Source organism: Aythya marila (genome assembly GCF_965140915.1).
Source record: "Aythya marila genome assembly, chromosome: 3".
NCBI lineage: Eukaryota > Metazoa > Chordata > Aves > Anseriformes > Anatidae > Aythya > Aythya marila.
Window position 1 is genome coordinate 2,944,105 of NC_139044.1, and position 288,358 is coordinate 3,232,462.

The 288,358-nt window shown below is 42.6% G+C and overlaps 3 protein-coding genes across 6 annotated transcripts; 1 reads left to right on the forward strand and 2 right to left on the reverse strand.

Moving 5' to 3' along the window:
- Window positions 1-33,861: 33,861 nt before the first annotated feature.
- On the forward strand, window positions 33,862-113,408 carry BFSP1 (beaded filament structural protein 1). Of its 3 annotated transcripts, XM_082757731.1 has the most exons (11): window positions 33,862-34,055; window positions 61,639-61,807; window positions 65,596-65,674; window positions 95,065-95,521; window positions 100,791-100,851; window positions 103,457-103,552; window positions 104,394-104,486; window positions 105,186-105,293; window positions 107,906-108,126; window positions 110,056-110,141; window positions 112,096-113,408. In XM_082757731.1, the coding sequence occupies exons 4-11, from the start codon at window positions 95,151-95,153 to the stop codon at window positions 113,037-113,039; spliced, it is 1,980 nt and encodes a 659-aa protein (XP_082613857.1). In that variant the 5' UTR covers window positions 33,862-34,055; window positions 61,639-61,807; window positions 65,596-65,674; window positions 95,065-95,150; the 3' UTR covers window positions 113,040-113,408. The 3 variants fall into 3 exon arrangements, with proteins under 3 accessions (XP_082613857.1, XP_082613858.1, XP_082613859.1); XM_082757732.1 differs by lacking the exon at window positions 95,065-95,521; XM_082757733.1 differs by lacking the exons at window positions 61,639-61,807; window positions 95,065-95,521.
- A 2,706-nt stretch (window positions 113,409-116,114) lies between these two features.
- On the reverse strand, window positions 116,115-218,274 carry PCSK2 (proprotein convertase subtilisin/kexin type 2). The gene is made up of 12 exons (XM_082756529.1): window positions 217,954-218,274; window positions 198,441-198,545; window positions 170,169-170,282; window positions 168,356-168,464; window positions 166,039-166,076; window positions 147,727-147,803; window positions 141,590-141,678; window positions 138,800-138,975; window positions 128,169-128,384; window positions 126,761-126,861; window positions 124,028-124,255; window positions 116,115-119,518 (listed from the first exon to the last, which is right to left on the reverse strand). The coding sequence occupies exons 1-12, from the start codon at window positions 218,143-218,145 to the stop codon at window positions 119,032-119,034; spliced, it is 1,932 nt and encodes a 643-aa protein (XP_082612655.1). The 5' UTR covers window positions 218,146-218,274; the 3' UTR covers window positions 116,115-119,031.
- A 28,882-nt stretch (window positions 218,275-247,156) lies between these two features.
- On the reverse strand, window positions 247,157-256,577 carry LOC309876362 (prokineticin receptor 2). 2 transcript variants are annotated; one of them, XM_082756530.1, is made up of 4 exons: window positions 256,411-256,577; window positions 254,215-254,889; window positions 249,571-250,243; window positions 247,157-248,784 (listed from the first exon to the last, which is right to left on the reverse strand). In XM_082756530.1, the coding sequence occupies exons 2-4, from the start codon at window positions 254,709-254,711 to the stop codon at window positions 248,614-248,616; spliced, it is 1,341 nt and encodes a 446-aa protein (XP_082612656.1). In that variant the 5' UTR covers window positions 254,712-254,889; window positions 256,411-256,577; the 3' UTR covers window positions 247,157-248,613. The 2 variants fall into 2 exon arrangements, with proteins under 2 accessions (XP_082612656.1, XP_082612657.1); XM_082756531.1 differs by having other exon boundaries at window positions 248,644-250,243.
- Between the last annotated feature and the right edge of the window lie 31,781 nt (window positions 256,578-288,358).

The window sequence follows — 288,358 nt, forward strand, 5'->3', positions numbered from 1 at the left end:
TTTAAGAGTTTTTTTTGGTGAAATCACTGTTGTCCATTTTCTTGCACAAATGGAAGACAGACATTCCTGTAGGCAAATCTGTTACAACCAAAGAAAATTCTAGTGATTCACTCAACACAGGGACTTGGTGGGGATGGAGTGTTAGTGGGGAGGGGAGGAATGTGGAGCTGGTCTGTCTGGCAATAGCAAATAAAAAGGCAACTTCGAATAGAAGGGCTCTGATGCTTGCTTTGTGGAGTGCTGCCTTCTGCCCTCTTTCCCTTCTCCATTTGAAGAAGGTTTGCTTGCACCTTCTCTCTTCTATCTCCAGTTTCAAGTAAGTGCCAACAGTGAACAGCAGCAAAAGAAAGAAGATAAGGCAGGAGTTTCAGGCTTTAGCACCTGGGAGAGAGAAGAAAGAGGCTGGACTCTCTGTCCATCTTCTGTGCAGAAACATGCACAGAGTTGTGTGGCATGAGGGCTCTTGGGTCTGTGGGTTGGACATGGACTTTGTGGCTGCCTGCTTCTATCTAGGTGACTTTGAGGTTTTGTGCTCTTGAGTTTGACACAGTTAGTTACTGCATTTCTAGGACACTGAACTAATTCTCAGGAAAGAGCTCATTTTGCTCAGTCCAAGTTATCAATTCTCAGTGCACTAGATAGAAGAGTTGTCTTCTAACAAACTCAAGTTAACTTCTATGGTAATTCAGCTGATATAGACTACTGTGTCTAGGGGAAGAACACAGCTTTTGCAGCTGTGGAGTATCTAATATGGTATTGGAAAAGCTTCTTTGTCTTATGTCTGCAGAAATTTTTTTCCTTGTGGCATAGCATGCTGTTGCCCCTCAGTGTTCAAACACCTCAGCCCTGTGCTCAGAAACTTCTGTTGAAAGGGATAGATTGATCTTGGACTCGTATATGGACAATTATATGGGTTTAATTGCAATGTCAATGGCTTTGAATAAAACACTACAGACATTTGAGGGCCAAGACAGTGTTAGACAGACTGGTTTTCTATACATACAATTAAAATGGCCTATATGAGCAAAAACTTGAAATTGAGATTAAGTGAAGCCTGCTGCTGCTTATCCTGAGCTGTTTGGACAGTGAGTAAACTGCATACAAATAGTTCTGTCTAAATACAGTCATCCCTATGTCCATCCTGGTGTGACTCCTGTATGTAGGGAAAAAAAAGGGCTGCTGCCTGCAGGGCTGTCAAGCCTCGTTAGATGAGGTGATGCCAGATACGTCAGCAGCACGGCACCAAGTGGGTGGCTAGCTGCTTTCCATCCTGAGCTGGCGGGCCTTGACAGCTCGTACAGTTGTACGTAAACAAACCTGGCAATTAAAATGCACTTATTGATCTGGGGGAAAGAAATGCCATGTGGTTTTTCTGAAGTGTGGAACAATTGTTTCTTCACATGAATTCTATTCATGGAGATGGATATGCAATATCTCCCTCCTATCCCCCCTGCCCTCTCCCCCTAAAGAAGAGAAGTTTAGGCAGTAATTATAAAGCGGAGAATTAATTTTGGAGGGAAGATTAATGATTCCTTGCTCATGCTTTTACTTAACAGCTGAAAACTGAGAAGACAAAGATATGACAAAATGTACCACAAACCTCTCTAGCTGTTTGGGAGCAGAGCCCAGGCCACCCATTGATGGTGGTGTAAGCAGTTCAATAAAAAACAAAGAGATCAATGTGTCAGGTGTGTGAGTTAGATTATGCAGTTTTGAAAGTGAGGAGACAAGGAAGCCAGTCAAGAGGATTCCAAGACAGGTGTAATTCAAAGTCAGTCATCAAGGGGAAAAAAAAAAAAAAAAAAAAGGAGATTGTTAATGGGAAACTTAGTGGAGAGAAAACTGGTTTTGAATTTTGTGGTGGGGATGTAATGTTGAAATCTAAAGTGAAACGTAAGGGAACAGATGTGTTAACATGTACAGCAAGACATTAGAGTTGGTCATGCTGAGTCAAGGCAGTGAGCCAAAGGGCTGAAAGTAGAGGTAGTCGCATCTGGATGAAAGTGAGGATAACTGTGCTTAGACAGAACTACTTGTTTGCAATTCACCCACTACAGTCTTGGTAGGAGCTAAGTTTAATATATTACCTAGGAGAAACAAATGGTTCTGCGTGGCCTAAATGAGTGGCTTTCTTTTTTTTTATCTCACCATGGAAAGGTGTTGGGGGAGCTCACAGAACCCCTTGATTTTGGAAACATAGATGTCTGGGAGAGCTGCCCTCTACAGTCCGCCTTGCTGTGTCTCAGGCATGGCGTGGAGAAGATGACTGAGGACTGGCACAACATGCCACATGGGGAGGTTGCTGTAGATGTTAGGTATGTCAGGAGGTGATTTCTGTCTCACTTCATTGGGAAGGTGAATGCTAATCGAGGATGACATTAATCTGTTTCTGCACCACAAGGCAGAAGGTGACCAGACCAAGGAATGGGGGTTAGTGCAAAAATGCTGCTGTTAGAGTGAAATTTCTGGTTTTAGTTCAGTGGCCATGAAGACCTTTGTGTGAATAAAACTATTTTCACAGTAAGAGTTGCAAGCCATTGGTATGTTTCATTTGATTAAAGGTTGAACAAATAGTTTGGCTTCGCTACATTCATATCAGGATAGAGCAAGGTCAAGCACTGTCTCAATGGCTGAAGCAATGAAGCTGTATAGTTATTTCATAGCATAAACATTTTTTTTGGGGGGGAGAGGTGAGCAAGGCATTTCTAAATATGATCACTGAACATATTGTCTCTATACATATTCTGTTACATTTTCTTGCTACATCACAGCTATTACTATTACTACTTTCCTGGTAATTAAGATGTATTATAAGATTTTTCGTGAAATTGCACTCCTAAAACAGTGTTTCTGCTGCACGGTGGCAGCTGTACTCCTGCTGGCTTAGTATTTTTTGCTGTTGAAGCCCAGCTTGCTGTATTTAGCACAAGTATCTTCCATCTTCTGAAAGTGGCTAAAATTAAGACGAGAAGAAGCATAGTAAATGGAGGCAAAAGAAATAAAATTCTCTAGCACTTTGTTTGTGGTCAGTATGGCTATTTTCCTGTGTCCATAAAGACAGAAACATCCCTACAATCTTGTATAAAACTGAGCAGTTACCACATACTGGATTTAGTAAGACTCTTTATAAATACCTGTGCACACTAAACTTACCTGCTAAACATGGGTGTATAAATAATGCATATAAAGAGCATAGGGTTAATGGTTGATATGCTTATTGTAGCTACTTGGTGCTGACATAAGTTTCTTCTGTTGGAACTCGCCTTGTTTGCACAGCTAACTGGTAAGTGCTAATTTGTGTATAACCAAAAAGAGTATCTGCTTTGAAAATACAGGCTTTATAGCCACATAAAAAATTATAGAGTACCTGACATGATTTTGTTCTGTGGGCTGGTTTGGAAAACCTAGTCTGCAGTAGGAAAACAGCTGTTAAATATAGTTACACAACTTACTAATATGCAGTGAACCTTCTTTCTAGCTTGGGAGCTCATGCATATGGATTAGATGGTGGCAGATGACTTCGTGTGCTTGCTCTCCTCTGCCTCATTATTTGCAAATTGCAGCAGCCAATGTCACTTGCAGATTCAAGAGTCAAGGTAGCTTTTGCTCAAGGAAACTGCTAGCCCCTTATTTTTTCTCCTCTTTGCCACTCATTAGGCTTTAGATTTTCACCCATTTAGTAATTTCATTTTCAGCACTAGGTATGTATTTTAATCTTCTTGGTAATTTGCAGCATGTTAATTTAGAGTGTAGCTTTTTTTTTGCCCATTTCTTTTTAAAGGACCCTGGAGATGTATTAAACTGTTTGTATCAGTATGAATGCAGCTACTTCATTAGCACTAACTGTTTAGAATACAACGAGGAAGGTCAGGTGTACAAGGCTCTCTTGATAGCATTGCAGGAAGGTTTTATTTGGAGGGGAAGGAGAAAGAGGTGGAACTTGAGAAGTTCTTACATGCCGACTTTAAAACCAAAGCTGTAGAACAGTGCATGTGGAGCAAGAACATGTTGGATAGATAAGCTTCAGTTACAATATCTGTACAGGCAGTTCCTGCAACACATTAAATGTATGGGCCAGCTGATGGTTTTCTGTCAGAAGGTGTCCTGACCAAGCAAGCTTTGCAAATCCAAGTCTTCTGTACAGATGGTCCTAAGAAGTGGTTACTTACAGCAAGCCTTCCACTTGCAAAAGCGTTTCTTTGGCATAGGAGGCATTATCTATTGTGAGCTGAGAGAGGTCAAAGAGTCAAAAAATCAGTTGGGGGAAGTAGGGAAAGGGGGAAGGAATATGATGTATCTATAGAACCTTATTTAAGACAGAATGCAGTATGAAGGCTGTGACAAAGGCACTGGTTGGGAATCTTCTGGTGGAGAAGAGCTATTTTCCTTCAAAGACTTCGTAACTGTCAGAAGTCTGACAATATGCAAGTAAACCTTCTAATGCTTTAAATGTTAAGGGAAAAAGTGCTTAAGACTGTTTTGTAGCTTGGGATTCTTACCACACTGTTTGAAAAACAGTTTAAATCCTTGCTTTGCTTGCTGCAAGATTAAAAACATAGAAGGAAACCATCTTGATCGTTTTGTTGAAGGTTATTCTTACTCATTTTTTTAACAAGAAATCCCATCTTGGGCAAGATAGTTTGGCCTTGGGTAGAAGAACATCAGAATAACTCTGGCCCTCAAAGGTGCTTTTTGTTTCTTTGTTTGTTTTATTTCAAGTGTGCTTACATTCTTGGCTTTGGCTTTCTGCTGTCATCATAGTCCATGGAGTTGACCCTTGTGTAAAACCGTCCTGACTCTCCTTTCTTCCAGGGTAAATAAATGCAAGCACTGCTGGTAGCTTGCTCTGTTGGATATCCAGGTGGGTATGTAGCACAAAATGCTTTCCTGTTTCAGCAGAGGGTCAGAGGGCAACTACTGACTGCTGTTGTGTTTGTAGGGAGGACTTTAGAGAAGAAATTGCATTAGCTGCTTCTATGACTCTTTGACTGGATACCTTTTTCAGAAGGTCACGATTAAGCTGTCTGGGTAATAAGAAATCATAGAATCATCGAATATCCTGAGTTGGAAGGATCATCAAGTCCAACTCCTGCTCTACAAGAATGCTCTTCTGAGTTGAGTGAATGTGTAGAGATTACAGAAGATTGTTTTCACTGTGTGTGTTTATACCTAGTGGGGGAGAATGCTTCATTCCTTCACTTCTCTTTTGAAGCGAAGACATACCTCAGGACTGACTTCAGGCTGTGCCAGTCCCATCACTGCACAGCCACAGCAGTGACTAGGAAGCAGCACACTGCTCAGGGCACAGCATACTTCAAATAGGGAAGTGAAAAGCCTTGCAAAAATTAATTTGCATCACTCCACCTCTAATGAATCCTGGTTGTAAACTGCCATCTTGTTAAATAAACACTTGCTGCTTTTCAGTGTCCCAAAAAGGCATTAACCAAAATTGCAGTTTCTGACAAGCTAATGAGTTTGGTCTCATCAGCCAAGCTGAAAGCAAAGTCTCATAGAGTTCAGTTATGGTGAAATGAAACAACTCCCTCATGCTCACCCTTCCCTCAAAGCTGCAGGGCTGCCAGCTGATCAACTGAGCACTGCTCTCCCTGCTTTTGGAGAGCTGCTCTTCCTGCCATTTCTTCCCACCAAAGGCTTTCTGCTTGCCAAATGTCCTTGCATAGTGCCCTCCAAATGTGGTTTTGGTCTGGATGAAGGAGGAGTAGGGGAAAGAAAAGCTTTTATGCACAAACTTTGAGCAGTAGTTTTTTTTTGGCTTGTTTTGGTGAAGGGGTAGGAAGAAGGGGGAAAGCACTATTCCAAACCCCAAAAGAGGCATCAGGGACACTTTCCAACATGGGCTTTAGCTGGGCAATGAATGCCCAAGCTACAAATCCATGGTAGGATTTTCATCACATCCAAGCATGAAGACTTGATGGCAAGTCCAAGATACAAAAGGTGTGGGGAAGGCTTAGAACAGAAGTGGTCAGCAGACAGGTTTGTCTTATGGGCATAAGAGGCTTCTGCAAAGGTGGTGGTTCAGAAACTTATTTCTGTGGTGACAATTGGCTTTTTGTGACCCAGTGGATGAGAATGTTATCTCTTATGCGAAACTTCAATGGATTTCTGTTAGGAATCATAGTGGGAGCTGAAATTTGTGTGTAGGAGGAGTTGACCAAAATTTGTGTTTGCAATATTGAATCCTCATGGAGTGGCATCTGAATGCTGCAGCTCGGCGTCGTGGCTCATCTGTGTTTGTTAAGGGCTAGAACATTGTTAAAATAAGCAGGCCACAAAACCATCATTACAAAAAAATCATTGAAAAATGGCTGTGCTTTATTCTGGTACGTAGCATATACGAGTTTGGTAGCATATACATACAGCTTATTTTGTGTGTGCAGCACAAAGCTGTGGAAAACTGAGCATCCCGTAACATCTCCGTTTGGCTGCAGCTGGGGAAAGGACTGTAGCAAAGGGCCTGTGCAAAATATTTTTTTCTGAGTTTTGATGGCTGCACAATTTCCTGTTCTGCTGCATGTGAGGCCTTTTCCAAGATACAACAAAAATGTTTACTCTGCAGAGCTAGACTGACTGGGAAAGTCGGCACTGGTAAGCTGCAGGATGGGCAGCAAACCACTGGGTGGCAGCTGAGACTAAACCATGCAACTGCTCAGCAAGCAGCGGTCGTGGGTCTTTCCTCCCAGCAGGTACAGGCAAAGATCAGACAAAATGTACGCAGTCTCCTTGCTAATATCTTCTAGTAAGTTTGCCAGGAATCGGAAAAGCAGAAAGATGATTGCTGTAGACCTAGCTATGCTGTGGCGTATCACGAATTGCTGCACCAGAATTACACAACGTAATTGAATGTGTGGTTGTGGGACAGGTTTTAAATGTTTTATGTATTCAAAAGTAGTATGCACTCTTAACCATCATCCCTTTTCCCCTATCTGATTTTATACAAACTGTAAATTGTCTATTTAAAGGAGGAAAGGGGGGCAAAAATCTCCCATTTATTTTACTACCTCTGCTGTACTGAACATATAAGTAGCTATCTTCAATAAGGTATGAGTATTTTCCCACTGACAGTAGGGTCTGGTATACCTTGAGCTCCGCTGCCTCTCATCTCACTGCGTTGCATTTTGTGACATGGTGATGTTGGCCCTTCAGGATTATTGCTTTTGCTTTTCAAGCTAAGTTTCAAGCTTGCAGTGAGTATTCCTCTATGGAGAAGCTCTGCATTTACCTCAGGCTTACTTTGCCTTATTGCACAGATTCCTAGATGAGTGCATACAGAAGTCAAATACCAGGGAAAACAGGTACAGAGCTAGTCGTTGAGAAAGCAGGGTGTTAGGAAACATTTGTTTGCTTTGTGTTTTGAAAATATTTCCACTGTAAACTGGTTTCTAATGCAAGCAAGTGGGGGACAGCATCAACGAGGCCCTTTTCCTTTGCGGACAGGACCTGGGATGCACGTACACATGTTCTGAAAATGTAATTTATGGCTGAGACTGTTCTGATTCATTAAAGAGCATGGAAACCGTTCACCTATGGCCTGAATGCTCTGCCATGTGATTGCTTCCATGTTTAGAGTAAACCTTATCTGCCATGTGCTAACCCTTCTTCTATCCACACTGCAAATTAAAGTAATTAGCAAACAAAAGCCAGCTCGTAGACTTTCCATTGAAGCTGCTAAAGTACAAACAGACACAGAGGCATCGAGGCACTTTTTCTTTGTTTAAACATTGCAAATGTCATTGATCACTTTACAGAATTAATTGGAGGGAGGTAAAAAAAAAATTAATAGCTGTGTGTGAAAGGGTAGGCAGTGAAAAACGATTAGAGCGAATGTTAATGCGAGTACTCTGGTTGTCACTGGTAGCAATTCAAACAAACAAGACACTTTGCTGTAGCCTGGCTGAAGAATATTTTTTTATAGTACAGAGAAATGAAGTGTATAGCATAGTAAATGTGCTCTGAAGAGCCATTTCCTGGAAGCCATTTTCACTTGTATTGTAGTCCACCCTTAAACGAAGTGTGGATGCCCCTTCTTGTGCTTTTGTGCTGGGATTTTCCATTCTCTGCTGTGAACTACAACAATATATGGCTCCTGCTGAGAAAGGAAACTTTCTGGGATGGTGTAGATGCTAATGCAAGCAGAAGATGGCTTCTTTGTTTGTACCATTTTGCTTGAAGTAGTCCAGAAAATTGATTCCCATTGCTTCTCCGCTGACAATTTAAGTTCAGACTTGACTGGGATAACAGCTCAGTCATTTTTTTTCTATTAGGAACTGAGAAGTTTTGTGGGTGGCTTCTTGCAGTAGACCAAAATCTGACAGGTTGTTGAAAGGTAGTTCTTTTTCATTGATTTGTTTCGCTTTCTTTATTGCATTATGGTCAGCTGTAATATGGTCTTTGATTTTTTTCTGTCATTTCTTACTTTTTCTTATGCCTCTAATTCTTGGTTAGACTTGAAGGGTTTGATGTTGTGCTCTGCTGAACTCCAGCTTCATGTTATGAAGTCTGGATACTGACAAACTTCTGAGTTCTATAACAGAAGCTGCACAGACACTCAAGTGCTTTAAATGTAGTATAGATATTCACTAACTCCGCTAGAACAGACTGTGGGAAATAGCCCAAGTGAGCAGGGTGTGCTGACCTCCTGTGCTGTTACACCTCTGCCTTTCTCTTGTGTTGTATGGTAGAGAGCTGGATCTGCCTCTGAAGGCCCTGTTGTTTGGTTGATGACAGGCTGACCCACAGGCCCTACGAGCTAAGCTAAATGGCAAGATGGATGTACGTGAATCAGCTATCAGTGGGCCTAAAGACTGGAGTTCTCCTGAGATAATGTGTTACCTTTTCCTCCAGTGCAAACAGTGTTGATCAGTCTCTGAAAAACAGAGTATGGGAAGAATAGTGACGGTGCTTTCTCCAGGAATAAAACGTCTTTATATGTGAAAACTGTTTCTCTGCCTCAGCTGGTGTTGAACTTGTTTTTACAGGTCAGACTCTTACAGATGTCACAAACATGGAGATCCATGCACAATTTCTGTGTAACTACGTAAATAACCAAATTACTAGTCCAGATTCCCCACTTTCATTTGGCATTAAAGGCAGCCATGAAATACAACTATTTTTCAGTGAGTAAAAGTTATTATATTTGCTCTTGATGTTAAATGAGTCATGCTGTCAGGCAGTGGATAAGAAAGTTTGAGAGAAGGAGGTAAAACTATTTCTCTATGGTGTCATCCCTACCTTCATTGTATGAGTCATGACCCAGAAAAAAACACCGATGGAACTGACTCCAGCTCTGCAGCGGGGCTGCTTCATCAGACTAAAGACAGAGAAAATAATCCTACCCCACTGAGTTACAATCCAAATATTGTTATGAGTGTAAACATTTTTAAATTGTCCTTTCCTGAGCTGTAGCTCAAATGATGGGTGCTCTAGCAATGCTTCTGCAAATTCGGCTTCACTGATGAAATTTCCAGGATTTTAGATGTACCCATCCTCATGTTCAAGGGTGCACTTGTATTTCTGGCTACATTTTCATGTTGGTTGTTGAGTGTTTTTTTTGGGGGGTGGGGATGGTCTGTTCTCTAGGCAGGATAACCACCAGCTCGCAGCCTTTTGTTGTAGATGCACTTCAACCCTCAGATCATGTTCATGGCCCTCTGGACATGTTCCATGTGTCTTCTTCGGGGCCTGGGAAATGGGGGGCCCTGGAAATGCAGGGTCCAGGAGAGGATCAAAAATGTGGTCCATTAACATTGTTCTCTTCACCAACCTTCTAGGAGGATCTTTACTCTCACTTCTATTTCTACGCTCCACTCCAACACTTCTTATACAGTACAGAAGAAAGACTGACCTTCTTGGTCCTTCTTCTTATTCTAGCATTGACTTGGCCTCTCTGACGTATCTCCTTGGGTCTCTTTGACCACTGAAGATAGGTCAACCCCTTCACTTCGGTACTCAGACCAGCACTCTTTACTAAACTGTTCAAAATACTTTCTAAATGTGTAACATGTCAATTAGGTTCTCATCAGTGATAGACATCCTTTTTTGACCTTCTGATGAGTTTTTCTCTTCTCTTCTTTTCTTTTTTTCTCATATTTTGCTTTTTTTCTGATTTTTTTTTTTTTGATTTTTTTGGTCTTTTTCCCCCATGTCTGTCTTTCTGCTCTTCCTCCTTAGTTGTTTTTTTTTTTTTCTTGTGCCTGACCTCTCCTTTTTTTCAATCTGTACACCCAACCTCCCTTTTCTCTGAATTTTCTGTCTCTTTTCCTTTTCTGAGCTTTTTCTAACTTCCTTTCTCTGATCTTTTTTTGACATTTTTGGCTGACTTTCCCTGATCTTGTTTTTGCCCTTCTGACCTTCTTTTCATTATTTTTTTTTTTGCCATGCCTGACCTTTTCACTGATCTTCTCTTCTGCATTCTCTCTTTTTTTACGTTGTCTGACATTCTCCTATTCATCCCTCTGACTCTTTTTCTCCATGCCTGACTTTTTCTCCAGCTTTCTAACTTCAGTTTTGTGGTCCTTTACTCAATCTCTGACCCTCTTACTCCCTGTGGTTTCAGACATGCATTTCTGTTCTCCTCTGTGACCTTTTTGCCGGTCTCTGCATACCTTATTTTTCCTCAATGATTGACTTTCTTTTCCTCTTTTTTCCTTATGACCTTTTTCACCATATTGTGACCTTCTTGTCTTTTTGTTCTTCTGACTTTCTCTTTGCCTTTCTGACCTTCCTTGTTCTATTTTCTCTCTTCACCAATTCCATCTCCTATCTTCTGTATTTCTAAAACCTGAAATATTCTTGTAGTGGTGTCTTGATTTTTGCTTGACTTTTAATTAAGCATTTGGACTATGTTTTTATTTGAGAAAACATTTTTTTTTTTTTTTTTTTATGGACTATGGGTTATGTCTGGTTGCAGAGAAATAACCCTTCCAGATTATAAGCCTCTAATATGATTTTAACAGAGATCCTGACATACACCCCACAATCATCCTGGTCAGCACATTGAGTTTTATTTTCATATTAGGGCATTTTGCTAAGCATTATTTTACTCTAAGTCATTGGTAATATGGATTTAAGAAAAAATAGCAAGTTCCATCCACCATAGAAGTTCCTCATGTCCTCCCATTAATTTTGTAACTTGTGTTTTAATTGAAAATTGGTGGATTGGCCTGGATCTGCGTTTTCTTATCTTTTCTAGTAAAACATTTGACATGCTGGCAGTACTTGGAACTGGTGTCTTGTGCTGAGCATTGAGTATTTACAAAAGAACTCAACATTGGGGACTTATGGTTTTTCTGGCTTTGTCCCATTTGGCTTGGTTTTGTTTTGGTCTCATTCCATTTTGGAGTCATCTGAAGGTATCCCTCTTTCACCTGGAAAACCCAAAAGTTCATAAGGATTTACAGAAGTATCAGTCTGATTGTTGGAGAGCAAATCAGCCAACTTCTACTGAAATTAAGAGAACTATGCTAGACTATGATGCCAGTCAGTTTTGTGATCAAAAGCACTTCTGTTAAATGAATGGATCTGCTCTTCTTTGCAAGAGAATATCAGAACTGTGGGGTTAGGGGAGACACACGTGTTTTGCCCTGGGAGGAGCATTAAAGTGTACCTTCCCTCTCTCAGGATATAATTGGCTCTTGCTGCAGCTTTGAATAAACCTGGGAAGGGATGGTTCTTCTGACTTCAGAGTAAACTAGGAAGATGCTTTTGTTTGGAAGAAGTGACTGGAGCTGAAGATGCTATTTTGGAGCCAGTCTGAGGTATCACCTGTTCTTTTTCCTTAAGGACTGTTTACTTCATTACATCCCCAGAGCTTTGAAGTTGTGCAAGTTCCGGCCAATTTTCTCCACCTATTTTTAGCTTTGTCAGGACTCTGGGACCCTGTAGCTCTTCAAAAAGCAGCTCACTCCTAAGGCAATTTAAAAGCATCTTTAAAAGTAAAGTTTTAGTCTTGGTACATGTGTGGAAATCATACAATATCAGAAGGTAAATAAGAAATACTTCTGGGCAGATACTTGCAAGCTGCTGAGCTACAGTTTGCTTAGAGGCTTTTCATCAGAGAGCAATAGAGCAGAAATAGAAAATGGGTAAATGTTTGCGGGAAGAAGGTAAACTTGTTTGTGGTGAGTGCTTATCATGAGTTGGGTGATGAGGGCAGCTAGTGTATGTCATCAAAAACATCATTTCTGTTCCCTGCAATTTAAGTACATATCTTAGCTAAGTGCACTAGAGCCTTAATTCAGATAGTTATGCTCTGCCTTGCATTGCTTCATGCTGGAAAAATAAACCTTTTCCAGTGAACTAGAATGAACAGATGCAGCTGCAAACAGCTAGCAGATGTTTGAAGCAAGTGAGCAGGAATCAGCCTGAGGGGCCTGTCCTGGGGGAAGCAGCTCTCCTTGGAGTTGAGAGACAGGGAAGGAGCTGAGGAAGCTTTCCCTGAAGAGCTGACAGACAACACTGGAATGAAGTTTTCAGCTTAGATGAACAAGGTTCAATTAAATTCTGGAACACTCTTCTACTGCCCTTTTTATTTATTTGTCAAGAGTACAAATGACATGTGCTTGTTGTTTGGCAGCCAAGGTGAGATGGCTATCCTGGACATATATATTTACAGCATAAGAATGGCCATTAACTATTCTTTCAGTCTCCATAATCTCTTTGATAACTAAAAAAAAAAAGTAGTGGCTCTTCTGTGGAGAGCAGTGCCTGAATAGTTTTTCAGTCTCTGTGCAAATGTGAATGCCAGGTGAAACGGACCTGTTTCTGCAGCTCCTAGAAAGGTGCACGTTCCCCAGGAAGAGGTACTGTTTGAAAGTATCTGAGTGTCTCATTTCATTTCATCATGTTCTTTTACAGTCTATGCTGACTTCTTCTTGAGCATGCTGGCTTTTGTGAAGCACCTGACCTTCCATGCATGTGGTATACGACGGGAACATGAAAGCTGATATCCATGTGTGTGCACACACCATTCTTTGGGGCCTGGGTATGCCCACACCTCTGATAGAGACAGGGACACATCTTGGTTTTCTGCCTTTGAACAAGTGCAGCAGTTCTTCTGTATCTTGCAAGGGTGTTTTGAAGCTTTGTTAATTAAATGAGCTCAGAGGAGAGAATGATGGCCATCTGTAATTATTTATTAGATAGAATAAGGGTCTAAATAAAGGATATGAAATAAGATCAACCAGACATCCACCACTTTCTTGCTGGGGCTGAGAATCTTCTATTGAGTGTCCTTATAAGTGGTAGCATGGTGTTTGGCTAGAGGTTATTTAGTATAAAAAGAGAGGAGAAAGAGGCTGATGACCAGTATTATGCTTGCCATTAGTTAGCACCAATCAGTAGAAACAGAGGAGGGTACCAGCTAATGGAAGCCTTTACTATATCTTTAAGATAGGAAGCTTTAAGCCTTGAGAGTACTCTGGTGTTACCCTTTTATTAACGAGGAAGTACAGAACACTGTTCTGTGATGGGATCTAATAAGATCTAAGCTTCTGCATTGGTGTTTAATTTATGGCCACCGTGTGTCTTCTGCAGTGTCATTGCAATTACTGAAGTCCTTACTAATGGAAAGAAGGAAAAAACCTCTGTAAATCTCCACGGGGGGAAGCATATCAACGGTTTGGCATTAAATCTATACTGACTCTAGCCTAGCTGCCCTGCTTTAATTTGTACATGTGGCAGATGCTAGCAGGTTTTTACTGTTATTTTCTTGTAGTTACAAGTTCCTGATCCCAATGCAGTTTAACACCATCTGTAACAGTAGCATACTCCTGTATGTTCTGTCAAGTCCAGACAACTTTCATGAGCTTGTCTATACTCTCTTAAAAACAATGAGCATCTTCCAGAGCAAAACTAAAACCAATTTGATCTCTTCTAAGAGTTAGGCCTCTCAGTGTGACCAGTTACTGCACCACTGGAGAAGGCTGCTCAGGGAAATGGTTGGGTCACCATCTCTGGAGGTCTTCAAGAAATGTGTAGATTTCGGATTAGTATCATGATTTAGTGGTGCACTTGTCAGTACTAGGTAAAAGGTTGGACTAGATGATCTTAGAGAGCTTTTCCAGCCTGAATGATCTTTCTTTGGGCGATCACAGCAGTTTTGTGCACTTCTCTGCAATAGCATAGAGAACTTGTGGCCTGTAGGGCATTAGTGGCAAAGCAAACAGTACACAGGAACAGCTAATCATGTCTAGACTATCCTGCACCCTGTTTTCCCAATGGAAGATCATGAAGAATGATTCCTTTTAATAAAGTTCAGTTAAAACTTACTTGTTTTATGGGTGTTGAAAATGTTTTTGTTTGTTTTGTTTTGTTTACAATGGATTAACAGACAGATTTTGTATTCCAAGCAGAAGACTGTAGGCTTGCATATGAATTATTTCGGTATGGACCTGATCTTCGGGTGTATGAGTAGAAATGTGTGACTAAATGCTTTCGGAGTTCCATTGTGTGTTCAGCCAAGACTAGCATCTAGGCTTCATGTTATGTTGTCTGCTAGAAGCTGGGAAAAGACAGAATGATTTGATCACTGATTGCATCTACTAATCATCCAGGCATTGCTAATAGCTGGGATTTGTTTAGTGTAAATCTGCAAATTTTGGCAGCCTCTGTACTTCTGGGCTTTGACCAAACACTTCTAAAGGGTCACAACTGAGTTAAAATCCACAGGAAATTCAGGTTTGATATTTTTGTCTGTGATCTTGACCATGTTATAGCAAGATTCAGTGAATACATATGTATTTCATGTATCTGTGTGTAATTCTTGTCTCCATCTGTTATATTAGCGTGGTGGGAAAACGATATACAAAATACTACTCACCTTTTTTATTTTATGTGATATCTCTTGGTGACCTGTATTAACATGGAAAATGTGTAACAGTGCTGTCATCACAGTGCCTTGAGCAAAGATGAGCTATTACTGCAGCAACAACACATGTGAACGTGTGATAAAATATGCTTATTAAATGAGCAGATTCTAAGAAACCAGGAGAAGACACTTGCTATATGACTGTTCTGCATTTAGCAGATCTGAGTAATGCCACTTGCTCATCCTCTCCTCAAAGGTTTCCATTTCCTTCATTACACTGATTCAGATGTGAGTCCTTCCTGTAACAATTTGAGAAACTGTCAGTATTTTATGATAAATAAACCCAAACAAAGCAAATGTTCTACCCCCAATCCAAAGAAAAGCTAATCAAGGACAGTTTGGATTTTTTTTTTTTACTTTTTATATGCCATATGCCCATTTTTTGTAAAAATCCATGAACAAGAAGACCAAAGGAAATGCAGTTTGTGCTTGTACTAGGCCACTTTCTCTCCCTTGTTTAGTTTTAAATTATGTACTCTAGATAAAATAGATTGTCCCTGTACAGAAAAGAGAGACAAGTTGGAAAATATCTGGTACTAGTATTTAAGCTTCAGCTATTTTCTGTAATAAGATTATTACATGACATTCTGCAACTGGGAAAGGTTCCAAACACAAACAAAATAACTGAATTAAGAGACGTGAAATAAGGTATTGGTGAGGGCTGTGTTTTAGAGATGAATATTGTGAAACAAGCGTTGTTCTGTGATTAAAACACAAGTTGAGGAAAATGGAATGTAAGTCTCTGGTATGAACTTCAAAAGAATTGCCATTTTTACCTTCATAAGTCTAACATTGGTGGCTGGGAAACCATCAAAGAAGCTGATGAAACCTTGGGCTTAGTCACCTCCAGTGGCCTTTGCCACTAGCTTCAGTGGAGCCAAGATCTTAGCCTTGGAAAAGCTCTACAAGAACCACAGTTAAGCCAACATTCATGGGGTGTGGATTATCACTAAAATAACAATGCCAAGTCACTCTGATTTGCCTAGTTATTGATAAGCATTTTCCTCATGCTGGTGACTCTTGTACTGTTGCTTTCTGTGGTCTCAACAAGATTTTATATCGTACAGTGTATTGCTATGAAGTCTAGCAAGGCATTGTAACTTCCCAGATGGTACTGATCTTAGGTGGCAGCTTGGAAGATCTCAGACTAAACAAAGGTATTTAAGCTCTTGAGCATTACAATATAGAGTACGTTTTCGCTGCCTATGGACCAAGTTTAAAATACCCATATGGTGCCTTTTTTAAAAAAAAAAAAAAAAAGTCAAAATCACATTAATGCTTCTAAAATATAGAAGTCCTTACTGGGGAAATGTTTGGGTGTTTCTCTGCTATGGAGAAATAGTGCTTATTATGAGAGTACGAGACCGTTTAGCCTCTAAAGCTATAAACAAGCTGCTTTAATGGGGAGGTTGGGTATATTTTGAAGAACAGATTTCAGCATTCTTAGGATTTGTAAAATTATCAAAAATATCATTTTAAGCTATATCCATTGTACCTTGAAAAAGAACAAAGCATCTACTGTCCTAAAGCTTCCCCCTATGGCTGTTCCAGCATGTTCTGCACACAGGTAGAAAAGCGTAGGGAGAAATCAAGTTTAAGTTTGGAACTCCAAGAGAAACACATCCTCTTATTTCTGCCCAAATGCCACCTGATGCAGTCTGGCCAGACAAAGGATTGGCTAGATGCTCCTGAGTACTTGAAGTGCCAAAGTAAATTGCCAGTGCTTCTCATCAGCAGGAAGGCAAAGTACCATAATTACAGATTTAGTCTTATTTTTGCTTCTGGAAGGTATTACTACTATAGAGCTGTGGCCGAGGGAGAAACAAAATCATAGTTTTGCTGTAGGCTTCCTTTAAAGATCATATTCTCAATTTCAGAAAAGCTGTCTGCTCCTTGATAGTTTTCATCTTGTGCTTTCCTTTTTCCTTGTGGCTTCATTGAGACAAATTGGTGCAAAGCAAAAATACCCTTTAGATGATATCAAATCAGCGTTTGGTGGAGAAGAGTCTAAATCAGTAACACTGCCATTTTGTAGATGTAGCCTTGCTCTCCTGAGCTCCAAGGAGTGCTGAAATTCAGCTTATTAAGGGCACTTTGATCTGGTTGTCTTATTAAATTTGTGGCAATGTGTGAGCCTTTAGAAAGAGCTGAAAGGGCATGTCTTTGCTACTTCAAGAGAGATGTAATCATTAGTCAGAGCGAAGTGTCTGCTTTCGAGGTAAACTTTCAGCATGTGTTCTGTAAAAGAATTCCTCAGATGCAGTCATCTCTCTATCATACAAACAAAACCACTAACCACTAAGGGTGGATTTCATGTTGTCCAGATGCAACAATTTTTTGTGCATGGTAGTAAACTACAGAATAATAAAAAATATTCACCACTATGGGAATCACTTTGAGAAAGCTAGCATAGTGTTCAGTCCTTTGAACTGGAGAGATTTATCTTAAACTTCAGTACCAGCAATTTCTGCCCCTGTGTCACAAGCACCAGATTTTGAGGGTGCAAACTACCTATAAAGAATATATTCTTATTTTATTTTGGGCAGCAAACAGATTTTTTTAAGGCTCCTATGGAGTTTTAAGAGACTTGCTGGATACAGCTTTTAGGTAAAACTGCAAATGAACAGTATTGAATGTCAGATCTTAGCTGAAGGCTACATAACTTACTAAAAAGGCTGGCATGAAGTCTGGTTATGGTCAATAGTTAGGACAGCTGAAAATAAAAACACAAATTAATTTCACGTATGTTTCTACACAGAGCTATCTGTAAAAGGGCCCTGGAATTGAACATGAGGAAGAGATTCAGCAGAAAATGCGGGTCTAAATGCACTAGCTGTCCCTTCTTGGAGGACTATGGAGGCATGTGGATCAATGGAGTGATGAAGTAGCAGCAGGGCACTTCCTGGGAATGGCACTGCCCTCCATTTAGATTTATTTTAGGTAGGTCGAGGTGGTCCTGTCTTTGCAGTGTGCAGTGTGTGCAAACCAATGTTGTATTTACATCTTTTGATACTTTTAAAATCTGTTCTAGTGTGTCTCAGCTTTTCTGTCCTCTCTTTTATCTGGTACATTGGTTCTCATCTGAATCTTACTGGTTTGGTATCTCTGGTTTATCTGGATTTAAGCTGAAGTTCACTTGATACCCCCTGAGTCTGAGCAGTGAGACGCTGTTGCAGGAGATTGCATGTCTCCAAGTGTGAACTTTTGAGTGAGCGAGGTGTTTTTTTCTCTCACCCTGTAAATGCAGAGCATTCATCTGCATTTACTAATTGTGGATTGTAATGTGATTAATAAGATCAAGAAGGAGAAATTGGAAAGGAAAAAAAGCTTAACAGCAACAAAAAGCCCCTAGGGTTCCCTGGCAACAGGGATTCATAGTTTTCTAGCGCGAGATTTTTCTTTGAGAATTTGCCCAAAAAGCAGAATTTAAGCTTTCCTTTCCACTTGGGGGGATAGGAAGTAAAAGTAAATGAGTTCACTGGCTCTAGGCTTCATGTGGGATGGGAGGTCAGAAGAGATGCTACCTAGGGATCATACCTCAGACTTCTGCTTTTGGTTCTTTAAACAACCATATGGGAATGCATTCCCCTTTCAATTACACCTTCTATTGTGTTTTTTATTGCTTATTCTGTCTTTTTCCCCTCTTGCAATTTTGTTCTAAAACCTTACACTGAGGTCAGACTAACCAACCTGTTTACTTGGATCATCCTCTCCTTCCACCTCCTCCCCAGGGATGGGTTCAGATGCCAAGTTCTTTACTCAGCGGTACAACCCTTTGCATCGTGGACAGAATATGAAATCCAGCCCACCATCTGTGGGAATTCAGTTTTCTTTTCACGGTAAAAGTAAGCAGTTTCAATATTTTCTGAATGTTGTTTCTGTGCATTAATTTCCATTTCCAAGCATTTACTAGCCACTAAGTCCATGTTAATGTTTTACTTTTTCTTTTTTTCATGTTTAAGTATTCGCTTTTTTGTGGTTGTCCTTGAGTAACTTTTACTTTCAGTCTTCCTTCAATGGCACCACGAGCCCACTAGGAGCAGAGGTCATTGGAAATGCTCACAATATTGAGCTCAAGCAAATGCCTTGTCAATTCTTAAACCATGCAGTGATTCTGTTCTGGCAGCTGCCAGCACTGAGCGTATATTGTTCTACAGCTCCTATCGCATCATCTTTGAAAACGTACAACTGCTTGTGTCTTCTTCCAGATGTGCCGGGGGGGAGAGATCCCTAATATTTTGCAAGGTTTGGATTTCTAATCCCAGGGCTTGTTTTATACTACTGAGGTGTATTTTAGCCTAGAGATCCAGCTGAACTTGCATCTCAGGCTGTAAAATTTGTCCGCTCCCTGTGAGCAGTAGAATAAGGCAGCTGGGTTTTCAGGAGTGTTGTAAGGCTTTGCTGATGGCCTGCCGTTTAGGTGCCCAGAGAGGAGCTGTGCTCTTCCACCTGTGTGCATGTGTATAGAAGTCCTTGGTACCTCTCTGAGACTCCTCTGCAAATCCTTCCGTAACAAATAGTAACGTGTGTACAAGAGTTAAGAAAATGTAACTGGAAGCTTATGCTCAGAGGTGCAATTACTGTTTTTCCCACCCTGTGGCTCTGCAAAAACACCTCCCTATATAAATCGCCTTGGTACACCCTGTACGTATCTCCTCGTGTTCTGAGGAGTTCTTTGACTGCACTTTGTTAGTTGGCAGCACTGAATACTGACCTAAATTAAAACTTCATATGCACAGAGACAGTGCCACATCCAGCTTTAGTTGATGTGACATGTAGGATAATGGGTTGCCATGGTAAAAATTGCGGTGATGACAGGCCGTGTGACGTCAAGCTAATACAAGATGGGTTTAGCAAAATGAAGAAAATATCTGCCTAATATTTCTCTCAATATATTTTGGATGAATAATGCTCTTTATACTTAATGAAATGAAATACTGTTGTACCTGCATTACTTTTCTTTGGCCAGTGAATCCAAACCAGATGGGGCTCATCTAAACATCTGGCCATTTGTTCTGATCAGTGTGCTTAGGAAAATGGGATCTAATTGACAGAGGAGTGTTGCCATTTCATTCCATGCAGGCAATTTTTACTTTTCTTAAGATTAAGCTGAATCACAGATCTTCCTGTGAGCAGAAGAATAGTATGTTTAGAAGCAAAATAAGTTCTGTCTGTGTCTAGGGAGGTGTGTTCATCTCCATATTTGTTAGGAAGTTGGATAACTTTGCTATTTCTACTCTGAGATCTTAGGTTTTGTAGAAGTTGAATGAAGTTCAGTGGATTCGCCCTAGGCTTTCTTAGGCTTTAAGCTGTGAAGGAGCAGGTGTTTGGGTCTTACACCTGCTTTATCAAGTCCATTAATGAGTCTTATGGTGTGATCTTCTGGTTCTTGATTGTTCACGTAGTAGTAATTTCTTTTAAATATGCTGTGCTATTCTAGGTAAGTACCTTCCCTCGCAGCTCATTTCATCATGCTTACAAACTAAGGATTTGTAAATATTTTTTGGCTAATGTTTCATTCAATACGGTTGTAAGTAAAAGGCAAGAGATGTGTAAATGAAATGATTACTATAAGTTCTGAGGAATGCAATTACTGGAAGTTGTTGTTATCAAATAATCAAGCCACAACATAAAGCTGCGTAGAAATACGCCAAGGATTTAGTACAGCCCTAGTTGAGGGGGCACCATGACTTTTATGTGAGTTCTTTTATATTGGAATTTGGCTTGGTGCCTTTCTTTGCAGATGTTGGGCCATATTATATAAAGAGGATGCTAAAATATTGTTCATACCTTGGCAATGGTCTATTTATAAAGTTATAAACTAACAGGCAGAAAATGTGTACATGGGCTGGAAGGCTATAAATCTACTAGGTGAGGTTTTAGTATTTCAGTATTAAATATAGCACATGAAGTACTGCAATCAAGGCAGTTGTTGCATTTCTCATACCTTAAACTTGTAGGGGTTTGAAGGCTTTTTTCTTGCCATGAATTTTGAAGCAAGGAGAACTCATGGACTCAATTCTTAGGACATTTTGTGCTGAACTCTCACAGAGTTCTAGAGCTAAATATTAGGAAATGTTGTATGCTCACCATTTGAAATTAGGTGCAGGTAAGATTTCAGGTTAAACAATTGAAGTTGCCAGTCAGTTGAAATGGCTGAAGTTCTGTTATTGGAAAGAAAAAGATTTAGAAAGGGTTATTGGGAAATCTCCATCCTCCTTGAATCAGCATCGGTGAAAAGTTAAAGACTATGATTGTACTGCTGTGGAGGCTATTTCCAGTTATAGCCTTTTGGCATAAATCTTAGCTCTTTCCAAAGTGAAACTTCCCAAAGTGGCTTCTTCAAAGCCCTGGGAGCTGGTGCTTGGAGTGCCCGTCAGGGTCTAGTCTGAAATCAGTGGCAAGAGCTGGCATCGCTTCCCAGTTCTGCCGTGCTGATGTGCTCTTCGTGTTCACAACAGGTTGTTCTCAATCGTGAAAATAAGCTGGGTAACGTGTGACACAGCCTTCCTACTGGACCTGTCCTGGGAAACTGGACAGTAGTGGATCTGTTGTGCTGTGGCTGCATACCTTGTTTTGTGCTGGTGACAGATGCCCAGTCTTAAATCAGAAATAGTTGTGTGGCACAGCTGAATGCAGGATTTGAGGTCAGATAGCCTTTTGTGGGTTTTATCTTGGGTCTCTTGATCTCTTCCTGATCCTTTCGTCTTGCAAAAGGGATTAAAAACATCCGTTGTTTTCACTTTTTTAGCAAGGCCATTTCTGTCAAAATAGTAAATCTCTTTCTACTGTGGCAGTTAGGGATTGGGAGAAGGCACAGATACAGTGTTTCTCAGGAGAAACTACCCATTTATGGCACCTTAGGTCTCCAGCAAACCCTTCAAATATCACACAAGGTACTGATGTTAGTGGCCTCCATGTAGACCATCCACAAAAAGCAAACAACCCCCAAAACATTCTGTTTTCAAAAATACTGTAGCTAGGGAAGTAGTACCGTGAACCCTTTCCAGCCTGGCTTGCACAAATGTCATCTTCTGCCATTTGGGATCTTTTTGTAGTCAATGAATATGCTAACTTTGCCTTTCTTCTAGTAGCTCAACAACACTTACATCACCACTGAATACAGATTTCATTGATGTTTATTTGTGGATTTATGATCCCTTCTCATGCTGGTTTTATGCCTCCCTATGCCCTACTGATAACAAACAATTTTGAGCCTGAACTGGGAAATAAAACTAGATGAGATTGCTGATTTGGCTATCATGCTGTCACTTGGCAGAAATTGGTGATGAAATTGCTCGAGTCTGTAAGAATAAGAAAACATTATTGGTATGAACAAAATGGAGAAAGGGCAGTACAGCTTTTACAAGACTTACTATAATTGTCATTCACTAGTTAATCCTTTTTCTGAAGATAGCTACCCATAAGTTCCAAGTATGATGTCCTTTTCCTGATTTTGTTTTCAAAGGGAAGAAAAAAGCCTTGCACTTGACTGTTTACTGTTTTAGCTGGTTTTCTGTCTCGTGGACTCAGCCTGCTGGGCTGAGAGCAATGGCCGTAGGTTTCCTTTAATGCTTGATGTTACATCCTTCCGTTCCTCACATCTCAGTGCTGATGTCATTTTTATCTGGAAGAAATGATTTTTCAAACCTTCTTTTCAGCTTTTCCTCTGGTCTGTGAAGCTTTTCCCAAACAGATTCTTCTCAGCTCTGCTTGCTGGTTGAGGAATGAATCTTTTACATCCGCACTATATAGACAGCTGCTGTGTTGCCTCTCCTCAAAACAATTTTGCAGCACAAGAACACCGGTGGTGCTGTGCTTTAACAACTGCTAGGAGAAAATAACTGAAGCTTCCTCATGTCCACCCCATTTCTGTGTTGTACTTTTTCTTCCAAGGTATCTGTGGGTTTTAAGGTTGGCTTGGGATAGGGTGAAGGGTTTACAGTGAGTTATGATCCTCTCAAATCCATCCCTAGGAGGAACATGGCATGCTTTGGCATGTTTTCTAACAGCCTTTTGTGCCTTGCTTTTTGCTGATTGTTTTGCATCTCCACATTACATTCCAATTTACTGTATATGTGGAGTGTATTTCACTTGTTGGAAAACTGTTCTGTTTCGTTACCTCTAAAACCAGTTTTGGCCATCTCCCCACTTTGCATTTTTTTTTTTATCTGCCCATGGGCAAGTTGTTTATAGTCTTGGGGCTTTGAATGTCAGGCCGATTGCCCCGTGGCTGTATCCCTTAGACACTAAGATTTACTTTTAAGAATCCAAGGCAGTCTTTTTTGAGAAATCTAAGATGTCTTCAGCTAGACGGTGATGTGTGATCTTTGCAGGGTGGCTGCTGGGATGAGTCACTAAATCTTTTAGTTCTTGGCCATCCCAAACTCGCCCCCAGACAGTTCTAATGTCTAATGGTTGAGCAGCTTATGAAGAAAACTCTAGAATAATACAGGCAAGACACAGAATCTACTTCCTTACTCGTGTCATTATGGTGGCAACTTTAAAATAAAAATAGCCGTGCATATATTCTCTCCATGTCAAAACAAAACTGTCCTCTCTCCTTCCAACCGCAACACCAAGAATGCCTTCAGCAGAATTTTAGCACTGAATTTAACAAGATTGAATTAGGAAAGAATTAGGCTGTCAAGAAAACTGACAGATGATATTACTTCTACAAAAAAAAAAAAAAAAAGTACAGAATATGGCGCCAACCTTTAGCTATTGAAATATTGATTGGGTTTTCCTCCCTTTCTTTCTCTACCTCTTGTCCTCTCACCCAGGTTCCCAGGTTAACTTCCCTTAGTACACATTCTGGACTGCTGCCTTCCAAGTCTGAAAAGCTGGTTGGTGCCAGCTGGAGTTCAGCACCCAGGTGCATAGGGACAAGTATGGCTTTTTGATCCGTGACCTGGGGGAGATGACCTGCTCCAGTGCCCTGGTCTGTGGGAGACATCTTTCTGCCAATGCGGCCCTAACACAGCAGCAGTGGCAGCTGCAGTTGCCACAGAAAGCGCTGGAAACCAGTCTAACCTTCAGTATACCTCACCCCGTTCTTGTTTGATGGTTTACTACTGTCACAGCGTCTTCCTTCCAATCTTTTGTTTTTTCTAACATCACTTTCTCTTTTTCTACTTCTACATAACCAGCATTCATGTTCTCAGCCTGCTCTGCTCAAGTGACTTTATAATCCTGAGAAGAGTAAGAACAAGTTAAGAGATGACTAAGAATGAGAATGAAGACTCAACAGGATTTTCTTGATCAGCGTTTAGATGCATCACTGGAAGAAATGCAAGTGAGACCATTGGTTGACCTCTGTAGTCTTTTTATACAACCTTGTCTCCATTGTGCTGGGAAAAGTCAGTAGAAAAACTGCAGGTTCTTTCTGCCTTTGAAAAACATTCAATGAAGTTCCTTGAAGGAGCTTGGAAATACAGGTGCTTTTTTTTTTTTTTTTTTTTTTTTTTTTTTTTTACCTGTTTACTTCACACAAGCTTACAGAAGGTGTGGAGCAGAGGTGCAGACTTCTGCAGTGGTGAATGCTCAAAAACCAATATTACAATCCAGCCTGATTTTGATTGGTAAAACGTGTTTTTCTATTTAGCGAGCATTATGCAGCACATTTTCAGAACTTGGTAAACAGCATTGTTTGCCAAGTATCACATCTTAAAATTGTTGGAAACTAGAATATTGCTCTTAAAAGTCAGGGTGAAATACGTGTTTAGATTCATGCGTCATCCAAGTGTTGCAGGGACAGCAGAATTCCTTCTTGTTTGTAGACTACAATGTTTCAAATTTGTTTTCAGAATTTTATTTCAAAGCCATTTGAAGTCAAGGACAAAAGTCTTTCTGATCACTAGGGCTTCAGGTAAGCTTCCAAGAGAATAACTCTTTTAGGTCTTCTGGTCAGAAGTTCGACCTGCTGTTCACATTTTCTGAGTTGTTAAACCCTAGTTTCTAAATACTTTTCCTAGGAATCTATTTGAATGATCTCCCTTAGCAGTGCTTTGAGGGAATGGACAATTCCAGGAAAGTGTGTCTCATGGCAAAGGTTACCTTACATCTTTTTCTATTAAAAGAAAAAGAGAAAATGAGGGCTGCTAAGTCTTGACCATTTGGCAAATCACGGTGTATTTAAAAAGTATTTACAGACTGAATGTCACAGCCAAACCATTCCTCAAATCATTCCTATTGCTTCAGAGGAAAAGGCATGAGGGAGCTTCCTCACAACAAAGGCAGTCCTATTTGCAGGGCTGGGGGAAGGGGTAAATGGCCCAGTGAACTTGTGAGAGCCAGTCATATAGGTGCTGTTATGAAAGCTGAAAATAAAGACAGCTTCTGAAGAGTCAGTGCTTGCTACTAAGTCAATGAGAAAGTCCAGGTACATGCAGAGAAACAAACATTTTTGAGTGGAGGTCAAAACATGAACTTGCCTGTTGGTTTAGTTGATTTTCCTTTTTCTGCTTGCTTCAGCAGCACGTGTAGCTACCATTTCCCAAGTGGAAGATGCAATTAAAGCTTGTAAGCAAATAATGCATAACAATGACTTGTGGCAGTTACTGTACTACTGCAGTTATCATGATTGTAGGTCCAGCCTAGCACCCAATGAAATCAGTGGGCTCCCATGGACGCCAGCGAGCTGTGTCTCCAAGCAGAAGAGAATATACATTCCCATCTCTGATCGGAATCAGGAAGTCTTACAACTTAAATCGCTCTAGCTATACTTCTATGCACAGGCTTGTATTTGTAAATACCCTTTGTAATAATAGCTTATAGTTCTATATCCTTCTGTGCAAGAATAGAAATGCAATAAAAGGAATGTCTGGGTTGAAAGTGCTGCAGATATACACAGTATTGCACATTAGATTAATTCAGACTGCTGGACCTTCCTGGATTTCTCCCCCAACACAACATTTATCTTCTGGATGTTTTTCCCTCACTGTTTATACTGCTCAGTTGTTTTCCTCCGTATGTTTTTAATTACTTTTTTTTAAGCATACATTAAATACTCTTTTTTTCCTTGCTTAGATCTGAAAGACACTACCATAATCAGAAGTTGTGCTGGGAATAGGTGCAGAGAACAGTTGTTTTAAGTAGATATTTTTGTTTTCCATACCAAAGTCTCTTTTCTCACATCAGGTCATATGGAAAGATTGAATGCTAGCAAACAAAATTATATGAACCAATGCGTCTCCAATCTGAAATACAGAAATCTCATACTGTCTCTTCTGTCTAGGGCCAATAATCTAGTTCCAGATTGCATTTATTTAATAAGATTTTTTTCCTTTCATATTTTCCTTCTCTAATATTAAAAATAAAATACTTTCAGTAAAGCAAACAGACTAGGCAAAGCTTGTATGATTTGGTAATTTATCAAGTGTGGCTGCCAGGGGATGGGACCCAAGGCTTTCGTCATCTGCTTTGAAAAATGTATGTTTGCTTTCATAATGGAGTTGGAGTGTAGGTGAATGCATGAGGTAGGGAGATAGCTTATCTCTTTACATAGAAAACGTTCTTAAGAAAACATGCTGATATGTGCACAATCATAATTAGTAATTATGGCAATTCCTGAAAGAGGGGGAGAAGTCAAATGTAACTGAAAGGACTGCATGTTTTTCTCCATCCTGTAGAAAGCCTACCTTAGACTGAAGGTAGTAAGGGAGAACAGATTAGCAGAAACAAGAATACAAAGTGACTTGAGGAAACAGCTTTTGTTTAGCACCCAAAGTTGTTTTCAGTTCAAGAATGAAAAATACTAGCCCTTGGTGCATTGCTAATAATAATAATAAAATTAGCTCCAGTTCTGCTTTTTCTCTGTGGAATAAATCAATTTTGTCCCCTAGGAAAATCTGACTGCATATAAACAGTTTGTGTGACATCAAGAGCTCTTGCAACAGTTGTCAAGCCCAGTGTAACTCAGCTTAGCAAAATGCAACTCTAATTTGCAGTGTGGGATGGGTGCAGGACACAGCAAACTTGTCAATCTAAATTTCAAAATTTCAAGCCCAAGTTACTTTCTGGAAGTTCTCATAATTAGGTGTTGTAGCAGGCCGTGTACTGCTTTGGGCCTGCCTGTGCTGGACACTGGTAGAACAGCTCTTAAACGTCAGGTTAACAGTATAACACAATCTATGCCTGTGTAATAACAGTATGTTAACACTCTTCTTATTGCAATTTCTTCCTTGTAATTCATTTCCCGTCATACATGGGGCTCTTTTGCATGTAGCTTTTTTGTGGGTGGAACTGAATGCAAGTGTTTTTACACTGCACTGCAGAATCGAGAGCAACATCGAGATTTTTCTGAACTTGTCACTTAAAGACACTGCTCTGCTCTCTGTATGCCTTTTTTTTTTTTAGTGGTGCATCCTGAAGGTTTTTATGACAGGACATACCACTGCCTGTTCCTGTCCAATTCAGTTGATATTCTGTAGTGAAGAAGTGCTTTATGATGCAAAGTTGCAAGTTCTTGCAAACTGCTTGAAACTTGCCTGTGCATGACAGTTTATGACGCTGAAACAGGAGTTTTGGTGGGAATTCTGTGTGAGAGAGGGGTGGGGAGGATGTAGGTTTTATTGTGGCAGATGAGTTGTCAAACCCTTTTCCTGTTGAGTGTAAGCACGTAATTTCTCCATGGGTTAAGTCTCTTTAGAGGAATTGTAAATTACGACTGTTTTCATGAAATGTAGTACATTTGTTTTATTTTTGTCTATTTTTCCTTGAGATTGTGCTGTAAAACTTCTGAAAAGCATAAGGTGGAGTTGAGGTGTCAATTACAAAAAGGTAAACATTGTCTTCAATAAAAGCCTTCATCTGTTCCATCTCACTCTTCTTTCATTGTAAGTATAGGTTGGGTGTTTTGTCCCTCCAGCCCTTAACTGAGATTGCTGAAAGTTATTCAAGCAACAAATTCTTCTTGCTTGAAATCAAATTGCAAACAAAGTTTCTTTAGAGTGTTAAAATTTCCATTTATGGTTTTTCTCTTGCAAGATTGAAGCTACAGGTCATCATGACACAGCATACAAATACTGTATTATTCTTACTGAAGTTAAGGAGGCAGAGAATTTTTGACATTTTCCAGAATAGCTGCGGCTGTGCTGTCTGGAAGATCAAATCTGGACGGGAGCTGCAGTGCCATAAGATGAGTAGGAAGAAATACAGTCACTGATCTTGTTTTGTATGGTTTTAATAATTTACAGAAAGTCTTTGACGTCTCATCTGCTGGTTTGGGAGCAGATGCATATTTTTCCAGTCCCAAACAACACCTTTATTCTTAATTATTCAGCATTATTACCACTGTAGCTTATAAAGCTAGAGTACCCATTTTTTCTGTGTGGTGTCACCTAAGGCACATCTCGCATTTGTAGGATGTGTTGCTTTTATTTTGGAAGGCAAGTTCTTGAGAAAAAAATCTTCTCGGTGATCTTTGACTGTACTGATTAATACCACCTCTGTAATCTCTTATACTGCAGAAAGTTGGGGTGAGATTTCTTTACTGCTAATCATTTGTAAATTCAACATACAAAAGAAAAACAAAACAAAACAAAAAACAGCCAACTGATATGTTATAGAAATAACTAGTATGTTAGCATTTGCTTTCAGCTCTGATTTGCTGTTGGCCATTTTGTTAGACAATGGTTTGTGTGACTTAAACACATAATGAATATTTTATGTGACTAGGAAGAAGGAGGAGAGGTGATTGTCCCATACTACAGCATTGGTATTTAGAGCTCAATGCTGCGAGATTGGAAATTCAGAGTTTAAAATGAATTCCCTGTAAAGATGGCTGCATGCCTTACTGGAGCTGTTTCCATATGACGTGAGCTTTACTGTTCTGCTGTGAGCGCTGGTGTCCCCCAGAAGTGAGACAAAGGGTGGCAGCAGCAGCTGCCTCTATGGTGCTGCTGATCATGCAGGTAGCAGGATCCTGCCTGATGTTGCCTCGTGTTCTGTATCCCAAGTCACTGCAACAGACTGGGAGAGGGTCTTGCTCTATCTACAGCCTGCAACCTGCACCCCCAGGCTCTTTGCTTCATTTAAAAATACAGCTGCTTGCAAAAACAAACAAACCAAACCTCTTCTTTATTCCTCGTGTAACTTGAAATAAAGGCCAGAGTCACTGGGAGTGGAGGAGGGAGCGGAGCAGACCCTGTTTTGCTCTCAAGTGTTAGAAGGTGATCAGTGCTTGTGAACAGCTGTCTGATGGGTTCAGGCTTGTGAATGCACCTGAAAATTCTCTGAATCCTCCTGCGGTTCATTCTGCCTACCTGCACGGTGCTATATACTGCCTGTGTGTTATGCCTTTCTGAATTTGTTCAGACTCTTTTAAATGACTGGTCACTTTTCCTTGTTGGAGTTTGAGTCTTACTCTCTTTCTTCCATCAAAGACAATTTTGGCAAAGTCACCCATGTTTCTTTCTGCAAAACTCAATAACGCTTGCATTTTTCTAATGTTGTAAGGCATGCTTCCTTCATGTTAACTTGATTTTCTTCTTTGTTACCAACATCATGTAGAACATGACAAATCAGGCTGAAAGCGTGATTTATTTTTCAAGTGCTGTGATTATCCTTTGCTGCCACTTCGCTGCATCTTGAGAGTTCCCCCTTGTATATCCACTCAGCTGGGAGTCTGAGAGAAGTGTTCCGGCAGAACACCTGGTTCTTGCATGCAGATCTTGTTCGTGTGCTGGACTGACAGACCTGCCCAACTTTTGCACAGAATCGCTCATTTTGAAATCTATTTGTTGGTGTCAGTTCCCTGTTTATGAAATGGAGATCTCGTGCCTTTCCTCACGCTAGGGACAGGCAGCCTCTTGGAGGGATAAGGGAAGGGTGTTTCTAATTACTGCCTGCTTCATGCTAATGCTGCTCTCACCTGTAGATAATGATACAGCAATAGCTTTCAACCCTCCTTCTGTCGACTGTGACCTTGTGAGTCTCCTTGTTGCATTGTGCAGTTGGTTTATTGCTTTTAAAGGTACAAGGGGAAAACGGGGCCAGAACTCGCTGTTTTTTCAAGTCTCAGATTGCTCTGGGAGGAGAGCAAAGCACTTTGGTGACTGACATTTACAGTAAGCCCCAATGCACACGTCTTAACATTCTCCCAGCTCTGAGTAGGTGTAAATGAGGGAGGCATGACAAATGTGAGTTAATTTTGTCTGTTGGCACCCTTCTACGATCTACATGAAAACTGTTATGAAATCTGGTTGAATTTATATTAAAAAGTGGGGCTGTGGATGTAAATTTAGAGAGTCTGTGTGGAAATTCAGGACCTGTGCATTCCTTTTATAGGCATCACAGTATTTATGGGTTGTCCTTGGGAAGACTCTGAAAGTGAGTAATAATTGCTCACTGTTTCTGTACAATGGTAGAATGTTTCATCTCCTTTATACATTGCCTGTTACGTCATCATAGGAAATCTTTCAGAAAGCTAGCATTTTAGATAAATTCATGCTAAGGAGGGGACAAAACTGTAATTAGCTCGCGTTGACTTAATTGTTCTGGAGTGTGATAGGGGTTCAGGTGGGAACTTCAGTCACTGCTGCTTGAAATGAAGTTAGGCAATTCTTCTGGAGAAGAATAAAGCTTGCAAGATTGGATATTTAGCATCAAGACTTTCATTGTCTGGGAAGAGACAAGGATGTTATGTAAAAGTGAATCTGCGGAGGAGAATAAGCCGGCTAGTCTGCTTCCATTGTGAAATGCAGAGATGTTTTTAAATGGAGGAAACAGAAAATGAGTTTTTATCAGGGTGGAGGTTGCTGAGAATTGTGGAGGATGGCAGAGGCGATTTTATTGTGTTCCAGCTTAATGATGCAGTGCAGGAAAGGCAGTGCTGAATCAGAGCTCCGCCGTAATCATTCATCAGGGTCAGGAGGAGGGTATTCTTTGCAGTGGGAACACGCTGTGCCCAAGCTCCAGGGGAGATGTTACGGGCCGACATGTGAGTGTTTCTCCAGGACAATGCTGCATAAGAAGTGGCAAGGAGGGATAAACAATTTGCTGCCCTTGGTTCTTGGGTTCCTGCTGAAAGGGATTTGAAAGAGACAATTTCACTGCACAAAGGTCTGTCGTCCTGCTGCAATGTGTTTACATCAGCACACTGACAAAAGCATGTCAACAAAGATGCCGAAGCAATGTGTAGGCTATTCCCAGTTTCCAGAAATCCCAGACGGTGTGTAGTTCAGAGCAAGCACTGGAGTTCTTGGTACATTTCATGAACTGGAAATCTAGACTGTGAGCATGTGAGCTGTGGCATCACACCTGGCTGGCTGCAGGACCTCGATGGCATTTGTCACCCTTAATGGGGGGGGGAGAAGGGACACAAACAAGGTAAGTTCAAGCGTAGTAGCAATAGCTAGGAAAACTACACTGCTGAATCTTACATTGAGTGAGAAAGAGCTGAAAAATCCTGTATACACTGAATTTAGGGGTCTAGAAAAAGGAGACCAAGCTGGCTCTGACAACAAATGCTCTGTGACCTCATGTGAGGCTCAGTGTACACAAGAAATTGAAAATCTCTGAACAGTGATCCAAACATTTTTGTAAAGAGATTTCTTTGGGTGGTTGTGCTTGGCCTTAGTGATTCCTGTGGAGCTCTCAGCAAAGGAAACATGGAGGATTTAGCAGTACTCTATTTTGAGGAAACCTAACTCCAGCAAAATAACAGAACTTTGCTCTCTAAAGCATCACCCATGGAGAGCGACCAGATCAACCAAGGAAATAATGTGAGAAATCAAGAGGCTTGCTGCCATTTGCAGGAGAAAGCATTCAGCAACTCTTTTCTTTGGTAAAATTTCTTCCAAGTTTAAAGTTCAGAAAGATAAAGGACTTGCTCCTATTACTTGAATTCCAGGCTGTGATCTGAAAGCCTGTGCTAGCCCAGAACAGTGTTTGCCAGCTGATTTTGTGGCATTACCTTCCTCACTTTGTGATATGATTTTTTTCACAGCAGTAATGGAACACCTGAGGAGGGTGAGCTGAGTGCAGCAAAGGGCCGTGGCATCTTGCATAGCGTCCCTTGCCTGTTGTACAGAGAGGGAGATCTGGGGAAGGGTCTGCTGCCAGCTCTCTGCTCCTGCAAATTAACCTGGGTGCAGTGATTTGGGCACAGCTGTACTGATTCCATATTGTTTTTTTCCACAACCTACCCAAGCACCACGGCCCCCTGTCCCAAGTCGTATAGCCCCCGTCTCCACCCGTAAAGCCCTGTGGAGCAGTATGTGTGCTCCAAGCTGGGAGACATGGGGTGAAAGCTCCTCTGGAACAGCAGGAATTTGAACCTGGACCTCCCATTGCTCTGAAGAATGGGAGCAGAGATCGCGAGGAGAAGTGGTCCTGGGCACTATGTGCCTCCTCACCGACTAATGCTTCCCTGTCATGGCAGTGTGCAGCAGCACCACAGCAGCGCGTTATGGGCAAAAGGCATTATTTACCCCGTTTTTACTGCCTGCCAGCACCATATTATCCTGTGGTGTTAACAACAGAAACACACAACAGAATTGACTTCAGCACCACCTGGCAGCTAGGTTCTTGACCGCAAGACAGATAATGCCAAAGTTGAAGCTCCCATGGCCACAAGGAATACTTAACAGAAGCGTACTGAATAGCTTGCTTAAATCTTTACAGCATCCTAACTACGCATGAGGAGAGAAGGCTGATAAAGTACAATAGGTCATGGCTAAAAAGCAGCTTTCTCTGCACCATGTAAAACTCTTAAAATCAATTAAAAAGCCTTTTATAAGAATTCTTCCCATGTCAGCAATGAAAGGCTATGCTGAAGCCTGTCAGGAAGCAAGCTGCAGGGCTCTGAATCAGATGCATCCAAGGAATAATAATAGCATGTAGGAACTCTGGGGAAATAAAGAAGTATGGTAATTCAGCCCTTGGAGGAATAAGAAAGGAGGGAGGGTGTGTGTGTGGAAAGCTAGAAAAAGGAGACGTTTACCAGTAGTTCTACATCCTTGGCATTGAGGGACTTTTTTTTTTCCAGACAATGTCACACAGATGATAAATTTATGCTTTGCAAATTGCTCTAGAGACCATTGTCCCTTTAAACAGAAATCCCATTCCAGGCATTTGCTTCCACATAAGTACAGCTTGTGCAAATGAGGAAATCTTTGCTTTTATTAGTGAAAGCTGGGAGTCTGTTTTGTAATCAGAACAAACACAGGAGGGAATCCTTAATGCTCACTACACTGGTTATTCCATACGCTTTCTCTGTTACCAAAATATCCACATGTGACCTTTTTCTGAGTCTTGGGAGGGGGCTGAGCTATCTGCTCAGTGGTGCTGGGAAAAGATATCCCAGAGGGAAGGTCACATGTGGTCACATCGGAGTGTGGGACACAGTTCTGCTTCTGTGGTAGGTTCCTAATAGGACTTTGGGCAGGTTAATTGGTACTCTGATTGACTTACCCCAATGGCAGCCAGCAGTGATAAAGCCACTTTTCTCACAAGGGTACTGTAATAGCTAATGCTTTCTGAAGTGTTTAGATATGATAAAGGTAAGGAGTAGCAAAGAAAATAGATGCTTGCTGGTTTGAAATGTGTAGTGTGCAGTCTGTGCTTATTTATCTGTGGTAAATGAGCTGCAGCATATAATAGAGAAGACTGGAGACTAGATCTCTTTCATTATTAAAGTTATGTGTTTCTGGCTTTTTCCCCCATCTTTCTAATATGCTGTTGTTATGGCAACAGTGTTTCTATCAAGAGATTCATATGAACTACTAAACCCTTCTTGCACTTTTACCTGTTTTGGCAATCTCAAGGTACTTAAATGCGTATGTTCCTGAGTTTGTTTTTTCAAACCAGAGGGAATTTCGTCATAGATTTTGAGCAGAACTTTGCCTACTCAGAGAGGGCTTTGACAAAATCATTATTTTTACTGTTAAGTACTGTTTTTTTGGCATAACTTATAACAAAATGGAATTTCATCTTTCTTCTTTTATATCCTAGGGTCGGACAAAGACGTTTCCACAGCAGCCTCCTTGCAACTTTTGATTGCCATTGATAAGTGGAACTGGTATTGAGTTCACGTGTAACTTACTGCCAAGGGCTGTATTTCCATTTCCTTCTGCACACTGAATTTGTGCTCCTGCATTCCTCTAACAAGAGCCTCTGAAGGGAGGAGATGCTTTGCTTCATGTCACAGGACGTGCAGCCACACACACAGGTATTAGTGCTAACTGTTTGCCCCCCATAATAAACAACAACAACCCAGTGGCGCTCTGGCAGGGTCATGAAATGCCCGTGAGGAGCCCTGAAACAATGGGTGGCAGTAAAGCACTATTGGGTCTCTAACCAGAAGGAATGAGAGTGGGTGATGTTAGAAGATTCCAGATAGGAGGACACAGAAAAGACAGCTTCCTGATATGCTCTTGTGAATCCTAACCACGGTGTTTCACTGATGAATGAAAGGTATAATTATTTAGAGGGGGAGGGTGTTTGCTGTTTTATTCAGAGTGATATTTCTGTAGTTGGATGCGTTAGCTCATGTTGCTTTAAGAGACGCTTTCAGAGCAGGTACAGTAGAAGCTTATGCACAGTTCTGTTTTTGAACTGATCACAGTGTTCATTTTTTTTTTTTCTTGGTTGTGCCTTGAATCTTGGCTTTTATTGCCATGAACACACCAGTGACTCTATTTCCTTCCTGTAAAAATAGCAAGAAAACACCCCATGAAGAAACATGGAATATAAGCCAACCAAAACTTGACTTATCTTGGTAATGCTTTATACTAAACTGTGCCTTTGTAACTTGCTTCTTGTATTTGTGGAACATTTCTCAGGGTGGATTTCCTTGAAACAAAGATGTAACAACCTCAGAGGGCTGGATTATTAAATCCTAAACTTTCTACTAATAAATTGTTTGCTACAACAATTAATCTTGGGGCAATCTTATGTCTTGGGCCATATCTGCTTCTACAGTATGGAAAATATAAAGTATGTCCTGATGTTTGATAATATGTTTATTTTTATGATATTTGCCTTAGTGTAAATCTTAATGAAAGGATAATCTTGGGCTGCCTTCATTGCACATCACTTGAAACACTTTGAAAACATAGTTCTGGGCATGCTAAAAGATTCAGGAATCTGTTGGATTTTGGAGAAGATATGGGGACATGCTGATATTTAATTGCATGGAAAAAAATAGCTATTACTTGAAGCAAAGGCATCTGAAGATCTTTACCTACACTTGGTTTCATGAACTGTGTAATTTTTAGTCTTTACATTGGCTGTTGCAGACAGCAAGCTGTTCTAGCACTGATCTCTCAATAAACAGCTACCGTGTGACTTCTTTCCCTCATTTCAACCTGTAGGAAAACCTCTATAAAGAGACTTGTTGTTTGTCTGTTGCTCTTAGACTTTATATGCTAGAAGTCTGGTGAGCTAGCAGTGAAAAGGATTAGGTGGAAACAACAATGTTCAATGCAAAATTTGGTGTAAATGTTCCAAATATGTAATATTTATCAAGCATCTGCTGGACCACTCTGAGGAAGGGTGATCAGGATGGAAGGATGATTGCTGTGGGAGAAGATGAGCTGATTCATCTGGATGGTGTTTCTATTTCTTAGTGTGCTCTCTTTCTGAGGTAGTTGCACTCAGGTGCTTGCATGGTAGGCTGTTTACCTGATGGGTTACTTCCATTTTTTTTAGCTTCTTTGTCTCCCACCTCTCTGTCTCCACTGAGATGTCACGCTTTCTTCTGCAACTTCAAACTCTGTGCTTTGTGCTCAACCACATACCAGTGAAAACCTTTCATCACAGTGCCCTCAAATACATTAAGCGTGCAAATGGGAAAAGGCAGGAGACATGAGAGTCTGTTCTTCTCTCCTTCCCATTCAATCAATATTGGTCCCTCTGCTAGCTGTGTAGAAAAGCCACCAGGCAAATTCCATCTCCACATAATGATGCCCTCTTTGAGCAGACACGAACAAGTTTTGTTAAGCTTTTACATCTTTTTAACTAGTTCTTCTAAATTTTTTGGTTGGTCAAGCTAAACCTCATTTATATAAAAGTGAACATAAAAATCATAACCTGCTGTGTTTTTTCTTAATGGTCTCCTTACCAATTGCACAGCGACATTAGAAAATCTTTATGCTAGGTAATAAGCAGTTGCCAAAAACGAACTACGGCTTTTTTAAACCAATTAAATATAGTTCTGTCATTAGTGGTGTTCATCATTCATAGGCATTCAATAGCTGATCCAGTTGGTTTGCATTGCAAATTAATTTAATTTTCCATTGATGGGCTCTAAATGTATAACAAGCTATATTATTCATATGTAAATATTCTTTTGATTAAATCCATCTTCATTTGCTAATGCCCTAAAATGCTTTGATGTTTATTCTTCTGAAAGCTTATAGACTAGAATTTCAGTCATGCTCCATTTTTTCAGTGGTTTGTCTGCCTTACAGAATCCATTATTTTTCGCTCATTAAAAATGACTATTGCAACACTTCCTGCGACTAACTAGGAGAAGTATTTCCCTGTGCATCAGAGTTCATCATCTATTTGAACAAAAATACTGTTTTGGTGGATTTTTGAATTAATTGGAACACTTTTTCAAAAATATTTTTTTCTAGGTTAAAGCTGAGATGAAGATAAGAGCTACTGTATTCTGGCAAGAGAGCTTTTTCACGTTCTTAGACACTGTTCCCAAGCCTCTCATTAGTGTGCTGTCAGTTTTATAGCCAGGAGGTAGCCTCCTCCCAAAAGAAAACTGGGAATTCTGGCTGGAACTATAGTGCTAGTTTTATGTCTACAGCTAGTGATTATAAAGACAAACTTTCACATTAAGCAGTGCAGGTGACTTAGGGGCTAATTGTCATCAGTTCTTAAAAAGTCTTTTAATTTTCTGTTACCTTCAGGACCTAACCTTTAAAAAATATGCCTGAAGAATGTGAATGCTCATAAATAGGTTTCCTGATACAGAAATGTTCCTGTAGGCCATGTCACCTACAACCAAGCTGCAGCATAGGTACCTGTCATATGACTAATGATACGAGGACTGAGCAAATCCATTTTTACCTTCAGCAGCTACTGCCATCTGACCCTCTGTCTCAATCAAAATGACTGGTTCACCTGGGATCTAGTGGTAACATGCTGTAAACAGACATGTATCTCAGCTATCCGTGGCTAAAAGGCACGCATGCTTTTGTGTAATAGACCACCAGAAGGCATAAAGGCTAAGAATATAACTCTTCTGATCTTAGGAGAAACTCATCCTGATTTACATCCATGTAATGGAGAACAAAATCAGATTCCGAATGTCTTAGGAGACATTATCCAATTAGAGAAAAGGTCAGGTTTGCACATTTACTGTCTATAACAGTATATCTCTTCCTCAGTTACTGTTGGTCAGACCTGTGTGTAAAATGCAAATGAGTGTGTGGGGGAGTGAGAGAGAGTGTCATCTCTTGGAGCAAATTTCAGCAAGAATAGCAAGTTTCCTCAGAATATATTCAGAACAATATTGTCCGTTAGTCACTTACACCTATTGCTTTTCCATCTGCCTTTCTTTTCTTACTTGCATCTCCTAAACTTAGTTTTTCCTTGTGCTTAATTGTTGAAAGGATGACATTAGGCTATCAGCAATGCCTTGCTGAATAGACATCTAATCAGAATTAACCCACAATTTCAGAAGAGGAAGCAATGAATGTAGCATCTTCTGTCTGAGATGGGCATACCTACGCAGTAATGGATGCAGAGCTGTTAAGAGACGATTGTGAAAGCACAAGGAACACACTTTAGAAGTTATTAACTCTCCAAGTCCTCTCTTGAAGAGAAGCAGGTAGAACAATTTTTAATCTTCCTGAAGATCTTTCCAGCTCAAGCTCTTCACAGGGAAGAATTGGATGTAGAGCTGTAGTTGCAAGAAAAAAAAAAAAAAAAAGTTTTTTTTTTTTTAAGTCCTGTACCATGAACTATATTAGTACAACTCAGACTTGTTTAAAAACAAACAGACAAACAAACAAAACCAGAAACACTTATATTTCTAACTTAAAAGACTGGGGAGAGTAATGGCAAATGAAACTAGCTCTTCCACAGCAGTGTAATTTTGGAGCTGTGACTAGGACTCCTGAGAGAAAAAGCACAAAGCTAGCGGAGTGTCCCCTCTGCTGCTAGCGCTACCCAGCAGCTACATCTGGGTACATCTACAAAACAACTTTAGATAGAGCAAGCCTGGGAAATCTCAGTCCCGGGGCCCTGCAAACTTTGTACAAAGCTTCCAGCCTGTTACTAGCAATGGCAAAACAATACCCCAGGACTAATTGGTTGCATACTACATTGTGAATATCCCCTGCACAAATCAAACAGGCAAGCAGTGAATGTCATGCTGCTGTAAAGTTTTCTTGCTCTGAAATCTTTTTAGATGTAGTAAGACCAGATTTTTTAAATTCTGTTCTTGTTTGTGATGACTGGCTCTGCTGAACTGGACAATTGTTCAGAAATGGATTTTTAATAACATTTGCTCGTAAACACCTATGGGAGGGTAATTTTTATTATTTCCACAGTCATTCTATAACCTACTAGTTTAAATCTGTAAAACATTAATTTTCACTGTGGTGTCATTGTTGATGATTACTCATCTGATCAGCAGGGGCTCCTGAAACAAGCATGTTCTGAAGAAAAATCATTGATCAGAGAAATGAAAGCAGTTTATGTAACACACTCGGCAAGCGTTTACCCAGTATATGTGGTCTGAGGAGCCGCAGGCAGCTGACAATAAAAGGTGATGTGCGTAGGTGTGGCAGCGTGCCACTGGGCTGGTGGCCTGGGAATTGCGTGCATTCATACCAGCTTTCTGCATTTGCTGCTGGGTCTCTTCTGAAAAGGCATCTGCACTTAAAAGTGTGAGAAGTATTTTAGTTATTCTGACAATTTCATGTCTGTCACGCTTTTTTCTATTACTGATTGCACACACAAAATTGTGTTGAATTTCTTGTGCCTCTAAGCCTGCAGTGTGTTGATATGATCAGGAAAACCTACTGATATCTGCAACATCAGTAGTTAGTAAGATTTCTTTTTGTCTTACAACAGAGTTTCAGAAGACTATTTTTACTATCCCCCCACTTATATACACACACTTTAATAAAAAATATCTCAGTAGTAATTCCTGTTAGGAAAAGTGAGCAAGTGAGTATCGTAGGCTAGAAAGACCACTTTTATATAATTTTCTTTTGGCTAACTCTGTAACCTCAGTGATGGATGATTTTGCTTAGATGAAGAAGTGACTAGGACCGTAATGTTTCTACGTCTTTCACAGCACTTTCAAAATATTGGGAATGGGGAATGTCAGAAGCTGACATTTTATTTCTGGGAAATACTCTGTTAAACTTCTAAGTTATGTGTTTTTAAGGAACGTTATTCTTAACAAATGCCCTTAAGAGGGCGCTTGTTCACCACCACATTTGTTTTAAGCATCTTCTGTTATAATATTGAATTTAAAAACAATGTTCTGCTGCACCAGTTTAATGTTTGACTGAAGCGTTTTTGAGCCAGTTATGATTACTGACACCAGCAGATATTAGGTATACAACATTACTGCGTTAAGTGGGCTTAATTCAGGTAAACATTTAGTCAATTGACAGGAGTGTAATTTACACCTGAAACAGCAGGTTCAAAGTAGTTCCCCATCTCATAGAAGAAATAGTTTTGCCCTAGCTGGATTCTGGTTTGGTTTGGATTTTTCTTTGGCTCTGCTTTTGCTTTTCTGTCACAGTCACTAGCAGCAGTAAACTTCCATACTTCATGCTCTGGCTTCATCCTCTGCAGCCATCTTACTATGAGTGAAGTATCACATAGCTGTAGGATACGGAACAATGCTGGTAACAAAATCAGGCTATCAAATGCTTATATTTTTAAGCCAACTGAAGAGGCATTATGTTCTATTTTCTTAAAATCCTTCTGATTAAAAAGTCATTTCATAAAGTGCTTGTTTGTAATGGTCATTGCAGCTTGATGGGTATGCCAGTGGCATCATTCTGTCATGTTTCCAGCATCTTCATTTTCAGTTTTTCTAAATTAGCTAAGGAATGTTTTTATTCATCTTGATGCTCTTCATGTGAAGGACAGCTGCTGGCATATGGTAAGGGAATCTCACTCAGCAGAGAGCAACCTGCTGCCTATGAACAGCGCTGGCCAGTTCAATACTAGCTCTTACCCCTTTAACAGCATAAAGCAGTACTGCATAGATGGGATGTGACAAATCTCCCTACACTGGATTACTATATATGAATCTAACTCCAGCTTCATAATCCCTCTCATCTTTGTACTTTCTGTAGCTGTCTGTTGGGAGTGTGAAACCCGAATGCCTGAAAGAAAGTGAGCTTCAGAATACGAATGTCCTGCATTTAAAAATACAGGGTTGGCTGTGTGTATTAATGCAAAGCTGTAGGGAATTGATTTCTACTTTATCTGTATCACTTTTAAATTTATGCTTGTTTACAAATGAAATAGTATTTGCCACTAGATCTGTTAGTCTAGATCTCTGTAGTGGCTCAGTGATTAAAGCCACGCTGAGCACTGGAAAATGAAAGTGGTTGGGGAAAACTTGGCATCAGAGTAACTGGATTATGGCATATAACACTAGCTGTGATTTCAAAATAAGTCCATACGTAATAATCCTACCACATCAGTGAACACAAAGTTCACACATAGCATTGTCTGCCTGTCTGGAGGGCTGTTCTCCCCCTGCATCACCTTCAGATTTGACATTTTTGGTGAACTTGAAATGGTTACAGAGCACTTCCTCATATTGTTTAACTGGAGACAGCTAAACTGTATCAACAGAGCTGAGCTTTTCCCTGCCAGTTTAAGATCTGACCCTCTGCTTCAATTTTAAAGCTCTCATTTTCCATCGATAATTAATTCTTTTCATATGAACCTGAAGGAGTCAGAACAGTGGCTTGTGGATAAACATGAAGGTTATGTATAGGCCACAGAGCGAATAACCAGATAATCACCTTGCAGATTTAGTTTGCAGCAATACAAACTCTTCTAGTGATAGATATCCAAACTTTATGAATTTATAAAGGCATTGCTGGCTATTGTTTGAAATGTGCTGAATGTGTGGGCTCCTGTAAAGCCTTATGGTCATGCAGTTGTACAAGCAAAGGTAGAGCTCTGTTACTTCTAGGCTGCAATGGAAGTGGATTGCTAATACTTCTCCAGAAGAGAAATTCAGGCAGTACATTTGTTTCTTCATCACAGACGTCTGTGTGGTATTCTTCAGCTGAAACCAGCTAATTTATTCCAGTGCTGTATAGCAGGGATCTGTCTCCAAGGCTTTGTAATTTCTTTCCATTTCTTGTTAGCCTTTGTTTAATATTCATCTAGACAGAGACTGCAGATACTGAGAAGCACATATCTCTAGCATAACATTTAATTTTCTTATCGCTAGACAGGGTATAGATTCTGATACTGGAATAAGTTGATCTTTTAGGAGCTTAAGAAATATTACTTTGCCCCTATATCACCAGGTAAAGCTGATTCTCATGAAATAAGCACTACCTCTCATGTCTGAGGTTAATTGAGGAAGACATTTAATTACTTTTCCATAAACCTGCAGGACTTCTGTGCCTTTGTAAAGCCCTTGATCAGTTTATTGCTACCAAATAATTCAAAGCTGATGAGAGCAGTTGTTATTAAAATGAAAGTATCTTTTTTTTATTTTATTTTTTATTTATAAAACAAACTTTATTGCATCTATTCCAATTTGGTAAAGAGGGCCTCTTAGGGGCTTACAAGCATATGGAAATGTTTTGATGGCTTTGTCTTTTAGAAGAGTTGATTCTGGAGTTTCAGCACTAAGCAACTTTTCCTGTCATTTGTATTTTGTTCGTAGTGCTGGGGAGACCTTGTGTCTTCTGGGTGACCTACAGGTGGCAGTGGGTGAAATGATAATGTAGTAGGGACTTGGTAAATGATTGTGACAGAGCTGCTCCCTTCCTGCTACAGGGAATATCATTAATTTGTGAAACTACGAGATTCCAGGGTTAGGAAATCAGCTTAGGAAGCCATGGGTTTACTTGGTGCACTGACAGCACCTGTTTACAGCAGAGAAATTCCTTTGCTGGCTAAGCGATTGTCATGGGGAGTGTTTAAAGCCACTGCCCGTGTGCCACAGCAGGAAAGCACAAATTAAAGCCTGTTTCCAAGGGTAGCAGTGGGGACCCTTCCCCTGGGGGGCTCAGAGCCGCTGTCCTGAGACCTTCTCCTCAACTGTTCAGTGCATTTTGCTGTTCTCACTGCTGACATTGGAATTTCCTGTGTTGCTCTCAGGGCAAGTTTATGGGGACTGTTTCATCAAAAGGACTCTTCAGTTCACAAGTGCAATCCCTTCTAGAAGGAGAATAGGCTGGCTGTATTGTAGGGTCTCACAGTCAGTACAAAACAGTCCAGGCAGTGATTCTCCTGAAAAAAACCTGACATAATTACAATTAGCAAGCAAGAACTCCCATCACAACTCTAACTGCTGTTAGACTATTTTCTATTTTAGCTGCTTATGTTGTTAAAATGGCACAACTGACACCTTCTTAGGCAGGCTGACTGAAACCAACATCTGAGCCTGATCTTCCGGATCCCATGTTGTGTGTCTTGTGTGAGAGCTACGTACAAGAGGTTGTCTGCAAAACTCTGGAGTAATACACGTTTCAGCTTATGCAGATTTGCCTTTTGAAGATTGTTTATGGTGAAGAGTTTAGCAATACAGAGCGTAAGTAAATAACGTAATGATACTAATAATGGAGTTGCTCAGACATTGATTACAGCTTCATTAAGCAAGATTACTCACTGTGATCTCTGCACTACAAATTAGGTTTTGATAATTTGACCTATTCTCTATTTTAATTTAGTGAATTAGAAAAATAAATTGCCAGAGCAGAACACTTCTGAAAGAAAAATATTTTTCTAACACTTCGTAAAATATTTATTTAAAATGATAAAAATTACCCCTGCATCTCTTGTTTATTCATCACAGACAAGCTCATGTAAATTATTTTTAAAGGGGACTATTTTTATATTAAAAGCCCCAGGAGTATTGCTTATTTCTTTTTTTTTTTTTTTTTTTTTCCACTTTTAATTCCCAAGTGATAAGAGATCTTTCCAAATAACAGTTCTTTTTTAATGAAGTACTTAACAAGTAATGCTTTAATGCAATATTTTTGTTGCTAATTTTTATTCTATGAATGTCAGATTTTTGCAGCACAGTCTAGTAGTCAGCTCTGTGGTTTTTAGAGATCTATTTGCACACAGAATCAGAGATGCCACATCTTCTGTAACAGCAAATGCAGTTTCAAAGTGGAATTTGCCAGCATGAGATGCATTAACCTCAGAATGAACGAAGGGCTTTTGCTTTATACATAGACCAAAATGTGAACATGTATTCCTAGTTTCTAAACCTTTGTGGCATGCAACATAATCCAGAACAGTGACCCAAAAGTTGGCATCAGCTAAACAGTGCAGGATCACAGCACTAACTGCTGTGCTTCTGCTAAAACAGATGGAATGAAGGTTGTGTCCATCCTCTGTGAGATTCTGTGCGTAGGTGGTGTGAAGGAATGAGGCATAAGCATCAGGCTTTGTTGCGGTAACTGGACAAGCACTCTCCAGGGCTCACTTTACAAAATATGCTTTTTGTTTGTTTTTGCAAACACTGGAGCTGATTTTTGAAGTGCCTCTGAGAAAACTCCATTAGAGTTGGTAAACTCTATTTTTGGTGTGATCCAAGCGTCAGCTTCTCTAGTGTAGTTCAGCTTCTGAAGGACTTCATCTGAATAAGGTAATTTGACATCAGTCTGAAAGGTTTACTGGAATCGTCTTTACGATAAATTAAAACATGTTGGTTGATAGCTACCATTAACTCTGAAGAGGATTGCTTAAAATGGATCTTGATTCATGGGAGACTATTGTACCATTTAGAACTTCTGTAAGTCTCTCAGGTTGCAGTCTTAATTTTAGGCTTCTTTAGTGCTCATGCTAGATAGTATCCATTGCCTGTCCTCCTTTCTCATAATAAAGAAAATCTTTGGGATTGTGACAACAAAAATTTATATAGGATTCTTTTCCGTCCAAATGGGACGGAAATTTCTTAATATTAAACTATGAATCAAGTTCGTGTTTAATTATTGTGTAGACAAAACTATCGATCTTTAATTATATAATTGACTATATTAATATGAAATTTTAGAGCTATACAGAGAAAATGTGGCACAAGGTAGGAATTCAATCCTGAATCTCAGTTGTTGTGTTGTTTTTTTTTTTTTGTTTTTTTTTTTTTTTTTTTTTTAATTTTTACCATTCCTCCCAACCCTGCTTATTAAACACATGGCCTTCAATAACTTGTAGAAAATTTAACTTCTTTTGGTTATGCTTAGTTAGACTTGTTTTAACATAGCTCTCTGCTGCTAATTGTCTTTCCAGAAAGCAGCCAAAAAAGCCATATTGTCTCAGTGAGAGTATATTTGTAGTGTCAGTCAAATGCCCCCACTCTGAGCTGGTCTTTATTTATAGTCTTTATCTGCTTTTCCATTGTATCAGCCCTCAGTATGTCAGCTGAGTATCAAATTGCTGAATTAATAGAAAAACTGTAGTAAAAAATACTAGCACAAAGGTGATAAACACCTCCACACAAATTACCCTCAGCACTAATTACTTAGGCTTTGTGAGAAACAGCACACTGAAATGTTCCTGAAATAATCGTACTCTGCCTTCAGCTTTTTAAAAATAGCCCCCCAAACATGCATAAACATCAGATGCTGTGAAACAGACCTCCCCTGCTAAATGTTTGTATTCTAATTAACAGATTTGCACAGTTAAGTCACTTGAATGCCTGTTGGTATTATGTGTATTGTTTATAAATGCCTGTTGTCAGATGTATTGATAAACCTTTTTCTCAGATTATCAGCACTTCTTTTTTTTCATCTGCTATGACAGAAGTGGAAGTTTGCATTATTATTACTGTTAGACTTGTTACAACAGACTGAGCTGCGAGTTTCCAGGGCAAATACATCACTGAACGATGACTGGCGGTGTGCCTGCTCTATAGACACCAGAATGGGGAATCCTTCAGCAGGTTCACTGATCTTTTTCACAGCTGCAATCCTCTGAACATAGAGCAGAGCGATGGTCTTTATCGTTCCTCTTCCCTCTTGCAGAAGAAGCACATTTCACAAGAACTGAGCGACTTGGCATGCCCGAAGCATATGGATGGGGTCCATGCATGGTGGCTAAAGGATGAATGAAAGATGCTTGAGTCACCCTTCCTTGGGCTTGGCATGGGCAACCAGGCAAAGCTGGCTTCCTGAGTTACACCAGCAATGGTGACTTTTCTTTTAGAGAATGTCTGAGCCAGAGGCATGGTAGCAAGAGCAATGGAGTCAGCAGCATCTCAGCACTGGTGGGTTTTCACCATGGTTATGTTTACAGTGCCTTTTATCTGCCCTGCGTGTTATGGGAGGTTCCTTTTGTTTAGGCCCACAGGCTACAGTTGGAGTTTGCCCAAGTTTTGAGCTTTTCCTTGTAAGAAACAAGTTGAAATTCTTACATTGTCATCTCTAAGAACTTGACCTTGAAATCAACCACAAAGTATTGCAAGATACAAAGTGAAAAACCTAGTCTGCACTGACAAGTAGTTTATATGACCTTTCATATTTAGAACAGATTTATGTTAACTGTGACCATCTCTGTCTCCCAGAATCCCTAATTTACATAAAAACTTCTTCTTTCTTCCCTTTTAAGCCAAGTTCATACTTAAGACCATTTTTTCTAAGCTTTTCAACCTTATGCTGCATGCAGTCGTGTGGTAAGATGTCTATTCGCACATTTCAGTGTGTAGTAGGATTCTTCGGCTTAACCTCTGTACTGTGACAAATCTGGCCCTTGTGCTGTGTCTCCTTAATGTCTCTGAGTTCAAACCTGATCAGCTAATGGGTGGTTTGATGCATGCAGTGGTGCAGAAGATTTCAGTTATTGAAGTTAAGCCAAACTAGCACAGAAAGCATTATTAACAACTTCTGAGTCCTTCACATCAGTCTGTAAAAGGCTGCCTGAAGTCACCTTGTTCTCCCAGAAAACGTGAGCCACGACCTGTTCCTTTCTCTTATTCTCCAGCAGTAGAATGGGCTGAAGGTTGCAAACCTAGTGCCGGTGTGCTGTTCTCAGAACTGTACTGCAGGAGCCCTGGATGTGAGGTGCCCAAAACTCCTGGAACATGCTCATCACTCATTCCTTTGCTGTCAGGAGGCGGCTGTCAGTCTCTTTTGCCATGCTGACATCCACCTCCTGGGAGCCACTGTCACACTGCTCAACCTCCTCCCCTCATGCCTTGTCACTGAACAGCCATCCTGGTAAAGGCTTTCAATCACTGTCAGTCAGGCTTGGATTCAGAGGTGAAAGCCTCTGCTCTCTCCATTTATTTATATAACAGCAGCAGCAGAGATGGAATAATGACCTGCTCTTCCATTTGCCTTTCTCTCAGCTTCTTGCAGCTCGGCAGCTGTTGATGGGACATGGACTGCCTGTCCTCATCACAGCTCCTCCCTGGGGCAGGGCCTCAGGGGCTGCTCCTCTTGTGCTGCTGCTACAGCCAGCCACAACATCAGTGAGTCCCTGACATGCCCAGCAAGTGATGTCTTCCCCCATTCAAAGCTGATGTAAGGAGCTGTCAAGAAGAAGCCACTCTGCAGCATTCTGTTACTCAAGTCCGCATTTTATCAGTCTGGCAAAACTACAGGACTCAGTCTGAAAGGCACCGAGTGGTGTCTGTTTACCTGTTTGCCTCTGTGCGGACACACAGATGCCCATTTACCAATGAAACGAGACATCCCTTGTAACAACTCAACTGGACAAAAGTAGCATTGTTCTCCTCTGTCACCTGAAAATCCGTACTGGGAGAATAAGCTACTATAAACAGCTACACAGAACAATAAATAATAAACTATTGTTCTGTGTAGCTGCCAGAACCAGAGACCAGACACCGAGTATGTATTTCTTTATTTGAGCTGTAGGCTAATGTCTACCAAAAGATATACTTTATTTTTAGGTAATGTAATGGATAGCATGAACTCTCTCACATTGTTCTTTTTAACTTGCATTATTTAGAAGTGCTGAATTAGTAGGAATATTCCTACAACACCATTTATTTTTGTTAAGTTTTTAAGTTGATGTATTACTGTCAGTAAAATGTATATATATATATATATACATATATATATTTTAACTTGCTTTCTAGAAGTGGCTACACCAGCCCACCAACATTTTAAAAAGTCAGCTTGTATTTGACTGTCACACAACAGGACCTACCTCTAAGAACTGCAATGATGCTAATGCTTTGCTTACGAGCTAATCAGAACTGCAGCAGACAATGTTTAAAAATGTCATTTATTATGACGTTTTGCTAAACAGCAGATGTGTTTTTGCTCAAGCATGTAAATGTCAAGGAGCAGAACACCTAGCAACGAGTTTGCAAGATATTTTCAGCATGCGGAGAAAGTTCATGGAGCCAGTTGGCAGACACACATTCCTCAGTGCTCAATAACCATCCCAGCTCTAGCCCCAGGTAGCTAGGCTGTCTTCCCTACCTTTTGTTTAATTAGCAGTCCACCTAGGAAATATTACTGCAGCATGATTGAAGAGGTATGCTTCTATCAGGTGTTTTCTAGCTAGTCCAGGTCTCTGAAACCACTGTACAGACCTTCTATGGAGGGAGGGTGGTGGGTTAACAACCTATCAATATTAAATCCTCATATCATAAGACGAATGAAGGTTTGATGGCGGTCTGGTCCATTCTTTTCTCCACATGCAGGATCCGTGTCCATCATGACAAAAATTTCTTTCCATTGTTCCACACACATACAAAACATTATAAAATACAACAAAATTTTCCTGCAATAGAGATCCTGTGTTTCCTCTGAACAATCAGTCAGAAGAATTGCTGCCTTTTTTGATAGGGAGACTTTTGCTTCTTTTCTTAACCAGCCTGAATTTTCCTTTGTGTAGATTTAAGCCTGAACGTTTTGTCCTATATTCACTGTGGGCATGGAGAGCACAGAAGACTGCAAGAACTGCTGCTGTGGTCCAGAGCAAAGGTTTGTTTAACACAGCAGTCTGACTCCAACAGCAGTCACAGCAAGATGCCTGAGAAGGAGTAAGAAAAGGGCAAGCATACATGATACTGTCATCATACAAAAGCATGGCCAGATCCATTTTGGCTCACAGGATTTTCCAAGACAGTGGTGGTTTCTTTATTTAGTAAATTGCAGTGGACTGTTCTTCCAAGTTCTCAGTTTGATTCTTTCTCTTATTGTGACTGATTTCTGGATATTTGAATGCTTTTACATCCCACATCCTTCTTCAGATGCCTCTTGTGCAGACTCAACATAATTTATTCTTCTCTAATAGGTCATATCTTCTAGACTTCTTATCATTTTCTAATAGACCCATGCTTTTTTTTAATGACACTGGCCATATTACAGCAGCCCAGCCTTCATCCATGCTGAATATATACCTTCTTTATGTTCCACTTGCTTCTTGCTGCTCTCATTATTAACATGCTGTGTTTTCTGGGAAGCATGGTCTGTTATGGAAAGCCTAATTGGAATTTTTGGCTGTGATCTAAACAGAATATGTGATTTGCTTTTGAAGAAGCTTCCGTTCTAATTAAACTAAATGGACACAAACGCATTCACTCCTCAGATGACTAGGTTTGAAATCTGTAACCATGGAGAATATTTATACATCTCCCTCTGTATCTGAGACCCATTCTCACAGAGGTTATTGTTAGCAAGCCTGATAAAGCTGGCACTAGCCTTAACTTATGCTTTAAGTGATCTTTCCTTTTGGACTAGGCAGAAAGTTGGCAGCCTGCCCCTGCAAGTTTGAAATTGATACCGTTCCTTCCTTTGTTTCAAAATAATAATAATAATAATAATAATAATAATAATAATAATAATAAACTTGTTCTTTCCAACCCTGCTGTAAAGTAAGTGGAGTGTACTCCACAAGTGGCGTGTCCAGCACAGAAGTATCACTGTATGAGTACATTGCAATGCACTTAGTGCATAAAACAGTAAGAAGGAGGCAATCTATGACAATCCATCTCCCCTTCACTTTTTTAAAATTCATTTCTTTGTGTTGGACCTCATGGCTGCAGCTCCCTCCCGAGGGGAGCGGAGGGGCAGGCGCTGAGCTCTGCTCTGGGGACTGTGACAGGACCCGAGGGAATGGCATGGAGCTGGGACAGGGAGGGTCAGGCTGGGGGTTAGGGAAAGGTTCTGCACCCAGAGGTGGTTGGGGACTGGGACAGGCTCCCCAGGGCACTGGTCACAGCACTGAGCCTGACAGAGTTCAAGAGCATTTGGACAATGCTCTCAGACATAAAGTCTGATTTTGGGGTGGTCCTGTGTGGAGCCAGGAGTTGGGCTCGATGATTCTTGTGGGTCCCTTCCAACTCAGGATACTCTAGGATTCTAGGTACACTTGAATTATCTGAGGGCTAAAGTTGCAAATCATACTTGCTCGTGGACAGTAGCCAAGAACAGATTTCAAGGGGAAATTCAAATGACTGCAGCACAATTTGAAGAAATGTCTAGCTGATCCCAAAGAAGCACAAATATGCTTTGGACTTCTTCCCCTTTCACCGAGGGTACTCTGCAGGAGTAGCAACACAAAAGTTGGTGGCTGTCAGTGGTGCAGTGAGGGGAAGGACGCAGTGACATAGACCATGCACAAGAGAAAATGGGCTCAGGCCTGAACGTCGTGGAGTGCTCTGTCTTTGTCCTTGAGAGTATGTGAGATGCGAATGAGTCAGTAGGATTACTCTGATCTCTGAATGTTTTTCAGGACTGGGACAGAGTGTTCAGCATCTCAAAGGGCAGGGACATCGCTGAATATCTGTGTGACAGAGAAAGCTTGGCCTCTGAGAGGAATGCAGTGATGTGAAAGCAGGAGGATCCAGGTGTCCTTGTTCCAAGTGGATGCATAATTTAGCCATTTGTTGTCTGCTGCTTTTTCAACAGCTGGCTAGTTTAACGTGATATTTTTGTTTAGAGCTGTGTACAAATTGTCCAGTCACGTGTATCTGAGAGGAACTTTTTAAAGAAAGATTGCATCTATGGAAGAAAAACCACACTGCTTCCTTTTCAGCTCCCTTCATACTCTGCCCAAATGAAATCAGCTGTCAGAAAGCTCTGACTTGGTACCAGTTCAAAAAGGTCCCATTCAATAAACATCAGCATTGTTCTGAATGCTGACAAAATCTTGCTTGCTCCTCAGCAAGCTGCAGCATTTTCCTTCCCTGTTGCAAATCATTTGGTAGAAAGGAAGGTGACAAATTTGACAGTTTTGTGGGTCCTGGTCCTCAGTAAGTATTCTATCCTGTCTCGTACAGCCATACCAGCAGCTGAGAGTCTGTCCCAGACATTAAAAACTCTATATCACTGCTCCTTTCAATCCAAATCTTATTAGCTTTCATTTGCAGAGAGGTTGCCCTGACATGGCAAAGATCATGAGCTGTATTTTTCAGATGCTGTTACTGCATAGCAGCTGAGTTGGCCAATGTATCTTTAATTTCCTTTTGGCATCCAGCCTGAGGGAACATGCAATGAGCAATTTCCTCAAACATATCAGTAGGAAATTCATCTTGTCCTGAGCCTGCTACGTGATCTAAACAGAGGACAGTATGATTCTCAGCTTTGATACTCTGAAACAGAAATGGGAATATAAAATCAGCCTCAGTGCTTGGATGGCTGTCCTTCCCCAGGGGGCATCTCAAGTGATACCACTGATTCCTTATCCTGACGTTTTCTTAGAATTTCCTTATAATGTAGCTATCAGTGGGTTGTTTACAAAGTACCGTATAGTCTGCTAAAATTGTGCAAATATTTTATTTCATGTTAAGGACAAAGAGTTTAGAAAACAAAGCAAAACCATGGAGGATGGTATTATATTTTGAGGTCTTTAGAGTCAGCTCCTCCATTATTAATTGATATTCTTAGTTTCTAGTCTTGATCTTTATAAAGTCACATCTATTTTTTCTCAACATTTACTTTGACTGCCGCTAATTTATTTATTTATTTTTAATCTGACTCTTCTTACCTTTATCTCTCTCTGTTTCCCCACTTCCAAACTGTTCAAAGATCAGGTAGTTCAAAATCATCCCTCACTCTCAATTCTTCCCGCTGTTCTTTTTTCGAGTGATGGAGAGCTGCATACATGTTAATTGGAAAGCTGCATACACAATAATTGATGCTTTGGATAGGATTCTAAGATTTCTCAAGTTAAGATTGTTGTACAACCTCCCATTGCAGCTGTGTCATGTTTCGTAGTTCCAACAGCATTTTTGGCCAATACTTCTCACTGCTGTGCAGCCATTCTCTGAGCTCAAATATAGGGCTTTCTTTACTCTAAGAGGCTTGCAGTAACTCTAGCACAGCTCAGTTGCTGTTCTCACCTCCTTCATCCATTTCTTTCCATTCAGGTTGGATTTTTGAGGCTGAGACTTGCTGTCCAGGTGAATCCTCAAACCATATCTGTGAGGGACAGGAACATGAGTTGTTACGAAAAAAATAAAAATAATTTAAAATCACTTTGGTGGTTTCATCTATCTCTGTTTTAATGATAAATAAGTGCTCAATATGGCAGTCTCAATCCACCACTGAATTAAAATTGTGTTTTCCTTGAGTAATTTTATAAGGGCTTGTAAAATGAAGCATCATCAAGCAGCGTATAAACGTGTGCTTAGAGCAACTGTAAATGTCTTGTCTTAATTTTTTGACAATGTGTTTCTTTTGACCCAGAATTCAAGGTGGAGCAGGGAACTAACTTTTGTTCTCTTTCTTCCATCATAATAGAGACTAAGGTTTTGACTTTTTGATTTACCATTTTCCTCTTTACCTACCATCAGGCCAGTTTTATCTGAGTAGGTTGGCAGTCCTTTCCTTGTTGTGTATGTGTGATTTTGGAAATTTTAGGAGTTGCTATTTTAGGAGTTGTTAATGCTTTTGTTTCTTCCAAAGAGGGCATGAACTCAGTGAGAGAAAACAGGGCTTCTCTCTTCAACTAGGATATGGTGGCTACTGGTGATAAATGGCAGACAGGGTGAAAATAAACACCAAAAATCATACCCCTCTTTTGGGATTAGAGCTATTTCAGTAGCTGAGGCACCTCTTCAGGACAAGGAAGACCTACCTCCCTGCAGGACCCTAATCACAAGCCATGAGGGAACAGGAAGCAATAGGGAGTTTTTTTGTTTGTTTGTTTGTTTGTTTGTTTGTTTTTTCACTACTGACTTTGTTTCCTTTAATTTAAGTGACTGTTTTAAATATGCTGTATGTGAAGCACTCCATGCTTCCATGGTACAAACTCTGAGAAGTGGAGTGTTTGCATTTGGTTTTGCTCTTGCAACATAGTCAGTTATGAACAGACATCAAAATTCACCTGATAACCAAGCAGTCTATCACATTGCACAGATAATAAGTTTTTATTATCATTTTAAACACATCTACTTCTGTTCTACAGAACTTTCTTGCCAATGATAGCAGAGAGTTCTTTTTTGTTTGTTTGTTTGTTTCTCTACTAATAGCATTCTAGATGAATGCATGCTTTATCTCTTGTTTTTGCAGAATTTCTCAGGTGTGACATGGAACAGAACTAAAAGTACCTGAAAGATGTAAGCGGCGCAAAAACCACTCACATGGAAGTAGGAAGCAGATGAATCTTGGAAAGTTTTCAGTTCTTTTTCCAATAGACCAAATTTGGGGTGTTTAGTTCAGTCTTTCAGCACTTGGTATTTGCATATTTGCTTGAGCTTACCAGTTGTTTTTGAATGCATTCACATTGTACTGTGATACAAGGATGCTGTTTAAAGAACGTTTTGTATAATGGCCCTGGCAAATGACAGGATTCCATTTAAGTCCATGATCATAATTAAGTCAATGACTAATGATTAAAATTTGTCACAAAACAAACTCTAAGCTCCAGGCAATAATTACTCATTGTTTTGAATATGCTCCCAAACTTTAAATTCCTAGCCCTTGGTGCTGGAGCATCGTGTTGATTGAAGATCAAAACCACCTAACACGAGCTCACTGCAGGAAAGCTATCACCCTGGTTCAAATATCTGTGGGGCAGGGTCAGCTGGGCTTTGTTTGTATCGTGATGAGAGAGATTGAAATGTTGAGAGAGATTAGGAGGAATGACGGAAATTGTTGCCTCTTCCAACACATTATTGAGCCAAAGCCTGCTCTAGCTGAGATTTGGTACTCTTCACTTCCCAAATGTATGCAAAGCAATTATTTGTAGCACTTGGAATAATTTGTATCCATTCACTGCCTCATCTAAGCTGCGGGCACTTCAAAACAAACAAACAAAAAACCTACCCACCTTGTTGTCTCCTCTTAAAAATTCCTGCAGATTTGAAAAGTCCTGCTAATTTGAAAGAAGGTGTTACTGGTTTATTTGAAGCGTTAATGTGTGTCAGACAAGAAGCAGAAGGCTGGAAATGCTGTGTGAAGTAGAACAGCTTTCTGTTTGTGAGGGAAGAGGAGGGTGGCTGCCAGACTAGACAGCAATTGGGCAGTATAACCCATTGTGACTTTGTATAAAAATAAAGAGATGAAAATAAAAATAAAGAGATGAAAAGGGGGTGTCAAGAGGCAGGAGACCTTTTCTCCATTAACACTAGTGACAGGACCCGTGGGAACGGGGTTAAGCTGAGGCAGGGGAAATTTAGGCTTGACATCAGGAGGGGTTTCTTCACAGAGAGGGTGGTTGCACACTGGAACAGGCTCCCCAGGGAAGTGGTCACTGCACCGAGCCTGTCTGAATTTAAGAAGAGATTGGACTGTGAACTTAGGCACATGGTCTGAACTTTTGGGTAGACCTGTGCGGTGTCAAGAGTTGGACTTGATGATCCTTAAGGGTCCCTTCCAACTCAGGATATTCTATGATTCTATGAAATGATTAGTGATACTGAAATGGGCAGCAGAACCATCTTTGTGAGCTAGAATAAAGCGTGTTCAAAGCAAAGGTCACTTCAGGCACTAACTGAACATCCCAGCAGACAAGGCCACTGGATCAGTGCTTGCTAAGTCTTGGGTACCTGCCCACTTCTTAGCTGAGTAAAGTTTTCTTAACAGAGATGGGCATAGCAGTGGGATGAATCTAGACCTTAGATGCAATTAAATGATTTTCCAGCAGGTACAAGAGAAAATAAGCCTGTCATTTGGAGTAAATCTTCCTAAAGAGAAGCGGCAAAGGAAATACCAGAGATTTAGATATGGAGGACCCATCCTCTGTGAAGCTACAGCTGCAGTTACCATCAGAGAGGAGAAACACTGGGACAGGTAATATGTTGTGTTTGGGGAAGGTAAAACTAATGAAAACTTCTTGCTATCAAACAACAATGTCAGTTCTAGGTGTCATTGCTCAGTGACACTTGGAAGTGCGCTACACCTCTTAGACAAACCGGGAATACCTTGCCTGGTCTTCAGCAACCAAAGTGCTGCTGCTTTTGTTGGACAGAGAAGTCCAAAGTCCACGGAAGTCAGTGGGTCCCAAATAGCTGACACTTGGTCTGTAGATATTCAAACCATTTTTTAAGACTAATGGCCTACAAGCATGAAGCATCAGAATTTGATCAAAACCAGTACATCTTCTGTCCTGCTTTTTTCCTTTCTCCCCTCCACTTTAGGAGGTCATAAATAGCCGATAGATAGTTAACATTTTGCAGCTGAGGCATGGTAAGTAGATCTGTTCGCTCAGTAGAGCGCACAAGAAAGAAATCTCTTACTATCATAAAGGACAGACGCACGTTTTTCAAGGCCTTAACTTATTCGTCTTCTCTGTGCAGGTCTGGGAATAAACACTGCTGTTAGCTAACAAAAACAGCTAAACCAGTACAGAAAACAAATATATATTAGACCTCACCAAATATGACATCTTTCTATCTCTCCGTATCTTAATCTCTGCTACTGAGCCATTGTTCAGTGCTAATCTTGCAAGCAGAATATGTCTTCAAGCAGCCACGTCTAATGGAGCCTACTGAATGCCCCAAGACCTGTGCTTTCACCCTAGCATAGTAGTGATGAAATAAATAGAAATGCCTCTGAATCCTCCCATGATAAAACCTCCATTGTCCCGGAAGAATGCTGCTTGATGTGGAGAGGGAAAATAAGCTTCAGCTGAGTTCTTAAAATGAGAAGAAAAAAAAAAAAGTTTGATTTAACATGTCCGGTTAAATCTCTTTAACTCCACAGTTTTTGTCTGAAACTTTTCCTCCTGCATCGTTTTGCCGAGCTCCAGGGAAATTTCATGTCGGCTTTCAATTTCTCTAGCAGCCTTCTGTATAGCACAGGGATTTCACTGAGGAGACAGCTCTGCCCTGGGCTGTGCTCGTTGCAAGGATGGCATCGGTGACAGCATCTCGGTCACCAGCTGTCTCAGGCCACTGTGCTTTTATGTTCTGGCCCAAGCTCATGACTCTACCTACCTCTCGGTGTCTATGCGTGACTGCAGTGTCCCAGAGCAAGTGGGTGTATGCACCAAAAGGTGGAGTGATAAGGTAATTATAATTCATAGTTGTCATGTAGCGTTTATCCCGGCATTATAAAGCAATTTACAAAGGAGTGCAAGTTTTATTAAACCTGTTTTGCAAACAAAAGAAATTGAAAAGGCACCCAGTCCTATCAACTGCAGCCAGGAAGCCAGTGCCAAGCTCTGGGCTTGGAAAAAAAAAAAATAATAATAATTAAAAAGCTTTGCAAAGATCTAACATCAGCAATGGACCAGATAAAGGGCGCCAGGAGAGCCAGAATGTCAGGGAGAAGTCCTGAGGGAAAGTTTGGCAGAGGAGTAAGCGGGGTGGTATGACTGGAAGGAAGGTAGAGGAGATGCCATGGGAAGAAGAGGCAGGTCCTGTATATACTGAAAAATATGAATGTCAGTGATGGAGTCTGTGCCTTTAACCTCTTAGATGATTACTGTTGCAGCAAGGAAAGAAGCGACATCTGCTTTCTCTGTTTCAGAAACAGGCATGTCCCGACCCACCAGCTGAGAGAAACCAGAAGAAAAATAAAGCAAGAGGGAGGCCTTGCTGCCTCAGGCGCCCCAAATACAGTCGCAGTATTGATGCTAAGGGAGCCTCGGCAGAGCAAGCATCGGTCTCTTTGTTTCCAGGAAAGCCAAAGTGAGCTGTGCTCTGTGGTTCGTGGTGGGGTAGTGCGGTCCTGCTGGAGCTCGCAGGCCTACCCTCACCTCCCCAGAGCCAGCCTGGGACGCGAAGCCTGCCATGGGAGGTGAGACGGTGGGGGCATTCCCTCACAGCACAAACAATTTTGGTCCAAGGCAGTAAAAAAAGGATGGAGAGGGTAGAGGAGAAGCGAGGGTTTGCACACAGCAGTGTCTCTCACAAAGTGTTAGAGAGGGTCGGTGTGTGTGACGGTAGCAGTTGTTTTAAGCTAAACAACAAAGAATTTCTTTTCTTTTAATCACAAATCCAAGCATATGAATGTTTACAGTGTATACTAATGATGCCTGTCACTTTGCACAAGCCATGTGCTTTATGCTGTGATAAGACTTGTGCTGTCTTGGTTTGGACTGTTTAATGCAATATAATGCAATATAAAGAAAGGTTTGGGTTTTGCATTAGTTTTACCCAAGAATTTTCTGAGCAGAACTGACAAAATGCACTAAGCTTAAACATTCATACTGTAAATGTTCCATGTAAAACATGTAGAGAGTGCTTTTCAGGAGGCTGCATGGGTGATCAGCTCTTTTCTAATAAAAACAGTCCGTGAGCCGAAGTCATCAATCCAGAGAAAGCTGAAATCTGAGAGTGATGATGCTAACGGGTCATATCCACAAAATGCATGCCTTAATGTGCTTCCATCTATCATCTGCATGATGAAAAGGTTGTAAATAAAGCAGTGCCCCTCCACCATCTCTGTCAGCATGGGCTAGCTTAATTCACCACTGCCTGCTCCATCTGCTCAGGAATGCAGCGATGCTCGCTAGGGGGAGCATGTGATATTTGTTATAAGCCTTGCCTGGTGTGACTTCCATTCACCTCTTTTCCCTGCAAGTTTTTCCCCTCCCTACTAGCATACAATTTGCTTAACAGTGCTGGTTCTTTTCATACCACTGTAATTTCGCTTCATAAATTTTATAGTTCTCCAGTGCCTTCACGAAAAAAGCCATTTGGCTTTTTAGCAAGGCCTCGTGTTGTCGTCTGGCGATTTTAGTCTTGTTGACTGGGTTGTGTTTGGCAGGCTTCCTGCCAACAAGAGCTTGGGCTCTGTGGTGTCGTTCTCCTCCTCCCTGGAGAACAGGCAGGGGATGCTCTCCATACACTCTTCTGAATATCTACCGTATTCATTCAGTTTGCAATAATTCCAGCTAATATTTGCCTTGTATGTTCTTAGTTGTATTACTGCTTTTTATGTTGTTTGCTTTCTCTGTTCTTGGTATTTGCCCATGCAGCTTTCTTTTCTGGTAAAGTTTTTCACAGCCTGTGCTTTCTCTCCTGTTCCCCTATGGCTGTTTCTTATTTGCTTGTTTGCTGAATCAGAACAAGCCTGCCCAACTGTACAAGAGAAGGAGGTCTGTGCTAAATGCACAGCTGCAGAAGAAACAGGCCATTCTTCTGTTACTGTACTTTTCCTAGCAAAAAGCTTTGGAGGGAAAAAAAAAAAAAAAAAAAAAAAAAAAAGGAAAACCACTTATTTATTTTGACCAGCTACAGCCTGGTTGGTGTGCACTGCTGGGGTACCTGTTCCTGCAGTTTCCAAGAGCAAAGACCCCAATCAAGCTCTTTTTCAATTCCATGGATCAGACTCTGAGATGATGTCAATAGAGACAGCATCTCTCTCTCTCCCTGACTTACGGATCTGGATTCAGGTCTTTTTGTCAACGTTTTGCATTGAAGCAGTATTATAAAATACAATACACCCACTGTCTCTCATGTTGGACAGTGGATTTGTACCCAGCCTAACTCAAAGGCAATTTGCTTGAGTTTTTCCTTCTTTGTGACTTGATAATGTTTTCAGAAATGCAGCACAAGAAATGCAACACACAAGGAAAGACTGTTCCAACAACTGTAGTTCCTTAGTTGCCATTAAGATAGCTGGCAAAGGCAAATCTGGAAGGACTGCTCAGACACGTAGCTGCAATGGGAGGTAAATGGAAAGAAGCCCACTCTTTTCCTGGTGAAAGTTTTGGGTTTGCTTCTGTAGTGCAAACCTTTCAGCAGCTCTGCATCACATATGAATTTGATACAGATATTTTTTTTTTTGTTACATGCATACATTTTTTGTTACCTGCCTTCATGTTTAATTTTACTTTTCATTAGATCAGGAAAGGCTGCTAGGAAGGATGAGGTAACTTACATGACCATGATCTTCTTTTTGTCACCACACAAAATGACACTTTGTGTCATCACCACTGCAAAATGTCTAGATACTTGCAGTGCAGAAATCAGAAAAGTTAGCACAATTTTATTGAATTGCAGATCACCTCCTCTGCTCAAACTTTGGAAAGTGGGCAAACAAAACAAACTATTTTAGAGTTTTTAGTCCTTCTGTGTTAGAAGCATTGTGTTTGCTTTTCTGGATCAGTCCAAAAGTTCATCTAGTCTTGTAAATAGTCTCAACCGGTAGCTACACTGGGAAAAACTTCGTAAAGGACTATATAAAACAGGATGTGCCTAAAATATCTTTCTGTACATATTTCTTTCTATCCTTTGGCAATGTGCTGAGTACTGTTTTCCAGACTGGGAGACTGGCTGGGCCATCCTCATTAATATTCACCAATGATGAATGAGTCTAATTTCTTCAACCTATTTATAATTTGGCTTCTGCAAAGTTCTGTTGTGGAGAGCTCTGGAATTAAACTGCATATTGCACAGGGGAGAAAAAGATCGTGTTTGTTCATCAGCCTGCAAGTGATTTTGAGTCCAAGCACCAGAAATGTGAGCCTTTCAAGACCTATTTCACTCTCTGGCTGAATCTGTCACTTTCCTGCTGTTAAAGTTTCTCTGAAGATTATAAAGGGCTCTGAATGGTCGTCTGTCAGTAGTGCCAGAAAGTGGTGAAATCTAAACCTAGGGCCTGTATCCGTGCTTCAAATATTGCATTTGTTTGGTGAAACTTAGCTTTGTCATTGCAAATATGCCTGAGAGTGAAAAGGAGAATAGTCTGTTACGGTGGCAGAGGGAGTCTCAGCTCTGCCACAGAGCTCTCGAGGGAAATCTTTGGAAGGCTGGTTGTGTATCTGAGAATACCTGGTGAAAAGCAATTAAAGATTTCTAATGAGACACATCATCCTTTATGCAAGCAGCACTCTTTAATTTAGCATTATCTTTTCCTCTGCTGGTTTTGCTTTCCTCCCTCAGAAATATCTGCTTTGTGTGGTTTTGTTTGTGTTTTTGTTGTTGTGTTTGTTGTTGTTGTGTTTTGTTTGTTTGTTGGCTTTAAGAAAAGAAACAAACAAAAAAGCCTCCTTCAGGTGCTGTCTGGTAGACAGTGCAGATTCTGTCTGTTTACCTCTAGGGAACGATGGCTGCTGGTGAAAAAACAAGAGCACGTCTCAGGAAAAAATTGCATGCAGTGGGCCAGTGATATATTCTTTGTACACGGCCATTTGATTACAGTCGCTTCTGTAATAGAGTGTAATAAGACAGAGAACCCAATTAACAGTCCACCAGGAGCGGTGCTGATGGTCTTTGTGCACTGCTGAGGTGAACTAACGTCAGGATTTAGTTGGGCTGGAGGCTACTGACTGCATTTACTGAATATTTGGCTTGGTAGTGAAAGATGCTGGCTTTATTCCTTTAAGGGGAGGAAGCAACGTGAAAACAAAAAGAAAGCACGACTGAAGGTTGCTAGCAGCAGCAGAGGATGGCTAGGCTCTGCTCAATTTAATTTGGCTTGACAATTTACTTTATAACTACAGATCTTTTTCCCTAACCCCCAATGACTCTCAAAGACGATTATAGGAATAGATCAAATATGCTACTAATTAAAAAAAAAAAAAAAATCACTGTAACTTGGGATGGCTCAGTTCTGCTGTTTCTAGATGCCCTTAAAGTCAGAAACCTTGATGCAGTTAGTCTGCAGAGATGCGAATATTTCCAATGTTTGAAAGGTGTCAAGAAGAATATAGATAAATAATCAAGAATGCATTTGCTAAACAAGAATCGAAGCAGAGCATCCTCTTCTTAAAATGCCTTGTTTTGTTTCAAGAGAGGTGGGCAGGTCTCCATGTGGCTGAAGCACTACCCAGCAAGGAGAAGAGCTTGTGTCCGGGAGCAATCGTGTTGGGGACTATTTGGAAAGCCCTGCAACTCCGTGTTAAGAAGTAGGACAGAGTTTTGCTCCTGGAAAAGATTCAGCTGCAAGGTGTGCAATGTTTGAGCTGTCACTGCCGTTACGTAGCGGAGATATGCTCCTTCATGTTTGCCATAACTAAGGGCTATAACAACAGTCGGTCCAAGGACTCAGGCTGGCTTTGGTAGCATCTCTTTCCCTCTTCCAGCTCAGGATCCTGAGACTGCCAGGTGTGCTGCCCCTTTCTGAATGTAAGGCATGTGCTGTTTTTTCTGGATTTGCTGATCCCCAACTCTGCAGGAGTAACTACCCCACGGGTCTCAGTGCCACCCCCATCCACTGTTGGGGCTCTCTGTAGCACTTAATCTCCTGCTAGCACTGCTGAGATGGGCTCCTTCTAGTTAGCTTGGGCACAAAACTGCCAATTTCATCGTCTTGAGCAGGACTTCAGAGTTCATCGGGAAGGCACACCTATGGCTGAGGTGGCATTTCCCAAACCACCTCCTGGAGGTGCACAGATCCCTACACCCTTTGTTGGCTGTAGAGATTCGCACGCTCACAAAGAAAGAAGCCAAAAATGTTTTATTTAGCTGTACACAGACAATGGCTGGTAGAGAAGAAGAATAATTGCCACATTTCACCTTGGGAATGCAGGCAAGTCTGATGCTCTCACCCACGCAGAACTGCACAGAAGCCCCACTGTAGAATCAGGAATGAAACCTTGAATAAAGCAGAAATGTATCCTTCCCCTGCGACACCAGGCTTCTTGATTTTGTAGTGGATGTGCCATTGTGTTCTCAGATAAAGCCAGAGCCTTCTCTGACAAAGACAAACCCAGCCTTTTCTTAGAAATGCAGGTAGGTTCATGCAGTTCTAAGTTCAAAATGTAAATATTAAAATGTCAAAATAAGGCTGCTTCTGCAATTTTGGCAGTTTGACTAAGTTGTAAGCAACAGAAAACAACATCTTACAATGGGAAACATTGGTGGATTCTAGTTGCAGTAATTACCAGCTGGAAATGTATGTGGTCCCTCCCTTGCAAGAATAACAATGGGATTAAACAACTAATTTACAATAGTCTCTTTTTATGGTAAAAGAAAATCCTTCTGGCTTCATGAATTATATTTGGCCCATGGAGTTCACGCAAGGACTAAACCACCAGGAATGAAGATCTCATCTCTTTCTCATTTTTATGACTTCTGTTACCTGCAGCAATGTTTGATATAACTGCTTTCCAACCCTCACCAGAGAGACTCTTTCTCTTTGCCATGCCCTGGAGTTTTCAGCATTGCTCAACTGGAGCTTTATTTAGATAGGACTCTTTTTTCTTTTTTCTTTTTTTTTGGCAGTCAGTTTTCCCTTGTTAAATCCTGAGCGCTCTGGCACTCAGTCATTTCAGAGTAATTTATTCATGTTTACCTTGGTTTTCCTCCACAGAAAATTAAAAGATGCTCTCACTAACATGGCCATTACTCTCTGGAATTGCGTCCAGTAAGCCTCTGCTCCCACAGGACCTCCCGTACAGCCACACCGGAGAGGAAGCTGCTTCCTGAAGCTGTATTGTTCTCCTGCAAAGTCGTTCTGTTCCTATTCTGTGCTTCTGCAGGTAGGGCTCTCACCTGGGCTGCAGAAATGTTGCTTGTGTCATCTGTTTTGCTCAGTATCTTTGAAGGCACAGTGTTTTGCAGAGATTTCTCATCCTGTCTAGCAGCTGCTGCTAGTTTCACACAAAGGAGTTCATCTCATCTCAGACTGTCACATTCATCTGGTTGGGATGTTACAGGACTTCAGTAGAGCTTAGACCCATGGTGGATCTGGCCCTTTGTACCTGAGCTCCAAAGAGCGAGCTGCAGGTGCCCTTCCTGCAGGGGTTTCTGCAGCTTCGCAAGTTTCCTCCGAAGCCTGTAACTTCGTGCAGATATCCAAAGGGGTTGCCTTGGAAACGAACCCTCCGAGCCTTCATTTATTTTCAGGGGAGCAGAAGGTCGAATGCCCAGTCAGCAGAGCTGTGTCTCGGGTACTAACGGGGAGGGGAGCCAGTAAGGCCAGAGGTACTTTTGTTTTTAAATGTCAAGAAAATGGAAAAGCATGTGAGAAGAAAATGATAAATTTCTGTGTTGAAGATAATGGCTGAAGCAAGTGCTTTGCTTTCATGAGGGAACAGAAGTCAGCTTGCCAGGAAGGTATGATGTCTGTACCTGCTTAATCATGCTTTTATCACAGGTGACAGTATTATCAGCATGACTATAGTGCCAAGCCCTTTTGTCCCTGACAGTAAATGCAAGAGAGACATCCTCAGCCCCGTGCAGCTCTGGAGAATTAAATTAAGACCAAGGATCAATCACAAAAATTGGACCAGACCTTTGGCTTCTCTAAACACTGCTGCTCCACAAAATGTGCTAAATCTACCCCACAGTTCGGCATGGAAAGATGAAAACCCATCTCCATGAATTGTTTTCCCGCCTTTTAGTGATTTATTTTGTGTATCTGACAGCAAGTGAGATTTAAAAACTCTTCTACAGTAAAACACAGCTGTTTAGAAGCTGAGCATACTGTTACTGCTCAGAGCAATACAGAGACCATGTCAAGGAGAGCAGCCCTGACGGCTGACTGACGTGTGGGTGGTCAGCTCTGCGCTGATGCTGTGATGAAGTGGGCACATCGTCCTTGTTACAGCTTGGACTCCTGCTTCTAAATGCATCTGTATGGAGAGAAGCAGCGATCAGATGTGGCGGTGGCAAGCACAAGTGGACACGGCGATTGTGTGAGGTTGGTCCATAGGGGTTGAGAGCACTCAGCCACACAGCAGCAGTATGCTGAGCAGTGAAAAGCTACACTCTCTGCCATCCTTTTTTAGGTGTTTTGCTGAAGTTCTGCTCTAGTCTGTACTGTTCTTTGGAGGAAAATTAGTGAGGAGTGATTGGGAGGTCATTACTGAGCTGCAGTATATGAACTAGAAAATGTTACAGGAGAATAGTTGTGAGAAGAGTGCTCTGAATGTCCCGTCTGGAGCTGCTGACCACCTGCCTGACCAGCTGCACTGGCTGAACTAGAGCACGGGTATAATACTTCAGTTGCTGTTCTCCACCAGCCAGATAGCTGATGAGTACCTCCTTGCCTGGATTGGAGAAACTGGGAGAAATAGGAAGAAAGAAAAGGACAGACTGACTTGGAAGCATCTGTGCATCATCATACACGACTTATATATGGCCACCAACTTGATATCAACAGCTCTCAGCCGTTCAGCTCTAGTTCCCTGTTCTGCTAAACACACAAAAGCGAGTGTGGCTACCAGGTACCCTGCTGCTGTTCATCTGACACCATTTCTGACACAGCATCATTTCCTTCCCCATAAATTTCTGACTCTGTATGCATTGCCAAGTGTTAAAAGGTTTTGAAGGAAGCGAGCAAATTGGAACCACCTTATGAGAGGCAAGTTCAGTTGTGGCCAAGATTCTGTGTTTAACAAAATCCTCAACAAACAGGATGTTGTTCACCACTTACCGGCTCTGTCACATTTTGGGGTTGTGAAGTTTGTTGTATCTGGGCTGAGCATTTGTATTCAGAAATGTTTTGCTATGAAGCTGACATTTGTTGAGGTCGTGTTATCCCTGAGGGCGAAAGGGTGAGACAAGATATGGTTTTGATGAGACAACCAACAGGCAGAGAATATCTGTCAGAGCTAACTCTTCTACAGGTGACTGCATGTTCATTCTCCTGACAGTGAGGCTTAACTTGGCTGTGACATTTAAAATAGAGAACCAGAAAATTCTGAGATGGAATGGCAGCCATAGCCACTTTAGATACAGTACAAAGTGGATTGAAAGAAGTCAATATGTTATATAAAAATAACTTTAAAAAAAAAAAAAAGGGTCAAGCATGCTGCTCACTCAAAGCCCTGATTTACTGCTCTACCAGCAAGACAATCCCATTGGTCAGGGGGTACATATTTTGCTCTACAGCCATTGTGTGATCACCATCAAGAGCCTTGCATACAAAAACCTTCCTGGCTTGAACTACATGTGGCTTTGGGGAATTTGCTCCATTTGAATAGACATGGGACTTGCGGTAGCAGTATGAAAACTGGCATCCCAGGTCCCGGAGTCTCTGCCACAAAAAGGAACCTCAGAATAGCAGCTTGCTAGGCTCACTTAACTGGGAAATGAAAACCTGTTTGTGCAGAGCAGTGTTTCAGATCTCCAAGGTTTGCAAAACCACCGCACAGCCTCATAATCGGGTTAAGGTTAAGTGGGAGACATGTAAGAAACATCTTCCTGGAGGTGATAATTATTTATAATCCCTTAGGACTGTTTTGACAACAGCAGCTATTAGGCAGCTATTGTACAGATCAAGGGTCACTCTGTGCCACTTCGACACCTTGAACTACAGTCAGTGCTGCTGCATTTGGGGCATGAGAGGTTTCTGCAAGGCCAGCTTGATGCCTTATTATTTCTTGAAGGTTCTGCTTTGGAGGTTTTGAATAAATGTACTGAACCCTGATTACCATTTTCTTTCATTTGTAAAAACAAGGAATGTGAGAGTACAAACAGCCTGCCTGGTACGCACAAAGCAGTCTCAGCAATATTTTAATTCATAGTCACAAGGCTGTCCCCCCACAATTTTTAATGAGACAAGCTTATATAGCACAAAATTATACTTGGAAAGCATTTAATTCAGCTTGATTGGAGTATCATGAAGATCTTAAGCTTATATATGTAGACAGAGCTAGAAGCAAGAATTATCCAGTAGCATTATCTTTTAATGGCTGTTTCTATTTTTGTCCTGAATTCATTTGCTTAGAATAATAGCTAAAATCTTGTGCAGTATATGGAGAAAGAATTACTGATGGTTCAGTTAGCAGACAAAGGGATAAATAGGTTTAATTTCATGGAAGCTTTGTTAGATGAATTTTGTTTAATGCCAAATCAACATTTTGTTTGTTTTTAGCTAGAAATAATTAAGCGGGATTTATGGCTAACAAGTTACCAACTGGCTAAAATGAACCATTGGCAGAATACGTGAATTCACAATAAACAAAGAACCAAGGTCACTGTTAAGTCCCCTGATTATCTTGAGATATCTTGAGATAATCAGTTGTTCATCTTCTGAGGTATTCTTTTGCTTTTCAGAGCTTAAAATTTTTAGAGGGGGCAGAAAATTAGGCTGAATATTCATGGCAGTAAGGGCAAGGAACTGAAACCTCTTTTTCTACAGGGTGCCTTAAAAAAAGTGTTTTTGTGTTGCTTATGAAATATGTATACACTTGGGAACATTGCATCTTTATTGGGTTTAATGGGTTTTAGTATATTTACAGTTGTCTGTTTTCTTTTCTTTCCTTTATTTTATTTTTATTTTATTTTTTTATTTTTATTTTTATTTTTTTTTTCTCTGCAGATAGTCTACATCTGATGTATGAAGTTTGGGAAGACTTTTAAAAGACTTTGGGCTAAATACCAGATCTGGAAACTATGAGGTAAGATCAGTCTTCTAGTGCTTATGGGTGTATTTACATTATCTCATAAAAATAGGTGCTGATTTCAGGTGCTGTCTGTATGTGCAGCTATAATAAGATTTCAGTTTGGATTTTCATTGGTCAGTTATATTATTTGGTGTTCAAGATGAGCTCCAAAGATTAATTTCTCTCCATCTCCCGCATCTCACACTGAGATCCATTTTTTTATTGTTTTTTTCCAGCTCAGTCTTCAGGTTATTTGATAATGCAGCTGCTGGTATTCGCTCCATGAAACCAATTGTCTTATGAGTTAAGTGCCATGAGGCCCTGTGCTGGCTGTTTTTATAATGACAGTTTTCCTGGGAAAATAGCAGCACACTTAGACTCAGATTCATAAATGCATGCAATTCAGAGCTTTATACTACACAGTTATTTGCAAAGAGAACAAAACAAAACAAAACCAGCCCAGGCAAAGCTCTCCACAAGCAGTAGGTAGAGCTCATTCATGTAATGATATCACTTTGAAATGGATGCTACTGAAAAATGAATGGTGTGTAAGTAGCTGCCATTTCCAAATGTCACAGAATTCTTTGCCCTTAGAGGGGGAGTGCAATGCCTAGATCAGGTTAGCTTTACATTTAATATGGCTTGCTCTCCAGGCTTAGAGTTGAGAGAGAGGGAATGGATATTGATTCTGTAAGTCGCTTTTTCTATTGATCTTGCAAAATTGTTAGTGATTTGGGTAAATTGGGTAAATTGTTTTGTATACACTTGGAAAAGTTTCAGCTTGCATCGTTTAGTAGGTCCTATTTTTCTTAATAGATTAATGAATAGCTGCTGACCAAATTGCAATAGTGTGGGCATCATTGAATTTCATCTAAAATGTATTGGCTTACCTTTCTGTGTCATGTCAAGAAATGAGCCGGACTTAAATGAGGAGTTAGTTACACTTTGTGGAAAGATGTAGAAGGAGAGAGATCAAAAAGTCAATATGGCATGCCAAACGTGGGGAGGGGGGTTGACATGGAGGGGACTGAGAATAAAAAGGTGGGATCAAAGGAGGAGATGGAAATCAAATCAACCCTCTAAATTACCCTTCTCAGGTAATCTTTACATAGGTCCCCAAGTCAATTGAAAATTAATTCCTTCCCCTATTAAAACATGAAATCTAAGTCCCTTTATCATGTTGAACACTAAAACTATTTTATAAATCAGCCAGATCTGGGCAGAGTTGATTCTTCTCACCATTTTCTGCAATGCATCACCAAAACGTGTCCTATGGTTTTTCAGCCTAAAAAGCGCAGTTGTTTTGATGGTGAGTGTAACATGGATATGCTCCACAAATAGCATATTAAATAAAGATGTGCCATTTTCTCCCCACACTAGCATTCTCCACCAATAAGAAGTATCAGTGCTTTATATTTTTACATGGATATAAAGACACAGTACATATAGATACATCTATATAGAAGCAACTTTCCTGGCTTCTACATAAGAGTGTACAGATGTAAATTTTTAGAGTCCCCTTCCTTAATGATTTACCCCATTCCAAGAGGTTTCCTAAGGATATTAAAGGCAAATGGAGCAAAGTGTTCATCTTAGGCTATCAGTACCAGGAATCAATGTTACATGATGTATGGTCTTGCACAGTGTACTGCCTCCTGGATAAAGGTTTTTATTAAGTAAAGGGCTTTTCTGAGCTCTGTTTCTCCTTGGGGAACTTTAGGAAAGAGGATTTAGAAACAGGTTTATAAATCTGTTTTGTGCTCACCCGAGGGACAGCAGATTGCTACCTTGGCTGCACTGGGCTTGTCTCAACAGACAGCACGAGGAGCTAGTTGTCAGTTCCTCTTCATTCCTTCACCTTGTTGAGTCATTTCTGCCTGTATTGAAGAAGAAATGAAAAATCCTAGTTGGTAGTTGGTATTAAAATCCAAGTTGTTCTTGCCTTTTTGGGGAAAGAGCTTTTGCTTAGAGATATATTCAGCACTTCTACAGAAATTTCTCATAGTATTGCTTGAAGAGACCCCTTTTGTTTGGAATAGACCAAATTTGTTGCTTGGATTGAAGAGGAACAGAATATTTCATCTACATTGAATGTGCTTTAGTGGGTTATTTTAGAGGTGAGTGAGTCTTCTGCTTTAAATAAAAGAGTCCAAACGTAGGTTGGACTTTGACCCCTTCCTGCCCCTGTTTCACCTCAGTCAGGTCTGCTTTGGCCAACAGAGCATGTGGAAAGGCTGTTATCCTGCAACATGGTGGGAATGACATCTCTGACCCAACATGTGAAGTGACCTCCCAGGTCAGTGTCATTTGCATAACATAATGCTTATTTATGGCACGCTGCACTTCGTAGTCTTGCTCAGGATCAGAGTGCCAATTTGTAAATATGCAAAGCTTCTCAATCTAAATCAGTAGGGCAGACAAAGTGATAAGAAAGGAAACAGAGAGGGGAAATGTCTTTTTCTGTGCATGGACAGGGACAGGAGTAAAATCCTATTGTCCTGAATGCCAGCTCCATGTTCTTCCTCAAGACCGCTCTCCTGGAATCAGCTCCCTTGAGATATCCCAGACATCATACATTTCAGGGCTTGACCATCTTTCTTCCCATTTCCTCTCTCCTTTCTTGGGCTGGCCAAGGCACATAGACTATAGATTAATTACTTCACCTTCTACAGTGGGAAACTGTGCAAGATTCCCAAGTGCTAACAGTTTCTGCAGCTCCCTAGGTATTGTTCCTGCCCAACATCAATGTCACTGACCCTGGGGCTTTTCTTTAATTCTCTTTAATTATATGGAGCAGTGTGGGACAGCATTCAGCTTTTTGTTTCCTTTTAATTTTGCTAGCCTGAACTGTAATTCAAACAGCATAACAAATGTGTATTTCATTGATGGCTTCTCTGGTCTGGGGACTCATTGACTGAAAGCTGCCATGCATGCAAACAGGAAAGCAAGTGTGTTTTCATCAAATGGCAGATTGCTTGCAGAATTTATGTTGGAGGCAGGTAATCGAAAGGTAAACACTGAAGAGCAGTCATCCCACTGCTGGGAAGAATGTATAGGGAAGCTCAGGTAGTCTCAACCTAAACTAAGAATGTTTCAGACTAGACTGGAAAAATACAGTTGAATGCAGCATGAAGCATGTAGAAATGGTACTGGTCAGCACATTCCCCAGGGCAGAACAAATTCTTTGGTCTTCCAATTTTGTGAGGGTCTTTTCTTTTGGAGGGCTTTCTGGCCACCTGTAACCAAAACTCAACACAACCCCCATTAGTCTCTGTACAGTAATGGTAGGGCTAACTCTAAATCAATGCTGCTCTCAGAGAACTAAGAACAGGTGCCAGGCAGCTGCTGTGTCAGTGCAATATGCAAAAGCAAGGACAATTTCTGACATACTGCAAATCACTAAGTTTGGTGCTTCAAAAACTGTTGCCTTCAGTCTCCTTGTACTGTCTGACAAGAAGAGCAGCAAATCAGGAGTGCAAGCACGTTCACCTTCTCCACCATTACTGGTTGATGAATAAGGTGTCAGGTGAGGTTGTTTACTTGGAGAGCAAAATGAAAGAGAGCAACCCTAGAAGAGGAGACAGTGCTTCAGGAGGAAGACAGATGCTGAAGGAGCACAAAGCTGCAGTTAATTCGTTGTAAAATATTATTTGTGCTAGATGTCTGTGATAGACAGATTTAGATTTACGTCACAGTATATACAAACATACCAGTTACTGGTAATTGGATAAGCACACACACAAAAAAAAAAAAATCAATGAACAATTGTTTTCTTGTTTATATTGATCTTCTCTCCATCACAATGCCGGGTGTATTTCTACCACAAGCAAACTTTCTGTAGCTGTTATTTCCTTGGACTGAGGCACAGTGAATCCCATAAACTATTCTGGCAGTAGGAGGAGATCAAGATTAAATATGCTTTAGGGAAAGGCTTGTTTATGCAGGAATTTTCTTCTTCCAAAGCTGGATTGAAACTTCTTTTGTTAGAATTAGAGCTGACCTATCTCATCAAGCAGGGAATGAAACCTTGTGCTCTCTGTAGAATAAACCTACAGTGGGTTGTGTGGTGTGGATGATTTCCCATATTATACTATTCTTAAAGTCCACTCCAGTAAATTCAGTGGGGTCTAACTAAAAGTACAGCCCTATTAAAATAAACTTTTTTTTTTTTTCCTTTCCAGAAGCATTTTTTTACCTTGGACAAAACAATAATCTTCATTTTCTAGTTTGATTATGTTATGTTTTATTTAATGTTAAAACGTTTTTTTTGGGTTCTCCCTAAGCTGGTTGTATATCCCTGCTTTAACAATAGATGTTTGTACAAAACCTAAAATCATTTTCTGACTGGTTGGTTGGATCACTGGAATTATTTTAGACTTGTTATATACACAGAAGAGTATGTCTCACATTTACTGCATGCTGCTTTTAAGGCATGAGCAGTGAGCATATCTGAAAGCATGTACTATTGCCAGGATAATTTCAGAGAGCTGTGACTGCCAGTTGGAAGTTGCTGAGCTGATCACCTGGAGCATTAATGTATTGCCATCCCTTAGCCCAGCCTTGGCACTAAACCAGAATGGTATTACTATCTCGTAAGATAAATCTCTGATAGCAAAACATTTTGAATACAGATTGAGTAGCAGAGAAATGAGAAACATGGGCTGGTGGGACCCTCAGCCATCATAAATTGGCCCCATTGGGCCATAGAGGTGTCCTGCATTTTGACAGCATTCCTCTGAGAGCTTCCTTCAAATAGGTGTAGATGAGGAGAGCAGTTTTCTCAAAATGTAGGCTGCAGAGAAAAAAAAATGTAGGGAGGTCTCCCTACTAATTATCAGGAAAGAGCCCTTGTAAGTGAGGCTGGCTGCTGCTGCTGCTCGCAGGTGTGAAGCTGCAGGTTGGGGCGGCAGGTAGCTGTGGCTGCAGCCCCCTCCTCCAGCTGCCAGCCAGGCATCCCAGTGCAGCTCTGGGTCTCTGACCCTGCCCTCCTTTTCTCTTGCTCCTCAATTCCTGTGACAGAAGAAGCCTTAGACATTTTTAGCTGGTGATGAGAAGAGATCTTGAAGCAGAGCTGGCTGCTGACATAAGCACAGGTGCAGCTTTGGAGGCCTGTTAATACACTCTACAGAGATGCGACAGCAGTTGAGACAGTGTGTCTGTAACACCCTGGTGATCACCAAGCAGCATGGACAGCTCTCTTGCTTTTCCAGCTTCATGGTTTTCTTTTTACAGCAGATACACTTCTGGTCATCTTTGAATCAGTAACACAAACTCAAGAGGCAGTACAAATGATAGAGAGATGCTTCAATGCATTAAAAAGCAATTGTAAAATGTTGATCTGTTGTAGACACAGTAGAGAAGATGTCCAATTTTTCTTTACTGTTCCAGAGATTACTTGCACCTCATAGGGACCAGCATTGTGCTTTACTTAAATTCATCCAGGCAGAGAATGAAAAAAAAGGTGCGTGGCACTTGTTGCCTGAACTTAACCCTAACAGAAACAGCTCTGTCTTAGCAGGGTAGCATAGCCAATAAAGGGCCATGCAGACCTAAATCCTATCAAGAAAGATATAATTCTTGCAAATATGAATCCATTTCACACAGAGGCAGGAACCTCTGGTGGTTTTTAACTTTTAGAATAAAATAATTTGAATTCCTGAGTGCGGGCTGAATGGGAAAGCAATTTTCAAGCAGACTTCAGTGGTGAAAGAGGCACTCATTTTACTGCTTTTAATTTAGAGGTTTGGGCACTGTAAGAAAAACAGAAAATATTTTCTCCCTGCAATTTTTGTCCATCGTAATTGAAATACACCTGGCTGTAGCATTTGTTTCCATAACTGCCAAAGAGGCAAGACTGGAGTTTTCAGAATGGTTTAGAGGAAAAAGGCTTGTTGGAAGTCACTTGGGATTGCACCGAGAGCAAGGTAGGTGCCCAGCTCTTACAGGGAATCAAAAGAACTGAGGCGTTTAGCTCTGTTCATGCCAAAGAAATTCTTAATGATATATTCAACCTTGAAGTCTCATTCACGCAGAGCTGGGTGGGTTTTTTCTTTATGCAGAGTGTTTTTAAACTTACTTCTGCAAATGGAAGACTGCTGGGTTGAGAGAGGGGAAGCATACATATATTACTTGAGCCTGCCTCCAGTAAGCAACTCAGGTGATTAAAAGTTAGCCCATCAGCCTTCTGATTTGCTCAGGTGCCCTGAGGAGGGCACAGGGAGTTTGGTGTTTCAGAAGGAGCTTGAATTCTAATGCAAACCATATAATAAGATTTAAAAAGAGGTGTCATGAGCTGTGAATCTGTTGCAGATTAAAAATAAAAGATAAAGCTCTCTAATGGCACCCTTTTCTGGTCGCTATTTTTATTCTGTCCTGCTGAATGCCCATTCCTGCTGCCTCACTTAGTTGTGTGCATTTTGCTTTTCCTGACAAACCTGCAGATTTAGGGTGAAAACAGTTTGCAGCTGATTAAGGACGGTGTGCCTGGCAATTTCTTGCTACTCTCTCTTATTGTGCCCTTCGTAAAAATGACAGGCATGGTATAAATCCTAGTTTAAATCAATACCTGCAAGTGCTAATCTCTGAAGAGGAAAATGTCAAATACCTCCTGCTGTGTGCAAGGACTCAAGTTTTATGGCATCAGGTATTAAAGGCTACCTAAATTGTTCACCTTTTTCCCCTTGCCCAATGCTTTGTGCTTTCTTTTCTGCCATTCATTATATTGTTAACCATTCTCATAAACAGTGCCTTATTAGTAGGGTTAACAACCTGGGTCAGCCTTCTTATTTATCCCTCAGACCTCTTCAGAGAAATGTTTCTGAAAGCGCTCGGCGTTAGTTGCTCATTTAAGTATAACATAGCACTTCGGGTGGATCTTGGAGCCAAAATCGTTGGTAAATTTAGTCGTTATTTCAGAACCCTAAATCTTGAACGCTGCTGGTCAGCATCCTACTCGTCACCCATGGATGCTTTTGTTGCTGATTAACATTAGGGTGCATAGTGATTTTATAAGCCTGCTCTGCACTCAAAAGTGTCAGAGGAGAAAAGCAAGTAAGTAAATGATAAGATTGAAAGATCACTTGGCAGTGGGAACACAGTGTGATTCGAGGTAAAAATGATTTACCTGCCCACTTTGCATCTGCTCCATCTCTGCAGATGTATGTGCGCTGTTTTTCAAATTGAGATGATTGGACAGACCACGTTAGCTCATAAAATTATTTCAGAAAGTGGATAGGCAATTTCTGCCTTCACTGACATCCTTGATCGGCTTGAAAGATAAACTGCTCATGTATTTGGGACTGCATTTGGGACCCTGATTCTAGGAAGTACTTGAAATCATAGCTTTTTGGGGGGTGAGGGGGTATTAACAAGCCGAGAAGGGCTGAAACACTCTATGTTACTATTTTTATGGCTCTTAGCTATTTATTTATTTATTTATTTATCTCATGTGCATGCCTGAATTTTACTTCTCATTGCATTAGTTCTGTTGCTAAAATATTACACCAATTTAGAAAAATCTTTAGTTTCAACTCATTGCAGCCCTAGATAAAAAATGTCATTGATGCTGTATCAGCCCAAGGGAGAGCCAAGGAACACTGGGCCACTAATGCCTTCAGATATGTCTAAGTGCTCTGTGTTTTTTTTTTTAAGCTCAGACAGCTGCTTCTGGCACACACAAGCTCTTCAAGTACAAGCAGCAGAGAGCATGTCGGGCAGAAGTCAGAGCTGGGAGATTCCTGTCATCTTGAGAAACACATTAACAAAGTATTAGCAGATCAGAGTCCGCAGCCACGCTGGATGAACGGCTTCCTAGGAACAGACCTCTGAGTTTTGGTTGTGTCCCCTCAGCCATGGAACAGCACGAGAGAGGGCTGTCTGCCAGAAGAGGGGCACAGTGTTTCCAGATGGTTGCTCACAGCTACCCCAGTAAGGACTGGGTCTGTAGCAATGACTTAGGGGATTTGTTGTGAGACAGGGAGGGTTTCTACTAGAGGAGAAACTCTGTTCTGTTTCCCAACAGAAGCTGCTTTCAGCTGCTATCTTTGAGGAAGTGCCCTTGGATTGTGCATGCTAACACTAATTTCCTACTGTAAAAGTCCTGTCACAGAAAGAATATATCTAACAACCATCATTTTTTTCACAGCTCTGCAACTGGGAGGACTGCTACTTTTCTGTCATTTCACACAAAAAAAGAAGCTGTAGTTCCTGTTTTATGGCAACTTTTGGAAGCCAGGAGCAAATAGGTGTTGGAGAATAATATGGGCTTACGAGAAGTAAATTTGCACCCTTTTGCCCAAGACAGCAAGTGCCAAATTCTGTTCATATAAACAGCCCTGCTGGGGAACACCAGGTCTGTGTGAAAGCATATCATGGGTCACAGGCTGTTTTATAGACATTTGCTACCAGATGAAAACAGTGCAGAAGTGCAATCCATTCTGCCTCTACTGCAGCTGTGAAATTCCTGCTGACCTCAGCAGGTTACAGTTACGTTTAGGGTTGTTTGGAAAGAGTGAAGACGCAGAGTACGGCTGCATGTGGGGTTGCATAAAGGCTCCCCAGAGGAGTTCAGGTGTACCCAAAGGTTTCTGTTGGGGGCACTTTTTGATGGGAGAAAGGGGCTCCGTACAGGTTTTCTAGGGTCCCACCTGGGGTTCTGATTCAAAGATCAAAGCCGAAATTTCCTTAAGTGGTATATTCTTTATTGCAGCGCTGGATGCACAGGGGATCTCTCCACCAATTGTGCATGTTCGAAGTAACAAACTATCTCATATTTATACAGCAAAACAATGAATATTCTATTAATGTCTATACATATTCATTACCTAACCCTGCCTACTCTTGCTTCGTATGCTAATTAGCTTATCAGTCCTTGTGCTTGTGCAAAGCCTTCCAAGAATTGTTGGCCGGGGTCTTTGGGATGTGGGCAGTGGTCTTTGGGAGGAAGACTGTAGGTCTTCCTCGTGACGCCCTTTTCACCTTTTGCTTAAAAAAATGCCAGGTTGGATGAATCAGTTGTTTTCCAAGCTGCAGAAATGCCGAGTTGGCTCAAACCTAACTGAGGGTTGGCAGATAACGGGATGTTTCAGTTAACAAGACATAACAGAAGGTTGACTCAAGTTATCTCAAGTCTCAGCCTGATTGATGGTCGACAGAGAACGGGATGTTTCAATTAACAAGATGCTTCAACATAACAGAAGATCGACAGATAACAAGATGTCATCTATTTCGTTCTCATTGATTTTTAACCACAAAATTTATTCTATCCTAAAGTGAGTTTATACAATATCAGTTCGGCTCAGTGTTCCGGTTACGTTTAGAGTTGTTCAGAAAGAGCAAAGACAGAGTCCAGTTGCATGTGGGTTTGTGTAAAGGCTCCCCTGGGGAGTTGAGCGGTACCCAAATGCTTTCGTTGGGAGCACTCTTTGATGGGAGAGAGTGCTGTGCCATGTGGCTGTCATCATTTAAGAAGACTGCTTCAAAAGGCTTCAGCTGCTTTTCTTCATGTCTTGTCCTGTTCCTCACAAGAAGCTTTCAGCTGTGATACTCTGGCTCCTGTAGTGGAGAGAGCTGGATAAACCATGAGGTTGGCAGGCTAAAGCATGAACGTCCAGGGAATGTACTGATAAAAACACAGCACCATTCGTTCTTTGACAGATGCTTTTTGAGAAAGTCTGGTTTCAAAGGTAACAGCAACTCTTTAGCAGAAAAGAACAAGGAACCAGTAGCTGATTTGACAGTTTGGAGGCATTTGTTGGTGTTTATGTTTCAGACAGAAAACTCAAATACAGTGAACTTATTAACAGAAACCAATAAAAGGGAAAGTAGAGGCTGGTAACTCAATACAGAATATTTTTCCTACAGTTTTACCAGTTAGATCTGTGTTGTTAAAGTTGCTGAATATTTCTTGTTAGAATTCTCTAATTGGACATGCTTATAAGCCAAATTTCAAGTATTTGGGGTGAAACTTGCAGTTGTTTTGTTTTGTTTTGTTTTGTTTTGTTTTGTTTTGAGATATCTAAGTTGAAAGCTCATGGTGTCCTTGAACACGTCAAAAAAATGTTGATGGCAAAAGTTATGACTGAGAAGGTATCAGTCCAGCTTAGCTTTTCCTCTGTGTATAGAATTAAAGCTATAATGAATTGTAATGCAATTATGAGAGCTATGGCTCCTGGATACCTGGATGTGACACTGTTAATCAAGCTGGAGGTGTGAGCTGTGAGCCAGGGCAATTTATTACACAAGGCAGAGATGGAATTAGCTATTCTTCTGGTGTTTCTGGTGGTTATATCTCCTCTAGTGAACGATGAGGAATGGAATTGTTAATATAAAGTCACAGATTTTTGAAACAGAAGTCATGGATTTTCTTGCACCTCAGTGGAAAGTTGTGAAACTGCAGATTTATTTCTAAATTCTTACTGATATTTAATATTCCCTAATATCTTGTCACTGTTCTCCCAATAATTTGGACAGTGAAGTAAATGTGTTGCTTGCAGTTGTGTCCAAGGCTTGTATTAAGATAATGGAGGCAGTTACGTATTTCAGCATAATGCAGAATTATCAGTGTTTCAGATCTTAAAACTGGAATTCAGTTAAAAATTCTGTTCTTCTAGCCCAGGCACTGCAGGATCTCATTGGTTTTGTGGAGAGATGACTAAAGGTAGGGAAAGCAATTATGAAATAATTATGAAATAATAATTATGAAATACATAAAATTCCAAGTGAACTGGATCTCAGTTCCTTGGGCTTCTTAATGAACCACAGTCTTAATGAATAGTGTTAATAGATCTTGCACATGAAAGAAGCAAATTTTTAACTTTATCTCGTCTCAGACTCGTATTGAACGTAAATGCTTTTATTTGTTAGCTACATATGCAATGAACGGCACCTTTTGTTCTGCTGGTGATTTTCTTTTACGCTGTAGTACCAAAACTACTGCATGTCCATCTCCCTCCCCTCTCTCCCCTCCCCCCACCAAAAAAAAAAAAAAAAAAAAAAAAAGGTGAGAAAAAGGTGAGTAAAGGAACTACAACAACAATTTTTTTTTCACTGAAAATGATCTCAAGCAGAAATCTTAATAGTTACGCATCAGTGTTTTCACATGTATTGCACAATGTAGCATAGTATCTCAGACAACCCTGAACTTGGAGCTGCCCCTGTTGCTTGGCACCAGTTTGTTGCTCTCAAATCCTCATGGTCCCTCCAGCATCCTTCACAGCTGTAGTAAATTCTTACGTTGAAATAAACCATCACAGAACACCCAGGGTGTTGTTCAGATGGAGACCAGTGCAGTGGAGCATTAGCAAAAGTATGGCATTGTAAAGTCAAACATGAAAGGCTAGGTAATGTCAACCTCAATCTGAAATGGGTGGGAATGGAGGATAAGAAATGTAATGAAACTTGATTAGAAGGAAAGACAAAGTAACAAATATAACCTCAGAGTTTAAAGTTTTGGTAAAGTTATAAATAGGTAAAAGCGAGGTCCATTTGTATGAACTATCGGACACCTTTGATAGGAAGTATTTGTACCTGAGCTACTTATAACTGAATTTCAGTGAATTATTTTATGCGGTAGTTCATGAAATATTCACATTGACTGACACAGGAGCTTGTTCTGATGTATTGGTTAATGGCTGAAAGACTCAGCGAAGGATGGCAAATGTCAGATCTGAGCCGAGCTAAAACATCTCTAGAGAGGTGCTGTGGAAAAGGGTAATATCTCTTGTTCTTTTTAACACCTTTCCTAGCAAACGAGATGAGAAAAAGTGGGGTGAAACTGCCTGGAGATCTTCAGTGCACCTAGTGCTACAAATGGAAAAGCTCATCCTAAAGGAGGGAAGGAGTGGCAGAAGATAGATCAGCTTCACACACCCTGTGGAGGAGGTGGGCGGGAAGAAAGGAAAGGAGTAAGACCTGGGAAGTTGCAGAAAACAGTAGGTGCAGATTTACAGATCTTATTGGGCAGAAGGGAGTGGGAGATGCTGACAGGGGAGAGGGAGATGCTGAGAAGCAAATCTGATTCTCTTTCGTAAACATAAAACCCATGTAAATTAAATAAAAATGTCTTGCAGCAGACAAAAATAAGTGGGAGGGAACAGAGGACTGTTTCAATGGTGGCTTCCTGCATGGATCACAAATTGTCCCAATTCCCTCTATGTGCAGCAGTCTCCCTGCAAACAACACAACAATTTCTGACTATTTAATTACCAGGGAAATACTGACAGGCTGGAGGGTATTCTGGGAAGAGGAATAATTACTTTTGAGAGGGCTTCAACTGATTGAAGTTGAAGGCCTGGACGAGAAGGGAGGGAGACAGATGCCAAATCCCAGATCAGCCACCAGATCTGGCTCTGTTCTGGATAGGAACATTCTCCTTAAATACAGTCAGTATTTTCTTCACTGCATGATCGTGTCAAATTACTCACAGCTTTTCAGTATCTTCCTACTTGCTTTTCTGTCATCACTGCGTCTGTTTGAAAGTGTCTTGAAGATGAAGTTATTTCCTGAAGGATTTCTTGTATGTTTTTCCCCCAGCAGTTCATCATTCTTATCTGCAGGTTTTATTGTCAGGAGGCAGCTTTTTTTTTATTGTTGATTTGTTTTGGTTTTCATTTTTTTCTGCAGGTTTTATTAACTAGCTCCTGCCAAGTTGTGACATTTTACTTTTCTAGAAGCTTGTCTTTGTTTCTCCTCTTATTATCATCCAGTTACTTGTGTGTTTTTTGTTGTTGTTGTTGTTGCTTGTTTTGTTTTGTTTTGTTTTGTTTTGTTTTCCCACTGAATTTATTTCTGAATTCCTCTCAGTCTCCACTTGACCGAAAGGATGCAATAGCACTTACTACTCCATTTTAAGTCCCCTCTTCTTTATTGAATGAAAGAAGAATATTCTAATCTCTCTCTCTCCACTGTTAGGTAATAAAGGAAGCAAAGCCCAGACATGAGTTTGTTTGAAATATGTCTTCTTATAATGACACGTCCATCCAGATGCAGTTCATCAAAATGGAGACATCCATCACATGAGATGCATGTCAAGTCAGGCAATAAGCTTCTTGCATTTCAAGTGAATGTGTGAATTTCCCACCCGTGTTATGGGGTTACTGCATATTTTTCCTAGAGAGGACACAGATCACATTATTCGTCTTCTCTACAGACATCCATTTCATATGTGCAAATTGTTATTGGTTGCCCCTTACTGCTCTGAGCATCCAACACTCATGTATCATGTCCCAGTCTGATGCTTATCTCAGTCACAAATGGGAGGATACTGCTGGCTCCCATTGAACTTATCAGCCCTGTTATTACTATCAATCTTTTTCTGCAAAACTGTCAGCTACCTAATTGATCCTCATCTCACGTTTGGGTAGATGATTATTACAAAGTAAATCTAGGATCTCTGTTTGTCTTTCTTTTTACACTCTTTTTTTTTTTCTGTCCATCCCTGCAACTTTGTTCTGAATTTTGTCCTTAATAGGCCTAGAAAAATATGTTCAGATTTACATTCCAAATGAGAACTTTGAGGAGATTCACCACCACAGGAAAATCCAGTAGTCATTGTTAAGGGGAAATAGAAGGCTAAAAAAAAAGGAGCTAAGAAACACACAGAAAAACCTAATTAACCAGGGAGCGTGCTTGAAGAAGTGACATTTGTAACTAGTTATTTAAATAAAAGTAAAAAACAAGAAGCAGAATGTACTGCTAATAACAAAATTTATCATTCTAGGGGATGAAAAAAAAACAACCATTCTTCTGTCATTTGCATTTTAGATACCTGTCTGAAGTTAAGGAAACGGAAATAAATGACCAGTTGATAAAGGAATGTGTACTTGGAACAAATCAAGTTATGTGTGAAAAGAATGGGGAGGAATGATGTTTCTGAGAAACCTATGTGTACTGGCTTTGTTAACAAAGTTTGGAGTCATGGTAACACCTTTGTGCTTCATGAGAGTGATTGTGGTGGCTTTTCTAATTACAACGTGTTCAACCATTTCAGCAAGCAGACATTGGAGTAGAAATGCAACTCTGATGTGTGTTGATTAAAAGCAGTGGAAATCTGAATTATGCTATTGTAAAAGGGGCAACATTTGGACGTTGTAGCAAAGAATTTGCTTCTAAAAGAAAAGAATATATAGGCAAAAATACTGTTGTTTTTTTTTTACAACAAAAATAAATGTAGATGACATAAGTTATCATGTCTATTGGACCACTGCTATTGGTGCAATTTCACTGCACAAAGTTAGTATGTCATAGAATATTTCTATCTATTTATCTATATTCTTCAAAATCCACGGTCCAATCAATGTCCTTTTTCTTTAACTTGAAAAAGGATGGGGAAAAAATTTTGACTTCTGAGATCATCATGCAAGGTCCCCACTGACAGCTGCAGGAGAAAAGGAAAAATTAAATGAAGTGTTTACTGGCTTGCAATTCCTAATTTTTGGTACCAAAGGCTATTGTTGACAGTCTTATTTGTTTTCAGAAAGTTTAAATTGTTGTGATTTGGGGTTTGTTTGTTCTCAGAAAGGAATCATTGTATTAGTATAATAATTGGTAGGAGAGCTGCCTGAGGCTGCCCTCATGGTATGCCCTCAAAGGCAAGCTCCGGATCTATTCTCTGTAGCACCTTTTGTTTTTCTATCCTTTCCTGATTTGTGAGGGTGTGAGCAGCCTTGGAAAACACAATTCCAGGAAAAAAATCAAATAACAAAAGCTCACTTTCATTCTACCTGAGGCAGCAAAGCACCAAAAGGTTACTACCTAGAAAATAGTGATATCAATAGGGAGATGTTTGTGATACCAAACAGACTCTGCCAAAAAGGGAAGACTTAAATGCAAGTATAGTTTTATTTTAACAGAAAGCCACAAGAAACATTTTCTCGAAGGGAGGAAAAAAAAAAAAAAAAAAAAAAAAGCTCAAGTAACTTGTGCCTAAATCCTTGAGGGGAACTCAACGGCAGCCAAAAAGCTGATCAAAGGTGAACAAAATCCAATACCTGCCGGGGCTATTTACCAACTAGGGCCAGGCAGGTTTGTGTGCTTATTGTCCTGGAGTTGATGAGGACTAAAAAGCAGAAGTCATCTGGGATTCATCTTCAGCATTGCAAATCCCTCCACGTATTGAAGAGCTGCTTTTTCTCCTTGCCACTGAGACACTTCTCTCCCTTTTGTAAGGTATGTGGAAAGATGCGAGCACACCTGCTAGCTGATGGTGGTCCTTGTAAGATCAAAGGGAATAATAAGAAACAGGCGAACTGATAAACAAATGCAGGATAGACTAGTGATAAAAGGCACAGTAACTAAGAGTAAAGCTGTTTAGTCAGAGTCGGTGGGCACTAAAACTACAGGCGTAGCCTCAAAGGAGTTTGACCTAGACTTTGTAACTGATAAGAAGAGAAAAGCATGATGAATGCCTGGTTATGAGATCATCAAAGGGCAGCTGTGGAAGTATGCTTTTTTTTTTATTATTTAAAATAATCTTTGTGACCCAGAGATATTTAAATCTGAATATGTTACTGTGAACAATGCTAGCCAGAAAAGGGTGTTTGTGATCAAAGATGCCTTGTAGATGGTTGCACCATCAGTAACACTGTGTGTTTGCAGGAATTACTGTGTATTTGCATGCAGAGTGACTTTGGCTTGATTTGATTGAGCCCTGCTTCAGGAGCAGCTAATAAATCAAGAGAAAGGAAAATACAATCTGCTGGTGTGGGCATGCTGCTCATTTCAAGTGCATCAGGCTCTGGTCAAAGTGGAGGGGGAACAGAAAAAGAATGCAATTACGTGAATGCTGTTCTGTGCTCACTGGACAGGGCACAGTGGAGGTAATAGTGAAATTCAGCAATTGTTACAAGGGATTGAATGCAGAACAATCCTGCTTTTCACAAGGGCAGGGGATGGCCTGAGGAACAGGTCACTCCCAAATGGCAGTAGGATGTAACTGCACCCGATTCACCTCTTCCTGCCTTACACAGCCCTCCAACACTGTGTCACCGTGATTTGGACACCAACATGTGCAAAACAGTTTGGTCTCATGCTGTAAAGCATGACTGACAGTGGCTTTCAGTACAACCCTCTATTTTGGATACTTGGAGGAGGAAAATCAAAAAACTACATCTCGTGGCACTCACAGGCCTTTTTGCTGCAGGCTGAACCAAAAGGGCAACAGCTCTTCCACAAAGCATAGGAGAACATCTGCAAAATAGGAAAGATTCCACATATTGATGTATAAATACCATTTTACATGCAGAAGAATAATAGAAGTACTATTTTATATGAGTAGAATGTTTCCCTTTATCTTTACAGAAACCACCAGATGAAGCTTGGCACTCTTTGGTTTTACCTCGTTCTCTGGTAGAGAGCAGGAAACCTCGCTCCTGTTAAAAGCAGAGGTAGACTTTGCACACACAGGCTTTCCTTTTCCCAAATTGCAGTCTTAAGAACTGCTGTGCTGGAATCAATTCTGGTGTCAATAGGGCTACTCTATGCTGGCACTGCTTTCACTTTAGCCTTAGGTAATTCTAACAGAAGACAAGCCTACAGCTCCAAAAGTGCCCGGTGGGGTGTATTTACCCACAATTTAAACAGAAAACAGGAAGGGCAGGCTGCAGTTTTTCCTGCTGAAGAGCTGAACAGAGCAGGGTCAGGCTGGCAGCTGGTGCCCACGCTGCAGTGACCCAAAACATTGAGCAGGAACCGAGCAGGAACACAGCTTTGTGTAATGTTCACGCAGATGACTTCTTCCAGGAACTGGGGCTACCAGCAGCTACACTGTTATTGCTAAACACAGTCCCTGTTTTGTTCCTTTATTTTATTCCTTCCATGATAATATATTATTGCATTCTGCCAAACCCAGGAGAGCAAACTGGGACAGTGCATATGAAATCTCTGTGTATATTCAGGCCCATTTTTGCCATCCTGGAGCTAGGCACATTTACATTATATGACATTACCTTGGGGCTAGCTGGACACAAATTGACAGTTAAGCATAGCTGTGGGCAACTGCCTTTTGGTGCACAATTGCAGTAAATAATTTAGACTAATTTCTTTTGCTATTCTGTTATGTCAGGTTTTTAACATTTGTAAGCCGTTTAAAATGAAAAGACATACTGGGGAGTTTGTTATAAACATGCCTCAAGATGCCGTTTAGAATAATTGTGATGCTCCAGCCCTGTGCAAACCTTTCACAGTGAGGAGATAAATACACTTTATTGAAACAGGAAGCATCCACAGCGAAGGCCAACATTTATGTGACTGCAGGAAACAGCATTAAAATCACTTCTTTCAAAATTCAATGCCTTTGGTGAATACACAGCCTCCACTCCAATAAAATTTTGCCTGAAGCACTGGATACTGAACTCCAACCATTCAAGGAAAAAAAAAAAAGTCCAATCTATCAATTATATATGAAAATTGGAGTTCACTACTTAGTGACTCAGTGGTTCAATAACATTTCTGTAGGAGAATGCTTGGTCCCTGCTTGAAGATCTGGAAGCGACTGGGAAATAAGTGCTCTCTGAGTTCATGGGACATGCTTCTTTTTATCAACAAACTTACTATACTGGAAAACAACGTGTGTCCATCCTGAAGGGTGTAGCTGGCTATGGTGTTTGGGGGAACCTGGCTTTCTTATGGGTTTTGATTCTGGCGTTCCCCCTTCACCCCTTCATAGCACTCAGAAATCCAAAAGCCACTCTCAGAACTGCAAGACATTTACGTGAGAAACATTGTGGAAGAACACTTCGGCTACTAATCTTTAATTGTTGTTGGAATTTCATCTAGATAAAAGCCAAGGAAAAAATTGTATTCCAGTTTTGTTTTTGCAAAACCTTTTAATGGCGCCAGGACCATTGGAGATGGATCACAGACGATGTCACTGCTACTCCCACTAATATCTATTCTGCAATTTATATTCGTCTTGTGGAAAATTGATCTGAAGTCTTGGTGCTTTCCTAGTTTCCAGACAGAATGAAAAAACAAACAAACAAACAAACAAACAAAAAAAAAAACAAAAAACAAAACAAAAAAAAAAAACTTTGCAATGATAGAAAGAATAGAGTGGAGCAGTTCATATATGGAGTGGAGCAGTTCAGTTCAGACCAATCCCAGTTAGTTTGGGAAATTTCAACGAAACTGTTTAATGAATTACACGGGACGTTGTAAGAGGAGGAGTGTGCAGCAGTGCCTGATTCCTAATTCATGAATTTACAGTAAAAAAAATAAAAAAGCTAATAAATGGTGTTCTCTCCAAAGATTGTAGCCATACTTCTATATAAATTATTTTATGGCAAGAATTCATTTTTTACATAAAATGGCTTGTACCTGCAAAACCAGTAGTAACATTGAGAGTGAAAAGGAACAGAATTCAGCAAGTGGGGTTATGGGTTGTGGGTTGGGGGATTGTGGGAATTTACAGCACTGCTGTGGGGGTGACAGTATCAAGGTTGATCAAGCAAATGCAGCAAAATTACATATGGAAGGCTGTGAATAAAAGCAGCAAGTCCAGCACTGAGCTAGAAAGAGATTGAGTTTCTGAAAGCAAACTGTAGGTTCAAAACAAATTGCGCCATCCTACAGCAAAGAGCGCATGGGTGAGGTGGAGGGAACATGCTAAAAATACGTGATGCGAAAAGGATAAAGTGGTACAGACACCTCAGGACAACTGGGAACATGTAATTTGGGAGCAGTCCGTTCAGATGCGCAGCAGGAGCTGGAGGACGAGGGAAAGGCAGATAACAAGTGACATGAAGCACTCCCCTCCCGCTCCCAAGGACAGCGGGTATGACAGTGACAGCCAGGACCTGGAATCAGCAGGAGGAGTAGTACTGGTGTCTGCAAACCCCAGCCCTGGAGTCTGCAAACCCCAGCCCAGCCAGATCCTTCCCCAGGTAGCCATGGCTGAGGTCTACAACAGGAGGAGACCTGAGAGCTCCCCAAACAGCAGGGGGAATTTGTGGCGCCATCAAGAAAATGGAATTTAATCCAGAAATACACAATGCTTGGAGTCCTGTCTCTCAGCTGACATTGGGGACCTCTCTGTCCCTAACACAGCTCTTTTAAACTGCACAGAAGGTTGCACAGTAACAACCGTGTCCTGTATTTGTATTAGGGGATTGCAAAATAACAGCGTTTGTAGGATCTGGCAGTGAACCCCGAGTAATTCTGTGTGGCCGTGGTAGAGAATTTGTCTCAAGTGATTAGGAAATGTTTCTCTGAATGCTGATACAATGAATTTGGAGTAAATTATAACCAGTTCCCTTTTGTCAGGTGCTGGACTCTGATCGATTCCAGCACAGATCAGGGCGCAGTTCTTTCATGCAGGCTGTTCATAGCACAGGCTTTGCTCCATGAGAAACACATCGTCAGCATGGAAGGCCATTGACTAATGCTGCAGTGAAGGCCAAGTGACATTTTTCATGCTTTGGAAGGTGAAGGCTGTGGCGTTAGGAGCATTATTTCATGTGACGGCGCCTCCAAGTTCAGCACGTCTGCTGGGGTGAGCATTGGTAATGGCCAGGGCGGGCAGGGCAGTGAGGCTTCTCTGAAACAGGACCTCCCCTGGCCAGACACCTCAGCATTGCTCCCCTGCTCCCCCAGGATGCTCTGTGTCATGTGTTCAATTCAACCTGCAGGATCATGACATTTTGGCCCTTTTTTCCCCACCACCCCCAGAGGACCGAAGATCACGGCCTAGCTCTAGCTCAGAACCAGCGCTTGTGCCTCTTGCATTAAATCAAGAGGCAACTGGTCCCTCAGCAGCTGCAGAACGCTTTAAATTGACCCAAGGATTTATTTGCATAATGATTTGGTGTCCCCCCCCCCCCCCCCCCCACACCTTTCTGGACGACCCCAAAAAGGAAAGAAAACTGCGGTGTTTTACACTGCTGAGAAGATTTTTCCTGATACTGACTGAGTTCATTTTGGAAGCGTGATCCAGCTGAGAGCTGCCTCAGATTACTGCTGCTGGTGCTTAGATGTAATTGAGACTGGAGGCCCATGGACAGCCAAAAGAACCTGCAAGGAAGTCTTCGATATCTCAGGCATGTGCATGGGCACAGGACAACCTCGATGAAAAGCAACACAACACTTAAAAGGCTAATTAGGACTGTGACCCTGGAAAGGCATTGCCAGTACTGTTCATTTAGGCTGAAGCTAGAGACAGACGAAGGTATGCACTTCACATTGTAAGTGCTACTTCGGGGTTTTCCAACAAGTGCTTTGTTTGCAAAGTACAGCGGTTTTAAAGTGTGTTTTAGAGAGGTGGTGATGTGCTTAAAGCAGATGGATCATAACAGGCTGTACTGAGACAAAGGAAAAATAAAATCAAGAGTGCCCATTTATTTGTGAGGTGAGCAGGCAGCAATCACCAAGCAAGAAGAAGCTGGCCATGCTGGCTCTTTCCCCTCCTGTCTCATAACATCTACACACTGCAGAAGCACGTGCAGTACTACATTGCCGAAGTGCCCCCCTTATGGCCTTGCAGAAGAGCAGTGCTGGTGTTACAGACCAGTACAGAGCAGCTGAGGGTGAGAGGTTTAGAGGTGAAATCCCATATTCAGGTCTACTTCTGCTGTTGCCTTCTTTGTGAGGAGCTGTGAACCCATAGGGTGGCCTTTTCCTTTTAATCCTCTACTTGTGTGCTTGGGGGTTCCTTAAAAGCTATGTGATGCAGCTGCAAAAAAAAAGACCTTATGACCTGTTGGGATGGAGGAGCATCCGGAGAGCCTAGGAAACACCTGTTGTCCCCAGGTGCTCTCTTCAATTACCCAGAGACCAGTCAGCAAGGATCGTCATTGTACCCCAGCAGAAACTAGACAGAAACATGCTGGGAATAAACAGGACCCTCATATTTTTACTGAGGTACTTGTGAACGCCAGTGGTTAATGCTACATCCATGGCCAACTTCTCCCCGATGCAGGAAATCAAAGAAGGGATGAACAGGAGACTTTGTAAATGGCTTTATCACATGGAAAACCTTGGATTTATGGTGATAGCTGATGTGTGTTTTTTTTTTTTTTTTCCCAATATGCATCAACCTGATTAATTTCATCCTATATTTATACCTGCGTGTCCTCTAATCTGTCGTATGCCATAGCAACAATAACAAGCTGATTGCTGTACCATTTCCATCAATACCAGTGGCACAGAACAGATGTATTGTTGCTTCAACAATAGCAGAGGCTTCATTTCGGAAAAATATCACTTGGGCCTTTTACTCCAGTCACAGACATTATCTTTTGTTTTCTGAACTTGTGGTGAAGGAGAACTAACAAAGTGTTTTATAACATTTTCTGTTTAATGGAATTTGTGGTAGGCAGGATTGAAAGGCAATGCAAGCAGAAAGGGAAATAATTTTGTTTTCAGCTTTCATTTGTTCAAAATTCCGTAATTTGTCCTTCTGCATCTATTACAATGCTCTAACGTTTCTTCTTTCATTTTCAGTGAAAAGAGATCAGGGAAATAGCAGAAGAAAACATTACCCATGTGCCTGGTGTTTTGCTGTTTTAAGTGGTGTTTTTTTTTTTTTTGTTTGTTTGTTTGTTTTTTTTTAAAAAAAAAACTTTCTTTAGTTTGATCCATTTTGCTGCAGTCAGTGGGCTCTCAGTCTCCTGTCCCCAAGACACAAACCTCTGCTTTCCTTACTTTTCCCTCTCCAGGTTTCAGTTTGTTGCTGGACTACCTTTGACAGCTGTGTGAGGCTGAGTGGTTGTATGGACAGACAGTGCAGGTTTTAAAAATTGCTTTTTGAATTAGAAGCTGTCTGGTTTGCTCTTGTGATGATGCACAGAAGGCATGATCCTGTAGAAATCAGCCCTGCATGGTACCTTTCATTACATATTTGCTGCCAGAGAGAATTTGAGTATCTTAGCTCATTTTGTTCACTTTCAGAAACTTAAGGCAGGATTTTAGCAGTCCTTTGCTGCATATTCAAAGGGAGAAAAAGAAAAATCAATGACGTTTTTAGAATTCAGTTTTCTCTGTGCTGAGAGTGTGTAATGCATCATTTCGGGTCTGTGTATTCAGCTCCACACCAGACCTTGCTGAGAAGAAGCATCTGCCAGTAACGCAGCAAGGCAAGCAAACACCTCCCTGAACAGAAACCATTAGGAAAAAATCCCCTTTTACCAGGGTTCAGAGCATGGTTTCCCAGGCAGGAAAAATGAGGAATGGCTGCTGTGGCCAGTGGCAGGGAGGAGATGCTGTGCATACCCTGGGGAGGGAAGGGAGCAGTACCTGGCCTCCCTCCCACCATTTTTTTTTTGGCCCATTGGGGTAGGAGGGCCTTGTTGGTTCCGAATGTCAACATGTCCCGGAGGGCAGGTGATTTTGGTAGCTGTAAGGGTCAGAGACAGCTTTTCAGATTTGCCTGTGCTGAAATGCATGCGGCTTGTGGTCCCGCTCCTCTTCCTCAGTGAAGGTGGCTGAAGGCCCCCACTTGTCTGAATACAGGGCTCACGCTGAGCTACCCCAGGGCAGGGGCAGGGAAGGGACAGGAGCAGGGATTCAAGCTGTCCTTTGCTTCTCTTCCCAGCCTGCTGGAGGCTCCCAGCCCCCTTTGGCAACCCAGTCTTGCCATCACCATCACTTCTGAGACAAAACGAGCTCGATGTCTTCATCACCATTAGTGATGTCTTCATTGCTCCACACACACTGCATTGCCCTGGCTGCACAGCTGTCTCATATCAGCCCACAGCCAAGGTTTCTCCTTCTGACCCCTTTCCAGGCTCTTCTCATCTCCCCTCCCCAGTTCTGCTCCTTCATCCATTCCCCAGCTATCTCCTCTGGCTCCCGCCCTCATCGTTCTGGTACTGAAATTCAGATTTATCCCCTCAGGTGGAGACAAGATTCAATGCAACTGCCTTTTCTCATTCATTCTTCCTTCACAGGAAATCAAACAAATGCCCTATCAGAAAACTCAGCCTTCTATTTTTATTTATTTTTTTTTTTTTTCTGGGTGGAAGGGAGACCACGTTATTTGTCAAGCACACCATTTGTCAAGCACACCTTATCTCCCTTGGATCGTACATTCTTTGGGACAAAACAGTCATTGTGAAGTATAGTATTAGCCCCATCAACATTATCTATTGATTATTTTTACCCCCAAAAAAGGAAATGTGGGGAATGTTAAGTTTGCATGGAAGATTATGGGTTGAAATGCTAAGTTTCTGGGAGCCATTCTGAAACATAAGAGATGTTCAAATGAGTTATTTTTAGTTTTGAAGTACCAAGAAAATCGTCAGAGTTTTTACTTAACGTTTTCTGGATCAAAATCCTAGCAAACAAATGCCATTTCTACAATGACAAAATAGGTATTTTTGATTTTCATCATTTTTTCTCCAAAAAATATGTTCTTCCAAATCAGCAGTATTATAAATAACAAGGCACAGGGAGAGGGCACATAGTATGGCCTAATGAGGGAAGCTGAATGCCAGGAGGAACATTATGTACAATTAGGTCTTTTTTTTTTTTTTTTTTTTTTCTCTTTATTTTGCCTTCTTCAGTTCCACTTTTTCTTAAGAGTCTGAGGTCTAAACAGCTGTCATCTTCCAGAGGCCTCATTGCTTTATGATATATTGTCCTTTGCTGTTTTGTACATTATTCAGAAAAGGAAACAAACAAAAACATGTGGGTAGATTCAAAATAAATGGTAAAATGACACAAAACCCCTGAGAATTTACCCCATTTTCATCTTTGATCCTTTATTTGACTGAAAGGACATCTTTCAGAGTGGTATTTTTCTCTGGTTGGTAGCCAAAATGATGGAAAAAAAAATATATCTAGCTTTACTTGGTCGAGCTTGTCTGTCTGACACTGGAGTTGGGAAACTTCTGCTAATACAGACTTGCCAGAAAAAAAGTAGGCCAAAAATTTACAGCTGGTTTTAATTTTGTTCATGATCGCCATAGAAAATTATCGGCGTTGTTTTCTTTGATCAGATTCCTTGTATGTCCAGCTGATGTCCAGCTCTCTGAAGGCGACAGAGAGACACCAGGTGTGTGCAGCACATCTCGTGCTGACCTGACCTCGCAGTGGGAGCTCAGCAAAGAAACTCAGCAAACTTGTCCCAGGGCAGCTGCTAACTCCAGGGTGTTTTCCTGAGCTCGTTTCAGGCAATGCATGTCCTCAGGAATGCAGCAGGTACATGGCGTTACAGCACCACATGCACCACCATCAGGGGACTGATCCCAGCCCCACTGATGTGTGGTCTCCTTGAGCAGCAGCTTGTTGCAGCATGTCTGCTATTGCAATAAGGACAATTCCCAGTTTGTTTCAGAGCAAATTCTCTGCAGGAATCACTGGTGTTACTGAAGTCAGGAACTGGCACATGTGATACTGACTCCAGCCTGCAGCCTGCTCCTGCTGTAGGACTACAGCCCTCTGGTAGTTGCTAATCGCATATTTGGTGGAGGGCTGCTTAACAGAGTAGCTGAAACAGCTCTGAGCCCTGCCTGACCTTTAAGGTGCTGCCTGCAGGGATATGAATATTCCTGCTCTCCAAGTTCATACATGAAACATGGCACTTTTTTTTTTTTCTTTTTTTTTTCTTTTTTTTTTTTCTTTTTTTTTCTGAATTCTCTTGGAAACAGATGCTGTTCCGCCTGATTTGCAATTCATGTTGGTTCGACAAATGTCCTGGTTTTGAGAGCAGTAATATTTAATGTTAGTTGATACACCAGGGTAGGCTGGGTGCCCTTTGCTTAACTCGACTAGGGAAAAAAAATCAAAAGGACAGGGTGCAACTCAGCATCCAGATGTGTTGCACCACACTGGAAATCGCCAACCAGAGAACAATTTCTAAAACAAATAGACTGCATATAAGGGTGCTTAAGGAATGAAAGGGTATAGCTGTCATATATGATAGGGAGAGACCTCAGAAATAATTGCCAGGGCACTGAGGCACTAAGAGGCCAGTAAGGAGCCCCCTTGTAATGTCCTGAAGATCAGTAAACTCTCAACCTTCCTAAGATCAGATGAACAAAATGTCCCTCGATCCCGAGTGGTTTCCTTAGCCTGGTCTTTGAAGCACTCCAGTGACTAAGATTTTGCAGGCTTTTATTCCGATACTTCATTATTCATCCTGTTAGACCACTTTCCTCACAACTCATTCATGTCTTACATTACACCATTTAAACCCATTATTTCTTGTCCTATTCACTGTGGACGTGGAAAAGAAGAGAAACCTGCTTTTCCATTGTAATGGACTCTTTCATATTTGAAGATATGTCCCTTTGAGTCTTCTTTAAAGCTGATCAGCCCAGATTCATTTCATCTTCCTCATTGGTCATGTTCACAAAGATGTGCTTTGAGCACCTTCACTGCAGCTCTTTTCAGCCATGCGACGTGACGCACTCAGACATGGCCTTTGGAGCATCAGTGCTCAAAATTAAGAATAACCTCAGTTGCTGTCTAATGAGACCTTGCTGTGCAATGCTCCTGATGCATTTTGTTAGCAGACCCTTCTGTGAAGTTTCATTTTGGACTACAGGAATAGGGAGCTTGGGGCTATCAGTGTCAGCTTCTGCATAAAGCAAAAGACAGCAAGAGAGAAGTGAGTGCCTCAGCTGGGCTGTACTGGTAGAGCCTCACTGGTCTGTGACCGGTTCATAACAGCCGAATAGGCAGACCAACAAGCTGTCATACTATTACTGAGAAAATAGTATGCTGGAAGGATTAATTTGAAATCCCTGAGCTGTCTGTGTGGCTGTCTGTGGGGATCTGTTTTGATTCTTAGCCTTGACCCACTGATGTTAAAAGGGTTTCCCCCATAAGGAAAGGAAGCTGGAAGTTCCCCAGGTAAGCCACAGGCAGCACAAACTGAGCTGACAGACCACAGATAGGGCTGGACCTGTTCTTAGCAGGAAGATAGGATTCAGATTGTTTGGTTCCTTCCTTCCTTCCTTCCTTCCTTCCTTCCTTCCTTCCTTCCTTCCTTCCTTCCTTCCTTCCTTCCTTCCTTCCTTCCTTCCTTCCTTCCTTCCTTCCTTCCTTCCTTCCTTCCTTCCTTCCTTCCTTCCTTCCTTCCTTCCTTCCTTCCTTCCTTCCTTCCTTCCTTCCTTCCTTCCTTCCTTTCTTTCTTTTAAATTGTTTAGATTTAGTATGAGAAACTTGTGGTGGCTTGGCTGAGCAGTAAGGCATACAAGCAGGTTTATGGCACTGGCAAAATCTATTGTGCAAAGGGATACAGCCGAGTTAGAGTGTGAGGGAGTTTATGGCAATACAAGCAATTAAAGAGGAAACAAATGATCCACTGTACCAGGGGTTCATTGAGCTGTGCAGCAGCAGGTAAACACTTGTTCTGGGGTGATGATGTACTACACAGCGTGTTTAAGGAGCCAGCCTTCAGATTGTGTCCTCACAAGAATAAGACGTGTATTCTGGAGACAAAGAAGGAAAGATACAATTTGTTTCTTGCTGTTCTTTCTTATTTGTATTACAGGCATCAGGTAAAAAAGGTTACATATTTTATATAGAAGTTATTTTTTATATGCACTCACTGATAAAAATCTAAAAAGCTTCCAGGCAGCAATTTATCAGAGGTTTCATTAATGTGTGTATAGCTAATCTTTCATTCTTTGAGCCATCGCTTAAGTGGAAAACAGCGTGCAGGATCCCTGTGTAAAAAATTAACCTTGGTGGTCCATTAGATAAGTCAAATAATTCAGCACATAACAGGAGGAGATTGATATTTCTGCATCGTTTCTGACATCCTGTGCTTGAAAGGAAAGAAAATAACAATTGCAGTGTAAGACAAACTGTTTTATTATTATTATTATTATTATTATTATTATTATTATTATTATTATTATTATTATTATTATTATTATTATTTCAGGTAGTGTCACACTGGTTTGCTGCATTTGAGTGATCAGAAGCTTTCCAGAGGCCAGTGTGTCTCCTGAAGTTGCCTAGCTAAAAGTCTGAGCATCTGTCACAAAGAGTCAAGACCACAGAGCCTGAGTCAATTAAACTTGCTGTGGCCACAGTAAAGGTACATCTACAGCAAGCCAGCAATGGCAGCAGCCCAAGGTGAGACCTTACTGTGTCAGGCATCCCACCTTAGAGATATACGTGCTGCAACAGATCTTGACATTTTCGTGTTTATTACCTAAGGAGTTAAGGTGCACGGTCAGCATGGAGTCAGCGTTGCCTCCAGCCTCAGAGGGAAGATTCGGATAGTACTCCCATAGGTTATTGCTGTTCTGAAAGGATATTGAAAGCTCAAAAAACTCTTCCAGTTAAAACACACTGCCCGTAGTCCAGCAGCATGGGCTTTCTGATCCCTTCTGGAAGACTAACTTTGTAAAAAGGGCAGCAGCTGCTACACTGTTCAGCTGGACCTGCTTGTCCAGCCAAAGAGCTGCAAATACTGACCTTTGTGCTGCATGGAAGGCTTCGCTTTCCATGCTGTATAAAATCCCTAATGTTTCTAAAAAAAAATCCCCCCACTTTGATATTTCTGTAGTTGAGAGGCTGTGTGTGGATATGAACAATACATTTGCAAAGCCTAATTTGATTTTCTGAAAGATCCCTAGGTCTTTCCTCCTTGCACTTCCAAATAACCTGAAGCAAAAAACTTAACCAAAAGGGACTTTTGGTTCCCTTACATGCAGATCTGGTAACACAGAAGCCAAATTTTGGAATCACCTGAGTGTTATAAGTTGCCCCCTTAATTAATTTTCAGAGAGCATTGCATTAATAATAGAAAGGAATTTATTGAGTAAGCAACAGCAAGCAAAACAGCGCTGGGCGGCCGGGGAGTCTCGGCTCCGCCAACGGTGCACACCTCACCCCCGCCAGGGTCCCTTTTTATATCTTGGTAATTCTGGGATTACACAGCACATCCTGGTATGTTCTGCAACTGCACGCACTGTTGCTAGGGGGTCGTCTCTGTCCCTCTGGTGGTCGTGAAGATGAAGGCCGTAGTCTTCCTCAGCGTTGTGGTTCAACTTCTGTTTTTATTTGGTCATGTTGGCCCAGCATGAGACAGGAATGCAGGATGTTGATACACTAGTTTAGCAACTTATCAGGAGATGGTTACATGAGCTTTGCAGCAGTGTCTTTGAACAAAAGAGGCAACTGAGATGCAGAAGGAGAGAAGGGGAGGGGGTTCTCTTTTTTGTTACAGTAAGCAAAGGAATTTTCATAGTGTCTAGCCAAGTATTATACAGCTCCTTACTTCAGCAGGGAGCTTTCGCAACTCCCGCTCCTCAAACGGAACTCCTTGTTTTTATAATGCAAAAGACAATGAACAAACATTTATTGTGTATTACACTGAGCACCCAGCTTCTCTCCTCACCTCTGCACTTGCTGCCGGTGAGGCCACCCACCTTCCATCAAGGTTCCAAGACATACAATCTAAATACTCATCTTAGATGTGTCCATTAAAGATTAAAGAGCAATGTTTACAGAATTTTTATTTTAATGTAATATATTATTTTAATATAATATATTATTGTAATATAATATATTATTCTAATGAATTACTAACAGAGATCTCAGTGCTGGACTGTCTTGCTGCTGGGCTTTTTGGCTGTGTGTATAGGTGTTTTTCTGGAGGAACAGGCCCAAGAAACAGTATTTTGAAAGGGGAAAAACTGAAAAAAATGCTTGAGGGAATACATCCATCACTTTCAGAGAAACTAAAGCCTCTCAGACAGCATGTGAGATTCAGCTACAGTGGGGGTGAAGGGATGGAACGAGGCAAGGGTGGTGGCTCCCCATGAGGTAACTTGGTGTCCACCAAGTCACAAGAGGTCATGACATTTACCTGTTCCCGAAGAAATCTAAATCCCAGCAGGGCTCTTTTAGCATGGGACTCTCAGTACCTCTGTGCACCTCCTGCTTTGATGCCTCTAATGCCTCACAGAAGTAACATGCAGGAAAGGCTGACATGAAGAGCTATGAGGTGAGAACCAAGGGCCAAATCCTGTGCTTGGAGCAGGAGTCGTACTATCATGTCATCCTAACCAACTGCAAAACTGTCAGACAACAAAAATCAGGCAGTGCCATCCAGTCACACCAAAATCCTGGCTCAGCAGAAGGCCTCTCTGCACGGCCTGGGGGCAACAGCAAGGACAAAGCTCTCCCCTGTAACACGGCCAAGACAGGCTTTGAGCTCAGCCTCTGAAAGTGCAGAGCGCTCGTTTTGTTGTTCGTAGATAATCCCCCAAGCAAAAGCTGGATATTGCTCTCTTTTATTCTGGCTCTGCAGTTGCAGTGCTCGAAAAGAAAGCCCCTCGCCCCCCACCTGCTGCTCCTCTGAACTGCTGACGCCCAGACAGGCAGCCCCAAGGCGGGGCCACTGGCATTTATTTAGCTCACTGCTGCAGACCATGCCCTTAGTGCCACAAACCGCCCTGGAGACAAGTCCTAATCGTCTGGGGGGGTGATTATGGTCAATTCTTCCTCCCCAGGCCCCCAGACATAAATCGGATCCAAACTGGAGAGGCAGGAAGGCACGCAAGAGGGGACGCCGGCACCGCGCAGCCCCCCTGAAGCCATGTACAGGAGCAGCTTCCTCCGCGAGGTCCGCAAGGAGAAGTACGAGCGCTCGGACGCCTACGATGAGCTGCGGGGCTCCCCCGAATTTGACAGCTTGGCCCAGGCCCAAGGTTTGGAGAACCTGCAGGAGCTCAACGAGCGCTTCGCCAGCTACATCAACCGGGCCCGCGTGCTGGAGCAGCGCAACGCCATCCTGCGCAAGCAGCTGGACACCTTCCAGCGCGTGGACGAGCTGGTGGGCTTGGACGAGGCCTTTGCCGGGCAGAACGAGTTCAACCGCCAGCGAATGCGGGAGCTGGCATCTGACCGAGCCAAGCTGGAGCGGGAGGAGAAGGATGCCCAGCGCATGCTCGACGAGTACTGCAACAAGTAAGGCTTGAGAAGGGAGGAAAAGAGGCAGTGTTGTTTCTGTACTTACATCCTGAGGACAGGTTTGGTCACTAGCTGCTTCTCTTGCATGGGTGATGTCTCGCTGCGTGTTTCAGGCTTGTGGCCAGGGACAGTGTGTAGGACTTGGGGAGCTCCAGCTCTGCATTTCATGGCCTTTCCAATCGGCTTTCCCTGTCTGTGGCAGCAGGTCTTCCCGTGGTGCAGTTTGGATGCGGGTGCTTGGAGGGCTGTGCTCCAAGCTGCAAAGAGGGAATAGCCCAATTTAAAAAGTAACATGGCTCAAAGTGAGCCTTGTGTCTGAGCAGCACAGAGTTAGGGGACCCCAGACATCTGAAGTAATGCAGGACATCTCCAAGAAACTTAATTACAGGTACCATAAGTCACCTGGGCCAGTCTGTGCTAGCCACTACAGATGTGGATGAAAAGAAAGTATTTTTTTCCTGGTATGTGAAAGGGACTTGCCTAATTGCCCTCCTCTTTTTCCTTGCATCCCAATAGTTCTGTCTTGTATTACTTAAGCAATACCTGTAAGAACAGTTTTTTCCTAACCATCTCTCTTTAACGTCATAGGCACAATAAATCAAAGGGTAGGAACATTGAGGGGCTGAGGCATCCAGGTGCCTCCAGACACATGTGGTCCCTTCTCTCCAGCAAAAGTCAGTTTTGGCTATGTTGCTTAATTAACTATACAACAAGACTTGGTGAGTGCTGCTGATATAAGGACTGCTCACAGGAGAGAAGGGAAAAATTAGCAGCAGTGTAGAGACTGAAGTGGAAATTTTCATCTTCCCCACCAAAGAGTGAGGGGTGAACTCTATATAACACGCTCTAGTTTAGAAACCCTTCTCACTGACACTGTTGGGAAGGAGAAAAAATAAACGTTTTCAAGAAACACAGCCGTGGTAGAAGTACTGCTGCTCCCAGGCAGTGTTCACTGCGCTCACCAGAAACAGTTTTAATAAGGGAGAGGGTGAATCAGCGGGAGCAGCACCACATTGCTGCTGCAGATATACATACATGAGTCAGTGGAGATCTCATCCCTTGTCTCCATGAGACTTTTTGTCAGGCCTTGGCCAAATCACATCAATTTTCAGTCTGATCCTCTACGGATTTCATCTGGACTGGTAAGTGTCAGACAGTTTGTACTTCCCTTTTGTTTTTGCAACCATTTTGCACAATTGGAATGAGCCAGAAAGCAGATGTGAGACAACTGATGTGGTGACCATCTGTGTCCTGAGCCATGGTTTGGTGATACATTGCTCTCAGGAGCTGTACAGTCCTGACACACCCTCACCTGCCCTCTGAAGCTCTGCCTGCTGCCCAGCACACACCTCCTGCTCCGCTGTGCTGCTAGAGCTATTCATGGAGCACCTGAGAAGTTCATCAGGAAAATGAGCCAGATAAAAAAAATATTAAATATTATCTGCAGCCCAGCTCAGTGACCTGCCACACAAACAGCATGTGGGAGCTGGGAGCTACAGCAAAGAGAGAGAAATGCCAAATTCCCATCTCTGCTTGTTGTCTGAAAGCACAGGACAGCCCCTGCAGGGGTGCTGAGACTTTATGCTGGAAGTGGTCAGGAGTTCACGACTCAGTGTTAGAGGCTAACAAGCACCTGATGAGGCAGTTTTGTATTTCAGTAATCGTGAGCAGGCAATTGAGCTATGAGCCAGTGCTATAATTTACCTGTCTGCTGTGATACTTGTTCATTTGTTCTCATTACACAGTGTCGGTGAGATTTTGACTAAACTCAGTGCTGGCTGCATGGTAGTTAAAATATATACGCAAACTGTGTAGAAAATACCTTTTGATGGATCCCTGTGTCCACCTGGGCAGTCTGCTCAAAGCCATCCTGATGGCTATGCTTTCAGCTACTGAAACTCACAAATAGGCTCTCTAAACAGTATATGGGAGCAATAATTGTGATGTTGGGGTCTTGACATGCTCCTGAAGCCAGAATTATTCCCATGCTGCAGACCTCTCCCACCCCGCTGCATGTTCAGTGGCAGCACGGTGCTCTCGCTGCACTTGCAGCTTAGGGAATTCTTGATTCATTTGGGGACATAAAGCACCTACTTCAGCATGTTGGGATTAATGAAATCTCTTAGAGTGCCACGTTGTGTACCAGTTATTGAAAAATGTCTGGGCTTTTCACTAACATAAAGAATTTTACTCTTGCAGCCCATTCATTTACTCACATTCACAGTTCGGGAAGTAGTTTTATAGCTATAACCACACCTTTTAAAGCTACATTTAAACACAGTAGGCGCTGGGACCACTGTGTCTGTGAAATTAAATGTGCATGAACCAGTGGAAAGTAGATCTTCTGTTTAAATTTATTTTTAAGTCTTCTGTAGCCACATTCATAGCTTTTCACATTAACATGAATAATTCAGACTGTGCCAGTGGATAATTCTTTCTCTTGAATTTGCAAAAAAGCGTTGCTAAGAATTGTTTGGATGCAGCTCATGAAAGGGCTAATTATGCTAATTTTATTGAGCATCATTATTACAGCAGCATTACATCTGTCTGTGGGAAAGGACTGTATTTCTCTCTCCATGAGATCCAGAAGGATACTGAAACCCGGGTTTTAGCACCCCTGACTGAACAGGATTAATTAACTTCAGGAATTAAAAGTCCTGCTAATCGATCATTTCATTTAGAATGCATTCAGTGCTAATATTGCGGGTTTTGCCTGTAATACAATTCCCTGGAAGTCGCTAGGCACAGAAATTGGTGCTTGGCTCTCCCATCGGTGCGGCGCAGTGATGCTCAGACAAGATGACACCCTCTGGGGCTGCACTGGAGACCCAACACCGATGAGAGGTAACAAAACGTGATAGCTGGGATGAGCAGAGATGTGGGGACTCGGCAAAGCCATCTCCAAGCCCTGTCAGCAGGGGTTCTCTGCACTGCCACCACTTCTCTGGTGGTACAGAGAGTTTTATCTGCTGCAGCTGCAGGTGAGGAGGTCCTGCCTCCCTCCATCCACTCCTCAGAGTGCTGAAATCTTGCACCATGGCTGTGAGCCACTTGACAGCAGCTTCTTGCTAATGCAGGTAGCAATGTATTCACAAATCGGCAGAGCAGAGCCTGCACAGGGCTCATCCTAGCTTGCAAGGTTTGCTAAAATGCAAACATTATTAGCCTGTCTGTCATCCTTGTAGGACCAGCATTTGCAGTTTGTGCTCTCTTTGGCCCCCTAATTTCTACTGTTTCTGTTAAGAAAAGTCTAGTGAAGTGCCTCAGAAACTTGTCAGTAGAAAACTTTGCAGTAGAAAAGTTTTGTCTTGGCTTGTGGCAAGCCAAGAAGATTCTTCCTGTATTGCTGGAAGAGTTCAGCAGAGTTCAGCAGAGAGGCAGCATTTGTTCCCTCTTCATGTTGAAGGCACAGGCTTGACACCAAATTGAGTATCCGGCCACTGAAGCTCACTAAGTGGGTGGGTGTCTTGTGAATGTTTTCTCTTTGAAGGGATGCCGGCCCTTGCACTGCAACAGGGACAAGGTCTAAATAAAAAGGGCCTTGCCCTGCCCCATCTTCCAGGAGCAGACACAGCCTGTTTGTCAGCTGAAGCTGGGAGAAGTTATTTACAGCATTGCTGGAGCTGTGCTTCCCAGGTGAAGAACCAAGCCTGGCATCAGGCTCCCCTCCTGCATGCCCAGTGGTCTCACAAGGCCAGCACCTGTAACCGTACAAGGGTTCGAGGGGCTTAGCAAATGTCTGTAAATCTGTAAATGCCCCAGCAGAGAGCTGTTAACCTCAGGAAGGTGAGGTAATGGGAACCGTCATGGCTCTGTTCTGCTCTGTTTGAACCTGGCAGCTCCATCCACTCCATTTCTTTTCCCCGATGCAAAAAACAATGAATAATGCTTTTTCTTAACACAGTCCAAGAAGGTTTATTGCATCCCTAAATCTACCTGACTGAGTGAGAAAGATTTTTTTTTTCTTTTCAAAAAAGCAAACGAACCTCATGGCTCTGAAGGACCAGGAAAGGCTGGCCAGCAACCATCTAAGAAACATATGACCTCTTTTAAACACTACTCGAACGTGGAAATCAGGTTTGAAGCAGCACAGTGCTGCAGTTTGTTAGCCACTGCACCTACATACATTTCAGCATCACAGGGGCATGCACATTTCACCATAAGGGCTCGGAAGCATTTCTAAGAGGCCCTTAGCCCTTTTGCGTTGAGCTTATGGCGTGCGTTGAAAATCACTTAGAAGCAGTCCCTGTTCCAAGAGAAATCACACATTGCTAACTGTATGTGCAGCTGAAGGCTGCCAGGTGGACTGATGGCTGGGTGGCAGAGCAGGTATTTGGGTTGTTTGAGAATGAAGGAAAACAGAGCTGAGTATTCTGGTCATTGGAAGAAGTTTTGAGTGAGGACCCAGCAATCAGCCAGATTGGAGCAGGCCTGAAAGGCATCAGGACTCAGACCCTGGCACTATTGTGTTTTTTTCTTTATTACTAGGAGTGTAAACCCAGCATTACAGTGTAGTGATACATTTAATTTTCACAAGCTGCCACAACGTGCTTTATTCTTTCCCAGTTGCCAGAAATTGTCTAAGTTAATGAAGTTTTCCTTGTTGAGTACACACAATTTATAAGGTAGAAGATTGGTTGGAGGTGAGATACTTAATAAACAACAGACACAAAGGCAGTCTTGCTTTTGAAGCTGAATGTTCTTATCAGTATCCTTGGAAGTGGAGCTTGAGTTAATACAATTCAGCAAAAAAGATGTTGTTTTAGTTTAGTTAGAAAACAGCACTTGGCAGAGGAGGCACGGAAATTTGTAGGAATGACGATGAAATGAAACCTCATGGGATTTATTTGCTTCTTTGCTGTTCACAATAAGAATTGAAAACAGTCCAGTGACCTGCCCAGGTAATATCATTCAAAAGAAGGAGAAGTTGGGAATCCAGAGCACCAAGTCGAACCCTTTCCTTTGCTCTGCCGAGTTCTTCCATCGTGTTCCTGGTCAGATCCCATGAGTGAGCCCTTCCTGTTGGCTTTCCGAGTCATGCTGAAATAGCATTGGCTGTTCATTCTTCAGAACATAAAAAGAAAGGAGATTGAAGAAAAAAGGAAAAAAAAAAAGTAATAGTAATGCATAAATAAATCTTCTGGCCCCATTCAAGGTTCATATTTTGTTTTAATGTTAAGCATATATTGTACAGGACAGTGCAAATAAAAATGCAGTTTGCAGAAGGATGTGCCACTGAACTTCATCTCGCTTGTTCTGTTTGCAGGTACAGAAATGAACGTGAATATCAGCAGAAGCTAAAAGAAACCCTTGAACGCCTCAATAAGGTAAACCTGGAAAAATGGAAAAGAAAAGGTCTTCATCTTTTTTTTTATTTTTATTTTTTTCTTCTGTGGTTTCATTTACTACAGCAAGCTGTTTTGAAGTCCCTGTGACCTTCTTCTTTTGAAGAATTGCCTTAGTTCTGCAAAATCATTTGGGAATATGCCTCAGTTTTTAGACCATTCTGAAATTTTCTCTCTGTCTCGTAAACCTTCCCCCTATTTTTTGACTGCTTAGGCACCACTGAAATTTTTGCTGGTGTCTGACTGCTGTTTTAAGCCTTCGGGGACCTTTAGTTTAATCCAGCCAGGTCACTAACTGGACTCCATTCTTTCTTATGGTCTGTTGCCCTATTGAATCCTAAAGAGTAGGAGCTGATTTCCCTAAATAAACAGTATTTTAGCTGTAATTACACCCATGGGGGTTGTTAGATTTTAGTTCGAGGTTTGCGTAAGGCTAATTCTGCTGAAGATGAGAGTTTTAGTTGAGAGGGTTGCTACTGGGATCAGTACAGCAGTGCAGCAGTCTTCTTACATCAGCAAAGACACGTTTTGTTAAGGTGTTGTAAAAAAAGGGCCGACTTCAAGCAAATTGCAGGTGCAGATGTTAAACTTGTTTCCTTTCCAGGCATTCCTCTGGGCTTCTTTAAGTATTGCCTTACTTACCAGTGGCTTTCAAACCTGTGGCAAGCCTTCATGACAAGCAGCATCACAGGAAGAACCGCCTCTGCTGGAACCCTTTCAGTTTCCTTCCAGTTTGTGTCTGTGGTTCTCTGTGGAAGAGAATTGGGAGCGAAGGTGGAAGAAAGACCATTGCAGAGATAGTATGTAGCATCCAAACTGCCTCCCAGGGAAAGCCAAAACAGCTCTCCGAATTTGTTTAAAGCAAATGGAGAAGAGATATTGTGTTAAAACTTGGAATGGAGGAACAATTGCGATGAAAGGGTCCTTTATTTCCTTCCCCTGTTTTGCTGGCTTTTGGCCTCTTTCTCCTGAGTAAGCTGATGTGGAGCTTTCTGTTCTGCTGATACACTGTGCTGTTGTGTTGTAAAGCATCACCAGTGAGACCAGCCTATCTGAAAGCAAGGGAAACGAAAAACAAAAGCATTTTCCCCTTTGAAGGAACATTGGAAAGCCGAATGCTGCTTTTGCTTATTACATGCAGAAATATTTGCTTACCCAGGGACCTGGGGGCTTTTTTTGGCTCTCCACAAGCCTCCTGACATCCCCATTGTTGTACTGATCTTCTTCTCAATAGGACAGCAGAGGAGTGCAGAAAAGCAGCGTGCGTTCGTGATGACTGGCTCCAAATGTGCCGGTCTGGATTAGCTGCTGTCCTACAAAGCAGGGAGATGGCTCTAGAGCAGAGCGGGTACATGGGTGGCCTCCGAGCGCGTCAGCAAGCCTGGCTGGGAGGCTCGGCAGCATAATGAAACAGCTAACATCCACACATTTTTGGAACAGAGCATGCTGTGCATGTAAAAAAGAAAAATCCCCTTCTACCAGTCACATGCTGCGCCCATGGATTTTTGTGCTTTATTTTCAATGCATGATCCACTCGCTGAGGCATAATTGCAGCTGGTAATGACACGTACATAATTTTAGAGGGACTCATTTAAATCCTTTTTTTTTTAAATGTATTGCTCTTAAAATGCAAAATCTGGGGTGACACTCACTGAATTCTCCCTAAAATGTTCCTTTCTTAAAAAAAAAGGGGGCTGGGGTGGGACCACCAACCCTCCTATTCTGGTACGATGTCTTAGAGCTCAGTAAAGGCTTTCCAGCTATAAAGCACCATAAATCCACCACTTTTCAGTTGGACAAACTACACAGTCATTTCCAGTTAGGTCTTCTGTGAAGTACAGTGAAGTTTTCTGAGAAATAACAATTGTAGCAACTTCCAAGCTACTGTGAGCAATGCAGATGGTGAAATTCAGATTTCTTGTTCTGTTCTAGTCTATAGCACCGAGGTCAAGTTTGAGTCTTTTTTTTTTTATGTATATATATAATTACACGTATATATATGCATATAAATATAATAGAAGCTTCTGCAGCAAACTTTTTCGGGTCTTGCTCATCTGTCATGTTTATTTCCAGAAATGGGTCCAAACCATTTGTGATTTGTAAGAACACACCAAAAGGAGAAGTGAAAATAGTTCGGACCAGTCTGTTTATTTCCTAACAGATTTTTTTCTGGGAATAGTAAAAAGGTATCAAGATACTTTAGGTCTTATCATAAACACCGGAGAAATCAATGCCTTACTGTGCTGATGCCATCCATTTAAAACTCATGCCCCATTGCAAGATTTAGCATCAAACATCGGTGTTTCCTAGTGTCTATTGCTTGGCTCCCAGCATTCAGAAAGCATATGATAAACATGTTTTAACACTGCCAGTGCTAAACTGCATTGTACACTATATTTGTGCAGAAAAGCAGGGTGTGCAATGGGAGAACGTGGTGTATAAGGTGTCTACTTGATGGTTTCATAGCCCTTCTGCTGTCCCAGTAGGCTTCCCATCCCTGCTCAGGTTGCTGCCCTCATGGGACGATTCCCGCTGTGGGTTTGTGGCACTGCAGCCGTGGGTACTGAGATGTGTCTCTGCCTTGCAGGAAGCGGACGAAGCGCTGCTGTGCAACCTGGAGCTGCAGATCGAGTCCCAGTTCCTGCAGGATGACATCAATGCCACGAAGGACAGATACAAGAAGGTAACCAGCTGGGTTTGCCATCTCCTTCAGGTCTTTCTTCTGGAGACACGTGTGAGGCTTTGCCCTTCTCTGCGGTCTGTTCCAGTGGCCAATTAAAGCACATCCAGTTTGTGTTTTAGTGCATAAATGCAGCACTTTGTATATTCAGTGATCACAACACACTGCAGTGTGGGATGGATCCCAAGGGCTGGATGGCTGCAGGCATCCAAATTGACTCACTCAGGGTCCAACATTGACAGCCGTAGCAATGTTTGGCATTTGTTGACCAGTTATCATGATTTTAACACAGCAGGCCAGTCAAGCTGTCTCACAGTTCATGCTAAGAAGCTCTTGCTCTCATAAGAGAGGGTTTCCTGATCTTCTGGCTCAGCATTCCAGTTAATCTGTGGCCATTAGCCTGTGGCCAGATAATTAAATTGCAGCCAGCTTTAATACGTGCAGCTCCCTTCTCCTTCTTGGGAGAGCTGCAGGGCTTTGTACCAGGCCAGGGTCCCATCTTTGCCACTTTTAAAAGAAGAGGCTCACTTTTTTGGACCACGTGCAAAGGTATCTTTTGGTCCTTATTTTGCAAGAGAAATTACATAGTCTTTAAGTAAGGCTGTGAAGTGTATTGTCACTTAGACAAATGCCTGTAATGTATCCCAAATGTGGTGAAACTCATAGCACCTGCAGTTGAAATCAGGACTAAAACCTCATGGAAAAAAATACGTCTTAACATAACCTGAACTTCTCTGGGTTGAAAGAACTAAATATCTAGGAACAGGCCCCAGAAGTGTAAAACATTGCGGGAAGCACCTTGCTATGACAATTGCTGATGAAAATGTTTTTTACTTCACCCCAGAACCTTATGGAAATCCAGACCTACGTCAATATTTTACAGCAGATCATCCAGACAACCCCTCGCGTGTCCCCCATAACCACTGGCATATCTGAGGTAAGCATTGCTGTCAGTAAATGCATACTGCACAGTCGGTACTAAGTAAAAAAGAATCCATGTTTATTCTTAAAGCCTGACTGATCCTCTAACTACTTAGCTGAAAACTGCAACAACTGTGATTAACTACTGGATTCTGAATAGGAGAGAAAACCTAACTCTAGCTTTGGAAAACTGAAGTGGGCAGGAGAAGGGGCACTGTGTTGGTTGGGTGCATGCCAGCATGGGTATTAGTCCCAGAAATGGCTGGGGCACAGGTGGTCAAGTAGCTGTGCTCCCATCTGAGGAGGAGCTGGCAGGACGTATGAGTATTTTCAGACAGTAAATCTTGTCTGGAAGGATCAAGATGTGGTAAAAATTTGTAAATAAAATAAATTGCTATGGACAGGATGGAAATTTGGTGATTCCCACCAATGTGAGTGTCTATGCTCACATTTATTAGCTGGAAGAAGATGTGAACAGCTACATCCATAGGGTCTAATTTCAACATAAGCTGTACTTTTACAGCACTGCCATATGATGTCTTTTATTCATAAAGTCATGCCACAAGGCTTTTCTCGAGGTTCACTGTTGAGCTTTCTATGTGTCTTTTGCCATTTTCTGATTGCCTTTATGGATTGTTTTCAGTAGCAATTTCTTTTGACTGTTTTTAATAGTGTGAAACTTACGTTCCTGTACACATTGTTTTCTTCCAACCAGGAAAAACTGGTAGCAGAGAGGAGGATCCCTGTTCTGCAGAGCCAGCTGGAGGAATACAAGAGCATCCTCTGCCAGCTACAGGCACAAAAATACAAGCTGCAGACAGAGGTACTGCCATAGCTAGCCATAAACACAACCACAGTTCTTGTAAACTCTGCTGTTTCCATGGCCTCATGGTAAATCTGAGTGGCCTTTAACTGGGTTTTGGGAGCACAGAGGAGTTGGAGACCTGGAGGTGTGCTTTCCTTTTGGTTTCCATCTTTTCCTGCAGATCTTTCATTCTTGTCCACTTGGCGGCCCAAATTATTGGGTTTTGATGGCCAGGCAGGGCTGTGCAGTGGGTGTCCTGGCCATGATGAAGCCATCTCAACTTTAGTGGAGCAGCTGGTGGGAGAAAGTTTCCACATCACAGATAAACTTCTGTGGGATCGAGTCAGCAGGAGGCTGTGGATAGAAAAGTGATGCAAGGATGGTCTCACTGTCTTACTGAGGTCAGGCTGGAAGCTGACCCCATGAAAAATGATGGGGGATCTTCGGGGCTCTGCCCAGTGCTTCCCATCAGTGCCATATTGGATGCTGAGCTTGCTGTGAGAACAGCTGGATAGACTTGGTAATCAAAACTGAATGTCCTTTGACACAGGTGTCCAGCTGTGTTTGGCACCATGCATTCATCCCAGTCACTGACGAGCACTAAATAGCACCTGTCCTGTGTTTAGAAGCTACCAACAGCAAGAACAGCTGCTTTCTGCCAGTTCCTGATTTGCAGAAAACGGCTGCCCATTTCTTATTGCTTACTCATTTTCCTCATTGCTCCTGCCCATCTCCCTGACAAGCCTGCAGTAAATCAGCCTTCCTCCTCCAGCCAGTGAGCAGTGCCAAGATGCAGGAGGCGAGGACGAAGGAGGCAAGAGATGGGGTAGCAGCTGAAGGCTGCGCTGAAACCAGCCTCATAGAACTGCAAATGTCAGATCTACCTCAACGCAGCTGAATGTTTTCTTAGCAGATAGGGTGAGAGAATGACCACCTTATACCCTCCAAGTGCAGCTTCTTTTGTGCCTCAGGCTGTCAGTCCTCTGTATGTGTGGGAAGGGCCGATACAATAATAAAATACCTTGTGGTGGGATTTTGGACTCTTCTAGATGGCTGTAGCAGCAGCTCCAACTTTTAGGGCATAACTTTTCTCACTAGAGTACATGGGGACGGTGATACCCCCAGGTCTTTTCCTCAGTCTCTTACTTGTGTCTGATGCTTTGTTGGAAAGGACAAATGTGCTCCAGCGAGGGCAGGAATCAATATAGTGACAAGTGAGATCACAAATCAATATAGAGACAGGAGGAGAAAATCACCCTTCTGCTGGCAAATGAAGAGATGTGCTCTTTGGGGAATTAATCGTGCTGCTTTCAAAATGAAATCTTCGTGTCCCATTTAGAGATAATTTATTAATTGATTCCTTCTCACACTTGGAGATTAAAAGAGTGAAATAAATGATTGGAAGGCAATGACATGGTTGCTTGTGACAGCAAAGGCTCACTCTGATGACTGAGTTGTCTCTGAGGGCCTTTGCTCTCATGTTTCTGAATATGACAACCACGTGGCACCCAGGTTATTTATTCCACCTTGTGATCACTGAACGCAGAAGGGGTTCACCTGTTGGTGCACTCTGACACCACAGCATAAACAAATTAATGCCAAGGGACTTACCTCCTAAATTCAGGCTCTTAAAAGGTTTTTGAAACTCTTGCCTGTAACATAGATGGATCAATCAATTATTAAAGAATCCATTAGCCAGTTATTGTCCCATTAGCTTTTTGAGAAGGCATCTCTTTAAAAAGTGTTTGAAAAAGGAAAAAGAAAATCCTAAGTGATAAAGAAACTATGATAAATAGCCAAAAATCAGCAAATTAAAGCAAGAGCAGAATTACACAGTCAAATACCCCACTTGTAAATCCTGTCCCTTGCTTCTGCAAGGAACTCACGCCACCTGCTGGTTAATGTGCACTCCAATGACTGCTACTTAGGCCTTACTGCACAAAGTCTCAAAGTCTTTTTTTTTTTTTTTGTTTTTTTTCTTTCCTACAGTCAAAAAGCCCAGGAATAAATGAAAAAGGGTAGTGTTCTTTCTTTCTTTCTTTCTTTCTTTCTTTCTTTCTTTCTTTCTTTCTTTCTTCCTTCCTTCCTTCCTTCCTTCCTTCCTTCCTTCCTTCCTTCCTTCCTTCCTTCCTTCCTTCCTTTCTTTCTTTCTAGTAATGATCCTTCCTTATCCTCCAGTGCTTGGTCTGTGGACCACAGCTAAGGAAGAACAGGTTTTGCCTGCACACATTTTCCCAGCTGTTAAGCTCTTTCTGCCTACCAGAGATGAGAGATGGCTCCTTTTTCTCTTAAGACTCTGCCCACTCTTCACAGGCTGCCCACAGTGAGCTGCAGCTCATGCAGTAAGATGTCAGCCAGCCCCATGTGCACGAGGAAGGAGACATGACACAGCTCTTTCCCTGCTTCAGACTGTGTAGTGGGAGACCAGGGATAGACGAGGGGATGGAGATGTATTGGATTTGAATAACTAAACAAACACGGTGAAACTGTAAGTCAGCAGTGCAGCATCATACAGCTTAATAAAGCTGTTTATTAACAGTTAATACCTGTTAGACAAAATGCCTGTTAGGTGGGGATGCCAAATAATTTAGAGCTGATTCTTTTACTCTCTCACTAACTTTGTCTACCAGACAACCATGCTGGAGCAAACAATTAGAAACACCCAGCAGAGTTACGACGACGAAATTCAGCTTTACAATGAGCAGATCGAAAACCTCAGGAAGGGGATAGAAGAAGCTGAGAGGACCTTGGAGAAGTACACGACCGACTGCCGCCAGCTGGTGATCTACCAGCAGTCCCTGGAGAACGAGCTGGAACGCTACAAACGCATCATCGAGAATGAGGACAGCCGGTAAGGCTGGGTTTGTATGCTTCCAAAGGGCCTGCTGATCTCTTCCATCTCATTTGAAAAAATGTCTGTTCAAGGGCAAATGTCCTGTAAAGCAAAGCACTCCTCACAGCAAAGCCACTCTTCAGGCAAGGGAGGAAAAGGGTAAAGAAAAGTGCAGGTTGTGCTTAAATCAACAGAGGAGCACTGGCTCCCTAGATGTTGCCCATCAGCCTCACAAGAGGCAAGGAGCTGGGCTTTCACAGCAGCAGCTGGTGCCACTTAAACAGGCTGCTGCTGCAGGGCCAGACCCCTGGGTGCCCAAACCACTGCCCTGGGTCATCCAGAAGATGCAGCGAAGGACACTAACTCATAGCTAATTCAGCGTTTCACACATGGGCAACAGATTTTTAATCCAACTTCCAGCATTTCATTTTGGACAGTGTTTTGATCAGGAGTATCCCATTAGGGTAATTCTCAGCACTGAAAGTCAAGATTTGGCTCTTTCTCTTGGCTGCAAGAGGAGCTGCAGCGCTAAGCTAGACACAGCTCTGGGTCTAAGTGTCTGCACGGTGTGTATGTCCTCCCTCCAGGCAAAAATCTTCTCTCAAGTGTTGGCAGAGCAGACTTGCACAGGCCACAGATATGGTAACTGGTTTGTGTGTAAGCCAGCCTCTCATTTAAAATTTTAACCCTTAATACTACCAACTGCTCAAATATTTTCCAAGAAAGACTGCTCAGTTTTCTCTTGCCCTTCTGAAGTCAGGCGTATGCAGGTGATTCCACCAAATCTCACATTTTACTGGCCAGCATTTGCAAGGTGATGGTGTCAATTGGAGAATGCATCCTGTGACGCTTCCAAAGAGGCTCTGTTGTTCAGGAAGGATTTGTCAGGAAAATCACATCCGTTTCAGATACTCAAAGAGAAAAATCCCCACTGCACAGGTACCTCTGAAAAGCTTGGCCATAGGAGAATCTACATTTTACCACTGGAGCCATTTTTTCCCTTTGAAATGAAGTTACTGTCATGCTTTAGAAGTTAAATAACAGATATGAACGTATGTTGGAAGCTACACGGTAGGGCAAAAGATGGTGTATTTCTCTGAGAGACTCAGCCAGCTCCAGGGTAAAAGGCAGACAGAGCCACCTCACTACAGAGTTCACTGAAGTGACTGATGGAAAGAGCTGCAGGTGCAGCTTTGCATCCCTTTCATAGCCCTGGACTGGAGGCTATTGCAAAAGCGTGTATGAGTTGAAGCAAATCTTATAGGCCAAGACTTTTTCCATACACTGACAGGCTCAAAACACTCAGGGTCTGACTCATCTGGTGCCTTCTGATTCCTCTGTCGAGGAGGAGCTCAGCATGAGACTAGCTTTTTATCTGTATCTTGAATCTTTATTTTTTCATGACTTAGAGACTTATTAAGTCTTTTTTTTCCCCCCGCAACAAAGGGAGACACTCTTAAAAGTCATAAAAGGGGAAACGAGCTGGTGCCTGTTGACGTATGCTGCCAGCTTTCTCCCTCACATTGCAATGTACGGCCGCTTCCTTGGGGGCACACCCCTTGGTCCCTGTTCTTGCTGAGGCACAAGTGGGAGGCAGAGACACAGCTCCTGCTGACGTACAGGTCTTGGCAGGCCTGGACTGACTGCTTGCCATCCAAAATCTCCCCATCCTTTCTGAGTGCTGTGGTATAAAGTACAAACGTGTCGCTGTGGGTTTTTATTACCAGTGCACTGCTCCCGACTCCTGCTGGTGGAAGCCAGCCTGACGCCTGTGAAGGTGCTGTGGCTGTATTGATTGTCCCAATGAACAGGCTCCCATTGCTCTCTTTAACTCCTCATCACAGAGAAATGCATTTCTTTAACCTCCGTGTTTCATTTTGCACGATTTCACTTGCTCCTGATGGAAATGAGGGGAGAGGTCTGACTGATGCGCATCTTCTCTGGCAGGTTAAACTCTGCTATAGCAGGAACGCCAGTCACACTCTTCACGCAGATCTATAGACCTGTCCAGCCTCAAGCTTCGAGGGGAAGAGGTAAACCTGTGCCACGTCTTCCTGTGTCTGTCAAGAGCAGCATCACTGTAATTTAAGCTGTTTTTCCATTTGTCTTCCATATGAACACCAGCTGCAACAGCCTGACTCAAGGCTTGTTCAGTAAATGCAGCGGTTTCAGCTTAGCTCAGCTGCCTTTGGGACACGCTGTCAAAGGCCAAAGCCACAAGCAAACTTTTTTTTTTTTTTTTTTTTTTTTTTTTCTTATTTTTGCAGTTTTCTACTTACGCCAATCAATAGAGCAAAGTCAAAGGCACCTGAAACTGTGCAAGGAGCTGGGGTGTATTTTGCTGGCTTGCTGCAAGTTGTCCCACACTTAGATCATGTGCAGGCAGCATCAGGACAGGGTTAGTGCGGCAGGCCGGCAGAGGATATTGCTTTCATCCTGTTTATGTGCCATGGCCTGGTCTCCTCGGGACGGAGAGCTTCCTCTGTGCTGTAGGATTGCCTGTTAGAATCAGGATGTTTGTTCCATTTCCCAGTGACGTGGGAATGGCCAGGACTAAACAGGGGACAGCTTAACAAAAAGGGAATTTGTTCATAGAGCGGGGAGTTTGTAGTTAGTTACAGCACACACCATCACTCACTGTAGCTGAAATCCAAGGTCGCTGGGTTTTTACTGGCAACAAACCACTCCTGAGATTGAAGATACACTGTCTTTTGTTGAATAAGGGCTGTTTTTTTTTGGAGTGCAGGTGTAATTTGTCTAGCTGTCCTGTGAAATGTAGCAGTTTTAAACGGAGTGGGCCCGTAAGGTATGAGGCCAAATCCTCAGCAGCTGTATATAACTGCTGTCCTGCCGAGGGGTGTTTTATACCCGCTGAGGATTCGGCCCATCTCAAACTATACCTCTGTATGTTGCCTGCAAGGCTCACAGGGCACTTTATGTGCCTGTAGCTGTGACACTGGCCAAGCACAGCTGCTTTGGGAAGGCATCTTAATGTCAGTTGGTCCTCGTGTTCCTGTAATTCCCAGTACTGATCCCTCTGCCTTCTCTGCTCGAGCTACTCATGCCATGGAAGTCAGTAGCCTCCTTGTGCTCCTGCTGCTCCTGAGCTGCGACAGGGCCCACAGTTAGCAGCTGAGCATCAGCAGTCAGAGAGGCAGCAGTGTAGCTCTGCTGGCTGGGTGGCTCCCAGCTCCGCACCCACTGCTGCGTGCTGCTCCCTCCTGATCTGCCTCCCTGCCTCTGCCCCCACCCCAAAATGGCAGGGGAGGCCTGGCTGGCTCTGAGCCCCACCGGGACCCAAAACCGAGGCGTCCCCCTGCTGTCCTGTTGGAGGCCCTGCAGGGGACACCCTCAGAACCTGTCTTTGGGAACACGGGAGCAGCTGCTGCTGGCGCTCGCCTTTCCCTTTAGGCCTGGACCGCTCACCCAGCCACTCAGCACACAGTGGGAAGGTTTTAAATAAGATTTTGGGGTTTCCCCTACACTCCCCCAAACCCCTCGCAGCTTGTGGAGCTGTACAAGGCCAGGCAGCCTTTTCCCACTGACTCCCACTGCTGGACTGGGGCTCTGACTTTGGGCACGTGGCTTCAGTCTCTGGGAGATGAGGTTTGCTGTCCAGCTCAGGGAGCTGCCACAATGCCTGGGAGGATGGTGCTGAGCCCAGCTGCAGCAGCAGGCTCTAAACTCTGCTGCTGAATACAAATACAGGCCTGGTGACAGGGAAATGTGCTGTGCCGCTGCCTTTCGTGCTGCAAAGTCGCCGTGTCCTCGTGCTGTGTATGGAAGGGGCTGTCTCAGATGCCAAATCGCTGTTTGGCCAAAGGGGGGGTCAGGAAAAGAAACATCTGTCCGATGTGCCAGGGGAAGCTGTGCTCACATTTTGCTGCGTTCAGTCTCCACCTACAGCAGTGAGGGTGAGGGATGGCTTTAGCGTTTGCAGTAGCTGTGTCCAGCACTGTTTGTTTGCTTTGTTTTCATCTCCCCTAGATATCACCGAGGCTGTGCAGGAGATTGCCAGTGTAAAGCCCAGACAAAAAGCGCTGACAAAGAAAATTTTCAGGAAAAAGGAGATCATGTCTAAAGACATAACCGACGGGCTCTCACCTGAAAAAACGTATGAAAGAACTCTGGAAGTTTTTGACCTTGACCAAGATCAGATAGAGTTCAGGCATGAAGGCTCGGTCACATGTGAACCTGGGCAGGAAGGATTAAAACTTGTTGAAAAAGAAATAGTCCCAGAGGATGTACCCGACGGAGCCCAGATAAGTAAAGCCTTTGATAAATTGTGTAACATTGTGAGGGAGAAAATAAGAGTTTACAAGCGACCAGAAGCTAAAACCGATTCCCATCCTAAAGGACGTTACGTGCTGGTAACTGGGGAGGGAGGCTATGAAGAACCTTGCTTCTTGTCCTCCTCCATCCCGGCTGGGGGAGGGATCACGGTTTCCACCAGCAATGGGAAGGTGACAATCAGTGGTGATGTGGAGCCCATACCAGAGCTGCCCGAGCCCACTGAGCCATCAGAAAAGAGGGATGTCTGTGAAAGGAGGGAAGAGTTTGAACCCCAAGATAAACTGAAAGAAGAAGAGAAAGAAGACATGTTTGAATGGGACAAAAGAAGAGGAAAAATTGAGCAAGTCACAAAGTATCCAGACATCTCTGAGCCTGAAACAACTCCTTCCCCAGGTCCCATAAGCCCAACAGAGCCAGGAGTCCTTCAAGAGACAGAGTATGACCGCGAAGATAAGCAGGACCTTCTCTTCAGGGAAGCAGGCTTGCCTGGCTCAATGAGCTATGAGAAGGTGGAGGTGGTGGAGTCCATCGAGAAGTTTTCCGATGACAGAATTCAGACGTATGAAGAGACAGCAATGATCGTGGAGACGATGATAGAGAAGACAAGCAAGAAGAAACCGGGTGACAAAGGCTCCTAAGTGACACTCATCCTCAGTAGTCAACTTGTCTGGCGTAGTTCTTAAATAATGTATTCTTTTTTCCTGACCAAATGATACAGTAGTGAGAGTTTTGCTGTTTGGTATGGACTAGATTGAGACTTTGATGGCAATCCTGTCTGATGTAGGCTCACCTTTGGTGTAACAACTGTGCGAACGCTCCAGGACGAGGAGCAGTAGGCACATTCTATGCGACTTATTTTCATGATTAGGACAAGTTGAAATTAATTACCATTATTGAGTTGCCTGGCTTTCCAAAGTATCCAGGGCAGGTTGCCAGTGCATATTCCCCTACTGCTTCTCTAGCTGCCATACGATTCCTCCTCTCTCAGACAGCTGCAAATGTTAACTTGTGACATCTGGTTCCTTTAATAAAAGCTTTGCCTTCTACAGAAATACCCACTGCAGGTGTGTGTTGCCTTTACCATTGCACGCTAGGCTCTGCTATTAAAAGTTACCTGACTGGGTATGCAGGAGTCCTTCCAAAGGAGGAGCTGAAAACCTGACTTTTGTAACCTATTCCACACCTCTCTCATTTACAGTCTTTAACTAGAGGTGAGCTTGGCAGAATGCTCTTTTTGGGTATGAAGAAAAACTCTCCGTGTTTGACATAAGCTCTACTGCACATCTTCTCAGAATAAAATTTGAAGTTCCACCAAAGTAAAGCAAGGAAAACCCTTATAAAATACACTAAAAGCATAATTTTTCTTTCACCAGCACAATTAAGGTATTTAAGATTGGCAAGCAGCTTTTAAGCAGACTGCAGACAATTTAAAAGACTGCATTTTGGTATTTTCTCGTTAGGCATTTCCTTGGACTGTAGCATTTTGCAGTTTAACTCTGCTATGTGAGTCTGTTGCATCCTAGTCACCTGCAGCACCACAGGGAACAATGAGTGGTGCCTTCCCATGTCGCCATTCCTGGAGAAGCACAAAGCAGTACTTCTGTAACATCCTCCAGAGATCCTTGACTCAGGAAGAGAAAAAGAAGTCCCTGCAGATGTGCTCATGTAGAGCATGATTTAAAGCTCTGCTGCAGTAAATCATTTAGGCCTCAGCTTGACTTTAGGCTTAACAAAACCAACAAACCATTAAAGTGAAGTACCCATTGAAATGCTTTACTGGGTTGGCTCTGCACTTTTCCTTTTCCCATCCCAGCAGAGTTTTTAAAGTTTTATTTTCGAGCCCACTGCATTGTTAGGGCTTTCCTTTCTATCTCATTATGCCCGTCAGCTGGGGAGGAAAGAGCTGGCTAGCCTGAGCTCGTGACTTCTTGACTGTCTTCTCACAGCCAGTGAGACTTTTCTTCAATATTGTTATTTTCTCCTTAGTAACTTCCAGTGCAGGTTTAGTATCGCATCTGTTGAGGCTGTTCTGTCTGGTGAAATGGCACCTTATTCTTGAAACCAGGGACAGGTGATCCCACACAGTCACTTTTTTTTAAGTCAGGATTATTTTTGGATGCTGTTTTATTGAAAAGCTGTGGGAATAGATGCCAGACATTTCTTGCTACAGGTTTTGGTGATCTTGAGTTTCTTAGCACTGTAAATAACTGCATAGAAGGGATTTATCAAAGCATGCACAGGCTGCACTCTGGTGAGCTGGGAGCAGCTGCTCAGCGTTACCCCTGCTGGAAGCAGGTTGTGACTACTGCAAGTACAAAGAAGTCTGCAGCAACAGGAAGCCTGGTTAATAATTCCGTAACAAAACAGGATGCAAACAGATTCGTGCGGCATGTAGCCAGAACTGGGTAATCACCAACCATCTTAATCTCACTGCAGTACGGAGAACTTAATGCTCAGAATATAAAAAATCCTTTAGTCGATGGAAAGGAAGCAATATTTCAGGAGAGCCTGAGTTAGGTACCACAGGTGTGACTATCCCCTGCCACTTCCAGCTGTTCCGTGCTGGCACACAGAGGTTTTTCTGATGCTCATAAGCCCTGGTCAGTGGCTGCTCAGTGTAAAGGGGCTCCCATGGCGCAGGAGCTGGGCAGCACGTGGTGGTCCTGCACCAGCAACAACGCGGAGCTGCAGGACTCAAACCGAGCTGGTGCTGAGTGCACCGCTGACAGCAGCCTCAGGGGAAATCAAGGACCATGAAGCTCTACGGCCTAAATGCTGATCAGATCGCTGGCCTGCCACATGCACGCACAGCAGTGGCCCAGTAGGGCAGCAGGTGATGGGCAGATCCTCATTGTGAAATACAGATGACAAGGATATAGAAAAGCACTAGTACACATTGTTGGCAGTGACAGTGCTGGCAGGGCTGTTAAATCTCCTGATAGGTGGATTAACCGCTGCTTTAAATGCAGATTCTCAAATACTAAAATGCTGAAGTGTAATGATGAAATACTTCTGAGCATCTGTTCAGTAAAGCCTGGGCTGAGGCACTGGTTAACACAGCCACGTTCCTGCCTCAGTGATAAGAGCTAGAAAAGGAGCCTCCCGGCCATCTTTTACTACTGCAGAAATAGTAAGAAATTATATTTCAAAAGCACACACACCCTGTACTATGGGATTATGTGTGTTTAAAAAGTATCCAAAAGTGTGTGTGGGAAGTAGGGAGGTAGAGGGAAACCAGTTTTTTTGTGTGTCTCAAAGTGCTCCAAACAGCAGAGAAAAGCACTGCTGTGGCAGATCCTGTTGTTTCCTCAGGGCCTGAACTGCCATTGCTTATGAAACACGGTTCAAAAGATGTCACTGTCTGTCCTGAGCATCCATCCCCTTCCCCAGTGAGAGCAGCAATCCGGCAGCCGCACAGCCTCACACACTTGCAGAGCTTTCCCTGGAGCCTGGCCGAACCATGTAAGTAATGCCCAAGGCTCCTCCTAGCCTGCACCCATAATCTCCTGCATCCTACCACGTCACAGAGCTAACGTAAAGCCTGTTACCATTCACGTACTGCTATCAGCTGGTTCGTAGGATCGTGTTTGTTTTCTTAGTCTCCAACATAGGACACAAATTTCCTTACCAGTATGAAAAGTATAAAAAGCAGAGGGCTAGGAAGGCATCCCGCCTATATCAGCTTACCTCCCATGTACCTATGGGTAAGCAATGATGATAGGGCCTGCCAGTTTACAACAGCTCTTTATTTTACTCAGATTATAAAACATCATCACAGGGTGTTAGTTAAACAATATTCACCTGTTTCAAACCATGAGCTTCATTTTCCCCTTTATTATAAATACTAACAAATTAACTTTATTTTCCATCAGCAATATCATAAAAACTTTGTCTAACTGGACATATTTTTTCAGCAATCCCCTGATGCAAAAATTCTGAAGAATTTGAAGTAGATCTCTATATTGTATATACACTTAACTTTATATATACTTATATCAAAACTCACCATTTCTGTTTATCGTTGTTGTGATCTTTCGCTTAATCTAATAAGTCAACATTATGAAAATATGAACAACCATCTAGTTATTTTGTTGCTATATAAGATATTTAATGATGAAACAGCCTTGCAAAATCACATGAATGCAATGGAAAGGAATGTACACATTCATTTAAGATTTCCACATGGACATTTCTGATTCCAAAACTTTTTCCACATTTTAGAAGTCCTTCAGTAGCTTCCAGTTCTCTCTGTTTCTTTGAACACATACACAAAAAGTAAGTGTGTGTATGTGTTATACATTACATACCATATGTAATTCTGTAGATATTTGTAAGCAAATATATGTAACATACTGTGAATATACATATTGTATGTAATATGGGGAGAGAGAGAGAGATACCACTGGGGTGTTCTATGCATTTAGACATACGGGAGTATGCATAAATAAATATATATGGTAAATTCTTCCCTCTGATCTGTACATGGTGCTCTTTCTGAGAATTCTGTGCCTTCCCTGAAAACCTGTTGAAGTCAGCGCAGTCCCTTTGGTTCCAAACAGCCACCAACGAACCTGTCCCCTCATTTAACTTCACAGAGTTTAGGGTTATGCCTCATGAGCTCCAGTTCATGTTTTGAAGTAGGCCTGTCTTGTCTTTTGGGTAATTTCTAAATCATCACGTTGAACATAGTTGGCACTATAATGTGTTTGAACAAATAACTAAGAGCATTTTTAAAATAAAATCACGCAGTGCCTGATTCATCTCCTGCTGAAATACCATTTATCCAAATGTGACTTCGTTGTCTTAACGGACTGCTGCATGTAACAAAGAACCTGTGAAAGGTGTGAGGCTGCTTGTCTTGGGTTTACAATGTAATTCACATAGACTTCAAGTAGGTTGAGCTGTTTATTTGCATTTGGATTTGTGAAGGAAAGAACAGGCCTTGTGAAAGGATAAAAGATGGATATTCACTTGAAATAACAGAATAAATTATACATTCTTCAATGAAATGTATGCACCATATAACCTTTGGGTTGCATTTTTGATTTGTTAGATAAATATTTACTTACTGAATACGTTTCTACCACAATGCACCTGATTACCCAGGAAAACTCTTATTAAAACACTTTAGATGAATACTCTGTATATTAAAAATACATAATAAAACTCTGAAACCAGTCACTGCTAAAAAGTAGATCTTGGATCCTCAAACATCTTAAGCACCTGCTTAAAATTAGTATTTGTGTAGGTTCACGGATTTTACTGTGAGTGCCTAAGCATTTGCAAAATCAAGACCCTTTATTATTCAAACGTTCAAATTGGGATCTCACACCTGAGAACATGTAGTGGTTGTTAGCATGAGGAATCCCCCTTGAGGGAATGTTATGTCTTGTGGCAATAGCCAGAGCAGACTCCATGGGCAGGAGAGACTGAATTTACTCACATATGAGAAGTGAAGATGGGACTGACTCTTTAAATGCCAAAGAGCAATGATTACTGACAAATCTTCCCAAACACACTACATTTTATTTCCCAAGAAGGCCAACTTTGCATTACATGTAAATAATGTAGGCATATTTTTCTCCTTAAATATATTTGTATAACACAAAAATAACTTTTTTCTTTCTTTTTTTTTTTCTTTTTAATGAAATCTGAATAAAAAATTGCTCTGGGACTGAAGCTGCATACTTTAAATTTTCCCACAGCAATTTACTGACAGCCAGGTTTGCAAACCCCAGAAAACAGGGGTCTGTGCTTTCCCTATGTGCTTATGCTGCTGTAAGATGGTATATTGATTTAAACTGCCAACATTAAAAACAAAAGCCAAAAGTAAACTAAACAAAAAAGAAACAAAAAAAGCTCTTGAAATTTGTGCTTCTAGAATGCCCTGACCCTGTTTGCAATGCACTTCTTGTCACCTGGCTTTAGCATCACCTGGCCTTCCTTATTGCATGCTCATTGAACCATTCTGCAGCTGAAGTGCTAGTGTGTATGTTGTGTAAGTGTATATACTGAAGAATGCTCTGAGAAGAATTAGTTTCTGCAAATTGGATGGGTAATTTTTCTTCATCTGTGGATTATTTCTTTTTAATGGGTCTAGTGCTACTTTGGTTGAACCCAGGGGGAAAGTCCCACTGAAGTCCATGATGCAAAAGGAGCTGTTAGACATTCAAAGACCTCTCCAGCCAACCAAACTCTTTGTGATTCTCCCTCTCACAATATTTTTTTAAATGCACCCGTTATCACCAACTGCCAATGTTAAAATTCACTCTTTCTTTTTTTTTTTTTTTTTAATACAAACAACATGTATCACAAAAATATGAAGGGAAAAGCCATAAACGTGTTTGCAGGTATTACCTATTTGTATGACACAGAAGAAAAATCATTTACAGTCACAAACTGTACATAGTATTTGGTGGGGGACAATATATTCGTGGTTTAGAGTAAAAAAATGATTGCTTCAGTGGTAATTAAAATAATTATTGACAAGATATAAGACTTTAAAATCAAGAAAGTGTGATAATTTGGCTACAGAGACGATCATTGTAATATGTCTAACACAGAGGTTTGGATAGTAGAAAGGTGAATAGAGGGATCTGGGAAAGGAAAGACACCATCATGCAGAACAGACTAGTTCTTGCTCAGTATACTCTTCAGGCTTCTCTCCACTGCTTCGTCTAATTCTTCTTCCAGCTCTTCCTTCTTGGACATGGCCAGTTTGGACTGATAATCTTTTACTATTTGGTCTATATAGGGTGCGCTCTGGGTCCCATGCAGCATCAGTGTCCACTCCTTCAGCACGCCCCGCTGTGGCACACCGCCGACAAACCCAATCTCTAGGACCCAGGTGCCTCGGGGGTCTTCTCCCCAAGTGTGTGTGGTCATGAAAGGCCATTTGTCAAAACCCACCTTGGAGTCGTCATCCCTGGGACGCCGGCTCAGTAGAATGGATTTTGTTCCCATCGGCGAGGTCATGTTGATGTTGAGGTCTCCTCGCCTAGTTGAATTCACAGTTACAACTGCTTGGACGTGTTCAAGGTAACGGACAAAATTTTCCTTCCCCTCACAAGCATCAGTTGTAAGTGTGAGGAGCAGCTTGCCACTTGGTGGTATCTTTCTGCAGGTCAAAAGATAATGAAGCAAATGAAAAGGATATATGCAGCATGACGTGACTTATTCTAAAACCACTGTTCTGGTGCCTCACAGAAAAACCTGTACTAGCTTCCTTATTAATACATGGAAAGGTAAGGAAATAATAGCTGCAAACTTAGCCAGAAAGAAAATACTCTCATTTTAGAAAATGGTATTAAAACTGTAATTTGGAAATACATTATGAAATGTACACCTACACAGTGAGAGAAGGAATACAATTAAGAAGCATATGCTGCTATTTGAGAAATGCTAACATATATTTAATAGCTGCCTCTACCGATCACTGCTATATTGGGTAATTGCACAATTACGTCTATGGCCGATTAACGAGCCGCGGGTGGTTGTGTCAGTCACCTTAAAGGACGGCAGCAAATGACTCTGGAGTCTCAAGAGCCAGCTGCACGGATTTTCAGTGCAGTCATATTCAAGTCTGGATCCTTTCTCTGATTTGGAAACTGACTCTAAGGTTGGATCCTACTTCCAGCTCATTTGGAGAATATTTTTTTCCACGAAGATTGCTGTCCTTAAACTGCTCCCATACAGGAACACACAGGAGAAAAGGTCGCGCTTGTTTCCTGAGCTCCCGGAGTGCTAAACCTTCAGTCACAAATCTCCTGGTTGTAATAAGTCAGTCCTGAGGAAGGGGAACTCAGTGAAGTACCATTGTCCATGTGAGGGTGGACAGAAGAATTGTACCAAGAAGCATACCAGATCCCCAGATGGCACATAGGCTCAGTCCTGCAACGTTTATTGTGCAAGGACTCTGTCACCCAGCAGAAGGCAGACCCCTGACGTCAACACACCGAGCTCCTTTGCTGGCGAGCTGCAGGCACGGAGGATACACGGCCTGGCAGCTCCCTTGCAAGAGCATCAGGCTGCCTCCTGCCCGCTCTGGGGAATCGCAGCTGGGAATGAATGAACGGTCTCAGCAGCAGCTGTCAGCATGGTTAGTGCCATACTTGAAAGGACCAGCATTACCCCGGCTGGTGCTCAGGGCTCCCCACGTGCTGGGCAGGCAGCAGCATCGCCCCAGCACGCCTCCAGCGCTGCCAGAAGAGGCGAGAGCGTGCTGGGGGAGAGCACATTTCTCCGATGCCTTCCCAGCTCTTGCAGCTGAGATCTGGGCAGCCCTGCTCAGGGCCCCGCGCAGCCCTGAGGATGCTGGTGCCTGGCCCACGTACTTCAATTACTCCAGTGACATTTTACTACCGCTCCCGGTGCTCACGGCGTCTCTGTGCAAAACCTAGGTTTTGCAGTAAAATGAGGAAGAGTGTCCCTTTTTAAAAGGGTGTCCCCTTTTAAGGTACACCGGCCTGACTGTGTTAATGGAACGCCTTCTTTTCACAAGAAATTTGAGTATAAATCAAACCTTTCCCTTTGCTACTGAAATAGCGAAGTCTTAAGAGAGCAGTGAGTGTTTCATTCAAGCCTCATTTCCAGGAATTCTGTTCTTCCTGAGGCGAGCTCCGGGTATTGCTCAGTGCATTGGTAATTAGCTCAGGCCTGTCTCAGCTTTGCTTTCATAGGATATAGGCTTCTTGGGAATACTTGCAGCATAAAAAGACATTCACACCCAGATCCTCAAGGCATGTAAACACTTATCTTACACTGAAAAGAAACAAAAGGTGTTGTTCTGAATTTAAGGATGCCCTGTTGCAGAAGCTGGTTTAACGTAAATATTGTATAGCTAAAGTATTTGAACACATCAGTACAATACCCTCAAGATACATTTTGTGTCCTGCAGCACAAGAATATTGCACTACATGCCAGCCAGAGGTGAAGGATGTAATCTCACAGTTGCCATATGCTTGAAATTTCTCTGCATGGGAAGCAGCATCCTCAAAACAATCTGAGTTGGCATCGTCTCACAGCTATCTCACACAAGGGACAGCGCGTTGTTAAACAATGCTTCATTCTGAGAATTGTGATAAGTGCTTTGTATCTCCTGCAGTGAATGAAAGAGGACCCCACAGCACGAGTCTTTTCTATCTATCAACAACAAAATATCAAACAAATAGGAGAACGTGCAGTGTTACCACTCCATCTGCTTTGCAGACAGCCCGACAGCTTCTCTCCATCTTTATGAGGGCTGCAGTGCAAAGTTAGCTCACTGAAACACGTGAGAAAAGGCTTGCTCCTTTTGCCCCTTTCCTATTAACTAGAATACAGTGCTCTCTGCTTCACTGGAATAATTACTCTAGGCCAGGTGAATTTCCCAAAAGAAACTAAAAGAACAAGGGGCTGGGGGAGCCAGCCACAAAAGGAGCAGAAGATGGGTTTTCCACCCTTGGGTACCGCTGCCCAGTTGTGCCGTGTGTGTTTGCCTTCACATGGAGCATAGGACCCAGCTTCAGAGATGAGCAGGGGGAGCTAACTGCCTGCCAGAAGCTCGCTCCTGTGCCTCTGTTCCACAGCTAATGAGCTATCACTGATTTAATCATCTTTGTATTTCCCTGGGCCAGCTACAATCATAAGGTTTGTCCTTTTTTTTTTTTTGCTTTTTGCCGACCTAACAAAAATCCCTTCTCAGGGAAAGTTCCCGTTGCTAACAAGTGATTCTGCAGGCAGCAGAGACATACTGCACTTTCAGTACTGATTCCCCCAGCACTCTGCATGTTCCAGGCTGTAGGTAATTTCCTGCCCTGCTTCTGCCAATCAACAGTGCTGCTGTGGCACACACCTCTCTACCACTATTCACCTACCCAAGTATATAGGGAAAATATCCATTTATATATACAAATATATTTAGCTATATAAATACATACAGAATGCATATAGTAAATGTTGCTGCCGCAAGACCAAACTGAAAAAATAAATCAATTGTTTATGGCAAAAATGGAGTTTTTATTTCCAGAAAATCTCTGGAGATACTAAAACTTCAACAGTTTTATTTACAGTGCAGTTCAAAAGATGTAAATTTGCAAATCATGTTCATTATCTGCTGTCATTTGCTTGGGCGGACATAAATACTATAGCAGCACCATTAATGTATAGATGTATCACATATAGGGGCTCACCCATACTGAGTGCACACTTAAGCCTTTACTGCAGTATCATTAGGAGGTTTCAGCAGGGACTGACTTGGTTGGAACAACTTCGCTGCTGTTGTACGCTTTTAAAATCTCATCCTTACCTATGTCTGTGCTCTTCTAGGCACTGCTCTCAAAAGACACCAATACAAGCCAGCGTACTGCTCAACTCGAGTTTTTGGGGCAGCCACAGCTCTAGGGGAGCCTTACCGCAGCGCCAGGTATCTGGGACAGAGGAAATGCTCTGCCATCACCCAGGGAAAGCAGCTCTTCGGAACATGCCACGACCTTTTCTATCCAGTACTCCAATCTGTTCCCAGCAAGCCTCAACCACACTGCCTAATGCATGCAGTCAAACCTTCATAATGAAATTCTCCCTCTAGCGTGATCTCCATTTCTAAAAATGGGGCCACACTGAGATAAATGAAATGCCTTGTCTTCGCAAACACCATCAGTCGGCACTTAAATTAGGAATAAACTAGAGAGAGCTCAAATTCAGCCTCAGTACCCTCTCATTTGTCTCCTACCTGTAAGCACATGTAGGCCATGTCAATTAAAACTCAGATTTCACCTGGAGAACCTTGGATCCTGCAAATACAAACCCATCTGGGGGTTGGGAGTGAACTTAGTCTTTTCCTGGCTGAGCTATCTACTAGGGCAGCATTTAGATTTGATTTCTTCTTCCAATAGAATAATGATGCTTTCAAAAATGGCACTGAAACGTCAAATTTCAAATGTTAAAGACATAAATTGGCCATTATTAGGTTAGTATTTCAAACAATTAAATTGAACTATAGCTGTTGTAGTTAATTAGTATTAATTCATTCACTTGTTGACTCATTCACTTTAGCACACAAAGGTAATCAGAAAATAATTTGACTACCTAGCCTGCATTAATGATTTGAAGAACATAAACCAAACACAGTTAAATGAGGTAATATTGAAACTGAATCACTGCTACCTGTGGATGACTGTTTCAGTCTTCTGGAGATAAAACTGTCTACTGGAATTGGTCACAAGGAGATATGACCTGGCTGACGGATATTTCATGTGGCAGCAGTTTATGTAATTTACGGTGCCAGCTTCTCGGGTTTTCCCTCATGCACAGGCTGTTTATTGACACAAACTGTGGCACAAACACACCTGTAAGTACTTAGGAGAAATGGATGCTGATATTAGCACTACTGGCACTCGCAGTGACGCTACAGATCAGCTGTCCTATGCGCCCAGTTTTCCTCCAGCAAGCCAGGAATTGAAAGATCATGTCATTCATTTTATCAGCTTACTGAAATATCTACAATGCTACTTATAATGTTAAGTTTTCTTAGAATAAAGTATTCATTATGTTTCTCTGATTATCTTGTTCTTTGTCAAGATATTTGCCTGCCTGCAGTCTCTCCGGTGCTGGCAAGAGGTGAACCACAAACACTAGACTATGCACTTACTCAGGCTCCTGTATTGACCCCCCAACACAGTGGAATCGCTCGGGAACGGTCTTCCAGTCTTTTGCCATCTTAACCATCGCTCCTGCATCTAGGACACCGTAGCCAAACAAGTGGTTGAATTCCAGCCCAACGCCATTTCTGCGCCACTGATGAACTTCATCGTGAAGCTGGTTCCTTTTGGAGGTGAGGACTGTCAGATGCTGCATGTCTCTCCATGTCAGATCCAAGCTGTGGAAGAGTAGCATGTCAACAGTACAGTACCCACAGATATTAAAGAAACGCAGTGTGTTGGAGTAGGCCCTTTGGTAAAAATTGCTTCTGTGAGTCACACATAAATTGTTTCTACATACATATCAATAACAAGCTTCTGATGATTTCAGTGGGAAGAAGAATAGGTTTTAATTGTGTAGCACTTCCCCAAAATTACAAAGTCATTTCTGACAGCAACTGCTTTCAACTACACGTTAAATATCTATCGTGCAATTTTTAAGCTAATAAAATGGGAGGGATATTATAGGAGACAATGAAAATAATACAAAAAGAAAAGGATGATGACACAGTTTAGTCTAACCTTCCTCTTAGATCTTGCCCTCTTTTCCTTGCCTGCTCCTCCTGCTTTCCCCATGGACCTTCCAAGGGTCACCCAGAGAAGCTCTGATCAGATAAAGATGGCGAGCTATAACAACAAAGTCTTGCTAATTTCAGCAGACTGTGAATATGGGTTATGCGCTGTGGGGGGCTGTGGGTTTGCACCGTGAGGTATGATGGAGGTTTGTCACCGGTGATATACTAGCACGGATGGAGGCAGTTAACGTTTGTCTAGATTCCATGATCATCCTTCATCATCAGCTCTTGTCTTCCTAGATTTGCAGTGATTATGATGACAGGAAGGGCACTTGCAAGTTTTTTTCTGGAAGCTTTAGCACTGACATTGTAATTCTACATAACTAAAGCTATTCCAGTTGTTTTATGATGAACTCTTTCAACATTACAATGTGTCTGATTCAAACCATCAGCCCCAAAGGATCAGTTTTTCAGCTTTCTGTGCACCAAGTAATAAGCATGTGCGCATGCTGAACATACACCAGAATAGCCAATTCCTTCAATTTCTTTGAGGTGACACAAGGTAGCTGAAAACCAGAGATCACTTGCATCATTCTTAGTGAAACCCTTTAAGAGTTGCCCTGTGTCTTAAAACTGTACTTTCCATTTCACAGATGAGCTAGTTTTTAGAGACAGTCAGATATATATGAGCTGGGAAACATTGCAGGCAAGAGGGAAATAGTTAGCCACCCCTGCCAAGGGCACTGCAACTCATCTAGGGAAATCCTGCACAGCACAGCAGAGGAGCAATAGAGTCAGGCTGGAAGGAGAGAGGAGACACTGACAGTTCTTTGTCTTTTTCTTTTCTGTCTTCTCAGCAAAGGCTAGAGAACCAATTTCAGACTAAAAGTTAGACTAATTTTTAGTCGTGATTTCTGCTTGTTTGGCAAGATTTATTAAGGTCTTCATGGACAGCCCAAAAGAAGAGGAGTGATAGTTAGCACTGAGATAACAGGGTAGTAGTCCAGGTTAAACATGCAGTGGTCGGAAAATTCATTAAGTCTTCATATTTTTATGACCATGTTAATTTATTACCCTGTGGCTGTCCCACTAAACAGATTTGATAGTAGAAGGATTGATCATCCAAAGTTGAACACCTGGCATGTTTGTTTGATGTGCATAAAACCTGAAAAATGAGACTTGGTCCAAGTCACGTTCTGAGCACAATTGCTCTGCTAACGGTATAAACCTTGTCTCCTCTGCTAAATCTTCATTCTTCTACATACAGCTGAAGAAACCTATGTACACAGTGTTCAGTTTGTGCCAAGATTACAGCAACTGAAGCTGTATAGCTGAGCAAATGTTGTCTCACTTCATAAAACAGCTTAACACAAAGTAAAAAGCTGGTGTAGGTTATTTTAAGAAAACCTTTTCCTCATCATTAAAAAAGATGATGAACAAGAGGTCTCCAATGTCGTGAATAGCATGGAGAAGGTAAACGGACAATGGACATTTATTCTCTCACATAACGCAGCAATTATGTAGCACAAAAGCAAATTGCCAGCGATGGGGTGAGAATCAACAAAGGAAGCATTCCTCACTGCTGCCAAAAAATATTATTACTGTGGAATTGATTGCCACTGGATGATACAGGTGCCAAATACACAGACAATATGAAAAAGAATTGGACAAATTCAAGAAGGATAAATCTGCTCGCGGCTGTTAAAACGGGATAGGCTGACTGCTCCCTTTCCAAACAACTGATTGCCAAAACTGCTTGGTGAAAGATCACTCTTAATCCCCGTTTGGTATTGTCGCCCCTAAGCACGAGGAACACAATGAACTCCCACAGATACGTTCATACATTTTTGTAAGCTGGGCATTCCCCACTGGGCATGTGGAGAAACAACACAACCCGTCCCTCAGACAGGGAGAAGACAAACCCCTGGAAGCTGTGGATGTAGAGGATGGGCAGAGGGAAGTCAGCCAGCACATAGACGCCTGGTGTAAGGCTCTGGCAGGGCTGTAGCTCCATCTGTAAGTTACCAGCCGTGTTTCTGCTGTTTCAGGCAGCTTGTCAGCTGCTTGTTCTACCGGCTGTGCCACAGCCAGCTTACACGATGAACAACGTTAAACAAACCCTGGGCCCCCTCCTCTCTAGAGCTCACAAGGAATTTCTTAACAGCATACTTAGCCTCCAGGGCCAAGGCGAACACTCCGGCTGCTTCAGGGGCAGCTGCAGACGTTCCTGAGTGACGCAGGGTGCAGTTGCCATACAAGTCTGTGGTAGCCTGCAATGATATTAGACTTAAGTAATGAAACCAGCTAGGCCATTGTCCTTGCAGCTACAGACCCAGAAAAACATAGAAAGTGGAGTTTGTGTCCTTGTCCTTCAGATGAATTGTGTATTTGTTCCCAGGATCTGTTTTCTTCTTTAGACTTGTGTATAAATTTGAAAACACGGTGAGAGACAGTTACAGAAGGTGGGAATGCAAGAATAAATTACGATGTAGGAAAACAATGTTCATTGTCGCTTAGGACTCATAAACTTCTATGCATATCATTTAATTCCTATAAACATGGTTTAACCAAAGCCCTTACATTTCCCCGTGGTTATCATGCAAGTTGGAAACTAGAATTGTTAACAGCACTGAGATGGCTAACATTAGTGCAAGTCCAAAGCCAGCACCAGTAACAGGTCGCTACCTTCTATGCAGATTAGTCACTACGAGAGACCTGAGGGAAACCTTACAAGTGAATTTTCTGGTGATTAAATTAAAAAGGTGCCACAGATCGTTCCAGCTGACACCAGCACAGTGCTGATACCACGACAGAAACCAGTATTTTTTCTTCTGCTGCTGCACATGGGCCTTTAGGATGCTGCAATGGACAAAGTCTCGGGGGTTTGAGACAGGCCACGCAAAATGTATAGCTGCCTTTGGCAAGGGCTGACCTTGAGTTACCACCCTTCCATTTGTCACTCTGAATTGGACTATGTCCTTGCTAGTGTGGAGGTGCTGAAGAGCAGTGATCAGTCCAGTGGAAGAGAATCTCAGTTACACTCAAACACTGCCTGTTTTCCAGTAGTAACTACAGCCCCTAAAAGGACTTGAGCATGATTCTCCACGCTGCTCTCCCTGTGAGAGTGTACCTCTGAGGGTAATCTGAACCTCCACGTTTCCTCTGTAGGTGACTGAGTGTCTGTCTGCTCTGTGCAGCTTCCAGTGCAGCAGAAGTCTGGTTCGTGACTGCTCTGCCAGCACAATTAAGGATGATTTCAGATGTCAATGCTTTTCATTTAGATTTTTACAGAGACCTTTTATCACACTGTCTTCTGGAAAGAGGGCAATTGAACTTTTAAATCAGGTTTCTGATAAAGCACCAACAATATGAAGCTCTAAGATACGGAAGATCATTGCTGTCCTCAATGTTAATCCCACATCTCCTCAGCTGACAGTCCTGGCACGATCACGTACTGCAGATGAGAAAATATCCATCTCAACAAAGGACCATCTGCTGCTCCACAGCAGACAGGGTTGTAATGGGTCGTGGGAGTGCAAAAAGACAGCAGCGACAGGACAATAATATCTGGACTCACCACACCAGCCTCCGGATTTCTCTTCCTCCCATTACTAAAGGTGGAGGCTAGGGTTGAAGAGCAGCTTTCATCATACAGAGCTGTCCGTCCATCATTTATAGCGGAATTGATGGAGATTGTCCACATGCTTGATGCATAACCATCACAGTTACAGTCATCGTAGCTGCCCCCATCTCCAGAAGCCCAGACATAGATGCTTCCTTTCCCACCCCGGCCCTGTGAAAAGGGAAAATTGACACTTTTAGGTTAAATTGCAAATAGGAAACAGCACCCACTTTGAACAGCACATTTAATTGTGAAGCTAGGCATCTCTAAAGGAGAAAACTGGTCCAAATAAAATATACATCAAGCTTAAGCTGAAATAAAATGGACTTCTACAGGTTATTAAATCTAGTTAACTGGCAGCCACAGCCAACTGTGCAACTTCATGCACACAGAGCGTTTCCATTTATCTCCTGTTTTTCTTGATGCCCTGAAGGCTTCTGTGCCAAATGCTAAGACATTTTATGGATTCATTAGCACTTATGTCAAGGCCTAAGTGCTATGAGGAAGGTGTTCTTTTAAAAGGGATATAGGTCATCTCAGGCACTAGGTTTGTAAAATCCAATTAGGCTTGGGCAATGGCTAAAAAACCCTGCAAAACTGGCACCTTTTCCTCTCAATAGATTTCTCTCCATAGGTATCATTGACTCAGAGCTGTTTTTCTGGCAAACCAGCTTCTACCACTGAGTAGAAAATAAAGTTATGAGATCGTATGAATCATCTAGAGAAAGACAGCCTACTGAAACCACTGCAAAGTCCAGGGATGGATGGGAGAGAACAAAGTTGAAGGGCAGCTATAAAATCTCTGTTGGTTAAAGGAAAGGCATTTGTGTCCTCTTCCTTACCTTCAGATAAAGAAGAAGTGGGAAGGGATCAACCAAGCTCCTTCTCATCCCATACTAAGAGAGAGGTAGAGGCTGCCTGGAAGAGTGCAGGACCTGAGAAGCCCAATACTTGGGAAAAGATCAGTGCCACTGAAAGCAAGGCTCGGGGCCCCCACCAATTCCAGCACGGCCACAGTTTTTCTCCCTGTGTTTTGACTAATGTAATCCAATGTTTACTTCCAACAGCATCACAAGGGTGCAAGGCCTCAATTTAACACTCTGTTTACACGTTGGGCAGAAAATGAGAAAAAATATCTTCTGGCCTCTTCGTTGTCCAGCAAGAGATGGAAATTAAGGAATACACAAACATAGCAACTTGCGAGGGTATTTTAATAGGGAACCTTTTCTGCAAGGAATTTAAATCAAATCTGAGCTCCCAGCAGTAGCCTCTATTTTTCATCATACCCCACTGAACAGAGCAACCTCATTATTTCAAGCATGTTAGTGAATTGCATTATAACCCATTGAATTGCACAGCAGGTTTGCTGCCACTGGGGTACATAACATCTCAGGACAGAGATTTTCATAATAAAGATGATAACTATGAAAAAGCCTTCTGAAATCAGCCTGAGAACTCCCACAAAGATCTGAGATCAATCATTTGTGTTCTAAGGCAAGAGGACACTGTTGCAAAAATACATAAAAACAAAGCAATTCCAGCAAATTATAAAAAAAAAAAAAAGCAAAACAAACAAACAAAACAGCCTGCATAAGGAAAACAGTTATGCCTTTTTCCCCCTTTTTATATATCCCATCTCACACTCTGACTGCTGTTATCTTACAGGGCCCAAATGTGGTCTCTGGACTTGCTTCCCAGGCTACATCACAAGCTTGCCGTCACAGCCCCCATCACAGCACCTTGCCACCATCTGTGTCTTTTGGACAGCCTCAGGGGCAGCTGGAGCACATTTCCGTCTGTCCCCAAAAGGCAGGCTGCTGCCCAGCACAGAAAGCAGGTGGCTGCAAGTGCCAGGAACAGGACGTTTGGCATGTTGTGGACCCGTTCTTTAACAACTCTTTCTTTCCAGGGAAGAAGGGAGATGAAACATGCCACTTTCATGCCATAAATTCACAGAAATAGTTTGGTGCCTGGCAGTTAGCCTCTGCCACATTCAGCATAGGAAAGCAGACTTGGCCCTGCCTGGCATATTGTCCCATGCTGCCAAAAGTGCCAAAGCATTACCCCCCATGGCTGGGGTTGATGGAAGAAAACAGGCAAAACAGATGTTGGAGGGGTCAGGTGGAATCCAGAGAGAAACGGAAATTTAGGCTTGAGTGGGGGGCAGGTTTTATGCATGCAATTAGTGTCATGGGAGAACGGTCTTGGGATATCATTCTAGAGCCGTCACATCCATGAGCATGGCTTAGTGTTTTTTGTTGTTGTTGTTGTTGTTGTTTGTTTTGGGTTTTGTTTGTTGTTGTTGTTGTTGTTTTTTTTTTAAAAAAAAGTAATTTACCTCTTAATATTCTAATTTCAATTTCATTTCCCTCTTAGCCAGGAAGGACTGGAAAGAGAAGCAATCAAATGCTACTGGACTAAGCCGATGGCAGCCCATGTGCAATATATATTTGCAATAATGCTTAGGACTTGTTTGCTTACATTTCCCACTGCCAGACCCGCAGGAGTTGGATAGCTTGCACAGGCAAACTGTTTGTTGCCTGTCCTTAAGCATTGTTCCAAGTACAGAGCAGAAATACACGGTTTCAGGGCAAGTGAATTATCAATTCTCTGGATGGTATTTGTCTAAACCAGAAAAATCTCGGTGGGGTCAATTATGTGTCACGTTTAAAGCCAGCTGAAAGCTCCTATTTGTATCTCAACCTTAAATGAACCTCAAAAGTGTCAGTGGTGTCACTCAACTTCAGCTGCTGTACATTTAGACCAAAAATGACTGGAGAAGGTGCCAGTGATGTATGGTAGAAACACCAGAGGGAGTCTGCAGGAACATTTAGGAAGAAGAGGGGAGGCTGCAAGATAAGATACATTTTAAAGAGAATCGTTCCTCCAGAATCCTGTTAAAACCTGCTCATTTCCCCCCAAATCAATGCAGAGCAGGCAGTCACACTTCTGAGCCATCTGAAGCTGTAATCACGCTCAGAGCTGAAAATGGATCTCAGTGCATTGAGGAGCAGCCCAAAAGAGGCCCACACCTCAACTTGCACTAAGCCAGAACTAAATCCTGGGCAAGGCTAAACGTTTGGAAAGTTGCAGACAGTACTGAGAAGCACTCTCTGCAGAAACAGCAGGCTTTCTATTTCCAGCGCTCTTCGTGGGATACGGTGCTACTGACAAAAAATATCCCTGTGAAACTTTATTGCCCATTTTCTCATCTTTTGAAGAGCATAATCCCAGTAAAACATCTTTACTTGATTATCTTGCAAAAGTGAGCTGGCAGGGGACTGCAGGCTAATTCATTTTAACTTGAGGTACATCTTGGACTCTTTTTTCCCTTGTTATTGTGTTCATTTGTCATGCTTGCTGGGCAAGTGCCTAAACCAGTGTTTCTCAAAGTTTTCATTCCTGGATCACACTTTCCAGATAAATACTGGTGGTATTTGACAAATAGATCTCCTCCAGCTTCCCTGACCTCTCCTGTCAAGGCTACAAGTGCTCATGTGAGTAACAACTGGGCCTCTAACAGGGCACAGACTCTGCCTTGGCTCCTCTCATTCGCTTCATCCAGAGCCTGGCCTCTGGGGTTGCTGAAACTGGATGGAAGGAACATTGTGGTCTTTCTGGCATGTTTCTGATGCAGACCCTTCTCTTTAGCCTGATCATCAGTCACGGATTGGGATCAGCACTAAGTTTCCAAGCAGGATGAGCATGAAAACACGGCACAGAGGCCTGCCACGCATCACGGAGTGCCGTGCAGACAGAACTGCAGCAGGGCCATCCTGCGTGAACTGGCTGCTGCTGCTGGTGGCCCTTGGCTGGTCTGCCTCACCCCCGGGTGTTCGGTGAGGAGGGAGGACAGGCTGTTCTGGCAGCTTTTTCCTCCCCTTCTCCCTCCTCGTGGCCACACACTCGGCTGTTACGCAGAGGACGGCTGCTTGGAGCTGTGTTTCAGTCAGGCTTCCTCGTGCTTTCATCTCATATTTTGTTGACTTCAGTAGCTGGCTGACTGGTTTCTCCTAGCAGACTTCTAAAACTAATTGGGTCAAGTAATAATCACCCAAGTACAAAAGACTGTTGCGTATCAGATTGTCAAAGAACTGGGCCCTGTAATTGCCAAACCCTAACAAAATGCTTTATGTAATTTACTCCAGTCTTTATTAGGTCACAGAAGAGTACTAAACTCCCATCCACCAACCCCCAATTAATTGTGCAAATGTTAATACTTCCTTTGGCTAAAAATAATGCTTGAGCAATTTTCTCTGCCTAAATTACTGTTGAGACTGGATAGACTTCTGTTATCCAAGAGAAACGAATGGAAAAATACAGTTTTGGTGAAGAGAGACAGCAGGGAAATGGGGAGGGAACTTGAAAAATGTTGAGAAAACTTTTAATAAAAAATAAAATAAATCAGCCTGCTCGAACATTTCTTCTTTCTCTTTAAAATTTGCTCTCTGACTTAAATTTGATCAGTTTCAGTAAAGCAAGCAAGAACTTGATGACCTGTGAAAATAAGCAAAATACTTCGAGCGAAATGCTCTGGCTTGGCCTAAACTAGACATGCCTTTTTGTTGGATCCTGGGCTGTGTACCACAAGTGATAATGCATAGCTCTAGTCCAGCAGTTCTGCAGGCATAATTCTGGTGCTGCTAACATAGGTAAAAACCAATCCCATCCTCTCTTCAGTAGTTCTGAGCTAGACTTTCAGTAGGAAAAAGATTTTAAACATACAATTTACTTTCCACCAGCAGCAGTGCTGGTCTCTCTGTGCAGACTTCCCAGTGTTTGTGATGTTTCCTGGCCTCACCGTTTCACCTGTGGTTCTTGCAGTGCTGTGCATAGGTTCCCAGCCTTGCTGAAAGGCAAAGGCACATGGCTGCTGAGCTGTGGCACACAGATTAGGCAGAAAACATTCCTGGGGGCAGTGAGACAGCAAAATCTACATTTTGAGGCTAAATTAGCATCTTGTTTCCTTAGAAAAACATTAATTTACATGTCAATAACGACTATTCACATTTGGAACTTAGAAACAGTCCATGTAGGCCCACGCTACTGCAACACAGCAGCTTTCTGCTCTTGACATGAAAGTCATTGAGTCTTTGTGAAGGGCAATATTTAACCCTGTTGTAGGAACACATGAAGCACAAATGATACAAGAGCCAAGGTCCTCAGGTGACCAAGGCATCCCTGAAGCAGACAGTATCACAACAGAAATCAGTGGCACTTGGGATTTGCTCCTGTCCTGTCCCCAGAGAGGCATGGCTGTTCCCCGACCCATGGCAGGAAAGCAGATGGCCACAGACAGAACTCCAAACCCGGACCATGTACACATTGAGAGGTGGTGTATCCTACCATGAGGTCAGAAAAGCTGGTCAGGCTGTTCTATCAGAGCCTGAAAAACCCTCCCACCTGATAAATGGGGCAGCTTCAGAATACCAAACAGATATGATATACTCATGTGGGGCTATAATGTGGTTAGATTCCCAGACACAATAGCAATATGATAGTAAAGGGCTCCCAATGTATAAAGAAGCTTGTAAGGCTTCCTTAGAAATGGAGTAATCAGAGGCTGTCGTATCATAAACTAATTCCCCTATCCTCGCTTGGCTGCCAATAAAATAAAGTTAGAGGCATCTAACTGTATATACTTCGATAGCATGCTATCCTCAACGTATTTCAAACACAAACGCAATGTGCGTGGCCTTGACTGGAGGCAAGTGAGAAATATTTCATTTTTAAAGCTGTCCTTTCTTCCTTCATTGGTGAGCCCAATTACAGAGCCATGATGAGACTATAAATTCTTAATATTGTTCCCTTGGCAATTTATACTCGTGCAGCATTTTCTTAGGTAGAACCATATTATGGAAGCAATAACACTTTCACCAGCACATGCACAAATGGATCATGGCTTATGTATTCTGGTTGAGCTGGCAAAGTCTCAAGAAATTAATTCCGTCCATGAGCAATTCCTTGCAACCTACTAATATAAAAGCCTACATCATAAAAATGCAATAGATAGAGACCAGCTTAGCTTGATAACTTCCTTTTACTGCTTTAAATTTCTATTGCTGAAGCTGGAAATACTGAACTCATAAAGGAGCAAGAAAGAAATGTTTTCTGGGTATTGCATTAAAGACGGGATGTACCCATAAAGCATGGGTGGAATTAGTTCTTGAGCTAGTTACCTCTTCCTGAGCTTACAGTATTAGATGTCTGCTGATATAATTCTGGATATAAGGCACCAGAGAACAGAAGTCCATAATTAAGAGAATTAAGAGAGTTGTGCAACCACTGAGATGCCATTTACTGTCTCTCTTTGCTCCCCTTACCCCAAGTTGTCTGGTCCCCAGGACAAGGAAGCACAGGTCAGACACGGGCTATGTAAATCACACAGCATTGCTCCAGCCAGCCCTATTTATAAAAGGCTACTACAGACTCACTCCCCCTTCTCTGAAATGGAAGTACCTCTCACTCAGATGATATAGCTAGCTTGTATTTGGCACTGCTGTATTTGGGCTGCTTAGTCCTGGGTCCACCACCATGGTTTCTTGCTCTGCTCTGAATTTCAGTTTGTATTTCTGCACCTGCAGTAACACCCCTCCATAGCTCATAGAGGAAATACACATGCAAACATGCAACACATTAGGGGCGATGCAACTGAGTGTATAAGCAGCCTGGTCTCGGTGCAGGGGAGAGCCATCTCAGGACAGCCCAGAACGTTAGGCTGGAGACTTCCTGGGGCTGTAAGGAAACATACACCTTTTGTCTAGACGCCGTAACTTGCTGCTGTCCACAGATGGCGTCTAGAAGCCAGATAATAAAATCCCATGACATAAATCCATTGTAGCTCCTGGCAAGTGTGTCTAGAGAAAGAGCAAGTGGCAGCAGCATTTGTCCCTAAGCCCACTGCAGGCCACCCCCATCTGACTCGGGCACAGACTAGCGCAGTCTCCTGTCACAGCCAGAGCCAACATCAGATATCTCACAGCCCAGGGATGTTTGTGTGTCTGAAACTATTCCAACCTCTACCCTCAAGTGAGCTCATTTATCTTTGCAATTCAACTACCACTGTTCGGTGACCTGGTCATGCTTTATGGGCTACTGACCCTGAACAAAAGTTACGAGATAACACAGTGAAGAGCAGATTGCATGAAAAATGCTTGGGATTACAGCTAAATAACATAAAGCAGTTTGAGTTCCCTTCCCAACACTTGCTGATTGTGTGTATTACACCAACACCAAGTTCTCACATGTGCCATCCCATTGTGTTCAGCCTTAGAAGTGCAATTAGTAAAGAGAGCCCATAAAGGAATTGCCAATGTGATGGACAGATTCTCCAGTCCTTAATTATACTATTTACTGTTGCCTTTATTTATGCTATTTATCTCATGAGTGAAGATAACACTAAAGTGATGGTATGATTAAGATAGAAGGTAAGAATTATTTTAACAAATGCCAGGAATCGGAAATGGAAGAGAAGATTTATCAGCCTTAGCCCATCTGGTTATGAATGCATCCCTTCAAGCCATATAAACAGACATAAACAAACACGCAAATGAGAAGTCTCTGAGTTTCTGCAGTTATCATCATGTTAAAATTACCAGGTGGGTGTTTACCCCAGGCCTTCCCACAGCTCAGGAAGGATGCCAAAAGGACAAGACAGTGGAATGGAGTTTGGGGAAGGATGAAACCCTTTCAAGTCTCTCCTTGAGCCAAGTTCCCAAGCATGGTGGCAACAAGGCAAATGTTACCACTGTTCATCAGCTTGGTTAACTACATATTCCCCATAAGAACATCATATCACTCCCAATTACTTTTTAGTTTATTGCCATAGAGGCAAGGATATTAATCTTGCTCTGTGCAAGAGATCTTACGTTTCCTTTCAGGACATTTGAAAGTATGGCTTTTAGTTTAACAACACATTTTTATTCTCAGCATGTTGCTTCTTCCCTGCCAATATTTCAGCTTCATCACTAATTCATGAACCATCACTCTGGTGAGAATCAGCCCTAGACTAAGAAAAAGCATTCCTACATTTATTTGTCTCTGTTTGTAAAATATACTACTTTTCTTTTTAACAAGTGTTGTGCTTTTTTTTTTTTTTTTTAAATTCTGAAAAATGATCATAAATTAGATTTACATTTTTATGGCCAACAGAGAATTTGGTGCATAGAGTGCAGATGTAAGCTAGATAGAATGGCAATACATCAAAAGCTTGTCAGTCTTCCTTTACATGCAAGGAAGACTGTAGTGGGATTTTCAAAGCACCGTGGAGAGTACCCAGCATCCACTGAAACCCTGCAATATCATAGGAAACCTGGCTCTCCATGAAAAGAAAAAAGAAACTAGAACAAATTACACACCAAAACTCTTCTATCACATGAAACGTAATGCACATAACAAGGGTAGATAAAGCTATGAGCACAATGTGAAGGGATTTATTTGTGGGGGGAGCTGTCTTTTTGCGTGTATGTATTGCCAAGAGATAGCTGCGATACCATCACTGTAAAATTAAGTGTAATCGTTCCTCAACAACAATTTATTTCTTAGCTAGAATGCAATATTATCCCTTCTGTTCTCCAATTCTGCAATGGCTGTTTGACAGAACTTTTTCCTAATGCAGGCTCATCTGTTCATTTTATGCTTTCTGGTATGATATGAGAGCAATCCTTCCCAGAGGGCAGCTCACCATCACCATTCTGCCTTCTTAGCAAGCATTAACCCTAAGTTACCCCAGGGTCCTTCTGGCCCTAACATTATAAATTATTTCTTAAAGAGAATTGCAAACACATTCAGGGGGAGGGCATTAAAAAAGTTATATGCCCAACACCCCCAGGTATGGGACCATGACTAGAGAATAAAACAGCAGAGTAAAATCCCTTCTCTCATGCTGAACATTACAGAGGTGTAATACCAGTGTAACTCCACAAACAAGAGAACAGGATGACACAACAGCAAATTAACTGAAAACTCTTTTAAATATCAAGAAACTGAAAAAAAGAACAAACAAAAAAAACTCTAAAAATTAAAACCTGCTTCTCTTGAGAGGATAAAATCTCTTGTTTTTGACTAGTTTGCATTACCCTGCCTGCGTTATTCATGCCTTTTCTGTTACTTTTAGACTAGTTCTGCATGGAGCAGAATAACAAAAAAACAGGATGGGAATTTTTCTGTAGCCAGATTCTCTGCTCCAACCAACACTGGTGGAAGGATGATCAAGTATCCACCAACTGCAAGACACAGAAGTGTTGCTAAACATAAAACAACCATGCCACACATCAATGAAAGATTCTCCTTATGACAGGAGTATGTAAGGGGATCAAGGAAATCTTTATGGAAACTCTAGACAGATGGAAGAAAGACATGAGAAGAAAGCCAGATTGTGTAAGTTGACTTCATGGGGACTTTGAGCTGGTCAGAGGTTTGTAAAGTTTATACTACAAAACTGAGAAGACTCAGGAGAAATTCGTGACAGGTCTTCCTGAGTTATTGGAATATGTTGCCAAATTTGTAGGCAAGAGCATGAAGATGAACATGAAGATGCCCATAATTCATGTTATAGGCAAAACATTACAGTCTCTGAGTATCTGAGAATGCTCACCACCTACCAAAGCAATAGATTTAATTATCATGTCACCAAACATGGTACACTGAATGTGTTGTTCACAGGGAGGTGGTGAGGAAGAGTGGGTGAAACTGGCACAGGCAAGAGGAAAAAATAATTTGGATGGAAAATGAGTAATTGCAGAGCTCCCACACAAAACCACCCCAGATGTTCTGGGGAATTTCAAATCTTTTCATTATGGAAACCCAACTATAATCCACAAAGAGAGGAGGCTCCTTCCCTACAACAGGAGTAACTGTGGTTGTCACAACTGCATGACACCAAAGAGAGACAAGAGACATGCAAGGTTTGCTTTTTTGGACTGATTTGTTTCCTTTTTAACTTATGGCATGCATTTTACCTGACCTTCTAATATAATATAGATTTAACAGATTCCGAGATGCCATTGAGTGTCTTTGACAAAGAGTAGAGACTGTCCCTGGAAGGAGCTGAAAGGATGGGAATAAAACAAGGAGGTTCCTGGTACTGCAGAATAATATTACTCCACAGACCGGGTGGTGCAATCACAGCTGTAATAATGATCACATGAGTGATCTGTGTCCGAAATGACAATTAAACTGGTAGCACACCAAAACAGGCAACGTGACATCAGTAGTACAGCTGACATCTTTCAAAGCAGGGACTATTTACAGGCCTCTGGAGCCAGGATGTGATCAGGCTCTTCCATTTTGAATGCAATAGCATGTGAAAAGCATATGGAAGCTGACTGGAGAAAAACACAGTTGCATGCAGGAGAGCACAGTACCCTGAGACTGTGCAGTAAAAAAATTGCCACAATAGTGCAGGGAGAATGACAACGGACCTTAGAATACACTGAAATCTGGGATAGTTTACACAACTGCATTGTGCTCTGTAACAGCTATTGGAGGATCAGGTATGCCCTCCATGAAACCAGGTGACTGGTTTCAGTGCAAGTGTGTACATACCTCTCTGCCCCGACACCTCCGTTAGTTAATAGGAGCGTTACCTTGTTCACACCATCTGCCATCGCTTGCAGTGTTAGCTCTCTAGGTCCATCCACGGTCTTTCCATTATCAGTTGGTCCCCAGCTGGCACTGTATATATCTATGACTTGGGGCATATGACTGATAGAGGAAGCCTCAATAATGTCTGTCATAAATGGCTGGTCGAGCATTCGAATACCTGCGGATTTAATCAGCATAAGCATGAATTATGCATTGCCCAGGGCAAGATGAAAGCTCAGCACCTGGATAAGTCCCCCACTTACAGGTATTTTCATGCATTCAGCAATTCTGCACTTGTCATTCACTTTTCACCAGGGTGTGTTTACCCAGCAGGATGCTAGCACTTAAACATCCAGCCGCAGCAATGCAGCATGGTTCAGAAAGAGAAAACTCCTTACTGCTGATTACAGAGTATCTTTCACCTACTATTTGAAAACATTTGTGTTCAGCAAACTCACTTTTAATATTATTTAAATATTATAAAATGCTATTTAAATCATAGTTTGTAACAACTAAGGATAAGGATTACCACCACCACTCAACGTCCTGCAATTTATACTCAGTGATGTGTTGACACTTCGTTTGTTTTTCAAGTCATTTTTCTGTTTATTTTGGTTCTTCTCCAGAATTTAATCAGGAAGAGAAAAGACAGTAGACAATGATTTCCTGGAAAACTATTGATGTCTCAACATGCAGACACAATAGTAAAGCATGGCCAATATTTGTAGGGAAAATAAATAAATAAATAAAACCTGCTTCCTATAACCTATGTCACAGTAGAAATTGAGTTAGAGTTTAAGTGATATGATCCAAGGACATGTCAACTTCATAAGACATTGGAGAGCTGGCTGTAAGCAAGACAGAGTGTATGACAAAACCAGCAGTGCAAGGCCCTGCATCCATCATACCCCTCACAGGCCAGCTGCACTGCCAGCCAACCTCTTGGCCTTTGGATGAGACACGAGTAACCAGAGACACTTTCCAAAGAGATGTGACAGAAATCAATGCCACAGAGCCCAACAGTGTGCACGGCAGTGGGGAGCCCTGTGTACAAGCCAGTGCTTTCACTGTGTTCCATACAAAATCCGCGTGGCAAATATGAGGCTGGGAAGAGTGGTGTTTGCCAAACAGGCATGGTATAAACTTCAAATGGAAAATTGACCAAAGCTGGATAATTCCTGATCTTCTAATTCAAGCTAGAAATTATTAAGTGAACCTCAATGGCTGAGAAATCCCCTGACATGCTTGTAAAATGGAGGTCTGCACTGGAACCACAGAATTAATGATTGATCCTGGGAAGACCGAGGACAACAGGGGGAGCCAAGCAATCTGGCTTGACTTCAGGGAAGAAAGAAAAATAAAAAATAGATATGAGAATGAAAACACACATTTCCCCAGATCACTGCTTACCAACTTTCCAATTCCACCTGCAAACGTGACCCCGAATCATGTCACCTGCAGCCTGCCAGCTCTAATTAACTTCTGATTTTCCACTGACCACAGGGTGGTGCTGTAGGTGCACACCGCCCTTATGCAGGAAAGGCTAGTTCCCCCAAATCAGTGGGGATTCTGCTACGAAGGAGGCAAATCTGGAAGACTATTTGTAGGCTACTGGCCATGAGAAAAAGCCTTCACCTCTCGATTTTTAAACAACCAGCTTGAAGCTGTACATTTTACTATTAATACAGATGTGAACCTGCCAAAATCCCATGCCTCAAATCACATTTCCTCTAAAACCAGTTATTGCCAGAATGTAAACTTTAACATGTCCCATCTGTGAAGGAGACACTGCCTCTGCTGAAGGAGAGGGACAAGCACTAGACCTGCCTGTTTGGTTACTAACTCTTATGGGATGTTTCTTGGATAACAGCTTAGCAAACGCTGCTTGGGGTCCTTCTAACGTGGAAGTTTGGCTTTGGGTCATGCAGTGACAGGTAAAACGTGGCCTTCCTCAGACTCTTCTATCATGGCAGTGAACTGGGGACTGGCCCAGCAGAGCAGAGCTGCCCTTGCACACCCACTGCGAACCTTCCCCAGGAAGCAATGGGTGCATCCACACTGGAGTTTAGTGTGGATTAGGGAATGAAATTGAATTCATAAGCATCTCTCTACTTGCTGTGCCCTTGTTAACATCATGGAACAACCTTTCAGTGGGAAAAACAGATTTCTTTAGGATGAAACTAAACTGGCACATGCTGTCCAAGCATGCTCAACTCACTCCAACCACTGTGCTCAGTCTGTCAGCGCAGACAAAAGCTATTTGAAGTAAAAATACCCAACACATCTCAGGTGTGAATGCTGGGTGCTAAGCACCACCAAGTCCACTCTGTGCCTTTACTCCTACCACTCTGCCTTGTTATGAGAGAGGAAAGCAATGACTGCAGAGATTCCCAGCACTGCAGGGCCTGTGCTGTGAAAGCCTGAGGAACAGAAACAGCGTGGGATTTGCCTTTTCAAGTACAATTTCCAAGTACAGCAGAAATTTGTATTTTACCTCCTGAAAAATGAGATTTGTCACAAATGATTCTGCAACTGTGCAGGGAAGGAGCATTGCAAGCAGGGAATAACATAAGGAGAAGATGAGCTGTTCCTCTGCAATGTCTTTGAAGAAGCAACATAAGGCCCTCAGCTGAGAAGACAAAGCCATGGAGAAATTCCTCTCTCCAGCTTCTGTAAAAAGTAATAAACACATGGTCCAGTGCCAGCCTGCAGTCCTGTCCTGGGCAATGCTACCTGTCCCTGCAGGAGCAGTTTTGCCTGAGGAGCATTTACACCTTGGATTGCAACTGTACCTGCCACCTTGGAGTTGTACGCAACTCCCACACCGCAGATGTTGTTGTTGGCAGCAGCAGACACCTCTCCCGCACATCTTGTCCCGTGGCTGCAGAGGAGAAAACATAGACACCATGTGAGCCCAGCTAATTCGGTGGTCAACTGCATGTGCTGAATGAAGATGCATCACCCTGGTCCTGGTTTTGCCTCATTGTAGGCAGATCCCAGAGCTTCAGAGGAAAACCCTTCCATGGCAAACTGCCGAGCGCTGTACTAGGATCCTTGGATGAGCTCATTCCTTCCTGAAGCACAAATAATCAATTTCCCCTCTGCAGTACGGATGATGCTCGCTCGGAGGTTAACATGCATACTTATGCTTCATTTAGTCCTGAAGTTATTCAGCCCTTTTCTTTTTAACTCTGGGTGTCAAATTCTGTCTTGTTACCAACTATTAGGCAGCAGAAACAGCCCCTTGAAAGAACAGTGCAGAAATAAGATCAATATTAAGTCCTGTATTTTCGTGACTAGGCAGCATGACACACACTATTTTGAGCCCCAAAGAACTAGGTACAATTGCCTTTTTGCTCTTCAAACATGTATCAGGAGTAAATCCTTGCCCACAACAAAATGCTATGCAAAGAGGTGGTGCAAGATCAAGCTGGAGCAGCAGAAAAGAGCCGCAGGGGTCACTGCATTCCTCGGCACCAGCACTGTGGCCTGGCTGGCCAGGCCCAAGGGCACCTGTACCCTCCTCTTCCAGCCCCTAATTCCCAGGAGAGCCAAAGGCAGAAAAGGGGCTGCAGCTGTCAACTCGCAGACCTCCTGCTTTCAGCTCAAATGGGAAATGTCTCTGACACCGAGGTCCAGGTTCAGGCTGACACGTGGCGTTTCGAGAACACTTGGTGTCTCTGAAGTGCTTTACAGCTCTTAACAGCTGGTTAAGAAGCTGCTGGTGGCTTTGAGGCAGGCTTGCAGGAAGGCACATTGCATTTTTCTTTCTCCTAATTCATCACAAAAATTAAACAACACAGAAGTTAAATAAAGGCAACATAATATAGTTTTAAAAAACAGCGCAGCAGCAGAGCAACTAGCAAAATCTATGCTGATGACAGTTTTTTTAAGATGTTCCATCAATATGAATCCTTCCTAGCACTCACATCCATCCCCTCTGTGCATTACAGCTGGCACTGCTCCTACAGCATGCTAAGGATTCATGCAATTAGCTGTGCTGTGTTGTAAAGGCTATACAGAATCCCAGACGAACCATCACTGGAGGCAGCAGGATTGTTTTCTTTTAATCAGCTTTTTTCTCCCTCTCTCCCTTTAAGCACCTCTGGCAGAGGTGAGTGTAAAATTAATAAAGGGGTGAGAAGCGTCACATCCTTTTCACTGCTGCACTTGGAAGAGCGTGTTTTTCAAGGTAGCTCCAAGAAAAAAAAAAAAGGCTGGTCTCAAATGGACACAGTGTTGTGATCACGATCTCACGCAAGTTCCTTTTACAAAGGGGGGAGAGAGGTGAGTGATACAGACTTCTTATTCAGCTGCTGGAGAAATTTCTTTCAACATTCAAGCAGGTTTTCCCTCATGCCCTTGTTCAAGGAACTGTGAAAAAAAATATACGGTTGCTAGGCATTCGTTATCTAGTCACCTGTGGGCTAGCTCGAAGCCACAAAGCAGAGTAAATGGCTTTGTTAAAAAATTGGCTTAACTGAGGCTGGGGCACAAAAAAAAATAATAATAAAAAAAATTAAATAAAAATGGTGATGCTGTCAGGTGAAGTCTGTATCACAGAAGGAAAAACCGTATTAGGACTGCCAGAAGGTCCTCTTCCCTACTTCTGCTCTCCAGCGGTCCGCATGATGGAGCCTGTGAGCAGACCTGTTCCAGCAGCTCAGGGTTTAGACACCATGCTGCTGGCTGGAGGGAAAAAAAATCACATGCGAGTTACTGCAAATGCATTTAGTTGAATTATTAATGGAAAATAACAGACTTTTCAAATCTAGCCCTTTCTGCTGTTCATGTATCATTGATAAACCCATTGTGGTTTCTGTGAAGTGACCTGTGTCATGGGCCCAACTCACAGCTTCTCTCTCCAATGGTCACCTCATCACCAAATTTCAATCTTTAAAACCTGGTGATAAAAATAATTAAGTCGCCCGATATTGTGGCCTCTGAGCCTTTGAGTGTTTGCACATGGGGAAGCACAGCAGGAAGGGGGGCACTGCTTTGGGAACATGCCACTCCACCTGTATCCAAACACGCAAAGAAACAGAAGTAGTGCTGCGGCTCTCCATTACTCGTGTGGTAACGCTGCAGGTAGAAAGAGCTGTTATATCCCTTTATATGAATTCTCAATTATTGCGTGGTTTCCAGTGTATCGATTGAAAAACAGAGGAGGAGGGGAGCAGGTGTTTTTATACTTTTAATGAGCGCTGTCTGGAAGCCAAGGGGAGACTCAGTGGGATTTTGTTTGAATCCATAATAGATAAAGGCCTTCTTTTTTCTTTAACATCTGAAGAAAACAGATTTCCAAGATAGAAAATAATTTTATGCCCAGCAAACTCTGATCTGGGTGAGAGAATATATTGAATACAGAGGCTACAGGAGTGAAAATAATTATTTGTTATTTATGTCCCAGCAGAAATTCCTAATCTCAGAGCTTTGAGATGGGGAGCCCCGTGCAGGCTCGCAATGAGGAGTCAGAGGGCCATACAGCAAGGCTGAGCTATCCCTGATGTGCACAGGTACCTCTGCACAGCACAACGTGGTCCCTGCCGAGCTCCTGAATGTTATGCAGGAGGTGGTGGTAGAAGCACAGCTGCTTCCCAAAGTGGGCACCAGAAAACCACTCTGAGTGCTGGGGGGCTGCCTCTGCTTTTGGGAACTGGGCTTGGTTCAGGTTCCTTCACTGCCCTCACTGCTTCTTGGGCTCCAACACGGCCCTGCCTTGTGTTGCACCCAGCATTTCCCATCCCAAAATGTCATTCTCTTTGTGGGCTTGGTCCCCAAGCTGTGCTCTGAACACAGTCAAGCAGAAAGTCTGGGGAGCATGGGAATAAATACCCTTGCTGCCCAGCCATCTGCGCACCTCTGCTGGGAACAGCAGCCAAACTGCCTGCCTGCAGCTCCCTGCCTGAAGCACCAAATTGTCCCCTTCCAAAACCCACCCTGCTTGATTTCACAGGCCAGTGGCTCCTAGATATAGAGGCCAGAGTGCTTCCAGCAGCCTTAAAAAGCACCAACTGGAAACGGAATCTGTACTTAGGAGCAGAGCAGCTGTGATTAATGAAATACTCGATGCAAAAACCTCTCCCTTTTTTCTTAAAGTCTAATGATACTTGGCACATGCAGCTGGCAGCTTACAAAAGCCCCTTGGTTCATCTTTTTTAAAAACAGTCTTCTGCTTCTTGTTCCACAAATCACTTGAATTGCTTACACAGAAACATGTTCTTTATGGAAAAAGGAATACCACGCTATCCTATTTTGAGTGTGATCCTCCTGCATGCATAAAATTCAATGGGAGATATGTAACTTACTGCAAACTGAGCAAAATGGAGCCTTTATTGGCTTCTTTGAATGGCAGTCCTGTATAACTACTGTATATCCAGATGCACCTGTGCAGTTACACATATGACACAGTCAGACCATCACAGGCAGATGGTTGTAACCTCCCAGTAATAACAATTCAGGAGTCACAAGTCATGACAATAGCTTATAGATGGGCACATCAGTTTAACTGACAATACAGCATAGGAATCTGCGGAGAAAAACAGCCACAACTACTCCTGAACAACTGGACACAGTGTGTTGGTTCTTGTCTTAGTCTGGGCAAAAGGTGACATCTCACTTCTTGAAGACTTCCTGAATTGTGCAGGCAAGGAATGGACTTGATATTGAAATAGTTTCAGCTCCCTGTCTGCTCAAGAAAAGAAACAGAAAGAGATATTGCAGTTCTGAAAACCTGCATCACGCTGTTCTCAATAATTATAGATTGAGTCACAGGCAACTGTGCTGCTTACTCTTGGTTCTTCACTCGAGTGCCTGAGGTTAGGCAGAGGAATCTGGGGTGAGAGATCATAAGCCTTGTCGTTTCCAGGATACTCCAGGCCTGTTTAAGAGACTTTAGGAGGTAACTCTGTCTGCAGTGCCACCTTGCCGAACATGTGAGGACCGCAAACTGCGCCCTGCTATAAAATATTTGATTGCAGCACAACTGGTGTTAATGGTGCTTGGCAGAACACACTTAGTTTTATGAAGTTCCACACTGAAAATGACACAATCTACCATTACCCACTAAAGCTAAATTTAATTTTCCTCTGTACTGCTCCAGAGCTAAGTGATATCTTTCTCCTACAAAGATCCTTTGCATAAATAAAGCAAGAAAGCTAGCAGACCTTCACAAATTAGAGCCCTAGTCTTTCTCTGGCTTTCCATTCACTAATTGGATTCATGCTAGTTTAAAATTGTCAGATGTCCTTTCCTAAAATGAAGGAGAAATATCACTGGCATCTTGCTTTTGCTGAAAAATGGCAGGACTATAAACGAGGACATCACAGCTCCTAAATCTGTTTGATCCATTCCAGGAAGCCTGTGTCTGAGGTGGAAGCACAGCTGCTCCACATCTTTGTTGTGAGACCCTGACTGACGTAAAATTGATTTCTTTAGAAACAGAAACAAACAACAACAAAACAATCTACATCCAAAACTCAAGAGGCCATTCATGCAGCCACACTAAGTTAGAGATGAAAACAAGTTCAAATAGCTCCAATGTATTTCTACAAACACTATGAGCCCTGAAAATCTTAAAATACTCCAGCTTCTCAGAGCTGCTGCTATATAAATGCTGAAGGCATCAATTATACTCAAATCTAGACAACATTTGGAAATTTCCTTGAAAATAGCCAGAAACAAGTTTTGCAAATTGAAGCCAGAACCTGTCCGACACCCTGGTGAGTATCCTGAAGAGCCAGAGATGCTGGAAGATGAGATCGCCAGGTACTAAACGCACCTTATAGGTGCGCCTTGGACTCTGCACCCTTGACTATGTTAACATCTTGCTAGGAGCAGTTTGCCTGGCAGAAAGGGCATTGTATGGTATGGATACAGAAGCCAGGGATTTTATTTTATTTTATTTTATTTTATTTTATTTTATTTTATTTTATTTTATTTTATTTTATTTTATTTTATTTTAAGAACTGTCAACATGTTTCTATTCTATTTTAATCAAAAATGTGTTTGGGGAAACCAAACAGTTATGTTTCCTAAAATCTGGAGCCTTTTCTTTTGGGCCATTCGCATTTATACCATACCTTTAAGGACCAGACAATCACGGGTTAGAAAGTGGTTAGGTTCAGAACATACTGATGGAAAAGTGGGACTTGGATAATCACGCTGTGATAGGGAGAAACACCACAACAAACACAGTTGCACTGTTGATTCCAGGCTTAAAACCCAACAGAACAGGTTCCCAGTCAGTGGTGCATGGACTTTAATTCCTCCAGCCATCTGAAATATCTCAGAATCAAACTCTGAAATGCTATCCGCATACACTGTCCTTAAATCATGGTGAAAGGATAGATGATTCAGAACTTCTGTAAAATGTAATTTTTTTTTTCCAAGCTGGTTATTTTACACCATGCTGCTCTTCAGCACTCTTAGTTTACAATCAAGTGAAAAAGCTGCTCCGTCCCCCAGAGTCTTTTCCTGTCTGACTCCAGCTGCACAAAATTCCTCCTTGCAGCTTATTATCTTTAAAATTAAATAGTGGTCATACTATATCAGGTGCAATAGATGGGAAACCCATCAAGACTGCATTAAACTTACAGAGCTGGGTTATCATAAAGTCATAGACTAGCTGGCAGAAAACTGTATGTGTCTGTCACCCGTACAGACAATGTAAATATATACTCTTCTGAAGCATCAGCTTCATCTAAAAACACAATAAACCATTTATAAACTGCTTATGAACCACTGTTCAGCATTATCTAAAAAATGAAGTTAGAAGTAGCCTCTCATTTTTAAGCTGTAATGAGATTGAAGCTTCTGTTTTGGCAACCACAGAATTTAGAAGAAAACAGACATTCCACAAATATCAGCAAATACTTATCATTTCCTCTGCCAACTGCAGTGAATGGCAGGTCAATTGGAAGCCATTTACCTGTTAAACCAGTCATCTGTGTAGCGGGGGTAAGGGTAGGGATCATTACTGCTGAAGTCGTAGCTGGCTTGGGCATTCTGCAAAACACAAAGACATTCAGTGAGTTAGCAGAAAAGCAGATGTGCAGGGCAAAGTGGGACAGGTTGTAGAGGCTGGGAGTCATCAGTAATCTTTGTCATCTTCATTCTCTGAGATGCATTTTGGATGCTGGTCCCTGTAGTGCTGCACATTTCTCATACCAGAATGCCTGGGGAAAGATGCTCTTTGGGGTGCAAAACCTCCATTAGTATTGCCCTACCAGGGTGGCTTAGTGTGATGTGCTGTGAGTGCTCAGGCTACTTCTGACACACTGCAGGCCACAGCTCTTCTGGTCTGCTCCCTTAGCACTGGGGATCCTAAATAGCTATTTTCCAAAGACAGATTCCAAACTGAAAACCTCACACCATAAGTAGTGATGTCCAACTGACAGTAATACCTTAGTCAATATATCCACAGAAAACTTTGTTAGGTGGTTTGTATTTTATTTTTCCTCCCCTTGAACAGAAAATGTCATCCTTTCTCTGATCCCATACAAGATTCAGCAAGAGCCCTGCATAGTTACATCTCAGCACCAGCTCAAACACGGGACACAATTTCCAAAAGTACTTTATCTACCGGGATCTTAAGTACAGCTTCAGGTTAATTTGACTACCTCACCAATATCTACATCCATATTTAAGTGTTGGGTTACTCAGTGTGGCAGGAAAAACATTAAATCCTATTTTTCAAATGGCAGTGGAAATTACCAGACACTTGGGATCTTCCTTCCTATAATTATCTTTTAAAAATTAATTTGCATTACTAAGACAAACAGTTTTGTACAATCATTTCAATGTCTCAATTTCTCAGAATTCAAGCATGAAAACTATATTCATGGTCAGCACATACATCTGAGAATCCCATTTATGTATTTTCTTGATCCTTCAGTTGCTTGAATAGCTTCACAAATGCGGCTTGCAGGCCCTTCTGAAAGTGCCATCCCATGCCTCTCCTTTCCATATAATCTAAACCATTCATGATTTTGCCCCATCAGCAGCATAAAGGACACTCAGCAACTTTTTGATGCTATATTTGAGAACCAAGTGGAAAGTTTCAGAAAGTCAAGTGCCATCTTCTTTCTTCTCTCTCAATGAAAACACATAAATAAAGGGTGACTGGAAATTAAGCTTTTAAAAATATTTAGAAGCTTCCTCTCAAGTGTGTGATCACACAGTTTATATTTTAATAAACACCATAGTCAAGGAACAGAATTATGTTAATTCTTAATTAATGTGTACGTACATTCTTTGTAAGATTTGGCTGAGCATGCTATTGAAGATAATTTGAGACTCGTGTATGAATAGCTTTGTTCCCAAAAACATTCCCCTTCAGCAAATTATCAGTTTCAGGGGTACAGGAATAGGCAGTCCGTTGGTAGCACCAAAGTCTTGGGATTTTAGATTCAATAAACCCAGCTCCCAAAAACTCTTCTGCCAGAACAAAACAGAGACAACGCTGTCCTTGTTCCTTGGAGGGTATAACTAAGTATCCAGTCACTGCACAATGTTTTTTTGGGTCATTTTTTTTTGCAGATTTTTTGGGGTCATTTTTTTGCAGAATGTCAATCACGCGGTTTGATGCTGTTCTCCTGCTCAGATATAGCTGAATCCCCTTGTGAGTATCTTTACTGATCTCTCAGTATCTCTAAACTAGGGCCCTGATTTTCAGCCTGTAGCTGAAATTATTAGAAGGCATCTTAAGGCACAGATTCTTAGTGGTTTTGAGTCTCTGTGCTCAGGTGTATGTTTAATTTACCTCTTTTAATTAGCTCAATTCCTTATACTGCAATTGAAAGGCATGGATTTGTATGAGTGAAGAGTAAACAGAATATGACTTTTCAGCCAGGGAAAGGGGAATTTGACAGAGATCTATAAATCATGGATAGCACAGAGAAGGTGGACAGGGAGTTATTGAGTACTCCTCATAATGTGAGAACTAGCGGGAATCCACAGAAATTACCAGAGGGAAGATTTAGAAGCAGCAGAAAACAGCAAGAAGTACTTTTCCACAGAACATGTAATGAGTTACAAAATTCATTGGCCCCCAGCAACACAGAGGTCAAAACCCTGGGGAAAAAAGAAGAAAAAAAAAAAAGAAGAAAAAAAAAATAAAGAGAAAAAAATAAAGAGCTTAAGACAAATTAATGGAAGATAAATCTGGAAAGGGTATTATCTGCTGTGCTTTTTCCATTTCCAACAGTCCCCAAAACAACAGATGCTGGAAGCCAGGAGGCCACAACCTGGAATGACACAGCCTCTGATCTGGTGACCGAGCTGCTCCCCCAGCAGCCCCTCTTGGCTGTTGTTGGTCCTTGGCTAAATGGCTCTGGGCCTCTCGCATTGCCCCTGTACGTGCCATGTCCTGTTGTACAGCAGTGCTGTGCTCTCCGGTGTCACAGAAACTAAGGTACTGCAGCTGGTGCTAACCGTGAGCATGAAGGGAATGTCACCAGCAGCAGCTCACCTGGCTGGAAGCAGTCTAAAGCTTTTAGGGGTCACTGTGGCAACCAGAACCAAGTCACTTCACCTTTCTGTTCCTTTTTCCCGGCTTTCAAAGCACTCCCAGGTACTTGTGTTAAGTGTAACCTGTATTCCTGTAACTACAGCTCATAATAAAACACGGTGCTGGGGGCACAGCTTACACTGGGGTGCAGTAAATATTGCTATAGTGACAGACAGCAGAGAAAGGCATCTGACCTTGTGCTAAAGAACAGTGCTTGCTAATCAGATGCTGCAGCCCAAGACAGGCAGAAGCAAGGTAAGAAGTAATAGATAACTTGGGCTGACTACTTCCCCTTTGTGTAGTTGCAAAAGGCTGTTTCTGCCATAGTGGGAATTTCAGGAGTAACACCAGCTCTTTTGTGGGGTATGACAAGTCACACAGGAGACAGGGGATGTGCCGCAAGTGGTGGCCTGTGTGACAATGGCCTTGTGGCACAAACGTCCCCTGCCAAAGCAACAGAAGGGGTTTGCAATCTGCAGTGTCCAGGGGAGCTGTGACAAGGATTTGTGCAAGGACCAAGGTTTCATCCAACACCTGGCAGTAAAAAGAAATGAACATCAGTAAAAGGAAATGAGCTTGTCAATGGAAGATCCTGTCCTGTTTTTTATTAACAAGCGCAGTATCTACTCCTAGCAGGACAGGCTGGAAAAATACCTCCAATGGTAAAGTCAAAACAGAAACAATTACTCTTTCGGGGTAATTTAATTAGAAGATAAAACCTACTCTGTCACAGAGTCTAGTCTAGGGTTGGCAACTTTTGGAGAGAAATGAATTTCAATCACAAATTAAATAAACTTTTTATATTACTGCCTTGGACTAGACATGTCCTGGAAACTGTGCAGACTGCAGATAACTGAGCTTAGTTCCAGGGATTTGAGATCTTTTTCGCATGGGTATGATATAACTGGATACTAAATGTAATTCCATCAGTATATTGCCAGCTCCTTATTCTGTTTTCACTCTAGAAGTATTGTATGGACGAGAAATTAAACTCAGTTGTGGGATATTTTCCCTCCCTCATCTGGAAGGAATGTGGTCCTACTCACACAGGCCCTAAGTTCAAAGAAGGGCTGGTGAGGCTGATTTTTCAGGAATACATCAGACACAAAAGCACCCTGTGGAAGCTATCAACCACTCCTGACTCTGGAATTCCCCTGTGCAGAGAATTATGGACTCAAAATCCCTTCTAACTGTGCAGATATATCACTTGTGTCCAGAGTAGTGAGAGGCAAATGGATTCCATGTGTGATTCAGTAGCCTGGAGCTCTGCTCTACGTCCCATGTAGCCACCTGTCAGACTCTGAAAAGGTTGCTTTTGGCAGGCTAAAAACAAACTTGTGCAACACAAATCCTGCAGTTCTTATTCACTTGATTTTAGATCACTGCACTCAGAGGAAAAAATATCCAGTGTAGAAGGAACCATCCACAAAGTGCAAAATTAAGAAGAATCCTTGCAAAGAAAACAACTGCTGACTGCAAGATTTACCTTCATTAGGGTCTTTGAGAAAAGGCAGCAAGTTTCAGCTTCATGAACAAATATTCCGCCCACACTATGAAAGTAGTAGAACTGGTAATGAAACAGCAGTGACAAGTACAAATGGACTGTTTCAAGTTCCTAATTTAAAAGATCAAACCCCTAAGTATCTAAGCGAGAACCCAATTTGTTGCTTTTTTTCCTTCTTCCTCCCCCATCCTCCAGTACAACACTGGATCGAAAAAGGAACTGCCTCAGTCACAGCCAAAGTGTTTCATCTTGTGTTTTGGGAAGTGAATATTAAAATCTGTCATCTGCCATTCTCTTCCAAAGGCTGGAATTCCCAGCAGGCAGCTAGGGCCAGTTCATTGCCAAATCAGAGATGAGGTAGCAACCAAAACCAGTGCAAATGAGGATCTGCAGCAGCACAGTGAAATTAAAACATTTTGCCTTTCAACTCAAGTGATTCAGTTTTATAGTTTTAATGCCAAACCAGCATGACAGCAGGTGTTTCTCTTAGGCTTGAAGTATCTAGTATTTAGTTATCAATATCGATGGCAGTTACTCAGTTGTTTTTTTCTACCATCAATGGAGACAATCAGCTCCAGGGAACAAGTCCATGCTGTCAGTCTTTGGCACGGAAAATAGACTTGGGCATAACGTTAGAATGTGATCAGTCCTATCCCTTGTGTTCAGTCAAAACCAGTTACTTGCTGCGAAGAGAAACTGATGTTTATCTGTCACCAAAATTATATATAAACAATGACTATTATATAATAGAAATGGCTGTTTTGCCAAAGAGAGGTATTATCTTCTGTTTTAAGGCGTATCTCTTCTTTTGCTTTCTAGCTTTCTGCATCTCTATCCCCAATAAGATGCTAACAAATAAAGAACTGGATCAGATAATGAGATTCTTTCAACTGATTACTAAGTAATGCTTCATGTACCATGATACAAATAGATTACTTTTGCCTATGTATAAAATTCTGCTTTCCTTTTAAATAAGCTTTGACTGGCATTTCCAAAGAATTGCCTTTTATTTTTTAACATATATGCAGTACAATCTTATTTGTAAAACATTCATTCTCTAAAATATGACAATAACTGTAAATCAATTGTCCCATGTGTTGCTCAGATCTGTAATAAAATTATATATCTTGAATAATGCAGGAAGCTCATAAATTTTTATATGGCTTTATGAGCCTCTAAAGAGTAATTCACGTAGAATTCCCTTTTTCGCCTTATTCAAGAAATTTGCCTATGGTCACATGAAAGTATGTGAGAGAAACAATTAAAGACAAACGTTCCACTGGTCACAATCTGATTCTATTTATGGCGTTAAAGCACAGGTGAATTTAGCCCAGAGACTGGATCTTTTTGAATGAGAAAAACATTTTTAACGCAGGTGGCATCTGGTCTAACCATTTTCAAGCAACTGCAATTCCTTGGAGATTTAAAGCAGAAAGATACCTTTTGCTCGTTTGAGCTCTTTACTGATGCGAAGAGCGAGCAAACCCCTGGGCTCAGATTACAACATATAACATCTTTGAGAAACTGTACTAAAATAACACTGAACGTCATGTGGTGGAAAAATGAAATTCAGTTTTGTAGACACAAGCCTGAGAAAATGTAATATGCTCACCATGAGGCAAAAGAGGAGGCGATGTGACATTTTGCCTAGGAGGGGTGCTAGAAGGCTTAAAGGTCATTAATGAGAAAGAGTCATGATTGCCAAGTCAGTAGTCATACAGTAAGCATCCCCTCTCTGCCAAGGGAAGCCTGCTGTTCTAGCTCCTGGTTGGTTTTGTTTGTTTGTTTTGCTTGTTTGAAGCAGGAAATAAAAGAAAATCCACAGCTTCCTCAACAGCTCTGCTTCTCCATGAACCAATTTATGTGTCCCATATTACCATCCAGCAAATCCACAGCTGCATTCAAGACCTTGTCAACGCTGACAATACATCCACAAAGTAATAGGTTGTGTTCAAAAATATTAACAATAAAGAGAGAATTCACTGCCTGCGAATGCTGCCAGCCCCTCTCCAGAAGCATAAGCCTTTTACCCAGTTCTTACAGGCACATCTTAGGAGGAGGAATATTCAGCCATACCTTGAATAATGAATAAGACAGTGACACGCTTTCCTGCCATCCTCCTTTTCAAAACAGTCACAGAATAATAAATCAGGGTATCATTTGAAACAGACAGAGCAGAGAAGTATGCTGGGTCCTGAATACTATCCAAGATGCCCATGAACTGTCCTTGCATTCCAGTTTCAGGTATTCATTAGAGGCTCTGCTTGTCCACAAAACGAGCAAGAACATAGCACACCGCAGTGGTGATCTCACAACACAAAGCAAACCTGCTGCAGCCAAGTGGACTGCACCATCCCAAAATACATAATTTAAAATAAAAAGGCATGAAAGATTCCTGGAGCAGAGTTCTTGGACGCCCTTCATTTTATGCGCAGCTAACATCATTCTGTTGTTCCTCATTACTTTGTCTTACACATCTAGACAAGTGTGGCTTTCCCCATAATATTTGCTGCATAATGATGGTGTCTTAAAATGGAGCATTTTTGGAGGAAGCTCTGATTTTGGTGAAATGATGAATGACCCAATTTGTCTTCTCAAGTCATTAGTCTTGCCCATCAGCAGCCTGTTAGCTGCTAAAGAAACCACTTTCTAGCCTCCTGGACCTATTAGGGAGCTGAGAAAGCTTTCTTTAAGTGGACATTTTTGTAGTTACCACTGAAAAAAAAATTCCTACCTCAATTTCCTTAACACTTAAAAATTTGAGATTAAGTCAAAAACTAAACTGGGGAAATTACAGCCAAAGGAGAATAAACTGACTATAAACAAAACGTGACTGCTGCAGGACAAAAAATAAATAAATCACAGAAACTCAGAGAAAAAATAGGTTGGGCAGTTGTGCCTTTTTTTTTTTTTTTTAAGAGTGGAGATTTTTTTTCCTAGCAAAATTTCATAAATGTATCTGGCTTAAAGAAATACTCTTCCTTTTTCTCTCTCCTGCATCTTCCCATGGCATAGTAAATAGCATAAGAAATTGAGACAGCCATAAGTCTTTATTAAAAAGCAAGCAACCAAATGAAGTTGTGCTTATAATAAAGAGGCTACTTCACAATTTACCTCTTGGCATTCTTAGCTCGCTCCATGATTTTCAGGATGGTGTGGAAAAAAATGTAGTGGAAGCTCACTACGAGTTGTTAATTACTTACAGTCCGGGCTCTGAAGGCAAAAGCAAGTTTATGTACCAAAAAAAATGCAACATATTTCTGCTCAGCCAAATTCCTTGATTTTCAGAAGGGATGCATAAAAATCTCTGATATGCAGGGAACATACTGAATATTCACACAGAGACACATTGCAGAATACAATTAATAAAATAAATTAAGACTATTAACTACAGATAATGATCTTCAGGGCAAGTGGCAAATTTAAAGGTTTAATTTTTCAGCTTATGAAATGAACTCCTTGGTTTCTTTAATTGGGGGTAGGATGTGTGTCAATAAAAAACAGGGCATCTGAATAGCTAGATACCTAAAAGCCTTTGGGTTATTTTATCATGTTAACAAATACAAAAAGCAAAATGAATTTTACTGAAAAATACTCTGAATGCACACTCCATCTGGCTTTAGTGTTCTATCTTATTAAAAACCTGGTCCACACTCTCTTTCCAACACACAGATTTTTCCCCCTTCAGACTACTCTTGTTATGTATTAGTGTGACCTACTGAAGTTGAGAGACTAATAGAGGTATAAAGCTAGCAGCAGAAAAATGAGGTTCAGGTCCATTACTCTTAGTTATAATCCTGTAAGAAATAGCTGACAAGTTTGTTGGTACATCAAATACGTGTTGGGTGCTGAGCTGTAGTAAGGTTGTGTTTGCAGAGCTGTGATAGCAGCCAGCACTTACAGCCTCTTTGAGGGATGAACTCGAAGAGAAGGGAAGCTAAATTCTCTTGCTCCTATCAATGGGCTTGATCCAAAGCCTTCCAAAATCTGCCACAGGCTTATCCACCAAATACCATAGGCAGGATTTGGATCACACCCTACATAAAGGCCACTTTCTGAAGCACCACGTAGTGGATATAGTACAGTTTTTTTCCACTGGTGGAAGAAAACCTACAGATCAGAGTTTGCAGTACTCAGGACTAACTCAAACACAGGTCTTTAGCATGACATAAATAGGGTGAAGTGCTTGTCCTGGGAGAGCAAATGCTTCCCTGCTGCTGCACATGCCTAGCAGGCACTGACACCCACATCACCGTCCACACAGAGGCATCACAGAGTCGGTAAAAGCCGATCAATTATCAGCAACGCTTCCAGCAAAGTACAGAAAGACTGGACATATGGTTATAATGGCACTCATAAAACAAAAGTGGCAGGCTCTTGCGGCTGATCACTTTAACCAGTTACACCAATCATGCCGTTACTAAACAGGCAACTCTGGAGAAGATGGAAATCAATGTGGCTTCAATGGTTTGGGGAGCTGGCTACAACAGACAGACCTAGTTGGTGGTGGTTGTGGAGAGGGAGCGAAGGGAAGGACTGGGAAACTACTCCGGTTATAACAAAAAAACTAGAAGTAAGCACAGACAAGACACACAAGTGTCTGTTTTTTGTTTGTTTGTTTGTTTTCTTGTTCTAAAAGGTTTTTCAGCTGACAGAAGAACCAACTCTTAACAAGGACTCACGCAGTGTTTCACCTTAATTGCATGGATATGGAGGATGACAAATGGACACAAGAAAGGCATTGTAGGTGAATCAAAAGGAGGTAAAAAGTTTGGAGAAGAGACTTAGAAAATGTAATGCAAGCCATTATCTCCATGTCTTTCATCACAGAAAGCAAACAGGTTGACTTACATGCCTTAGAGTTAAACAGTCTGGAGGATCTACTCTTTTTTATTCCAGTTGCATGCTAACCTCATTAGTGTAGATTAAGAGCATCCCAAGGGAGTATTCATGTGACTAATATCCGGCAAGACATGCTGGGTTCTCAGGGATTTTAATGGACTAATTTATATGCTTTTCCATTAATTAAAAATCATTTGCATTGTTTATTCTGTGTGAAAGTCAGTGAAACCAATGGACAGCTAAATCCAAAATTTCAGGGAGAGAAGGTGGGCTCTTCAGGACAGGCATTCTCATGTAACTCTACACATACTATATATACTGTGCAGCCATTTATGCTTTTAAGTACTACATGATTATTCCAGATTGTTCCCTTAAAGATTATTATGCTTGATTACAGCTAATGTTTCCACAGTAATTTATTGGATACATAAATTTAAAAAGTGTCCTAGACATCATTAGCTGTCTGAATGGAAGATTCACAATTACATCAGTCAGACATGCTATCACTGTTGACTAATTTTGCAACTGAGTTAAGTGCCACACTGAATTAAAGTGATTTAGTTTCTTACAATAAGCATTCTAAAACACATGTGCTGGCATTGGAATTACAAAGTCCTTAAACAGAGCAGTCTTTTGTGCTCTCCTTTGTACATACTCAAAGAGACATTTCCAAATGTACATTTCCAAAGATCCTCAAACTCTATAAAAGCTTAAGAGCAAGTGTGACTGAGCTATGCACTAGCATATCCATTTAACTCCCACCAAACAAGCAAGACAACATAGGAAGTAGCAGAAGTTTAATCAAATAGAAGCTCTTGTCCTGTATTAAAAGATGTTAACCCGGGCTGTCATGTTTCTACAGCTTTGGTATCCTTATTTGCTCAGTTGAAGCTAGGAGGCCTATGTCTCTTGCTGTGATCATTAAAACAGCAACGCACAGCAGAACAAATATTGCAAACCTGTTGTTTATGCAATCTGCCAAATTTCTGACTGCTCTAGACTTAATGAAAAAACTACCAGTGACTTCAATGAGGCCAATGTATTGTCAGACATTGTGCGCTGCTATTCTGTTCCCCTGTAAGAGATGTTCATTATGTTTATTGCTTCTGTTGGGAATGCAACAGAAAGGAAGAAAATTATATTTAAATTAAAGCAATCTGAAGTAGGGCAGGTATTTAAAAATATCTTAACCACCTACATAGCTTACGAGAAGATATACTCAGAAGTAAAACATTAATATAGAGAACATAAGGGCATACACAAAAATCAAACAATGCAAAGCAAACAGCTGTGTCAGGATGAAGTATCGGGACATACAAAATTGAACTAATTTCAGATGAACCAAAATAACTTGCAGGCACAGCAAAGGAGAGGTATTTTGTTGCTGCTGTTTTAATTCAGCATGTTTCAGAAGCCAAATGTTTAAAGTGAGGTTGAACTTAACCAAAAAAAAAATTACTGTTATTTTCCCACAGACACTTCTAGTTTATAAAACACTCATCTCTGCTAGCAAAAAAATACTGTTCTAATTGACAATTTCTGGCCAGTTCCAAAAGCAAATTGGTCTGCAGAAAGGGATGTAATATGAAACCAAAACAGAACTATGCCAGGTCCCTCCATGGCTAACAGTGAGGACTGACATCTTTCCTCTACTTTTCTTGTCCAAATAAAAGAAGAAAATAATTCCAGAAAAAAAAAAAAAAAAAAAAGCACAGGAGGGAGGCACAAGCCAATTTCAAAACCACCTGCCAGAACTGATGAAGGAACGTCCTTATCAGTTCTCTTCCACCCCCGTGCATTTCTCATTTCAACAGTCTTAGTTTACTTTCCCTGGATGATGCCTTAAGTGAAAATTAATACCACTGCTTAATGATTAAAGTGATTAGCCACCTTGCACTTTCTCAGTGTGTAGCTGATTAATTAAGTACATTGACTATAGAAAAAAATAAATGCAGTGGACAATGTGTGGTCTTTAGCTTGCAAAGTGAGTATCTTTGGCACCGTGTCACATCGCCTGTACACCAGGCATGCATTTAATTTGACAAATATCCCTTTCAGGTGGCTATAATACAGCAGAAAGCTGGACACTTTTTGCAGCATTCATTGCCTTGAAAATAATCTCAGGCAAATGCAACTACAATGCATTAGTATCTTTCCTACTGTAAGGGCATCGTACCTTGAGGAGATTTTACAGCCAGTTCAGAGCAGCGGCCTGGAGAGGCCCATGTCAGTGGAGCAAGGCCAACTCCAGTGGTATAGCAGGTGCTAAGCAGTGAATCCCAGAACTTTCCAAGTATTTGGGGTCCAAATCTCCTATACTGGGCTTTAGCAAAGTCATAAGGCCATTAGCGTAAAATCTTTTGGATTGAGAAATCCTGTTTTCAGCTACAAGCATGGCTCTGTGCACAACACAAGTTGACTACTGCTAGAGCAGTTGTGCTTCCTTCACAAGTTGCAGCCTCCTCTGCAGCAAAAGCCTCTGTCTATGTCCTCTGGCCACATGAAATGGTCTAGAGGAGAAAGAGTCTTTAAATTCTTTTGACTCTTCCATCTTTTTAATTGAGTTGAAAGCTAGAAGGCTTTGATAACATCTGTGATTACAAAACATTTTTCTCTCTCGTGAAGTAAGAACACACCGGTGTCTCCTCTACATAGCAGTGTCTCCCTCCTCTTCTCACTGACCGTGTTAAGTGGCTATCAGATGGAGAAGAGGAACTGTACAGTCATCTTACTTAGCCTGCAGCACACGAGCTCCACTGTCACACGCACCTGCAAAACCAGCTACTGTTGGGAGCAGGGGAGGAGGAAAGGACTGTTTGAGGGACCTCATTATGTTTTCCAAGATGTGAAACATTCTCTGTATGTGGTAACCCAGGCCAGCCTTCCAAGTACATAGAGAACCTCATTTGCCTGGCTGATCTCATCAGAGGAGGCATCCTCTCTTTTTCAGCCTTCCATATGTTCAGAGAAAAAAAAAAACAGATTGCACGGAACAGAGAGATGAGCCCAGACACTGATCCTGCACAGAATAACAGAAAAAATTGCCAAGTCTGACACAAAGAACTTCATTCTCTTCCCAGTAACTTCTAATTTATGCCAGTGAGACATCATTGTCTTGCGTTTCTTTAATGATCATCTTCCAAACACTAAAGCCAGCCGCCTAGCCACTAGAAGCCATGCGAGAAACACAGACAGAAGGCCACCAGTTTTTGTTGCTGAGGCATCAGTCAGCCTGGCATTTCAACACCTGACCCATCCTTCCAGCCTGGCAAGAGAGAGGTTCCATTTTCTCTGCCTAACAATTTCTTGAAATTTCTGCCACAATCGACTTCAACAGCACCCATCAGGCTGTGCTCGCTGCATTTTCAAAGCATTAGTAGAAGGATGTGATATGAATTTATTCCAGATTTTGGTGGCTACTTTTTAATTGCTACACTAGTGTTTATTTTAGAAAACCTATTAGCAAAAAACCCAATCCCAAAGCAACATAAGAAAAAAAAATAAAGAAACCAAACCATCTAAAATCCAATTAGTGATGCACTGAACCATCTGAAACAGCTTGTTCTTTATTTTTTGATACTGTAAATGTTATTTCGACATTGCAATTAAAAATAGGTACCAGCAATAATGGCCAGCATGCAGAATTTGCCCATAAAATACCTTCGATGTATTAGCAGTAAAGCTTTATTGGCATTAAGTGCATAGCGTATGTGCTCAATAACCCTTTGAAATGTACTAGGAAATGGCAGTGAAACTGTCTCAGGCTCTTTTGAAGATCTTGCTGTAGGAATCAGATCTCATAACGCTGACTGAAATCACTCACTGATGCCAGGCAGGGAGTAACGGGACTCTGCTATGGTTTGGCTTTAAGTTCCCTGGGGATCCCCTGGGCTGACAATAACAACAGTGTGGAGCCTGGGAGCTTTTCAAGGTCTTCAGAGGGTTTCCAACAAATTTCTGTCTTAGAAGGGCAATGTTTTTCTTGCCATAGGTGAACTCTATTTGACTTGGGCATTACATCAGCTGGGATTTCAGTGGGGCAGATCATCAGGGTCAGAGGAGCATGGGTCAATAGCTGTCAACAGAGCTTTGTCAGCTTACAAAAACCCACAATTAGGCCCAGGGATTTTAGTGGAGATGCTGACGACTTACCCTGGCAAATCACTGAGATCAGGCTCACAGCCTCCAGAACAATTTGTGTGCCCTTTTGGTAGCATGCAGGGAGGGCTAAGGCACACACAGAGATTCATGTTAATGAGGGAAACACAGACTTTCTAAAAGAATGAAGATCCTCTATGCTACTGCTATGCTTCACTGCACATATTGCAGTGTATACTTTACTGCCTGTACTATTTCTTTCTTCTTTTGTGGTTGTAAAAATTATTCAATGATGCTTCTGTTCCTCTAGCAAACAATGGAAATTGCAGGTCATAACAGAAGTAGAACATTTCCCTGCTTCACTGCTTCTATGATAAGATAATTATCCCAAAAATATGCTTCTGTGTGTCTCCCAGCAGGGCAGGAGGAGCTGTTATCATATTACCTGGTGACAAGTAACCAAAAGTTGCGAGGGAGACTGTTTTGTCTTTGGAGCTGTAATCAAGTGGAGAGAGAAGACAGGTAAGTCCACCAGGTCTTCCCATTTCAATACAAAATGTGTTAGATGACAGAAAACATCATTTAACCCCAGGGTAACTCCAGAAAGTCTTCTCTCATTCCTTGCACGAGGCCTGTTTTGCTCAGGAAATCCCTTCCTGTGTGCAGATTGAGTGACAGCTGGTAAGGACCTTGGTAGATGGAACATAAGGTGTGCCAGAAAGACACATGTTAAAAAGAAAAGACAGAAAGTTATGGGAGGGACAGCAATGAAAACATTGCTGGGATGACTGCACGTTTTTACACATTTTACAACTCTATAATTCCACGGATTTCATTTTTTTTTTCTTATCTGAATATCCTATATTACTACATACCACTATCACTAAGAACTACTACATGATTCACATTTTACAAGTAGCAATACTTTCTTTTTACAAAAAGTTTTCTATTCACATAGTCACCTCCACTTTCCCACAGCAAATGTTTGCTATGTTCTCTCCCTCCCCTGTTTTTTTTTTTTTTTTTTTTTTTTTTTTTAACCAAGCTTTTAGCTTCAGGCAGAGTTCAGACACTGAAACCACCAATTTTTTAACTCCTGGCTTGAGTGTCTTGGTGGGATTCTGATTTTCTTCACTGCTGCTAATCAGGGATGCATCCACGTGCCTGAGATGATCAGCTCCCTGCTGCTCCAAGTGGGATAATGCAGCTACACTGACCTTCACCAGCAGACACGGGGCCAAGTATAAGAGTTCCAGAATACAAACTGATGTGAGGGAGAGATCAGCTTATATTTATGTTCGTGGCAAAAATCGCCATTTGCTCCCTTAGGTTTTGCTTTAAAACAATGTACTTAAGCTTGTCATCTACACCCCAGCAACTGCTGTTCTCCTCTTTTATTAGAGGCATCCAATATGCAGCCCTTGTTACTTCACTTTTCTTTCTCACTCAGATGCTGTATCTTAGAGAAGCCAGTCCTGAAAATTGCTGGCTTCATATGCACAGTCTGAGTTGAAAGAAAAGCATGGAGTACATTAGGCTTCAGCTTTTTAATTATCAGTTCATAATGAAGGGTTCTCTTTGTGGGAAAAAATAATTTCCTGAAGGCTGAACCTCTGCAGGGTTTCCAAGGCTTGGAAGAAAATATCGATCCTTTGACAATGAGTCTCTCTGCATTCACAGTGCAGAACGGAAAATTCCAGCTTTGCAATAACCCCCTAATTCCCAAACAGCAAGTAGCTGTGCTGCAGCATGCTGGAGGGGTGCTGGGAGGGCAGTCCATCCAGACCATGAACAGGCATGCTCCTTTTTAAGTATATAGAATTAAAGAATAATTTAGGTTGGGAAAGACCTCTAACTTCATCTAGTCCAGCCTTTAACCTAGCACTGCCAAGTCCACCATTAAACCACATCACTAAGCTCTACATCTACATCTACGTTTTTTTAAGACCTCCAGGGATGGTGACTAAACCACTTCCCTGGACAGGTTCCAATACTTCCCAACCCTTTCAGTGAAGAAAGTTTTCATAATATCCAACCTAAACTTCCCCTGGTACAAATCAAGGCCATTGCCCCTCGTCTTATCACCTGGTGCACAGAGGAGACAGATCCCTACCTTGCTATAGCCTCTTTTAAGGTAACTGTAGATTGTGATAAGGTCTCTTCTGAGCCTTCTTTTCTCCAGGCTAAACAACCCCAGTTCCCTCAGCCAATCCTCATCAGACTTGTTCTCTAGAAGCTTCACCAGCTTCATTGCCCTTCTTTGGGGCACCTGGATGTCCTGTCATATTTCGTAAATGTTTAAGAAAAAATACAAAATGATTTTTGTCTTTAGAAAGCACTTTCTCTTCCCTGACCCCATTGTGTCTAAGTGCTAACCTCCCATTAAACAGTTCAAGCAGAAAACCAGCAAGTCAAAAACATAAAAGCCAAATTAAACCGAGTAACCAAAGCCAAGTGTCTATATTTGAAAAATGCTAACGTGCTGAAAATACCACATTTGAGAGACTTTCTAATTGTTCCCAATATTCCATGAAGATGAACAGATATTGCCACGGCATGTAGGCATGTACACACCAGAGACACATTAGCTGTAGGCTTTTAATTTCCTAAAAATAAACAGTGCAACTTAAAAGAAAGCTGCCCCAAAGTGCAAATGCCAGCAAATGCCAAACTTGTGGTACGGGAACCATGCGAGGGTGACTGCAATTGTTATGCTGAAGAGAGTTAACAACTCATTCCTAAGAGACCAACTTCATTGCATTTCTTGATCTCAGCTGATCTTTCCTTCAGCTGAATTTAAGTACTTGTCTTTAGTTCATGCCCAAATTACCGCCTACTGGGAAAAAAGGCCCCTGTGGCCTCTGAGACTCAGTAGATGCTATCAGAGCAGGCTCTCTTAGGACTCAGAGGCCTGCATAGCCCTTCAGGGAGAGAAGGAGAGGCAAAGCATGGATGAACCAAGCCCTGCAACCACTGTGCTATGCTTCGGTGAGGGAGGAGAAGGCAGATTTTTGCAGCAGGAGCAGGAACAGCCTTGCCCACCTCTCAGACACAGCCACGGCAGCTGGCTCTGTGTGCGGAGGTGCCAGCAGCTTTACTGATTACCAGGTTTACCTTTTTACTGTTTGCCTTGCCCATAATGTACTAAGTTATTAGTACATTTCCTTGTCATGTCCTCTGGTATATTCAGCTCATATTTCTGTATTTCTGCATTAAAAACATTTGACTTATATCTCCTTTAAGACTGTGATCTTTCAGATGGGGTTTCTGCTGCTCCTCAAAGGATTATTTGCCTCACCAACCACTTGTTCCTCAGTCTTTTCTACCCTGTGTCTGGCTATTGATCTGCCCTGCCCAAACCAGGTCCAGCCATGCAATTTGCATTGGCCTTCTTTTATCCCCCAACAGCCTCATCATTGCTCCACTATGGGATCACCCTTTGCTGGGTCAAAGCCACTCCCCCACAGACTTTTTCAGATTCTCATCTCATCTCAAGACCATTCTCTGCACGGGTCTTTCACCTTTATCATCACAGATTTGTTTTCCCTAATCCCAGCCAGCTTTTTTTCTCTGATTTTCAACCCAATAGTTCTTAGTCTGTGTACAGCTCCACTGCTTTCTGACTTCTAGCATCATGTCTGTGCATTGCCATTACATTCTCTATGTTATTTTCATTAATTTCTAAAATATTCAGCATTGCCACTCTAAGCCAAATACATTTCTGCTAAGCCTGACAAGTATTTATCTGTCAAACAGAAAAATATTCTTAGAAATAAAAGAGAAAAACACCATAATACTAAGAAATCTATTTGTACTTTCTGGGCATGATCCTAGGTTCACTGCTAACAACAAAAATGTTCCCATTTGACATTAGATCAGATACGATAATGCAGCTTTAGCTTGTTTATTTGAAACATGTTTTTTAGGAACAGAATATTCTCTCATGCTTTGTTCATGCCTGCTGCTGTAAAAGCAAGTGAGTGAGTAAAAAGCACACCCTGGCCCTAGATCATAAGCTAAAAACACACATGCAGAGAACAATTCCTGCAAAGACAAAGGCTATTTTTTTAATAACTTCTTTATTAGTATCAATTTATGGAAGCATTCTACTGAGTTATTTCTCTTGGGTGAGGATTTTGCAGTTAGGGCACAGGTTTTAATTGCCTGCTATCAAGTTAGTAAGCCAGTTCATACAGAGTGCACTTCACCTCTGCAGTAAAGCTTTTCCTCAAATTTCTTGTCCGAAGTCAACACCTCCTGTATCTGTATAACCTCCACCAAAGGTGCTTTGATGTTTACTACATGAGTTTTCAGTCTGTGTAGATTTTATTATTTTCCAAATTGCAACAACTAATACATAAAAGAATTGTCTTAGTTTTTCTCATTTTGAGCCGTTCTTCCTGGATGGCTCATGTTTTTATCAAAATTTCCATTTATTTATTTATTTTTAATTTAATTGCAATTAAAAACCAAACCATGCTGTTCAGCTGAGGAAGCCTTGGTTTCTAGTGAGAAAGCCACTGACTGCAGGAAAATAGCAAGACCTAAAGCAGAAACACTGCAAGCCTCTGGGCAAAGAGCCACAGCTTCTTGACCATCACTGCCAGAGAACTGCCTGAAATAACAAGGGCAGCCTACAGTCTGAGGTTGCTGGGAGCCCTTGTAGACACCTGGAGACAGGAGCTAGTGTCAGTGAGGGATTGGGGAGAGCCAGGACGAATTAAGAAAGATAAAAAGCCTCAAGTCTGAAGGTAAGCCTGAGGTAGGTTCGAGCAACAATCAATGGACAAAGTATGTGCTGATAATACACGATCTGTCCTGCGTGTGCTTTGGAGCACTGGACCAAATCACCTGTTATAAAGAAATTAAGCTGTTCCTGGAGGTTTCAAAAGCTAATAAATACTAGAGCCATGGTGAACAATAGCAGCCTTGCCACAGCACACAGCTCTGTGGCCCTCCAAGTGACAGGTGCATTCTGCATCTTAACAGCAGGATTTAGAGCCAATTCCCAGGTTACTCATTTCTGCCCTAAATCCAATACTGCAAACTGCGGCTTATTTAATGTGAGGCAGCACTGTCATTCCTGCACAAAAAACCTTGTCACCTTTTCATTCCTTGCAAAGGCAGTCCCATTTTTATTCTGCTTATTTCGACATGGAATGTATCATCTATAAGATCAGTAGTTCAGATGTATTGTTATTTTACTCATTGTTTAAAATTTTGTAGCAAAGAGGGATCATAACAATAAGAAAATCCACATTTTACAGAAAAGGTCAGCATGTACTTACATAATTAGAGGCAAGATCAGGATGCAGATAATCAATTCCTGCAATAAAATAATGACAGATCACAAACCAAAGGTTAACAGTTTCAAAAAATATTTTCTAATGATCACATAACAAAACAAGAGTCCTTTGTAACCACAGGAAAACAATCAAGGCAAATAACGCAATTGACTGAAGTGCGATTCCAATTTTTATATGTTGACTTAAAAATTGCAACATCATTTCTGATGCAGTCCCAGCTAGGAGTTTTAAATCATTTATGTCAAAATCCAGGTGCCAGTTGAGAAGAGGTGCTCAGTGACAAAATTTATTGGCCTGTTTTGTAAACTAGATCATATTTGTTTAGTAAGACTAGTTTAAATAACAATTTATCTTTATACAAAGTGCTGTTGGCGTCAAAGCATACCAAAACTATGAACGTCAGCAAGCACTGGATCAGTACGGAATATAAAAAAGGAGTAATTTAAACACTGAAAATGATAAACTAAGTAGACAGAAAATTACCTAAACTAGACCTGGGGAGATCACTCAGGCAAACACGTTTGACTATGTGAATGATAGGAAACATGTTGGATTAGACTGTTTTAGCAAATATCTGTTGCAGTCTGAGGTGTTGGCCTCATGAGGTGCAATATCATGATGCTTAAAAATTTAGATTGTGAGCATTCATATAAATGGTTTAAAAAAGCTGACACAAACCAGAAATTCAAAACAAGTCAAATATTCACTAAGCGCTCATGGACTTAACTGATTTGGATCTAGCACTACAAGCACTGAAAAACTCTTTCAGAAGAACTCTCAGGTCCCCTGGATCTCTAAGCAAATCAGAAAAGAAAACAAAAATACCATATCCAAAGCTATCAAGAACACGTACACAAATAGAAACCCTGATATTTTACACAGCATGAATTGAAACAGTGGCTCTGCACTTTGGTGGTATGCTAAAGCCTGTAACAGGGCAGTGGTGTGGAATATGCTCGTGCTACTGCATTAAATCTTTCCAAAGATGGCAAATATACATATCCCCGTAGATGGAATAATAGAAGCAGCAGATCTACACTCAGATGGGATAAACTGACTTATTACATGTCCAGTTAAAATGTACAAAGAAAAGGCTGCTAATCTCATGTTACGTTTTGAACATTACTCTGTCCTGTTTTTCCAACCAACACATTATTACGTGGTCAATTTTATCTGCAAAGGGAATGGCATGTTACTGCGATTGTTCTGATGAAAATATTACCTCCCATTACATAGGGTCCTTAGCATTAGATTTGCAAGAAGGGACCCTTGCACCCGTGGAGGGCCTTCCTGATCCAAATGGGAGATGGGGATGGGCAACAGAAGTCTCAATGAAGAATCATTTTATTGAGGTGCTCCCTTCCATATTTAGTGGAAGAGAATACAAGCCAAAATAGTCAAAATACTCCCTTCTCTAAAAGCTATATCTGATGGGCTAACACCTCTCAATAGCTTTATTTGACATGAATCTTAGTTTGTTGTGATCCCCATTGTAGTCATGCCTTGCCATTCTGAAAGCAAAGTCCTGCCTCTGTGGGGTCAGTAAAAATGTGATTTCTCATTACATCAATATACATATGTGTGAATCTACTTTCATACTTCCACAAAAGCCCTGTCTTAGAAGTGAGCAGATGAGCAACAGAAATGAATGAGGACAGAACTCAGCTGACCCTAGCAAACACCGGTGGATCCAGCCTTTTTATTTATTTTTAATATTATTCAGTCACCATAAAAACAAAACTTTCAAAATTTAGCCCAAAGAAAAGTGATGAAAGACTACACAGAATTCCTGTACTTCAGCAAGGAATCCATGAGTAAAACAGCTGTGACTTCAACTGTATCTTTTATCTTAATCTTCCCTGAACTTAGCCTCAAATTAGTAATGTATTTAATATGCAGGTCTTTATTGACATTCAGCATGAAAGTGCTTAATTATTTCAGCTGTCAAGTATGACTTTGAGAATAATGTAACCCAGAAAATGTTGTCTTAAGTACATTTTGCAAGGCAATTAAGTCCTCCAGTCAGTGCCTACAGAAGTCAAGGGGAGTCTTTCCTTTGGCTTAATGGTTGTTATAGTGTGCCCTGGAAGACCTCTATTTGATAACAGCAAGCTACTTTTAGTGCTTTGGATATCCATGCCTCTGTATCCCTATTGAAGGCTTTGTAACATATTTTCCCTGAAGGTTGGAAGTCTCAGCACTATAAGCAATCCATTATAACTTTTTAATCTTTTTTTGACTTTGATTGCATGGGAAAAGCCACTTTAAAATATTAAATTAGCATGCAGTCTTCACTTACCATCATCCATAATTCCTATGGTAACTCCTTTCCCCGTGTATCCCAGCTCCCATGCTTCAGCTACATTAAGGTCAAGTCCAGGAGTCCCATCTGCTTGACCAGTGTTAATCTAATATATCAGTGAAAAAGAAGAATATCTTTTTTTACTTGATAGACATGCTACCACAGCCATTGATTTTTTCATTATACCTTTGCATGTTTCTTTGATATGGAAAATATGTCCAATTTGCTTTGGGGTGCACAACTCTATGTAATCCTATCTACTGCAATAATGCAGGGATTAAAAAAAGAAAGAAAAAAAAAAGGTGGTGATAGTAAATTCACTTCTTTGGGGCATATAAGATTTGGTTAAACCCTGAATCTTTTCAACCCAAAGAAGGATTTTTCTATTCAAGCATGTCAGGGCAGCGGGTCAAGCGAGCAAAAGTTACTCTAGTAGTTTTACAGAGGAATTTTTTATGAGCAGGTAATGCTTTTTTTTTTTTTTTTTTTTTTTTTCTTGAAAGCAGGGAGCTACTGGAAGTCACTAAACCACTGGGTTTAGTGCCAGAAATGACTTCTTTGATAAACTAATTAGGCCTGCTTTGAGCAGGAAGGTTCAGCAGATGAACTTCAAGGGTCCTGTTCAATATTGTACGTGGATGTGATTGTACATGGGGTTAGGGCAATCCCCTCTGTCTTCAGGCACTAGTCATGTTTACCAGTCTCATTCACAGATTTCTCAAGTTCCATGGTAAACATAATACAGATGCTGCTCTTCCAAATGTAAAACTTCAACTTTGTGTCAGACAAATTGTATCAAAGTGCATTTTAGTGCTCTTTATAACCTAAAAACTACATGTACAGCTTGATAAAAGTATGGTTATTTTTATCACTGCAGCATTTTTATTGACTGAAGTACCACAAATAAGTGAATTAATTCACACTTTAGTTTATTATTCTATTAAGGATGAAGTCCCATCCATGCTACCATGTCTTCATTCATCTGGCAACTCTCATCTTAGAAAAAATTAACAGACATCTTTGATGGATTCATAAAACATTGGATATGCATTAAGAGGAAAGAGAACAAACACTTTTCATAATCAAAAAGAGCCATCTTAAGTGAACATGATGATATTACATTTACAAAGTATTTTACTGTAAATAGGTTGCAATGTTAAAACAGCAAAGTTGCTTTATCACATTTTTAAGAGAAAAATATCTTTCTTAGGTACTTTTATGTAATAAAATATTTTTTATTTTAAGACTAAAAACTTCTCCCTGTAAAATGGGACACATTAAAAATGCAACAATTTAGTAAAACATTAATTTGTTTTGACATTGGCCTCAAGCCCGAATTCATCAATTTTCAGCTGCTCTGCTTTTGACAGAAGAAAGTCAATCAAACAGTATTCAAATTTCTACAAGAAAATTAAAACCTCAACTTCTCCTAGTTACTACACTAGAACTTTTTGTTATAATTCTGTAACAATGCTTTACCTGGCAACAGCTCAAAGACATGATTCATATGCAGTTTTAGGGGTCACATCAGCACACCAGGAATGCCCACAGGACACCAATACAGTTCTCCTTCTAGAAAGATCCTTCTAAGGATCTTTCTGTTGACTGAAATGAAATTAGCTCTTGAAGTTTGCTGGGTCTTCCCAGCATAAAAGAGGTACAGTTAAATACCATAGGCCAGTGTCTTGGATCCATGCCCAAGTTCTTGTGAGAGAACTGGAAAGAACGCTTGCAAGACATTGCAATGGCATGGAAAAACTTGAACGCCAGTTATTTAGTTACGATTTCTGTGATTTTCTTTCAAACTTACCAGATACCATTGCTTTGTAAATAAAGGATCATTCATGTTGATGTCAATGTCATTGATATCTCTATATCCTCTCTTCCTTCTGCTGAAGCCTTCCTGTTGCACAGCTTTCTTTACCTGGAAGGGTTAATTTTTACATCGTTAGCTCAATGTTCTTAACTACAAAGATTTTTTTAGCATTGTTTTCAGGAAAGAGAAGGCTTATGAAATCACATTATTTGTGTGTGTGTTATTCATTCAAACCCATGGCTGATTTCAGCTGAAATTTGCAAAGAGGCAGAGAGCTCAAGGGCTAATAAAATTCTTGGGAAGAAGATGGCTAGGTAGAAGAGAGACACCCAGAAGTGTCCTACCTGGAGGAAAACTAAAGATTGATCACATTTTAGATACCCAAGAATCTGCAAAAGAAATAGTCCCTATTCAGACATCATTGGTGTCATGGAACTTCTTGCCATGCTTTGAACCATCAGTATCAAAACCACTGCCATTATTAGATGACAAAATTATTTAACTAATGGAATATTTAACTTGGAACACGACTGTTCCAAGCTGCAGGCAACTGATAAAATGAGGATGCATGTCTGGGCCATGATGTCTTTTACTTTTTCAGATTTTAATCCATGTATTTTCAGAGTATGCCTTTTTTAGAGTATACCTCTGTTGCCTTTCCTGCAAGAGATTTGCTGGGAGAAAAGTACCTGGGGCTGTGTGTTCCCATTGTACTTCTGAGGTTCTCAAAAACACATCTTACTGATCCATTCACTTTCAGGGGTTATCTTTGCAATAAATAAGTGATAAATAAATACATTGGCAAGAAAACTAAATGAGAAAATGCCGCTAAGTGGACCAGACCAGCGAAAGTATAAGACATGAGAATACTGGTTATGAAACAGAAGCAGCCACAGTTTTTTAGAGATCCTAGTTTTTATGAACTGCAAAGTCATGTGTAAACATAACTAAGCACTATAGAAAACAAGAAAACTTAGACACACAAATACCTTTGGAGGCAGAAACTACAAATGTCAGACCATAATCATCTTGTTTGTACCCACATAAAAGGACTCTCCAAAAGGACACCACTAATTGGTTGTAATTGTTCCAATATGTGTTAACACACCTTGCAGACATGCTTTCAAGTCTGGCATACTCTGCTTGGCCTAACACCTAGAACCAAGACAACATGATAGTCCCAGGATCTCATTAAAAAACCATCATCAACATCAAAAAAAAAATCCATCCCTCTTGATCAAACAGAAAAGCTGAAAATCATTAATTGGGAACACCTTGAGAAGCAGGAAGAAGGCAGCAAACTAACATTTCCTTAGGCATTTAATTAAAAAAAAAAAAAAAAAAAAAAAAAGAAGAAGAAGAAAGAAAAAAAGCAACAACAACAACAAAACACAGTTATTAAAGAAATCTCCTAATTTTTGAGCCATTTCTACATGTGTGGCTTTGGCATTTCTGATTAAGAAGATGTATACAGGAGTTACCCTGCTGTGTCACAGTAACTCATGTAGTGTCAAAATCAGCAGAGGAGAAATTCATCCAAAGGCTAAATCAGCCATTATATCACCTGATTCACTCTTGGAGGTGTCCTTCTGTCTCCGTTAATTAAAGCGGGAGCCTCAAAAGACAGCACTCAGTGAGGTGCCTAAGGCTGAGATGAAACTGGGATCTAACTGATTGGAGCTAAAAGCTGTTTTCCTCCCAGCTACATTGCTTCATTATAACCCTGAAAGCCTAATACCAATGCATAGGGAGCAGGCTGAGGCACCGTGTACCTGACCCACTCTGACAGAGGCTACTGGAAATCACTGATCTGCCCTAAAAGGCTGTATCAATGTTTCTAAAAATCTACTTGTGTGAATTCCAACTCCTTAGCTAAAGGTACAAAATGATAAAATACTAAATTGGTAGCTTTCATTTCTATGTGTTTCCGTTACTTGTTCACATTCATTAAAAGCAGAGAAGACTGAAAAGAAAAACTAAAACAAAATAAGCTGAAAAGAGGACAGTGATTAAGCAGGAACCACATGAGGTGTACTTAGTGGTGCCAGGTATCTGTATAAAGAAAGGTATAAACACACTGTTTGATACCTCTAAGATAAGGCTCAGTGATGCCATGGAGACAACAGAGCAATCACCTGTCATTATGCCTTCCTCCGTTACCACCCCTGCCTCTGTGCTTGCAATTGCAAACCCCGAGCTGTCACCACATCAAATAATTACGAACAGAAGCCAACCCTCACTTAGAGGGATGCCAGAGAAAAAGATTTCATGCGTTTGTGCTCCCACGCAAACTTGCTGGCTCTGCAGGACCTGCTGCATTAAGGCACTGAATTAGGATGTAGCACAAAAGGAATTCTTCTAATTAAAAAGCAAGGCTTTGGAGCCATGGCTTTTCTTTAAGACAAGCTGGAGGAAGTGGGGAGCAATTTGCAGAAACAGCACAGGCTGGTTTCAGTCTTCAGGATCATCTCATTTGTCAGATTTGTTACATCTTCACAATAAAATATAATTTGTTTCTTGTATTATATTAAATTACATTATAATTCCCTGAGACGAGGAAATATATATGAAATATACACATGTTCTCTGAACTAAAACCCCTCTACAGGCTGTTTTCTGAATGTCTCACATGGAGCTAAGGTGTACAGGATATTACCATCTAAAGAGTAACAGTCTCAGAAAGCCCGAGGCCTCTTACACTACAGAAAGGTTTTTCCACCTAAGTTTAGTAATGGTGGTAACTCACACAATTGCATCCAGGAAAGATCAGGCTTTCCTGTCACGAAATGGGTTGAAAGCTTTGGGTAAAGCCCTGGTACCTTCCCACTCTCCAGAGCTACAGACTGCCTCATCAGTCGCCTTGTGTAAGGATCTTACCCTGCATGAGAAGCAAGAACTTGCCTGATGAAAATGTGATCCCAAGATCTGGTAACATCCATACATTCCAGAAAAAATCCCCAATCAAGCAAATTTATCCTGGCAAGGGATGACGCAATTCCAATGATTTCAGTGGAGAACCTCCCATTTAGCAGATAGCTGATTTGAGTGAATCCTTGTCCTCTTGCCAACAGGGTATCTCGATTAGAAAAACAGCGTTTTTCCGCTTCTGAAAACTTGTGCTTTCATCCCTAGTCTAGAGAGACTAGGTCTAGAGAGGGACCACATCTGATTTTGCTTCTCTCTTAAAGGTTTCTTCCTAAAGAAGAGCAGTCCTTCCTGTGTTATCAGTAACATAAATTCATTAAATATCATGATGCAGGTCATATGTTCTAACAATACATAAAAGAGAGAGCTTAGGATCACATCTTTGCATGTGGAATGGTGGAAAACCACTGAAGAACATTCTGATAACAGCCATAATCCTGTGTACTTCTGCCATGATCAGACCTGGAATCCAGCCCTCAGTCGGATCCACAGTGCACCCCCGTGTCAGCTTTCAAATACTTATTTCTCTAACTGAAACAGGAAAATCAGTGTTTGTAAGATGGACTTTTGATAATAGCATCTCTAAAGGATTTGAGCCTGTGAAACATGATGCTTATTAGAAATTAGCGAAGGAACAAGATTTCCTTACAAAACTAGCCTGTTTTTTACTGTCTCAGATTTAGGCTTATTTGTCAGCAATAGCAGCTTGTGTTTATTTCATTCCTAATTAATTTATTCATTCTTCATTATGATACAAGCTTAAGCAGTGAGCAAAATCTGAGCATATATTTTATTAGCACGTGACTAAATCATGCAAAAGTTACTAGATGTGTCATTATCAGAATGAAGGCCATGGATCAAAGAAGGTAGTCCATGGGTGATAAGACACTTACAAGGAAAAAAAGGTTCAAGTATCGATTTTTAATATACTTGTACTTATGCATGGTGCATAAAGTCACTTGGATGATAATAAACCAGCAGGATACTGATGCAGAACAAATTAACAAAATAATCAATTGACTGCGATACTGCACCGGGAGGGCCAGAAACCACAGCACTCTAACTGTGCTCCATGCTCCTGTGAATGCCAAGACAATCAGCTCCTCATTTTGAAGGAACAGGGTTAATTGTATTGGTGAGCTCCTGCAGTTAAATGACTCTGTTATACTGAGTATAAATGACAAATTTACTAAATTATACCAGTGGATATTAAAAAAAAAAAGTGGAACAGTGCACTCAGCCCCCAACCTCAAGAATCAAGAACTTTGGAACAGGAGAATTCTGGGCAAATTCCAGAGGAAAAAGGGAGTCCCAGTGATGACATGCAGTACGCATGGCTTGCATGGCTGTTTTAAAAAAACATAGCAGTGAGATGATCAAGGATGACCAAAGGGTATGGTGGATCTTTTTTCTTTAAAGGCTCAGGGTCAACACAGGTGTGCTCCTGAAGATGAAGGATGAAGTCGAAAACCAACTGCCTGTATTTTTAAAGAAGTTAGGTTTAGGCCCTATCAATTGTGCAGAGGAGCAATCTTCCATGAATGAAGGTGGCTCAGAACAGCTTGTCCAGACACCTGAAGGCATCATCCAACAAACCTCCGCCAGCTAGTGGAAAGCTGTCCTGACTGTTGCTACCAAAGAAACATGGTGACAACAGAAGATGAAGGCAGAAAAATTCAAGTGAGCCTGAGTGATCGGCACACCTAGCTGTCTTTAAAAAGGAATGAGAATGGGATATCAAGCACCTACAGCAGCTTGTCAGGGTCTTAGCCACAAATGACATCCCCTCTCTCTGATTTCAAACCCCTTACAGAGTTAATGTGTGCTTAATTTTCACCTCTGATTTCTAAGTAAACACAGACGAAAATATTTAATTTTACTGTCCATTCCATCTGTGTAAAATAAGAGAGAGATGTCTGTTAGAGAAATATTGATCCCATTCAGAGAATACATGCTCATCACCTGTACTGTCCAACAGATGCTTGCTGGTTGGGAGCTCTGAAGACGTCAGAGAGTACCCATCTCATATGCTTCCATGTTTTTCCTAAAGCCCCAAAGCAATGAAGATTTGTGAGACTGACCACTACAAAATAAAAAGAATAATGCTGACCACCAGGGAAAATGCTGACCACTAGGGGAAAAAAAATGTACAGACCTACTTGAACTGCACCTATAGTCAGATAAACCGAACAAAAACGAATGACTTTTAAATGCCAGTGTGGGTGTCCCTGGGAATGGATGTGGCCAAGTATCACTCCCAGATTATGGTTCATTACCCATTCTCAGTCAGCCAGACTTTCAAGGACTTGGCTCCCTGACAAATAGAGACAAATCTCGAAAGCAGAGCGCCTGTTGCCTACTCTTACCAAATACGTTTCAGTTTTAGACCTCATGGTTGATTCTCCAATGAGCAATGGGAAGCTGAGCTCTCTGCCATACAGTCACGGGAGCTGTTTGTGGCTGAAGACACCCAGGGGAGGGTCCAGGGTGTGATACCAGGGCATCCAGGCAGAGCCAGGATCTCAGCAGCTCTCGGTTTAGGAAACCGAGACTTGTTCTTCAAGGTACACGTTGTCTCCGGTAACAAAAATGCCAGCAAATTATTAAGAGAAAAGTGCACAGCACCAATAGTAAAAGATTCCAGCTGCCATTTGCAGATTGATATGTATTCTTGTGCATGGCTTCCTATTCAAAAAATCTGTCAAATGCTAAAAATAGATATTTGAAAATAAATCTTCAGAAATCTTTCCCCACCTGCTGCATCCTCACAGAGAGCAAAGTGTTCTCTAGCCTTCTAAAGATCTGCCTCCTGCTCATGAAAAACAAAACCAAAACAAAACAATATATTTTTTTCTCCCAGTAATACCAAAAGGGACTGGTTTTCAGGTGTAGCTAGCTAATGTAGCCATTAACCAATAATGTGGGGTGGTAAGGCTGTGAGACTTCATCTGGCCATGGTGCTGCAGAAAATTGATGCCTTTTGCCTTGCCATTGTTGGATTCATTCTCTTGATTTTAAACCTTCAGAGCCTGTTTCGAGGCATGGAAGGAATAAGCAAAGATGTCAGGGAGCTTAAGAGTGTCACTAATCACCCAGTATTTACTAATTAAATGAAAACCTCTCCTCTCAAGCAAGCTAATAATTTTCAAAGATTCTCACGAGTCTCTCATAGCAATGAGTACATAGCAATGGGTCCCTGTCGGTAACCGGAGGTGTCTCTGGTGCATAAAAGGGTCTCCAAGTGCCTTCTCTACCTACACTCATAAGTCCCTGGGGAGTTTTGTGTATATGGATCCTTTCCCCTGGCTATCCTGCCCCTCCTTGGTAGGTGCAATCAGAACAGCTACACCAAAGATGCAGCAGCTGTTGAAGTACAAGGCCTTTGAAACAAAATATTTATCAACACAACCATACCTGTGATTTCTAAACAAAATAAACAGGAGTAAAATTGGTTTTGATATCCAAGATTTCATGAAAGTTAATAATGCATTTCTTTTCATTAAATTACTGTATTTTTTTGTTTTATACATTTAAAAATGGGTATTTTCATAATGACTAGCATAGACAGCATGAGAATTGCTTTGATTTCTAGAATAAATCATGTTTACTATAAAATGTGTCAATCTTTCATTGTTCTTAGCCATTCTTCTTCCACCTTGCTGCTCATTTTTTATTTTGTTACTAGCTAAAACTGTGTCATCACATACCAAGAACCTGCTGCTTTTTTGGTTTATTAATCTTAGATGTTCTGCAACAGTCCAAGAGTTTTCCACTTTCTCTAACCAGCCCCATTTGACTGCTCAAATGCTTCTGAGTTTATGTAGACCATCAGCAGATACCAAAACTTCTGGACACTGAGGTTGTCTCCAGTCATCACTCTTGGGATGTCTTCTAAGTTTTTCCTGGCTCCAGCTTGTGCTTATTGAACTTTCTTCTCCACTCTGGACACGTCACTGCAAAAACGTCATGCTCCCAGTAGCACAGAACAAGGGTTAAACACCACCCCTGTTAGACTCTCCAGAGAATGACCCTTTCTCACTGCCTCACACAGCAAAATGTGGCATAGCTGGGGCTGATCACTAACTTCTCTGCAAATATTGCTGAAAACTATAACAACAGAGGAACAGCCATTCAGGAAACTACCACAGAAGTTCAGCATCAATCAGACAACACTAAGACATTCAAGTAAACAGCCTCAACTCAAGGGGTCCACTCAGGCAATTAACCTTTCTTGATGGAAACACAATTTGAAGAACTCACGTATCAACCAAGTTCATATTAAAATAAAAAAATAAATTCATAAATTCCAGAATCAACTTGCTTCTGCCTTTCTTTGTGACCTTTCATTTTCCTGATGTTAGCTCAGTGCCTGGTAAATAAGGAGCTTTCAAAAATAAAAGAAGGGAAAAAGAAATCAATATTTTTGTCCATTTAGCAGGCCTCTCACAGTTCAGTGACATTCAGGAAGCAGTGAGTAAAGAGACAAGGGATCAATGTGTAAGAGGAGGCTGAAGATCATATTCAACCTGCTCAGCTAAGCAATCAATAGTGCTCCTCCAGCTTCTACTTTGAAATGCAAGTGAATTGTTTAGACTGCAATGTAAAATGAATGCTGAGTATAGATGGTCTGCAAAGGAAAATGCCAATTTGGTAAAACTGAAATTTTCATAGGGTCATGCCCTCTTTGACAAAAGTTTTTTTATTTGTTTGTTTTGTTTTGTTCTTTTTTTTTTTTTTTTTCCTTCTTGTTCTCAAAATAGAATTTATTGAGGGGAAAGAGTGAAACAGAGAAAAATCCCTGGCTACCTCGATATCCAGTGCAAAGCCTCAAGAGCAAGCAAACTCTGATTCACATGGCTGCTGTCTCTTCAATTTGGCATGAGGGTCATATCAGGAATGGTACTATCACAAGTGCTGGCTATTCTAGGAACACTGTTCTTACTTCCATTTTTTTCAGTGCTTCAAAAAGCCAAAATGAGGGCAGGAGCATATCTGAAATCTTAAGGTGTTTCTAAAGGAATAAAAAACTGTTTGTTATCCTACCTGGAGAAGCTGACATTACACTGTATGGTATACAATGACAGAAGAGTCAGAATAATTTCTATTTCAAGCAATGTCTCTTTGCAAGACAGCTACCTCCGTTATAAAACCAAAGATCGTCGTGAGAATGAAATTCCCCAGAGATGGGATGCAACTGCTTGCATCAGTCTCAGCAGTGGGTCACACTGTAAACCACAGGGACATTTTATCAGCAGCATGCGGGCAACTTTGCTGGCTCAGCAGTTACAGCAGGCTACGCAAATCAATCAGAACAACCACATCTCTGTGCAGGTGGAAACAACAACATGCCTGCTGACAGAAAAAAAAAAGGGGGGGCCCCATGCATGTAGGGCACTCTATTTACTGCACACCATCCCTTCTTAGCTGCAAAATCAGTTGCTGCAAATAAAAGCTCTCCCTTCTCTTGCATCCCTTAGCCAGTTACTGCAAATAAACGTTTTTTAAAACATCATGCTTGAAAACACCCACCGTGTTCTTTCTCCTCAACAGTAAAAATCTTTTCATGGAGTTATTTTCTTTTATAACTAAGGCCACCATCAGTCTTTCAGCTGATACAGCAGCCTCAAAGTAGGTCTAAGTTATATTTGCACTCTCTCTACGGTATAAAAAGGTTTTAGTTTAAAAGGCCCAGTTCATCTTCAAGATTGCAGATCATTTGGCATTGAGAATGGCTTTTGGATATATTTATGTAGTACAAAGAAGAGTGATGCTCACATGATGCTGAATCTTCTAATTTAATAATTCCCTCTTTGTCGTCATTTATAACTTCGTGCTGTTTTTTAAAATCCTGGGCACTTCTCCAGCAAAGGACTTTCTTCCTGCTCCACAGCAGCACACTGGTCCTACAAGGAGAGAGGTACTACGCAGCCTACCTTTATATCACCTCCATTTACAGATGCTGTTAGTGTGGTTGCTGCTCCCACACAAGCAATGAATATGCTATCCGATACATCCCAAGGGAACTGGAGTGCTCATAGGCTAAAGATGCTCCTAATTCTGTTGATTTTAAGATAATTTATTTCACAAAACAAGTCTCCAGTTAAGTGGGGATTGCAGGAAAATACCACTTGGAGAAAATCTGTTCAGTTTAGTCTGTATGGGAAGACTCAACAGGTAAAAGTATTCTCTTCATTCAAGTGTATCCTTGACCCACCCTGAGGCAGAAGAGACTTCTTGCAGATGTGTATTTGTGGTAATGCCCAAACTAATTTCCAGTCTTAAAGCATCATCTGTTGCAGCTTTACCTCTAATGTCATGCATTTTCTTTCTAAAGATGCCAATTTGCTTTACAGATGCGAAGTTTAAGTGTGCTCCATATGGACAGCCTGAAAGAGCCTTGCAATATGCCTGTGTAGGTACACATCGCTCCTTAGGGAAACCAAGTCAGCAGGGAATGTGACCTTAAAACAAGTCTACAGCATGTACTGGAAACAGCCCCCATTATCTCCAACCCAATACCTAGATTTGCACTTAATAGCTAGCTTCTGACCTGTGTCATAACTCAACTTTTCCACTTCATTCTCCACAGCCTCCTTCCCACTCAAATTTCATCTAACAGCTCATCACTCGCCTTGAAACATCTGCTTGGAAAAACACAATACACGTTTCTGTCACAGAATTACTGGCATGGATTATCCCCTTCCCACGTCAGCAGTAAATATGCCACATTGTCACACTTGTTGAAGAATTACATGTTGCCCTGTCCTTCATGTGAGGATCTATTTTGCTTTTGGTATAGCTGTCCCCCAGGCTCAATGTCAGTATTCAGTGGTGGTTACAGTACTGGGAACTGTTTGGGGTTCCTCTCTCATCCTTCTGGCCCTTCCAAGCAAACGAGTCCTGCTGGATCCAGTGGCAATGAAAAGTCATCATACGAAAGCATTGCCAGAATCTCAGGTAAAGAACAGCTTCCCGGAATAAAAACTGTGTCATGGCATTGGCAGGTAGGGAAGGCAAGCTTATGTCAGTGCCATTGTCCTACATACACTTGTGAACCAAGCTCCAATCAACTTGACTGAAATTCATTTCAGAAAGGTCGAATTAAAAGTTGGTTAAAACTAGCTGTGGCTCCTCAAAACCTGGATTCATGAGGTGAGCATGAAGAAAAGTTGGCTCCATCCTACAGAACACAGGTGTTCCCAATCCTGAGTTCAGAAAGGGCACAAATGCCTTTTGATTTCATTTTCCTGGCTGCAATCCACAGAGTGCCCTGCAGAATACAATCCCACGCTTTTATACCCTTCTCTGCGTTGTCACTGTTGAAAACAATTCTCCTTTCCCCATCCCTTTCTGTTCTGTGAGCAAATGTTGCACTTTGAATCTGGGGAGAATACCACTCTAAGAGGCATCTGGTTTAGCATCAGCAGAAGGCAGCAGCTCTGTGTAGGCAGAGGAGGCTATCACAAATGGCCATGCTATTTCAGCAGCTCCTGCAGCCTCTGCTCTCAGGTCCCCACTGCACCATACCAGCAGGATGCTGGTACTGCTCCCTTCCCAGTGCTGTCAGCTCCTCCCCAGCCAGGTGGTGCTGACAGCTGCAGAAGGCCCACTTAGCTTTAATAAAAAGTAAGCCTAATTTTACAAAGCTGCCTGCCTGCCTGGAGTGATACAGCGACAACTGTCAAAAAGTCAAAGCTTATTCTAATATTTCAAACCTGTAATACTTAAACTTCAAGGTTCACACGAGCGCTAGCGATATATTAGTGAGCCTTTCTTGTCCATTTGTTACGCCTTCCGAGCTGCCTTGCTACCTCAACGGAGATGAAATACGCCATCACACAACACCAACCTTCCTGAAGTGCTGCCTGGTGGGAATTAGACTGGCTGCACAATGTCTTCTCTCAGGAAATTTCATAACTAGAAACCAGAGACAAAACAGAAGCCAATCTCATGACAGAGGGAAGCCACAATTACGCGGCTGCTCACATGCATGTATCTGCTCTTGCACCCAGCAGCAGCGTGGTTTTGTGTAGCACAGCTACCTCTTTATCCTATTACCATAAATACACCGGGCAGACAAGACAAGGGAGCTTGCTCCCATGAATGCCTTTCCCAACCCACTAGGAAGTAACTGGAATTTGTATCGATTGGGCTGTATGCTGTAAAGCTTGCAATTGCACTTTTTCAGCTCCTAGATTCAGAGGCTTATGGATTCCCATCACAAAGCACGCTAATAAAATCAGCAGAGGTTTATGTACTGCTGCTGCACAGCATCGGGTTAGCAGCGTATTGCTGCCAGTGAAAGGCCATCTGCCACAAAGGATGCACCAAAACAGAAGGGCTTCCACAGACCAATTTCTGTATCAAGAGGAAAGGCAGGAAAAGCTGGGAAATAAGGGACTGGTTTGCAAAAAAAAAAAAAAAAAAAAAAAAATGGTTTGCAAAAGGAGAAGAAACAGTCCATGTCCTATGCATCTAGCTTTTACCCCAAACAGTTTTTAATTTGATACTTTCAAAGGAGTAACCCTGATGGTTGTCATGACACCCTGCATGTCAGAATCCTTCCGTGTAACCTTCAGATGCCTTCCTTCCATTTCCACCAGGGAACTCGCAGAGAGCACAGCTGCAGAGCTGTCCGGTGCCTGGCACCACGGAGCAGGACCAAGGCAGGCAGCTCGCCAGACCGAGGGCTTCTCCCACCTCGTCCCAGGACCTGGTTGCCACAGATCCTCCTTCAGTTGCCACAGAGACAGGGCAGGGGAAGTGTAGGCTGCATATTCACATTGTGTTATCTCAGCAAGCCCTTAGCAGAGAGGCTTTTTACATAACTGCCTGTCCCCTGGCTGCTGGTCAGGCTGCTTTCTAAAGCACATCTGCCCAATTAAAAATATTTTCAAAAATCTTAGAAACAAAGGAGTTCTGCCTAGATTGCACCGTCTGCCTGGTTCCGATTTGTCACAGATCCCTCCATTCAGCCATCACCTACAGCACAGAAAAGTAGCCCCAGAAGAGCACAAAACTCATTATTCATTGGAGTTGCATGTGCACGGCCGTGGATTTTGGTGCCAGAACCTTCCCCTGTCCCCACTGGTTCATAGCACAGGCTGGTTTAAATGAAGTGCTAAAATCATCATCCTGCTACAAATTCTTTGAACTGCTGCTGCTTTTTTTTTTGGCCAGGAATGAGGGAGTATCTTTACAGTGAGGTTATTAGCATAAAATAATTAGACTTTGGAGTATATTTTCCTCCCAGAGCATGTACATAATTCGCATCAATATTTATAGGAACCTCTATCCACACTCATTGACAGGAGGCTGTACCTCAAGGGAGTGAGAGAGTCTAAACCTTAAATATGCTTTTGCTTATCACTGAAGATTTCCATACGCTCCTGTAAACTGCTATCCTCATTATCTACTACTTACTCTTCCTAGTTTATTTCCGTTGAGACAAATTTTTAGCAAATCACAGAAGAAAATCATTTGCTCGGGCCTCACACAGCAGGCAATCAAAAAATGATGCATGCAAATTCTACGGAAATTGCTCTTTGTGTCCAAACTTTGAGACCCAGTTCCCATTATGGTTTCCATGGAATAAATGGAAAAGCTTCCTTGATGAAATTACATTCCTTTGGTAGGAAAAGTGATGACTCTCTGGTTAATGCTAACAGTGCCTGCTGCATGCCTGTTTATGGGCTCTTGCTAGTTCCAAGCAGCCAGCATTAATCTCGGCTATGGCGAGCACTGAAGAAGTGGCTTGAGACTATCAGTGCTTCACAGAGTAATAGAAGGGAGATTTGGGGAAATAAACTCCTACAGCAGAAGGACCGTCTTTAGGATGGTTTAAACAGATACCTAGAGGGGCTGTTAAATTTCAGGTGTCTTGGATGGTCACAGTCTAAAGTCTGAAACACCCAGTGCTGAACGACACAATCACAGACTTAGCAAGCTGTAGATGACACAGTGACATCAAAGAGAATGTCTCTTCTTCTGGGACCTGTCCTTTAGGAGAGAGGTGCTGAATGACCATAACAAAAGGGAAACGATGAACAGTGAAGTGCTGCCAAAGACACAGCAGGATTACGTAAAGAATGGAACTGCCAAAATCTTGGCTCAAAATGTCATTTTATGAGTCTGCAGGGAACAACAGCAGTTTGCAAAACAGGGAACAATGAAAAAATAGAAAACAAGGTCCCTGAAAAGGGCTGAAAATTACAACCACTTCCATTTCATCAAGGGTCAGCCCAACTGAAGTTACTCCCTCATTTCACCTCACCCCATACCACCCCAGACTGAAATGCAGCTTAGATCAGAGAAATGCCCTAGCTCAGAAGCAATCACTTTCTTTGCATGGTATTTTTTAAAATGCAGTCAGACTCCTTTCCCAACAACAGCTATTTGTCTGAGAATAAAAGCGGCAATGGTCAGAGGAACAAATAGTGAGGACAGAGGAGGCAGGAATATCTAAACTCAGAAACACCGCTGAGAAAAACATCAGGTGAAACCACCATGGTGGAACAACAGCGCACGTTTATTAGCTTCTTGGCTGAGATTCAATCCTCCAGAAGTGCAAAGACCCAGGTTCCAACTCTTCTTGCCCAACAGTAAATACAGACTCACTCCATTTATTTCAGTGAAATTACTTCAGATTTTCACTGCTGCAAATTGAAGCAATGTCTGTATCTTGTGTTTAACGCCATCCCTGCGAGGAGAAAAACTGTTAAAAGCCTCCCTCCAGTTGAACTCAAGCTCAGTCATGCTGGGCTGAACTCACAAGGACAAGATATTATTCTTCGCTTCAAGGGCTGATGTCTGTTCCTGAAGAAGTAACCAAATCAGAACACAACCCACCGGTGAGGAAAAGATGCTGAAATACTGAGGGGGAAAGAGGGAGCAGGGGTGCTGAGAGAAGCAGCACACAGAGCCCTGATAGTCAGTGTGTATTTGCAGATTGGTCCTCCTCAACAAGTCCTTCCCGGGGCTTGTGAGGGCTCACCACAAGTGGCTGTCCCCAGTTCCACAGAAATGCTGTGAAAATCACAGTGCGATCCCCACTTGAACCATGTGTTGTTGCTTCATGTGTTTCTTCTCCCTCCCATTTAAGCCAGGTACCTTCTTCCTCCACACTTGCCTATAGGTACTGAAAACTCTCCATGGGGAGTTTCTCTTCTCTGTATCACAACTCACCACGAAGGCAACTTTTAGACAGGCAGAGAGCACGAGCCCCTCATACCCTACACAAGCATGCAATGGAGGTCATGATTTGATCAGGGGTAAAGGAAGCAGATGGTTATTTTGTTTGTTTTTCCCTAACATCTGTTATGTAAACAGAGTCCTGGAAAACTATTGTCTTGTCCAGTAAAATAAGTATCTGAGGTTCTTATGGAAAGTATGCCTGAAAAGAAAAAAACGCCCTTGGCACAACTGAGATAAGATGTCTGCTATTTGTCCCCCTCTTAAGTCTCTTCTCAGTTTAACTCAGAACTTGATTAAAAAAATAAATAAATAAATAAACACAAATAAACAAACAACAGCAAAAAAAAAAAAAAACAAAAAACAAAACTGAAGGAAATCATTTTTCATGTCTCATCCAAATCACTACTCAGAGTAGGTAAACGGCCACTATTTTAATCAGAGAAAACACAGTAAAGGAGGTTTCGAATTACCTCCTAAAGGAGATGAAAACTATTTTTCATTTCATTGCACATCTACATCTGACGGTAATGTGCCGAGTGGAGACAGAACCTCAGCTTGGAGGCAGTGCTAAAAAGATGCCTTGTCCTGGTGTTACACTGCTGCTGCTGGCAGCTGGGGCAGGAGAAGGGAAGGAGCTAAATGCCAGCTTCCTACTTGCAGAGCCCCAAGAGAGCTCCAAATTCCACGAGCAAACACTCTAATAAAACCTATGCAACACCTACACAGCCCTAGTGCTGAGAAGTCACTGATACATCTCTCTGACAAACAACCCTTTACCCTGCTGATCAACATATTTTTGGGGAGCCTGAAGCAGCACAAAGACACCCAGCTCCCTGGCTTTCTGCTTCCACTGGAGAATGCAAGGGGTCGAGGGCTAGATTTTCCCTTCTGGAAAATGCTGCAGCTATATATGTTATATGGATACACTGCAGTGTGTTCAGCCAAATAACTTGAGCTTCGATTATGTAAAAAAGGAGTTACTTATTGAGCAGCAAAGAATGAAAATGTTATTTAGGTTACGGTCTCTTGAGCACAAAGACCTCTTACTCAAATCCCTACTAGGCTGGAGGTGAACATGCTTTCTCCATCTGCTGCTGCTACCCAGGATGGAGAGGGGCAGTCCTGAGAAAAGCTGGAACGAGCCCTGGGGAAGCAGGGACAGGAGCGGAGGCAGGACCACTAGTGCTGCATCATACCCAGGGACAAATGCCTCCATGCAACTCTGTTATTATTTTACGCTTAGATAGCCTCTAGCACAGTAATTTCCCTTGAGCCTCTAGATCGTGCATGTGGAAACGCTAAATGACAACAGTAATTACAGTTTAAGGTTACTGTCCTTTGTCTAAGTCTTTCGGGCTTCAGAGGATCTGCACTAATCTCTTGTTTTTTATTTTTTCCCTGCTGTTCTCATCTCAGTTTTCTTATTGCCCAGGTGCTGTAAAGACCACTGAACACCACAAATGGCTATAATCCAACCTCTTTTTTTTTTTCTTTTTCCTTCCTTTGGAACAGCAGACTGCATCTGGAATCTACTTGTGCTTCTGCTCTGCTTTGCTATATGCTGTTTTAGAAACTTTAAAATGCTCTCTGTTTATTGGCAGCATTTGTAAAAAGGACATAATCCATGTTTGAAGAATGTTTTGAATCCTGTAGTTAATGATTAGTTCATTACATTCTGTAAAATACCACAAATTATTTCAGATGGACAGGCTGATCATTTCAGTGGGAGATCTGCAAGTACAAAATCACCAAGCCAGCCCTCTTCCCAGTCATCTATTTTGCAGGCAGATGTAAAGTATTTGGAAAGATTTATTGGAAAGATTTATTTGACTTTCTGGTTTAGACTGAATTATTCATTGTTTCAAGTCAGGCAGGTAGTTCACCTTGCACACAGTTCTTAAGAACAGTGCTAATAAGAAAAACGCAATAGGTAGATTTTCCTGACAAACAACGTTCTCAGGTAGACAGCTGTCTATACTGAAACACATCCTTTCTCTGTGCAAAAACATTCAATGTTCCACAGCGAACGGCACAACACAAGTAGACTTCACTGTGACTCATGCCCCTAAAAGCAATGTTCACACCTTCTAATCCCAATCTGAAATTTGCATTTCTTTCATATGCTCAGATTTTTTTTTCCAAGCATGCAAAAGTTGAAACATTTCATAATTAAATTCCAAATTGCTTCAAAACCTGCATATACCACCACTGCAATTAAACAAAACCTAATTTTATTTTTATTTTTGCTATGGCAAGTTGCTGCAGAAGTTTCTCCCTTCGACGGCAAATAATTCCCTGTTTCTGGGAGCAGAAGATGGCTGCAGTTCTGGACAATAATCAGGTGCTTATTTCAGAGGCTGTCCCGGACTACCTACTTGTCCTTGCATGAAATGCAGTTTTCACATCATTATGGAAAATGGAGTCAGACCTAGGGATATCTGGAAATAGGATTTTCATTTTGAAGGGAATACTGAAACTGAAGAAAATAATAAAAAGTTCCAACTGGAAATGTTGAAACAAACTTTTAACTAAATGAAATAACTTGGTGCAATGAAGTGTTTTTGACTGATTCATTATTTTGACTATGAACATTTGGACTATGTTCCTGTTGCTTTACTGTTGCACAATCAGAAATAAAGCAATTGAAATTTTCAACTTTTCAACTTTTTTCAACTTTTTTTTTTTTTCTCCTGTACAAAAATAATAGTAATTTTGATTTGATTACCCTATGGAAATTTTTTCTTAAGATTTTCTTGTAACATGCCTTGCACAACTGGGAAAAAGATCCCTGAGAATGAATCTTTTATATGAATATTGTTAGGTCAAGAAACAAGGGGAAAAATATTTAACATGCAGGTCTCCCTTCTTCTTTTCAGAAAATAAGTAGTCCAGACAGAAATCCTCTTCCTATAGCAATCAAGGGAATTATTCCAGGAAGAGCTCATGTTCCAAAAGAAATAAAATGGATTCCAATGAACATTTTCCCATGGTAGCACCACAGTTCATAAAAGAGAATAAAGAAAGCACTGTTCAATTACAGTAGTGTCTCCTGGACTTAGAAAATCACATTTTTTGTCCAAACCCTCAGAGATTGCTTGTTGCCCCCCAGCATCAGACCCATGCAATGTGAGAGGCAGGCTATTACAAGAAAACTTCAGCCTGTTGTGAGTTGGAGAAAAGAGCAATAATAATGGTACTTAAAGGGTTTATAAAAGGTACCTCATGTTTGCGAGACACTCTGCAGACACTGCCTAGCATGCAGCTACACCAAGCAGAAGGGCTGGGATAGCAGCTACCAGCCGGAGCCAAGAGCTCCTTGGTTCACCAGGCAGCGAATGCCTCCAGGCACCATGACGCTGACTTTGGCCGAACCACGTGTAGGACAAAAGCAATCCAGCGATCCAGCAGCTCTGCAGGGGAAAGCTGGCTGAGCGCCAGGGAAATCAGTGGAGTAGCACAGAAGATAGGCTCAGGACTGAGTTTATCATATCTGCTAGATGACAAAGCCAAGTTAGATAGGAGCAAATGTAATCAATCACTCAGCCTTCAAGACAAAACACAGGGCATCTTCTCACCACTGAGGCTTGTTTTATTTTTCTGCTTTTCGATGAGGATGCAACCATAGCACTTGGACTTCCTCCAAAGAAAAGAAAGAGGAAAGAGTGTGTGGAGGTGGCGAGGAAGAAGAGAACCAGCTATTAATGTTCAGCATAGCACTGCAGTGTTACATAAGATGGAGCCAAGCAGTAATCAGCTTAGCGTAAGACCAGTAGCATAGAAGAAACAATTAGATCTGGCAATCCTGGTTCTTCTGTGAAGACTTCAAGTTTGCAAAGCTCACAGACCCACGACTGTGTATTCCTATGTATGAAAGAATAATGTTTGCAATCAATGAAGGTAAAAGGAGTGGAGACAGACTATTTACATTTATGAAATATTAACTCTGTATGCATAGTAAGAGTGTATTTCTTCTCAGCAGTAGCCCTGTATCAATACAGAACATAAAGCAGTATCTTTACTTAAATGAGGCCATCCAGATGCCATTTCATGTAAGCAGACAAAGTTGTAATATTGACCAGAGCCCATTTATGACAGTGTGGAGCTGATATTATAGACCTAAGGAGGAAAAATAAATAAATCACGTGGTGATGTTATGGTATTTATTAGTCTTTCCACAATGTTTTATTCTACCCAGTCCTGTCCTACTCCTCAGCATGGAAGTTTACAAGGCCAAGAAGCATTATGCAACTTCATCAACCCATGACATACATATTAGCATTTTAATTACTGTTGGCTATTCTCAGACATTCAAGGCATCCATTTTACTGAGAAGCCATGTTCCAATGCAGCTTCAAATAATTACTGCAGAAAACTATTCAGAAACAATTTAAATTGAAACCTTTAATTCATTTCCAGTCTATCTCCAAATACTGCAATCAACTTTCTCTGACCTTTTTAAACTCTTTTTTGTATTCATGGAATGCATCATGCATACAAGCAATGCTTTCACAGATATATTTGTAAATCCTTGGTGGCTTCTGGGCTGTTGAGTTTGTGGCAAAAAAAAAAAAAAAAAAAAAATCTTATATGTGGGATGCAGCACACATGCTTTGTAGAACTGGAAACATAGAATGCTTGTAGCAACAGTGTTTGGAACAGATTGCAAAAAACCAATAGGCTGAAATGCCATTCACAAAGGAAACACTCATTAAATTTTAAACAACAGTAAAAAGCATGTGAAATGGCATGAGCGGATGCACTACATAAGACATTTATTATGCGATACATTAACTTATACCATTATATCAATTCCTTTAGCTCAAATCTCTTAGTAGAGAGGGCTTCTTATTTTGTTTTTAAACATCACAGATATCCCAGAAACTACACCAATGCAAAAAATGTTCAAGTCTTCTTATGTTGCTTTTGATTTAACTGTTCATCCTTGGCAATAAGTACAAGGCAGTGCAGTGAATGTCATCAAATGAATGGTTTTGTACATCTCATGTACACATAAAAAGTCTATTTTAACAGCTGATTTACTGACATCAAGAAAGAATAAACTGTTAGAAATTAATTTTCTTCCATTCTTAATCTGCTGTGGCAAAGTCTAAAATACATGGGCATCATATGCTATCAATAGCACAACATTTTGACTAATTCTAGATTATTCCCAATGTATATGTCAACTCATTTATTTCCAGTCTTTTAAAAGGATTTAACTCTCAGTTTTCCAGTATCCCAAATTTTGTGTTTGGATTAGGGATTTTCCAGAAGAAAACAGACTATGAAATGCCTTGTATTGTTCCTGGGGAAGTTCTTGTATGCAATTAACTTGTTTACAACAAGAAAGTACAGCTGAACAGTACACAGGTGCTCTAAACTTAAAGCAAAGTTAACCCTGAAGACAGGCTCTTGCATGGCAGTCTGGGTTGTATCACAGCTCAAGCACCAGTGAATGGGAAGGGAGAGCATGCATTGCACCCTACCTTTTCTGCCATCACCAAGCACAAGAGCTCTCAGGCTGCAGCTGAACCCCTCCAAGGCAATGCCTGCTGTCCTGAACTGAGCCTTGCCAAGAGCAAGGAGAGGCATCAGCGTCAGCGCGTGGGGCCAGTGCACTCCGGCACAACTGCAGCCTGGAGAAGGCCGAGCAGCAGCTGCCTGCATCTCACCAGCACAAGCGTCGTATACTCTCACCACTGCTTGCATTATAACATTAAACAGACCCCGTCAAAGAGTGAAAGCTGCAAGCTGCACAGGCAAATAACAAAGGCAATGCCCACACTAATGCTCAGACTGTTCTCGAGACAGGAAACCAGGAGACAGAAAAAGCGGAGGGAGACTGGAGCACGAGGGTGCTGTCAAGAGAACAAAGATCAGCAATGCAACTAATGCCAACTCAGCAATTTGCAGGCAGCAGAGCAGAGGCTGAAGGTGGTCAGCTGTCTCAACAGATTTCTGTAAAATTACTGAACTTCCCACATGGCTACAAATATTTCTGAGGGATAGAACTCATTTTATCACCTTACTCCATGTTATCCTGAGCATCACTTTCAGCATTATGAAAATGATACAACATGGGACTAGAAGCAATGCCAAGAGATCATCCAAACCCTCTCAGGCCCGGGGCAGAACCAGCCCAAGCCTGTTCCGATGGCTGTCGGACCTTCACTTCAAAGCCCTGGCCACGTGGACTCCACGGCCCCCCATGCACCAGGACTGCACCATGGCAGTACTTTTATTTTTGGAAAATTCCACGGGAGTCTGCAAAGCATCGTCTTCACTTACCAGTCTATTATCTTGCCGTACTTTTTTTTTTCCCTTCCTAATAGCAATAGTTTTAGCTTACCCTGCAATTTTAGTTATACAGTATTTCCATAAAAACCACATGCATGTTTGAGCTCAGTGTCATTTTGATAGTCTGTTATTTTATTATGTGGAGCTAATGGTCCTTTTTCATACAATATAGCTATACAAGATTTCCAACTTTCTTTAATGCTGATGTTGCTGGATTGATTTTTGCTGTTCTCCCCCCCCCCATCCCCATAACTGCCTTTCTAGTTGCAAAGTAATAGGGCAATTCAGCTTAGCTTTTACATAGGGCTGGATATAACTGCACTCACTCCACTAGCAAATTGTTTGAAATACTCTATTTTCTATACTCAGCAGTGTTGTGACGGTTTACATTAGAACTGCATTGCACATCATGGAAACAATATATAGCTTCTATATACAAGCCAGCAATATTGCACTTAACATCAGAAATTCAAACTTGGAAACTGGAAATTTTTCACCATATGCTCAACAGATTTCCTCGGAGGTGAAGGGGACTCCTGCATCAACCTAAGTGACAGCTTAAGTGTCTGAGTGACTCTAGGCCTCAGTACTTTTATAAGTTTCTTTTTACTCTTATTACAGAAACTGGCTCTTATGAGCCATCTCCTGATATCTCAATCAAAGAGCAGCTATGTGCCTTAAAGCTGGAGCCACTGTCGATCATCTCTGCCAAGCAGCTGCACAGGGCTTTCTGTGGGCTGTTCATTTTCATCCAGCTCTTTTTGGGCATGTACAGAGTTTATAAGAGGCTGGGGAGAGCTAGAAATAGGACCACCTCAGGTTCAGTTTTCAAAAAACAATCATAGAGAATTTAGCAATCACTACTTGTAGTGATAAGAGTCACGCACTGACAACAGTCATGAATCAAATTTACTACTTCACTGAATTTTCACTTTTCTTGGAATGACAAAGATCATACGACATGCAGATTTCCTACCCTTACTTAGCTTTGTCCTACTGGCTGTGATTGACCACTATCTGCAATTTTTCTAAATAGCATAAAAGCAAAATGTTTCATGTAAGTGGTAAATTCTCTCAGTAACAAGACATACACCAGACCACTCACCAGATTATCTAATATATATGGATGACTAGAGTTCGTTCAATAATTTTTTCCCTCCTCTTACAATGCTTGTCATCTAGCTTCATTATGAATTAGAAGTACAAAATCTTAGAAAAGGACCCCGACCTGTATGGGAAAGCAACACAAATACAGTTCAAGATCCTGTCAAACTGAGAAAGTTATTTCTAAAAGAATCAGGCCTCCCACTGAACTGGAACAGACTCGCAGAAGCCCTTCCTCACATGCACTGGATAAAGTGCAAGACAACTTACTACAGGAAGAGATAAAACGGTGATCCATTCATTGAAGACGCTATCTGTTTTCTGCCCAGCATGCTTTGTGTTGGCAAAGATGTCTTCAGCTCTTGTTTGGTGATCAAGCTGGCAATGCAGTTTTAATGAATAGTGTGTAGTTTGGAGGGTGGCTGGTTTTGTTTCAGCATTGGAAAGAAGATATTTCCTCTAATGAGTTTTCCTTGGTCGTTCAATATTTATTACAGGTGCTTAAACAGAGCTTTTATTACTTAATGTTCCATTTCCTTCCAAAGGATAACACCAATGCTTGTGTAATACTGCCCAACAGTCTCATAAAATTTACAGCAGTTCCAAACTTTTCTTAGGCGTGATCCTACCAGCATGTCAGCCTAGTCAGACCATGTATTAGGGCAAAACTCCAAAGAGCCTTCTCTGGGAAGTCTGTCACCTCTATCATCTGCAGCACAAATTTACATAAAAGAGCTAAAAATGTGAACAGTTTTTTATCCTGCTATTCTCTCCTGTCTCTCTACCCTCACGCACACATCCACACCTCCCTGTGTGGCAGAGAACTGGCTGGGGGACCTGATGCTTTCCCTCCAGATTTGAGATGTGTCAGTAAGTCTTGGGCATTATGCTCACAATGCTGTTCCACACAGATACTGAAAGCTTTCCACAGATCTGGGGTCACTGCTGTGGTGAACTGCTTGGAAATTAACCCCTCTGCCTGCAAAAGGAGTCATTAGCAGTGCACAGGTCAAGTGCTGCCCCTTTCCTATGGGATGGATATGGGTACTGCTGCCCCTTTGCTTTTGGGAGGGAGCTAGCTCTCTTCTCAGAGATAGGAAGCATCTCAGGATACCTTCCAAGCCTTGTTCAGGAGCTTATCAGAGAAGGAAAATACTGGTCATTGGCCAAGAAGTTGGGAAGGCAAGAAGGGGGACATGAAACAGAACTGAAGAAGCCAAATTCTGCCATTTTAATAAAAATAATTTAAATGTTATTGCTATGTTTCAGGGACAGAATTGCCAGTCATTGGTACCGGAAGGATGAAGAAACAGGTTACACCTCCGTCAGCAGTTACAGAGATCTGACCAAATCCGCAAGGAAAGCTGCAGGGCAATGGCTCCTGTCACTTGCAGCCCCAGGTCACTTTGCTCTGTCCTCACTGGAGAACTGAGGAAAACTGGCTTCTGATCTCATCAGGAGCATCTTGACATCTGCAGAAGGCAGGATCTGCGCTGGCATCAAGTGGAATGGGATAAAAGGCTCCCTCTTTAGGCGGCGTCAAGCCTCCCACTACTGCTGCCAGAAAAGCTACTGAAAGTTGGCTTATGCTGCAGTGCCGTTGCTGAGGGCGGCTGCCTGCAAAGCAGCGGTGGCTCTAACCAAGCTGCCAGCTCTCCTTCCCCCTGTTGGAGGTGACTGCAGATGAAACACGCAGGCTCTGGCAGCACGGGGCACTTCTGCCTTCGTGCAGCAGGCAAGTGGTGGGGCAGCAAGGGAGCTGGGGGGCACGTGTCCCAGCACAACAAAAAAAAACAGCCAAAGAGGAGAGAGGAAGATAAAAGACTACTGAGAGAGCCGACAAAGACTAATGAGGCTGGTGAAGGCAAAGCCCAGGGCAACACCATCAGTGCACCTGAGGCAATGGCCCAACCAAAAGCCAGTCACATTATGGGGGCAGAGCAGGGAGCTAAGGTGAGGAAGGATATGGAAGGTTGTGAGGTATTTAATTAAAAGCTTGGATCTTCTGCATTTATAACTCCCTTTGCTTCCCTTGTCTCATGATAGCAGCAGTTTGGGAGGACTGGCAACCCCGGGCATCCAGAAGAAGCTGCACACCTGTACAGGCACGTGCATCAGCTGAGCCTCCCAGCCTAACCCCTTTCGGAAAACACAACAATTGCCATTCCCTGGGATGTTTATTTCCAGAGAAGTCATCAGCTAAGTGCCAAACTCACTCACTCTCAGTGGAAGATTTTCATTGCACCTTCCCCCTCTCCACACATATATATTTATTCCCCTAGCACCAACACAGATGCACTTGCATATAGATATCAGTAATGGGACTCAGCTCTGCTCTGTATATTAAAGCTGCTTTCTTGAGTGGGATTAATCTTGGCAGCTGTCTGACAGGAGAGACTGTGTGGGAGGAGAATGGTTTTATCTAAAACTTGAAAGAAAGCAAAAATAATCTTTGAGAGAACAAACGGTGTTTCAACTCTTGGTCCTTCAGTGGAAGACTATTTACTAACAGAAGATACACAACAACAGCAAAAATACAAAAGTATGGCTCTAAAAGGTAACATAAGGACTGTGTATTTTTTTCTTTCCTTTTATTTATGTGGCCACTTTTCAAAACATGTATTAATAATATAGTTTAGTCTTCCTATAGAGACACAGAATCTGAAGCAGTTTTGAAAATGCAATGAAGGAAATCCCATGGCTTCCTTTCAGCTATGGTGGAGCAATCCCACCCTGCCTCTGCTGTACCTTCAAAGATGGGAAACCTGTCGAATATGACAGTATGAAATATCTCCACATTTCTGATTTATTTCTCCAGAGCAATCACATAGCTGAAAGGTCTCAGTGCTCCACGTAATTATAAAAAAAGTTTGCTCTTACAGAAGCTGTATTTCCCCTCACTCCCATGGAAGTTTCATGTGGAAAACGTCACCTCACTACTGCTGTGCCCTTGCTCAGGAGGCAGCGTGCTTTCACATCAGCGTGGCTGCTCTGTTTTCAGTCCCTCAGTCTACCCCTTGGGCCCAAAGTCCTCCTCAGCTCAGGAGCCAACTCCGTGCCCAATCGCTCAATCCTTTCTTCTGACTCTGGGCTCTTGTTCCAGCCTGTCCCACTTATCCTCTCCTCACCTTCCTGCTGATGTCTGGCAGGATAATGCTCCATCCTACTCTGGCTCATCACTGGCTTTATGTCACTCCTGAACATGTCCCTTGCTGTCACCCTGTTATTTCCTCCTCCCACAGACCAGAGCAAGGACTGCCTCCTTGCTTGCAGCTCCAGGGCAAAGAACAGCAGCTACTGAAGTGAAGGGTCCCAAAGCAAACCAAGCCTGATGGCTGACCTTTTGGTCTGAGAAATTTCAATTGAAACAATTAACAGATAAAGGCAGATGAAAATGCAGTTTCTCATGGGGAGTGCTGAGTATCTTTCTGCAACGTCTTATTGAAAGTTCCAGCTTTCACATGTAAAGATGTTCAAGAGAATCTTTTTCTTTCCCCAAACCTATTCAGCCCCAAAGATATGTAAGGAAAAATAAGAAAATAAAAGTGCACCTGCAAAATATGGAAATTTGCAACTGATGCAGAAGAGTTGTTTCTGAACAAACCTCTGCTGGCAGGTTCTCTGTACATCACAGAATGCAATTTCAGTAACAGAACAGCCTCCCTTTGAGATGGTTCAATGCTCTTTGGCATTTGCCATCTTGTGAAGGAGGGTCTCTGCAAGGACTCTGCTGGCAGCAAAAGCCACAGAGCTTCATGCACCTGCACCTCTACCTCAAACAGCTCAATAGCACAACGCAAATGATACTTTTATGCATACCCTCACCTGCTGCCAGCACTGCTTCAGGCTTCAGCAACACTAATGTATTAAATAATGTCAAATTAATCATATTTGAGGCTGTTCCTCAGGATGAATATTCAGTTCTTACTGGATCTCTAGGAAGGCATCTTAATAATGCTACGCTCCTGCTCTCTTGAGAGCAATGACTTATCACGCAACCACTCCACGTTTCGCAGATCTCCAAATTATTTTGGTAAAAGCATGCTGCAAATGTTATGCAAAAAAAAAAAAAAAAAAAGCTTTTTTTGAAGCTTTTCAAAAGACATACAGAGCACGAAAATGATGCGGTAACCTGTTTGCATAGAGCTCTGCCATCTATCTCCCCAGACTCTTGGAAAACTGACATGGTCCCTCAAGGGACTTACTTGATTAAAGAACATTAATTAATTGAGCGAACATCTGTGCTGTTTTTCAACTAATAATTAAGATTAGCTAGGAATTGTAATCCCTGTAAAAGTGAAAAGTATACAGAGTAACCGTAGCCCTCTTTCTCACAGAATTTGGGTAGGGATAAGCAACTGCAGCATGTGCATAGCAGTTCCTGAGAGGTTTGTAAGGCTCTGTGGTGCAAGCAGGCAGTTTGTTTCCTCACTAGCCCACAAACAGGAACATTTTATTTTTGGCTTCATGTGTTAACATATTAACCATGACAGTGCTGACATCTGTTGCTAAGTAAAATTGAGTATAAATGGTGTAGAAAGCTGCCATTAAACTCAGAAATTATTTTTGGAGTTTGAAATTAAGTACTGTCAACACAACTGATGTTTTCACTTATACACAAAAATGACAGGAATTTTAATGATTTCTCCAAATTCCACATACAAAAGTAAGAAGGAAAATAAAAGTAAGTTTTTAAATTGCTCTCAAACTGTATTACAAAAAGTGACCAACCTGTTAGATATCGTAAGAGCCCAAAGACAATTTAAGTGCACAGAGTATGTAGCAGGGCTAGATGAGAAAGCATCATGTCACTTGTGGAAAGGAAATGTTGTTTCCAGCCCACTCAGTGCTTCCATCTCTCACTGCAACACCCAGGAGCACCCTTTTCCTCACACAGGAGATAGTCCTAGTTAGCCACAGGGCTTTATTACTGAAGCCAAGGAGAGCCAAGGCATTGGTATGCAACACCAAAAAGAAGCAGAGATTAACAGCAAAAATGAGATTTCATTGCACATGACAGAAACCAATTCAGTGCCTAGAGACCACAAATATCAGATGATTGCAAAAGACAACACTTCTGAAAGAGAAGATAGATTCATTTAAGCTGTTCTTAATAGCTTTTTGCTACTACAGGCATAGGTCTAAAGGTAGTCAATGGAATTACCAGTCTGGAATTAGGATGGGACTGCTCAGCCATCTAATACTGAGGCTGCAGTGAGAATTGGTGGGTTCATACAACTAGCATAGAAATTTTGTTAATTTTTCAGAAATTTACAGAAATACTGGTTTCTGGTATGGACACACTCTGGACAATGACTGTACTCAGCCAGTAGCCTGCAATGCCCTCCCTCAGCTGTATGCTTTTTCTGACACGGCTTTTAACGAGATTGAGTGGCACAGGGTAGCAAAAGACCTGTCTCACAGTACATTTGCATTGAATTTACTAATTGTAGGTGGTTTCTGAAAGGTTTACTTTCTGATCCCTGCTTGGTAAGCAAAATGAAGGGAGCCTGAGAATTTCTGTTCTAGGCAGGCTGAACTCTTCCTCATAGCCCTCCGACTCCAACTGCTACCTGCTTTAGAAAAGGGGGCGAGGAAGAAATACCTTACTGCACTTAAAGACCAGCAGCAGCCCCAAGGAAGCTGCCAGCACTCAGCTCTCAGCACCTCAGGATTAAGGGATGGGGACAAGCAGCACTGGAAGCTCTGTGGTTCACTCGCACAGCTCCCAGCCACAGGAGCAACTGGCCACATGCATCCTCACTGGACCTGGGCCCAGAACCACTTGAAATTTCTGCACAAGTAGGAAAATTAAGTTGGGAATTCAACAAAACTTGCTTCCTGTGGTGTCACAACAATTACAATCCTATTTAACTTATTTTTTTCATCTTTTCTTCCTACTCATTTTTTTTTTTCATTTTCACATGTTCCAATAACATATAATGTCTGGCAATAAAATTCTGTCTGGATAAAATTATTCCCTCTCTCTTTTTGTTGCTCACAATGCCGAGAGTTTAAAGCCTACTGAAGGATTAAAAAAATAATCTATTTGCTGTCATGATATCAAGCTTATCTACTTTATTTGGGCAGTAAATACACTTTTTGTGCTACCTGGCCCCACTCCAGCCCAGTACTATTTTGGTCTAATAACTCTGATGAAAATAAAATAGAATTTGCTACTGCCAACCCTGGCTTGAGGGGTTTATGCTTCTGCAAATGGAACATACAACTTGCAGAATGAGAGCAGGAACCTCTAAAGAAATGCTTAAGTTTGACAGCGTAGAACCTTAGAGCATCCAGGGTGTGCATTTCCCTAAGAAAAAATCCCTGCATGACCAGAGGAAATGTCACAGTTCACACCATAAAGTATTCTAGGCTGGAGAGCCCATGGACCAGCAGGATACAGGGGGCAACTGTAAAGGGGACATACCCTGGACAGCCCCTTTCCAAAGTGCAGGTGCAGAGTGCGTTGAGATGCTCTGGAGGCTATGGCATCACTTAATCTTATTGGAGAAGGGATACGTCTCTGATAATGTGGAGTAGTTGTAGTGTTACAATCAGACAATAGCTGAGCATGTTTGGAGGCATGTGCATATGGCAGTCACCAAGCTTAAATAAAGCATGCAAAAAAGCACGTAGGCATAACAACAGATTTGATTGTCATCTTGAGCTCAAAAAATAGGCTGTGTCACATAGGGGGAAAAAAAAAAGTGAAAATAATGGTGAAATAATGAAAAAAACACTTACCCTGGAGTCCTTTTCCAGGTGAAGCTTGTGTTGAAGACTGCGTCTTCTCCTGGCCTTGGCAATGCCATTGTGATAAAAGAAGTAACCAGTATCTAGAAAAGGGAGCTGAGGAAAAGAGAGAAAAAACATCATGAGGTTATTGGCTCCTAACAAGGATGACACGGAACATTTTTACCTGTGAAGTGACTCGGGAGTCTGCAAAACAAGACCAGTGAAGTTACACCAAAGGGCCCAAGGCACTCTTGAGGATGTCACTTCCAAGTTACTTTTGAAACAGGTGCCCATCAGCAGTAAGGGTCTTTGCTACAGGTTGAGGATGTGTAACTTTACTTGCATACGCTTGGTACTACTTTCACCTGAGGTTTAAGGGCAGCAGTGCCAGTATTTCTGAAGGGCTTCCCAAATCACATCAGGACAATTTCCTACTTCCTGAGAAAGCCAGAGTAAAAGAACAAAATGAACTTCAAATTATTTGAAACTATCACAAACCATCCTTCAGCAATAAGGCGTTACACGAGCGCTTTCCTCAGCCATTATAATGCCCTGACCTGATGCCATAAGCAGTAAGGCAGAAAGCAGAGTGATTTCCTCTCTCTGGTATTTGGAATTTCTTCTGGACAATTGTAGTGGGTTTACGTGGCAAGGTTCTGGTAGCAGGGAGCCATAGGGGTGGTTTCTGTGAGAAAGATCTAGAAGCTGCCCCATGTTTGGGAAGGGCCCCATTGTTTTCCAGATCCGAGCCAATAAGCGATGTTGTTTTGCGCCTCTGTGAGAGCATATTTAAGACAGGGAAAAAACGCTGCGCCACAGCAGCCGGGAGAGTCAAGGGAGTGGGAGAACAGCCTTGCACCAAGGTCAGTGTAGAAGGAGGGGGAGAGGTGCTCCAGGCGCCGGAGCAGAAGTCCCCTGCGGCCTGTGGTGAGGACCATGGTGAAGCAGGATGTCCCCCTGCAGCCCATGGAGTACCACGGTGGAGCAGGGTTCCACGCTGCAGCCCGTGGAGGAGACCACGGTGGAGCAGGTGGCCCTGCACCGACGGAGGCTGCCGCCTGTGGAAGACCCCTGCCGGAGCAGATTCCGGGCCGGACCTGTAGCCCGTGGAGAGGAGCCCACGCAGGAGCAGGTGATCCGGCAGGAGCTGCTGCCCGTAGGGGAGCCAGGTTGGAGCAGTTTTCTCCTGAGGGATGGACCCCGTGGTACGGACCCATATCTGGAGCAGTTCTGGAAGAGCTGCTGCCTGTGGGAAGCCCACGCCGGATCAGTTCATCAAGGACTGCATCCCGTGGGTGGGACCCCACAGCACAGGGGACAAGAGTGACCGAGAAGGAGCGGCAGAGAAGAAGTGCTGTAGACTGACCATAACCCCCATTCCCTGTTCCCCTGCGCCGCTCGGGGGGAGGAGGTGGAAAAGGGGTGGATGGGGGGGAAGGTGCTTTTGGTTTTTTTTTTTCCTTTGTTTTCTCACTTCTCTCGCTTGTTAGTTGTAGGCAATAAATCTTACTATCTCCTTATGCCGAGTCTGTTTTGCCCGTTACAATAATTATTGCGTGATTTTCTCGTCCTTATCTCAATCCTTGAGCCCTTTTCACATATTTTCTCCCCATTCCTCTTTGAGGAGGGGGAGTGAGAGAGCGGCTGTGGTGGAGCTCGGCTGCCCACTCGAGCGGAACCACGACAACAATTTAAAAATGGAATACAGAAAGAACACCAAGAAAACAGACAGACACCCGCACAGTGTCAGAGTGGGAGCAGTCTTTCATAGCTTTAAGGGACAAACTTTATATTTAAGACATTTAGACAACAACCAAACACCTCCTGAGGGCTTTCCAGCCCACCTAAGGCAGGTGCCAGGGAAGGACGATACTGTTCCTTTATTAAAAGCACCTCTCTCTGCACGATTGGCAGAGAGCAACCAGAAGGCTAGCAGACACTTCACTTTGAGAAAGCGAACAGACATTTCCTTAAGAGAGTACCATACCACTTCCAGAAGTCAATTAGAAAGCCCCATTTGCATCTCAAGTTCTACAGTTTTTCCTCATTCCAATTTAACAGGGACAATCTGGCTGAATGTTTAGATCTAAGCAAGTAACTGCACATTCTTAAGCTAAGCTTCTACTTGTAGAAGTTGGAAAAAAAAAAAAAAAAAAAAAAAAGGAAAGGGCTCTTGTTGTGAAGTTACATGTTAATGCTGTGAACATTTCAACTTCAAACATTAGATTACCCTGCATGTAAAGTAATTACTTAGAAGACATATTCCAGAACCACCGTGACAGCCCTGTCCATCTCTCTTTTATTGTCTATACTTCATAAAGTAAACCTCTTAGCAGGAGCTCAAATTTCTTTACTGAAAAGGTGAGGCTGAAGTCTAGACAGAATATTCATTGTGAAAACCTGGGGTAAATAAGGGCAGCGGGACCTTGCTGTCATAAAATAAATTCTATTCCTCTATACACGTATATACAGTTCACAGATATAATTTTCCTGCCATGAAATTATCTCCTGTTTCATTACATTTATCTGTATGGCTGCTGCAGTTCTGCAAATATATTTTGGCATTTATGTGGAGTGGCGTGGGAATGAAAGTTTCACAGCGAATTCTGAAAGTTTTACATTTGGGCACATTCCAAAAACGACTGCGGTTTTCTTTCTTCTGCAAAGCCTTCTTTTTAGGTTATTTCAAACACTCAATATCAATGAAATCAAAGCATTTCATTTTTACTTTTAAAATTAAATTTTAAATTCAAATTTTAGAATTAAATATTAATACAAAGTAACTTTAAAAAAAATCAAAGCATTCTGTTCTGATAAAAAGTCCTGCTTTTATGCATATAGAAGGTCAAAAATATTTCATCAAAATCATTGTGGTCCCTTGGAACTGATTTGCAGGGGTGTCTGGAGAGCTTTTCTGGGCAAATAACCAGAATATTTTGTATCACCTCCATACACATGTGAAAAACAACACAGCTGAGTCAGAAGGAGAAAAGAGACCACAAAAAGCTCACATAAGTGGCCACAGAAGTCTCCAACACCTCCCACCTACCCACACCAATTAAGGCTCAAAGTCTATCTGGTTTTATCTCTTTTTAAAAACAAAACAAAGCAAAACAGGTTTGTGTTCTATGTTTAAAAAGCCTAAACCTGGTGTCTTCACCAAACAGACAACAGGGTATTTCCATAATACAGAGTTTGTCAATAGGTGTGACTTTCCAGAAAATGGCTCTTCCCCTGTGTAGGGTACATTACACCTCAAAAATAAGCAGGAAAAATCTTAGTAGTCAGACCAGTGAAGGCTTGAAATACATCTAGCTGTGCTAACCATTACTGTGCAGCAGAAGCTACGGTCCAATTTCCCCTCTAATTCTCTCAGTGCAATCAGGCTGCTTTCCCTCTTTGTATCTCAGTATCAACCACTCAAATCAATGCCAGTCAAATATCAATCTTCTGTTCTTCCTTTAAGGAAAACTCTGAGCACTGCTGAAGATGTCTGGAAATATATAACATGTACTTGCTGTCCATTTTCAATGTAGGGCTAGTTTCTAGGAGCAATTAGAATGAAGAAATCTATTTTATAGTGAACTTTTAAAATCAATGTGTTCAATTCTGGCCATATGTGAAAGCAACTACAGTTTGTATCACAGTGGAAGAGACCAGATTAATGGATAAAATTGTGGATAAGCTCGACTCACTTATTTCAGACTCTTCCACTTTTCTCACAAATGTCCCAGTAACCTTTAGGAAACTTAGACGTTTTATGATTTGCAGTTTTCACTCTCCCTCAATGGAGTTAAGGGAAGGTAGACTGGAAGGGAGCTAAGTGAGGCAATACCTGACACAGAACATGATCAAACACCACAAATGGTGAATACTTAATAGCAGAAACCAAGAGATGGGCAGGAAGAAACTAATCTCTTCAGTAAATGCTTAAAATTAATGAATTTGCTTGCAGGAGAAGTCAGATGCCAGCAAAGTGCCTAAGATGTCGCCTACTCTGATGAGGATTTTGCAGTGAAACCTATGAATAGCACAAGCAGCCACAGAAGTGCTCCACTTTTGATGAGCTCCTGTTACTGGCCCCGTAACTTCTCCGCAGCAGCCAAATGCCAGGACACAGGGACCTCACAGCGGGGTTCATGATCCTGCTATTAGCTTCTCTGGGAGGTCAGCACTCATTAGGAGCTCTGCAGAGCAAAATGGATGCTGAATGCAATGAGGTGAAATGAAAACAGAAGGGCTCACATGCGTTAGAAGCTCCAAAGATTCACCAGCAGCAGCAGATACTCTGTAATATGCTCCTTGTAAAGCTGGGACTGTATTAGAGTAAAATCCCCTTTCAGCAGCAGGCTGTGCACGTAACATGGAAGAGTAACGCACTCAGCCTTGTGGCTCAGGCTTTCTGTAAGACAGGAACAAAGCTTCCTGCCCTCACAGGAAAATTAGCAATTATGTAAGATAAATAATTACTGGAAAGCACTTGAAAATTAAAGTAAGGAGGATTATTAAGAGTTAGGAGAGGGTCTACAATTGCCTTGATGTATAAATATGGCCCAATACAAAGAAGGACTCCGAGAATCTCAGGAATTATGGGCACTTCGTTACTTGCCATAATTTGTATAAAATTACAGTTGAAAAAAACAGAAGCAAAAACAATCACAAATTCAACACAGAAAGGGGAGCAATACATCATACATCAGCCCATTTCCTCCTTTTCTTTAGCTTTGAAACCACCTTGATGAAGTACTACTTAAAGTAAAGATGAAATCCCGCTTAACCTCCTTCCTGAGAAGGATGAGGACCAGAAAATTACTTTTAAAATTTCAATGCTCAACTAAATGGAAGAAAGAAAATAACTCTTTAAACGGGAGAGTCTTATCTGGAAAAAAAAATGGCTAGGATGTACCATTAGGTACAGAAGGAATCAGGGAATGCTTCATGTCGTGCACTGTTTCAGTGTACCTGTGGCTCTGAGGCATCTCTGCTTTTATCAGATGACTGCTGCGACAGAGCTGTCCAGGTGCAATTATTATTGAAATAAAAAGAAGATAAAGTCATGGTTTAAAGGCAGTCTGCTGCTGAGCCCCTGGCTATTCATCTGCTCCAAGAAGGAAAAAGCAGGCACAGGGCAGCCTCTTCCCCATGGGGGCCTGATCCAGGACAGGGCAGCACCCAGCTGTGGCAGGGCAGATGGCTCCCATCCTGCTCTGTCTGCTTGACCGAGAAGGTCCAACTGTATTTCCAGGCTTCCCTTGCACAATACACAGTGGCACTAGGCTTAATTTTGTCTGTCTGAAAGCAAAGGACATCAAGATCAGCTGCACAGCAATGCCAAGGTTCACAGAAAAGGAACTACAGAAAGCCTGACCTCAGACCGTCCCTTGCTCTAAACTGGTAGCACCTAGGCCACCTTGGGCACAGCTAACCCTGATAACAACTGCAAAAGCATCAGTGTAATCTGGCCAGGGCATGTCTGTAGCAAATGTGTACTGAAGCACCAATAAATGCTAAAACTAGAAGCTTAAAAATACTGACCAGAGCCGCCAGCAGGATCAGTGTTTTACCTGGCACTCAGTGAGAGGTCCAGAATTCACAGCCTGTCAGTACTGTTAAGAGGTGACAGATACAACAACACAAGCCTAAAGAGGAACCTTGGCTCCCAGGCTTATCTTTCACACCAAGTTTTACTGCCTCACTTTAGGGCTCTATTTTGCAAGTCTCACAAGCAAATTATGGCACACACAGGAAGCTCAGAGCAGATCAGACAGCCCCAGCCTATTTTAAGGGGACTGGTCTCTGCCCAGACTTCACAGGCAGCCTGTCCTGCTGCATCATGTAAGAGCATCCTTCCAGTACTCCGTGAGCTTCTTGTCTCGCTTCCAGTGGTTTCTCCTTGATACCACATCATCCTAAAGCAGCTTACCTGAACCTACTACTAAGGTTCCTCGCCCAAGTTACCAGTGGAGCCAACAGTCCATAACAACTTATTCTGAACAAAATATTTAAAAAATGCAACGTCTAATAACAGTTACCCCTGGGTCACTGTTCTTAATCATCACTGAATTCAGAGTAACAGGAGTAAGATTCACAAGAAGTCCTTATCCAGGCAGGCTTTCAGAGACCTTCCTTGGGGCTCCTTGCCTGCACCAATACGGGGCCAGGCATGTGGGGACCCCAACCAATACTGGTGCTGAAGAAACCCATTGTCTGCTCAAAGGAGAGAAAATAAATAAATAAAAGATAATAATAAAAAAAAAAAAAACTATCCACTCTCAATTTAAATAATAATTTTTTAAAAAGTACACTAACACAAAGCATCTCTCCTCCACAGAGCACAGCTCCTGACTTTAAAAGGGGCCATAAACCCACACAGGTGAGCTCTTTCATCCCATTACTGCTCAGTAATTACACCAACGGAAAATGCAGCCTAAACCTGGCACAAGTAAATGTGTTGGGAGCCTTTGCGGGCCCCACAGGCCCCACTCCTTCAGCTGCCATCAGAGTTGAAGTGCAACAAAGTGCCTCACAGCAGAAATTAGAAACCTTTTAGAAACCTTTTCATCCCAGCCTCACCAAATGCACTGAGGATGCTTATAAATATTCAATATGAATTTTTCAACTCTCTTTCTCTCATTTTCCCTCACCCCAATTAGCATTAGAAATCGTTTTACTTTTAAATACACAGATGGGAGCCCAATCTGAAGTCAAAGGCACTCACTCACTATAGCGACAAGGAGCATGTAAGAGCAGAGCCAGCTAGAAACGCAGGCAGCCCGAGGCATGGAAATAGCACAGAACAAAGCCCAAACGAGAAAGGATTAATTCAGATGTTGGTGGAGGAGAAGTGCGGCACAGCACAGAGGACTGAAGCTGTGCCAGAGCTTGCTCAACATGAAATCCAGTCTGCTGTGTCCCCAAGGCCCCAGGCAAGGATTTCACACTTTCTCATTAGTTTGTTATAATTACTTAGGAGCCTCAGCCGAAGGAGCTCAGGTGGAGCTAAGGATCCACATGTGTTCTGAGCTGCCCAGGAGGCTGGAGCAACCAAGCCAGGCCCAAATGCTGTGACTCAGTCTGCCTGGCCCACTTCACATTGCACCTGCTTCTCCATCCAAGTAATAATGAAGCCTAATCGTGCTTATCTTGGCAAATCGGGCACGTGAAGGTGTTATCCATGGCTTCAACGCTGCCAAAACGTAAACCTCCTATTAAAACATCCCTCATGCAGAGGATGATCTCTGTGAAATCAGGTGATTAACAGAGTTCAACATTTCTCCTACAGAGTGATTCAGAAATACCTGGCTTAGTTACTTAGAGATGTTCTCGGCTCTGTTTCACGTGCATCCGACCGCCTCTCAGGGGAAGCAGCTACTGGCAGCAATAAGACAGGATTGTGACTACTTGGTTGGAGAACATTGATCTGTTCTTCCTTTGTCCTGAAGTCAATAGAAATATTGTAATACACATGGTAACAAGGACATGTTATTGTTTTTTAGGATATTGGTTATCCTGTGAGAACATGACAACATTGCTTAAAAGTTATATTTAGTCTTTTTCAAGCCAGCAATCATGGTTTCCAATGTTCTCTGAAGTGTTTCCTCTAGAAACATGATAAAGTCAGGTGTGTGGTATCCAAAGGCTGCAGAATATATTCCTTTGGATTTTTTTTTTTTGGAAGTCCTTTTTCTAGTTCTTTTGCACACAGCAACCACGAGGTTAAATAGTCCTCCCGATAGCTGGACATGAGTAAATGCAGATAAATAAGCAGAAGAAATTGAACCAGTTTGGGGCTGGAATTATGCTTACATGTCCAGGATGTCCATGGGGAATTCGTCTGAGCTCCCCAGACAATTCACAGCAAAAAAAAAAAAAAAAAAGAGACTTCTTTGAGAGCGTGATTCATCTGACCTATTTCAGGTGGCCACATTAACTGAGCAGAGCTGTGCCCCAGGAGCTTCTCTCTTGCTCCAGAGACCATAAGAGAAACACAGCTACGTGCATTCAGGTAGGTCGCTTCTGATGTTCACAGTCTAGCTCTCATTTTCGCATTAGTTTTGTTTTCACACTAACTCAAATAGTGCTTGCAAGTGCTTGCAAGAAACTGCCCCATTGGTTTGGCTTCAACTTTGTGATACTTGGAATTTGATTTGCCATTGAATGACTCATTGAGGTTTAATGTTTTACTGTATTTATGTTGCTGTTAACTTTGTCACTGAAGAGCTTCATCCCACAAGCATCCAAAAGTCATCAGCAACAAGGTTGGGGATTTGCTGTTAGTTTTATCAGCGAATTGGACAAGCCATTTCAGGCTTTTAGAAGAGTCATTCTAGCTTATGTGAATGGATCTGTGCATTTTAGAGTTTTATCCATTACTCCCCAGTAACCATAAAACACATTATTGATTCTACCACGTGCATTGCTGAATCCAGCCTGAGCAGGGTACTCTTCAGGTTTAGAGAAGGATGTTCTTGCTTACACAATAACATTGCACTGTCTGGATTGATCCAGATCATCATTACTTGGAGCTGCCGATTGTTACTGTTGGGTGGAAAGGCTTAAATGAAGGCCTAGCAATCATTATGCCCTCATATGTCTTGTGAAAAGAGGAGCACCTCAGGCAAGTCCAGGCACTATGTTTTATGACCACAGGCCAACAAAATTTTTATTGTTCACACTTTTCTCCTATTTGGAGCAATGGGGTAGTGCCTCTGGATATCCTAGCATTCTTTCAAGGCTCTTCTGTGTTTTCAAAGCACCGACCAAGACGGTAGTGTTTTGTGAAAGCTTTCACACCCCAAATATCCTTCACACCAAGATCATTCTATCCGCAAGCTTTTAATTTGCTTCTTCCTTTTACAATGTTGCTTCTGATGGTGGCAATCTGCTGCAAGACAGAGCCAGTGCTAAGACACCCAGGACATGAGTTTTCAGCTCCTTGCAGCTCAGCCCTGGCCAGTCTTCTGAGAATCTGTGCCTCTGAGATGCTGGGCAACCCATTTCTACTATTTTTAGTAGAATTTCAGGCAATTACAGCTGTAATTGTCTTGTTTCAGTTGCATGTAAAATGGTATGGTCTAATAAGTACTTGTTTACTTATCTTATTTATTGATGGGATTCATTTCATTAATGTTTGCACAGCACTACTGAAACTATAAAACACCAAGTGCCATTGTCCACTTATACTAATGGGCATGTCTAAACGTATGTATCGGGTACCTCTTTGGCAACAGGTACTTAGTTAATATTTTAATATCTTTAAATAATACATGATGGAAATCTCTTCTTCATATCAGCACAACTGCCTTAGGGAAAAGTCACGTTATAATAAATAACTTGACTTAGTTACAGTCTGCAAATTTAAGTTACCGTGGTTTCTTTCTAACAAAGCTGGTCCAATACTGCTGACAGCAATTAGCACTACTAGCAAAGGTTGTTTTGCCTCCTTCCTGATCTACAATGTAGCTCTGTCCTTTTAAGCACATAGCCAAAAAGACTGACTACTCTTATCACACTGGGACCTGGTGCAAGATCAGCTCTAAGATCACTGACATAAAACCATGCAATAGAAGTTTGTTATTTCTGAAACACAGCACTAAGATAGAGCGTGCCCCTGCTGAAAATTACTGATACTTTTACATCTCAGAGATAGAGAAGGGACAAGACATGGCTACTCACAGACACCCTGAATTTCAGCAAAGCACTTCAGCATCATTTTTTGATCTATGTCCATGCAGCAAAGAGTGTAGGATAAATGTGTGCAAGTGCTCAGCTAATGTAACACCTAAAAGCAAAGTCATGAACTCAAACTCTAATGAAGTAGTCCTACAAAAGCTGCTCAGGCCAAAATTAGTTGGTTACTGACAAGAACAACTCAAGAAAGCACAGAAAAGGTGAATTGCACTAATGCAAAGATGCTAGTCCTTCCCAACACTTAAGGAAGATTTGTAGCTCTTTCTATACAAGCCCTTTATTCTTTTCTTTTTTCTCCGTGTCTGTTTAATGCTAGGCTGCCAAACAGTAGCCAATTGATAGAAAGTGCTTCGCAGGGAGGTTTCTGTTGTTAGACCACACTGAAGACGCCTCCCAGTTCCCAGAGAAACAATCAATTCCTGGAGAAAAATATATGCTTTATGGGAGAGAAGCTGATAGACAACAATCAGAAATAAAACTGTCACATTAAAGTACAGGAGGGCATGCTGGTTTTTGTTGTTGTTTTTAAAAAAGACATTAAGGTAATAGGCTTGAAAAGAGCAGTTCAAGGAAGCTTTAAGAAAAACATTTTCAATGGTGCCAAGGAAAACAGGAATCTGAGGGCACTGCTGTTTTCCTTGTTTTTGTAGTTCTTGACTACATTAGTGGAAAGTCACGGTAATTAATCCCTGCTGGTTGAAGACTCCATTAGACATGAGTTGTACCGTTCCTCACACCACTGTGAGCTGGAGACAGCTCACCTCAGCTCCAGCACACCACAGCACGGTCATCACTTCGCAACTTGCTGCTCTCAGCAGGTTCAAGAGCTCTGCATTAGATGGTGCATAAAGGAAGAACCAAACCTGCCCTGAAGTTAGTGGTACCGATGAGAAAAGAAGGAAAAGAGCACCACCACCTCTTCCCCTTCCTCCCAGGACCTACCTCCCTGACCTTTCAGGCAGCTGTGCAATGAGCTTCGTTATTGCCAATTGACAAATGACAAAAGTTTATTGCTGGCAGAAATTGTGGTCAATCCAGCATGTGCTGATATGTTATCATTCTTTATTACATCAGCCAGGCAAGGCAAATATAGGTTTTTAATTAATTACTTAGCATGTTTCAGCATTTAGAGTCTGGAATATCGGCTTCTCTACTGAGGTACGATATTTTTAATGTGAATAAAATATGCTCAATGTTCAGTTCAAAGGGAAGAAAGGGGATTTTTACAGAAGGAAATTGAGTGACTTAATCCCATCAGAAGGAAGAGAGAAAAACATCCATATCTGTTCTGTCTGGACTTTATTCTGAACTGTATTTAAGTTGTATGAGAAATGGAATGGTTTTAGTGTGAAGATCAAACATCAGATGATGTCCAGACCCCCAACCATCATTCCACTGATGTTAACAAGTGATTTTTTCAAACCTGCAAACACGTTCAGGTTCCTATTTGTCATACTTCACCCAAATTGTGACGATTGTGTTACGACTGGCTCAGAGCAACTTGCAAATCGCCAGATTTCCTCGACACACATTTCTAAAATTAATTGACACAGGGAAGCACAAGGTCCCTGTGGGGACTGGTTAAGGTTACAGTGAATTCACCACGTCTTGGCTGTAGCTAAAAGCCTCAAGCAGAAACTTCTGCTGCACTTGGCATTGCGCAGTAAGTGACAAAGGCAGCAATCAGCTGTACAGCTGATTTCAGACACACCAGTTAATTTCACCCGTGTTTCATACAACATGGACAGGCAGAAAGAAGGGTCCTCTGCCATCAGGACAGGGGAGCCTATATCCCCCCTCCTTTTTTATTTTACTACCCATCTAAAATATTCACCTGTTTAGCCCCAGTTTGATACCAAATATGCTTCTAATAGAGTGCAAGTTTCTCTACTTAATAATAAGTAAATATATAGTTGTTGGGCTTTAGTTTTCACAACGTGGTTGTATGCTCTAGGAGAAAGCAGGTCTGGCACGTTACCCTTTTACTCATCAGGTAAGCAAATAACCCAGTTCAGTCAGGAGTATCAGGAACGCGCTTTTGCTGACTGGTTTGATGCAAACACTGAGGTCACTCTTTCCATTTGCTTTCTGTGGACAAAGTAGTTAAGAACATAACATTTACACAGAAGTGTTGTTTGAGAAGGTAGATAATACATGACAAAGAACGTTACATCCCAGTTCGTTTCATGAGTGAGCAAACTAGGACCACCACCACCTAGTTTAGTTTATTATCCCTGTGTGCAGATGGTCCCTTTTCAGGTACGTGCTCACAGGACTTGCCAAACACAGCCAGAGCTCAGTCAAGTTTGCCTTTTGAGCAACTCAATGTCCTAGGTGGATTTCATGCTGCCTGATAAACTGCCTGAGGTGGCCATACTGAATTTCGCACAGTAACAAATTCAGCTCTCCCTGGGACAGCTCACTGCATCCCAAAGCACAGCCCAGGAGCTCTGAGCTGACATAAAAGCTCCATTTCAGTGGTGGAGGGTTAGCTTTCCCAATGAACTTACACGAGTTAAACACAGAGCTCTCATCAATTCACAGCAAGAGCAACAAGACAGCAGACGACTTCGGGTTGCTTGGAGAAATCCCCTCCTGACAAATAGCCGAGCAGTTCGGCTTCCTCCCACCAGAGGCCAGTGATAGATGGAAGCACCGCGCTGCTCACGGCAATATTTATAGCCACTGCATAGCCAGCGTCCTGTAGAGACCTGACCCATTTAATTATTTGAAAAAGTTGAAATGAAAAGAAAGATGAACAGTGCTTTCTGATGACTAGGACAGCACCGCATGACCAAGGTAGACTTCAGGTCCACACACCACAGCAGGGTCAGTCACTGCAGCTCGCATGGAAACTAGACACCCGTCCTACAGGCTGACCTGCACAAGAGGGTTTCCTAGGTATAATATTTTAATAAGAACTGATTGAATTTATCACTAATTTTTATCGGTTTGGCTTGATTTCCAGCTCACAGAATTTTCCATGAACACGCTCACATCTCTGGGCTCACTAAATGAAACTATCTACCAAATAAATTCTCCGTGCATTTCTGCAACTTCTTGTGAAGTGCTTCATGACAAGCATTTGGAACTTGAGTTGCACAGATTAATTTTAATTGGAATCATTCTAAAGATGGATGAGGGCACAGGTCACTTGCAATAACATCGGGAATCCCACAGTTCACCTCAGTGCTTTCTGCAAGAACCCAGCCTAGCAGCACAGTCAGCCTCTAGGACCATTTACCTGATGATAAAGAGATGCCAGGGATGCTTCAGGTACTCAGATGGAAGCACTTTGAGCTGGGAGAGGATTGACGATGTATTTATTTTGGTCTAGGGATTTGATCTGGATTTGAACGCCCAAGCTAGAAACATAATGCTCTACCTCATGCAGAGTAACCTAAACCATCTGGTTCTGGCTGTCACACAGCAATAAGATCTGTCCGTCTGGCCTGATCCCAAAAACCAACCCTCTGAGACAGCTTACTATTGCAAAAGCAGTTATCCTTTTGTTGAGCAGCCCTGAAGCCTCAGGGCTGGGGACAAATTTGTCTTTGGTGCAGGCAATAGGAACTGATATCCATATCACCTCTTAGAAATGGCCACCAGACTGCTCTCAACACCTGGAGACCCTGCCCAGAGGAATGCCAGCATCAAGCAGAGTCCTAGGCAGACCCACAGCATAAGAGGTCCTAAAGTTAAACGTGTGCAGGCAGCCAATATACCTATGTGATGGAGCAACCAGAGACAGCCTGGGAGTCATCTGCTAATGAGCTACCTGGGCAGAACTAGGAGATGCTAGGCTGACAGCAGGGTGGTGTAGTCACAGGCAGTGACACCATACTAATACTCATTGTTTATCTGTCGGTAACATGAAAATCCCACTCAACTATATATTCCACAGCACGGGTCAGAAATAGCTAAGTGGCAGACCCGAAGCAAAGGAAACAAAAACAAGAGATCCATTTCCCATATGCTAAATCTGTCTCTCCTGGTGCAAAACCTGAACCTACTCGTGTGGCACAAACCTCCTCATGCCATCATGGAGGAGAGAAATAACAGGGAGCTGACATCGTTGCAAGTGACACTTTAAAGGGATTTCCCAAAACTAGGAAAAGGAGCTTCACCACTGTGAGGAGAAGCACTGGAGGGCAACAGCCTGTTTCCTGCCATGAAATTGCAAGAAAGAACTCCTTATGGCTGCTCTGCTGGTTGCTCCTCCTCATCACAGGTACTCCCCAGAGAAGGAACTGTAGGAAACGAGCTGGAGGGTTTCTGGGCATTCAACCTGAATGTACTGGCTCTGGTCTGGTGCGCAGGCAGCTCCAGCAGGAGCCTGCTCTCCCTTCCATGAGGCACGAGGCACCACCAGCACCCAAGCTTTAAGCTCTGATGCTCCTCAGCAGCATAAGGCCCTCACACCCTGAGTTGCATGTCATGGCCAAAAGCTGCCCTGGTACCTCCACAGCGCACCACAAGCAGCTTTCATTGGGCAATGCTCGGGCTAGGCCACAGGCTGGCACGCACCACGCTGCTCTGCTGTTGGGATCACAACATTTGGAAACGCGGCTCACTTCTTCATATGTTTTCTCTTTCTATTTTTCTCCTTGACACTGGCAAAACTAAATGTAATTTAAATGAAAACAAATAACCACACATCCCCAGTTGGGCTGCAGCACAAAGAAAACAAGCGAAAAAAGAATTACTAGCAGCACATTTCCTGGGTCTCTACCACATGTGCAATCTTGCCAATGAGTTCAGGCAATATGGAATAAATAAAATTATAAATGCAGGCAGCTTTATAAACAGCTGCAATTTTGTATCTTTGTGTTTACCGAGCTGTAGCTCAGTTTTACAAAACAAACTTATCTGTAAAGGTAAGGTTTAACGTGCGTGTTTTGCCAAGGAACAGAATTGTTCTGCGTATTCAAAACAGTAATAGAGCAATTACAGCAGGGACCAGTAGCAGGAGAGTCTGACCTTCTTGTTTTACAGTCGGAATAAATGCTATGAGAAGCTGACAAGGTAATTATTTTAAACCTCATACAGAAGGCTCAGCACCAACAAGGAATTGGTTTGGGTCCTGCTAGAGGAGGAGCTCGACAGGTACTGGCTTGGGGATGTACTTGAGTGTGGGTTTTACATTCTTCGTGTTGAGAGCTTACAGCTTCCGCATGCATAAGCGAGTACATTTAAGTAATGTGGGATTTTTTTTATTTAGCCAGCCGAAGTCCTTGCTCCTGGGGCTGTTTCTGCATCCAAGGCAGAATGCAAAATAACAGAAAAAAAAAAAAAAAAAAAAAAAACATGAATTTGAGGGGAATACATTATTTCCACATTTGAAGCAATCTCTCTACTGTCACAACATAACTCTGACTTAACTCCACAAGCACTGCTCTCAGGTGTAACAGCCAGGGCCCGCTGACACACTGTCTGCAGTCCACATGTGAAGAACCCACAAGGATCCTCCAAACCCAGCTGCTCTCTCTGCAGTTCCTCAGCTCCTGCCTGCCAGGGTTTTTCTGGAAAAGGGAGAATCCATCATCCCCCAGCAGCGTGCCTTACCACAGCAGGATCAAACTTTTCCTAGTAGTTAATTGCTTCTTCCTCTTAATTTGAACACATCAGCTCAGAGACTCTCTTGGAAACTGGAGCATTCTCTTTATGGTGAGGAGACCTATTGGAATCTCAGCAGCACACTGTTAGCATTTGCATAAATTTACTTTTTCTTATCTTAGTTACATAAAATTGCAACACTCCTAGGAAAATAAAGCTTTTGGTTTCCTTACAAAATTTACATTGTACCTTCCATTTCTTAAAAGGTTTTTCTGTTGCTATAATGAAGAATCCCTTTGTGTGAACAAACATCTTTTCCTCTAGGTCAGCAGAAGATACAAAGCTAATTCATTATTAAACACATGTTAGCGCATGGAAACGCTGCAGTCTGAGGCTTGACCTCAAGTCCTCAGGCTCCAGAGGGCCCATGTGGGAGGCTGGGCTCTCATCCTCTTTGGATGGGATGCCCTGCTGCTGCAGTGTCTGTTTCCACATTAGATGCAGAAGACAGAGGCTACCAAAGCAAGAAATTTGGCTCATGTTAGGTCTTGCTTTCAGTAAATCTGTGTTTATGCAATGTAAAACCACCCAAGCTCATGGTCTTTCATCCAGAAATTCATGGCCAGCTCCAGAAAGCTTGGTCCTTAACCAGCAGCCTCCTAAGAAAAAATGGCTAGCAGAAAAGTCACGGTGGCAAGAGTTACCTGGTTTTTGCAATATTTAGAGGGAGAGGTGAGCAGGTGATAAATATATCAAGGGATAAAAAAAAATAGACAAAATTTAGGGCACATAGGATTCCTTATGTTTTGAAATCCAAGTTTGGTCTTCATTGTAAAATCTGAGGCCACTGAACACCAGCCTTTTAAAATCCTTCACCTCAGTGCTACCAGAAGGGGAACATTTAGCTACATTGGCAATTGTATCGGCCTCAGTGTTGCTGCTGAAAGGGAAAGTGATGTCTAAACTCTGATCACAGTTATGAGACCTTTCCAAACGCTTCATCCAACTCCCCTTGGTAGAAATGAATTTAGAATGGCAAGGCAAGATCAAAAAGGGCCTTTTTTTTCAGCCTGCATTAAGAAATGTCTTCTGGTGGCAACTGTGCCAGAAGGAAAATAGAAAGAAAAAAAAAAAAAAAAAGGTGTTCCTTTCCTATTTCTCACTATTTAAGATGATGTAGCTAGGAGGCTGCCTCCTGACTGCTTGAATATGGTAAGACTAACCATGTTAAAGAACATGCATTATCACTGTATTTGTTTCACAAGGAATAGAGAGAATTAACATTGGCGTGTACAAATTGATTAAAAAACTGCAAACGTTAAAAAAAATCAAATAGCACATTTAGAGTTATAGAAGCCTCTACTGGGGATTAATTCAAGGAAGGTTAAAGAAAAATTGGCCAGTGTTTTTGAGACTGTGTCTCATGGTAGGGTTGTAGGTCTAAATGCAGACACCTGTTTACGTGAGCACTGAGCCCCTTTTAATCAGTTCAACAGGTGCTGAATTTAAAGCCCACATTTCAGCCCACCTGAAATCTTATGGTGGTTTTAGAACAACAGTAGGAAACTCGGCCAAGGAATCAATTAGAGAGCGCATTGCGCAGTTCATAACATTAATCTTCAAGGCAACGTTTCCCCTCGCATTTCTGCAGAAATCATGTTATTAAGTAGCTGCAATATGTACTTGTGCTGCTTGTTTGTTATCAGGCAAAGCCATGTGCACTAAAAACGTGTAATTCAACAATCAGCTCCCATGAGGTCATGTTAAAACACACCTATGATACATCACAAGTACAAAAGCAGTCCCTCTCATCCACATCTTAAATCCACCCAGACAAGAGCTCAGACTGCCCTGCTGGGAAAGTACCCGCGCCGAAACAACAGCGATAGTTACAGCTCTTCTCCACCATGGGCACGGGGAACTGGATTGGCTTTAGGTAACTAATTCAGTGTATCACCCAAACTACATGTGTGGTTGAAGCATGCAAAGCATCACTTCTCCTTGCAGTGTAATTTGGTTCCTGATATTTTCAGAAAACACGGGCAGTGTATCTGTCTACACATGGTCCTTCCCCAGAGGGTGCCACTAACAGCTCTGCCTCCATCTGCGTGTGTGCCCACGGTCAACTTCTCGCGCTGTCGGTACCCCATGAAAGCTGAGTCTGCAGACTGTAAGCTGAGAGGCCAGACAAGCCTGATGACAGCGAAACAGATCAGGAGGCTCTTCAGTACCAAAGAAACACTGGAGTAGATGGCACAAGCTTTTATTGACGCCCGACTATTGCCTCCCAACCCCTGTTACCCACTTCCCTTGCAGATTGCTATCAGGCTGTAATGGATTATGCTCTGACACAGCCAGCTGAGTGCCAAACCCCACGAACTCTTCCCGTTCCCTAAAATTGCTGCCTTGCAGATAGTAGGGTGCTATTTTCTCTCACACTTGCGGGGGCGGGGTGGGAGGCTTTCGAGCTTTTCAGGGACTGGGATGATGTAAGCTGGAAACCTCTTGGGACAGCATGTGCATGGTACGGGAGCCACAACCTCCCCTGCCCCCCTGCACCTCACGCAGATCATGCCACAGCTCTGCCTGGCTTCGCTCCTACAGACACCCAGGGCAGGAACAGTCCCCGAGGCACACACTGGGCAGCAGGTACTCTCCTCCCGCACACCCAAGGGACTTCCCTCCAGCTCTCGCTGGGACGAGCTCCAAGATTGATTTCCGTGAGGAATCTGTATGCCGCCTAACGTGCTCAAGGAGCCCTGGGGAGGGCACGGCGGAGGGGAGAGGACTGTCACAGCCCGGAAGCAGCACTTCTTCATCCTACAAAACCCCAGTCTCCTCCCCGCATGGGTCATGGGATCATTTCTAAGCATCTAGAAAAAGTAAGAAGAAATTCAGCTCTGCAGCAAGGTACTCTCCTCTCCTCCCGAGGCCCTATCAGACTGATATCCCCAGGGTAGCAGGGAGTGCTGACAGAGGGTAATAAGAAGGGAAAAGCATCGACCAAAGAGCCATGTCTAAGAAGTTTCATGTAACAAGACCTAATCCCCGCTACAGACCCTTTCCCAAGGGCAGCAGCAGCAGCACAGCTCCAGCACTACTGGGACAAGGCTGTCAGCCCAAAACAAAGGCATCTTATCAGCAGCAGGAACTGGCTGCGGTCAAAGCAGCGCTGATCTTGTCCTCATTTCTCTAATGAGCCCCCAGCGGAGTTGAGACAAGGCAGCCTGAAGGAGCGAGTCTCACTTCACATGCCTTTGAGGTAGAGATATAGGCATCTCCTTAAATCAAGGGCTTAAATCTCTCACTCAAGTTCAGCATGCAATTCCCATTCACTTCCTTGGAAGTCAGAGCAGTCTCTCATTGCATAACTACCAAGGAGAAAAAAAAAAAAAAAAAAAAAAAAAAAAAAAAAAAAAACACAACAACACACACACCACAAAGCACCAAACAAGCAGCAGCAGCAATGCTCACACAGCCTGCTCTCCCTCCACGCTCCTCCCAGCCGAGTGCTGTTGGGCATTAAGGCTTCCAGGAATTGTCCGGAGCAGGGCACTCCACCAACCTCTCTCCCTGTACCCCCCAGGTCTGGCTGCACCCTGAAGTATTTAGGGCTCTGCTCGTTACCTACACGGAGAGGTCTGCAGGGCTCCTCAGGAGCCGGGCAGAGCCTTCCTGTCACCGCAGCTACTTGGGGCTTCCTCGGGAGCCCAAACAGCCTCCACCAGCACTCGAAGTTTCCCAACTTGCATTAATTAGTGGCAGACACCGAGCGCTTACCAGGCTCGACACCCAGCGGCTTCCTTGGCTTGGGGACGCCCTATTTCTCCGTGAGAACAGCAGGGATAACAAGGAAGCCGCCCGCCTCACAAACTTCAGTGCCGACCCCCAAAAAAATCTTCCATTTACACGGCACGCGAGCTCTCCATAGAGATGCAGCTCCAATTCTCGGCGGTGCTCGGGGCGGCTACGGCTCCAGCCGGGCTCAGGAGATGCCGGGGGTGAAGGGGGGGGAGAGCCCGGCCCCGCAGGCTGGGAGCTCGGCGGGGCTGCTCCCGCAGCGAGCCCCAGGGCAGCGAACTAACGGGGGGCACGGGGGGGGGAGACCCCAGCTTCCCAGCCCGAGGAGCGGTCGCAGCGGCTCCGTCCCCGCTGCCCCTGACCCCGGGAGCGGCCGGGCTCCGTCCCCTCCCTGTCCCCGGGCAGGTCCAGGAGCGGTCCCCAGCTGCTCCGCACCCTCGCCGAGTCCCCCCTACCCCCCCACCCCGTCTTTTACCTTGCGCACCCCGCCGAAGCCGTGCTCCGCAGCCAGCCGCTCGGCCTCCGCCTGGCCCCCGGCGTGCAGCTCCACCAAGAAATGGTTGGTGTAGACAGCAGCCCGGGTCGGGGAGCCGAGGAAGAGCAGGAGGAGGAAGAGGAAGAGGAGGAAGGCGCCTCGCAGCAGCAGCGGCGGCGGCCCCGCCGGCATGGCCCCGCAGCTAACCCGCAGCCCGCCGCGCCGCGGGGAGGGCGCCGGCAGGGCGAGGCGGGGAAAGCGGCCGAAAGCCGGGGGGGTGGGGGAAAAGCGGGGAGAAAAAGGTGGGGGGGGGAGGGAGGGGGAACGGGGAAAGATAAAAAAAAAAAAAAAAAAAAGAAAAGAAAACACACACACACCAAAACCACCCCACCGGGAGGGAACGGGGCGAAGCCGAGCGGGAGGCGGGGAGCGGCCGGGCTGCGGGGGCTGCTCCGGGGGGCGGGAGCGCGCTGCCGGCTCCGCGGCGGCTGGAGGGGGGGCACCCGCCGGGAGGGGACATCGCCGCGCTGCCAATCGGGGCCGAGCCGGCCCCCCCGGTCCCCCGAAACCCCCCCGGTCCCCTACAGCCCCCCCTCCGTTCCCCCCCCCTATTCAGGGGTGCGCCCCGAAGGGAGCCGGGGCTCAGGGAGGTGCCCGGGGGAAGCCCCCGGGGGCGCGGACATGGGGTGGGCACGCAGGGGAGTGCCCCGCGGTGGGGCTTGGGGGGCACAGGTAGGCAGGGACCGGCCCGGGGGGCTTTGGTGGGACAGCCGGGGACGGGGGGGTGGCAGGGGAGGGGAAGGCTGTGAAAATAACCCGCTGCTTTCACAGCTCCGAGGGAGGGGACGGAGTGGGGATGCTCACGGCAAGGTGTGTGCCAGGCTGGTTCTGCAGCTGGCGGCGGGGATTTGGCTGCATTAAGTGAATCCTTTGCTCGGTGTCCCCTGGGGAGGGCTCGGGACACAGCCAGCAGGGGAAGGCAGGGCCACCTTGCGACCACACGGCCGCGGGGTTGCTAGAAGCCAGCCGCAAAGGACCCGGCCGAGCACCCAACTTAAAACAGTCCGGGGAACAAAGGCAAACAAAAATCACGGGCAGGAGTCTGCTCCCGTTAGCCTCAACTGCTTGAGAAAATGACAGAAAAGCCGACCGCGTGATTGTGAATCCAAATGAGCATAGGTTTGCCATGACAAATTATTGATTTCCTTCTTCTGGATTAAAGAAAATCCCTATTCAAACAGAAGGGAAATGGTAACTGGGAGCCTGATCCAAAGCCCGTTTAAATCAACAGCAGTGCTGTAAATGAATGACTGATGTTGGGGGGAAAAATCAAACACCAGGGAAAGGTAAAACATTGGAAATGGCACGGCAGAGAAGGAAAACATCTTTGCAGCCTCATTAAGAACCTATGTCAATAGAATTCTGCTTTTAAATACCTATTCTCAGCACATGCAGTTATTAAAAACAACTTTATATGTTATTTCTTGAAGCCGAGCTGTGTTTCCATCGATGCTCAGCAAGCCCTCCCCCAGCACCAAGGCTGCCCCTGCTACAACGGGTTTCCAGGTGACTTGGGGCCGATGAGGCTCTCCAATCAGCAACACCTGCTGGCGACGGCTCACCAGCCAAGGCAGGCCCTACTGCTTCCCATCCCCAGCTGTTTCTTGTGACCAGAAGCTGAGGGAAACGAAAACAGAAGCAGCAGGGAGGGATTTTCTCTGCTTTAAAATTTCCTGCGACCGTATATATATATTTTCTTCCCCCCATCTTCCTTTTCTTGGTGTGCCTCTTTCTGTTTTGTTACTAACCCACAGAGAGAGGCCCATCAATAACAAAGGCAGCGGAGCAGCGCTCCTGGCTCCATCAGTCAGCAAGACAAGAGCCTGCCCTGCAGGACCCAGGGCCATGCCATGGATCTGGGTGAGCAGCATGACCACAGCAGTCACAGCACACCTCCTGATGTCCCCCACTGCCAGCCAAGGGTACAGCTCCACAAGCCAGTGCTGCCAAAGAACATGCGTGGTGAGGGGATAGCACCAACTGGTTCTAGCTTGTAAACCTCGTGATGTTGAGCTTGGATAGTTCTAGTGATGATAAAGAAAGCCCCCAAAAAGAGATCAGATTAGGAAAGATCAGGTTAAAAAGTCAGATCTGAATGGTTCCAGAAAACGTCAGTTCAAAGATGCCATTCACACAAAAATGGTCATCTTGAGTTTGTGACTGTAGAAGTTTTAGACCAGACATGACCACTGGGATTTCTAGCCTAGTACTTTATGTAAGCTGTAGGACTTTATTCATTCTTGCTTGTGACCATATTCCTTTTTTTTTTTTTCCTTAATGTGACAAAACTTGAGTTAAAAATCAAGACTGTTCCTTCACAGCCATCATGTAGATGTCCCAAGTGATTGCTTACAGCCATTTGTAAAAACAAATTGTACCACTGCCTCTTTTTAAAATACTAATTGGTCCCACATTGACATCTAGATAGCGTTTTTGTTATGAATTTGTCTGCTGAAGTGCTGAAATTTTACCGAAGTTCTCCTCTCCAAATAGTAACTTCAAGGTTGTGATGATAAAGCATCTAGCTGGTGCTCCCTGAGTCTCTTTATGTAAGGCACATTTTCCAGCCCTTCAACAATTCCCAGTAAATCTCCTTGTTCTGTGAGCTATAATTGCACCAGGTATTTCAGCAGGGGCCAGACCAGTGCTAAATGGATGGTGCATCACGTTTCTGTCCTTGCTGGGCACCCGGAGTTTCATCAGCCAAGGAGCCCATTCAGTCTCCTTACTGCAGACACTGCCCAGTGCCCAGCAGAGTACCCATGCTGACTTATACACTGCTATTCTACCTTGAGCCCTCTTCAGGACTGCTGCTCTCTAGGACAGGTTATTGCATCCAGCATAGCCAATGATCTTTGTCCCCCACTTTAGCATAGCCAATGATCTACGTAACCCCACTTTATTGAAATAGATAGATGGATAGATGTCATTTACTTGCATGCAGCTTTCCAAATAATCCAGATCAGTCAGCACTCCTCCCTTTTATGGTTTATGACTTCCTTCTTTAACCTACAAACTTTATCAGTAATGAATATACATTGATGTACTGGATTTAGCAAGGTCTTACAAAGATCATTTCTTGGCCCCAGTCCTCTGGAACATCTCCAGAAACAAATCAACCTCAGCAATGATTCCCACTTTCTAATCATACTTAAGCATTTAATCAGTTTTTAGTCTGCCTCACAAATGCCATTTTGATTTTGTATCCAATTTATTCACCAACATGTCGTGCAATATCAAGTGTCTCCCAGATACAAGCAATGTTGTAGATACGATGGATCAAAAAGCCTGCATGTTGTTTTCCCAGCAACATCAGTTTGTCCAGTAAAAGAGACTAAGTTTCCCCATAAATCTTGGCTCATTTAACAGAAGACTAATGAACAACACTACTAGTTTTACCAGTCAAAACTAAAACAGTGCTAAATATATATATATTTACCTATATAAAATGAGTTTAGCATTTCTTGTTCCCAAATGTGTTGCTGGCAACAGCGTTAAGCAACCATTAAATCATATCCCTGTGGCTATTTTACAAGTAGCTGGCATTCAGTATGAGATCAACATTTATAGGTGTTTCTGTCCTTGGGGACTGCACAGGATGGTACCATGCCAAAAAGGCCAGTATGTCAAAGGAAGGTGGAAGAACTCATTTTCTCACCATGAAAGTCACTGAGTCCTAAGAATACGATTCACATTGGTTACATCTTCAACTGGTTGTCCTAGCAGGAGTGTGAGCAGTAGCATCCTGAGGAGGTGGCAGCAGAAAGTTGCAATGACTGAATCTGAGTGAATCGCACGAGCATCCTTTTGCACAAGTTCAAGTCTCCATGAAACCTATCTTTCTGAGGCTGTGAACTGAGCAACCACCATGCTTAACTGGACTCTGGAGCAGGCTGAAGGATAATACTTAGATGCAGAGCAACAGAAATGGGGCTAAAAGGGCATGAGGAGAGATTTCGAAAGGAAAAATTGGATACCTAATTTACAAAAACAAAAACATGGCTCTAAGAGCAACAGTATTGCTTGACAGTCGTATTTAGAAGTTATTAATGGAGATGGGGAATAAGCAGATGTATTTGAATAAAAGCAAGTAGAGCCCTATATTCTCTGCATATCCAGAACACCAGAGTATTTGTGTAATTAAAGGTACGGTATGAGGAGAACAGAGTGCAATGCTATCCGAAATTTCCCTTTGGCCTACTTCACCTAAGCCACTTCAGCTAAAGTCACTTCAGAGTGATTCCAGAGCAAGAACTCTAAAGCTATGTCTGTGTGGCAGCCTTGCTGTTGATCATCTCGTGAGAGCATTTAAGAGCAAGCTCTACACTGGCTTGTTTTGATGCTGAGCAGCACCCAGATGAGGAAAGCAAAGCAGACCACAGTAAATTAGCCCAGAGAGAGCACGGCTACCACTGCCTCACTTTGGGCTGATTGCCAAGTCAGGCATGACTGTCCTGCAGAGGGTTTTCATAAAACACATCCAGGCCATCTGAGCACAACTGTGCTCAAAAGACTGCAAATTGATGAAGCCAAGCAAAACTGGGGTTTTTGTGAGGTGGTGCTAGGTTAAAGAGCTTGGGATAGTTATCTCTGATAATTTCGAGATCACTTGCCCTGCATAAAAATACCAATCTCAACATTTTCATTGCTGTTTACTGCCGGACTATTACTGTTATAAATACATTAATGACGACCGCATTATTCACAGTCTAATGGCTTCTGATTGCTGTATGTTATGTTAAAATGCAGTTAGTGGAGAGAGAGGGCCATGGCAGGCACCACTTCATATTTAAGGTATGTGAACCTAGGCAAGTCAGCAGCCACCAGGCACGGAAATGAAGCACCAGGCTGAAATGATTCATGCCATCACTTTGTGGGGCTGTAAGGACCTCGCATGCTTAAAGGATACCTGAAGACTGGAAGCCTAGACCACACTTTTCTAATGACTTAGACTTTAAGTTGCAGGCATAATTCTCTCAACACACGTTTATCTATACAAGTGTCATACTGCCAAGCATCTGAGCAAATTGGAATTATATGCACTAATTTAGTGAGATGATAATGCAAATAGTAAAGAAGAAGAGTATCAGAACCGTTTTGGGGCATTCATTGACTGCAGGGCAGGTGGGCTGAGCAGAGAGTTGCAATTTCCTCCCCAGTCAGTTTTGTGTTTCTTCCATTTATTACTTCTAGATGTAAGGAACAACAGAAGGGCTGGTAAGCAACACTGTCTGACAGGCAGAAGGTGAAAGCCATTGAGATAAGCAGTGAAAGCAGCTTCTCAGGCTTACTTTACAAGTTTGCAATCCGAAACAGACAGAAATAGCTTACGTATAAAATACATGGTCACAAAACAGAAAAATAAAGCCCTTAAAAAAAAAAAAAAAAAAAAAAAAAAAACTTCTAATTGAGCATTTGAATATGCTCAAGTTTAGGCACATGTTGAAAGCTTGATGGATTTCCCTGGGAATACAGCATGTATGTCTGTTTGTTAAATGGGAATATGATTACCCAAGTCGTTTCCTGAATCTGACTCCTAGCCTCTGCTTAATACCCACATAGACAAATGTTCAGCTCAGGCAGCCCTGGCAGAGAGGTACTAAAAGTAATGAAAATATGTGGCCCATTTATATTAAAAGGATATGCTGGTCAGGATTACCAGACTTACTTGGGTTTTGTGCTACCGAGTTCTCTGCTGTAGACAGAGTCTGTCTGGAAAGGAGGTCTGTGCAAATGATATTAGAGAGCTACAATTGCTCAGCAGCAGAGTCAGTTTGAAGCAGATGGTCTTGGTGACATTTTAGGAGATAATGGGTGAAAGAAAGCTACAAAGTGAGACATAGAAATGCTAGTGTACAACAACAACAACAAAAAATCAGATTTGAGGGGAAAGGGCAAAAGAAAGTAAACAACATCTCTGAACCATGGGAAGGACTGGGAGAGAGGAAAATGGCTGGATGTGTGCAGATAGGGACAGAGATCATGGACTGAAAGTGGAACTCAAAGAGAACATTGAAAGATCCAGAAAAATGATCTCCAAGAAATCCACCTACCTCGGTGATAAAACTTTCATGACTTTCTAACAGATCTGTCTGCCTCAGGAAGGGAATGCTGGGCAGCTCCCAGCTGTGCCCCATGTGAATTACAGAGCAGTACTTGCAGTTCATTCCACTTCCTGAGCCTTAGCAGTTGTTCATCTCTCTGATAAAGAGGAATGGGTGACACCATGCAGCTGTGGCACAACTAATAACCAGCTCTTCAGCTTTGTTGAAGCACTAACTTGTAAATGTTTGGCTATTGCATGGCTGAAACAAAGGATAACACTGCAGTTTATTGCAATCAAAACCCATATGCAGTGTTGACAGTTGTCATGACAATTTTGTTGGGTAAAAACCAGATGCTTGATTCTTAATTAATGTTGAAAATTTTTGGCTTTATTGTTGTCTGTTTCATTTTAGATTTAATTCATTGAACCATGTTATGCTCCCATAGCATGCTTAATAATTGTCATCTCAGTAGTGAGCAATCATCAGTGTGAAACAAAGATACACTTTCAGAAACTTTTTTAACATTTCCATTTACTAAAATTTCAGGGTTTGTTTCCAAGCAAGAACAAAAACTAGTTAGGAAAGCTGTGATTTAAAAAAAAAAATCTTACATTTTTTAACTCAAATTCTAAAAAAGAGTTATGATCACGGAATAATTCAAGAAGGCAAGACTGAAAATAAAACAAGATGCTCCCATCTGAGCTGAGAGCTCTCTGTGGGCAGAGTTAAGGTTGCTTCCATAAATTACAGACATGGCACCACATACTCAGGTAAATATAGTGTTCAACTTTATCTTTGAGACTCCAAGATTCAAAAGGGTAAATCAAACTCTTTCACAATGGACTTGCTCTCCTTGTTGACAGGAAAATAATTAGAAAACTTCATTGTATAAATGTCCTTTAGAACTTACAAAATTTCTGTATTTTCTTTGCAAATTAAAGCCTTGCAGCCCATTGAAAAGCAGAGCCAAGTATAGACAACCGATCTTAACTTGTAGTCTACAGTCTTCAATTAGTCTCCATAAACATCTTGGAATGGCAAAGATTAAGTTTAGCTTGGTTTTGGTTTGAGTCTGATTTTAATTTTGCTACATCATCAGATTTTAAGGAGCGAGAACCTATTTGCCACCAGAGCTACAGTTCTGCCAGAGGGAGGCCTTCAAGAGACTTCTCCATAATTTGGTAATTCTTTGTGACCCTGAAGTGTTGTCAGTGTTCAATGGGAGCAGAGCAGCATCCAAAGGGAGGACCTGGGATTCAGCAAATTTTCTGTTTGAATTTGTTTAGAGATTGCAACAATACCAATGAAAGAGAGGCTGGCACTTCATTTGAATTCAACAATTTCAAATCCCAGACAAAGGGCTTGGGATGGGAAAGGAGGAAACAAAAGCTCTGGTCCTTACCACAGATTAGTCTTTGTACAGCTGCCTCACCTAGATTCATGACAGGATGCTGGTGTTGTTGGAGCCGCAGTCCACCATTTAAACCACAGCAAGAAAGAAAAGCATCACGTTCCCTGCCTGCTCATTGCTGTTTCACCCAAATAGCACTTTGGCAGGTTCTTTTAGCCAAGTCCTGCCCAGCATACTCTCAAAAACCATCCCCGTGGTGATACCTCACATGGCAAAATTAAGCAACAGGATCACCAGCATCATGAAGGGTATCGCAAGACAAAAATCATCTCAGTTGGAAACATATCAATTCAATCTTCTTATGGCAGTGCACAATGCAGAACAGTCCACATAATTTTGCTATTACAGGGTCACAGTAGCACAGCTTAGATATTGAATAACTGTTTCTGTTACCAGGAAATATAATAATGAAAAGAAATATGAAAAACAGAAAAAAATGAACACTGAGAAAAGGAAAGAAAAGCCTGCAGTGTTCTATTTGCAATGTGACAATGATGCATCTTATCAAATCATGCCATTGTGTCTCTGCATAGGCTCCTCTGTGTGATTATTGCTGAAATGTGGGAAGAAGTACATCCTATACCCTATTGATATAGACTGTAGAACATTAAGCACTGAATAAAAGATTTTTATTTTTTTAATAAGGAACAGATGGTCACCTTATTCAAGCAGCTGTTGAGGAAAAAAATGATTCGGTATCAGGCATCAAAGGCTAAAAATGTCCAGATTCAGGCATACTTTCTCCTGCTAAGGAGTGGCATCAGCATTCGGCCACCAAGTGGTGTAAGGTAGGAGAAAAGAAGTGAGGCTGAGAGGGCTCCTCCTGGGCAGCTCTGCCTGCTGCTCTTGGTGGTGTATGAGCCACACCAACAGATCTCAGCTGGTGCTGAGCAGAAGCTCTAACCATGCCTCAAAGCCTTTTGGATGTCCACATTCTATGCTAACAAGTGGGATAGCTGAAGAGTACAATAAAGGAATAAGCATCTTAAAGCCTGTGAAATGAACATTGAGTTGTTTCAGGAGTCTGTATTTTATCACTAGGTGGCATTGCTCTAAATCTTTCAGCACCCGTCTTCTAAGCTCTTTACAGTATGGGTATTATTTAACAGCAGCTGAAACATGCCAGTTACACAGAGGTGCTGCCAGCCATGCTGCTGGAAATACATACAATGCTTCAGTGAATCTATCTGCTAAGAGATTTTATTCTGACTTTGACCTCAACTCTTTCATTTACTATAGAAATAAACACAGTCCATAACCAGATGTTCAATTATTCCGACCCAAAACCTCAGCCTATTCAGAAGTGTTTATAAAATGCTCTCAACCCCTCCTGATGGTGTCCCTCTTCCATGATTCACTCTCCCAAATCTTGCCACTGAGGACAGCACAAGTTGTTTTCAGCCCGTGTTCAAGTGCCGTACAACGGTTCTAAAGCCAGTGCTTTTCCCCAATTCACTGCACTGCTCTGTTGGCTCACTGGCCCATGGAATTTGGAAAAATTGAAAAAGGCTAAAAAGTTACTTTTGATTTTTTTTAACTTTAACTGTTGAATGGTCTGTGAAAGCTGTTAATGGAAAGTCTGGTAGCATGAAATACAGGAGTAAAAAGCATGAACGTTTTTGTTACCTTTACGCCCAAATAAAGTTTTCAACAGCATAGAAGTGATACAGGAACTCAAGGCTCCATTTTGAAACAGCCTTAGCAAAACCTGTGTCCAATTCAATTTTGGAAACTACTGAAATCTCATTCTGACTTCACTAACTAAATCCTGTGTTTTGTATCTGGAGCTTATGACCCAACACGCAATGCTACCGTATCCAGAAGAGAATTTAAAGCTTCAAAGATGCAAAACTTAGCCATGTCCAGAAATGCCATCTTTAAAACCCACTAGTATCTGTAATTACCTAAAGCATAGACATGGAAAAAAGACTGTTTATACACTTCATTTTTACATATCACTGGCCAAGAAATAAAACGGGCTTGGAAAAGGGACTAGGGGCCTGAACTACTCACTCTTAGCTGAGGACCACAAGCTCCCACTGAGAAATTGTGATCCTTCCATGTGTACTTTTTAAGGGATACTAAGTGGGGACGTTCGGCCTCACACAAGAAATCCCTGCAAATTTACTGTGTTAACAGCTACAGTCTCCGTACTATTGCTAGATTTTCTTTCTTGTCCAAGACGAACCCTTTAATAAAACATATTCTGTTCCCTGATGATTCTGTCCACCGATTTGATGAGCTGATTTGTATTTGCCTCTGTTTCAACACATCAGCTTCATTGTCCGCACAATGACCCTTCCTGTTTTCCTGAGCTCAGAGCAGTGCCAAGCGGTCAGAGCAGCTCCATGAACAGCAGCGTGAGCGTCAACCATTCTCATGCCAGGATCGCAGTGATTAGCAGCAGTCACATCGTTCAGCTTTAGGAGAAACACATGACCATTGCAGCGGCTTTTAAACCTTTTCAGATCAAAAAGACAGAGTGCTTTTTAGCAGAGAAAACCAAGTCAGTTTAAAGAATTGTTATTTTCATTTTCTATATTACACAGAGTTATTTTTCAGAAGTCTGTGAATTGTTTTATTTTATTTTACTTTTTTCTTTTCCTTCACACATCTCCTTCTGTGCCCTCTCACCCTGGTAGAAAAGCACACACAAACGCCTTCCAGCTCTGGCCAGTGAGAGTCTCACCGCTGCTGTGCTGTCAAGGCACTTTTCCCCGATCTCTGAGCCTGTGCAGCCTGTGTTTCAGCCACTGGGCTCTCCAACAATTGCTTCAAGTCCTTGTAATTGGGTATGTGTAGCTGTTCAATCAGATTGATAACACTTACTCATCCTCACAAAGCACTTGAGTTGTAGGGATGAAAGAAGCTTAGCACTAACAGCAAGCATTGTCTTTAGCCTGCAATGGCCCTGAATTCAAGTGGGGGATTTTTTTTTTTTAATTATTTTTTTTTAGCAATTTAACTGAATCAGTTTAGAAAGAGTTTAGATAAAATCAGTGAACCTCTCTTATACTGGCTCTTAAAAAAAAATGTCTGTAAATCAGTTTCTGAAGCACACCCAGTGGGAGCAGGAAGAGCTGAGTGCTGTGCTCTCAGCCCAAGGTGGGTGGCTCTGCACTTGTGCACTGCTTGTCCAGGAGACACCACTGATATTGTAATAAAACAGTTCTCCTCCTGCTCTCCTTGTCTTCTGAAATATATTCCCTGGCATGTACAGCCTGAAAATAGAGTCCACTCCTTTGTGAAGGGTCCAGGAATTTTATTGGTTTTTATTATTATTATTGTTTTCATTTTCATCCAATCCAGTGAATACTGGGCATTGATGAGCATCTCATTTCCACTCCTGCTACCTTGCAGGCACCACTTCTTCCTGAAATAGCCCTGTGTGGATGGGCAGTATCACTCATCAGTACATATTTTGAAAATCACACACTCAGTCACTGTGGCCAACAGGTGACTATCACAGCCTGATACTGCTGGGTAGATGTGGGCTGCGCATACATGATATATTATTAAGGAATAATTAAGTAGTCTGTTAATAATCTTAAAAATGAACTGGGATTGACATCAATATATTAGGCATCTTAATAAAAATACCCACATATTCATGATAGATGATTATGCTGACAATAGGGTTTAAAGAGTAAAATGCGATGACAGAACACCCTCAGCAAAGGGAGGTGAGCTCTGGGGTTCAAACAGATGAATTAAAGGACTGAACTCCCTCCCAGGTCTGCCACTGACTTCCAGTGTGATAACTGGAAAGTGTTAAACTCTCACCTACAAAATGGGGACATTTGTATTAATTTGGAGTATCTAATTTAATCAGGCAGTCCAGTATTGGAACATTTGCATGAAAAATTAAGAGGAAGTGCAAAATCCCACATTTGCTCCCTCCAGAAGCAAGTGACCGGACTCAACAGGGCCCGTAATGTTTTGGCAGAGAAACAAGATTTTCTTTCTCAATAACAGAGCATTCTGAGCCATTTATCCTCCCTCCCAGCTGCCTGTGTAAGGTCTGGCATTTCCCTGCTCAGGAAGTGATTCCATTTATTTCTGCAGTATCCCTCAGGAGAGTCTCACCAGGACTGAGCACTGAAATGAAAGGTCACCAGGAAACCTAAGCAAAAGTGAACCATGATACCACGGCAGCAGGAGAAAAGGATGGCATTGTGGATACTAGACCATGGGCTAATTGCAGTTTTCTTGATCTCAGAGGATTTGGCTAAGATGTCAGATCTCAATTTCTCCTATTGAATGTACAAGGTAAAGTCAGGCAAAAGCTAAAAGCTCGAATGCCTTCTGGAAAGAAGACATAATTAGAACATTGTGGGAACTACTCACGCATATCCAAAGCAAATTGTATTTTAAAATCAGTATTTTCTGCGGGGTTAAAGTGGAGCAGTGTTTGAAATTCTGAAGTATTTATCAGCTTTCTACTGACAGTCATTGGTAATTATTAGTTACCTGGTATTTCAGACAAAAACAGAGTTTCCCTTTAGTCAGGCATTTGATAAACTGCACTGGGAATATTTGGAGTAAAGTGAACAATTCTGGTCAGACAGATTCAAGAAAGACTGAAATTACTGCAAGTATCAAAAAATAAACAAACAAACAACCTTACCACCAGCAATGAGGACACTTGTGGGAACAAAGAGTCGACCCAAAGGTTGCCAAGTCTGGCTGTTATTTTTCAACCAAACTAAGCAACAGAAAAGAAGAGACTGGGCTGCTCTGAAAAATCACAGGATTACAGAATCACTGAAAATACATCCTGGGAAAAACACTGAGAGGGAAAGGACACAAGACCGGGTGCAGTATTGTTATAAGAGCAAATGGGTATTAACCCATTGTGAGGAATGATTAGACCAAAAATTAAAAGATTAAGCATTAAATGGAAAGCATTAAAGGAGTGAGGTTTATAGAAGGAAAATAGGTTTTAAGGTGCAGCCTGCTAAGTTCATGAAAAAGTCTGTGGTGTAGCGCGTTCAGCAAGAAGGGCTTGGTATTGCTAACCTGGTAGGGGTCTCCCAGTTCTTTGTCCTAACGTTTCTCTTAAAGTATAAGAAAATAAAAAGGCAGGGTCACGTAAGGCAATTTTTCAAGAAACACACACATAAAACAATCTGCATTGAAGCTTTGTTCCCCTGGCAGGTTTGTAAGAAGTTTGTTAAACTTCCCCATTACAATTAAAACAACTGCTGTGACTACACAGTGAACAAAAGCAAAGAGCTAAGAGTAGGCATTTTATCAAAGGTTGGCAGATTTCTGAAAAGTCTCTCAGCGGTGCTTGGAAGCTAATGGATAAATTACAGCCCCATGATAGACCATAACTAAGTTCTGTGGGTTGAGCAGATGCCAAACATGGCAGCCAATTTTTTTGGACTACAGAAATTCTCCAAGGGCAGACAGTTCCCAACACAATGTGTTACCCCTTGGCTCCTAAAGCATATTATATAGCACATACCCCTCTGGCAGGATAACACCTGCATCATTCCCAAAGAAGTTTGCTAGTTCTGTCTACATTAGATTTAGGGTCACTAGGGGCAAAAATCCCCAAACACCTGGTATGTCTTTACCTGACCTGCTACACGAAACAGTACAGGAGACCTAAGTGCTCCTGAGTAAGTGATCTGAATACGACTGCTCAGGTCCTTACTGCACCTCAAGGGCCTCCTTGGGAAGGAATGGCAATCCCAGAGCCTCTCGGAATTAAAAAATGAGCTGCAGCTCCTGTTCTGGGCTGCCCTGTGCAACAATTCTGCCTGGATCCACTAGTGCAGCAGGAACAATGTGCTGGTCCTCTTGTTCCTCAAAGCCAAAAGAAACCTGGAGAATGCAGTGGGTTTAAGGTCTCCAGAGGCTTGCAGCCCTGGTCCCATTTGGATACAGTCAGGGAGATTACACCCTACCAGCTGTCCCTTGCATGTTTTCCAGGAAAGCGTAGAGATGGGAGTAACAGAGGAAGAGGCATGATGCAAGGCGACTAGAGAAAGGGTGTTAGAGAGAAAAGAAAAGCAAGGAGAAAAGGCGGTGGAAGTACAGAGTGGGTTGGAGGAGGGTGGGTGAAGTGAAAGATGGATAAATCAAAAGCACTATGTAAAAGAAAGATGGCACGAAAAAGGGAAGAGACAGAGGAGAGATGGGGCCAAAACCCTTGCAAAGCCTTACCAGAGCAGTGTGAGCAAATGCTATGAGAAAAAAAAGAAAAAGAAAAAGAAAAAAAAAAAAAAAAAAAGCTGAAAGGACATGCGAATGAGATGTTCTTCTCTTTGTCATGGCCAAAGGAAACCCCCTGCTTCCTGCCTGTCTCCTTCCAGGTCACTTCCCTGTAATAACTTGCTTTGCTGGTGCAGCTGACCAGCAGCTTAAATATTCATCTCCACATGTACTGATTTTAATATATGGCATAGTGTTGTACAAAGCACCTAAAGCCAGCTCCAACTATAACAAACTGTACTGCAGACATTAATCACCTAGTGCAGTCGCTGCACATCTGGAAGGGCTGCAATGCAGCACCATTACAGGCACCCGAAAGCCTCTGCATACAAATCCACATAGAGCACCAGTTTATTCAATCAAGAAGTGCTCTCAACAGAAGATTTTGGGTACACCTGAAGTCAACTGGGAAACCTTTATGCAACCCCACATGCAACCAGACTCTGTGTCTTTGCTCTTTCCAAACAAACCCTAAATGTAACTGTCACTGGAAAACTGAGCCAAACACCAAGTGGGACCCTAGAAAACATGTTCGAAGCCATTTTCTCCCATCAAAAAGTACTTCCAACAGAAACCTTTGGGTACAGCTGAACTCCCCAGGAGAGCCTTTATGTAACTGCACATGCAACTGCACTCTGTGTCTTTGCTCTTCTCAAACAACCCTAAACGTATATCTAACCTTAACCGTAACCATGACCTAAACCTAAACTTAACCCCAACCCTAACCTGAAACCCTACACTAACTCTAACTGTACACTAAACCTAACCCTAACATTAACACTAACCCTAAGCCTAACCCTAACCCTAACCCCTAACCCTAATCCTAACATTAAACCCTAACCATAACCCTAACCCTAAACCAAACCCTAACGCTAACCCTAAACCTAATCTCTAACCCTAACCCTAACCTTAACCCTGAGCCAAACACCAAGTGGGACCCTAGAAAACACATATGGCGACACTTTCTCCCATCAAAACATGCTCCTAACAAAGCCTTTGTGTACATCTGAACTCCCCTGGGGAGCCTAACTCTAACTCTAACCCTAAACCTAACTCTAACCCCGAACCCTAACCCTAACCATAACCCTAACCCCTAAACATAACCCTAAACCTATAACTAACCGGTACCCTAACCCGACCCCTAATCCTGACATTAACACTAACCCTAACTCTAACCCTAACACCTAACAACTAACCCTAACCCCTAACACCTAACCCTAACCCTCTCAGGTGCAAGACCCACCGAGTTCAGCATGGGGAAGTAAGTGATCAACTCAATATGAGTGGTAGTACAAGCTTCAGCTTTATTGTGCAGATATCCGTATATTTATACACACAGCCATAATTATGCCTACTGGTCACTGTCCTATTTACTAAGCCTAGAAGTGTTGCAAAGATACTGTTCCTCCTACTTGCAGTTAGAGCGCATAAGCTACTTCCTTATCTTCCCGGGCCTCAGATCCACCTGTTGATCTCTTTCTCAAGGACAGACTGCTCCTTGTATATTTCAAAGAATGCTTCTCATCCAGCCTTCTCCATGGCTATAAACTCTGTATTTTCTTTGCCTTGCTTGTACAATTCCTCTAGGGACCCATGCCCTTGCTCTTTGAGCCATTCTTCAACAATTCCCTCTTTTTCTTTTTGTACAAGCAAGGCCCCATTCGTCATCTTTGTTACCCCTTTCATAATACAATGATAAGCTATCTTGACAACAATGATTATCAGCAGTATAATAAGCAGCAATCTCAAACCCTCCTTAATAAGGGATACAAGCCAAGGGGAAAGGTCACCAAACAGGGATTTCAACCAGGTATCAAACAGGTTAACATTCACTCGTATTCTATTTACATGTTCTTTTAGCCAATCCAACCTTTTATAGATCGACTCACTATGATCTGACAAATTAAAACAGCACATTCCTTCAAAGTCCTCGCATCCGTGTCCTTGGGCCAGCAGCAAAAAGTCAATGTCTGCCCGATTCTGCAACACTGAGTGTCGTAGACTGTCCACATCGTCCATCATTTGAGAGAGGATGTTGGTAGTTGCATTGAACTGTCTCACTGTCCAGCATGCCAACTTTTCTATTTGTGTCAGCGCCCGCGCGGCTGCCACCCCTGGAGTGAAGAAAGAGGCAAATATTCGTGCGGTTGCTGACCATAATTCAACATCATCTTTACAGTCAGGTGTTAGACCGTGAGTGTCTCTTTTCGCTCTACTGGACATTGTAGGTAACATTAATAATACCAAACCCCCAGTTGATCCAAATCCTTGACTGCCGCGTTCTCGTTCCAATGCAGTTTGCAGGTCTGCTGTAAGTACAGGTACAGGGAATAACTGAGCACTCTTGCTTCCCTTCGGGATGTGGATGGGTGGGAAGCTCGTTTGGGCCACGATTTGTACTATTCCATTGTAGTCCGCGTCAATAACTCCTGGTAGCACAAAGAGTCCCTTTAATCCGCTAGAGGACCGTCCAAACAACAATGCTCCTTGCGGCCTTCTGTTGATAAGCAGTGGTCCTTCAAAAGTTGTCGGTATTTTTAATGGCCGCTGATCTATTCAAGTCACTTCTACTGCGGTTTCCAAATCCAGTCCGAGGCTCCCTCTTGTGGCTGGTTGTAGTTGTTGTGATCTGGCGGCGTCTGACTGTAGCCGGGCTGCCTCGCAGGCGGGGCAGGTGTTGGGATCGTGGGCGGCGGTCACTAACCCCATAGCGACCCTGGCTGCCCTCATGCTCTCTAGGCATATCTCCGGCCCTAACTCTACCTGCCTATCCACCGATGCAAATCTCTCATTAATTGCTCGGTAGTTACGTATTCTAAGGGATCTCCCGGTGGTCGGGGCGTGTGAGCACTGCTATCACACATGCGTTGCCAATGAGCCTGCCATAGCAGCTGGCCAGATTATGTCAGAATCATTCTTACAATAGCTTTGACGTCCTCGGGACATAAAATACTGCTGCCCCAAATATAATTAAGCAGCTGAATGGTTGGCTCACTATGCAACCCACTCTCGTTTACTGTGTCTCTCAGCTGGGATAGTAGTTTCAGATCAAGCGGGGTGTGAACGCCGTGCAGACCCGCAGCCCCCTGCCCATAGGTTACTGGGAAAGCCTGATCAGTGAGCGGGCTCAGCAATTCAAAGTCCTGAGCATCTGCTGCCTCTCTGGCTATCGCCTGCCAATTAACCCTTTCTATCCCCTGTGGGATATTTTGGCAGTGGCTTAGTGGGAGCCTTAAGGCCCTCCCTGGGTGTATCCTCTTTCGGTTTTAAAATGAGTCGCCCCACCACCCCCTCCTCGCTGTCGGAGACCACGTCTTCTGCTCCTGAGACTTGTATCCCAGTTTCGACCGTGGTTGGAAGGGGTGGCCATACCTCCTGATCTGCATCCGGGCTTTTAGTGTGTGTGTGTGTAGGGGGGGTGATGCCCTGGGGGGCCCCGGCAATGGGTGCCATGGCTTAACAGTTATCGGTCTCCCAGATGGTGGTATAGGGAGTAATCACTCCCCACCGAGAACAGCCCCTCTGATTCTTGGGGCTGACCTCCTAATTGCTGGGTAGCCACAGCTGAAACTTGCTGTTCTAACTTGTATCTTTTTATACTATTAATAGTTTCCCGCTGTGGTTTCATTAATTTTTTAACCATTTTATCATCATCTATAGCTAAATCCCACAAGCAGTCCCCATAAGCTCTCCATTCTTCCACATCAAAGTATGACTCACGGTTATCAAAAAACCCCTTTGCTACCCCAAAGGCTATAAGCCCTGGAATATGCTTAACTCCTTCTACCCCTTGCTTTTCTAAAAAGCATTACAATAAGTTGAGGGCTACCACCTTATCCATAGTGCCGGCCTTTTCTCCGCATCTGTCCGCGCCACGTCTGTCTGCAATTTGTGCAGCTCCGTGTCTAACCACGCTGGTAGCCCTCCAGACTGTGCAGACCCCTTTTGGTCAGTCTAGGCAATCTTCTGCCCTACGATTTGCTGCTAATCAGTGCTTCTCCTCACCGCGCTTCTCGGTTCCATGTTGTCCCTGTTCGGGCGCCACTGTCGGGTGCGAGACCCACTGAGTTCGGCGTGGGGAAGTAAGTGATCAACTCAATACGAGTGGTAGTACAAGCTTCAACTTTATTGTGCAGATATCTGTATATTTATACACACAGCGATAATTATGCCTGCTGGTCACTATCCTATTTGCTAAGCCTAGAAGTGTTGCAAAGATACTGTTCCTCCTACTTGCAGTTAGAGCACATAAGCTACTTCCTTACCTTCCCGGGCCTCAGATCCACCTGTTGATCTCTTTCTCAAGGACAGACTGCTCCTTGCATATTTCACAAGAATGCTTCTCATCCAGCCTTCTCCATGGCTATAAACTCTGTATTTTCTTTGCCTTGCTTGTACAATTCCTCTAGGGATCCATGCCCTTACTCTTTGAGCCATTCTTCAACATAATCCTAACCCTAAACAGAACGTTAACCCTATCCCTAACACTAACCCTAACCCTCATCCCTAACACTAACCTTAATCATAACCTTAACCCTAACCCTAACCCCTAACCCTAACCAAAACCCTAACCTAACCACTAAATCTAACAGCTAACCCTAACCCTAACCCTACACCTAACCCTAACACTATCCCTAAACTTAACTCTAACCCCTAACCTTAACCCTAACAATAAACGTAACCCTAATCCTAAATCTAACCCTAACCATAACACTAACACCGACTCTAAACCTTAACCCCAACCCTAACCCTAACCCAAACCAAAACCTAACCCTAACCCTAACCGTAACCATAGCCCTAACCCTAACCATAACACTAACCGTAACTCTGACCCCTAACCCTAACACCTCACCCTAACACTAACCCAAACCCTAATCAAAACCAAAACCTAACCCTACACCTAACCCTAACCCTAAAACTATCCCTAAACCTAACTCTTACCCCAAACCCTAACCCTAACCATAACCCTAACCCCTAAACATAACCCTAAACCTATAACTAACCGTTACCCTAACCCGACCCCTAATCCTAACACTAACCCTCTCTCTAACCCTAACAACTAACCCTAACCCCTAACACCTAACCCTAACCCTAACTCTAAACTGAACCCTAACCCTAAACCTAAAACTAACCAACCCTCAACATCTCACACCCATGCCTTTGAGCCAAAAGCAAGAAGTCAATAGCAGCTCAATCCTGTAAGAGCACACGTCGCAGACTATTTTGATCTGGTAACATCTCCTCAAGTATCTCTGTCGTGGCATGGGCTTGCTTCTCAGCCCAGCATACCAATTTTTCTACGTTGTTAAGTGCGGCCATGGATGCCACTCCTGGCACTAAAATTGCCAATGCCGCTCTAGCTGCAACACCAAACAATTCAACATTATCATTGCAATCTGGTGCAAGCAATGCCCATTTATGTCTGGTGATCTCAAGCAACTGTGGCAAGCTAGGAGCAAATATAGTGAGTTTACCTAAGTAACATGGACCTCCAATAGCATTTGCAGGGATATCTTGCCAGGTCCTATCCCTGCAAATCAGAAAAACATCCGGAGGTAAGGCCAAAGCTGTACAATTGTTCCAAACACTATAGTTGTTACCCCTTGTCTCCATGCCATAAACCCCTAAATGCTGCCTAGCAGTGTCATTGTAATCACAGGTGTTATTTGTATTTCTGTACCCATACGGCCCTTTCCAAGTTCCTGTAGCAGGATCTCGGTAATTCATTCTTATTTGTGGTAACACATTTGGTGCTGCTATATTTATTGTTTGAAAATGAATACTTGCAGGAGGGTCTTCTCGGTCCCTAGTCAAACATAAGTGATTCAAGACACCCAATGCCTCGGGCAATCGCTCATCAATGTTCTTGATCTCTTTTAATCTAACTAATTGTTTCTTTAAAACCTGGTGTGATCGTTCAACCATCACTTGGCCCGTGGGAGAATATGGAACACTCATTTTTGGCTGAATCTGTAGGAAAATCCATTCCAGAACTCGAAAATGCTGCCCTATCATTCCACCCTTACCATCACCCGTGTCACTTATACTACTCCTATTACCTGTGCTTTTAGTGTCAGTGGCATCCTCCTGGTACCATTTCTGTCTTTGTCGCCCCTTACTCTTCCCCTTTTCTTTTTGCCACTGACCGATCACCGCAAATGGATGAGACACACGATTGCTAATTAGGAAAGAGAGTGCAACGCCTGCTATAGGTCTGCAACCTTAGAAGCTGTTTGTGAAAGAGCCTGCCAGTGGTCATTTGGCAGTGTAATCTGCGGCTCTGCACTCCTGCACCACAATAAAGGTAGTAATATGGCTAAATCATTAGTAATGCCCCGCTGCTATGCGCCAACTCGCCACACGGTGGTGGCCGTCGGCCGCTGTTCAGGGACGCCTCTGGTCTCCCGGAGCAGCACGATCCCGGGTGTCCCGCGTCACAGAATCACAGAATCACAGAATTTCTAGGTTGGAAGAGACCTCAAGATCATCGAGTCCAACCTCTGACCTAACGCTAACAGTCCCCACTAAACCATATCCCTAAGCTCTACATCTAAACGTATTTTAAAGACTTCCAGGGATGGTGACTCCACCACTTCCCTGGGCAGCCTGTTCCAGTGCCTCACAACCCTTTCGGTAAAGAAGTTCTTCCTAACATCCAACCTAAACCTCCCCTGGCACAACTTTAGCCCATTCCCCCTCGTCCTGTCACCAGGAATGTGGGAGAACAGACCAACCTCTCTACAGCCTCCTTTAATGTACTTATAAAGAGCGATAAGGTCGCCCCTGAGCCTCCTCTTCCCCAGGCTGAACAAGCCCAGCTCCCTCAGCCGCTCCTCGTAGGACTTGTTCTCCAGGCCCCTCACCAGCTTTGTTGCCCTTCTCTGCACCCGCTCAAGCACCTCCATGTCCTTCTTGTAGCGAGGGGCCCAAAACTGAACACAGTACTCGAGGTGCAGCCTCACCAGAGCTGAGTACAGGGGGACGATCACCTCCCTAGCCCTGCTGGTCACACTGTTCCTGATACAAGCCAGGATGCCGTTGGCCTTCTTGGCCACCTGAGCACACTGCTGGCTCATATTCAGCCGACTATCCACCATCACTCCCAGGTCCTTCTCTGCCTGGCAGCTCTCCAACCATTCCTCTCCCAGCCTGTAGCGCTACTTGGGGTTATTGCGCCCCAGGTGCAGGACCCGGCACTTGGCCTTGTTGAACTTCATGCAGTTGACCTCAGCCCATCGGTCAATCAATCAATCAGCCAATCGCGTCGAACTGCGATTCCTTTCTCCGGGTTGGTGTTTGGGGTTTCTCAGTGTCTCTCAGGTGTGTCGGCTCCTGTCAGGGCTCTCCGTGGCTCTCAGGGCTGGCCGTGTTCCTGAAGCGTCTCTCAGGGCTCTCCGTGCCTCCGAAGTTTCTCCGTGTATGTCAGGTCTCTCAGCGTCTCTCAGGTCTCAGCTTCTCTCAGCGTTGGGTACACCTTTACTCCCCAGGGGAGCCTTTACGCAGCCCCACATGCAACAGGAATCTGTGTCTTTGCTCTTTCCAAACAACCCTAAACGTAACTGTAACCGGAGCACTGAGCCAAACCCCAAATGGGACCCTAAAAAACACGTACGACAACACTTTCTCCCATCAAAAAGTGCCTCCAGTGGAAGCCTTTGGGTACACCTTAATTCCCCAGAGGAGACTTTATGCCACCCCACATGCAACTGGACTCTGTGTCTTTGCGCTTTCTGAACAAACCTAAATGTAACTGTAACCGGAGCACTGAGACGAATTTTAAATAGGACCCCAGAAAATGCGTACGGAGCCACTTTCTCCCATCAAAAAGTGCCCCCAACTTAAGCCTTTGGGTACAACTGAACTCCCCAGGGGAGCTTTTACGGAGCCCCACATGCAATTGGACTGTGTGTCTTAGCTCTTTCCGAACAACCCTAAACGTACCCGGAACTGGAACACTGAGCCGAGCCCCAAGGAGGGCCCTTGAAAACACATATGGCAACACTTTCTCCCATCAAAACAATAGTGACCAAGGGCTCAGAGAGCATATGCAAGGAGACGTGATGAAAAGTTCAACCCTGATGAAGACATCTTATTTCATCCACATGACCCTCAGCATCCACCACCAGAAGGCACTGCACAAGCGCAGAGGGGAGGAATTTATGGAAATGACTTCTTGGAGCTAATTTTAATACTATGCGGGGACGTGTTATGAATATGTATAGGCATAATGGGAAACCTCATGAATATGTAAATCTTTACTGCGTATAAGCAGAGCAAGTTGCTGTGTTAGGCACACGACTTTGGTGGGACTACCCCCAGTGCCGCCCAGAGCTGAATAAACTTACCTACTTTATAATCTTACTGATTGTGGAGTCAGCTTTCCATGAGTCAGTAAACCTTTCACTTCTCCATAGAAGAATTCGTAATGAATTAATGAGTACAAGGGATTGAATTACACAAAATTAGAGAATTTCCAGGGAACCGTCCCTGGAAGTGGGAGAAGAAGAAGGGAGGGTATTTAATCCCTCTCCCCTCCCCGAAGAATCCTGGTAAGTTTGTGGGTTTTATTGTCTTTCTTAATTATTATTTATTAATTACTGTAGGGGTGTCTATATATATACATATATATATATCTGTGTATATATACACACAGATATATACACATACACAATAGATATATTTTAAGATTGTTTTAGTAATACCTACTCTCAATGGATTAGTGATAGGATGGAGGGAAAAATCAGTGTTTCCACTGATCCACATTAATCCAGAACTTCTCTCGAGTTCTATATCAAAATAATTGTTGGATTTGCACCCAGATACCTAGACTGAAAGGGCCTTGTCCCTGCTGGCTATTCTAGCAGCAGTGGTGTTTGGATTCTCAAGATTACTAACAAGGTCAGATCATACTCAGTCCTGGGAAGGAAAAGATTTTGAAGTTGAGCTCCCTACAGCTTTTAGTGTCATCTTCATGTTGCGATACTTGAGGAGATTTGCATCTTCCAGCTTTTGGTATTTCCCATTCAAAAATTCCTCTGAGGAGTTCTTCATCTTGCAATCTTTGGTGTTTTCTTCTCTACAGCCCTGAGGAGTTCTTCATCATCCAGCTTTTGGGGTTCTCTTCACCACAACTCCCTGAGGAGAGCAATATCATCTAGCTTTTCACGTTTTCTTCACCTTGTGACCCCCGAGGAGTTCTTCACAGCGCGGCTTTTGGGGTTTCTTCACTGCAGCCTTGGAGGAGTTATTTCTTGAGCAGCTTTGGTTATTTTCTTCCCTGCGACTTGAGGAGCGCTTCTGCGTCCACCTGTGGAGGTTCTGCACACCACATTTCCCCTGAGGAGAGCATCATCGTCCAGCTTTTGTTTTTTTTTCTTCAGCGTGGCACTTGAGGAGTAATTCTTTTCGGAGCTTATCATATTTTCTTCACCTTGTGTCCTCTGAGGAATGCTTCTGTGTGCTGCGTTAGTTTTTTTTTCTTCAGTGTGCGACCAGGAAGGACTGAATCCTCATGCAGCTTTTGGTGTTTTCTTCATTGCGGCTCCAAGGAATACTGCATTATGCAACCATTGGGGTTCTCCTCACCATGTTTTCCCTGAGGAGAGCTTCATCGTACAACTATTGGTATTGTTTTCACCTTGTTGCCCCTGAGAAGTGCTTCATCTTCCAACATTTGTTTTTGTTTTTTTTTTCTCGTTGCAGGCCCTGAGGATTGCTTCAGCGTGCAGCTTCTGGTGTTTTCTTCAGTGCAGTCGTGAGGAGTTTTGCATTGTTCTGTGTTTGGGGTTCTCTTCAGCACGTTTCCTATGAGTAGAGCATCTTAGTTCAACTTTTGGTGTTTCTGCACTGCAGCCTCTGAGGAGTGATTTGTTGAGCAGCATTTGGTGTGTTCTTCCCTGCAACTTGAGGAGTGCTTCCATGTCCACCTTTTGAGGTTCCTCACCCCACATTTCACCTGAGGTGTTTTTTCATCGTCCAGCTTTTGGTGTTTTCTTCACTACTGCCCTGAGGAATTCTGCATTGTTGAACTTTTGGGGTTCTCCTCACCATGTTTTCCTGAGGAGAGCTTCATTGTACAACTATTGGTATTGTTTTCACCTTGTTGCCCCTAAGAAGCGCTTCATCTTCTAACGTTTGGTGTTTCTTTTCTCATTCCAGGCCCTGAGGATTGCTTCAGTGTGCAGGTTTGGGGGTTCTCTTCACTGTGTCTCATGAGGGTGTCTGCATTGTCCAGGTTTTGGGGTTCTCCACACCACGACTCCCCTGAGGAGAGCTTCATCATCCAGCTTTTCATGTTTTCTTCACCTTGTGGCCTTGATGAGTGCTTCATCGTACAGTGTTTGGTGTTTTCTTCAGTGTGTAACTGCAAAGGAGTGCATCATCATGCAGGTTTCTCCACTCCATGTTTCCCCTGAGGAGAGCTTTTGGTGTTTTCTTCACTGTGGCACCTGAGGAGTAATTCTTCATGGAGCTTTTTACATGTATTTTTTCTTCACCTTGTGGCCCTGAGGAGTGCTTTTGCATGAAGATTTTGGAGTTTTCTTCACTTCACGACCCCAGAGGGCTGCTTCTTCCACCTGTAGGTGTTTTCTGCACTGCAGTCCAAGAGGAGTTTCTTCTTTGCATTATCTTTTATGTTTTGTTCATGGTGTGGCTCCATAGTAAAGCTTCATTGTGCAGCTTTTGCTGTTTTCTTCACTGAGCAGCCTCTGAGGTGTGCTTCATTGTACGTCCTTTGTTTTTTTTCTTCATAGTGCTACCCATGATGACTGCTTCATCATGCAGCTTCTTGTGTTTTGTGCAACACATGTTCCATGAGGAGTTCTTCATCGTGCAGCTTTCTGTCTTTTTTTTGACCTTGTGGAGCCTTGGGATTGCTTATTTGTGCAGTGTTTGGTGTTTCTCTACATTGTAATGCCCCTGAGGAGTGCCTTATCCTACCTGTGTTGTTTTTTTCTTCTCTGCACTAACCCTGAGGAGTGTTTCATCGAGCAGTTTGTTGTTGTTTTGTTTTTTGTTTGTTTGTTTTTCCCTTCTACTTCTCCTGAGCAGTGCTTCATCATGCAGATGTGGTGTTCTCACATTCTGTCCCCTGTGGTGTGCTTCTCACTGCAGGTTTTTTTGTGTGTTTGTTTGTTTTTCAGTTCTCTCCCTTGGAGGAGTGCTTTATCATCTTGTTTTTAATTTGTTTTACACTTTGTGTCCCTTGAGAAGTTCTTCATTTTTCATCCGTCTGTGTTTTCTGTGAAGTGCAGCGTTTGAGGACTGTTTCACCACGCCGCCCTTGAGGAGTGCTTCATTGTTATGTTCTTGTTTTTTTTTCTTCACAGTACAGCCCTTCAGGAGTGCTTCAGTGCGTGAACATGGAGGAATCCTGCAGCTTTTGTGGTGCTTTACTCTGGGACTCCTGAGGAATGTTTCATTGTGTGGCCATTGGAGTCTTCTTATTGTACATTTTAGGTGAGCTTCAGTACTTGGCTCTCAACGAGTGTTTCGCTCTGTGTCGTTCAGTGAGCTCTTCTCAGCAAAGCTTTCCTTATGTTCTTCATTGCACCGGCTACGAGGAGGGTGTTGTTGCATGTCACATGTGGTTTGTTTATTTTTTTTTCTTTTATTTTCATCTTGAATAAGGGGCTTTTTTTTTATTTTTTTTTCTTCTTGTTATATTTCTTTCTTTCTTAGGTTTGCTATTGTCATGTGATCTTTACCATCTTTGATAGTTCTTTCCTGTTATTGCTACTCTTTCATGTTTTTGAGAGAGGAAATCTTGATTCTCAGTATTTGTTCTACCTATTAGTACTCCACTTGATGGTTCTGTAGCTTAGTTTGTGTTGCTTGATCTTGTGTCCTGGGATGTATATTTAAGTTCACTTTTCGAACCGGAACACTCAGTAGAATAGGGCCATTTCATGGTAGTTTAGGTGGAATCTTTAGATCGGGGTTTCAGCAAAGGATATGGCTGAAGAGGGTTACTGGTGAGCTGGAGAGGGCAGCGTTGTTCTTTTCTTTATTCTACTTTTTTTTCTGTCCTGTGGTGTCTTTTTTTATTTGCCTTTTTTTTTTTTTTTTTTTTTTTTTTTCACCACAAATGGCATTGAGTGTCTGTGAGGCCTTTTCGCTAAGGTGGTAGGTGTGAGCAGGGACATTTTTCAGGGCTGTGCGTTGTGTGTGTGATGCTGAGTGGTGGAGGTGGCAGCTGGAGGGTGCTCTCACCACAGGAAAGGATGTCAGGCACAAACGAGTGGGAGCAGCATTAAAGCTGAGCGCCTGAATAGGTTGGTTCTCAGGGAAATTTCACGTCCTAACTATGTTTGGACATGAAATATCCTATCTCTGGAAAATTTCATGTCCACCTAAACATCCCAGCCAGGGCTTTTTAGGCCATCCTCCTTTGGTAGAGGGACAACGGCTGCAGTTTCTGTTCCAGCTATTGCTTTATTGAAATACTTGCTTGTTTTTTTCTCAGTGCTTGTTGCTGACACTAGTTGTTATTTTCCTCTGTTAACTTTCAGGGTTCACCACTTTGGTTTCTAGTTACAGCTGGTTTTTTTTTTTGTTGTTGTTTTTTTTTTAATTTATTTCTTCACAGACTCAGTGTGAAGGAGCAGAGTCTGGATTTTACTTTTGTTATTCCTCAAGTTGCTGCTGCAGAATGATGTGAGCCAGTGTTTGCTGGATAACTCTGCTGCCCACAGCCCTCATACCCATCACCTGCAAGCTGTGCTACGGGGAGACAGCTGAACAAGAATCAGCCACAATAGCACCACATCTTTGCCTTTCCAACTAAAAATTGGAGTGAGCCACAAAGGAAGCAAGGTTGTGTGTGTTTTATTCACAGCATGTTCCATCTAAACTCTCCTGACAGCTCCCAGAAGGATGCAGCACCCCAGTCCCCTTGGCACATCCCACAGCTCCTGCTGCAGCCCTCACTGCTGCTGTGCCACTGGAGCTGCTTCTCCTCCATTGCAGATGCTGCCTTCCTCCCAGCTTGAGCTTTTCTTTCTCTCTGTAAATGTGGCTCAGGCAAGCAGAGCCCCAGGCAGGTGCAGGCCCTTCCCAGTGAGATGTGTTCCTGCAGGGAAGGGCACCAAGCAGCAGGGAAACCCAGCCTGACAGGGAAGCAAGGGAGTACCACTAGGCAGTCGCACTGCCCAGTGAGTGGAGTGGATACAAAAAAGCTTTTGGTTTTGTTTATGTTTTTTCTTTTTTTCTTTTTTTTCTTTTTTTTCTTTTTTCTCCACACACAGCTCACTTTAAGGAGCATGGGTCTGCCCTGCTCCCTCACTGCTCTGCTCAGACCAGGATCTGCCTGCCCCCACCCCAAGGGAGCCACTTGGGTCAGGGCCTGTCCTTTTTGCATGCTTCTGCCCTGACAGGACATTTTTTGATGTCTTTAAGGGCTCCTTTTAAGTGCAGCTCTGGGTGGCAGGCCAACCCTGCTCAACGGAGGGGGCCAGACCCTGTCACCCCCTAGACCAAATGGATTGTGTGGGGACAATAAAGTGCCATGGTGTTTTTGCTCCCATGTGAGGTCCTTGGGCTTGCTGCCTTTGGCTCTCAGTTGCTGCAGCTCAGTTTGGGAGCAGGCATTCGTCCCTGAAAGTGAATCCTGTGTCCAGTTTTGGGGGATTTGGAGTTGGTGCAGACATGGGCTAAAGGCAATGCAACTGCTTGGCTGCTTGGTGAGGGAGCAGGGGACTGCTGCCATTCCCTGTTGGGAGGGCTGTGTCGTTCAGGGTATGCTGGTCACAACACATTCAGTCAAAGGCAAAGCACAGCTTTTCTTCCTGCCCCATCCAGTGGTTGAAGCTGAAACACTGCTGTGCTGCTGGGAAAACACCAGTGTCAACACACGACAGTGCTGTGGACCCCAACACCTAAATCCCCAGCAGGTGTAGGAGAAGCTGCTGCTTTAGTGCTCTTTGCAGGCGAGGCATGGGAACGCCAGCCAGGCCAGAAGAGCTTCTCAGCTGAGCAGTGACACAGAGGAGGCTGCTCTTCCCCTCAGCTCTAGGAGCTGGGGTGATTAAGGAGACACTGGGGAGGCAAGGACAATATTAAGGAGGTATTGGGGAGGCATTGGGGAGGCAAGGACAATCCCCAGACAAGGACTGTATATCTCGAAACAAGACACTGGAACTCATGATAAGGAAGTGGCAGACGGACAGAGAAACAAATGTAAGGACTATAAATCTCAAAACTGGACATTGGAATTCATTATAAAGATACAACAGATGGAAGAATTAGCAACAACCAGCTCTTGCAATTAAGAAACCTGCCAACTCAGCAGATTTCTGGCCAAAGGTGAAAAGTACACTGTGAGGAAGACTCGGGGTCTTCCTCCCAAAGACCACTGCCCATGTCCCAAAGACCCCTGCCCACAATTCTTGGGAGGCTCTACGCAGGCGCAAGGTGCCCAAAGGCTAATTAGCATGAGAAGCGAGGGAAGGCAGGGATAGGTAGTGAATATGTATAGGCGCTTGTAGAATATTGATAGATTGGTTGTATAAATTCAAGACTGCTTTCCGCTTTGGGTATGCACGATAGGCGGAGAAATCCCCCATGCATCCAGCGCTGCAATAAAGAATATACCACTTAAAGGAGTTTCGGCTTCGATCTTTGAGTCAGGGGGATGGCAGAAGCAGGTGCAGAACTGAGCTATCTTGCTGAATTTCTGCTTATGTTTCCCCAAGATGGGATATGCTACAAGGAAGATAAAACCCTGCTTTGCGTCCTTCATCTTGTAGCCTTCTCTGAGCGCACAGTCCTTGGTCCAGACTCCCTCAGGACTGAAGCCTTCTCAGCCCAGGCAGGACCTCCGGGTTTGGGCACACCAGGCCAGCAAAATGAGAAGACTCCAGTTTGCTTTTGCTGAAAGCACTGCCTTACTGGGCCACGGGTATGTCAGGAAAATGGGGCTCAAGGGGCGCCAGCAACCTTTTCTTGGTAATGACTGCAGGGAAACCAAGGCGCTAAGAATAACTGGTGTCACTTGCTGAGCATCACTGGAAGAGGAGAGAAGCTGAGGCAGAGAGCTGCTTCACACGGAGGAGTTCCTGCCCCACAGCCCTGCAGGAGTCTACTGAGGCACGGTGCTGGTGGTTTTATCACTTAGGGGCTTGGAGGAGCCTAGCCAGCATGGTACGGAAGGGTTTATTGTCTACCAAACACAGAAGAATCTAGTCTTGCACTGCCCTGGAAGAGTTGATGCCAGGCACCACTTGGAGGAGTTACTGCTCTGCACCCTGGAGTAGTTTTAGTCTTGTGTGTAGAGCAGACTGTTCCCTCTTACCCTAGGGGAAACACTGCCCCTAGGAGAAGTTAACTGTCCTGGAGAAGTTAACGGCTGCTACCCTTGAAAAAAAATATTGCTGTGCATGCAATTAGTGTTTGGCCTTTGAGGAATCAATTCTTGCATGTCCCTGAGGAGTTATTGCTGAACACCCATGAAGGACTTTTTTCCATCACAGCCCATGAGGAGTCTATCACCTCAAGGCCCTGGAGGATGCTTTTGAGAGTTTCCCTTTGGAATTTGGGGAATTTCCTCTTGTGGGGCAACAGAGCACTCACAGCGATTTCCAGAATGTTAAAGAAACCTTTTTCTCCCTAGTGTTTGCTTGGCATTATATTATTTGGTGGGTGTTGTGCTTTTTGTGATAACTCCACCTGTGGTGAACTCCCAGATGTGAAAAATTGTTGGTTGTGTGGCTCTGCTCCCCTGAGAAGAGTCTAGGAAAAATAGGAGGGAAAATATCAGGACTCAAATAACAGGTAGTATTGCTAGCTGCCCCCCAAATAGCTACTACAGTTTTCAGAAGATAAATGTGGGCAGATAGTTCCAGGAGAAACCATGAGATTTCAGGAGAAATCCCAACATTAAGGCTCTCGATGGTGTAACACTGCAGGTCTCTGGTCCTTGTGATTCCTTTGGCAGGGTGGGAAATGAGTGGATTTAGTACTTTTCCCTAAAAAAGTCATTTAAAAGAATGATTTCAGTAATGGCTTTCCCGAAGAGAGGAAATTATGTCTCCAACATTCATTTTTTAAGAGCAGCTAATGACGAGAGGAGTTGAGCGCTTTAATGGATTTGAATATCCTTTTGCCATTAAATTTAATTGGTTGGCCTGGCCGTTTTTCTTTAGCAGAAATTGGATAATTTGTGTTAGTCAGTATGGTAGAAAAACGATGGCAAAGGGAAAAACATAGAAAATAATTCAGAAAGCTGATACCGACCGTATGTTTACTGTTTTATTATCAGGGTTTGCTGCTCACTTAATATTCACAAGTAGACAAATTATTTACAAAAGCCATTTACTCCAAAAGTAGGTGATGCCACATACTTTAAAACAGGAAGCATTTGTCATCACAATAGAAAAGACTTGATTTCAGTACACAAAAGTCCATGATACTTTGTGTGTCGTTCAAATGAGTATGTCTTACTGCTGCTGTCACCATTTTTTTCACAATTCCCAGTTAAGAAACACTCATTCTGGAGCTGCACCAAATGAGAACAGTAAAAGTGGCATTGTGGGAGGCAATGCAGAACTCGCCTTGCGTCGTTGCCTTACATTTGACCAGACAATTTGCTACTCAGCTCAAGCAGCGACCAGCTTGCTAAAACCTAGAGTCTGTCTCCATTGCTTGCAGGACAGATCATCTCCAGATCTTTGTATTATTTTGGCTCTACTTGCACTTTATTTTGAAGGTGTGCACAGACCTGGTGAGATCTCTAGGAGTGGATTTTTCCCACCAACCTGCTCTTCTTTTATCTGTGTCCCACTGAAGAGCAGGACAAGTCCCATGAGCACAAACTGAAATGCCTGAAATTCCATCTGAGCATAAGAAAACCCTTTCACTGTGAGCGCTGTTGAACACCGGCAGCAGTTGCCCAGCAGGGCAGTGAAGTCTCCATCCTTGGAGTCAGTTAAAGCTCGATGGGACACAATCCCAGGCAACCTGCTGTGACTGACCCTGCTGGAGCAGGGGGTGGCCCGGGCGATCTGGAGGTGTTGTCCACCACCTCTGCGACTGAGTCTGCGATTCCATGATGTGCTCAGTGACCTGTGGCAGCAGAAGCTGGCCGTAAGGTGCCTGCAGGTGAGAGAAGGGAACCAGTCCCTGTTACAATCCATAGCTGTGCCGTTGCAAATACAGAATAAACAGAGTAACACTACAAAAAACTACAGGGCAGAATGCTGATAACAGATTCTTAAACCGGGTATCACATGAAGAGGCTTGAGGTTTTTGCTAGACTGCGAAGCAGTATTTAGCTTTGTAGGGAGTGTGCCTTTTGTAAGAGCATGCTACGCACTGGACAACAGAAAGCTGGTGGTCTGCAGACTGTGAGGAGCTTCTTTGTGAGAGGTAAACTGAGAGGGTGAAGAGGGATGTGAAGCAAAATTGGCTTTCTTTGCCATCCTCCCTGTGCGTTGCTGAGCAGAAGGAAAAGGACACCGAGCAGCTTAAGGGTAGGTTGATAAGCTCAAGAGAGTACAAGATTTCTATTAGGAAGAAACAAAGAGACATCATGGCTAGGGGTGGCAGTCAACTCTTCTGTCTCTGTAATATGTTTTAATGCATTCATAGACTTCTTTGTTCTCCTTAAGTTTTAAATGGCTCTAAAACGAGTGCCTACATCCCAAATTTACAGATGGGTAAACTGACGCACAGCATCAGTCTGGATTGTGGGATTATGCAGCAGTCCAGTAGAAGGGTTCTGGTGGAAACCCACAGTGAGCTGCTTCTTCAGGCCTCTCACCAGCGGTGGGTATTCCCACAGAAGAGAGAGGAGCTTCCTTTTTCCCTTTTCCTGCCCCCCCTCCAAAATATATGAGACTTGAAACTGCCTAAAACTTATTTCAGTTTTATGCAGTCTACCTCCTCTGTGACTGGCATTGCACTTGTTCTGAGGTCGAAATCTGTGCTAGATTTACTTCCATTGTATGTTGATCTCCATCTGAGCAACATGATCTTCTTGAAGTACTTCATGGTATTATTTTTTACAGTTACAAAACACATTGTGTTTATCATGCTGTTACTCATGGCGATGCATTCAACTATGTAAAAAGCAGTAAGGTAATGCTTCTCTTTCACAAAGATTGTGGGGAAAAAGTCACGGACGATGGTGAAGCCATAGAAGGGGGCCCAGCAGAGAACATAAGCAGTCAGGATGCACATCAGTACCATTACAGTCTTTCTTCTGCATCGAAGCCTCTTCCTGATCTGTTCTGTCTGAAATCCTGGTACAGTTTTAAACCAAAGCTCTCGAGAGATCCTGGCATAACATAAGGTCATCGTAATCACAGGTGCAACAAATTCGATGCCAAAGATGAAGAGGAAGTAGGATTTGTAGTATATCTGCTGGTCAACTGGCCAAATTTGACCACAGAAAATTTTCTCCTGATTTTTTACTATAAATAATACAGTTTCAGTAGCAAAGTATGCAGACGGGATAGCTACAAGTATGGAGACGATCCAGACCAAGGCAATCAGGATGGTTGCTGTTTGGTAATTCATGCGTGGTTTCAGTGGGTGAACAATGGCCAGATATCTAGAACAGACAAATACATTCAAAGTGAAGCCTGGAAACACTGTTAATCAGAGCACGCTTCAAAAAACAAGTGGACAGAATTAGGCAGAAGGAAATGCTGTGATTGTTAGACTGACATATTTGTTTCTAAGAGTTAAGAACAAAGTTGTCCAAAGTAGCAGTCTAGAACTGAGATCCTAAACCTGGACCCAAGTTCTGGAGAAAGTGGGTGAGGAGTCTGTTTAGACAGTGGGTACGTGGCAATCTGAAAACGTTGAGTGTACATTTGGGTGTCTGAGGGTGGTTTTAAGAAATCAGTCTTAAACTCCCATCTACTAATGAAATCAAACTGAGAAAAAGATGTAATTTAATATCACAAACCTTTCTTTTTTTAACAGGGATCACAGGTACAGAAGTTGTGGATAGACTAGAAGAGAAAGGGAGGGAATACTCCTATTACTGACAAATACATTTGCAGGAGGTAACACGATGTGCAGGTGGTGGTGTATCCGGGATGTGCCATGATATAGCAGCTCAAAATACTTCAGTGGACAGCACATGGACAGGTCAGAGTTTAAAACATGCATTAATATCCACCTAGTCAGGTGCAGATAAAAGAACAGATATGTAGAAGAAGAATGTTTTGCCTAGACATGTTTTGCCTATTTGAATAACTTTTGTTTTTAAACATACACAAGTGTTTTTATTATTTTCTTTGGTAATCCATGGGGTGAAGAGTTGAAGCTGATACTAATAATGGTTACAGCTGAATATGCTTTCAAGCCACCAACAAAGGACTATGTATCCATTTTCTGCTCATGAAAATTTTTGTTTAGGTTGCTGGAGGTGACTATAACTAATTAATCTTAAATATACTGTGTTAGGTAATATGCCACCCTGGACAAGTCAGGTTAGGTGTTTGCAATCCTTATGGCTGTAAAGCTGCAAGAGGCACTGTGGTGTTTCATGAGGAAGTATGGAGAAGTGGAAGCACATTGCATGATCAGTCAAGGACTCAATTCATTTAAAAAAGGGCTAGGACTGAATGTCATTCACTCTATTGTTTTTTTCGTTTATTTTTGTCTAGTTAGATTTGGGAGGATTTTTTTTTTAAAGAAGCTGTAGATGTAAGAAGAGCTCATATTAGAGTGCTGCCTCTAACCCAGAAAGATTAGGATGCTTCTGTGAAGAGGAGTTTTTTATCAGAGAAACTCCAGAGCTCTCCATGTGATTGTGTTTGACACAAAGGACTGTTTCAAACAGTGGCATTACTCATTCAGTCAGAGGCTTTTCTATCTGTATATATCCTACACATAGATAGCATCCACAGGATGTACTTATTCTAAAATAAAATGGAAAATCAGTGGAGCTTTTCACAAGCCAGATCTTGGAAGCAGATAAATCGTTCATTACTTTTAATACTGCAGGCTAGATGTCAAGGGACAGTAGACTTATTCAGCCTCATTGTGGAGCTGATAAATGAGTATTTTTAGATAGGGTCCTGGGGAAAGAAGGTGCTGGGATAATGTATGTGTATGTAGTTATAAGTATGCACATCAGCTCAGCAGAAGGTTTGGCTGGATGAGGTAAATCTCTGCAGTAGCGTCAGGAGGGAGCTTTTGTGGTGGCTTTCCTGGCTGTCATTGCTTACCCACTTTGGGTGTCACTGCAGAGTAGTGCTGGAGCACACAAACTGGACTTAGATGAAACTGCCCTAAAGATGTGCTTCAAGAATGTCCCTAAAACACACCAAGTGCCCATGAGCATTCATTCCAGGGGACCCAGCTAAAGTTAACCCCCCCGTAATATTTACAGCATGGGCATTGGGCCCTTAGCACAAGTTCTTGCTCTTCAGAGCCTCTCCTTTCACACTGCACTATTTTTTAAATATGTGTAATTCCTATCTGTTTTGTGCAAACAGACATCCAGAAAGGTGAGAGAGAGTCCTACCTGAGGCAAGTCCTACAGGGCAGGATTACTCTCTCTATGCAGGCAAACCTTTTAAAATGACCTAAATAGGGGAAAAGTTTCAATAGTTAGCTACCCACATGACACAACCAACATGGAATGGTTGGTTGTGAAATGAATCAGCTTTTCTCACTGTTTACCAATTCAAAAGCTCACACGTAACAGGCAATAAAACCAAAACAATGTGTTCTTACAACAAACTTCAGTGATTAATCATTTCCAGGGTTATTTTTAAAGATGTGTGGGGAGATATGCTAGAAATCTTCCAATTTCCTAGCAGGCAAAAGGGCTCAATGACTTGTATTACTTCATCAACCTGGGAAGCAGTAGAAGGCCTTTCAAAAAGAAATTCAGAAGCTGTAAAAGATATGTAACAGGAAATGGTAATGTGTAAATGACAGTGTTTAGAAACTTAAGCTGAGTCCCCCAGGCTGTGTAAAGGTTGTTGTGTTAAACACTGATTAAGGAATTTTTTCATAGGAGCTGGTTCTCCTTTCCCACACACAAGGCAAAACATCTCTTAATGGAGATGTTCCATGGAGTCTTTCCAGAGATTTTTGTTGACCTCGATGAAAACTGAATCAGCTGTGCATGAGCTATATAACCACCAGCAGGGTTAAACTGGTCCTGAGTTGTCTTTTGGGTCAGGTGCTAAAAACTAGGCAACACTCAACTAGAATATAAAATGGCATGTAAGAGAAAATGAAGAAGGGTGTGTGTGTGTGTAAATGCTATTAAGGTAAACAGTCTAAAGTTCTTAAATGAATCATACAGCGTGTATTTGATGAGGATATATGGAGATGTGTATTATGTTCATACACAAAAGATGACTTATTTCTGTAAACAGTTTGCTCTGCGGGGCTCTGGCTTTCTGTGAATTTGTCATGTCAGACTTGTGTCAGCAAGAAGCTGATCCTCCGTGCTTGAGTCTGCCAGGGTCCACAGTGCACAGAGCTAAGAGAACAGAAGTTGTAAGAAACAATACAATTAAATGACATTGTTAAAATTCCTGGAGTGAGAGGCAAGCATAGAAATATCCCAGGACTGCAGCTCAAAGCAGGTAGTGCAGGGTAGCTTTGTGTTCTGCTCACCCCATTATGAAGGCTATAAGAAAACCTCTGTGAGACTGCATTGGTGTAGCACGTTATCATTTTCTGGATGCTGCAAGCATCACTGTTTCATCATTAACATGGGTTCTGTAAATGGCATTCGGATGTTTCCTGGCTCATTGCTCTGCCATCCTCAGAGAGGCGTGTAAAGAGAGAGAAGCGTGTTATAATGGAGACACATCCTGGTCACAGGCACTGAGTATGTGCTAGTGTGTTGGAGCATCCAGCGAAGACATCAGTACTATCAAATGGTTAATTTAGCCATTGTTGGGTTTGCTCAGTAGGGCATGACAGAGAACAATAATCCTATTTGGCAAGCTAGATAGAAGTCCTATCTTTTATTCTCTTTCACACCAAAACAAAAGCTGGAAAAAATACCTTACAGGGAGAAGAACATGTCCTGTAAGGCAGTAACCCTGTTAGGAAACTTAGCTGCTAAATTCTATATTCACCAGTCAACTATTTCTCTCCCTGAAGAGGTGAGACTGAGAAAGAAAAGCTGCGTAGCCCGGTAGTAAAGTTTCCCTAGAGATACACAGTTCAGTCAGGATTATATACTGCTGATGAACACCTTCCTCTCTGGACTACTGACTGTTTCTGATTCCTCTTTCTCCTCTTTCCTAAACTTCCTCCTACCACTGAGTCACGTATATTTTTATGGAAAAGAATTGCTTTAATAAATGGTCATTCTTTCCACCTGAAAAGTTCCATCGGGAAATTTCCACTGAGCTTTCTCCGGGACAATCTCATGACCACATGTGAGTAAGTTGCTATGAAACGAGATAGCCAGGTCTGCGTAGTACCTACCTTGACATCAGCACATCCTAGAGAACAGCCGAGCTTGTTAAAAACCTAGGAAATGGGATGGGTAATGTCAGAAGCCATCTCCTTGTGCAGCCGTAGCACCCCACTTACCTGTCAACAGCTATAGCCAGGAGAGCATTGGTAGAAACATAGAGGGAGACGGTGCGTAGGTAGTTGACTGAGGCGCAGAGGACGTGGCCATGCTCCCAGGACAGCTGCCGTACCACATAGTAGTCCATCTCAAAGGGGCAGCACACGATCGCAACAATAAAGTCGGAGATGGCCAGGTTGGCAATCAGCAGGTTGGTGAGGTTCCTCAGCTTCTTGTAGCGGGCAAGGGCCGCGATGAAGATGAAGTTGCCGATACCACAGACCAGCATGATGCCAACGAGAGCCACCCCGATCACAATCTTGGCTGCGAAGAAGGTGCGTGTTTTGGTCATGTCGTCTTCGCTGTCCAGGGGCAGGTCGTAATCGCTGTAACTGAAATTGAAAGGGAAGGAGAAATTTCTCAAGGAGGTTAAGCCCCCATCATGGAGATTGTAGATTGCAGCAAAGTTGAGGTTGATGGTAGCATTTGGGTTATGTTCATCTTGCTCCATGGCCATGTCTGTCTTCTTCTGACACGTGGCTTGTGTGGCCCTTGGTTTGGGGTTCGAAATACCCAGGGTGTCGGGGCACAGCAGTGGCAGGCAAGAGACCTCATCCAAAGTTTTCTTGTGAGCAGTGAGTCACCTTGTCTTTGTCCCCAAGAGACTATAGAGCAACAGCATCATTTATCTCTGTCTGTGGGAACAAAAGGAGTAAAACATTTCCTGAGAGGAAATTACAGCAAAAATACTGTGCTTGGGGGAAAGTAATATCCACCTGATTGCCCTGCGGCTCTGTCGCTGGCTGCGCACAGTGGGAAGAAATACACTGTGAAAGGATGCTTCAATTATTGTAAAATCCCTAGAGTTGCATAATACACTGCTTGTTACACCCGGCCGTCTTATTTACCCAACAATGAAATGCTGTTTTCAGCACAGAGTGACATGACAGTACAGCAAAAGAGTACAATCCTCTTCAAACTTCTGCCAGCCTTCAAGCCCAGAGTGCTGTCATCCCTGTACAAGGTAAAAAAAAAAACCTAAAAGGAGATGACACCTCAGTTTGTTGGGAAGCATCCGATGTCTCTCTTGGGCAAGGTCTTTGTTTTATGCTACATGTCTCAGTCAGGACAATGTGATAGACAAGAAAAAAAAAGAGAACTGATGTCCTGGCTTATAAATACATTTCTTAATTAAGTAAGAGTTGCCAAGATCCAATAAAAGAGCAAAGCCAGCACTTCTTTTCTTTTTTTGGCAGCTGTAAATTGAGTAGAGGTCCCAGATTTTCAGCCAGCATAATCTATTACTGCTTCTCTCAAAGCAGTGGAGTCCGGCCAATTTGCACGGACAAGACTTTGTCCCATGAACCTGCTCTTAGGGCTGTGCCGTGAACACAAACCTGCTGTTCAGAGGAACGGCAGTTCGGACAGGTTCTTCAGGTGAAAGGGAGAATCTTCCTCAAGCAAGACAAAAGTGCCTTGGATTTCTGAAGACAGGGAGGAATAGGCTTCCCCTTTTGTACTGGCAATTGTTCCAAACATTAAAAACGGATTTATTTTCTGCACAGAGGAAAAAAAAAATCCAATCTACTCCCTAATTTTTCCTCTATTCTGTATCAAATTGATGAGAGGTCTGTCTTCTCGCATCCTCCTGTGCTACATCTGGTAATCCTCCCACCAGACTCACGGATGTCAGGACAGTCCCATCCCATCCCCCAGGAGAGATTTGGGGGGATTACTGCTTTTTCTGCATTACAGCAGTAAGTCTTCAGGTCAGACGCTCCTGAGCAATGCCCATCGTGGCTACAAAGGACAATCTGTACAATTGTGCTGCTTCCTTCCCTAGAACCACCCTCAGCCCCTGGTGTACCAAAGCTTAATAAATTTCTGAGAAAAACTCTGGTTCTGTCCAACTTCTGTCTCCACATTGCTTTTCAAGCTGAGAGTTGCAGAACAACAGCATAACAGAAAGCCAAAGCCTGATACTAAATAACAGTTCAAACAATTAACTCTTTTATAAGACATCCCCAAAATGCCTGGAAATGTGAATGTTCATTGAAGAGAGGTGTTAAGCAATTACTTGGACACAAAATCAGTATGTTGGTCAAAACAAAGAGCAGTATCTGTTTCAGACAGGTTTCTCTGCAAAACACCAGGAAAGATCTTTAAAATAAATAAAAATAACCACCCACAAAGTGACAACACCATCAGCTAACTACCTGCAGTTGCTCTCATCCTCTTCGAGGTGTCTGGCACCCTGGGTATAGCCTCCTGGTTCCTCCCTTGCAAATACGCTGCTGTCACTGGAGCTGAGGAAGGATTACTACAGAAGCAGCCAGAGGACTTCTCTGAATGATCATTTCTCTCCCAAGCAGGTCTGCCCTGTAGCTCAGGGGGAGGATAGCTCTGCTGCCTCTGTGTATGCATCTAAAGCCTTTTCTCAGTGGGAGGCACCTTGAAGCTGTCCGTGCATTTCTAATTTTAAAGAGGCAGTACAGTGCAGAGACAATACAGCACAGCTCCCCTCACCCTTTTTTTCCCCCTCACTTTAACCCCCCTGCATGCTTGAATTGCAGAGCATCTTTGTTACCAAATCTGAGCATGGAAGGTGTAAAAACCAGGTCTGCATTTGCTCTTTGAGTTGTGTCTGTGCTGGGCGGCAGCTACATCTACCTGCTGTGAAAGAGAAGCAGCATACAGAGCTTCTTCCCAGGGTGGAAGAAGGGTGAGCCCCTTTCCCAGGGACCTTTCTCTGTGCATCTCTCCCCAGCTATTGTCCTTAGGGCTGCTGCTGTGGCAGCTTCAGCAGAAGGAGGGTCAAACATTGAACAGCCATAAATCAGAGGACCTCTGACACCTTCCCTTGCCCTCTAAGGGAATTAGAGTGGAAAAGTGGCAGTGATGCCCCAAGGACTTTGCATCCTTGTTGCTCTGAAGTGCCCACACTCTGGGAAGCAGTCCTCTCACTTTCCAGTTCTCCAGGGAAGAGATTCACAATCCCTTCCAGAAAAGGCAGCGCACAGCAGATCTCTTGTCCTCTTCTGTACCTCCGGTCGTGTTCGCAGTAGCTGACGTTTTTCAAGGTGCGTAGCTGGGACACATTCCATAGTCCCCAGTGGATGAGACTGTAGAAAGTTGTAGGCAGCCAGGAAGAGTGCAGAAGGTTTGCATAGAGCCTAAAATGTGATTTACAGTGCACACTCTTAAGACTCAGCTTCTGTGAGCTAGTGAGCACTTCTCTCTAGAAGAATTAAGTAAAGAAAGCTGTCTGCTAAGTACCTACAAATGTGAAATGTGTCTGGAATAAAAGAGCTGCTAATACATTTCTGCAGGACATTTCCAGAAAACCTGTGGAAGGCCACCTCCACTGTCAAGAGCCAGCTGACATTGTTAAGAATTTCACATCAAATACTTCATTTGGCTTTGTTTTGAATCAGTGTAGTAGGTGAAAAGCCACTAAGATGTGGTTAACATACTGAAAGGGCACAGCCAAATGAACAGAAGGGAAACTAGATAGTCTGTTGAATTCTGTTACAATACAATGTCCGAGTAAATAAAGGGAGAGACAAAATGAACATACCTTGTACATCAGAACCAGGTCTAAAGCATCTTTAAAATGGGCCACATAAGCCAGAAATGTCCCTTAAGAAAAGCTGGTACACTAAAAGGAGCTATGGGAAGCTTTACATTAGGAACACGCATGTTCTCTTTAAGACTTGGTTCAGCTGTCTCCCATTAAGTTATCTAGTGAGTCAATCAAGTAACATGATACCCAAATATTTATATTCCTTTAGGCCAAAACCTCAGCTGCTGTAGAACAGTCTGTCCCTGTTGACTCGAGGCAAGTTGTCACTGGAGCTCTGATAACTGCAGCCCCTCCAGATGTGCGCTTCAATGCCTGGTGCAGAGCCTCTGCACAGCTGTTCACCCGCCGTGCTCCAAATGGTTGTGCTCAGGCTGTTCCTTAGAAAATACTTGCAATGCTGTGAAACGATGTGAGTGGCATGTGCTGTGCAAGGTGGGGCTTTGTAGTTATTGCACGGGAAGCGCTGAACACACAGCGAAACCCCAGGTCCCGAGAGCTGCCCGTAAAGCCAGAGGGACAGACTGGAGGCTAAAAGCTGGCTTTGGGGCCTCAGTACCTGGCCTGGTTGCCTGCCCTGCCCCAGCAAGGCCTGGGGAGGGATTAAAGCCATGGGGCATATACGGGAGGATTTCCCAGCTGCAGATGCAGTGCAAGAAGTCCCAAAGGCCACCTTCCCCAAACAGCAGGCTGGTGTAAATGTGCACAAGGAGCAGCTCCCCAGAGCTGCCTGTGCTGGCTGGGAATTCGTTGTCCCAGCGCTGCCGAGCCCAGGGGCTTTGTGGCCAACAGGTCTCCTCCTCGGAAAAGGGCACAGTTAGCTGTGCCTGCGAGCATTCCTTCCCCACAGCCCACACATGACCCCCATTTATCACTCAGTTACACTCTATTTATTGCATTGTTTTTCAACATCCCCATTATTTTGTAGAGCGCACGCAAGTCTGGCACTGGATTTCTGCATATGAGTAGGTTTCTCCTTCGTAGCTTTAACTGGGTGTTCCAGAAACTTCCCCCAGTGTCACAACATTTTAGCAGTGCATTTCCCGAGACCCCTGTTACAAGTCTGGCAAATTCGGTCTGAGAAACAAACAAACAAAAAGTTGATTCTGAAAATTATCATGTAAACAACTTACATTCCTGGGTTGGTTTGTTTGCTTTCATTAATATGTTCAGAGTTTGAATAGGGGAATTATTTGCAGGCTAAATGATGCAAAAAAGATGGCATTGCAAAGTACTTGTTTAAGGGCTTGCAAATAATGAATTTCTAAAACTAACATTTAGCCTGGTAACAGAGCTAAGGACTCTGGCCTTTTATTTTAAAACAGCAAATGCACCACCTATTGTCTAAATTTTCTAAATTGCTAAATAAATTGGACTTTGAGCTAGGTAATTAATCCTAGGGGACTTACATGAGCTTTGCATAAATTATAACTGGACTTTTACAGAGGTTGCTAATACAAATCAGTTGGTGAAATGCGACAGGAACCTGATCAAACAATAGCATCCTGCATCCCCGTGATGCTGTGGAAAAAAGAACAAAGGTTAGCAGCACACATGGGTTACCACTGGCAGTGCATCTTGGCTCAGAGTCCAAGCCAGGTGCTTAGATGTTCCTGGTGTACTGGTACGGTCAAGAGGTCACTAGACTTGCTTGCATAAGGAGTTGGGTATATTTTTCTAGTGTGTGAAAACGTGCTTCATGGTACCAGAGGAACATGACTTTGGGATGGAGTCTGCCAAAATGTGCACATGGGTAATCCTGTGCTCAGCTCTTTCAGTGTGCGACCTCATTAATGGGTTATATCAGCACGTTCCTTTCCTTCTACTACCTTTTTCTGCTTCCTTACTGAGCATACTGTGCTTCTCTTCCTCTGAACAGGGACAGAGCTGCTGAAGGAGCAGCAGAGCAAGTTGTCAACAGCCATACTGACACCCTGCGAAGACGGCTGTCACCGCTGTTGGAACAGCAGACACGGTGCTTTCATCCGAAAGGTCTTTTCCTTTCTGAGCTGCACAGGTTTCTAGGGACAGTGGCATTCAGGCAGATCTCACAGCCCAAGAGCACAAGGTTTAGCAGGGCTGCACAGAGGTTGCTCAATGCGCAAGGTGACCCAGGGGCAGTCAGCAGCTTTCTTCCATGTAGAAGTTCCTCTCTTTTTACTTATTTCTTTTTTTTTCACTTTTTAGTTCTGTGTGTTTCCTGCTTCCATCATCCCTGTTCCTCATTTTGTGATCACATAAAGTGGTGCTTGTTCTGCTCAGCTCAGAGTGTTGACCTGTGAGAAGCACGGCCCCTGCTCTCCACAGCAGTCTATAAAAAATATAGATATAGATATAAGTAGTTTATGTTCCTAGCTGCTGCTGATCACCCCTTGCTGCAGAAGCCCATCTTACCTAAAATACAAATGGCAGGATCTGGGGCAGTGCAGGGAGCAACCTAGGGACTGTGCCAAGTTTTGACACAGCTGTGTTGTGGTGTGAATGGCCACAAAAAATGTCTCAGTCGTTAAGCATTCAACATTTGTTTAGTTATTAGATATTACATGTTCTTTTTTCCTTTTCTTCTGGGTGTGTTAGGGTTTATTTATGTTTTTTGTTTGTTTGTTCTTTTTTACTTTGGCCTGTGCCTGTTAAAACAAACCCTTCTTTTGATCAGAAAGCCATTTGCCTCTGGAAGGCAAATGTTGAGTGCTTTTCTCCCCAGATTTTGCCTAGACACACTCATAGCTTCGTGAAAACTGATGTCCCAGCTTTGGGCAGTGGTGGTATGCAGCAACGTATAGCCTTGCATAACAGCAAGGCAGAGGGTTCCTGAGGCTGTCTTTGCCTCTTACCAGCCAAATTTACCATCTTTGTTCTCTGCTAAGACTCTTCCCACTCCCAGTAGTCCCCATCTGCTCTGAGGGATTGCTTAATTTTAGACTAAGACTGTCAAACCCATTTCCAGAGATTCCTGGAAAGCCACGTCACTGCAAGTTCTGTTTGCTGTGTGACAGATGTACGAAAAAGCAAAGATCAGTACTTGGAAACTTCTTGCTAATTGGAGAAAAGGTCAATTTAGCCTCTTGAAACATTTTATTTTAGCATTGGCCTCCAGGGAATGTTAGTAAAATTACTTGGAATTTCTAGAAAAGTCTTTTCAAAGTCAAGAACTGGAGATTTTAACTGGAAATGGGAAATTTTCTACTGCTTCTGCCTTTATGCCCATTGTTCAAAAGAACAGTTATTAGGCTGGGCTTACAACTGCAGAAGACAATTTTCCTTTATCTCTAGCCATTGTTCTAACAGCTTTAGTATGAAATAATATATAGCTCATCTAGAATAACAGTTTGGAAGGGGTTCTCAGAACTATAATTTATACCACTGCTCCTGGGCATATACCCCTGCAATTTCTGACAGGGGCTTGCCTGGCCTGTTGTAGAAATTCTGTAATGCAGAGCTCGTGTCTTCTCTTGGGAGACTGTTAAAAGTTTGTTAGCTGCACCAGATGGAGCTTCAATGGTCCTGCTTTAAATTCTTCATTTTAATAGCTCTGATCCAGATCTAAGGTTTGCATTTGGCATCTTCCTCAAGAACTGGTTTACTTACACCCCGTATTCAGGAGCCCTCAGATTTCAAAACATCTAAAAGGAGCTTAATATGTCCTCTGTCTCAGTCAAGCTTGTCACTCCTTCAGATTTTCAGAGATGGTCTTGTTTGGTTTGGATCTTTCTCAAAGATGCACTTAATGCATCTTTGCTTTCTGTGGGTGCTATGGGCTGCAGAATGTGTTTGGAAAGGAAGCAGCTTTTTAATCGATGTGTTTCAGTGGGAGATATACCCTTTGGAAAACCTACCGACTTCTTTGTAGGCCTAAGGGGGAGAGGTTGGATGCTGAATTTCTTAAAAAATATAACCCTCATCCATTACAGCTACAGTCTTAGATTCAAGCTAAATTGTCACCACTTCCCTTTGTTGCTGCTTTCTCTGCTGACAAAGCCTTTTGAATTGTATTCTCTTCAGCATCTCCCTTTTTATGTGCCTTTTATTCAGTGAACATCGCTTTCTTTTGCCACAGACAATATCCTGCCCCTTCGTTTCACCCCTTTTGAACATTGTGGTGGTTTTGCCATAGATATTTGTCACTGGCAGTTTGTCCTTTCACCCTGGATTTTCATGTCGGGCAGAATGATTCCAGGGATTCCCTTTGCAATTCCCATAGCCCCACTTTACCTAAAAGACACTCTCCTTTTCCTTATGTCTACAATCTCAGCATAAGCAGACACTTACAGACCAGAGCACGTTTCTGTGAAGCACTTTTACCTTTAGCAGCTTGCATCATGCAGTCTGGTTTATTTTATACATGTGCAGAGAGGGGCCCTTTCTGCTCCATGTCCCTGGCTTTGCCCCACAGCAAGCCACGAAGTATTTAAAGCTCATCCTTCAGTCTACTGGCTGAACCATATTTTGGTGCTATGTTAGAAAGCAATAGTTCTTTTTTTTTTTCTCACAAGCTATTTGAGATTTAAATGGCCGTCAAGAGTTCAGTGTCAATCTGAGAAAGAGATTAACGTGCTGTGAAAGCCTTACCGCAGGTCACCTGTGCCGATTATTTCTGCATGCTCTTGAAATGAATTTGGGTCCAACAGAGTAGTGCCTAATGGCAGCTTCATTTGAAGCTGCTAAGAGCGTGAAACCACAATCATGGTGTCAGGATGAATCACGGAAAGCTGCTATCATACCTTATTTCTGACTTGAAAAGGTTTTTATGGTTCTTCAGTGCGGTGTCACAACTGCAGGGTCAAATCAGCCTTCTACCCATAGCATTTCTGAAGTCGGAGAGTGGTGCTGGGGAAGCGATTACGCTGACAGGAGATGAAAGCTATGCCTGTGCTTCCCAAACTCGCTGGAGATGAGGCAAGTCCATCGCAGGAGGTGCCTGGCCAGGTTTTGACATGACGGCTGTGCCCACGCCGCAGGCGCTGCCTGCTGTGCGGGTGGCTGGGAGCGCGGCGGAGCAGGACGCGTGCTGCTGCCTGCCCGTGGCTCCTTGCCCGTGCAGGGGATGGGCCTTGGGGTCACAAGGAGGTGGGCACTGGTGGCTGGGCAAATTAGAGGCAACAGGAGGTGGGAAGGGGCTACAGCCATGAGGGAAGGGGCAGCCCCCAGTTCCAGGACTGCAAGTCCTTAAGGAGTGAAATGTAGGCAAAGTCTGGAGAAGTGGTAACGTCTTGTAAGGTACTCCACAGGGACTAGGGAGAATCACAGGGTAGCCAAACGGAGCCAGGAAAAACGGGCTGTTGAGCCAGAACTGCCATCTCAGCTCCACGGATTGATCAGCCAGAGTGTGATCTCTGGAAGTCTTTTAAAATGAAATACAGGTGTTCAGAAGCTGTCTGAGCACAGGCCTGGTGACTGGCCATACCAGAGTCAATCGTTAGGAGCTCACAGTGAGAAATAGCATCCCGTGGCATATAATGCACAGGGACCAGCGTAGTATAGGTAATGCTATTTGGGAATCAGAGCATAAGTTAGCTGCTGTGGGGTACCCTCTGGAGGAGTTGCTGCCTATGTGACTGTGGGGGGAGGCAGGGGAGATGAGCAGGTGACTCCAGTGATGTGTTACACCTTGCTCTGGGGCTGCAGCAGGACGGCCTGCTGCTGGGCAGCCTGCTCTTTGCCACAGTGTTCTTTCGAGCAAATTTTTATTTCAATGCAATTGGAATTTTAAGCCTGAAGTTTTCCCAGAAGAGACATTTAATATAAGCCCAGCTGGCCTTTTTAGATGAAATTATTTATTAATCAATTTTTTGTCATTAGCCACCAGGAGGCACACCTGTAAAATCACTTTAACTGTATAAAAAATTCACAGTTTCGCAGTCTCATAATTTATGTAATTTTGCTGCAGGGAGTTCATTTTGAAGAGAAAAGGATGACAGATTGGATGTTTGAGCACCACTCCGAAGGTTTTTTTAAGTTAATTTTCCTTTCAAATTGACTAACCCTCTCTCAAATCATCACCAGATTTTTCTCTATCCAATCCCTTAAACATTTCCATACCGCCAAAGGTTTCTGTCTTACCAATACAATATTCTGCCTTTTGTTGCTTTCAGAGATAACTCTGTTTTCCAGGTCTGTAGCTCCCTGTTGAACCTGACACAGCCTTTAGCCAGAGATAAATACAGTGAAAGAAAAATGTTGAGAAGTTGTCCCTTCCCCTCTGGACACAGGGACATAAAGCAGTGTTCTTTCTGCCAGGGCAAATGGATTTTCTTGAGCTTTCTGCATTGCTTTTTTGGGCAGAGGAACATTTTTTCTGCTTGTGTTTTTATTCTGTTTGGCTGATTGAGTTAAGAGGTCATTTGCTAAAACCCACGGGAAACTAGACCATGACTGAATTTACTTCAGCCCACTTAGTAGGGGAGGCACAGACATGATGGTGTGAAACACTGCGTGAAGGAGACCTTTGGGAGGCAAGGAGCCTACTTCTGTCCCCTCTAAGGACAAGCAGCCTCAAGTTACACCATGGATGTCAGAGGGGCAGTGCTCCCCAGGATAGCTCAACTGCCTCTTGTCTTCAGGGCATAATTTTTTTACAGTGAAACTTGGCATCCTCCAGCCCTGTCTCATGTGTGGATCTGACGAAAAAGATTAAGTCAGAAAATCTAACATCAGTCAGGTGGAAATGTGCCAGTCTGCTCCTGTGACATGAACGTTCCTCCTCAGATGCATTTGTACCAAGCATGGGAGAGCGTGGAGATGGCTGACGACACAGCAGCAGCAGAAAATCCTCTGCACCACTTCTTCTGAGTTGGGGCAACTTAGAGCAAAGCTGCTCTAAGGTAATTTCGATCATTTTAAGGGTCATTGTCTACGTGTTGAACCTTGGCATTGCTGGGCAAGGGTCAAACAAATTCCACAGATAAAATCACAGGCAACACAAGTTGTTGGTCATTAACAACACTTCTGTGCTTCATAAAGGTGAACTATCGAAAAAAAAGATCTAATCGGGAAAAGATTAAGAATTAATCAAAGGAACTGGATTGCCTGAAGTTGCTCAGGGGTGGTGAACCTCTTCTGAGGTCCTGCAGGCAGGGAAACAAGTTACTGCTGAGCTGGGTGGGGTGAAGGGAGGTGGAAGGGGGCTTTTATGTGCAAGTGTTCTGGGGATGCTCTGGTACCGTCATAAGTCTGGTGTAGTTATTTTATGTTATGAAATGATATATTTGAAGCCACATTGAAGCCCTCACTGCCCGTCAATGCCCATTTCACTCCTCTGCCAAAGGAAGAGACAAAACCTGTCTTTAAAAAATTGATGCAATTTAAAGCTTAAAGAAAAGGTATTTCAGCTCCTGCACGACAAATAGAACACAATGGATTTCAAGAGTGAGTAAGATGTTCTCCATGGGATTATGTTACCTAATGCATAAAGCTTAAAACCTCCAAGCCTTGAATTTCCCATAAGTTTTTACAAGTCGTCAGTGCTGGATCAAACATTGCTGTCTATCTCCCAAAAGGTCAAAATTTACTTAAATGTGAGGATGGCTCACAGTTCCTAAAATATCATTTCAGTGATTGTGGTGGAATTGGAATTAATAGAGCCTGTCAGGCTGCAATACAAATGGCTGAAAAATCTCATCCCTTCACCATTCATCAAACATTGAGCATGGATTTGCTGTGGTGCTGAATTCAGTATTCAGGTATTCATAACTTTTAAACATGGTTTTCTTTTTCTCCTTCTTCTAGTGGGTACAAATGAAGAATGAATGGGACAAGGCTTGTGTTTCACATTCCTCTCTTGTTCAGGCCAAGATTTCTCAGAGCAGCTGGTGATGTTGGTCACCTTGAGGGGATCAGTTCAAGGCAGGCAAAGGAGATGCACTTTGTAGCTCTAGCAATGTAGCCTCTGCTCTAAGCAGTGCTGTTTGAAAAAAGAAACAAAAGTCACATCTTTGAATTAAGCTCATAAAATAGAGACAGCAGAAAATCACCCCAAAAATCACACACATGTTTGCAAATGTTGATTCCATTCCAGTATCAGGGCTTTGCAGGTGTTAATGGCTCTCAGTGGCCCTGACCAGGCTCACCTGGAGCCTCCACCTGCACCCCCTACACATGGCCCAAGAGCCCAGTCTCAACTCAACCCTGTGCCCATCTCCCTGTCTCATACCAGGCATGCTATAGCTGTGGCTGCCTCCTATTTCTTCTCCGTCCCCATCTCCTGGATGGGCCTTAATTTATGTTGTAGCTTTGCTTTTGGATTTATCTTGTGCTGTTCTGAATAGGCTTTGAGTTTTTGCCTGGAAAATCCCCCTTTGTTGAAACTATTGCTTTGAGAACTGTAGTTTGGAAATGCGGATTTCATTCTGACTTATCTGCAGGCTCAAGAAAGATTTGTGTACCTCTTAGTTTCAAAGCAATCTCTTGTGGTCTGTGTCCTGCTGTACGCTATGTCAGAAGCAAATGTGAATTTGCATGTATATGCTGCTTTTGGGAATGGCATTAAAATAGACAAGTGACAAAGTATTCTTACAGAAGAATTTGATGCTTGGTAAGAAAGCAATATCCACAGTTATTTTTGAGATTAAGATTTAGTAATGTTTTTTTCTCATGTATAAGGAAGCTCAGTAAAACACATTTACTTGATGTTGCTGTAATTTGGCATGTAATTTTGCCACAAGGCAAAGATTCGTCCCAAATCAATTCAAAAAACTGCCCAAGAAAGAGAAAAAAATATACTAAAATATGTCACTGTATGTCTTGGTATATGAATCAAATCCCTGGCCAAGGGCAGGGAGCAGAGGTCGGATGTTAGCTCTGCTAGTAGTGTTAGAATGTAAAGGTCACAGAAATTGATGGAGGCTCCGTCAAAATTGTATTTCTGATCATCTGCGGGCTCTCATAGGTGGAGCTTAGGAATAGAATTTAAGGAAGAAGTATTCTTGGCTTGGTTACTGGTAGCTGTGGTTGATTTGCACGCTCCCTGGCTTTCCCACCTGTGAAATGAGAGGATAATGTCAGTGTCCTGTGCAAAATGTTTCAATACCTGAAGATGACAGGCACCATCCAAGACAGTCGTATTTTCATTTCTGTGAGATTTCTAGTATGGTTTAGTCCTATTAAGTCTGTTACATGTAATAAGTTTACATTCCCCTTGGAGAAAGGAACACATATTCTTCATTGTTTGCAAGTTCAGGGCATACTGTGTAACTGAGCCTGATAAATTTGTTTTTGGGTGGTAATAGCAGCAACAGTAATGTTCAACATTATATATTTGGGTTATGGTAAGGGATTTGGCCATGGTTGGTGGAGCAAAGTAAGGTAAGGCTGGACAAGTCTTGATCTGGTGTGGGCACAATTGGCCTGTGTTATCCTCAGGAAAGAACATTTGGCCTAGAAAGCAGTGGTTTAGGTGAAATGGGGTTATATTTGGCAGCACATAGAATTGGCTAGCATTTAAATATAGTTTTTGGATTGGTGGAATATAAGAAAGGGAGATATTGATTGCTGGACAAAATGCTGAATCAGACCACTGTTGACCAACATAGGAATCCATCTGCAAACTGCTGGATCAGCAAATTGCGGCTTGTGCTAGGAGCTAGCATTTAAATTGATTTAACATTTGTTTTCTAATAGCTAGGTACCACAGCAGCCAGAAATGTTTCATCACTTGTTTTTCTATAGTTATTTTGCCTGGGATAACAGCACACATTATTCTGTCCTGGAGATTGAATTTGCACAATTTGCAGTTGATTCTGTAACTTTTTGCTTTTTTAAGGACTATGGAAGGAAAATTTCAGAAGCTGTTTTCTTTAAGCACTGCACAGTCCAGAATTTCAAATTATGTTTTTTTTGTTTGTTTGTTTGTTTGTTTTTCTATTGAAATAGCTCTTTAAATAGATTTATTCACGGATGTGATGACTGGCCCCTGGAATCACTGTAAATACATTAGGAAGTAATGACAAGATACTTGCAGATGTAATGGTGTTCAGCCTCTGGAAATATGGTGAGTTGCTGAAATGCTGCGATACAAATGCCAAGGATTTGACAGTGTTTCTTGAACAAAGCCATTGAAGAAGACAGCAAGGATGTGAATTAGAAAGGAAAGGGATGAAGATTCAACAGAAGGACCTACAGATCTAGAATATTGTTCTGCTGTGCTACCCTCAATAGAAGGCGATTTTTCACATTTTTTACCCCCCAGAAATACTGGTCAGGAAAATAGCATTCTTCTAGTTTTCTGAAATATAGGAATTAAATTACTTTGATTGTCTGCAAAAGAGCTCTGATATAGAGGAATTTGGCTGCCAAGAGAACAAAAATCAGCCTCACGAGGAAAACAGAGCAAAACAAGCTAGTGGCTGGGGACAGATTCTGTTCTGAATTTTATGCCTACTAATATTTTGCTCACCATCAGAAGCTGCCTTTCCAAAATGTCTTGCTGTGCCTTCATATTTCAGAGCTAAATTCACTGTTGGGCTTTCTTCTCCATTAGGGAAGGCGTATTCACAGGGAATTATTTATGTTTGGGGGGAGGAAATTAAAGAAGGTGTGTATCTTAATGTTAAACCTTACACTCACTGAGCACCATTATATACTGATATACCATGAGAATAACTTAAGCTAAAAACAACTTTGGACTGTCAAGGGCTTCTGTCAGTTTGCGACTTCGGGGCTATTGCACCACAAACCAAATTACAGGTAATTGTAAAAGGCAAGCTTCATTAGAGCCAAGCAACCAAAAAGACAGAACAGACCAAAGAACGTCATCTGCTTCTGTTGGGATTCTGATTAACTTGTACATCTCTGGAGTATTGTTACAGATATTACGTTTTCACAATAGTCACTAGATGTAGCTAAAAACTCAACAGTTTATTAAGTCAAAAGCAATGTTCCATGAGAGCACTTCAGCTTTTGGCTGTGAGTAGTTTAATATGTTTGTTGCAGGGGCTCCCAAGGGTTTCATTCTTAGTGATATTATCAAAGTGATGTTGTGGTTGGTCCCTTTCCACTTGAGACCAGTTTTGCACCTTGTGGTAGGTCCCATCACACTCAGGGTTTGGTAATCTTGGTGCTGGGCTCATCTGGCGGCTGATCTACCATTGATGCTAAGCCATGGTGTGTATGCTTCATGGGTAGCAAACATCCCTGTCTGGGGGGGGCAGAGCTTGGTTACTGACCTTGGGCAGCATGAGGAAGGTTTTGGAAAGTTGGCGGTGAAATGTGTGCATTTCCATGACTTCAGAAACCTGTACTACCTTTGTGAAAGTGGAGGAGTGGCATAAAGTATTGGAAAAGATTTCCTGGGGAATGGATTTGGCTTTAAACAGGATCGTTGGTTCCATAGCTGATGCTCCAACAAACGTTGTTGACATGAAGCAGTTTTTATCAATCATGTTTGATGGTGCAGATTGGTGGTGATGCAGAGCTGAAGGTGGCTCTGAGCAGATCTGTTCCGGTATATAATGAATGATAAATGCTGCTGAATGCAGCCAGTGTGGAAACAGTGTGTTTTCTCTTTCTTGCCAGAGCACATGAAATAGTGTCCACAGAAACCAGACCACTGGTCTGTCGCGTTTGTTCAGCTTCAAAACTGGTAGTTTTATAAGCCTCTTTAGCATGACACAGCTATCCCTTTTTGCATTGAGTCCCTGAGGTTTCCCTCATATCACGCAGGTTTGCATCAGGTAAAGATCTGGGTGCTCCAGGATGATTCCCCACAACTACTCATCTCACTTTGCCTATTAATTTAACAGCTGCGCTCTGAAAAACATGTCAGCAGAGCAGGACAAATTAAGAAGTTTGGAAGAATGTCCCTGTCCTGATCGAGGAAGGACTAAATCTAATTCAGCCTCCACATCTGTTTACGGTGTCAAATAAACAGCTCTGTACTTTCAAAAAACAGAGCAGGTCATAAAGAATCCATTTTGAAAAGCTGAATAAAAGAAATTGGAAAGCCAAGAAAGTGGCTTTTTGAAAGCTCTTCAACTGACAAAAGAAGCAAAAATCAAAGAGCAGAAAGAGAAAATTGTGTAAGCATTATTAATCTCAAAGGGTGACTTGTCAGCAAGTGAACTGCATGGGAGATAAATGTGGACAATGGAAACTTCAATGGAGCTTATAAATGGGGACAGAATACAGTTCAGGCTGAAGTCTCGGAACCCCACTGGGGCAGATAACCCGCGACAGAAGTCGTCTTCAATTAAAACTCTTGGTGCGCTACAAAGGTGACCTTGAAAATGGCACTCAGAAAATAGATTTTGTTCCTAAGGTGCTGATAGGGACTGTACCTAATGGAACCAAATGTAGTATCAATCATGCTTATGGCTGGTGGCACAGCGCCAAGTGGCTGATTGCAGCTTTTGCTCTGGTCATGTGTTCGTTCCCCAGCTCCAGAATGTCAGAGCAACCATTTGGGGGAACCTAACAGCGTTTGGCTTTTCTCCAGGAGTTATTCCAAGACTTGGAAATATGTCGAGACCAGAGCATAGGGGGCTGCAGTTCCGCTTGCAGTGCCCTCTCTGGTAGATTCTTAGGGGCACTTTGCAGCAACAGACAGGTCCCCAGCGTCCTCGCATCTGCAGTGCATTTACTCCCATTTCCAATGATGGTGAGCACTACCCTGGCAGAGCAGCAGCCTTCTGTCCTCAGCTGCTGCTGCTTTTTCTTGAACATAATTAAACAGAGTGCAGACATAGGGGGAATCAGCCTCCAGAGCCATATTTGCAGCTCTGAATTAATTTGCAAGATAAGAAAGGAAATTTATAGAATCATTCCAACGCTCTCAGGAAAGATTAAGTACATCCATGACGCTATAGAGTTAAAGCAAGTTGCACTCCTTCCTGAGGGCAGAGGGGTTTTTATAATGCCGTTGTATGCACCCTGTAAAATTAAGGTAGTGTTGATAGACCTGATATTTAAAATCTCACCAGTATGTTATTCTTTTGAATTACTTTACTCATTTCCAACCTCTATTATCCTCAGTACTGCAGATGATGGAATGAACACACGGTGATCCCGAGTATGCAGTAGTGATAAGGAATGTTGAAGGCACGCTTACTGTATTGAAAAGTTTGGTGTAGGGCTATGGGAGTAAGGGGAGTGTTTGGTATGCTGAGGACTTTATCTCCATTTGCCTGTTTTCGAAAAGAAGGTTCAGATTTTCTTTGTACCTGAAAGAGATTAAGGCAGGCATAAATGCCAATTCAGAAGACTTGATGCAGGTTAAAGAAAATGGACATAATCAGCAAGTAAGATTTATTCTCTTTTGATAGCATGTTTCTTTCCATGAAGTGTTTTCCATGCTGTTCAGACACCTGTCTGCCTTGTGCTGACCATGTCGCAGGCAGGACTCGCTTATTCTTACCGGCACCTGACTCTGCTGCTGTGTCCCTTCCTCCTGGGTGAAAAGCTTGCTGCTCTCTTCCCTGCCTCACTGTTGGCTTGTGTATGGATGCATTTAACGTTAAACCTTGGCAGATAACGTGGCCATTTGTAACGCCTTGTCGGCAAGGCTTCTCCTCACATTGCCTGACTTGACAGTGAGTAGTTCAAGCCAGTTGCCACTTGTTTCAGGTAGCCAGAGTAGTAGTTGTCTTTGCCTGTATTTGTGGTTTGGTATTGTTCCCTACCTGGCCTGGGAGCCTGGTTTGCCTGGATGCTCCCTCAGGCTACAAAAGAAAAGCCATTGGAGGGGATCTGTTTTAAAGCTCCATGGGACTGCTCTCAGTTCTGTGTTCAGTCCAGTTGCCCAGCAGTACGCCTGGCTCAATTAGCAGGGCTGTGGGTGGAAGGACCACTAAGTGTTTTGTGATCCAGTCTGTACAGGGGCAGGGCAGGCATTCCCTCAGTACTCAGACCTGATGGCTTTGGTCCCAGCTGCACAGCTGCATTAAATGATGGATGGCCTTTTGTTGCATTTGTCCTTTCGGGTAAGTATGGTTGCATTGTGACGGTGCCATGAGCACACAACTGGCTGGGTGGTAGAGGCATGCCAGGGAAATTATGCACTGAGAAGCTGTGCATGTGGAAAAAGTGCCTGAGGGAGTCCTCTGGAGCCAATGTCAATCTTCTCTAGACTGAAACGCCAGCAGAGCTTCTTAACAGGGAGATGTTTTGTACTAGGATCAGAAAAGCTGCCACAAAAAGCAAACCAGGTACGTGGGCTACCTGCTCCTGTACAGCTCCAGTCCTTCCCTATGGGCTGTACACAAAGCATCGAGTCTGGTTAAAGCTGTAGTTCCAAATCCTGCACATGTAGTGTTTTTTGCCAGAAGGGGGAGAAACAGAGTCAGAGGCTCCCTGAGAGCAGAAGCCTTCCCTGCCACGCCAAAGCCACACGTGTTTTTGTGTGCGCTCACCTGGGTGCCACGGGCACCCTCCCTCAGCTCTGCCCGGGGTCCCTGCATTCACTGCACCCCTGCAAGGAAACTCCCAGCCCTTCGGCTGTGGGAGATGAGGCAGCGTGTGGGACGTTTAAGTGTGATGGTGTTTTTCTGTGTGAATTTAAGAGGCTTAACCTTCATCCCATCTGAAGCGTGAGGTGCCGGTGTGGGTCTTCACAAAAAGCCTCAGTCACCTCCCTCAGCAGGTGCGAGGGACTTACTGCCAGGGAACTGCACCTTTTGTAACGAAGGTTGGTGACTCTGTAATCCCTGAAAATGCTGCTTGGGGACATATATTTCAGTGGAATAACTCATTGAACTTCTAATTCACTGAAATTGCCTACAGTCTATTCTGAACATGATTTAGTGGATTGTTTGGAATGGTACATGTCAATTTGGTGGAGCCTGGTGCTGAGGGTCCATTACTTTGTTCGTTCTGCAGCCCCCTGAGTGCTCCCAGGGAGTGTTCGCACCATCAGCGTAGCCATTTCATGCAGGGAGGATCTTGGAGGATCTTGTGAATGTCATTAAATGTAAGATAAGCTAATCAGCTTTTCCTTCGTTAATGTACTGTATAAGCTAAATGTGCCACTGCTGTGAGTTTTATTTTGGACACCAAAAATATCTCTGGTAACACTGAAGCAGGACAATTAGTCTAAAATTTACACTGTTTGCTCCCGCTGAAAAAAAGACTAATATCACTGTCCCTTCTCTCTGTTAATCTGATCTGTGTATCTGCTGCCTCTCCAATTAGCTTTTTTTTTTTTTTTTTCAAAAGTTAATGAGAGGAAACATTTTGCTTTCTTTCTCCTTGTGAAGATAAGTCTGTTCTGTGTTTTAGAGCTGCCGTTGTAGATTACTGTGTAGTTAATCAAAGCTGAGGCTTAACACTTCAAATCCAGCTGTTTTTGGCAGCAAATGCTAGTGGGTCAGTAAATGCACTTAGCCTAGATTAATATGCCTTAGAGCAATTCTCTTTGGGGAGGAAACAGTTTTCAAGTTATCATTTATCTTCTGCTAATCCTTGGTTTTTCTTAGATTTCTGAGCTAGGATGGTTTTACAGTGCTCTCACAAACTGCCTGGCAGGTTGCTAGCAGCCTGTTAGACACTCAGGATATATCTTTATTGTAGAGGAACAGGGGCAAATCTTCAGGTGGCGTAAAGCCATTATTGATTTGTTGTATTTGCAAAGCTACCTAGTAGTCTCTCTATTCTTAACAAAACATGTGGCTTTTACTTTCTCCCGGTTTTGTTAATGTTATTTCTGGAAATGTGAACAGCAGAATAGGGTTCTGATTTTTCTGCGGTTCAGGGTTGTTCCCTGGAAAACCTGCTATCTTTTAGTTAGACACCTATTCCTTAGTAAGGCCAGGTATGTCCTAAAATAAAATTTCATCTTGTTAACAAGCGAGTATAGGCGGGGATTCAGCATTCACTCATTTCCAGCATTTGGGAATACTAAGGCTCACCTTGGTCATGTTTTATCTACGCTTATGAGGAGATAGGTTAAGACTTGGGTTGCTGTGCCAAAAGAGTCTCTGATAATTTGCTGGGGGAGGAGGGTCAAAGGGAAACCAAACACATTAGAGTACCAGTTTCTACCATTTTTTTTTTTCTCCATGTTTTTATAGCTTTACCCTGCTATGTCTTGCTAAATAATTCCTATTGCTCTTACTCCTGTACAGCGAAAAAGACCAGAGTAATACAGCATGAAAACCACAGATAATGGGTGTGGGTCCTTTCTTGCTTTCCCACTTCTATAATATGAAATGTCTTGCTGCTCCCTGCTCAGCTGATATTGCTACAGATTATTGGAGTGAAAAGCTGTAAAATAGATCCTTGATGACGCATGTGTTTGAATTTAATGGTTATGAAGAGATTAACCTTGATCCAAGAGGAGTGACAACCTTGTCTTGATTTATAACAAGCAGTTATGATACTGGAGAAACTTAATTGTCTTTGAATGTTCTTTGTATATGCATTGTATTGCATTGGCTGCTGTGCTATTTGCAGAAAAATTGTCAGCATTTCTGTGAGTAAACACCTACTAACCACCTCAGAAATAGATGGTTGGCTCTATCTAAATCTCAGTATGTGCCTCAGTGGGGCATCCAATACAGACGTGTGATAGCTGCTCATGATTTAGCATCTTTGTGAAGGCAGGTGTATGTATTCAGAGCAGCTAAGCTTTGTTATTACTGTTCTGACCTTTCTCTGAATAAATCTCACTTTTCAGAAACTCCAGGATTTCAATTACCTGAAATACTGTAAATGGCAAGAACGTTGTAAACTCGGAGGGCTTGTATTCCTTAGTAGTAAACAGATCTTAGTGAAAGAGAGCATTTAAACACAACGTTAATGCTATGACAGCATGTCTATTAATGATGAGCTTTGCAAGCATCAGAAGACACCTGTCTGTACTACTGCTGCCTGGCAGCTTGAATGTTCACTGAACTCTGCTTTTAAGTGGATTTACAATTTAAAAAGCAAAAATGACTTCAACAGGCAGTAACACTAGGCAATAACATTTTGTTTCAAAGCATAGCCTATCGTGCCATCTCTTCACAATTGAAAACTGTTTTTCTTTAATTCTGCATGAGTGTGCTGAGAAGAGTAGCAATAACTGAAGAATATCTTATTCTCCTCAGATGTGATGTGAGAAGCTGTTATTAAATTTGCCATTTTCAAAAATGTCTTTTGTTGAAGCTTGGTGACTGGCAAATTGCTATAAAATAATACCAAACAGTTAGGAATGCCATCTATATTAAAATAATTTTATTGCTCTGTTCTCGCACTTTGATTTAGCTTTTTAGCCTTATTAAAATCCAGAGGGTGAGGTGGCACATGTTTAAATTTGCATACTGATCCATGTTACCTGAAAATTAAATCAAAGATCAAGCCCACAGTGGATATGTATCATTTCATTTGCAGCGTTGTGAGTTACTACTTGCACTTCAGGCAAGCTCACATTACAATTTCCCTCCCTTCTGAACATCAATTTTCTTGGCAAGAGGAATTTGAAGCCACTGATTAGGTTTTTAACTTGGCTTTCCACCACCAGATGGATTTATCAGGACTGAAAGTCTGTTTCTTCTGTCTACTGTGAGATGCAGGGAGGAGCAGGAAAGAATAGCTGGGAGTTACTGGAAAATCATGGGTTTGTGGGGAGCCCTAAGGTACCCTCCAGATTTCCTGATGCTTGTAAGGGTCAGCATGTCAGAAGCTCTTATTTATGCGTCTGCTGATCATTGAAGACAAGGGCATCCCTCAATTTCCTTTGTAGCTACAGAAGACTTCCAGTTGTGCTGGCTTCCAGCTGGAAAGTTCACTAAGCTTGATTACATCTGGCTGAAAGGCGAAGGACTTCTGGCACACTAAAGTCATTTCAAACACTGTAGCAGTGTACTGAAAACATCTCACCTACTTTTATATTTGCTAGCTCTGAAATAAGCAGACATGTTAATACCTGTTTTCCTTATGTGTTCTTCAGCATGGCTTCCTAAGGGTGGCTGGCCAGTATTTTAGTTCAATGTTTGTGATTTCAGCTTTCTTTGTATTATGCGTTTGCTCGCTTTCCCTGTTAAGTAATTGACATACGCTTCTCTTCATTGCCAAAATGTTGGTGTATCTCTTCCTTCCTGCTCTTACTGCTCTTCTGCCAGTTTTGCGGTCCTTCTGCATATTTTTGCATCTTCGAGCTTTTTGCTTTTAACTCTCCCTTGCAGTTGACACCATCTGTATCACACTGCATAGAAGCAGTCTGTCTCAGCACTGAGTGCTGAAGAGATGCAAGTGCAGAAAGCCAAATGAGCTTCCTCACCACTCACTTCACAGCCTGGTGACAGGAGGCCATGCCTGAAGGGGATTTTATTCAGATGGAGACATCAACTGACAGCACTGGATATTGCAGTTGTTGCACACCAGCAAGAGGTCCGTTCCAAGTTTACCTTTTTGGTTTCTTTAGAAAACAGTGACTGGGATATATTGGAAATGAAGCTGGGTTACAGAACATCACTTTTCACTAGTACTTGTGTTGCCAATAACTCTGTCATAGACCAATGCTGCAGAAAAGCAGTTCTGTGGCTACTGTAATGCTTCAGCTGCAAGCTACAGGTGAAATAAGACTGCAGACAGTCTGTCTACAGAAGGGCTATTTATGTTAGCATCCTTGGTAGTACTTAAAATTTTCCACATCAGAAGAAAAGCAGATTTTCAAAGGATACACAGATGGGACTGTCTCACAGCTGGATGTAGGCACAGCACAGCACAGTGTGATAGCAATTCTGCCCCCCCGTGCAGTCAGCAGAACAGCCCCTGTGTCCTAGGGCAGGGCGCAGCTGCAGCCCTCGCGTCCCCTGCAGGCTGTGCCTGTGCCCAGCTGACATGCCCTGCGGTGGGGACCCAAAGATCCCAACATCCTGGCCAAGGAAGGACGTGGGTGATTGCGAGGTGATGCAGCTGCACCGTGCCCTACACGGAGGCAGATACAGTGAGCCTCTCATAAGCCTTTTCCACTTGACTGACCAGAGCATGCAAACAGTTGATGTTCCAAAATATTAGTTTTGTCACAAAACTCATGAAAATGAGAAGAACTTGTTTTGTTTCCTTATCTATTATTTGTCTGGACACAAGCCTATATTTTCCCTTTCACTTGTTCTGCTCCCTTATAATCATGATAATCTTTGAAGCTGACTGAACTGGATTGCTTGTGCCTATGCATGGGAAGCCCTACAGATTTTTGCCTGGGTTTGAATTTGAAGGGATAAGAAATTCATGGGAAAAAAAAATAATAATCTTGTGGTTTAAGTTCATTGATGTTTCAGGGCACGTGATTCACTGGCAATCCCTATTTTCTGCTAGGCTCTGTGGATTTAACCGTGAGTTTATAGGATGTGGCTGTGTCTCAAGAACAGCGTGTGCAAGAGATGGAAATCCAATCTGGAAATGGCCTGCTTAAAAAAATCCTTGCCAATCTTGACTTCAGTAACTATGCTTCTTAGTTCAATTACTGCTGATGATATTATGAGATGGTGCTAGTAGAAAACTTGCAATTTGTGAGGGCAGCAGTGCTGTTAGGAGGAAGAGAGCCACAATGGGCACCGCAATTCAGAATTTTTAGTGTTGTTTCAGCAGTAGACCACCTGCCGCAAAGCTTCCCTTTTAGTCCATGTAGATGTTGTATATTGGCGGGGGAGAACTTGTTTTCCTACAGAAAACATTCAAAATGAATGGAACATCTTCACTAACTCTTACTAGAGCAGTGAGCAAGATGTTTCTTCACGGTCATCTCCTAACTGCTCCTGTACTCTTATCTGCCCCCACAGCTGTAAAATAACCTTTCCGATGTTTCACTTGAGCTAATCTACAGCGTACACACACCAAGAGATGAGGTGCAGTGCTGTTGCCGCCTACCAGACCTGAACAGATTGCGTTTTGGCACATTTCGTCGGGGCTGATGAACCCCCCGAGATGTGCTGAGCAGCAGCCCTGATAGCGAATTGATCCGGAATGGCAGCATGCCCTCCTGTGCTCAGCTCTTGGCAGGCTTTTGCTGGGCTTGCTGGTCACCGCGATGGATGCAGTCTCTCTTTGAAAGGGGCAAAAAGTAAAGATTTTTATTTCTAAAAAGGAGTGGGACTGCCTCAAAGGCACTTGAATATTCATTTCCTCTTGGTACTAACAAAGAACATTGGCAGCAACTTGAAAAGTTCAGGCTACGCTCTGAACTTCCCGCTTCCACTCCACAAAACACTTGATTTTTTTCATTGTATTGATGTTTTCTATTCAAAGCCTGTGCTTTTCCTACCTGCTGGGAATGCAGCTCGTGGATCATACTAATTTGCAGCGGAATGCAAGAGCTTCCTAGCAGTTTGACTCTAACAACATCTTGATACCAACACTACTGGGCAGTTATCGTGCTGTTGTTTGCACAGTTGTAAATTACACAGCACTGTTCATTCCCATTGTAATGAGAGCAAATAGTCCAGGCTGTGGCTGCTGTATGTGTCTCATGTTCCTAAGGAGATGGGGCAACTTTCAAACCTAACGTAGGAAAGGCTTCAGAAAAACCTGCTGTATGAAAGGCTTTGTACAGAGCTGGGTGCTGTAGCAGCAGAGACCCAGCAGAGGAGCAGAAGGGAAATCCAGTTATCTCAGGGGCCTGCCAAAGGCCAGAGTAGCTCTGCACCCATTGCTGCATTGGCAAGGATCGGTTTGTGACATATTCTTCCTTGCTGAAAAGGTGATAGGAAATAAGGTGGGATTTCTAATATCCTCAGTTGTTGCTGGGTCTGAGCTATGAGGCCTGGAGCCAGATATGTAGGCTGAGAACTGGATTCAAGGAGAGGGACTAAGGGTAGAGAGGATGCAAAAAAGAGAGGAAAGTCTTTAGAAATATCCCCAACTATTAGACAATCAAAAATGAGCATTTAATCATCTAGTAACGTGACTTTGTTTTCCCAGGGAGGCTGCATTTCAACACTTCACGTCTGCCCAGCCTGAGCTTTTGTGATGATCTGATTGCTTTTGATTACTTGAGATTGTCATGAAGGGCATGGGTATGAATAACTATAACTCGAGTGTTTTGTCAGTTGCGGGAGATGATCTGTTTAGCTATGCAGGCAGAAGAGCAGCTCAAGTTTTCACATAATCAGCTGCTCAGATGCAGACAGCCTTAAAATTGTGTGTGTGCCAGATAAAGGCAGCCTGTTCTGTGTGTTCGGCATTTGTGTAGGTTTTGCAGGCACGTTTGTGGAGGAAGAGCTAGCTGCTTAATGAGGGGGACAGGAGTTACTGAGTTTCCTATGCTTTATTATTATTATTATTATTTTACCTTGGGGTAAGAGAGAGGACCCTCCTCCGTCTGTTGACCCTGACGTTGTCTGACAGATGAGAAGTTTCAGGCCTTGCTGTTCAGAAACGAGTGATTTCCAAACAGCACGGGCTGCCATGCTATACACTTTTGTCTTGAAAACCAATTTCTTTCTTAGTTAAGATGAGGGTATTTCAAGAAAGAATTCCCAGCCCTGAGGAAACTCTCAGGGCTTTCCTCTGCTAGGAAAGTTCAGTGGCACGATGTAACTGTTGGTACCTTACTAATCATTAAGAAAATTATCATTTTAAAAAGTGATTTTTTGGTACCCACAGGCAATATCTTTACTGTTATTTCCGCTGTTGTTTTTTTCTCGCTACTGCCTTGTTTCTCCGTTAACGAGGATAGATTCAAAGGAGTTTATATCAAGCTTTCAGCTGGTTTTACAGGGTGCTTGCATACAACAGTGGGCTGAACACTTTGGGCTGAATGTATTACCCTTTGGAATGAATAAAATGATAACGGTGTGTGTGCTTTATTGTCCTTATTGTGCTATTTCTGTTGTTTTCACTCTGAACGTCCTGCTACCGTGAAGGATACAGTGCAGTTTCTTTGACTGCAATTAATACCTTTTTATCATTGTGCCAGAAACGTACCCTAGAATGATTCTAACAAGATTTAAGCTCATTTTTATTGAAGTTTTTGTCTTCTCCACAATTCATGACTATGAAATGCACATGAACTGTAGGACCATGCATCTTCTGCACTTAGACAAAGACAGCTTGTGCCCTCTGCTCAGCCACCACTGTTTTAGACACAAGATGGATGATAGGAAGTGGGAGAAGGCACGGAAAAGTTGGAACCCAGGAAATAAAACACATGTTCAAAGTAGTTTCTTTTCTCAATATACACTTGTATTAAGACATTTGCAGGGATTTCGACAGCCTGGGGTTCTTTGCACAGAAGTCTGACTTATAACTAGACAAACATGTTACTGCAAAAGGGAAAAGGCTGGGGGATCCTGCTCTTTTCGTAAAGTCTTTCTGTGCCATCCATAAATGGTATAAAAAAGAAATCCCCCCCAAACAATAAGAAACTGAATAAAGTCATGAACAGAAAAGACCCAGGCCTGACCTTTCTTTTGAACTATTGAGCCACCATTACAACTACTCTGAGACCAGTCCTGATCATTTAGAGGGTTGTTCTGAAGAAAGGCAACCCCCTTTTTTCCCTCCTCTTTCTCTGGCAGAAGCAGGCTGTGTGAGCTTATAGTTTTATTTATTTTCATTAAATAGCTGCTACAGTGTGAGGAAACCCCTCAGAACAGGAACGGTACCCCAGAGGCAGGAGGGCTGGTGGTTTCTGGGGTACAGCTTCAGGACAGGACAGTAATGGGGCACAGCAGCAGCCTGGGTGCGCCACCAGGAGCCTCTTGACATGGGTGCCTGGCACCATTTGGCAGGGGTGTCTGGATTTAATAAATTCTGAAAAAATAATAAAAATAATGAAGTCTGAAGTGTCAGCTTAGGTATTCTGGTTTGAGGTTTTGCTTTTTTTTTTTTTTTTTTTTTTAGATGTTCTTTCATGGGCATTAAAAAACTAGATGGCATTTTTGCAAACTGAGTAGCACTCGGTGTGGAAACACACTTGCTCATCAGTGAGGATTAACTCCCTGCTGAGCTGGCATGCTTTTCCAGCCTCTCTGCATGCCCAAGCGGGGTGGGCAGCCGTTAAGGGCGAGTCAGGTACGGACTGTATGCTTCCCCATAGCTCTGAACGTGTGGACAGTGCAGCTGAAACCTGCACCTTGTTGCTGGAGGCAGATCACTTAAGACCCCTTAAGGTCAGTGCAAACATGCTTCTGCAGGCTCAGTAATGTCAAACAATGTCAGGGAAAGAAGTATTGCAGGGACTGAGGCACCGTCTTTTATTCCACCAGGTGATGAAGCCGAAAAGAGGCTAGCTTTGCCATTTCTGAATGTAACAGTTCTCAAATAAAAGAATATTGCAGCTTCTGCAACCCTGCTTGGGAAGTGCAGGAACCAATTTTAATCAACTGTTACACAATTTGGAAACTACTTTTTTTTTTTTTTTTTTTTTTTTTTAATGATAGGCTTGTGAAACTTGTGAATGGGAAATGGCAAACTTTAATGCAGCCCCCACATATACTGCACAATCCCAATTACAAGTCTGTTTTTTCCTGTAAATCTTCTTTTTTTCCATTATCATTCAAGTATGCTGCGTGATAATATAATTACATACAGATAGGTGCCAATTAGTAGTGATGCTACAGTAGACCCTTAAGTCAGTTTCTGACATGCATTTTTCCACTGTACACATTCATTATTGGCGTAATACTTCTCAGTAACACCTCCACTGTTTAAGTGACAGCAGTACAACTCACCAGTTTGATATTTCTGTTGTGTCTTTACAGGAAAAACTGCTGGAAAAGGCAACCTATTATTCTAAAATCAGCATTGCTGAGTTCCTGCTGTGTGCATGTGAAGTTATAGCAGAAACTGGAATGAGCAACACAGCTGAAGGCAGGTCCGTAGCAAACATCAAACGCCAAGCAGTCACTCAAGAATCAGTTGCTGGGAGCACCAAAACAAAATATTTTGCGTGTTTGAATACCTGTTGGCATGTTTCCTGGCAAGAAGGTAAGAGTGTTTTTATATTAATTATAAACTAATCATTTATTGCACCCTTAAGTGTATTTAAATATATCCCGTGAAGAGTGCAAACATGATGTCCAATGAGTAATGATGGGATTCAATGATATGCTAACACTGCTCTATAAAACTGAAATCTCAACAACAAAAATTATTCTCCGGTTCTCTAGTCCAAAATACTTACTACTTTTCTTCTACTTGAGGCTTCTGAAAATATGAGTATTCTTTACATAGGGTGCTGGAATGTCCTGGAACAGGTGTTTTTCCTCTAGTTAGACGGATGAGGAGTTCTACAGGCAGCTGACAGAAGTATGGCACTTGGATGTGCACAAGTCGATGGGGCCGGATGGGATCCACCCAAGGGTACTGAGGGAACTGGCAGAGGAGCTGGCCAAGCCGCTTACCATCATTTATCAGCAGTCCTGGCTATCGGGGGAGGTCCCAGGTGACTGGCGGCTAGCAAATGTGACGCCCATCTACAAGAAGGGCCGGAGGGCAGACCTGGGGAACTACAGGCCTGTCAGTTTGACCTCAGTGCCAGGGAAGCTCATGGAGCAGATCCTCCTGAGAGTCATCACGCAGCACTTGCAGGGCAAGCAGGCGATCAGGCCCAGTCAGCATGGGTTTATGAAAGGCAGGTCCTGCTTGACGAACCTGATCTCCTTCTATGACAAAGTGGCGCGCTGGGTGGATGAGGGAAAGGCTGTGGATGTGGTCTACCTTGACTTCAGCAAGGCTTTTGACACCGTCTCCCACAGCATTCTCCTCAAGGAACTGGCTGCTCTTGGCTTGGACTGGCGCACGCTTCGTTGGGTTAGAAACTGGCTGGATAGCCGGGCCCAAAGAGTCGTGGTGAATGGAGCCAAGTCCAGTTGGAGGCCAGTCGCTAGTGGTGTCCCCCAGGGCTCGGTGCTGGGGCCGGTCCTCTTTAATATCTTCATCGATGATCTGGACGAGGGCATCGAGTGCACCCTCATTAAGTTCGCAGATGACACCAAGTTAGGTGCATGTGGTATCTGCTTGAGGGTAGGAAAGCTCTGCAGGAGGATCTGGATAGGCTGGACCGATGGGCTGAGGTCAACTGCATGAAGTTCAACAAGGCCAAGTGCCGGGTCCTGCACCTGGGGCGCAATAACCCCAAGCAGAGCTACAGGCTGGGAGATGAGTGGTTGGAGAGCTGCCAGGCAGAGAAGGACCTGGGAGTGATGGTGGATAGTCGGCTGAATATGAGCCAGCAGTGTGCTCAGGTGGCCAAGAAGGCCAACAGCATCCTGGCTTGCATAAGAAGCAGTGTGGCCAGCAGGGCTAGGGAGGCGATCGTCCCCCTGTACTCGGCTCTGGTGAGGCCGCACCTCGAGTACTGTGTTCAGTTTTGGGCCCCTCGCTACAAGAAGGACATGGAGGTGCTTGAGCGGGTGCAGAGAAGGGCGACGAAGCTGGTGAGGGGCCTGGAGAACAAGTCCTACGAGGAGCGGCTGAGGGAGCTGGGCTTGTTCAGCCTGGGGAAGAGGAGGCTCAGGGGCGACCTTATCGCTCTTTATAAGTACATTAAAGGAGGCTGTAGAGAGGTTGGTCTGTTCTCCCATGTGCCTGGTGACAGGACGAGGGGGAATGGGCTAAAGTTGTGCCAGGGGAGTTTTAGGTTGGATCTTAGGAAGAACTTCTTTACCGAAAGGGTTGTTAGACATTGGAACAGGCTGCCCAGGGAAGTGGTGGAGTCACCATCCCTGGAAGTCTTTAAAAGACGTTTAGATGTAGAGCTTAGGGATATGGTTTAGTGGGGACTGTTAGTGTTAGGTCAGAGGTTGGACTCGATGATCTTGAGGTCTCTTCCAACCTAGAAATTCTGTGATTCTGTGATTCTGTTATTTAGTAATGGTTGCCAGAACAGTAGTAAACCTCAATCTGTTTGACATCAGTCATTCCTTTATAGGGCTGAGAATATTCAGGGGCAGAAATGTGTAAGATGTGTGTCAGAGATGTACCATCCCAACTTCCGAGTCAGCCTCATTTCAGTAGGCGCAGGTTGTTGTCAGGAATACGTATAGAGGTATAAAAGTTAGTTATAAAAGACCATGTGTTCTCAGGCTTTATTTGTACAGAAAAAGGGTAAATAAACACTTCAGTGTGCTGGATGCAGGATGGATACATTTTATGCAAGAGCTCCCAGAATTGTGCTTCTGACATGGGTTGTTTGATTTTTCTTCCTAAGGCTGTTGACATTTTATTTTGTGGATGATCAGGTAATTTGACTCAAGGTAGAAAAAAATGATAGTTCTAGTAAAAGGCTTGAGGATGTTGTTGTGAGGAGGGTGCATACAAAGAAATACTAATTTCACTTCTTTTTGAATGAACATGTGTGAACAAAATCATTCCTTTCATAAGAGTTTCTAGTAGCAGAAGCACACAGGTAGTGTCAAAGTAAATGGATGGCCACGGACGTCATTTACACATTCTAAATGCTTCTCTGAGGTGAGTAAAGGTACAAAACAGCTTCTGTTGGATACATTGCAGCAGATCCACAGAAACACTAAGGATAACCCTTGTAAAATTAGATTAAAAGCAGCTTGCTTTGAATACAGGATTGGTCTGATGCCCCTTCCAACCTTAATTATCCTATAATTCATATTTATCTTATGTGATTCTTATGTGCAATCACATTATATCTAAAACAGCCCTGTCACTCACCCAAGTGTGTCTGGATGCCTCTTTACTCCATCCTGCAGTTCTGCTATGACATAGTTTCTGAAGTACTTGGGTAGGAAATAAGGGAACGTGAGTATAATGGGAGAGCTTCTGTCATTTCCCCGAGTATGGTAAGAAACCAAGAGTTCACATTGTAGTGCCTAGCATTGTAACCTAGTACATGCCTGAGTTTCCTTTATATCAGATGTTCTGCAAAGTAACGGTGCTTGTGTAATGTAGGAAAGTGGTTTTTTTCTTCTCAGATTGCGTGTTCACTTTTGTCATATTGAGCCATAGCACCCTGCTCAGACAAAATGTACTCTTGTGAGCCTTGGTTCGTGTGCCTGCAGCTTAGCTCCTTGTTGTGCAAACAGAAGAATGGAGAACCTGGAGGCAAACTTTGCTACATGTTAATGTAAGAACGGTGCTGAAATGTAGTAACAAAACACTTTGGAGTTCACAGATCTTTCCTAACACATCTAGCAACCCAGTCAAACATGGCATTCCCTAGGGGGAGAGAATATGTTGATGAATATGGCCTTCAAACCTGTGTAAGACATCCTCACTACTGGAGTGAATGCTAATTCTGCTTCAACCACAGCTGAGAGGTACTTCACTGGGTGACGGAGCGCACTGATGTCTTAGCTCCTGTATCCATGTATGACCTCTGGGGAAACGAGCAGATTGCTTCACTTTTTTCTGTGCCTATCCCATTCTGTTTAGCTGGGATGTGCTTGGGGCTTTTGCTGCAAATATCCTCAGGACAGTCAGTACAGGATACTGTAGGATAAGTCTTATGTTGATACCGGGATAAGCTGTTGTGGACCCATTTATTCTGTTCCTCGCAAGCTGCAAGTTGCAGTGGGTAGTTTATTTCTGGCACCTGCTCCAGCTCCTTTGCCTCAGTGCTGTGTTGACGTCTGCAGCATCAACAGATCTGTAGTTGCTTTTGATGACATACCAGAGAGGAGCCCTGGTTTCAGCTGGAGACCACATAAGACAGATCAGAGTTGCTAAGCAAAAGAGGTATAGCTTCAATTTAAGAGGAATAATAGGTAATTAAAAAATACCACTTAGAAAATGGTCAAATGCAGATTGCCAGTGCTTTCTCCACTGGCTTCTCAGGAAAGAAAGCTTTCCTCCTTCTGTTCCAGTCACCCAACTTAACATTGGGTAGAGTCAATGTTAGGGTATGTGCATGGCAGCTCTGTCATGGCACTGGATCTGTTACTTCACTGGGGAGTTTCATGGTGGGCGGTTTCATGCTACATGAGCAAACTTCCTGTGACTTCAATAAGAAATCACCAAACTGTTTATTTTCTGTGGCTTTCCTCTCGTTACTCAGATTAGAATATATGGCTTCAAGAAACACATGTTCTTTGTTCCTTCCTAGTCATAAGCGTTCCCGTTTGTTAAAAAAAATTCCCACAGCGCAAATCAGAGAGGGGGGGGGCTCTAATTTTGATTGACATATGGGAAAGGATGGGGGGAACAGAGCAGGCGCCAAACAAAAAGAAAGCACGAGGAAAGTATTGGTCTCTTAATGAGCTGGGTAGTACTGAAGCAGATGAGGGACTGTGTGGATAAAGCTGAATAATTTACTTTACAGCCGTGGATAGGATGAAGCATGTAAAAACAAACAAACAAACAAACAAAAAAACAAACTAATCTGCCTTGAGTCCCTCTAGGTTAAACTTTGTGCTGCAAAGCAGCAGGCCTAGACTGGCATAAATTGGTGGGAGGTGGATCTGAAGGGCTTTCTGTCTGAACTGTGCGCTGCCCTGCCTGCATTTCTTGGGAGTAAACTCAGTTATCAAATATCTGGTGTAATTACTTCCTGCAAGAGGAGAAGCTCTGGTCCCCGCAGGCTTAGCGCATCTGGTGACGTAAGGCTGGATTTCCAGCCCAGCATTTTCCCCCTGGGATTAGGCACGGCCATTAGTTGTCTCTCTCTGCACCTTCCAGCAGTCTTATGCCAAGTGCTGATGGTGTGCCTGCCTCTTCAGTTGTAGCAGCTGCTGAAACTCGTACTGGATGGGGGGCAAGTTCTGAAAGCCAAAGACAGCTCCGGATGGAATGGTTCCACTCAGTCTTTTACTCGAGTGATTTTTGTGATTAATTCTTTAAGCAAATGTATTCGTTATCCTCCTCCAAGAGATTCGAAGGAAACCCTACTTGAGTTATGACACTTAGTTCTCAAAAAAAAAAAAAAAAAAAAGCATGACTTTAACATACTTTCTAAAGTAGCTCCATGAGTCTTAAGTCTATAAATACTACATTTTTCTTTGCTGAACATCTCACCTTTCTAACAGCTTTGCTGAAACTCGAGTTTTCTCCCGTTCTGCTCTAAATTCTCACACACAGATCAAGATCACTCTACAATTCTTAAAGCACCCAGGCACCTCAGCTGCTTTCCTGTCCAAAAAAAGCCCTCAACAAAACAACCAACCAGGCAGGATGGCTGTCTGCTGACCACACTTTTTATTCAGCCCTGAAGGTTTTATCTGTTCTTACATATACACAATCAAAATAGAAGTAGACACTTGAGGGGATTTTGCTCTCACTTGCCTATGTGCATATCTCATGCCTTAGTGGCTCTTTATGACACCCTAGTAATATAAGGGGCCTTCAAACATTACTACTTCATTTTGATGCATTACCATAAAATAAATGGCTTGAGTGTAAAGAAGTATCAATTTTGTTGTGATTTTAGTGTGAATCAAGTCAGTGTAAACACACGCTAATCTTGTTCTGCTCTTCACATTCCTATAGTCATTAAGAAGGGATTTCTTGTTTCCTAAGTGGATTCTTGCAGCCTCCACCCTAGGAGCCCAGATCCTGGGGTGCTGTGCAATTTGCTACAACACTGGGCCTGTGCAATTTTCAAGGGAGATGCATTTTCTAGCAGAGAGGGATGGAAAGTAGTGGGATCAAATTTTGGAAGCTTCTTGTGGTGAGTGAAATATTTTTCCACTTAAAAATCTTGCTCAAGAGGTTGTTGTCTCTGGATCATTGTCTCCCTGAAAAATCAATGTAAGTTTTGTTTCCTTTCTAACGCCCTTGGAGCAGTGTTAGGAATTCTGCCTGTGTTGCTACAAGAGGAGTGAATAAGCTGGTCATCTTTTCTGTGTTTTGATGTCATGACTGCTGCTCAGAAGTTGATTGATTCAGAGACAGGAGGAGACTCATTTGTACACAAGTGCTCTGGCTTGATAATGATTTTGGTGTGAAGTTCTTGCTTGGAAAAAAAAAGGTAGAAGGTCAGTTTTAGGTTGCCTATTTGAGCCATGATTTCTGGGCCAGTTTACCTGCTGCTTCAGAGCAGCAGAATAAAAGACAGTGGTAGAAGCTGATCTGTGTAGAAGGTGGACACCATATTTTCGTTTTGGCATTTGATTTTACAGCTTTGACAATAAAACACCATTTCATTATCACTTAACATACAGAGGACCCTGTGGGTCTATTTTTAATACTGAAACCATGTGTTTCTGTCACAGTAAAAGCTGTCCTTTATATTTTAAGCAAGTAATAATATTCCTAGAAATTGCATTTTAAATGATAAAGAACTGCAAGCAGATTGAGAATCGTTCTCTAAATCTTTCAACTTCTATGCAACAGAGTAAAGATATAAAGGAATGCAAAAAATAAAAATAAAAAAATCGTGATCTCTCACCCTCTGGCACAGTATTCTCTGTGGTGTAAGCTTCCACAGAGCAGCTTATTTTCTTCCACTTGATAGTGAAAGCAAAGGGTTGGTTTTAATTAATTGCATGGAAGGCTGAAAAGCAAGCTCAGAGCTACTAGTACACTTCTCCTGACAATAGATGAAAATGGATTTTCAAACTTGAGAAAATAGAGTTTGCCAGGTTTGGTCCGAACGGCTCTCCTGGGCCAGTACCCTGCCTCCAAAATGCCTGGCTTCCTAGCCAGGAGTAAGAACCTTCTCCACCTTATGCTTTGTCTTGGGTGGTTTCACTTCTTCCTAGAGCCTGGCATAAGCAGTAAGCTGTATTTCCATTCCAGGACTTCTTTCTGTTCTTTGTGTTTAATAC

Coding starts and splice junctions, on each gene's coding strand:
- BFSP1 (XM_082757731.1), top strand. CDS start 95,151: ATGTACAGGAGCAGCTTCCTCCGCGAGGTCCGCAAGGAGAAGTACGAG. Junction 95,522..100,790: donor CTCGACGAGTACTGCAACAA/GTAAGGCTTGAG, acceptor TTCTGTTTGCAG/GTACAGAAATGAACGTGAAT. Junction 110,142..112,095: donor TCAAGCTTCGAGGGGAAGAG/GTAAACCTGTGC, acceptor CATCTCCCCTAG/ATATCACCGAGGCTGTGCAG.
- PCSK2 (XM_082756529.1), bottom strand. CDS start 218,145: ATGCCGGCGGGGCCGCCGCCGCTGCTGCTGCGAGGCGCCTTCCTCCTC. Junction 198,546..217,953: donor GCTTCGGCGGGGTGCGCAAG/GTAAAAGACGGG, acceptor TCTTTTCCTCAG/CTCCCTTTTCTAGATACTGG. Junction 126,862..128,168: donor GAAATCCGGAGGCTGGTGTG/GTGAGTCCAGAT, acceptor ATATCATTGCAG/GCTACCACAGACTTGTATGG.
- LOC309876362 (XM_082756530.1), bottom strand. CDS start 254,711: ATGGCCATGGAGCAAGATGAACATAACCCAAATGCTACCATCAACCTC. Junction 250,244..254,214: donor CTGGCTATAGCTGTTGACAG/GTAAGTGGGGTG, acceptor TGTCTGTTCTAG/ATATCTGGCCATTGTTCACC. Junction 248,785..249,570: donor CAATGCCAGTCACAGAGGAG/GTAGACTGCATA, acceptor TCTCACCTGCAG/GCACCTTACGGCCAGCTTCT.